This window comes from Rattus norvegicus, chromosome 1, assembly GCF_036323735.1.
Source record: "Rattus norvegicus strain BN/NHsdMcwi chromosome 1, GRCr8, whole genome shotgun sequence".
NCBI classification, from domain to species: Eukaryota; Metazoa; Chordata; class Mammalia; order Rodentia; family Muridae; genus Rattus; species Rattus norvegicus.
Window position 1 is genome coordinate 199,731,974 of NC_086019.1, and position 288,358 is coordinate 200,020,331.

General features: G+C 46.2%; 3 protein-coding genes and 3 long non-coding RNA genes across 19 annotated transcripts in view; 2 read left to right on the top strand and 4 right to left on the bottom strand.

Moving 5' to 3' along the window:
* LOC134485187 (uncharacterized) overlaps positions 1-2,118 on the top strand; it is a 5,587-nt gene extending 3,469 nt beyond the window's left edge. Inside the window, exon 2 of the long non-coding RNA XR_010063176.1 lies at positions 1-2,118. This exon is cut by the window's left edge and continues 562 nt beyond it. This is a non-coding gene — a long non-coding RNA (uncharacterized LOC134485187).
* A 14,771-nt stretch (positions 2,119-16,889) lies between these two features.
* On the bottom strand, positions 16,890-32,513 carry Clrn3 (clarin 3). The gene is made up of 3 exons (NM_001014026.1): positions 32,160-32,513; positions 22,690-22,869; positions 16,890-18,370 (listed from the first exon to the last, which is right to left on the bottom strand). The coding sequence occupies exons 1-3, from the start codon at positions 32,386-32,388 to the stop codon at positions 18,099-18,101; spliced, it is 681 nt and encodes a 226-aa protein (NP_001014048.1). The 5' UTR covers positions 32,389-32,513; the 3' UTR covers positions 16,890-18,098.
* Positions 32,514-42,221: 9,708 nt separating this feature from the next.
* Positions 42,222-192,673, top strand: Ptpre (protein tyrosine phosphatase, receptor type, E). Of its 9 annotated transcripts, none has more exon segments than NM_053767.2 (21): positions 42,225-42,489; positions 104,999-105,021; positions 147,635-147,753; positions 155,393-155,486; positions 155,724-155,797; positions 157,619-157,755; positions 163,365-163,455; positions 166,885-166,961; positions 167,636-167,672; positions 168,765-168,862; positions 171,088-171,207; positions 172,827-172,990; positions 173,665-173,800; positions 174,655-174,804; positions 175,069-175,162; positions 176,599-176,675; positions 178,146-178,280; positions 181,904-182,029; positions 182,709-182,875; positions 185,210-185,345; positions 187,146-190,265. In NM_053767.2, coding segments are annotated over 19 exon segments (2,100 nt in total). In that variant the 5' UTR covers positions 42,225-42,489; positions 104,999-105,021; positions 147,635-147,641; the 3' UTR covers positions 187,221-190,265.
* On the bottom strand, positions 136,844-157,620 carry LOC102551963 (uncharacterized). Of its 5 annotated transcripts, XR_010061158.1 has the most exons (5): positions 155,650-157,620; positions 155,430-155,526; positions 154,701-154,913; positions 151,917-152,099; positions 148,124-151,554 (listed from the first exon to the last, which is right to left on the bottom strand). It is a non-coding gene; the product is annotated as an uncharacterized LOC102551963 (long non-coding RNA). The 5 variants fall into 5 exon arrangements; XR_005499503.2 differs by adding an exon at positions 136,844-141,116 and having other exon boundaries at positions 143,669-154,913; XR_005499507.2 differs by adding an exon at positions 143,301-145,008 and having other exon boundaries at positions 148,461-154,913.
* A 1,503-nt stretch (positions 192,674-194,176) lies between the features above and the next one.
* On the bottom strand, positions 194,177-220,874 carry Mki67 (marker of proliferation Ki-67). 2 transcript variants are annotated; one of them, NM_001271366.1, is made up of 15 exons: positions 220,283-220,620; positions 218,428-218,506; positions 218,224-218,339; positions 215,486-215,549; positions 212,610-212,655; positions 211,225-212,187; positions 209,624-209,799; positions 208,556-208,817; positions 208,351-208,469; positions 208,093-208,264; positions 206,053-206,208; positions 201,195-205,214; positions 198,223-200,840; positions 197,142-197,552; positions 194,177-194,516 (listed from the first exon to the last, which is right to left on the bottom strand). In NM_001271366.1, exons 1-15 carry the CDS (start codon positions 220,372-220,374, stop codon positions 194,451-194,453), a joined length of 9,360 nt encoding a protein of 3,119 aa, NP_001258295.1. In that variant the 5' UTR covers positions 220,375-220,620; the 3' UTR covers positions 194,177-194,450. The 2 variants fall into 2 exon arrangements, with proteins under 2 accessions (NP_001258295.1, XP_006230515.1); XM_006230453.4 differs by having other exon boundaries at positions 194,182-194,516; positions 197,142-197,564; positions 198,223-205,214; positions 220,283-220,874.
* An 11,095-nt stretch (positions 220,875-231,969) lies between these two features.
* Positions 231,970-233,552, bottom strand: LOC134484914 (uncharacterized). Its single transcript, XR_010062725.1, has 2 exons — positions 233,445-233,552; positions 231,970-232,890 (listed from the first exon to the last, which is right to left on the bottom strand). It is a non-coding gene; the product is annotated as an uncharacterized LOC134484914 (long non-coding RNA).
* Between the last annotated feature and the right edge of the window lie 54,806 nt (positions 233,553-288,358).

Here is a 288,358-nt window from a genome sequence, read left to right on the forward strand (position 1 = left end):
TTCCTCCCCAACTTGCTTCTTGGTCATGGTGTTGTGTGCAGGAACACAAGCCCTGACTGGGATGGATGCAGAGGGTATTTATGATTGTCATAATCTGAGATGAACTGAGGGAACATCCCAAACCCAGCAGAAGCTCACTGTCAAGCATTCAGAGCATAGGATGTCTTACAAGAATCTGTAATGCAGTCTGTGAAGTGTCACTGAGTGGAAACCACTTCCTGTCCCTTCTCTATCCAGATGGCGCAGGTAAGGCCTTGGCCAGGGGGCCAGTTTTCTGGGAGCTAAGCTTGAGTTTGGTGGGCCGGCTAGGGGTTGGGCAACTGTGAAAGACAACGGAGATGGCCACCATCACAGCACCCACGAGCTGCAGGCCGAAAGGAAGCCTGGGTAAGTGGGAGAGGCGGACAGGAAGGTGAGCAAAGGAGCCCTAAACGGAGGAGTAGTGTTGGAACAGAAAGGGAAGGACTCAAGATCACAGGGAGAGAGGCTGGGCTGGGAAGTCTGAAGTCTGACAGACACAATCAGCATGTGACACAGTGACAGTGATCCTGGGGGCCTCAGAGCAGCAGGGCCAGACCTCTGCCACCATTCTCTCAGGAAGGGAGAAGCAGTTGTGGGAGGTGAATTAGAGAATTGACAAGAGAGCCTGGAATCTGGTGGTTTAAAGAGGTCAGTGAGGGACGGGCTTCAGAAAAGGAGGGGATGTCAAGTGATTGGGCCCAGCTGACCTGAGAGAGAGGAGTGGCTTATCCTTCTAAAACTTTTCTTACCAGACCTTAAGAAGATCCTGGTACGGTTTTCTCTCACAATTAGGAATCAGCCCAGCAGAAGGGATGATGTCAGTCTCTTTGAAGATGTCCAGGATCCTGCATGAAGCAGGAAGGAAGCCGTGTCTGGCAGAAGACACACCACAGTGAAGTAGAGAAAATAGACCCGCCCCTCCCCCATTTCTCCTCATGCGGGAGAAAGGTGGATGCCCTACTGGGATGAAGTGATGAGACGGGGACCAACAGCAGAGTGAGCCATCAACAGAGGCTGATCGAGCACTGATCAAGGCATACAGCAGAGGACAACCCAGGGCTTGAAGCAAAGTCCACAGACCTCAGGAACAGCTGACTCAAAGGGAATCTTTAAGCCTCACAAAAGAGGGTGCCCCAGTCTGAGGTGACATGTCTTCACAGAAAGCAAAGTCTTTAATGCATACACTATGCTCTGTAAAAAGACTCTGGCCCCAGGACTGCACGGTGGGGCTGTGTATGCCTGGCAATTGCAGGCAGAATGCCCAGCACACACAGTGAAGGAGTCCCTAGAGAGCTTCGTGAGAGCTAACCTAGTCCCCAGGGTAGCATGGGGAGATAGGTAAGGCAGAGGGATTGCTACACTTGGGAGCCACGAAAACATACCGACTTTGACTTTTTTAAAAAGGATTTAAACAAAAATACATGACTATGGGGGCCACCATCAACAGAGGGGCCCGCACACACAAGTACATGTAAAAACCACAAATGAATGGAGCTAGAGCTCCTTTAACATGATTTCTGACATACGCGTGTGAGGGTGACTGTGAGGATGTAGGACACCCCATGGGCAAAGCTGCTTGAAGTGCACCTCCAAACCACAGAAGATCACACTCTTAAGCAGAGATGACCCTGGGTTCTCCAACCGCCCATCCCCCTCCCCCCCGCCCCAGCTCGGTGCAATCTGCAACAAAACATTTAACGGCCTCTGTTGCCCTCTAGTGGTCGCTTCTGGAAACACACTTTTTCCTCTTGGTAGGGACAAGTTCCTAGGCAAATTGTGGGAGGCCCTGCGGATTCTCTCCAGCGGTGTCCTCATCTGCCAAAATCAATGGGCAAGTTCGCAGCAAACCCCCAAAGTGGCGCTCCTAGCCTGTCTGCGCAGTGAAATCCATACAGAAAGTCACCCACCTAGTCTCTACATTTCGAAATCAATTCTAATAGAAACAACTACGCAGACTAACGATGAGAACAGCGTCTAAGAGATGAGAGCCCAGAGCTCCCACCTTATTCACGGTGGGCTAGCTTCCAGACACTCGCGTACCCCTTTTCATTTGTGTCCTGTCAATACAGAATGGAAAAATTACAGGGATAAGCAGCTCATGCGTTTTAAATTGCACATTGCTCCAATAGTAAGATGAATCGAATTATCTCCTCTCTCCAGTGTGTCTACACTGTGTGTGCTATCCAGCTGGTACGTAACTGTGCAGCTGTCTTGGTGATCAGATGGACCGTTGTGGTGCTGCAGAGCTTGTGTTCAAGTAATTAATATAGGTGGGAGGAGTGGGAGGCGTAGAACAGGCTGACCCTGGTTCTATGCAAGAGTGTTGCAGGCCACATGGGATGAATCAGAGTTATCACAGGGTGTTTGGCACTATTCCCGGTCTCAGACGACAGCCCAGGCACATTGTATTTCCATAAGCGAATGCTGGGTTCACTCGCCAGACCTCAGTTCCTGAAGTGGCCACTAGGGGGCAGTATTCCTGGGCATCTCCCAGGCACTCTTGGACCATCTATCTGATCTCTCACAACCAGACCTTTCTTCCCGTCTGCTTCTCCGGCACCTGGAAGCAGCTATTGGCAAAGCACACACGGCTGAACAAGGCTGGCTCCAGCAGAGCACCACGGGCCTTGGCTGCCTGAGGGTGCTGTGTATTAGCCTACAACAGCAGTCTTTTAGTCTGCAAATAAGTAAACTGAGGCCAGAGGAGCTGGGGCCCATGACCCTTGGCAACATCAACCGAGTACAGACAGTCACAATTCCCAAATCTCTCTTTGCAAGGGACTCCGGCAGTTCCTTAAAGCTCTGTTAATTCCCACTAGGATGGATAGACTTCCAGTAATTCCCAGGTTAACATCAGACGATGAGAAAGCTCAGGTTGAAGGCTAAGGCTAGTCACCTGCACTTTTGCACTCCCCATAGGGCCTGTTTTGTAAAGTTTTCCCGGGTAAATGGGAACAAATGTCCGCACACCCCAGATACGGTATTGTCCTAGCTTGCGTTGCTGTTAGGTGACAGAACACCGTGACTGAAAACAACTTGGGGAAGAAAGGCTTTCATCCTACAGTTACAGACCACCATGAAGGGGAAAAGGGCGGGAACTCAAGGCAGGAACCTGGAGGCAGGAGCTGAAGCAAAAGCCACCGAGGCGTGCTTGCTCCTTGTGGCTTGCTCAACCTGCTGTATTATTCAACCCAAGACCATCTGTCCAGAGGTAGCACCACGCACAGCGGACTGGACCCTCCCACATCAACATCGGTCAAGAAAATTAATTCTCAGACTTGCCCATAGGCCCATCTGGGGGAGGCATTTTCTCAGTGGGGGCTCCCTCTTTTCAGATGGCTCACCTTGATGAAGATCTAACCAGCACAGGCACCAATGACAGACCAGAGCACAACCCCACCAAACTCCAACTTTTGAGCCAATAGCTCATTGGCCTTACTTAGAGAGCACGGTTGAGGGGCTACTTAAGGAGTGTAGGTGTCTTAGTCAGGGTTTCTATCCTGCACAAAACATCATGACCAAGAAGCAAGTTGGGGAGGGAAGGGTTTATTCAGCTTACACTTCCACATCGCTGTTCATCACCAAAGAAAGTGAGGACTAGAACTAAAGCAGGTCAGGAAGAAGGAGCTGATCCAGAGGCCATGGAGGGATGTTACTGGCTTGCTTCCCCTGGCTTGGTCAGCTTGCTTTTTTATAAAACCCAGGACCGGGATTGAGGAGTTAGCTCAGTGGTAGAGCACTCGCCTAGTAAGCACAAGGCCCTGGGTTCAGTCCTCAGCTCCAGAAAAAGAAAAAAAAAAAAAAGGACAAAATAGAACCCAGGACCACCAGCTCAGGGATGGCACCACCCACAATGGGCCTTCCCACCCTTGATCACTAACTGAGAAAATGCCTTACAGCTGGATCTCATGGAGGCATTTCCTCAAGGGAGGCTCCTGTCTCTGTGATAACTCCAGCTTGTGTTAAATTGACACTCAAAGCCAGCCAGCCCAGTAGGTAACCCCAGAGCAGCTGCATTGCTGCTAAGTCTCACCCTAGCTCAGGGACAATGACGTCCCTGTGACTGTATCGCTGGAGTATCTCCCCTCTTCAGCCAACTTTCCACACTCTATACGTTCTAGCATCTCCTGAGGCCGGGATTTGTGCAGAATTATAAGCTGGTGGCAGGGTAGGAAGGTGACTGAGGTCTCACATGACAGTCCAGAGATTCCCCCACCCCCTCCTTGTGAGAAGTACCATGAGTAGTCACAGCTGCTTCTGAAGACAACGGTGATGTCTGCTATGCTTAGGAGACCGTGCTTACAACAAGTGCCTCGAAAATACCTGGGGCTCACTCGAGAGACCCAATGGACATAGCTGCTTGTCTTGGGGTTCAGCAGCAGTCTTTAGGGTGAGGAGAGGAGGGAAGGGGAGGAAACCGAGACCCTTAACAGTAGACCTCTGGAATAATCCATCAGCCTGTCGTACTCACCTTTGGTTTTGTGGCAAATGTTTTATCTCTAAGTCATGTCTATTTCCTACTGCGATGGGGGTATCCAAGCCTCTCAGCCCTCTCCGGTGGCTGTCCTTGGCTGGCAGAGCAGGGACTGTTCAGGTGTGGTGGAGGATGAGTGACATCTGCAGGCCTAGCAGGTGAGGAACAGTTGGGTTCTCTCTGAACAATCTGGGTCATCTCATTGCGTGGGTTGGGGTTTTAATACTTTACCTTCGAGAAGAGGAATTGTAAAATTACTTCGGGGCTATGAAAGCACCTCCCGGAAAATGAGGCTCATAGATTCCTGCAGGTCCCTCACTCACTGTTAGTGTCATCCACAAGGCATTTTCTTAGAAACAGATTAACAAGATTATTCGTGAGGCTTAGCCAAAGAGGCTTGCAGGGAAACAGGAAATGAAAATGTGAACTTAGAACCAAACATCACGGAAACAGCAGCATCCCGCTGGGGTGGCTGGACTTAACTCAGCGGCTTTGAAGCCCTGGGTGAATTCACTTTGACCTTTCTGTGCTTGGGTTAGCTTATTGGCTGCAGTAATATTGCAGCCTGGAAAAAAAAATCACCTGGTGGCTAAAGGAAGAAACGCAACACAGACTACCAGACGCCTTGGGAACACCCGTTAAGGACAAACTGCAAGAAAGATTCAAGATCATGGCTGCAGTGGTGAGGGGAAGGAAACCAGGGAGGAGTGAAAACTGGACTTGCGCATTTCCATCCATTTCTTTGATGTGGATAATGCTGGAGGAGGGCTGGGGATGGGGCATGTGGCTGAAGAGTTGCAGTCTCTGTGTGCCAGGTCATGGGTTCAAGCCTCAGCCCCGAAAACAAACAAAATAAGAATAAACATGTTCAAGATGTGAACTGAACAAGAGAACACTGAATTGTGCTGCGCACTGAAAAATGCTGGAAACGTTGTTCTTAAAAGGTTTATCTGGGCAGGGGAACTGAAAAGATGGCTCAGTGGTTAAAAGGGCTACTGCTCTTTTAGTGTATCCAGGTTCCATTTCCAGGATGAGGCAGGAGGATTACAAATTTGAAGCCAGTTTGCGCTACAGAATGAGAGACACCTTGTCTCAGCAGGCCAAAGAGAAAACTAAGGAAAACAAGGAAGCAAACCAACGAAAGAGCTAAACAGATCAGCAGCGGCCAGCACTTACCATGCTATGGTTACCCTGTGCACAGCCCGTCTCTTTAGTACGTGGCTTGCTGATTCTCACATCTTAATAGCTATTCAGCTACATCATCAAAGAAAGTCATTGTCAAAGAAAGCGATTGATCTGCAGCCACAGCTGTCACTCCCAGCTTTATGACAATGTACTCTCTGTCTCCTGATTTTCCTGTCCTGGACGACTGATGGGAATGGAATCCTAGGATAGAGTGTGTTAATTAAGTACAAAATGGGGTCACTCACCTCAGTGGGGGTTCATACCTATTACACATGTGTCGTTTTCATGGCTGAACAGTATTCCAGTGCAGGAACAGACCCAGTGGTTTGTTCAAGCAGTAAGTGGTTCAGGTGGAACCATTCAAGTGGTTTCTCCATTTTAGCTGCTACTGACAATTCTGCTTGTGGAGGTTTGAACAAGAACGGTCCCCATCGGCTCATATATTTGAATAGGGAATGGTACTATTTGAAAGAATTAGTGAGTGTGACCTTGTTGGAGGAAATACGTCACTAAGGGTGGGCTTTGAGGTTTAGAAGCTCAAGCCAGGCCCAGTGTCTCTCTCTTCCTGCTGCCTTAGCATCTGGATGTAGAACTCTCAGCTACCATTGTCTGTCTGCATGCTGCCATGATGACAACAGACTAAACCTCTGGACTGTAGGCCAGCCCCAGTTAGATGCTTTGCTTTGTAAGAATTTCTTTGGTCACGGCGTCTCTTCACAGCAACAGAAGATTGACTAACAAGCTGTCGTAAGGGGGTAATGTACATGTGTTTTCATTTCTCTTGTGTACATGCTTAGGAGTGTAATGCTGGGCCACAGGGTTAACTCTGTTCTTGAAAAAGATAGAAGCCTCCTTTCCAACGGGGTTGAGTGTATCTCACTCCCCCTTTAGTGACTAGGGCTGTAATTCACAGCACCTGCAGCAGGGACTCACTAGGACACAGCGTCTTCTCTTTTTCACAATTATTTTTGTTAGTTTTTTTTTAAGACAGAGTGTTGCTAAGTTGCCCAAAATGCTCTTCAGTCCCTAGACTCAAGCCACCCTCCATCCTCAACCTCCCAACCGATAGAACTATGGGTGTGTGGCTCTGCCCCTAAGTTTTCATGTCATCAGTTTATCTACTGGGATTTGAAACTGAAGCTCATGCATCTCAGGTTGGTCTTGATCTTACCATGTAGCTGAGAATGACCTTCAACTCCTGAGTTCTCCTCTCCTGGTGGGTACTGGGGTTTCCTGAATCTGACACCACACCTGGCTTGTTTATTTAATTCTTTTTTTAATATCTGTTTATTTTATTTATATGAGTACACTGTGGCTGTCTTCAGACCAGAATAGGGCATCAGATTCCATTATAGATGGTTGTGAGCCACAGCGTGGTTGCTGAGAACTGAACTCAGGACCTCTGGAAGAGCAGTCAATGCTCTTAACTGCTGAGCCATCTCTCCTGCCTGGCTGTTCAATTCTTAATCATTTAAGCTGGAGTGAAGTTAAATTTCCCAGGAGTTTTAATTCACAGTTCTATAATTAATGATAAAGAACATGGACTTCAACGGATCAAATTCTGGGTAATGGAAATATGGGTGGTTGGCCTGTCTTTATTTTTAATATGCCCACACAGTGTTTTAAGATATCAGCATTTTGCTGATAAAGTGTTTACCACATAATGAGCCCTTTAAGAATAGTAATAGTGCTTTAGCCATGGAGGAGCTGACATCTGACCTTGTCATGCTCAATCCCTAGAGCCTAGTCAGCCTCCTAGCTCTCCAGGAAAAGCCAAGGCTGCCTAGACTCGGTGTCCAGCACTGATGGTTCTCTTTGCACTAGAGGGCTCTCAAACACAACAGTGATTAGAGGGGCCCTTCAAATGCAGAGTATGCTCAGCTGCCTGCTCGTGTGGGCCCCTAGGGCCACTTATAGTGATGGTCAGCTTCAGGGCATGGGAGAACACCACTATGATCTCCCATAAGTCCTGTCTCTCCCCCCCCCCCTCTCTCTCTCTCTCATTTCCAGAGCCCTGCCATCCAGGCCTCAGCCAGGGTCTAGACTGACATTAGGTCTGGCTGCCTGTCTGTCTTTCCATCTGTCTGTCCCCTTCTCCCTCCCAACAGAGATGCTTCTGGAACTGGGATGGAGTCTCTGAGAGACTGCCGTGATCAACAGATGGTGCCTTTGCTGGTGGTTGGGCGTTTTCAGTCCTTGAAATTATTGGAATGTTGCATTGGCAAACAAAGCAGCAGTGGGGCCTGGAGTGGGAGGGTGAGTTCCTCATGAAGAAGGTGGGCATAAGAATGAGCACTGAGCTCCTCCTACATGGAGGGCACAGCAGAAAGCACATTTGTTGTCAGAGAGTTTTGTTATCGTGAAAAGACGACATGACCACAGCATGTAATCGGAGCTGTCTTGCAGTTTCAAAGGTTTAGTCCATTATCATCATGTTGGGGAGCACGGCAGCATCCAGGCAGATTTGGCTCTGGAGAAGGAGCTGAGAGTTCTACATCTGGACACAAAGGCAACAGAAGGAGACTGTGTACCACAGTGGGTATAACGAGCATAGGAAGCCTCAGTGCCTGCCCCACGGTAGCACACTTCCTTTAACAAAGCCATACCTCGTAACAGGGAGGACTCCGTGTGGGCTAAGCCTTCAAACTCATGAGTTTATGGGGAGCATTCTTATTCAAACCACCACATTTATGGTCCAAAAAATGGGCCCCCACCAAACACTTGACCTTGGGTCAACAGCTTGATCTTGGGTGTCACCAGCCAATGAGATATACACTGCTGTTGTTTAAAACACAGTCTGTGGCATTTTGTTACAGCAGCCTGAGCTGACTAAGAACTTCCATATCTCTTGTGCCCCAAGGCTAGGTGCACCCTAGGGATCTGTGACCGTCTAGCAATTTCCTTCCATTGCCATCAGAGGAAATTGAACCAACTGGAGAGAGACCAAGAACATCTTAATGCATCCACGGGGGCCTGAGGATGTAGCTCAGTGGCAGGACACTGGTCTGGCCTGTATCAGGCCTTGGGTTCAATCACCAGCACACTATATATCTTCATCTTCCGGGGTGTGCCTTGGGCTGTAGTGTGGTCCAACCCCCACAGAACTGTGGAAGAGGACTACCACTGTCGATGACAGAACACATCTCTTCTCTACCACTTCCTGTCTGCAGAATCAAGGCCCAAGAGCATTCTTTAAGTTACTTGTTCGTGTTCCTCTTTTTTATCTTTCTCTGTTTGAAAGCATATAAGGAACATCTTTGGACCTCTACCAGCTTCAGCAACCCCAACCACTGTGGTCTCCCCACAGCTACTGCGCTCCACATGGGAGGTGCACAGGGACCCCAAGGTGGTGTCCTCTTTCTCCACTTCCCTCCGGACAGATTCCTCTGCCAGCCCAGTGAGGAAACCCTCAGGTCCCAGGCCCCAGCCAAAAATTTCCAGAGGCTAAGGGCAAGCTCTCACCTCGCACACTTCCTAACCTAGGACAGCCCTCGATCTTTCTATTTGGTGGTAGAAAGCTTGCTAGCCATCTCCAATACCGCTGTCCATCCTTTCTCAACCGCGAATGTTTGGCAACATTTATTCTCAAAGGTGAATAAAGGAAGTCTGACACACCAAGGAAGACAACTAACAGCATTTAGTGCCAACTTAGAGTTTCTCGAGCAAAAAAACTAGTAATAATCCAAAGTTTGGAAAACTTGTATCTGCCTCTGTGTGTCGTCCAGCTTCCTGTGTTTATATGCATTCCTGAAATTGGTGTTAAAATGACTACTGTGGACTTTTTAAAGGTTTCCTCCCCCCCCCCTCTGTGTGTGTGTGTGTGAGAGAGAGAGAGAGAGAGAGAGAGAGAGAGAGTGAGAAAGAGAGACAGAAAGACAGAGAGAGACAAAGAGACAGAGAGAGACAGAGAGACAGAGGTAGTAGTAACAGTAGTATGCCATGTGTATGTGCTCTTAGAGGCCAGCAGAGGGAGCTAGAGCTACAGACAGTTGTGAGCACTCTTGCCTGCTACTGAAAACTGACGGCCCTCTGGAAGAATATTCCATACACTTACCAAGTGAGCTGTTGCTTAGGAAATTTTTGGATAAATGGGTGGCTCGGTTGTTTCCAAATGACCATTGTTTAATGTTACAAAATTATGAATGAGTTTTTAAAAAGTCACAGCACAGAAGAGAAACACTTTTTAACAAAGAAGGGGAATTCGCCCACATTTTTCCAGACTCCATATGCAAATTACTTCTGAGTAAGAGTATAATGAGCTGTGAAAGACAGTTAGTGGCAATTGAGAGTTTTAAGTCCTTTCTACTGATGGCCAGGCCAAGAGCAATTTTGAGCCTCTAAAATGTCTCTTGATGCCAAGTTCAGGGACACAGCATTTTAAAAGGCAAAACCCACAGTGATACATCGGAGTTAGATGAGAGCCAGGTAACCTTGAGACGTTCATTCCTGGCAGAGCATAGTAGTTATTTCAGACATAACTTACCAATTATTTTGTTTAATACATCTGGACCATGGTCAAGGCCATGAAAATTTCAAATATGTTGCCAGGGTAGACAATGTGACTATTGCAGGGAGGGGGCGGGGTAGAGGGCTGAGAACTGTCTGAGAAAGCACCAAATGGAGTCAGAACAGGGTGGTGATACTGTAGTCATTCTAAGTCACTTGTCAAGTTTGGTGCAGTGACAAGGAGGGAACTCGCTGCCACCTAGGGGAACTCAGGGCCAGGAGATGGCTCAGCAGGTAAAGGCACCTGCCTGCCGCCAAGTCTGACAACTGAGTTCAAGTCCTGGGACTCACATGACTCCTGAAAGATGTCTTCTGACTCCCACACTTGAGCATACTTCCACATGTATGTATATACATACATAGATACATATATACATACATACATACATACTACATACATACATACTACATACATACACACACATATACACACATACATACTTCCATGTGTATATGTGGGCCCCGTATTCACACTAAATAAAATTTTTAAAATGTAATCAAATGCTTTAGAAATCTGTTAAAACCACTGCCCTTGCTCTGATATAACTGTCTAGACACAAGGCTGAATTTTCATGACCCCAAGCAGAGGTGAGAATGCAGCCATCTTCTGTAAAGCTAGATAGCAAACATTTTAAATTGTGGGATGAAGTCTTGTATAAATTATATGTTTTTAAAATGTACTGACTTCATAAAAATGGAATGTGTATAGTAGTATATGATAGATTTACCAGCATTGTCAAGTGAAGCACTCTCATTGTGAACTTTGTGTAGTATCCCTTGGGAGCATATGTGTGCCTGAGTATCCATGCACACCAAGGGTCAATCTTAGAATTTACTCCTCAGGTACCTTTCAGTTAAGCTCTTGTTTTTTTTTTTAATTTTTAAAACATTTCTCTCTCCTTCACTCTCCTTCTCCCTCTCCCTCTCCCTCTCCCTCTTTTTCCCCTCCCTCCCTCCCTCTCTCATGCGTGAGTGTGTGTGTGTGTGTGTGTGTGTGTGTGTGTGTGTGTGTGTGTGTGTGTGTGTGTGTAGGCTTGGTGGCAAGTGCCTTTACCCAGTGAATCAGCTCACTGGCCCCACTTTGGTTTTTGAGAGAGCGATTTTTCACTGGACTGGAACTTGCCAATGGACAGGCTGTCTAATGAACCACCTGCATCCAACTGTCTTTGCCTGGGAACCCGAGCACACACCACCATGCACAATTTTTCACACGGGTCCTGAGGATCAGCCTCAGCTCGACACTTCACCAACCCAGCTGTATTCCCAGCCTTGTGACCAGTATTTCTATTGTTATCAATAGCAATAAGATGTCACTACACAACTAAAAGTTTCTTGTCTTTAGTCACTTTTAAGACTGGCAAGAGGTCCTAAGAGCAGATAGCTTGAGGCAGGAAGGATCTTCAATTGTTTTCTGAAAACTTGCTATGTCTACCCCAAGTGGGAACCATGAACCTTGAGGACAGTGGCATACAATGTCAACAACAGTTCATCAAGTGTCACAAATGAGACACTCTCTGGTGCCAGATGCTGATAACACATGTGTGAGAATCGGGAGTACCTGTAACTTCCTCTGAAATTGACTGTGAGGCTTAAATATTCAAAAATATTTTTGAAATAATGTACCCTCTACCTTTCTATCAAAAGTTTCTGTACGTTTTGATTTGTTTGGATATGTCTGCGACCATAGGATTTCATAGTGACCATAAACTGTACAGTTCTACCTGTAAGAACACTGCTTCAACCATGACTTTGGAGGTGGTGGTAATGTGTTTGTTGACTTGGTTGGAGTTCAGCTGTGAGACTTGTCCAGAGTAACCTTTCTAGTTTATCACCACCACTGCCATCACCACCACCACCACCACCAACAACAACAACAACAACATAACCACAATCACCACCACCACCATCACCACCACCACCACCACCACCACCACCACTACTATCACCACCACCATCACCACCACCACCACCACCATCACCACCACCACCACCACCACCATCACCACCACCACCATCACCACCACCACCACTACTATCACCACCACCATCACCACCACCACCACCACCATCACCACCACCACCACCACCATCACCATCATCCACTCATTGTATTTTACTAAGTGAATGCTAAAAAGAGTATTTCCACAGAACTCTCCAGAAATGTAAAATCCCCATGTGACAACTGATATAGCAGTTTGTAAAGTAGCATTCACAAAAATGAAAATCTTTCAGGGTATTTTCTTCCATGTTCCTCATGACCTGCACACCTGGGAACTGGACATTGTTAGATTTAATGCTTACATGATTTTCTCCATTTATTTATTTATTTCACACATGAATTTTTCCTCCACTAATTAACCAATCGATTTCTTCATCTTACATGTGAGTGTTTTTTTTAAAAAGTAAACTCAATGAAATTAAAAAGAATAAAGATACCTTTAAGCACCCCAACTTTTCTGTCCCTTTGCTCATCTTATTTCTCAAATGAGGAAGCAGATACAAGCAAACCTCGGTTTCCTCTGCCCCTTTGTATGCAGCAGATCATTTCGAAGGCTGATGTCAGCCCTTGTTTGAGGTCAGGGCACTGGCAGTGGAGCCAAGGCCCCTGTGTCTGAACCACTATTCCCATCTGTTTAGGGAGCCCTTGAGTGTTCCCACAGCTCCAGTAGTTCCATTCTGCCTGCCACCTGTCATATGGTCTCCCTGTCCACTGCTCTGTAAGCATGGTGTCGACTGTCCCCTTTCTCACTCCACTCCAGCCTCTGCGTCCTACATGCTTGTGACTGCTCTGTGAACACTTGCTTGCAGAGAAACCACTGGACTTGAGTTTCTGACATACAGCACTTGCTCTGTCCACTGTGCCATTAGAATAATACCTAGGTACCACTGTGCTGGCATCATGAAAAGTGGTATCTATTTACACCCAGGACCTCTTTGTGAAGCCAGGAAAGAAAATATGCAGTTTGCATGCCAATGAAGCTGATTATAGTTGTAATCAAAAGATGAATGTCTACCCATATCAACATTGTAAGAATCTAGCACACTAAATAACTAAAATGACTCGTGCCTAGGGTAGCTGAGTAGAGTCCAAAGTCTAGTCCTGGACATGCAGTTCTGACTTTTACAGCCACTAGATATATATATATATATACACGGGGCCACTCTCAACTTTGCTGAGAGCATGACTCATTCTGCTCAGCCTCCTGCCCACTTGGGAACGACCTATACCCAGCTAAGTCAGCCAGAGTCACAGTGGCCCTGCTATAAACCAGGCTGACAAGCAAGCTGTGTGTATCTTTGCTGCCAGGGCTTCATAGGATCTCTGGTGTGCAGCATTTAGGTGAGCATACAGTGTGCATCTGGAAAGCAGTGAGAGCTGTGGGTGTGACATTGACTGAGAAAGGGGACTCCAGGGACAGCAGAGTGATCTACGTGAGACCCATGTTAGTCAAAGCAGCTGTGTCTCAAGAGAAACAGAGGGGTGGCCAGTCCACTAGGGACCAAGGCAAAAGCCAGAAATATGTGTTCTGCTTAGCAGGAAGGATCAAAAAGCAGGAGGGAAGTCTTCAAAAGTGACAATGACAATGATAAATGGATATTTTTGCCTGAAGAAGCCGAATGAGTGAGAGGTACACACAGGGTAGAATGGAGCATGGCATCCTGCTTTATGTGTAAAAGTCCATCAGGAATGCCACACTTCCTGTGGGACAGGAACCAGGGGCCAGGAGCTTGGTAGTTCTGTCAATGGCTGTTCCTAGCACTGGGTCACATGTGGTGGAAGGGCCTGAGAGCTGTTTTCGGTTCTGGTGCTAGGCTTAGGTTTTCTGTGTATTGCCTGATCCCCTATGGAGCTGAGGGACCCATGTAGCCTGCAAAATCCAAGGGCAGCAGTGTTGGCGTCTTCCTCTCCTTCCACACAAACCACAGACTCACAGTTTCAGGAATGGAGCACAGCCCTTGGCACGAGTGCTCAGGGCCCTCTCGCCAGGCCAGGACATTACACTCCAGCTGCTCTCCCATCTCTCTGGTGACTCCCAGAAGACAGACTCCAAAGATTCTCTGTTTGCACCTGCTATTCATGGTTGTCCCTCCTGTTTCACAGTCATGTCTTACTCGTGAGCAAGGAGCTAAGGGAGGGGCAATAACTTGGACTCTGCCACTTCCCACAGCTGGCTGTGAGACAGCAAAGCTACTCATTAGTGTAGTCATGACAGCCAGACAGTGAGTTGAGACACCCTGGGCTATAGCACATTTCTCCAGCCTCATGAAGGGTCAGATTCCACACACTAGCTGATGACTTTGTCAGAGGGCATCTCGCCAAACAGAACCACAAAGAGTTTCTGGGGTTCTAGGGAGAGGACAGGGTGCTAAGAGACTAGGGAGACCCACTCCTCTTCCAGATGGAATGTCGGCCCTGTTTCCTACACACTGGGCCGGTTGCTCATTTGGGTTGCAGATAGGACATTAGACAATGGTGAATTGACTTCAAGTCCACACAGAAGTCCATGGGCTTGCTCCCACGTAAGCGAAAGAGGGTGCTGAGGAGCCCTGGCTGGGTGTGGGAAGCAACTTTGAGAGGCATACCCTGCCCTTCTCAGTGCTCAGGTCTCTGAAGGCTTCAGAAGGCTAGAGGGGGTTGAAGTATATACCTGAAATTTCATTGTGACATTCAGAGGGTACCCAAAATGAGATGATCATAGAGTCTGGATGTAGGACTGTGATTTAGACACCCCCCCACAGCACACTTGCACACAGAGGGTGCCTCAAACTATGCTCACAGAGGTTAGATGTAGGAGTAGGACTGTGACTTAGAAACCCCCCCACAACACATTCATACACACACACTCAATGTTATGTCTAAGAGGACACAGCTTTCAGCTCTAACAAATTTACGATTGCGGAGATAGTAAAATTCTGACTCAGACAGCTTTTCCAGACTACCTCCTACCTCCCACAGTACCTTGTAAACACTGGCTGATCGGGGAGCCCAGTCCTTTTGATATGGTGTAAACTATTGATTTCTCTGAATTTATCATCCTATGTGTCATATTCTTATTGTCAGTGAGCAGAATATCTCATTTGTTTTTACATTTTTTCTTTTCATTTCTTTACTTTTCTTTTTATTCCCCAGTGTCTTGCTAAGTAGACTGGGCTTAGCTGGAATTCCTGATCTTTCTGCCTCAGTTTCCCAAAGTCATATACCAACACATCCAGGAAGCATAATGTTTTATATTCTTTCTTTTGCAAATGTGAATGAACCTTGTAACCTACCTCATCACAAGACAAAGTAGTGGTTTTGTTTGGATGCTTGTTGGCTTGAGGCAAGACCGCCTGTATTAATTGCTTTTCTGTTGCTAAGATAAAATGTCGTGATCAAGGCAACTTACAAAAAAGGAGTCTATTTGGTCTCACAATTCCAGGACAGTCTACAATGTCAAGGAGGCATGGTGGCAACTGGCAGGGCAGACTCCAGAAGCAGGAAACAGAGAGAGAAAATGGGAAGTAAGAGGACTCTATGAACTCTCAAAGCCCACCCCAGTGACATACTTCCTCTAGCAAGGCTCCGCCTCCTACAGGTAACGTAACATCCCCAAACAGTGCCACCAACTGTTTTCAGTATTCAAATACCTGAGCCCATGGGGAACATTTTTCATTCAAACCACCATGTTCTCTTTAGGAAGCCCCACTTGGTCTGGGACTCCCGACATTCCAGAATGACTTTAAAGCTGTGACAATCTTCTGATTCCTGATAGGTGTGATCACGGGCACGGGCCAGCACTCGCATCTGTTTCCTCTTTTTTTTTTTTTTTCTTTTTCTTTTTTTTTTTTTTTTATTAACTTGAGTATTTCTTATATACATTTCAAGTGTTACTCCCTTTCCCGGTTTCCGGGCAAACATCCCCCTCCCCCTCCCCTTCCTTATGGGTGTTCCCCTCCCAACCCTCCCCCCATTGCCGCCCTCCCCCCATAGTCTAGTTCACTGGGGGTTCAGTCTTAGCAGGACCCAGGGCTTCCCCTTCCACTGGTGCTCTTACTAGGATATTCATTGCTACCTATGGGGTCAGAGTCCAGGGTCAGTCCATGTATAGTATTTAGGTAGTGGCTTAGTCCCTGGACTGTTTCCTCTTTATTCCATGGCCACATTATAAAAAAAAAATCCAGTAGAAAACTCAGGCCTTCAAAGATTAGATTCAGAGTTTAACATTTTTTTATGTTTATAATCATATTTTTAAAATATATTCCAAGTTTTTCAGATGAACAAGACTGAGTCATTTCAATTGTTTTATATTTGTGTTTTTATTCTGTATATTGTATGAGGAAGTATGACTGTGTCTATGGTCATTCACATACCACAATGTATGCATAGAGGTCAGAGGACGACTTGCAGGAGTGAGTTCTTTCTTTCTACTGTGTAGGTGATGAGGAATGGACAGCTTCATCGGACTTGGTGACAAGCACTTTTACCCACTAAGAAGTTGATTCCCAAACCTAAACTTTATAATAATTTAGTAGCAGGCCCACAAGGTAGCCCAGTGGGTAAATGTGTTTGCCACCAAGTCTGATGACATGAGTTTGATCCCCCAGGTAGCACGTGGTAGGAGGAGAGAATCCACACTTGAAGCTTGTCATCTGATCTCCATAAACAAAGAGACACACAGACACACATGTCACGACATATACACATGCACCCAAACAAAGAAAATAAAGTACAGTAAACTTTTAATAATTTAGTAGGTAAGAGTAACCTTGAATTAGTAAATCTTCAAGGTAGAGCATGATAGAAATCCATCCTTTCAAAACACAAGCACGATGTTGTCATTAGATGTTGTTTCATTTTTACAGAGGTAGAGATGGAACCCAGGACCTGTTACATGCTAGGCTTTTTAGTACTCTACAATGGAGGGATGACCCCCAACTCTAAGCAACTGTTTCAACTGGAGTCAAGTAAGAGCTTATTAAATGTCTGTCTCATCTACCCAGTAGTAAACATAAATACCACAAGGTTGAGGACCCAGCACGCTTCCACTGACATCATGGGAACCCAGCTCACATCTCTAAGTCTGAGTGTTGAAGGCCACTTATCTTTGAGGTTCATAAGATCCACCACTTGTCACAAAGTTACTGCTTTAAGACTCCATCAACACATGAAAGGGGTCATTTTTCAGACCTGTCAGTTTTCACCATAGCAACCTACAGGATAGTCAAGGCTGAAGGGTTCTCTATTAGATTTTTTAAAGGAAATGTCATACTGGAAAAAACACGTAGAATAAATTTTGGTGCCTTTGTTATTTTGCTGACTTCCAATTTACTGGAAGAGACCATATTTTACCTCTAGCCTGTTTGTGTGGGGCTTCCCGAGTCCCAAGTTCTATAAGCATCTAGCCCTCATTAAAGGAGCTAAGCCTGGGAGCCAGGACAGCCACCAGGGGACCAGAACAAGAGATCATCTCATCCTTTATCCTTCTGCATCTAACTTCTGACTGGAAAAAGAGGTTCAGAGTGCTTCTCTACCTAAAAGTCTTCATACTTACCATGAAGCAAAATGCCTAATCAATCCAGAGGACAAGGTCATAGGGGCCACAATTCATTATCTAGTCACAGGAAAGGCAAAAAAATCCCCACAGGCCTTTATAGTATGAATAGCAAGGTCAAATGAGAAGGGCCTGCAGGCCATAGACCACTTTCTTTCAGAGTACTCTAGACCACAGCCTTTCCCACTCATTTTCCTGATCTTGGGAGAAAACGCTTCTCAGGGAGAAAGGTCCATGGAGAAAGGTACAAGCACCATCTATAGGAAGCACACAGTGTCATGGTTCCAGAGTTATGGCACCTGACAGTTGCTCTGCCACGCCGTGTCCAGAGGAGCTAGCCAGCTTGGCAGAGACAGTGCGAATGTGCTTTGAGACAGATCTCAGAATAAAATGCCATCCCTCGGAGCGTACTCCACTGGCTTCCTCTGCTCCTGCTTCTGATGGTATCGGGCCTTCTGATAGAAAATGATGATGACCACGGTGACAATATTCAGTAGGATGACAAGCAGGATGAGCCAAAATGAGTATCCATAAGTGTGGGTTGTTTTCTTGTTAATGGCATCTGGATAAAGTGTCTGGGACAGCTTTTCGGAGAGATGGTTGGAGTCGACATTCCCCACAAACAGAACCATGGTCAGAAACACAAAGGATGCTGCAAAGAAGATTGAGCTTCATAAATGACACAATGAAGCAATAGCAGCATTCGTGTCTATGCATGTGTGCATGCATGTGAATGCATTTCTGATGTATGTATCTGAATGTGCACACATGTGGGCATACGTGGAGGCCAAAGGCCAAAGGACATTGTCTCCCTCCAGTGCTACCACCTTTTTCTTTTTTTTCTTTTTCTTTCTTTTTTTTTCTTGTCTCCTACTGAAACTGAAGCTGCAATTCCCTGTTTGAGCAGCAAGCCTTTGTGAGCCCCTGTCTCCACCTCACTGCCCACCCAAGACATGGTTACAGATGTGTGCCCCATTCCTGCCTTTTTTCTTGGGTGCTTGGGATCTGAACTCTGGTTCTTATTTCTTTGCAACAGTGACTTTACTCATTGAGCCATCTGCCTATCATTGTGATTTATGTTTTAAAATTATTTATTTATATCTTTATGAGCATGTGTCTGTATCAATGCATACATACATGTAGGTACTCACCCACAGGGGCCAGAATAGGACATCAGATCTCTTGGAACAGGTATTGTAGGTGTTTATGACCACCCACAGAGTGGAGGATGGGGGATTTGAAATCAAGTCCTTACGATTGAGCAGCAGTCATCCTTAACTGCTGAGTCATCTCTCTAGCTGCATTTTCCCACCCCCACTCCAGTGTACTTTTAATATTATTTTCTTTAAGGGGTACATAATCCAAAGGCATTTATTGAGTAGCTACATGGGATTCTATAGTGTTTCAAGACGAAGGAAAATGTAAAAATAAGATATAAGATATAAACTAGAGTCTAGGCATGAAATACTAAATATTATTCTGAGCAGTATCTAACCTCTAGGCTCAGATCCTGTCATTGGACAACTGGTCTACCTTGCAGCTTGTGCTCTAAGGTCACATATGCAGCAGATGTGAACAAGTGGACAGGGCACAGAGAGTGGATATGGTGAATGTGCAAGGAGATATGAATGGACAAACAAGACTTGGACAAGCATCTCAGACTAAAGAAGCCGCCTCCACAAGAGCAGGTGAGGGCAGTGGGTCAGACGCACCGCCAGCTGTGAGGAGTGAGTCCTGCCAAGAGCAAGGGAAGCACAGGTTTTCAAGTGCTGGAGCTGGACTCAGGGAAGTTCTGGACAGCTGCTGCAGGTGTTCGCTCTGCACGACTAAGCCAAGTGTGGCCTTGAACCAGGTAGCATCCACAGCAAAGCAGATTTATAGTTGCTTAGGTGGGGTGAGAAGCAGGTTGGAACCAGGAGACATGAAATCTCTCTCTGAACTGGTGAGAATATTTCTAAAATGATGGTTAGTGATGTCTACAGTGGCTAAGAACATGCCAAAACCCAGTGAAGTGTGTGCTTTAAGTGAGTAATATATGTGGTAGGTGATTCATATATCAGTGATGCTGGAAAAATAATTTTTTTCAGGAAACATAAGGATGAGGATGATTGCTCATGCCCAGGTGGGGTCTGATAAATCAGGGGATCCCCAAGATGAAGTCCTTCTGAGATCCTTAATATGCTGACACACACAGAATGTGCACAATTCAATGACCTCTCAGGCATCAAACTGTGTCCTAACCCAATGACAAGGAAGCTCCACAAATGATCCTCTAAGGGAAGCTAATTAGGGGTGGGGGTTGCGTGAAGAGAATGTTTGAACAGTCCTTGATGGCACACCTCACCCACAAAATAATGGCTGTATTTCTTAATCATTTGCATGAGCAAAAGTCTCATCCCTCTGATGCACCCTCTCACACCTTCATTATCCTTCATTTTCCTCTTGTGAAGTTTCTCATAAAGGCTTAATTAATCATAAAGGGGTGGAACATACACAAGGTTAATGCCTTTATCCTAAAGTGGGTTGTCTGGAGCTTTGATTTGCACAGGGAAGGGCTGACACACATTCACCTTGCCTATCTGGGCACTTTAAAGGCAGATGTCTGGAGCCATGGGCATCATACTGCTTCTGGTTAACTGAATATCCTTCCTTTCTTACTTCCATTCTCCCTCCCTCCCACCCTCCCTTCCTCCTTCCCTCCCTCCCTTCCTTTCTTTCTTCCATCTGTCGTCCCTCCTCTTCTTCCTCCCTCAGTTCCTGCCTCCTTCCTTCCTGCAATACTGGAAATTATATAGAACCTCTTCATTATTTATATTGAAAATAGGGTTTTGAGCTCCCCCTGCAGCCAAGTAATCTTGAACTTGGAGAATCTTCCTGTCTCAGCCTTCTAATACTTGGAAGTGCAGGCTGCATCTCTAGGCCTGGCTAGCTGCAGTTTCTCCAGAGTTGTAGATAAAAAAGAGTCTGGAGAGGGAAGAAGTTCTTAAAGGCTTAGGGACATGGGCTTCTGGCCAGCGGCCCTTCTCTGCTGGGCCATGGTGCTCATTCTCCCTGTGTTCTACAGAATTAAAGAACAAAATGTCAGAGGAGACAGTTTGTGTAGATCTGTCTGGATACAAACTCCTCTCTACCTTAAAATTCCTGAGGCCAACTCCAGCCATACTGGGCCAGTGTGCACTGAGATGTAAGGGGCATAAGCCTCAGGCAATTTTATGTTGTTTCTCTCCAACAGAAAAGAACCAGGTAATCTATTTCCTGTTCTGCCCACTGGGCTAGTACACAACCTGCTAGTCCAGGAGAACGCAAGCCTAGCACCTCAGGGGACTGTAGCATTCTCATTGGCCCCAGGGCCTTAAAGTTGGCCTGGTATCAGCACTCCCCTCAGTGTGGCCCAAAAAGGCCAGGAAACTACATTGTCAATGCTGCACAGAGACCTTTCTGCAAGATCAGCCTCTTGCAAACCAAGTTTTCACTGAATTCTGTAACCCTCTAGATAAGGGGAGAAAATCAAGGCTTTCTAAGGGCATATGAGCACAGAAATCAGCTTACTAAGCATCAGGACAGGCTACACCCAACTCCTGTGGTTGCCTAAAGGCCTCCTCCAGATCCAAGTCAGAATGCATAACTTCCCCTTATCCACCCATTACAAGTGGTTTTCCCTGTCCATAGCCATAGCCTCTCCCCCTGTGTTAGAATATACCCCTTAGGCAGAAGGTAAGTATGGGGAATTTTCTTCCCACAACATAGCCCTTTGTGGCTAGACATAGGCAGGGCTGAGGGGAGACTGTTCAGATTCCTTTTCCTGTTTTCACCCCCAGTCATAGGCCTCTGACATCTGTACAGTCTTCCTCTGCAGAGGAAGAGCGATAAGGCTTCAGCCTCGGGGACCAGCTGGAAGCCCCATGGGTTGCAGACAGGGCAGTACCAGCCCAACCTGGTCTCCTGTCATCTCCCCTTCTAAGTGAACCCACTCCTCCTCCCCTATGTGCCTTAAATTCAGGAGAATAGCTGACCCCGGGCCTAGCTCCAGCATGGACAAGTCTCCTTAGCCAACTTAATGGGTCAATTTATCTATCTTGCCTTCAGAGATTGATCAGGTCATGTCAGTGGGTGAGTCCATGAGAATAGGGCTCAGGACACTCTCCTGACTCCTGGAAAGTGACATGCTTTCCTCTAAAGCTGCTGCTGCTGCAGGAATCCAGGGTGTGTACGGATATCTGACCTTTAAGAGGATTGGATCAACTGTGTGGCCACAGAACACACGCTGGGAAATCACTGTATGCAAGGATGAAGGGAAGCAGACTTCCTATGACATGATCTCCAAATTCAGCCATGCCTAAGACCTCTGCATCTGTTAGCTCCAAGTCCCATGCATGAAACTAAGGTGAATTCACTGTTTATCCTGGCAGTGAGCAAGGCCTGGTGGCAGATTGGAGGGCCCTTGACACTGGGGACCTATATCTGGATTTGTATCCAAGCGTCTTAATCTTTAAGTGTCAGTCCCACTGAGCGAATGTAGGAGCGAATCTTGTACATGGACAAAAACCATGGAGAAGCTTTTGCCTAAGTCAGAACAAAATCTACTCCCCCATCTGGACACCATCCCACCACACAAAATAACAAAACCACCTAGCAACTATCACAGCACTCCAGCTCACTAGAGGAGTGTTGGCCCCCAGATGGCATCCTTTCCTGGCTCTGTGACTTGGCCGCCTAGGTATGGCAACTCTGGTGTCCACGTTGCTCCTTATAAAGGCAAGACAGTGAACAAATGTATGTGCATGTGTGTTCACGAGCATGCATCAGTGTGCATGTGTGTGCACCTATGTGTTGTGTGTACATCTGTGTGCATGAGTGTTCATGAGCATGCATCAATGTAAATGTGTGTACAGCTAGGTGTGCATGTGTTCATGTGTATGCATATGTATGTGTGTGCACATATGTGCACATGAGTCTTCTCAGGAAACTTACCACTGAGTCCATTCCAGGTGTAGACTCCCATAGGTCCCAGGAACGTCTGGTAAGGGTTGCTGATGCTGTTGTAGAAGGTGAACATTGAGCTCAGCAAGGAAGCTGCCAGACTCAGGATCAGGAGTATGATGACCACCACATGCAGGGACTTCTGGGAAGAATTGCTCAATATCCCTAAAACTAAAGCAACATTTGGTGAGTGCCCAGTGCAGAATGCAAATCAAAGTACATCAGAGCTAGAGAAGGCATGCAGTAAACCATTCTTCCCGGAAGCGCAAGCCTGCATGGTCTCTGAGGATGGCTCAGTCAGTCATGTGTTTGATGTAGAAGCCCTGGATCTACGGTCAATCCCCAGAAGCCACTCGAAAAAGGCAGGTGGGATGACGAATACTTGCAATCTCAGTGTTGGGGAGACCACAGAGACAGGTAGATCCTGGGGTTCACTGAACAGCCAGTCTAGTTGAATTGGCGAGCTCCAAGTTCAACTAGAAACCCTGTCTCAACAACCAAGATGAGCATCACCTGAAGAATGACATCTGAAGTTGACCTTTTACCTCCACATGCACACATATACGCATGTGTGTGCACCTATATACACATATTGCCTGCATCTGTACATATAGGAACACACACAAACACATGAGAATGAGACAGAATTCCTCATGGCAGGCCAGTCAGTGGCTCCCCTTGAGGGTGTAGCCACAGTACTGATGGTGGATGTTTATCTTAGCTTTCAAGTTCTAAATACCCACAACATCCTCACCAGTGACCTCTGCCCTCAGAGCCTTGCTAATAGAATAATGGCAGTTCCACCCCCATAGCTTCCCTCTGGGTCTGAGAATTAATTACTCCTGGCAGAAACCCTTAAGGTGGGTCACTGACTCCTGGGCAGTGAGGATTCCATAAACCCTATGGCTTCGAAGAATTTAGAGAGCCAGGATGAGCTGACGGAGAAAAGAAAGCAGGAGAATAGGCTACTGAAAGTGACCACAAAGGTGCTAGCCCACAGCAAGCAGTGTAGATAGAAAAAAAAATGTTCCTTGATATAGCAAATTGGGGTGCCTTCCCTGGGTCCAAACTCTAACTCCCTGGGCTCCAACACTGGAGGCAGCTGGGAACACAACCCTCCGGTCAGCCATCAGACTTCCTTCCAAGCTGAGAGCATTTTACAAAATAGCATTTGCATATCTTATATGCAAGGAAGCTCTGAGTTGGATCTGCACTGAGGGAAAACACAGTGGAGGTGCCCTGTGCTGGAGCCATCAGATCCTCTGAGCTTCTGAGCTCTAGCAGCCATTTTCTAGTGCGCCTAACTCCTCCCCCTCCTGCTCTACTCACACATGAAAGGCCAGACACAGGTGTGCTCTTCCTAAGTACAATGAGGCTTTCCAATGGTTATCAGTGTGTGTGTAGAGATAGTCTATGAAGTCCCCTGGAAAAGGCAATCGACGTTGGAAGCTGCAAGCCATAACAGCCACAAAGGAGTGAGTAAGAACTGACCAAAGGTTTTCTTCCTCTTCCTGTTTTTACGTGGAGACATTCACAGCCTTAGCTCAGCACAGCTTTAAAACAACAGAACTAGCCAGGTAGACCTGGATTCTTAATGTCCAGGGCTGTGTGTGCTGGGAGCGCCCATGGGACAGTAGAAATGTTATCACATCTGCTGAACCATGTCCTACCATGTGCCACCAGCACTCTCTCTTTACAAGGCATCCCTCTCCTTCCCTTCTCCATGCATGGAGCCCTGCTCTGAGGGCCCAGGACTTCACCCCCACTCTGATGCTCACTGTAGGACTATACACTGAGCACCCGTGACTTCTGTCTGATCATTCAAGGAAAACAAGACTGACTCCCCATGGGGCTGAGAGACTTGTGTAAGGAGAGGCTGCGGTGTTGGAGAGAGGGCTCAGCAGTTAAGAGCTCTGGTTGCTCTTGCACTGAACATGAGTTTGATTTCTACTCTCATCTATGTATACCTCCAGTTCCAGAGGAGTCAACACCTTCTTCTGACTTCCATAAGCACATGGTACGTATACATATTTGCAGGCAAAACATAAAATGAAATAAATATATTTTTTAAAGGCATTATCTTCACTGAGGTGACTCCATTCCTTGCCTTTGAACTGTGATTCTATGATCTTACATAGGACCCCAGGATCTCACATCTACCTTATGTAAGAATATGTGTGTACTCATTCCAGTTTGGGTGACTAAAACAAAATAATGTTTTTAATCTTAAAATGTTTCCAGCAACCATTTTATTAATAAAATCATTTTTATAAATATCAGAAAATGAAGCAAATGAATCTAGTAGTACCATTAAAAAAAGAAAAGGCTTGGGGCCAGCCAGTGTCACATTGGGTAAAGCTGTTTGCTGCCAAGGGAGTTAACTGAAGTTCAATCCCTAGGACCTGCATGGAAAAGAAAAGGACTGAACCCCATGAGTGTTTCCTCTGACCTCTGTGTGTGCATGTACCCACACATCCACATCCACATCCACTTACGCTTATGAATATGCATATGCATATACATATACATACACGTACATACACTTACACATACACATATACATACATACACTTAAACATACACATACACATATACATACACATACACTTACACATACATACACTTACACATACACATATACATACACATACACATACACTTACACATACACTTACACATACACATACATACACTTACACATGCACATACTCTTACACATACACTTACACATACACATACATACACTTACACAGACACATACACTCACACATACACATACACATATATATACTTACACATACACTTACACAATGTTTACACATACACTTACATATGCACATACACATACACTTACACATATACATACAATGTAAGTAAATAAAAATGTTTGTTTTTAAGCCAGGTTTTTCTTCACTGGGGAAGAGAAGGCAGAAAGACTAGAAGAGTCAGAAGTTGGGAAGATTGGGGCTAACAATATGTGGTGGACAAAATGCCTTCAGGTTTTTTTTTTTAAGATTTACTTACTTTATTTATATGAGCACACGGTAGCTGCTTTCAGACAGACCAGAAGAGAGCATCGGATCCCATTACAGATGGTTGGGAGCCATCATGTGGGTGCTGGGAATTGAACTCAGGACCTCCCTCAAGGGAGAGGCCTGAAGGCAGCAGCAACACAGGGCACTGGCTCAAAGGGTAAAGGGTAGAGGGGCAGGGGACAGGAGCGTAGTTGCAGCACGTGATATGCATCCCCTCCAAACCCCGGGGAAAGAGAAACAAGTTCAGCACCAAGTGGACCATGACCTGCCACCCTGAGTGTACATTTCATTCCTCAGACGCACAGGGCAAAGCTCAGCTTCCATAAGCAATGCCTCCTTGTTGTTATGGTGACTGAACTCTTCCGCGATTTCTGTCAGTGATCCCTTGGGTGGACTGATCCAAGCTTACATCGTCTGCCCTGTACCCTAAATGAGGTTCTCAAAGATCTGGGCTGGGGTTTCACTTGACCCTGACTTAACCAACTGGAGTCTCCTGCCTCCTTTTCCATGCTCTGTGGAAATGCCATGTCTGGGAGGTTTTGCTTGTACTAACTCAGCATATGCTGATTTTGAAACTGGAGGCAGATGATGTCAGAAGAAGAATAGGGAAAAGCAACAGAGCTAGGGAGACACGCCCAGTCAGAGTCCAGGCTAGTTCTTGTGGCCGTGTCAGCCATCCATCCTGTCAAGGTGGATCCACTTCCTCTTCCCTAGCAGCCAGGGCAAGAGGAAACTTCTTCGATCTCAAGGGAAATAGGTTGGGAACAAAAGAACTCTCTCTCTCCTTGGCAGAGTTCTGTAATCAAGGAAATCATTTAAATATTTAAGTCAAAAACAGAAACTTGAGTGTGAGGAACCTGCTGTGTGTCCCAAACACCTGGAATTCTCTAGTCTCTCTGCCTCCCACACCGACTTACATGTGTAAGTGGAGGTTCATTTGCAAGTGGAATATTCCATTAAGAAAGTGACCATGAAGGGCTCAGTGTATGAAATGCTTGCCCTGAAGGCATCAGGGCCTGAGTTCAGTTTCCCCCAGAACCCATGGTTTAAAAAGAAGCCAGTAATCCCAGCCCTGGGGAACAGCGACAAATGCATGCCTGGAGTTTGCTAGCCAGCCAGCCTGGCAGAATCAGTGAGCCCAGATTCTATTAGAGAGCTTGTCTCAAAAAGCAAGGTGGAGGGAGTCAGAGAGGACCACCCAGCAGTTAAGTATGTTTGCTGTTGTAATGGACTCATCTTCAGCTTCTGGCACCTATGTGGAGGCTCCCATTTCAGGGGAGCCAATACTTTTCCGGCATCCTTGTGTGTCTGCCTTCACATGGCGCACATAAACTTGTACAAGCACACATACACACACATGAAATCAAGAAAAAAGAGGTGAGACAAAATTGGGGAACACGCGATATTGACCTCTGGCTCCCGTGTATATGTGCACACTCATGCACAAGCACTTGCACACACACGTGACATTCACATACACAAAAAGAAAAAGAAAATGTCAATCAAGTTCAGCTTTGCCTCGACCTTCAATAAGATTTAGCAGACAGAATTTTCCAAAGAGAGTTAATTTTGGGGCTGCTGACTCATAGTTTTCTACATACTTGGAGGGGGGGTCATTTGCCTTAATTTTAACCGCTGAGCTATAAAAATTATTTCTGAATTCCCTGCCACCTAGATATGACAGCTATGTCTTTTCAGCTCTTGCCTCGGAACTCAGACAATGATAGCTGAAGGTTTGATGAGAGTTAGCTGGAGCGTAATAACAATAACCCTCACAGCATCTGACAGCTGCTCCCTCCCCATAAAATTAGCAGATACGTGCTGTTCTCTTTCTTTCTTTCTTTCATGGGACAAGCTTTTGCATCAGGAGTCCCCTCACAAATGGAGCTAATTGCCCTGATTCTGGCCGCCCCAGAAAGAGGCACAGAGATGAGCACTGAGCCAGCAGAGCCTTAGTCAGGCATCCAGACACCCAACTCCCTCTGGGTAAGATCCAGCCATCCAGATCCTGCCATCCAACTGCCCTCCACCTCTAGGTCTTGTTTTCTGTAAGTCCATAGACATTGAGTGTGACGGATGATGCTGTCAACTTACAGGATCTAGAATCACCAGGGTAATAAACTTTTTTGCATGACTGTTAGGGAGTTTCTAGATTGGGTTAAGGTGGGAGGATCTCCCTCCCTCCTCCACCCCTCCTGCTTGCAGATGCGATGTGACCAGCAGGACAAACCTTTCCTTCCTTCCTTCCTTAAATTGCCTTTGACAGAAGTAACTAAAACTGGTTCTGTGGATGGGAACAGATTCCACTCCCACCTCAGACATCTGACCACCAGAGACCTGACCCAGTTCAATGCTCCCATTATAGGACATCACAATACTGACAGATCTTAGAGCATGGCCTGGGCCCTCCCAGGAAGTCACAGCTAGCACCTCAGCCTCTTGGACAGCTGCCAAGATTGTCTTGGGGGAAAAATGGTTAACCCTCTGGTTTGGTTGTCTCCATCCCCACCAACTCCTCCTTCCAAAGTGTTCACATCTCTGAGAAGTAGCCCTTCTCCATGAAACACATCCTGATACATGAGATGAAGTCAAAGTGGAAGGTAGGGAGTCTTCATACATTCTCAAGGCATCAGCTCCATTTGATTTTTACCTTGCCACTCATTCCTGTGCTGTATTTCCGCCCTCATTTCCGTTCTGTTTAACAGTACAATGTTGAGGTCACAGAAAAGAAATAGAAACCAGTGGAGAGTCAGGGTGAGGAGAAAGCAGATCAGATGACAACCCACTGGTGACAGTCTTTGGCCTAAGTGCAGCACTCTGAGACCACTGAGCCTGACACTTGCCCCCAGCCTGCCTTGGCTCATTTGTAAGTTTGTATCCTGAGCTGTCTGCAATAAATCAATTCCAAGCAGCCTATCACCAAGGGGCTTGAAAGCAATGCCCAAAGCATGTGTCAACCTTGTATCGGGCCAAGGGAAGGCTCCTAACCTGAGTTAGAATTACAATCGGTTTGTCCTAAAATACCTATATATTGATCGCCTTTTTCATGGTTTCAGCAGAGTGCTCAACAACATTGACCTCCTGGGAAGAAGGGCGATCGGCTCACCTTCTCTGAGTTATGCAATCTAAGGCCTCAGCCCTGGAGACGTTGCCACCCACAGGAAGGGTGGATCTTCCCACCTTCATTAATCCAATATAGAAACTCCCTCTCAGACATGCCCAGAGGCTTGTCTCCTAGGTAACTCTAGTTTCTATCAGGTTGATAATCAATGTTAACTGTCACACCTGAATTACAGATCGACTAAAATGCTCTCCACAAGCTCAAATTTTCAAGGCCCAGCCTGAGACACTGTTTTAAGGGCTATAGGAATTTCCCGAGACACCAACTGGCTACTAGAAATGGATTACTAGGCGTGGGCCTTTGAAGGTTATGCCCACCCTTGGCTCCAGCTTGTGCCCTCTGCTCTCTGGACCACACAATGTGAGGAAACTGTCTCACTCAAGGCTCTGCCATGCCTTTCCCACCACAATGGGCTGAAATCCCTCTGAAACCATGAACTAAAAAGAAACCTTCCCTCCTGTAAATTATTTCTCTCTGGCGTTTTGTCATAGCTACATGGAAAATAATGTATCTAGTAAGGTTTTTGTTGTTGTTGTTGCTGTTGATGATGATGATGTTGTTGTTTGTTTTGTTTTAAACAAGAAGAATGGGACCCGAATCGGAAATTCTTTTCATTGATATGAAAGGTCAAGTGTACAGATTCTTCGCAGCACCCAGGAGATTGCATCTCCAGGCCAGAGTCTGTGTCGTGGTAACGTGGCTGTTTGAAGTGTTAGTTGTCTATTAACCAAGGGACCAAGATCAAAGAGACCTAGTGTCATAGAAAGAGAAACAGCATTCATTGAAATGCCAAAATGATTCTCTAAAGATACTCTGTTGGGTCAGGGTGTAGGCCGATTACTACTGGAGATGACATTCTGAGGGATCCCACATCCAAATGACACATTGTCCCATTCCTGCCTGCCTGTTATAAAGCACCCAAGAGCCAAACTTGGAGGAACTAGGAGGCGAACCCTTGCGAGTGTGAGCACAGGTCTTCCTAGGGGTCCGCAGAGCTGCATTCCCCAGCCTACCTCCAGCTGTTGTGGAGACTTGTATGGGTTCAGGGCAGTACCCTTCAGGGGAGGAGGAGCTTCCCCTTGTTCTAGACAGGAAGCATGTCACTACAGTAACTGTGTGCAAACCCTATCAGTATCTAAGTCTAAGACCTTCACCATACAGCAGATATTTTGAGCTGAAGTCATACAGCTGGCATTTTAGAAGTAGTAAAGACCATCATAGTGGACAAACCACGACCAATCTAGCCAGTCTAAGTTCATTGTCAACCAGGTTCCACAACAGAAGTTTTCCTGACAGGGGCTGACTGGACATTGTCTCCATTCATTGACCTCTTGTTGTCTCAATGGGTTTGACCCTTTAAATCAAAGCCGATTGCCCGGTCTGCTCTCTCACCGAAAATCCTGTAGTCTAAATAAACACAAGAGATCAGACCCCCGTGCAGAGCCTGATAATATAAGTTACTGCCTGAGGATTTCACTGTGTCCTGGCCTCAGCCACAGAGCTAACACACCTGACTTCTCAAGGGAAGCATCAGTCTCTAAGTGCTGAACAGGACATTGCATATTTCATTTTATACAGGTTTAATTTTGCTACCAAATGATTGGCTAATGATATTCACAGCAACCCTGGCTTCCTGGCAGAAGAGCATTGTGTCTTATTATAAATACTGGATTCTGTTGACAGGGTAAGCAGCAGGAGTTCCTTAGCATTGCCTACATATTCTAGGCATGACTTCTTGTCTGGGAGAAGTGTTTACATGTTCAGTGTTTACCACAGTCACAGGTATGGAAAAATCCCATAGTCTCTGGGTGGCCTTAGATGCCATCCAGCAATTGTGTAGCATCTTCCTCCACTGAACGGTTGTTGACCCTCCATAGCAATGGGAGGTTGGACAATGGGGGTGGGGTGGGTTATAGTATGGCTTTCCAGTAGCAACGGGTAAAAACAGAGTCAGGCACAGGCAGCACAAGCATTCTGCCTGTTTCTACACTGAGGGGAAGGACCTAGCTGGCACTGATTCTAAGCTTTGCTCCCCTTGACTGTAGCTGTCCCTCCTTTCCGGACACCAGAATGTCACTCCCAGTCATGTAGGCCTGACCTTCCCTGACCTTCTCTGGGCCTCCTTAACTAGAGACTCAGGGTTTCTGTTGAGGTCATCAATTTCTAGATGGAATCAACTGATCCCAAGTCAACACTGGAGATTTCTGTCCCAAATTTAAAGCGCTTAAAAGTGCCAGAGGATTCACAAGCAATCGTAATTTTTGGTATTTTTGGTTTCGAAAATGATATTACTGAGAGCTGAAGAGCACTTTGAAATCCGAGCTCCTGCTTGTTCTAAAGCAGGTCTCTTCGCCCTCCTAAAAGGTTGTGGCTAGCACGAGGGGAGAGGGAAACAGCTGAAACCTCAAGGAAGATGTGCTGTCCCTACCACTCAAAGATATGGTGAGAGCTTAGAGACACGTTGCCCTGGGTTTATAGAAACCATTTTACTAGCACAATCATAAACCTGCTAGAACTCCATCCCGGAGTACAAGCACCAAACATTACACAGATGTAAGGCAGTAGATGGTGCACAGTTAGAAATGTAATTGTTCCAAACAGCTGTATAGACCCACACTGTGCAAAGTAAAGTCCACTTACAAGCTTCGTAATGGGTAATTGTGGTTATTACCATTCAAAAACCCTAATGCTACGTCTGAAAATCCAACACTCAACTATTCTCTATAGTTTATTTTGTATCTATTGAGAGCAAGACATTATTCTATCAGAAATGAGTAGCAAACAGGAAATCCTATAAGTAATAGGATTTCTAGGAATTAGATTCCATTTCCTACAATGAGACACTTCAAACACAAAAGTGTAAATTCAAGAAGCTGAGAAAATTATTGGATGTTGATATTGTTTCCTTTACATTTTCCCTGTGCGGTTCTTCACGAACTTCTGGAAGGAGCTGAATGCCCCACGTCAAAACCCATGGTCAGTGTCATTTAAAATGCTGCTCCTGCTGACTATTAAACACCATAAGACCACCATGTACTCTAAATTAATTACCCACTCATCAGTAAACCAAATAGATACCATTCAAGCCCAGCGTCCGATAGAATGCTTTAGACTCCAAAGATAACAAGATAATTGGAGCCATGAGTTCAAACAGATGATAAATATCTTCAAAATTATGAGTTAGTCCAATGATAGTCTAACTCGCGACTTCAGAGGATTAATTTTGAATTGCTATTTGGCCCAAATATAGAATGGTGTGTCTTACCCATCCCTGCTATTCCCATTCAAACTGGGTGGTCATTTACCTTCAAAGTTTTTGTCCAGCTCTTGAAGGCCTTCGTTCAAATCTTGACTACTCGTACCACGAAAAAGCCCATAGGTGATAGCAATGGTACCATTGGAGATAGTGTCTGTGAAGAAAATCTTGCTGGTGATCCATGCCTGTGTCCCCAGAATAGAACAGATGACAACAACTGAGCCCAGGCTTGTGAGAAAGCCAGACAGGAACATCAACGTTTTCTGTGTGGTTGGCATTTTCTCAGGAAGAAAGCTCCCCAGGATAAGACAACAGCAATCTTAGAATATTTGGGGGCCTTATCATTTGGGATCCAGTGTTTAGAAAGGAAGTCTAGCACTTAGTTGCGAATGTAAGACGTGCGTCTTTCTGGGAAGTTTTATTCTACTGAACATTGAACTGTGAACAAGACCATAAAGACTTTCAGAAGCTGAACTTTGGTCTAGCAGGAACGGTTGTTATGGCTGCAGCCAACCAGCATGAAGAAGGGCTAGGCGCTCCTTTCAGGGCTTCCTCGTTCACATGACTGGTTTATAACCTTTATCATGATGTGGAAGCCAGGTAAACCTACAGTGTCAGGACATAACTTGAATTCTCAAATGATGAGAAGAGACTTAGACCACAAAGGGTTAGCACAAGTCTCCAGAGCCTTCAGGATTTGTCCTTTACTAGGATTCTCAAAGCAAACCTCAAGGCTTTGTCAAGGTCCTGTGAACTGGAAAGAGAAAGAAAGGTTCACCCTTCCTTCTGGGTTATACCTCCTGATTCTTAGATCTTATTAGGGAGGGGTGCCCACTAAATTCTCTCTCCAATGCCATTCTATTTGAATCTGATTTTAATAATGATCTTTATCAGTCTTTAGTACTGTGCTAAAAGTGGTTCTAAACATTCTCACTTAGATCTCTGTCCTAGTTACTTTTCTATTACTGTGAAGAGATATCATGACCAAGGCAACTTACAAAGCAATGCATTTAACTGGAAACTTGTTTCAGCTTTAGAGGGTTAGTCTGCATTCATCATGACAGTGAGCATGGCAGGCCCCAGACATGACATTGGAGGAATAGCTGAGTGCTTATATCCTGAACTGCAGGCAGGAGGCAAAGACAGAGCACAGGGCTGGGCCCAGCATGGGATTTTGAAACCTCAAAGTTCACCCCCATGTGACACACCGTCTTTAACAAGGCTATACCTCCTAATCCTTCCTAAACAATCCATCACTGGGAACCGAACACTTCAATAAGTGAGCCTACGGGGGCCATCCTCATTCAACCCACCATAATCTCTAATTCCTGTCCTTATGGCCTAGTAGTTAGCAGTCTCAGTGGTCATTTCCGGTCCCTGGTGATACTTGCCCACTCATTCTTGGGATTCACAAACTATTCATTCACTTGTTGCAGTAATAATACAAAATGGCGGAACGGGTTCCTGCGCGTACCCTGGCGGTCGCTAGTCCAGCTCCAGCGGGCCATTGGAACTAGCCCTAATTTATCTCAGGGGCTCCCTGCTGCTCCAAGTACTTTCAGATTTAGGCGGGTCACTACCACACCAGTTTCATACACAGACCACCTTCTTGGTGTCGATATGCAGGTGAGGGCCGGCACCAGTTATGTCAAGGCCATGATTGGACAGTAATAAAAATAAGGCGGGGACAAAGTTTTTGTAAGGCGGGAGAGAAGGAGAAGGAAGGAGAATCAAGATGGAAACAGGGAAGGATGACTCAGATCTGGGTGGTCTTGAATTGCTAAGGGAGTTGGGATAGATTTCTGTAGGCAAATTTATCTTATCTAGGTGGGCGGTTTATATCCTTATAATTGGTTATAAGTTTGTTGTGTGAATGTATTGTAGATTGAGAATTTACCATATAAATCTGATTGTTGGGTTACAGTTTGTTAAGTCCTGATTTTAACGGGTTTTTGGAAGTTTATACCATAACTATTAAATCAGAGAATAATCAGGGGCAGTGCGAAGCCACTGAGATAAATTGGCGCTAGTTCCAATGGCCTCTTGGAGCCAGAACTAGCAAGGAACCAAGCCGCAAGGGTATGTGCGGGCACCGGTTCCACCCCTAAAAATTTTACTGCAACATTCACTCTCTTCTTATTGTGTTCTTTCATTACAGAGCAATATTGAATATGTACATCAGAGCCCTTGCTTTTCTTAGATAGCCTACTTACCTGTGGAATGAGGGTTCTCCTCTCATAAATGTAGAAAAGAGACAGAAGACACAAAAATCATTGGTCTCAGCCAATTCACTTCTGGAGGGGGAAAGAGACACACATAGATAATTATAGAATAATTAGGTAGATGTTGAAAGGCAAGGAAGGCATCCAGCTACAGTCAGGACAGGGGGATGCCGCACTCTGACACCACACAGATAGATAGATAGATAGATAGATAGATAGATAGATAGATAGATAGATAGATAGATAGATAATAGATAGATAGATAAATGATAGAAAGATGATAGCTAGATGATATGTAGATAAATGATAGACACAGGATTGATAAATGATAGATAGATAGATAGATAGATAGATAGATAGATAGATAGATAGATAGATAGATGACAGACAGACAAATGATAGGTAGATGATAGATAGAGCAAATAAGTCAAATCTCCATATTAGGCTCTCTCTCTCTCTCTCTCTCTCTCTCTCTCTCTGTGTGTGTGTGTGTCTGTCTGTCTGTCTGTCTGTCTTTTTAAACTGCCGCTAAAGGGAAACAGAAGCAGAGAACGTTTGTATTTTGTTTGTGAAAAACTCAAACAAGGTTTGCGGCTTCTGGCACATTTGGGGCTTATTGAACAAGGTTTTAGTCACACACAAGCGTGACTCAAAACACAATTCCGAGGCCTCTTAAAACTTCAGCCTAAGGCTTTGCTGCACACTGATAGGGTGAGACCCTCTCTCAGGCCAGCTGTGAAATAGCCAGTGAGGGCTGTGAGCCTCAGGAGAACTCCAGAAGTTGGACCGTGCTGAAACTCTTCAAAGGTCCAGTCAACCAGGGCACAAAACTCTTGGGGGATGCCTCAGTCATTCAGGACAGGAAGCAGAATGACCATGCCTTAAACCTGGGTTGCCTTTTTCCTGGGGGAAGGGCTTCTACAGACATATCCAAACAAGGCTAAAACTCACCTAGAACACTCAAAGGCGTTGCCTTCAGTCAACAAGAAACCACAAGCATTACAATAAAATGAAAATAAGGCAGGAAAAGAACAAGGAGCCCTGGGCCCCACCCCCATCGATAGAAGGACACTCAGATAATATAGGTGTTTAAAGTAGGAGACAAGAGTCACCAATGCTATTATAAAAAAAATGTTCAAGGACTTAAGAATAGAGGTGATATAATGCACAAAGGTGCCTGTCAGCTTTGGTTGTCAACTTGACACACCTGGGCAGAGGGAGCCTCAATTCAGGAGTTGTCTCCATTGTATTGACCAGTGGGCATGTCTGTGGGCCATTTTCTTAATTGCCGATTAATGCAGGAGAACCCAGCCCACTAGGGGCGGTGCTATTCCCAGACAAGTAGGCCTGTGCTGTATAAGAAAGGTAGCTGAGGCAGCCAGAGAAACAAGCCAGAGAGTAGAGGTCCTCCACCATGCTCCCTTCCTCCCTGTCTTGAGTGTCTGCTTTACTCCCCTCAATGATGAAATAAGCCTCCTCACGCCCCACTTTTGATCTCAACGCCTAGCACAGCAACAGAAACACAAATAGAGCAGTAGGAAACCTCTGTGAAGTAATACGAATCACTTTTTAAAAAAATAATCAAATTGAAAAAAAACTGTGATCTAAAAATAAAGTATCCAAAACAGAAAGTTCACTGAATGGACTTAACAGAACAGGAAGCACCGTAGGGGAAAGGCAGCGAATGGACACACATCACGATAAAAACCATCCAAACTCATTAGTGGCCCAGTCAACAGCTAGGAGACAGCAGAGTTTGGAAAGAGGTTGGAAGGGAAACGTTTTTGTTATGTAAAGGCTGAAAAGTCTGCAACTTTGATCTGAGAATTTTAAACATTATTTATGTTTATTTTATGTATTTGAGTGTTTTCCCTGCATGTCCATTGTGTATCATGGGGTTGCTTGGTCCCTGTGAAGGCCAGAGGAGGGAAGCAGATTCCTTGGAAACAGAGTTCTAGAAACTAGTGAGCTGCCATACCGATGCTGAGAACGGAACACAGGCTCTCTGCAAGGGCAGAAGCTACTCTTAAGTGCTGAGCAATCTCTCCTGCCCAACTTTGATTCAAATGAAAAAAAGTTTTTTTTTATTTTACTTTAAACCAATAAGGCTTAGAAAGTCACAATGAGACATTTTAAATTACATTTCTTCTTTTTATGATACAAATGATAAATTATATTTATACAGTAAATAAGCATTAACAGTCAACACACATCCGAAACCACCCACCAGCCTTGGGACTGAGAAACAGCTTGGCGACTTCCTTCAGGATGCTCATCAGAAAGGGTGTGGCGGTACCCACGCAGCACACGTGGCAGTGGTCAGCAGCTTCGTAATGCGTGTAGCAGTAGCAGGCACATGAGCTGGATGAGCTGTGGGAGAAGGGGCTCAGTGGCTGTAGGGGCAGGGCCTCAGTCAGAGGCTTCTTGCTTTCTGCAATGGAATCGCTGGCCTTTAAATCACATTGAAGACCTGTGACAACGAGAAAAATTAGAGAATAAAACTAGAGGGAAAAAATATGTTACCTAACCATGGTCAGGCAATAAAGGGCGAATCTCAAAATGATTTTGCTGTGTGAAAGAAACTAGAAATAACATAGTGTGTAAAGAGCCATCTGCCTATATATAACATACTCTAATCACATTGCTATAAAGAGAGAGAGAGAGAGAGCGGACGACACTATCTGTGGCAACAGACATCAGAATAGTGGCTGTCCTTGTGGGATGTGTCGTTTTCTGAAAAGGGAAGAGGATGTAGGAGTCCAAAATTTCAGTGTGTGTGTGTGTGTGTGTGTGTGTGTGTGTGTGTGTGTGTGTGTCTGTCTGTCTGTCTGTCTGTCTGTCTGTGTGTGTATGTGTGTTTGTGGCGCATGCACGCACGCAGGTGTGTATGTGAGAAAGGTTTTTCTCAGGAACCATTCAATTTGTTTTACTGAGACAATGTCTCTCATTAGTACCTGAGTCTCAGTGACTTGGCTAGACTAGCAAACCAATGAACCCCAGGGATACATTTGTTTTCACCTGTCAGTAATGGAATTATAAGCCTGCACACTACCTCTGGCTTTTTACCTGGGTGGTGAGTCAACTTAGGTCCTTCTACTTGTAGGGACAGGCACTCTACCAGCTGAGCTATCTCCCTCTGTCTGAAATGTCAGTGTCCGGTAAGGGCCTACTTATTACTTAGGTACAGGTCTCTATTCACTGCACTATGTTCTTAGGATCTGCACATTGTACGCATACAGCAGTTCATCAGTTAAAAGAAACTAAAAAATTAACATATTGTGAGGACCCAGACCAGGTGCAACTTTCTGTTTATTTGGGATTCTTTTCTGCAGGAAGCCTCTTCGACTTCAGTGGGCAAGAACTGTTAGTATTTGGGCCTAACATGGGGAAAGAGGGGGTAGAGGGAATAATATTGAGATACTAGAAATGAAAACCTGTATCTTCTAGAGTTGTAAGAGACATTCTTCTTTGTGTGGACAGGCTCTGAATGAAACTGCAAAGCAATGAATGCTCCTTTCTCTTTCTCTTGCTCCCCACATCCCATGGCAAATCACTAAAGCCAACTGTCTCTCCTAAAGTCAGCCAGTTTTACATTCATATTTCTGCATGTTTAGAAGCAAATTCTATTTTCTTTTTTCATTAACACCAATTTTTCCCTGTTTTGCTTATCCTCCAAGGGAGTATCTCTAGCCTCAATATATGAATTCTGCTGGGAACTTTTAAAGTGGATAAGCCCTAGCCAGGTACTGTGGAGAGGACATGAGGATGTGCTCCATTGGTAGAATGCTTGTGCAGCATGCACAAAGCCAAGCCCCAGATTTTATCCCCAGCACGGACATTGCATAAAGGCATATGTGGTAGCACATGCCTATACTCTAGGACGGTCAGGAGTTCAAGACCATCCTTGGTTACATATTGAGTTTGAAGTCATCCTGAGCTGCAGGAGACCCTGTGTCCAAAAAGAAAAATATATTACTGCAGGGCTGGAGAAAGGGTTCAGTGGTAAAGAGTGCTTGTTATTTAAGCAGAAGACCTGAGTTCAATTCCCAGTGCCCACATGGAGTGGTTCACAAGCACCTGTAACTGTAGCTCTAGGTGATCTAGCACCCTCTTCTGGACTCCATAGGCACCTACACTCAAGTGCATATAACTCACACATAGGAACACATATACACAGAATTTCTCTAAACCATAAAAATAATTTTTTAAGTTACTGAAGAAACTTCCAGTGGTCAAGCTCTTGAGGACAATGGAAGACAGAACACATGGTCCCGTGATGGTACACTTCTGGCAATCCTGCCTGGATGGAACCGTATTCCAAAGGAACAATGGTGCAGGCAGATATGGAAGAGAGCTCAGGAGGTAGAGGGCTACATGGAAAGCCTCAGAGGGGCTCAGTCAGGCAGAGGAAACTCTGGATAGAGCGAGACTATGTCTCAGATACTAAAAGACAGGAGCGCTGGTGCATTTAGGATGACATGAATCAGGGAGGTCTTTGTCATCTAGGATGAGGGGGAAGAGAGTTAACTGATGCTGATGGGAACCTTAAGCCCAAACGAGGGGCAAAGATAATGAGAGAGAACCCGTGCCTGAATGACAGGGTGTCTGTAGACTTCAGGAGATGTTAAAGAACATCACTTAATTCCTAGAATAACATTTGGGGTCCAACAGGGCAGATATTACTGGGAGAGAAGAGCCATCTGCCTCCTCATCATGTTCCCAAGGCTGTCACTTTCAAACAGCAGATGTCTAAGATGACACATTCCCCTCTTGGTGGATAACAGCCTCTGCCTCCCTACCCCTGCAGTGCTAACAAGCTTATCGGGGCTTTGAAACTGTCATTTTTAATATGAGCTTGGATCTGGAGCTCCGGCAGCAATAAAGTCCAGAGCGGGGTGATGGTCATTGGGCCACTTGGCCACACCCAACCCGAGCTGTTCCCTGAGGGCAAGCACACTTGAGGAAAGTACTTGCCCTACTCGGCTCTGGGCAGGTAAAAGGGCTTCTTGCTGCTGCCTGCTGGGAACTGTGCTGCTTTGCTCTGCCAACCTACATGTTCACTGTGGGTTCTGGCTGTTGGGTGTGTCTCCTGTTGCAGGAATAGAAGAAAGGAAGGAGCACAGCCTGGGCTGAGGCAAATGAAAAGAGAGAAACCAAAAGAGCACATGGTGCCTGCCCTTGGGAGGCAGAGGCAGGATCTCTGTGAATTCAAAACAGACCTAGTGAGTCCCAGGACAGCCAGAGCTACATAGTGAGACCCTGTGTAGTGGTTTCAATAGGTTTGGCTCCCATAGACTCATGTGTTTGAATGCTTGGCCCACAGGGAATGATACTATTAGGAAGTGTGTCCTTGTTGAAATAGATGTGGCCTTCTTGGAGGAAGTGTGTCACTGTAGGCATGGGCTTTAATACCCTGGTCCTAGCTGCGGGGAAGCCAGTCTTCTCCTAGCTGCCTTTGGAACAAGAGGTGGAACTCTCAGCTCCTCCAGCCCCATGTCTGCCTGGATGCTACCATGCTCCTGCCTTGATGATAATGGACTGAACCTCTGAACCTGTAAGCCAGCCCCAATTAAATGATGTCCTTTATAAGAATTGTCTTGGTCATGGTGTCTGTTCATAGCAGCAAAATTCTAACTAAGACAGTGGGCTTTGCCAGTCTTCTCCTGTCTGCCTTCAGAGGAAGATATAGAACTCTCAGCTCCTCCTGCACCATGCCTCCCTGGACGCTGTCATGCTTCCCACCTTGATGATAATGGACTGAACCTCTGAACCTGTAAGCCAGCCCCGGTTAAATGTTGTCCTTGGTCATGGAATCTGTTCACAGCAATGGAAACCCTAACTAAGACATCCTGTTGAAGCAACAAAAACAACAAACAGCCTGACTCAGTCAGTGATGTCGATGATGAGGGCTACAAGAGAGAGGCTATGTGAAGACAATTGACAGGAAGTTAGCAAAAGAGGAGGGATATAGGCAGGAAGGGGCTTTTCTGAAGCACTGAAAAAGAGGATCCATGGATGTATTAGAAAAACAAGGGCTCCGGAGTCACTGGAGAGGTTGGTTGGACACAGCATCACTGCAGTCAGGATTTTCTTTTAAAGATTTATTCATTTATTACATATGAGTAGACTGTAGCTGTCTTCAGGCACACCAGAAGAGGGTATCAGATCTCATTATAGATGATTGTGAGCTACCATGTGGTTGCTGGGATTTGAACTCAGGACCTCTGGAAGAGCAGTCAGTGCTCTTAACCATTGAGCCATCTCTCCAGCCCTTACTCAAGGTTTTTAAGCAGGGTAGTCTGAAATCAGAGGACAGTGCCATCACAGGAAAGGCAAGCACAGAGAAGAAGAGAAAGAGAAGGGACTGCATTCAAGACACACAGAGGATGAGTCAAGGCCTAGAAAGCAAGAGCAAGGGCTGGGGCTGGACTGGCAGAGGGTGCTAGAAGAACTGAGCTTGCAGGTGTCTGGAAGGCTGCATGCTTCTGAATGATATGCACACACGGTGGCGTTACAGCTCTGCAGAAGCCCCCAGAAGCAGGGGTGAGTAAGGCAAGAAAGGAAGAGGAAAACCCTGGAACCATGGGAAAGGAAGAACATTCTTAGTACTCTAGAGGGTTCCATAGCTCTTCAGGTTTCCAGTCTACAGCTCTGCCCAATACAGGCCCCAGCTTGAGTTGACTGATGGTTCTTTGAAACAGGCACCTTGTAAGTCAGCTTGCCTCTGCAGCTCTAACAGCAGTAAAACGCAGGGTGAGGTAACAGCCCATGCATGCCTCTTTCTTGCATTCATTTACTCATCCCCTCATTCATTTATAAGCGCTACAAGCAAGGTCCCAACACAGAAATGGCATCTCCCTGAGGCTAGGCCTTGGCCCAACCAAATAGATTCAAAACCAAGATGGACACCATGCCTTTGCTGTGCTTTCTGCCTTCCAGTCAGGATATCCTTGTTCTAGTTTTATTTCTGTTGCTGAGAAAGAAAATATCCTGGGATGGGGGGGGGTGGGGGAGTAAATTCTGGAAGAAAGGATTTCTTTGACTTACAACTCCAAGTTACAATTCACTATTTCAGGAATGTCAGGGGCTGGGGGCCTGGGGGACTTCAGACATTACTTACAAAGTCAAGAACAAATAGCTTAAACGCACTCTTTCTTGCCAAATTGCATCTAGCCTTCTCTCTAACACTGTTCAGGACCCCTATCCTAGGGAATGGTGCTGCCCACAGTGGGATGAGATTCCCTGTATCAATTAACAATCCAAACAACCCCCAACGGGCATGCCTGAAGCCCAGCGTGATCTAGATTATTTCCCCTTGAGACTCAATTCTAGGTTGTGTTAAGCTGTATAGTCTAAACTAAATCACTATGAAATAAGTCCCCAGAGCCGCAGATCTGGTCCCCGTGCTGTGCTGTGCTCCATGTGTGTTATATTTTGCCAGACATGTCTTACTAATTGTATACCCTTAGGCACCCACCATGGGGCGCCCGCACACTCTTTTCTGGCAGGGAGTGTCTAGGACATTTCTCAACTCTGCCAACTTCTCTGAAGCAGGGCTGTCCCCTGCTTTACCAGTTGTGAGACTTAAAATGTCACACTATTCAGGGCTAAGGCTAAATAGGAGGGACCTTGTGCTTTCTTTACGGCTTGTCTGAGTGTAATCAACTTTTTGGACCCTCCCTGATACACTGTGTCCAGTCAGAGTGCCAGGAGCTCCCCAGAGAGGGCATGAAGCTGCATTTTCCCAGTGTAAAGGCCAAAGCTGCAGGAGGGTGGGCGCCCGCGGTGCGCTCCCAAAACCGGGCACCAGGCGTCGCCGTCGCCCCTCGCAGCGCCAGGGCCCCGCCCCCGCCGCGGAGCTGGAGCCCGAGCCCGAGCCGGAGCCCTAGCCCAGTGCTGGAGGCGGCCGGACCGGGCCGGACAGATTTCCTGCTCTCCTGTGGGGCTGCGGGCTGCGGGCTGCGGGCTACGGGCTGCGGGCTTCGGAAGAAGTCACCGGCGGCGTAGGGACCTCACTGCCCACGCGCGTCCCCACGACCCTCCCTCGCGCCGGCGGGGACAGCGGGCACCCCGAAGCAGAGCGGGGCGGGCAGGCGCCCGGGAGATGCGGAGTCGCCGCGGCGGAGCGATCGGAGCGACAGCACCGATCCCTGGGAGGTGAGTGGCCCGGTGAGGGCGGGTGTCAGTGCGTCCGGAGGTGGCTGTGCTTCCCTTGCACATTGAGCAGACCGGGATATCCTGAGCCACTGCCAGGAAGGGGGCCGGTCTTGTCCGGGTGCTACGTCCAAGCCAGGTCCTTGCCACCCTCCTAGTGCACAGGGTGCTAGAGACTGGAGATCTTGTGATCTACCTGCCCGAGGCGCGGTCCGAACTTGGCTACCACCTCAGCAGCGCTCTCTGTGAGCAGCTACGCAGAGGGCGTGTGTCTGCGGGGTGACGACTGTGGGAAGAGGATAGCGACCGGGGGACTGCGTGAAGGGAGTGCAAATGGGAGGGAGTGCCAACCGGTGTGTTGGGGGCTGCGCACGCAGGGCTTGAGACTGGAGCTTTTCCAGAAAGTGGACTGAGTTACGCCAACTCCCGGCTCAGCGGGGGCGCTGCGCGGATGCTGGTGGTAGGGTCGGGCGCCTTCCTAGGCAGGCATCAGTTGGGGATTCAGCGTCGAGGTGGGGAAACCTGGCAGGTGGCTCAGATCTGACACCAGGAATTGCAGTCAGTGGGGGGACCTGAGGAGGTCCTGGAGCCAAAGGCCAGCGGTACCCATCTTGGTGTTTCCTGGGACCATCTGGGGAAGGCTCGGAGACCCACAGGGTGATGAGGTAGAGCCAAGCCTGAGGACTAAGGACTGTACCTGACCTAAATTTCTTCTAGACGTGAAGTATCATTATAGAAAGGTTAGAGTGTGATGTATGCAGGTTTATATTGAGTTACAACGACTCTGTAAGTGCTGGAACCTAAGAAACTACAGGAAGAAAATGGAACCTTGACTGTGTCAGAGAGTTTGAAGGAAGACCAACAAAGGGTGTTCATGTGTTCTAGAAATGACTGTGTCTTTTGCCCAGTCCGTAATGTCCTTGCACCTAAGCATCTCGTGACCCAAGGTGCCTGGACACATTGGAACAACGTTTATGCATTTATTTCCCTACAATGTAAAAACCTATGCTTAGTTAAAGTCGAGCAGGGGGAAAAGGTCGGGAACGTTTTTCCAAAGCTGAGAGACTAAGCCAAAGGGGCCTAAAACAGTGGATTGCTGGTGGTTGCCAACGTCCCTTAGCTTTCAGGACATGGATGAAAGACGGAGGCTGAGTCTCTCAGTGCAAGTTCAAGGCCTTGGGCAAACAAAAAGCCAGGTGTTGGTTTGCCTACAAGGTGGGGTCCATGTTGTCAGGGAGAGGGCTTCTGCCTCCTTGAACCCCAGGTTGGGGCCCAGGTCCTAGTTTCTTGGGATTAATATTATCTGTGAATCACCACCACCCCCTCAACACAACCCAACAGTTTTCTGGTTCGGAAGTTGATAGCAGCTGCCTGTCTTACTGAAAGGCTAGGTCATTGGATAAACTGGATTTGATAATCCAGAACCTCTCAAGAAAATCAGTCCCGAAGTTTCAGTAAGGGAGGCGTTGTCCTTGGATGCTTCCAGGAGCCCCTGTCTGGTCACAAGATTAGAACAGAGCTGGCCATTGGTTCCCAGCCTGGGAACTCGTATGTCCCTGCTGTGGAAGCACGCTTGGCCCAGCAGTGTTCCTGGGTCAGCAAACTTACCACCTCTGAGATAGCCTGGAGGAAGACTTGAAACTCTGCCCTCGAAGCTCTGTCCTGGGAGCATCTCCTCAGCCCTAGGCATTCCTCGCATGCAAATTTTTTAAACCGGAGGAAGTGTAGAGAGGTTTGGGAAGGTGCATGCAACCATTTCAGTAGGTCAAATTGTGCTTCTGTGCCTGACGGTCCCTCTTTGATCCTCATGGCTCCATCTCTGAGGACATTTATTGAAACCACGCCCCTGCTGGTCAGAGACAAATCTGTAGGCTGAGGCAGGTTCTGCAGCGCGCCTGTGTTTTCTTCTAAGGCAACCACTTCACCCCTAACGTGTCCTAAATCAAAGGGGTGCCTTCATCTCCCCCACCCCAACTCCTCCCGCCCAACTCTAATGCTATCTTCACCCTTTTGAATATACTAGCTTCCTTTCGGCTTCCAAACGGGGATGCTGAACAGGGGCTTAGGTTAGACCAGGACTGAGTTCAGTGCTTGGAAGCAGTCTCTTGCTAGCTGCTGTTGGATGGAAAAACCGGTGATGAAGTAAGGCTCCCTGGAGCATGTGTGCTTATGTGTAAGGCTCTCTGGAGCATGTGTGCTTGTGCGAATGAGCTTCTGTGCTTTCCATAGATGTCGGTTGCGATGTCTATTGATGTACACTGGATCACGGATAGAGTAGACAAACCCATAAAGGAGATGCAGGGCCAGTTCTTAAGGGGATACTGAATCGAAGAAACCCTACAGGACTTCCCAAGGAGGTTTGGGGCAAAAGGGAAACAGGAACTACATGCGTTCTCTTCCCTCGCTAATGCATTTTCTTGTTTATGGTGTTTGGGTCTCACCTGGGGAGGCTCTGCCCCAAAACAGAAGGGAATGCGGCTGTTGGAGGAGAGTTGGGTCTCTTAGCACCTGAGAATTACTTGAGAAAGCCCTGTGCAATGTAGGTCATCGTTGGCTTGCTGTCTCCTAGCAGATAGCACTGTGGCCTCATCTCCCCCGAGGCCTCTAACTTTCTAGACCAGAAGACGTTCCCTGCTCAGCCTCCAACTCAATTGTTGAGTGACTTAGCCCTCTGGACCCTCCCCAGAGAGTAATCTTTCTTCCTCTTGGTTCCATGGAAGGACATTTGGCCCTATTCTAAAGTACTTATTCAAGTCTATTTTAGGTTTCTAGTTGATTTGTTTTAAGAGTTCAACTCTTCCACCCGTCTGTCAATAAAGAGTCCGTCTTTGAGACCTTGGACTGTGGGTTAGGCTTGGATTCGAATTCTGCCTCTGGTGTGGTTCTCGTTTAAACGACTTAAGTTCAGACAATGCTGCTCATTCCTCGGAGGTGGACTGGCCATCACTGCTCTGCTGGGACGGGCTCAGAGGATGCATACACATTAGGAAGCATGTGCACAACACCCAGGGAACTGAGTCTGTTTCCTAAAGTACCTAATGCTATACACACCATACATGGTAAAAACCAACACAGGACCAGGGAGATGGCTCAGTGGGAAAAGCGTTTGCCTTCCAAGCGAGAGGACCCAAGTTCAAGACCCAGAACCTACCTAAAACATGCCAGGTGTGATGCTGCACACCTGTAATCCCAGCTTTGGAGAGGCAGAAACAGGTGCATGTCTGGGACTTGCTGGGTTTGACAGCCTAGGCTATTTGGTGAGTCAGGCCAACAAGAGACACTGTTTCTAAGAAGGTAGCTGGCACCTGAGAAATGACGCTGAAGGTTGTCCAGCAAGTGAAAAACATTGTTAGTGGATAGAGTCTTTCTCTGTAGGCCACCTGAAAGACTAGTGGGGATCAATATGACGTGGCGTTCTACGCAGCTTTAATTTTTGCATGATGAGCTGAACGATTTTGTAAAATTTGCATAATTTAGTTATCTAGTCTCATAATGCTTTCACTTATGGTGCACGAGCGAATCCATTCTCCATGATGCACCACTGACTCTGGTGTTAGTGGTCCATGAGGCAAAACTACAGCTGGCTGTGGACATTAACCTGGGCTTGTGGCCCGAATTAAAGCTGGGTGTGAAGCCAGGCAGAAACGAGGCAACCACAGCACCAAGAGGCAGTGTAGCCCAGAAGGAAGCATGCGGAGGAATAAGGGCATAAGGTCAGCCTTGCAACCATCACATAAAACGATGAAGCTGTGGACGGCCCCCAATGCCCAGGGATTAACCCCTTCTCCTCCAGAGAATAGGGCAGCAGCTCGGGAACATCTCTGAACCTCTCCAGGTGCTAGGGCAGTGGTTCTCAACCCATGGGTTGTGACCCCTTTGGGGTTGTATATCAGATATCCTGCATATCTGATACTCACATTACAATTCATAACAGTAGCACAACTATAGTTATGAAGTAGCGATTTTTTGGTTTTTATGGTGGGCTGGGTCACTACAACATGAGGAACTGTAGAAAAAGGTCACAGCACTAGTAAGGTTGAGAACCACTGCTCTCTGACCAGAGTCCACCTGCCCTCCAGATGGTTGGGATGTATAAACCACACCTAAAGGTGATAGGAATATACAATGTTTCTAACTCTCCAGGAGAGGCAGATGGTGGGGCTGATGGGCTGGGAGGGTTCTCCTTTGGGAATTACCCACTCTTTTCTTTTCTCAGGTCCTGTTGCAGCTCCACAAATCTCACAGGTTGGGGTCCACCCCATCCAGGTGTGCCACACAGGGACTTTTGATGTGGTTCACAGCCTCTGTACTCACTGCGTCTGGCTCTCTGCCAGAAATGTGGGTCTCTTTCTTTCAGTTACATAAATAAATACTTCAAAGGGTTTGGTGAAGCTTACAAAATAAAAAAAAAAACTCTTAGCCACGTAATTCAGAAAAACAAATTAACATATCCTTTTATATTGATTCCCAATGAAGGAGAGGCCATATAAGATAGTTCTAAAGAATGGTTGCCTATTTTGAAATCATTTCAAAATACAACCAAGAATGCATTTGATCTAGCTTGCCACGGAATTGGTATTGAGTACTAATAACAACAGGGAGTAAAAAACAGACAGAAACTCCATCAAGAGGAAGGAAGCTCAATTGAAAATTGGTCCTTAGCTGTGCTGTGCTATAGTCTGGTGTTTGAGTATCAGTAGACTGGGGTGAAGAGTGGTGCGTTGATTGGGAAGTTTGTTTGGGCCTCTGGCCTGAGTGTGGGCAACACAGACTCTGATTTCTTAGATATCCAGTGTGGGGATGACAGTTTGGCCATGAGCTCCTGCAGCAGATGTGTGATTCTGTATCTACCAGGGATGGCCAGACTATTACGGTACCCGGGGCTCAGGATGTTTGGGGTATGAAGAGAAAGAATGCATGGGCAAGGGGAACAGAGCCAGTGGTGTGGGGGTCTGTGCAGGAACAGCAAAGGAAGCCGAGCTCAGAGGGTTCTTCAGCCATGTCACCCTGCCTGGAACAGAGCCACCAATAGAACAGACAGGTCTTTGTTTCCCGAGGGAGATGGCACAAACTGGGGCTCTAGGCAAGCACTTTGAGGTGGAATGATGATGTCAGAAGGATGTGATCCTCCAGTATGTTCCTGAGCAGGTGTGATTCTTCTACCCTGTCTCTTTCTCTCCCACCTCCCCCGTGTGTGTGTGTGTGTGTGTGTGTGTGTGTGTGTGTGTGTGTGTGTGCCCACATGTGCACACTCACAGGAATACTTACCCACACATGCCCTCGTCAGAGGTTCATAGGTGTCTGGGGTAGTTTCTCCATCTACTTTAAAAAAGATGTTTATTTTATATTATGCATATGAGTATTTTGCCCACAGGATTGGTGTATGCACACTGCACTCTTGCCTCACGCCCACTGGAGTCATATCCTCTGGAACTGGAGTTAAAGGTGTTTGTGAGTCTCCAAATGGGGGCTGGGAACTGAACCCAGGTTTCTTCGAGAGCAGCAAGTGTTCCTAGCCATTGAGCCATCTGGCTATCCCTCTCCATCTTGTTTATTGAGTCAGGGCCTCTTACTGGCCTGGAGCTCACTGGCTTGTCTAAGTTTTTAGGTTACAGGTAAAGCCACCATCCTTGGCTTTTTACACGGGTGCTGGGGATCGAACTCAGGTAGTTATACTCATGTGGCAAGCACCTACTGAGCCAACTCCACAGCCTGACTATTCCCATCTTTAGAACAGGAGAAGGAACTGGATACAACAAAGGTTCTGGTGCAGTGTCAGAGAGGAACATGGCTTATGCTTACAGATCAGTCGGGGGCTTCCTCACTTGAACCAAGAGCTTGAGAGTGCCCAAGTCTCTGTCCCAGTGTCCTTGGGGCAGGTGCTAGGTTTCTAGTCAAGAAACAGACGCAATTTTTATTAGGACTTGGATCTATTTGTATACTTCCAGCTGGACATTAGTCACCATTTGTACTGAGGAGAAAATTAGTTCCATTTTTTTCTCCTCCACTAGCTTTCTGGATTCTTGTTTGGATAGATTCTTGATTGCAGTGTATTATGACAAGTGACCTTTAGACTATGCCATTTTATTTTGTCTCCCACTCCAAGGACCTGAAGATTCCAGGCTGGCTGTGTCTTCCCAGCCAGCCTCTAAGCAGTTTGCTCTGAGGTCTGTGTGCTCTGTACACTAGGCACTGACCTTGACTCAAGGCCAACAAGCCCAAGTGCTGTCCTGAGAGCAAGATGCCCCCTCTGTGGGGCCTGGAAATGGGGAGCGCTATCTGCCACAGGTACCGTGTGAAGCTCTGCCAGCTTTGACCTTCCTTTCTTCTCCAGCTCAAAGAGGCCAGCCTCAAAGCTGGACACCCACCTGCAGGATTTGATGCCCTGCCCGGAGGCCTCCCTTCTTACTTCCACCTGTCTGTCTGAAATTCCCGTCACGGGAACCAGTTTTTATTGAGTTCTATTGTTGGGATTCCCCACACAGGTAGATTTCCATCGCTAGGGAGGACCAAATCTCCTCGAGAGATGCTGACCTATGAGCACCCTGCGGGTGGTGTAGGGCACATGGAGACAGACGCGGACAAGGGCTCTAATCAGACTTTGAAGATACCAGCAGTCCGTTTTTCTCATGGCATAATTTCCCACAGATAGTCTTGCCCTAGCCCAGTGCTTCTTGACCTTTCTAATGATGTGACCCTTCAATATAGTTCCTTCAATATGTTCCCTCCTCACCATAGAATTATTTTCATTGCTAATTTATAACTTATTTTGCTACTCTTGGAAATCTGAATCTGCGGTTTTTCAATAGTATAGGTAATCTCTGCGAAAGGGTTGTTTGACCCCCAAAGGGGTCAGACTCATCTGTTGAAGACCATTGTAACAGTTCCATATCAGTCATATGTTCTAGAACATACTGCAGATTGTGGGCTAGTTGTTTTAAGGAGAGAAGGGATGGGTTGTTAGAAGTGGGAAAGCCTCTAGCTTCCTCCATGGATAAAGTGCTTCCTTCTACCGAATGCCCTAGACTGCTTTCCAGGTCTCTTAGAGACCCAAGGGAACTCCCTGGGGGGACAAGTCCAGATGAGGGCATTTCTTGTCCAAGTTTCTCCCCAATCTTTCTCCCTTCATCCCAGTTTCCCTTCACCCTGATCTTCTACCGACATTGAGGAGAGGGAAGGGGCTGAGAGGAGAGAGAGGAAAAAGGGAAGCTGTTGAGCTAGGCAGCGAAGGAGTGAGCTAGACTCGAAGAGACCAAGCTTCTATTTCTCACTCCGGCACAAGCTCTTTCAGAACGAGTGTGGAGTCTTCTATCTTGGGCATGCCTAGGAAGAAGATGAGAACTAGGGCCTAGCCTGAGACAGTTCTAGAAAGCATGGTAGTACACGGTTGCATCCTGTTAGAATCCAGGCCCTAACACCTTAGTCCTCTGACATAGATGCTCTCTCCAAGTTACAGGGGAAGCAGCCAGTGTGATTTAATAAGCAGCCAGAAGGTATATGTCCTGTCTGTTGCATTCAAGGGTGCGCAGACGCTCAGTCTGGGCCAGCAAATCGTTGCTGTAGGGTACTTCCTTTAATGAACACAAGGCTTGCAAATGTTCTCTCAAAGAGCATAAAATATTTAGCTTCATAGATAAAACTCCTCCAGAGTCCTGGTTGTACTGTAATGTTCACTGATAAAACAAAAACAAAGCAAAAAAAGAAAAAGAAAAAGAAAAATACAAAAGAAAAAAAGAAAAAGAAAAGAAAAAAAACCCTCCTGGTTTCTCAGCCACATTATCCTGCATTGTTACAAAAGGAAGGAGTCCTTGTTCCCAACCACTTTTCTTGGCGAGTGATTTCCCTGGACTTAAAAGCAGCCTACAGGAACAGAAGACACTTATGTGCTAGATGGGGGTGTTCTGACACAGCCAGTCACCCTGTCCTTAACTTCCAGCCGTTGTTGACTTAGGGTTCTTTGCCTGAGCTCTCAGCCGCTCTTGATCAAGCATATCAGTAATTCAATACATTTCCTTTTGCCCACAGAGCAGTCCTCTGTGCATGACGTCATCAGCCTATTCACTTAAACTTTATTTTTTAAATCAAAGCTCCAACTTGTGCTCAGATGTAATATAAAAGTGCAAGAATTGGACATTTAATAAGTTTGTACTGTGCTGAGCTGATTTAGGGCTGTTCTTAGCCACCTAGAAATATCTCAAGGGGTCGTTCTGAGTTTTCCCCCAAATGCTAGCAGTGTTTGATGGTCTGTAAGAAGGGACAAATGGGATGATTAGATCTTTATTGAATCCTTAGACTATATACACAGCATGCTTATATACACAGCCTGTCCTATGGATGTCCCAGATCCCCAGGGATGAGAAAGCTACCACCCCAAGGGAGGGAGAGGTGATCCAGTGCAGAGGTGGGGCAGAACAGGTGGGATGGGCTTGCAGGAACTGGAAGGGTTTAACTGAGGAGGGCAGGCTTGGGTGTGAACGCTTTCTTGGCAGCCAACAGGACTAAAGTATTTCAGACAGAGAGGCTTCTGTAAGCTTGCCTCGCAGTGGGAAGTGGCTTCTTCTGCCTCGGGAACAGCAGGTGTCTGGATGCAGCTAGCTGGAGCAGGGTCAGAGAGGATTAGGACAAGACAGCGCTTTGGGGCTCATCAATCAAAGGGACATCAGCCAAGAGTCTGGACCTGCCTGAGGGACCTGTGCCTCCCTTGGAGATTCCGAAGCATGCTGGCAGTTCCGTCCGTAGAGATACGTGTTTGCGGACCACTTTTCATAGGTTTGAGAGTCTTGAGTGACCTCTCTCCTATCATGAACTCTGGGAATTTGGGGCTAAGAGGATGATTCAGTAGGTAAGAAAGCACTCGCCGTGCATGATTTAGAAACAGCTGAGTGTGCTGGCTTATGTCTGCAGTGTGGCTAGAGGCTAAGGAAAGAGGCTAAGGAAAGAGCTGATGGTTTTAGGTGCTACCTGGAGCAGAGGTTAGTTTAGGGAAACTGAGGCTGCAGGCTGAGTTCCTAGGCTATGTCATGACACTAGTCAGAGGTACCCTAAGTACTAAGGCCTAGAGGTTCTGGCTAGGGTGACCAGGTGTCCCTGGAGCAGATGTTGGTTCAAAAGTCAAGGGTGAGGCCAGGTTGTGAGATGTGGGGTGCACAGTACAAGGCCCTGACTCTCTTGGGTGGGTTGGGTGTTCGACAGAAGCAAAGAGCCCGTAACTGAAAACTGCCTCTCTGGGCTAACTTGTTCATCTTAAGATTCAGCAAAACTATCATATCAGGGATATAGGGTCCTCAGAGTCAGGGTGTCTGTCAGCTTCCACAAGCAAAGCTGCCACGAATAGGCCCACAAAGCTTCTAGTGGTGAACTTTGACCTCTCTGGGGAACAAACCCGATTTTCATTTGCCCTAGCATCTATGACTTTTCATACAAGGACCTCAGCCTATGCAGGAGCCCACATTTTAAGTTTCCTTTGAAATTGGAGGGAATCTGCGTAGAGTAGGAATGAGACCTCCGGGAAAAGTGTGAAGAAGGAGGGTGTCACAGCGTTCACAGCACCTTGGCTGGTCGCACCTTGCAGAAAACAGAAAAGAGACACAATCGCAGCGGGAGAAGGAGGGAGCCCACGAGAAGAGGTTTGGGCTTGTGGGACAAGCCTGAGTGTACATTTCCTAAGAACTGACTGAACAGAAATGTAGGCACTGCCTCCTTTCTGTCAGAAGACAGGAAGCTCTCTGAAGGCCCCCTTGTCCAAACTCATGGTGGTAGCACCGATGCCTCTGGGTTCTTCTTCAGTCCTTGCTCTGACTCAGGTACCTGCCCGCTCACACAGGGCAGTCTCTAGGTCTGAAACACAGATGTAGACCAACATCTGTGCATATGAGTTTGAAATCGTTGCATGTTGAAGAAGCAGTCCCGAAAAGGCATCGTTGCCAAATAGAAGGAGAAACAAAGAGACATTCCTCTCTAGTTACGTTCTCAGTGACTTTTCTCGTGCACTTTAACGTCACCAGAAATAGATTTTCTGTACGACTCTTTCTGTTTGCCAACAGCTGAAGTCACCTCCTGCCTTCCTCTGCCTAGGAGGCAGTGTGCTTCATCTCCCTATTTAGAGATGGAGCTTGTCCCCAGAGGCCCTTAAGAAAAGTAAACCTTACCTGGAACCCCGTGGCATACTTCAGGGATCAGGAGTTCAATGTCTCCCTCCCATTCTGAGATGGGTAGACAGGTCCCTCATCCCCTGCTTCCTCAACCGGAAGCACCGTTCATGCTGCTGGGCCTCAGAAAATGAGGCCCACCCTGTGTCCAGCTGAGAAAGGTGAGGTCCACTGAGGAGGACCTGAAGGTGAGACTCTGGCTTGGAGCTCTGAATCCACCCGCTATCTGCTCTGCTCTGCCCTGCCTAAGTGATGCTCACCCTTATTCCCCGGGGGATTTTTCCACCCAGCATATCGTTTCTGGGAGGAGTCTCAACGGCCGCCCGGGTGTGTGTCTCAAGCACAGTGTGCTTTGTTTGGCAAATGATTTATTGTTTGTTTTATTCAAATGCACGTCCCGAATGGATAGGGTTGTGCTGGGCAGAGATCGATGAGATGGATCCTGGCTACTTTGCTTAGCCTCAGCTTCAGGGATTGATAGCTACTGAAGCGTGGTGTCCTTTCCTTGCGGCTTGGGATCTTGGAAGCTGGGGCGGGCAGGCTCAATTTACCAGTCTGCTTTTTTAACCTAGAAGGTGGAGAGGTGACCATTGCCAGGGCAACTGCTCCGAGCTCATCCCTAGAACGTTCGACTGTTAGGGGTTATATTGGCAATGGAGTGACTAGTTCCTAGTAACTAGGTTAGGATTCAATGGTTAGAGCTAGAAACTCCCTGAGAAGAGGGCCAGGACCCACTGGGAAGAGCGACCCTAGGCTTGAATGCCCTGCCTCTTCGTGGAATCTCTGCTGGGGCCTCACTTAAGGTTCAATCCATGGGTTCTGCTCTTCATCCTTAAAGTCAGGTTCCCAGAGAGCTGGTAGAGGTGTGGCCATCCACATGGGCAAGTACCTCCCTTTGCTCTCCCCAGACTAGAATTTGGGGAACAAGAAGTGAACCCCAAGTCTGGCTGAGTGAGGACCAGCACAAAGTGCATGAGGGGAGATCCATCCCTGAGAACAGCAGACAGCTACCTTGTCTCCTAGGCCTCAGCCTTAGTCTCAGCTGAGGCATGTGTGTGACGTCACCTCAGCTGCTGGTAGTGTGGGCTCCTTTGTACTCTTGTATCAGAGCTCACATCACACACTCAAGAGCCAGCCCAGAAAGGTGTTGCCTTCAAATAGAAAAGGAGAGGCTGTTGTTATTCTGTTCCCCCACTCACTTTCCACAGATGTCCTGACATAATGAGAAGCACATTTTCTGGGCAAGCCTTTCCAGGCATCCGACAAATGAAGTCCCCTGCTACCTTTTGCTTTACGAGAGGTTTGTCCAACAATCTCATCTGGCCATTCAGACCTAGAGTCTGTCACCAGCTTTATGTCAGAGTGCTAAGGCGGGGGAGAGGTGAAGTATGGCCAAGTTCCTTCCAGGTCATGATCAGACTCACTCACTGGCTGAGGGAGCTGAGAGTTCAGGAATAGCAGAGCCCAAGCCCACATAGGGCCATCCAGGCCCTGTGGCCTCTCACCTTAGTCTCTGGTGTCACAGTGGTCTCTAGCAGCCTCCCGCCCAGACCTCCCTGTAGAAGAAGGAAACAGCATATACGTCCCAGTAGAAAGTCAACCTACAATTGAATCTAGACTAACCCCAATGAGAGCCTCCTTGCTCTAAAGGGCCAGACTGGGACAGTGGGCCTTCTTCAAAGTTTCCTCTGTGTGCTATTTTCCTTGGCTTGAGCTTGCATGTCCTCCTTGCAGTCAGAGCTGGAATCAGCACCATCAAAACCATGCGAACCTTCAGGGGCTACACTCAAACCCGTAGCAGTGGGGTAAGAGCAAAGGAGAGATGGCTCCCTCAGGACACACCACATTCTGCGTTCTCCTCAGGTGGTGTGGTTCATCGATACAATGGGGAGAGCACAGGGTAGTGCCCTCAGACATGGGGGAGCTGAACTCAGAGTGAGGTCTCTGGAGATGACAGTATGGCCAGAGGTGTGTACCTGTCCCTCCATCTGAACATTGCCAAAGGAGCACCCACATAGTGAGCTTTGCTTATTTTTCCTATGATTTCATGTCATTTTAAAAATTCCAACTGGGAGAGGCTACTGAGTTGTTCATTGGGGTCTCCAGGGTGTTTCCCAGTCCCCGGCACTCGCTGTGCCGGGGGACAGCGATTTTGCAGGCTTTATAAAGCTCCCATAGGGATCTCAGCATGTGGCCAGGGCTAGAACTCTGGGGCTTTTGTAGGGTCCTAAGAATGAGGTCAGGCTCTTTCGCTATAGAGGAGGACAGGAGAGTAGTCAGGAGGATAGGAGGGCACAGCTCCTGAACCCAGATTGATATTCACTGTGGGCAATCCCAAAGTACTATCTGTCTGTGTTCCTTCCCCTAGTCAAGAAAGCCCTGGAGGGAAGGAGCTGGAAGGAGCCAGCCAGGATACATTGTCCATGGTGTGGCAGGGTTCAATGTTAAGGGTACTCTTTGAAAAAAGACTGAGGTTTTGCAGGCCTGAGTTCACTGATAGTGGTGTGCTGGGCAGCTGAGTGATGGAGCAGTCTCATAGACCATTGCTGTGTTCTCCGTCATTCTTGTTCACCTGAGAAACGGGGCTTCTGTGCTACACTCTCGGGTGGACCAACACCCCACACTCCTGCTGTCCTTACTTGATGTGGAATCTAGCTCTCACGTCTGTCTGCCCTCTGGGAGGCCATGAAGGTCTGTCCCCTAAGTGGCTAGCCCTGTGGACCTCAGCCCTGCTTTGCAACCTCCTGTAGGAAGGAGCTGGCTATGCTGAAGCCCTTGGCCATCCACATGGACCTGAAGTCTCTCCTTCCAGGGACCCTGACTTCTTTTTTGCATGTGTTATAGGAGCCGCACTGTTCATTAGGGGCCATCTCTGGCATTTTGGCTGGGTAGTTGTCCCAACTCTGCCCTTAGACCACTTTACTAAACATGGTAAGACTGGCCTGGGTTTGCTTTTAAAGAGCTTCACTTTGCCATGAGAGATCTGTTTCCCTGCTCACTGTTTCTCCCTGTCACATAGAGGAGACCAAAGCAAGTGACAAGGTGGGTGGTTTCTCCCATAGCCACTTGCCCTGGCTCCCCTCCCCACCATCTCCCCTGACTGTCCCATCTCTGTTTTCCCACTCAGAACTTTGCAGCCAGGGCTTCTTAGCTTTGATTGAGGACACTGGAGTTGGCCAATGTGTTGACCCAGAGCCAGCACTCTATGGGCAGCTGCAGATGTCTGGAGCCTTTGGTAGCTTTCCTTCCAGCCCTGCCCTGGGGCAGAGGCCTGGAGAGTGGCTTCTTGAGCTGGCATGGAACGACATGCCATTCCTTTGGCATGAGTAACGGCAAAGCTCCAAAATGCCTGGTGTTTTCTCCCTGTTGTCTAGTGTCAGGGATGGCCTTACCCTGTGTGGAGGGCACAGCGGGCAGCCTTCCTGGAACTGGGCATCACCTAGGGGCATAGTGCAGGAGCAGGAGCATGGTGGAAACACCCTGACTGAGGCCTTGGGAAGCAAATCTATCTTTAGCTCCCTGCAGGAGTCGGGGAGAATCCCAATTATAAAATGTTTTGCCAATCAGCTTCTGATTTGAAAATCACTTTAAATTCATTTTAGGGATCCATAGAGAGTTTTGCTTTGAGAAAAAGCTTATCAAAGTAACCTCATGCTGGATAGTGTGTGTGTGTGTGTGTGTGTGTGTGTGTGTGTGTGTGTGTGTGTTTTCAAAGAACAACCTGAAGTATCATTCCTCAATTTTATTTTATTTTTTGAGACAGGGTGTGTCAGTTGACCCAGAATTCCCTGCTTTGGTCTGATTGGCTGGCCAGAGGAGTCCCAGGATCCTCCTGTCTCCTCCCCAGCACTGACTTTACAAGTGCAGTTTATCACTCCTTGATTTTAACAAATGTTCTGTGGCTCAAGCTCAGGTCTTCATGCTCATGTGGCCAATACTTTAACCTAAGCCATTTCCCTGGCCTTTTCATTTTCCTTTTGCGGAAGGTCCATATCACATACAAAGGTTTCTGTTTCTCTGCAGGATCTCAGATAAATCTGGAATTTGAGGTTAACATTCAGAAGGGGGCCCAATTGGTTGCCTTTGTTTCCCAATGCCTGATTTCTGATGAATCCCCGTCATAGGATCAAAATGTTTCCAGCAGTCAGGTTCATGTTGGTACAGTGTGGGGTCTGGCTCCAGGAGGGAACATCCCTGTAGAAAGCCTGCACTGGAAAACACGCATAACAAGTACAAGGCACATTTGGGTGGAGTTTAAACACTGTGTCAAGATGCGTGAAAATAGATTTAGTTGCAGTGTCAGGCAGATGATGTCTTCGGAAAATGAGTATCTGTACAAATCGAAAGAGCATGTGAGGACAGAGTTCCAACTTTGTTTATACAATCTGTGGAGACAGTTATAGGAGTATGGGCATGGCTGCTTTCAATAGGAGGATAGAGAAGGAGGGTGAGATGACAGTAAGGCCCGTGATAAGGGCTGGGATGAGGCTCAGTGGCTAAAGTACTTTCTCTGCAAGCATGAGAGCCTGAGTTCAAACCCCATCATCTACCTAAGAAGCCAAACATAGTGGCACGTGTCTGTAACCCCAGTGCAGGGAGATAGAGACAGGATGGTCATTGGGTCTTGCTATCTGGTCTGTCTGGGCTAATTTGGGAGCTCCAAGTTTAGTGGAGACCCTATCTCCAGAACATAAAGGGGAAGCCCAGCAGGATAGATCATTGAGTTAAAGTTATATCTTACTTACTATTCAATTGCTGTAACACCATGACCAAGGTAACGTACAAAAGAAAGCATTTAATTAGGAAGGTTAGTCCATGATCATCATGGTGGGAAGCAGGCAGCAGGCATGCGGGCAGGCACAGTGCTGGAACAGGAGCTGAGAGCTTACATCTTACCCACAAGCACGAGGTAGAGAGAGACTGTGCCTGGTGTGGGCTTTTGAAACCTCAAAGCACACCCCCAGTGACACACTTCTCAACAAGGCCACATTTCCTAGTCTTTCCTTTAAAGCTCAGCAACTAGGGACCAAGCATTCAAACATGCGAGCCTCTGAGGGACATTCTCATTCAAACCACAAGGCACGTGATGCCAAACCTGCTGATCCTAGTTCAGTCCTGGGCTCCATATGGTAGAGGAAGAGAATTGACTCTCTTAAGTTGTCCCTTGGCCTTGAACCCTGACACACATACACAAGTATGCAAAGGAAAAGAATGAATTTACTATATAAATAATACATAAATAAATGCAATTTAAAGACAAGCGGAAAGTGCTAACATTGACCTCTGGGTTCTACATGTACACAAATAGGTAGGTGCACACACCTACCCATACGTGTTGACACACGTGCACACAATACACAGGTACAACACGAGATCAAGAAAACGAGATTAGCAGACGTTTTACCATGAAGCACAGTTTGTTTCTTTCTGCGTACTTTTCTTAGCAGTGTTCATGGAGTGTTTGAAGTTGTACTGGGTTGTCCAGCCTTTGCACATTGCAATGCAATGTTGTCAGCTCCAAATGCGTCGTGCTTCATTCATCCATGTCTTAAGATGCATATGGCTCTCAGGCAGCAACTTGGACATGTCTATAAGCCATACTATCCAGGAAATCTTTCAATAGCATCCCCTGAACCACAGAACATAAAAAAGTGGGCATGTATCCATGGAGCTCGGCACTTCCATCCCTGTGCCTGCTAATGTACAATTGTAAAACCTAGAAAGCATGAGCATTGAATACTGGAGGCTAAGCTGGGCAAGCGATGGTCATCATCAGAAATTGCAAAGCAAGAGAACGTGGGACAACTATACCTTTTCTTCCTTAAGCAGAGGCATTGGAAAAGTGGACAGTGCTTAAGAGAGCACACGCATCGAAGCACACAGACCAGGGTACTAGAAATGCTTGTGTGATTTTCAGCACTTCTATCCTTTTCTAGAATGTGACTGGCAAATTTATCCCATCTCAGCTGAAGGCTTGGGTGGGGCTGTAAGGTCTCCTTCCATAGCTGGCAAGTTGATGCTGGCTATGCACAGTGGCCTTAGTTACTTACCTCCTGCATGCAGACACCATTCTAAGGTCTTGATGGCTGTCCTGGCTAGATATTATCAGCTTGACACACACTAGAGTCACCTGGAAGAGGAAACCTCAATTGAGAAAATGCCTCTGTCAGAGTGCCTGTGGCAAGAATGTAGGGCATTTTCTTGATTAATGATCAATGTGGGAGGACACAGCTCACTGAGTGAGGTACTACCCCTGGGCAGGTGGTCCTGGGTAGTGTAAGAAAGCAGGCTGAGCAAGCCTTGAGGAGCAATCTAGTAAGCAGCATTCATCCAGTCTTTGCTTCAGTTCTTGCCTCCAGGGTCCTGTGCTGAGTTCCTGCCCTGACTTCCTCTCATTGGACTTTAAAATGTAAGGTAAAAATAAACCTTTCCTCCCCAAGTTATCTTTTGTCATCATGTTTTTTTGCAGCAAAGGAAATCTAACCAAGACCATGACCAACAGCTACCTTTCCTCCCAGAGAGCAGGATCCACCAGAAAGCAAGAAGCCTCCATGTGTTTAGGATCTAGCCTCTGAAGTCACATCCTGTCATTTCTGTGATATATACACACAGTGACTCAAGTTAGTCATATTCAGACATGAAAGAGCATCCAGTCCTTTTCTGAAGAGTAGGTATTGACAAGGACTTCTTATGTTAAATTCTAGGTGCATGAGTCCTGGCTCTTGGCAACACATGACCCAGAGTGATTCTGGTTAGCACATCGAGAAAAGAAACTTAACAGAAGGCTTCTAGACAGCTCTCAGAACCAACACTGAAACAAGGCTCAGAAAGTGGAGGGGTCCAAGAAGTCACAGCTTCAGTCAAGATCAGGCCACAGGAAGCTTCTAGTAAGGATGTGGCCAGTAGTCCTCACCCTCTAAGACCAGCGGACATCTACCATGTTGCCTCTTGCAATAGTCTTAGAACATCCCAGGACCCACATGTCATCCTACAAGTTCCAATGCTAGGGCAGAACATATTGGAGTCTTGTGTCACCTGCTCTGATGCCAGGCTCATGGAGGGTCTGAGAGGACAGGGAGACCCTCACTCTAGGAAGAAAGCATTTTCGATCAACCACGGTACAGATGATCTCTTCCCGAAACTGGAGCAGAGTTTAGGCTGCTGAGCGCTGCCTATAAAAGCGAAAACCTCCCCCTGTCTGCTCTGCACTGAGCCTAAGTGTCCTTTCAGCTGCACTGTGGCCTGCACTGTGATATTAATGAATTTCATCATTCCTTATATGCACTGGCGTGGCATACCCTTTAGACACGGTAGATAACCCTGCTGTAAAGGAGCTAATCCTCTCACAGAACAAATACACTTCAACCATTTTTTAAGATTAGAACTCCGTGAAGCAGGTTTTCTCAAGGTAGAATAAGGAATCTTACATTTCTTTCAGCCATGGTAAGGAACTCAAGTGCACCGTATCAGCTTGCTGAGTGGGTGGGGGATGCTTTTCCCAGTGAGCGAGTGCCTTTGGGAAGAATGAGGAATGCAGAGGTTGTTGGCAAAATAATTTTAAAGAGTTCGGGTTTATTTTATTAAGTTACCTACAAGGCTATTTAAATATGAGCCCCATTAAGAGCTAAGCATCAGTACCCATGAACGAGGATGAGGCAGGTGTCCTTCTTATTACCTGGCAAGACATACTTGAACGTCCCCTTTCAGCATGAAGTTTTTCTCCTGTTCAGGGCTTTTGTTCAGAGCTCTTTAATCGCATGTGGCAGAGAGAGAAATCTCTTCCTGTGCTGGAATTGCTTTTCCACCTCTCCCAGGAGAGGAGCAGGCTGAGAGTTTGAGATCTGGGCTCTACCGTGGGGCCGAGCCACAGGCTCTGTGGGTCTAGAGTAGTCTTGAGGCTACCACAAAAGGAGGGCTAGCAGGCGAGGAGCTAGACAGGGGTATGAGCTGGGAGGCTGCTGCCATTATCAAGGCAAGAAGGAGAGAGGAAGGGGGGAGGGGGGAAGGGAGCACTGTGAAGTCACAAGTAACCATGTCAAAAAATAGTGTCAGGCAAGCCCGGCAGTCTCAGACCTCTTTAAGGAAGTGGCTGCTTGGGTCCCTTAGCATACAAGAACATGGGGATGAGGCTCATTTGGTGTTTTGTTCTCCAGCACACAATTGTCACATGCTGGTGTTAGATGCAATACTGGCTTGTGTTTTCTGGAGATGAGCTCTCGAAAATACTAGAACCCACTCATTGCAGCAAGGTGCCTCCTACCCCACTGGGCATCCTGTGGATTCCCAGGGCCATAGTTGTAATTTCTGACATGCAATTAAATGTGTGTGAGACACCAGCTTATTTGAGGCATAGCAGAACTGACTGTTAGACATACAGAAAGTTGCAACCTGAGAGTGGTACTCGTGGGAATCAATGTCAAATTCAGCAGCTCCCAAACCAGGGCATCTTGAGAGACCTGAAGTCACTACTGAGATGTCAAGGCCATCCCCGGGGCAGCCTGGGGTCCCACACAGCTTTTGTCCCATTTTCTGTTATCATGACTATGTTTCAGGGACATTTACATCTTGCAATTAAACACATGCTTGAGGAAAATACAGAGCATCACAGTGGGGGGATGGGTTGCCCATGAGCGTAGAGTGAGTCACTTCCTGAATCGATTGAACTTTTAGGAGAAAAACAATCTCTCTTTCCCCGGTGCACGCAGAGGGCTCTTGATTGTTGGTTACGGTTGCCTGTGGTGGTCTAAAACCCTCTCCTTCTTAAACGGCTTTCTCTACAGTTTATATTTTGTTTAGACAGTACAGAGTACTGCCGTAGTTCAGCTAAGATAATGGATACCCCTTTCAAATCTGCTAGGGAATATTGACATGGAGCGGCCTCCATCTTGATTGGCTTTCTCGATCAACTTCATATCCCCACATCCGTGGTGGCCTTCAGATGTCCGGGTCAGGCACACTTCCGAGATGATTAATGCAAGTAATTCACAGCTCTTCAAACCTCACTGTTCTGCGTTCTTTCATGCATCTCTCTAGCCTCTCTCACATGCTGCTGAGCATTCTTTTAACAGATAAATCATACCATTCCTTTAACTGACAAGCCTGTCATTTGTTTATGTAGCTGTCTTCCAGACCCTGGTACCGGGCCCGCACCCTTTTCAGTAAATCTTGGCTATTGACAGGCCTGTGTCCGTTTCCACGGTGCTTAAAATTTCTGAGTGGGAAAGAGGAGAAGGAAATTTGATGTGTATTTAGTGGTTCTTGGACTGTTGTAAAATGCATACATGAGCACCAGTGGTATCGATCCGGCCCTCCTACTGTGGGGAAAGTTTCCAGTGCCAAAACCCATTTCCTCTTTTTCACATCCTCAATGGTTTCTCTCTGTCCACCGGCAGTGTGACAAATTTACTGCTCTGTTCTGGGTTAAGCAGGATACCTGTCTGTCACCCTGAGCCCAGCTGCTGTGCAAAACGATCAAAGAACAAGTGTCTTGTTGTGGGCAGGAACTTGGAGGAGTTCACGTTGAATGCAGCACCTCCCTTCAAAGGAGCATTTTAGAAACCACAGGGTTTGATAGCCTGGGGCTCTATTGATGATGTCACATCAAAACATAGCATTCTCTTTTATATAGTTCTGGTGGTGGTGGTGGTATGTATGTGTGTGTGCATGTGTGTACATGTATGGAGGTCAGAGGACAACTAACAGGAGTTTCTCCTTTCCCATGTAAGTTCCAAGAATCAAACTCCTGTCATCATCAGTCCTTGTGCAAATCTATTGAGCTGTCTCTCTAGTCCTTCTCAGCCTAACTCTCCCAACTCCCACCCTCTTTTTTAGCTAATAATTAATATTTTTTGAAAAATTATTGATTTTTATTTATGTGTATGATTGTCTTGTCTGCATGTTTATATGTATACCACGGGCGCCTGGTACCCAAGTGGGCTAGAGGGGGCCATCATATTCCTGGAACTGGGCTTACAGATGGCTGTCAGCCACCATGTAGGTGCTGGGAATTGAACTTGAGTCTTTTGCAAGAGCACTCTTAACTGCTAAGCCATCTCTGCAGTCCCAAGGTAATAAGCTAGACCATCCAGTTCATGATCCTCCTGCCTCTTTGGCATAGCTTACGGTAGTGAGGCACCACAATCAGTAGTCAGCCAACTCCTATAGCTGAACCAGTCATCGAACAAATATGTCAGAGATTAAGACATCGGCAAATCAGCTTTTATACAGAAACCAGCTGTGTGGCTGTGCAGAGGGACATGCATGTTACATACAGAAGTGGCTGTGAGTAGACATATGATTTCGCTTTGTTCACACCTATTATTACCTCAGCAAATGTGTGCACAGTTACATCTCTCTCTGTTCACGCTTTCAAATTACACGTGTGCTACTTGATGTTAAAAAGGAAACAAAGCCTTCTATTAGCGCAGCCCACCCCATTAAAGCATTGTATTTGGGGAAAGGGAACTTAATGTGCATTGTAAAATGAAATTAGAAGGTGATTTGCATTCATGGTTACATATGCAATTTGCTTCTGTCAACTGCAATTTTTTGAGATTAATTTCCTCCATGATGTGTGCTGAGCAAATAATAAACTTATAAATCTCCTTATACATCTAGATTATTACCCAAATCTTTAATATTAATGCAATGCAGTGTTACTTGGACGTATGAGTTCAATGATAAGTAGGCAAAATTTTTACTTTAGAGGTCAGAGAATGGAGAGGTTTTAATAATAATAATAATAATAATAATAATGTTACTATTGAGTGTCTTTGTGGGCAAGGGACACAGAACTCTGAAAATCATGGTTATTGCCCTAGAGAATCGAGTACTTAGACATGTTTACAGGATTCCTTGAAAGACTTGCCTCCAGTTTCTGCTGGGCATGGGTAGAACTGTTGTGGCCTTAGCAGCTGGCCCTGAGAAGTCACAAGGACACTCACGCCCAGAACTTTGTGGAGCAGAGAGACCTCGCTCCTCACAATGTGAACAGGTTCAAGATGAGCCTGTGAGAACAGACTTCAAAGAGCTTGTAACTTGGATTGGGGTCAATATTTGAGCCTTTGTTTCTTTGCTAAAGATAACAAAAAAAGTTCATGTACTTTCTATTCTTTTTTAGAAACCTTTTTTTCTTTTTAGTTTGTTCACAGTACAAGCTCCTCTTTTTGATGTATAACTTCATGAGTTTTGAGAAGAATATGCAGAGTTGTGTAGCCTCTACTGACTCTTGACATGTTTTATCACTTCAAACTCCTCTCTTGTTTAATCAGACCCTCCAACCCCACCCCTACTTTGGCAGCCACTGGGGAACCTCCCACCCTGTCGTCCTGCCTTCCTTATAACAGCAGAAAAAGGGATTCACTTTGTAATATACAGCCTTGTGTCTGGTTTTCCTCACATAGTACAAGGGTTTCGGACAATCTGTGTTTACCGGCAGCTCATTCCACTTCACTGCTGAGTGGTATTCCACAGTGTAGCTGTGCCCGCTTTGTGCAGTTCCCAATTGGAGACATCTGAATTGTCTCCATTTGTGAGCATGAAGTAGGATGGCTCTAATGTGCACATATGGATTTGGGGTTTTCATTTCTGATGAATGAATAAGGCTGAGCTTTCAGGCTCCCATGTTTAAATGAGGTAGTGGCACACACCTTTAATCCCAGCCCTTAAAAGACAGAGACAGGCAGATCTCTGCATTCAAGGTTAGACTGGTCTACAGAATGAGTTCCATGACAGCTGGGGCTACACAAAGAAATCCTGTTTCGGGGGTGGGGGGGAACAAACCTCTGAACTGTTATCCCTAGAGGACATAATTTACCTTCCACCAGAAATGCATGAGGTTTCTGTGGCTCTGAGCTATCTTGGTTGGCCTTAACTGTGTTAGTTTGACACAGCCTAGAGACATCTGAGAGGAGAAGCCACAATTACATGGAATTACATAGGTCAGTGTGATGGTTTGTACATGCTTGGGCCAGGGAGTGGCACTATTAGGAGGTGTGGCCTTGTTAGTGTAGGTATGTCACCGTGGGTTTGGCTTTAATACCCATGTCCTAGCTGCCTGGAAGGCAGCCTTCCACTAGCAGCCTTCAGATGAAGATGTAGAACTCTCAGCTCTGCCTACATCATGTCTGCCTGTATGTTGTCATGCTCCTGCCTCAATGATAATAGACTGAACCTCTGAAACTGTAGGCCAGCCCCAGTTAAACGTTGTCCTTATAAGACTTGCCTTGGTCATGGTGTCTGTTCACAGCAGTAAAACCCTAACTAAGACGGTCAGGTTGGCCAGTGGGCATGTCTGTGGTCAGGTTATGTTTATCAGTAATTAGGAGAGCACAGCCCACTGTGAGCAGTGTCATTCCCTGCGCAGGTGGTCCTGTGACGTATGCAAGACCTAGTGAAGTATGAGCTCCTGAATGAGCAAACAAGCAGTGTCCTCCCATCCGTTCTAACTTCAAGTTCCTGCTTGAGCTCCTGCCTTGACATTCCCAGTAATGGGCTGTGACCTGGAAGTGTAAACCAAATCACACCCTTCTGTCTCTTAAGTTGCTTTCAGTCTTGAGTGTTTTATTGAAGCAACAGAAAGGAAGCTAGAACAGCATGTGTGCCAACAACTGAAGATCACTTTTCCTTTGTCGATTCCTGCTCTCCTCCTCGGGTGAGTGGAAGGATTTCAGGGCAGTTTGCATTTGTGTGTTCCCTAGTGGCTTCCCTAGCACTGCTTGTTCCAATCTTTTGCCTGTTTTTATAATGAGCTTCCTGACCCTATAGATTATATTTCTTCTCATAATTCAAAGCATTGTTCTGATGATGAACTTTACAAAATGGCAAAAGGAATGCATGCCACCCAAAAGACGAAGAAATCCATGGAGCTGAGTAAATGTCTCAGAGGCTAACAGCATTGGCTGCTCTTTCTCATGTTGCCTCATATGCTCTTGCAGCAGTGGCTTGACAGTGATGGAGTACGCCTAGTTCATTGTCCTGTCCTGTGAACGTAACTGGTGAAGTCAAGCCTTTGCCCTCAAGGCCAGAGCCTCCCAGTGGCTCTGTCCTACTCAGTAAATGGGAAGACGTTGTTATTTTGACATAGGATATTCTATAGCCATGTTTGTTTGAACTCCAGTAGTGAAATCTTTCTGATTTTCCCTGTCAGGTGAAAACAGTGAACTAATGCTGTCCAGGAAACTGATACTGATACCTGGAATTGGGAGCCATTTGTTAACGCAGCAGTGACCATGCAAGCTTGTGGTTTACCGTTATTACCGAAACCTCCATAGCACCGTGGGCCTGGTGTGTTTTTCTGCCTTATTCTGCTTTCTCAGCATGACTTCCCTGTGAGAATTCATCTCCTAACAAAACAGTTTTTAGCCCCTTGAGCTGATTCTTTTAAAAACCTGTCATGGACTCTTAAGTAAGCGGATAAGTTTTGACTTAGTCACAACTGAACCAGTGAATTGGATTGTAGCACCATTTTCAATGACTAAGCTTTTAGGAATCATAAATGTCAACTATATTAAGTATCAACATGTTGCTTTGTAGCTCTTCTATTATGGAATGGAAGACATAGATGACTGTGATGCAATATTTTAATTTCAGCTCAACAAAACATGTACTTATCATTATTTTCCTTTCTGTCTAACTACAGTTCCAGACATTCAATGCCCTCGTCTTACCCTCATGGGCACTGCACGGATGTACCTAGTGCACGCCTACACATGCAGGTAAACACTCACACACATAAAATAAAAATAAGTAACTCGTTTTTAGAAAATTGAGAAAGAAGCAAACGCAATGTATAGATTGAGCGTTAACATGCTATAATTTGATTGTTACTTCACAGTGAGATTTCCTGGCTGATAGATATCCTTCATTTTATATTTGGCATACTGTGGCCAAATACAAATATATCAGGAGCTCATGGTTTGCAGTACAAGAATACAAGATGAACTCCTACCCTGTAGGTGTACACAGCAGAGCTGGCTGCTGTGTACATGTGCATGACGAGCCCCCTCAAGAAGTACCAGGTCAAATTTGAGTCCTTGTGGGTGGGTAGATCAAAGCTCTTTCACCAGTTCACACTTAGGCCTCACTCACCTTCCTGTCCTGCTCTTGCCAGGTTTTTATGGTACGCTGTGACACATGGACACACTCAGCAAGTTCAGACAATACCAATTTCTTTGTTCCTTAGGCTCTGTGGGTCAGAATCCAGAGCACGGCTTCTGGTCCTGGCTGCTTCTCTATTTACGGTCTTGAAGAATGACATCGCTGTGTTCCTGGGCTGTGTTTCTTTCTAGGAGGACTCTCCTTAGACTCAGCTGGCATGATTCAGTTCCTTGTGGTTAAAAGATGGAGGCTCTCACTTTCCAGACTGCTGTCATGGGGCCTCTCCTCATGTTCCTGCTCATTGGCATTTCAAATCTGGCTATGGATTGGGGGAATTTCTCTCCTGGTCCTCTGGCTTTCTGATCCCCTTCTGCCTCCTGTCTCTGGCACATTTGTTCCTCCTCTGCCTTTTTAAAAATAGTTTATCACATGTATTTATTTGCTGTGTGGCTATGGGGAAAGAGAAATACATGTTGGGGTGCATGTGTGGATGTTGTGGTTGACTCTCTCCTTCCTACTACGAGGTCCTGGGGATAGAACTATAGGGCATGAGTCTTGACCATGTGTGCCTTCATCTGCTGACCGGCCTCACCAGTCCTTTCATCTGCTTTCAAGGACTTGTCTCATGGCATTTGATCCACTCAGGTAACGGAGAACAGTCTCCCTGTTGTGTAGCCATCTTATTAGCAAACACCATTCCATCTATGGGGTCCCTTCACAGCAATCCCTAAATCAGTACTTGATGAAGAAAAAAATAAACGGAAGGGCGGACATCTGGGAGACATTTTTAGAATTCTGCCTACCACTCCCCCCCCAACTCCCCACCCCCTGCATCTTACCCACATAAACAGCAAAAAATGACAAGATCCAAGGCTCTCCTGCCTGCCTGACTGCCATGGAGGGATTTGTTTCCTCTCCGAGTCAATATGTGCTGTGATCGTTCTGCGGTGTTTACACGCTTGCGGCCTGAACCTCGTGGAATGCATTATGCATAGCTTCAGGAATACTCTTTACATAAATTAGGGTGATTCTATCTTTCCTGAAAACATTACAGCACACTATGAATTCTGTGTTGAAGTTGGGAACTGCACACCCCATGAGCCCCATTCAATTCTGGGGGAAGTCTGATGTGCTGGGGGTTTGGGGCCCGAGATACAACCCACTGTGTATTTGAACATGATCACAATTTAATATTAAGCCGCTGTTTAGTTCTGCCATCAAAAATACATCTGAGGGGCCTCAGCAGGTGGTGGAGAACAATAGCCCCAAGTGCATTTCATTATTCTCTGTGTACCGTACTGGAGGTGATACCCCTCAACTGGGATAGACCAGTGTCCCCTGATGTACAGAAGAGGACTTGAGGTTGGGGATAGCCCCATGATTCTCCAGGCTGGACCACTGAGATTTCTTAAAGTATTCCCATTGTGAGTAATAGAGAAAGGAAATTAAATTTTTTGATACAGACAAACAACTTGTGTTGCCCAGGATAGCTTCAAACTTGACCTTCTAACCCCCTGATTGAACCCCTGATCCTCCTGTCTTAATCTCCTGAGTGCTGGGATTACAGGCATGCACCACCATGCCTGGTTTACAAGATACTGGTTTACAAGATAAAGTCTGCGGCTTTATACATGATGGGGAAGCATTCTACCAGATAAGCTACATCCTCAGCCCACTAACAATGATCTGGACTTTAATAGTTAATGAAGGGATGTCTAAGAACATGCTGGGTAGCTTACATAGACACACACACACACACACACACACACACACACACACACACACACCTCTCACTCCTCAGCCCTCACTCCTCTAGCAGTTAACTCGGTTTTGTTGAGAAACAGGCAGAAGTTTCCAAGTAGAGGGAACCTTGGAGATAAGGGCTGTGTGCTAAGGGCATCTTGGAAATAAAAACAGAGAGGCCAGAGTGTCACTTCTTTTTCTCAGTTTGGAAATAAGTTCACAGAGGACATGTTAGCCTTGCTGGAAGATCATTTCCTGAGTGTGAGTGTTGAAGTGGATACTCTTGTCCTTTAAGATTGAGTTTGGATTTTGGTTCGCTTTTGACAAGGGCTTACAGAGCCACCACAGCCCACCCCCAGCTCACTATGTAGCTGGTGCTAACCTTGAACTCTTGATCTTCCTGCCTTCACACCCAGAGTGCTGAGATTACAGCTGTGAGCCCTCACAGTTGGCTTTTCTCTCATCCTGAAAGTGTCAGGACATTTATTTACTGTATCAAGAGAGCCATACCTCTGGCTTTTGGGAGATGCCCTTCGATAAATAAAAGGCTGTCTTCTCCGTGGATCTGTTCCTCTTCTCTATAGATCTGTCCATCTTTAAAATTAGTGGTCTACATGCCAGGCCTTAGACATTCAACCTGGTTCAAATCTAGCTTAGGAAACTTGCAGCCTGACAGGAGACAAGAAGTCGGAATCGCTGGCCCTGTATAAGCAAACAGGCCTCCTTCTGTCTGGGACGGAAGGAACCAAAGTCTGTCACTTTGGGCCAGTGCTCTGTTGAGTATTTAGAATCCTCGAGATCTAGGCCATGCTTTCCTTCCTCTGTGCTTAAATGGTGTCAGGCATATGACTGGAGAGACTTCTGAAAGAGGATTGTCATCTCTCTAGCCTTGGACTGTTGGCCCCAACTCTTTGGTGTCTGGGGCAGTGCCTGTAAGAGTCTTCCTGTTTTAGCCTTGTGAGGAGGGTGGCGCTGGTATCTGGAGCCCCTCGAAAACATCCCATACTCAAAGATAATTTCTAACACACCCTTGCCTCCCTCCACCACTGTCCCTACCCCCTCCAATCACGTACCTCTGTGGCATTTGCAAACTCTCTAGTCAGTCAGAAGTCCCATCTGTCTGCCTCTTTCTCCTTCAGTTTCCATGGAGAGGCTGGCACTGGGACACACCATGACTGATGGTGCACTCCCCCACTACCGTCCCCTCTGAGCGCCTGGGTCTTGGGATATCTTTGCTCTTTCCTTAGCCATTAGTCTCCACATACTCCCCAGGCTGCCTTGCTTCTCCCTAATCCTGTGAACCAAAGTGGCCCTGGCTCCCAGATAGAAAGCAGCTGGGCCTTAGGAAAGCAGAACTTTGGGGCCCCAAAGACAGCTCAGTACTGACCTTGTGTGAGATCTCCGCAGGCAAGGGCACGCTCAACCTTGAATCTGCTTCCTGAGGCAGGAGGCTTCCTGGTCCTCTTGTCCTTTCTCTTAAGTATGTTTACTGTGTCCCCAGCCACTCTGTCCTTCCAGCCCTTGCTGGCATCTGGTGCCTACAGTTCTGCCCTTCGCTCCCAGTGCCATGCCAGGAGACACTCAGGTCCCTGGCAGTATCCTGTCTCCACTAGGGCATCTTCTCTGCTCTGTTCTGCTTTTAGACCCCTGCAAGTCCTGCTGACCCTCTCCCTGGAGGCGTAGGTCTCCTCTAGGCTCCACCTAGGGTCAACAGTGCAGTTAGACATTTGGAGATTCTGTCCAGGACCATTGCTAAGGCAGAAGCTTCACGACCTAAGAACCATCCACCTGTACTAAGCCTACGTACGTACTGCTCAGAGATCTTGGTTGGGATTGGAGGCAGCATCCTTGGTGTTCTCAGTTGAAAATTACTCTGGAATCTGTACATTTGACCATATTCCTCTAACTTCACTTTTGTAGTGATCCTAGGAGGGACCATGGGGCTGTGTAATGTCCAGGATATCCTAACTATGGTGATCTGGTGAGGGAAGAGTTGATTCTGAAACCTGGGTTCCATGAACATCATGACACCTCCCCCACCTCCAATCATCCTGACTCATGGCTGTGAAACACCCCCTGGGCAGACACTCTATGGAATCCTGGTTTCAGTATAGTATAGCTATGACCATTGCCTGTTGCTGTCTTTCTTTAAATGATGTCATTAAGGATTCTTGGCAGAGTGAGGTAGCTTAAGAATCACTGTGGGTATTGAGGTCTCCCACTGAAGACCTGTATCTCTCCACACTCTGGGTGATCCCAACCTCCTGTAGACCTAATTGATATTTTTGTCTCTAAGATACTTGGCTGGTGAGCAAAGCAGAGGGGAAGGTAGAGCCGGAGTCCCAGCTGTGTCTCGGCTGTGTCTCTTACTGATGGGATTCCAGTCTTAAGCCTGGAAGTTAGTGTGAATCTGTCCACGTGACAGGGCCTTTTTAAAGTCTACACCACCAGGAGAAGAGGAGAGCTAGCTGCTATTGTGACTCACTGGATCCCAGCTCCTGTCCATCATCCTGAACAGCTGGATTCCCTCAGAAAGAGGGGGAAATGGGGGACCAGGTGATTCGCACCATTCTCCCAAATTAGACCATGAGTGGAATGTGTAAGAATCCTACATGTTTCATGCAGAGAAGTACAAGCAATTAGCCACACTGGCAGGGGGCACTTTGCAGATGGGGAAACAGAAGCCCTCAGGGTTGTTTGGGATCCAGGTGAAATAAATATCTCTAGAGGAGAAAGAAAAGGGGACATGCCCTAGCTTATGCTTTTAAAGGGAGCCGTTTGCAGTGTGTTTGTGCACATGCGTGCACTCGAGCACATTCACATGTATGTGCCATAACTTCTGACTTACGTGTAGTAGTAAAGACCTTAAAAAGAAGAAGTGAGGAGTACCTTCTCACGTATCCTCAGAGAAAGAAAAAAAGAGAGGCTTTTACTCCATGTTTTACCCTGTAACGGTGACAGCCTGCCCAGATGTGATGCTTTTTAAAGGCCAGGACAACTGGGGGCTCGAACTCTGCCACAACTGGCTTTGGGGAGAGCTGCCTCTTCAGGACCCATTTGGGGGACTCAATTGCTCAAGGAGCTGATGAAATGAGAAGATCCTGGATGAGATGAGTGTGAAGGAGCTCGGCAGGCAGACCCTTCTGTGGGGAATGTGCTGTACAGCCCAAACATACAACTTCCCAGACCTGTAGCTCTGCTCGGTCAGGACTCTAATTGTTAATTAAGTAGACTAAAAAGTGAGCATATATATTAATAAAATATAATAAAAATATATACTACTACAATTGATACCATGGTTTTGTAGCTTGCTGGTATGGCGTGTTGGTTTACCCTCTTTGTGTATGTGTGCCTGGCTGTGTGCATATGTGCATGCATTTGTGTGTGTGTGTGTGTGTGTGTGTGTGTGTGTGTGTGTGTGTGTGTGTGTGTAATATAGCCTATATGTGTAGAAGCCAGAGTTCAACATCTGCTGTCTTCCTTAGTCACCCTCCACCTTATCTTTTAAGTTGGGGTCTCCGACTTAACCTGAAGCTCACTGATTTGACTCTGCTGGTTGACTGAGGGTTCTTCTCTCTCCACCTTCCCACCTCTAACCACTGCTTGAGTTACAGGTACACACTACTGTGTCCAGCTTTTTATGTTGGTGCTGAAGATCCAAACTCAGGTCTCCAAGTTTACAGGACAGGCACTTAAGTGAACCATCTCTCCAGCCCTCAATGTTCCCTTTAATATTCTGTTTTTGCAACATGTGCAGAATGAACATTGGTTAATTAGCATTGTGCTACTGTCACTGCTTGGGACAGTCCCTAATATTACAGCAGATCTCCTCAGGAGTCCCCAGGCCTCTCATCTCCAATCCTGGCTGGACCCTGAAAACTGTCATGGTGTTCACGTTGGATTCGATTACTATTTTGTTATTGGATCATCCCTGGAACTCAGGGACTCAGTATGCAAAGACTGGCTGCCATGAGGTTTTCCCTCCCTTTGAGCAAAGTTTCACAAATTCCCTTCTGAACAAAGGCCGTGGGGCGGTCCATACCGGTCATGTATTTAAATAGCACAAAGTGCCAGCAAAATCCTTTTATAGATGATGTGTCATAGGATGAGCCATTTGTTTATGGCTTACATGATAGCTTTTTCTCTGTAAGATATGGCTCCAGAACTTTCCCCTCTCAGTCATAAAAAGGAAATGTATCTCTCCACAATTAAAGAATTTACCATCAGGACATTTAGTTTTACACTATTCTTTATCTTAAAAAATTCCCAGTTTTCTAAAGGTTAACATCTGTTGTTAACCTTCTACTTGGGAATATGTGGACGTGACCTGTGGTTCTGTAACTAGGACTCCCACATTTGAGGTCTTGTTATTGCAGGAAACAAACAAACAAGCATGCTGAGACATAAACATGGCGATCCTCATTGTCAGGAGCAACTACAGCACACTGCTCAACCGAGTACAGTTTACCAGGGCTCTTAAGCAGACGGTGAACACATCAAAGACTGGGATCTGTGACTGGAATGGACTCTGGATCACCAGCCCCAACACCACCCCACCTGCCTCTCTCTTTTCCGCCGCCATCTCTGCCCACCTGGGTCCCTGTGGAAACTCACTGACCTTGAAACCCTCCCCCACAGTCTTAAACTGGCCTAAGAACCTGGTCTGACCTTGGCGATCTTTGATGAGATGGTCTGGAAGCTCCTGGCCAGCCTTATACATGAATTCTGTTTACCTAGCCGGTTGGTGGAATGCTGTGCTTTGTCTTAGCTGTTGTTCTATTGCTGAGAGCGACACCATGACCAAAGCAACTCTTTAAAACAAAACATTTAATTGGGGCCTTGCTTATATTAAGTTTCAGAGGTTTAGTCCATTATCACCATGGTACTGGAGCAGGAACTAATACACAGAGGCAGGCAGGCAGAAGAAGAGGGGAGGGGAAGGGGAAGGGAAAGGGGAAGGGGAAGGGGGAGGGGGAGGGGGAGGGGGAGGGGAGGGGGGCCTGGGCTTGCCATGGACATTTGAAACCTCAAAGCTCGCTCCCAGCAACACACCTCCTCCAAGGCCTCATCTATTCCAAGGAAAGCACATCTTCTATTCCTTCCAAACTGGGGACCAAGCGTGCAAGTATGAGTCTATGGGAGGTATCCTCCTTCGCACACCACATGCTCCTAAGGAACCACAAGATTTAAGCTCTCTTGGTAGACCTTACCTATACACTGTGCTTTCTGGAGGCCTAGGTTGCCCCCGCCTTGCATGCATACACATTTAAACCTCGATTGTGAGGCGGTAATTCTTCCCTCTTTCTCTGAGTGAAGTTCTACCTACTTCCCCAGCAAGGAGCACATACCCTCCCTCTGCGAGAGGCATGGGAGACACAGATGAGCCCTAGATGAATAGCTTCCTGTTGGGAGATAGAATAAACTCCTGCATAGCTAATTGCCCTGATATTGTAACTCACAGTTGACTTCACAGTCTCCTTGTCTGTATCACGTGTATACCTGACTGTGCTACCTCTCCTGTGCCCCTGGTATCTAGCAGCCCTCCCCAGGCATTCAGGAACACAGCAAGTGATTAGGTGCTGGACAAGGGAAAGGAGTACTTTGGGAGACTGTGCAGAAAAGACTGAGGAGGTAAGCCAGAGGCCTATCCCTGACCAAAGTGCGGTTATGTCCCAGAGGCTCTCCTGCAGTATAAGAAGTGCCTGTGTGTAGGCAGGGCAGGTAGGAAGGGGAAAGTGGGTTAGTGGATTGGTCTGTCCATGTGTGGAAAAGGAGAAGACGCTGGGAGATCTGAGGTCAAGGTCGGTTGGTCAGTGTCCTAGAAAGCCAGTCCCCAAACAATAAACATTGCCAGCATCTGATGAAGATTTCCTATGGGTTTATCCTACCTGCTCCTCCCTCCCGCTGGGGGCTTGGACAGTTGACAGTTGGCATTCATAAGGACAGCATGTGTTTAAGGAATGTCCACCCTATACTAGGCCATGACAATGGAGCCTCAGGAAAGGTCACAGAAATAATTGCCAAGGTGGGGCCATAAACAGACAGCAGAGCCACATAGGCCTTAGCCAAGAAGGGTGGAGCATCTCTGGCCACTGTATGTCCTTTGTGAACACAAAATGATACCACCTCTTTGTTTCTTGGAGAAAAGCTAGGAATCAAAAATGTTCATGTGAAATTTCTACCAGGTGAGCTAAGAGCACAATTTTCCTGGCAGACAGGTAGGTCTCCACCTCCCAGCTATGTTTGTACATTCTTGGGTTTGTTTGGATTTTTTTGCTTTTGACTCCAGATATTCATCTCCGCCCCTTCAGTAAATAGCTTCCCCCTCTTCCACCTTGCTTAAACCATAAGTCAAGTCCGCATCTGGAAGTTTCTGTCATCCAAGCAAGTGAACACAGGCCCCAGACCCTTTTGTCCAGGGCCTAGTGCCAGGTGATTGACAGACTAGAGGACAGGTAAGGACTGGTCCCTCCAGCCCCCATCCCACCCCACCCTCGTAGGCTGAGTTCAGAGGCACGCACCAGAATTCGGGCACACGTTGATCTCATTAGCACAGACGGTAGCCCGTGGGGAAAAGCAGAAGAAAACAGGCAAAACGCAGACGTGTCTCAGAAAAGCTGAGTGGCTTTTTATATCATCTCACCCAGAGAAAGTAGGTCAGCATCACAGGAGATGCAGGCCAAGTCTCCAGCAGACCAATCAGGAGCACTTAGGGTGCCCTCACCGTGCCTGGAAGCTAGGGATCATGTGTCAGAGTAATGCACACGAGGAGGAATGGGGAGAGCTAGGAAGTCCAGGAAGTGACTGTAAGACCAAGGGATGCTGCCCCATCTGCCATCCATCAGAGCTACTTAAAATCATCAGGCTGGAAGAATGCAGGACAGACCAGGAGGCTGAGGGGCCTGCGCCCCAGGCAGCCTAATGTGGATTTAAAAAAAATTCCCTTATATTACATGACGTTCTTCATTTACAAAACAAAAACAAAACATAATGAAACGCAAACTAAATCTTTGCCTTTGGGGGCACTCAGTTTGATCCTTTGTTTTTAGAAGTAAAACAAACATGGTGAGTCATAAGCAGGGGATGGAATACTATCCAGTCATTAAAAGGAAGTCTTACAGGACGCACCTTGAAGACATTACTATACTCAGGCTACTAAGGCGGGCTTCTGAAACTGTCGGCTTATGTCAGCTTACATCTTAGAAATTTCTATTCACCCTGGGCGTATGGGTATCTTAGTTTCTTTTTCTGTCACTGTGATAAAACACCTTGACAAAAAACAATTTAGAGAGAAAGGGTCCATTTGGCTCTTAGTTCCAAGTGGTCCGTCATGGCCGGGGAAGGCAGAGCGGCAGGAGTTTGAGCCAGCTGTTCACATGGTACCAGTAGTTAGGAAACAGCCATGGGTGCATGGTGCTACTCAGCGCCATTCTCCACTGGGATAGCTTAAACCCTAGCCTAGGGGTGGTGCTGTCTTCTCCCCTCCATGAACACAACCAAGATAATCCTTCAAAGGGCTGGAAAGCCGGCTCAGCGGTAAGAACACTCAATGACACTGTCTTCTAGAAGATAAGGATTTGATTTACGACACCCATGTGGGGCAGCTCAAAACTACCTGTAACTCTAGTTCCCAGGGACCTGGTAACCTCTTCTGACCTCCAAGGACCTACACATGATGCACATACATACACTCAGGCACATATAAAATAAAACTAAATTAATATTTTTTAAAAATCCAATAATCCCTTACAAACAGGTCCAGAGAGACATCTACCTGATATTTCTAGATTCTGCCAAGTTGACAACATCAAATATCACTATATTATAAATTCGGGGGATGTGAGTGGCAAATGTCCCCCCCCCATAGTCTCTGGCATTTGGATACTTGGTCCCCAGTTGGTGCTGTTTGGGGAGGCTTAGGAGGTGTGTCCTGGCTGGAGGAAGTAGGTTGCTGTTGACAGGCCATGCTCACCACATCAAACCATGGTATTTAAACACTCACAGAATACCAACACACACCATGTCAAGTCCACTCTCTCAGTGTGGCGGTTTGCATATGCTCGGCCCAGGGAGTGGCACTATTAGAAGGTGTGGCTTTCTTGGGGCAAATGTGTCACTGTACGGGTGGGCTTGGAGACCCTTCTCCTAGCTGCCTGGGGATGCACAGTTTGTTCCTTCCTTTGGATGAAGATGTAGAACTCTTAGCTCTTCCTGCCTGGATGCTGCCGTGCTCCCTCCTTGATGATAATGGACTGAACCTCTGAATCTGTAAGCCAGCCCCAATGAAATGTTGTCGTTTGCGAGACTTTCCATGGTCATGGTGCCTGTTCACAGCAGTAAAACCCTAACTAAGACACTCAGCTTCCTGCTTGCAGATGATCTGAGCCTTCCTTCACCTTTCAGCTTCCAGCTCTAACCACTACATCTGCCTCCCGCTCTCGCCATTATGATCCCAGCCCCCTGGAAATGTAAGCTCCAAATAAACTTTCCGTACGTTGGATTGGTCATGGTGTTTTATCACAGCAATAGAAACCCTAAGTCCCACATCAAACATTCACTGGTAATAAGTCATAGTGGATTTCATTCTAAAATAATGCTTTGGCATACATTACTTTCACTGTGTTTTAAGCGATGAAAGCAGATTTGCATGCTAATGAGGCTGTGTGCTTGTTTGTTTTCACAGGGGGAATTCAATCCCCGCTGAATATTTGGTTCAGGACAGGAGCTTCTGCAGTGCTTTGCGGAGCTGATTGACATTTTTATTTCATATTTGCTAATGCTGAGAGTGTCACTGTTTTAGTCAGTGCTATCACTGCTCCGATGAAACACGGTGATAAAAAGCAACTCGGGGAGGAAAGGGTTAATTTCTCTCAATTCCCACCTCACAGTTCTTCACCAAACCCCTGAGAGCAGGAACTCAAGCAGGACAGGAACCTGGAGGAGGTGCCAATGCAGAGGCCATGGAGGGTGCTGCTTAGTGGCTTGCTTCCTGTGGCTTGCTCAGCCTGCTTTCCTACAGAACCCAGGACCACCAGCCCAGGGATGGCAACACCCACAATGGGCTGGGCCCTGCACCATTAATCACTCATTAAGAAAACGGCCACAGTTCTGCTGCAGCCTAATCTTAGGGAGGCATTTTCTTAACTGAGATTCCCTCCTCTTGGATGACTTTAACTTGTATAGAGTTGACATAAAAGTAGCGAGTATAGCCACTTTGTATAAATGTAGAAATAAAAAAAACGAACAATTTTTTCAAGTAAAACTATCAGTAATTCCAAAAGCGGTTTTTAAATTCAAGCATTCTAACGCAACACAATCCAAAAATAATATTTACATGTTGAGCAGTGACCACAGAAAAATATTTAACATTTTCGTTTTCTGCCACTGGACCATAATATTTCTCTACAGCAGAAAGTTTTGTGTGTCTGTAAAGCTCTTGCAGTGCCTATCTCTAGTCTCTAAGAAGAGCTGGGATCTCTCAGGCAGCATTCACTGGCACTGCGTGGCGTAATGGACGAAGTGTGCATGTGTTGTTGTGTGTTCACACCCAAGGCTGTGGGGAAGCCGGGTGCTAAGATAACTAAATAGGCCACAGATAAGGAGCGTGACTTTACTTACACGAAGTCCCTATTCAACTGTGAAGATAGAAAGCACAATATGGTGGCGTCAGCAGAGGATGGAAGGAAGGTGAGTTGGTGCCTAGTGCAGAGAAGCTTCGTCTGGGAAGACTAGAATCTACTGGAGAGGGACGGTGGCGGTGGCTGCAAACTGTGAAGGCTTCTAAACACCACTCACCGATCCAAGACAAAATGGGTTAAAATAGAGAGTTTTGTGTTGTAGGACTATCACCACAGGATCATTTGCTGGCAGTTTTGATTGAGATTTCACTGACTCGAAGATCGGACACTTCTACGTCTCCTGATTCGTGACATCTCTCTGCTTACTGAGCTCTTGACATTTTAGTAAAGTGTCCTAACTTCCGTATTGATCTTATCCATACCTTTAAACTTACTTGTGGATGTTTAAATTTGGGGTGCTAATGTCAACAGTATTGTGTTTTTATTTCCAAATAGCACTTGTTTATTTCTGTTATATTTCTAAAAATAATGGAAATTTTATATTCACCTCGTGCGCTAAAAATCTTGCAACAGTCGTGTACATTTTAGAAGACTCTGTTAATCAATCATTTCAATTTTCTACATTTTTATATTTTGTAACTCTCTCTCCTAGCTAGAATTTTTGGTATGATGTTGAGATGGAGTAGTGAGACGTAGGACATTCTCGTCTTGTTCCTGTTTTAATAGGCAACCATCTATTTTCTCAGAGGCAAACATCTCTTTGGTTAGCACCAAGCATGATGTCAGGGTTAGGCGTTTTGTGTGTAGTCTTTTCAGTTTGAGGGTGTCCCTCGGCCCCTTTGCTGGGGGTTTCCCTCGTGGGTCACTCGTGATTCTGTCAGCTGCTCTTCCATGCCACCTGTAGAGCCCTGTGGTTTTCTTCTCTTAGCCTGTTGATATGATGAGTTGTACTCGTTGGCTTTAAAAGGCAGAGCCAGGCCTTTGTACCTGGGCTGAGTCCTGCTCAGCTGTGCCAGCTTCCTTCACGTTGATGGATTCGACTTGCCAATATTTTGCTGAGAGTTCCACGTTTCTGATCTTGGGAGATGCTGGCTTTATAGTTTTATAAGCAAATGTCTTGGTCTGTTAGTACAACAGTGGCCTCAGAAAACATGAAGTGAGCCTTCTTCTTCCACCATTTGGGGGACATTATGGGGAATTTTAACTTTTCGTTAAAGTTTGCTAATCCGTGCATGCTGCTTTCTATTTTGCAAGATTAATTGTTGATTTGTTAAGTATATTTCTGTTCAAAGGGTCAAATTCTCTATTGGGAAGATCGGAATTCTAGGTTGCCTATAGGTTAAGGTTTGGGGAGTGTTGGGGGACAGTGAGTGCTTGCTGCTGGTTCACACATTAACTAGTCATCTCGCTTACACTTTCATTCTTCAGTTGCTACCTTTCGAGTTATTTGCTGGAAATAACCCCAGCCCCAAGAAGGTGGTGAGCCTCTGTCTCATGCCTTCCTGTGTATTTGGTCGAGCTGCTTGGCTTTTGCTTTTAATGTGTAATTACAGCTCTTGGGTTCTATACTCTTGGGTTCAGCACTCTGGAGCTGAAGCAGGAAGATTGTTGTGAGTTTCTGGCCAGCCTGAGGTACAGGGTGAGGCCCTATCTCAAACAACAACAACAACACAAACAAAAATTAAAGAAGCAAGAAACACATAAAGGATAATAATCACACATTCTGATTCGTTTAGACTCTGCTAGGTTTTATTTTATAGAAATCGTTGAAATGGGTGTGGCACAAGTCACCTCTCTGCATCTGAAATGATTGCCTAGCAGATTAAAAGTGCAGACCCAGTGCAAAGGGCAGTGGCGGAGCACACCTCTAATCCCAGGACTTGAAAGGCAGAGGCAGTCAAATCTCTGAGTTCGAGACCAGCCGGTCTTCAAGAGCAAATTCCAGAGAAACCCTGTTGAGAAGCACAAACAAAATCAAGATAAAACAAAGCAAAAAAAAAAATTGCAAACCCAACACTGTTTGGATGGTGGTATTTAAAGTGACTCATTTTAGTGTCAGAATGTGCTTTGGGGACATCAGGTACAGAGCACAACTCTAGAGTCAGACCTGCCCCTGTGGTCCTGGCTCTGCCAACAGATCTTCCTCCTAATGTGAGTAATAACTCAACCTTTCCCAGCTGCTTTTGAGGTATAGGGGTAGGTGGGTAACGCTATCAAGTGTCTCGCACCATGCTTGCCAGACCACCGATGGTGTCCCTTATATTTATTGATTCATTCAAAGGTTGATAGGTTGGGACTGTCCTCGGTGCTGCAGGGGATGAAAGGGTGTAAGAGTGGTGCCTGCCCTTGTAGAGAACGAAGTCTCTTGGAAGACTCTGACTGATACAGACAAGATGGGATGTAATGAAAGGTAGGGAAGCTAGTGACAGACAGAGGCAGGTCAGAAAGGGGACCCACTCCTTGTGCAGGCTTGTGGGTTCCTGGGGATGCAGGGTCCTGTCACTGAAGAGTCAGGCAGTGGCATCTGACATGTTGCATATTGTAGGGCTAGGCGGGGCTTCTTGCCTGCTTTCTGCCCCCTACCCTGCATCCCTACACTGAAGATATCAACAGACAACTTCAGAGAGGCGCAGTAGGGGGAGGGCCGCATCTTCTGGCTCCCTGGTGAGGTGGTTCATACCTGGGATGCCTTTGCTGTCACTTGCCAGTTGCTTGTCAGCATCTCTGGCCAAAATCCCTTTGGCAACATTTTTTTGCCTTGGACCCTTGGATCTGACCTGGTATTTGACACTCATCTTCCCAGACTCTTTGCTTCCTCAGCTTCTGTCTGCCTCTGTACTTTACCTGGCTCCAGGAAACCTGGGGCTCCTGAATACCCCACACCCGTCTTCCTACAGCCCTTGGAGTGGGCGGGAATCATCCTTAGACCTGCTAGCTCTGTAATAAACTTGACATTGTGTATATTCTGTTCTTCTTCCTGAGTGCCTATCCCAGCTTAGCCAAACTGTGGGCCTTTTTCTGACCCAGAAACAAGCCATCCTCAGCAGCCTCTCCTCTGATTGTCCAGGAACATTCAGACTAGTCAGGCACTGCCATCTCAGTGCAGAGCTCTGGGTTTCCAAGAGCCTAGAGCATTTCCCCACGTGTCCCGCATGCATGTGGCCTTCTCTGGAGGCCCAGATGTGCTTACTTCAGCCCTCACAAATGAAAACCATTAGACATTCAGGAAGATGTCCCAGCTGCAATCTGATTATTTAGTATCGTCTACTGAGGACAGTGTCCTCTTTTTTGGATGGGGACTGGCAGAGGTAGGATGAGAACAGTGTTGGCTTGTTGGGAAGCTGCTTGGAATGCTCCCAGCATGGAGAATTAAAAATGCATCTTTACAGATTTCTCTGAGGGGCGTAACTGGGTACGGTGGGGTGAGGGCTGGTAAGGACTGTCAGCTGGCAATCCCCACCCCACACACATACCAGATGATGACTTCTCTTTTGCCACTGGGCAACAAAATGGGCTGTCAAGGAGTGAAGGTCTCCTGAGGGCTGCCAGGATAGCCTTGAACTTGAAACTGATCCATGTGGCTAAGCACAACAGTGTCGGTATACTCACCAAGACGGACACTCAGCTACTATTGAATGGTCAAGCAATAGCATCCCAAGTGGCAGGCCGTTAGCGTGAGATAGACTTTCCTCAATGTTTTGTATGGGATCCATACTGCAGGTGAACAGTCCATACCTAAACACCATAGGCTCCAGGGACCAGGATGGCTGGGGCTAGAACAGCCATTGGACACGGTTGTCCTTTGCAGTGGTAAGTGTAACTCTTTCCCTCTCTGGGTCCCTTTCTAGCTATCACTGCACTTGGTAGTCTATACAGTTTAAGTGGCCCCCTTGCCTGAAAACCCTAAATGCTCCAAGCTTCCGAACATTCTGAATTCAGACAAGATGCTCTATGTGGAAAACACACACTCACATGGTGTAGCATCCTGGTCAAAATGCAGGTGCCATAAAGAAACAGACGGAAAAGCGCCTTCTGGGACTCCATGGGAGCCTAGTAAAGTACTTGGCATGTTAGCCTGAGAACCTGAGTTGGTCTCCAGAATCCACATAAAAAGCTATGTGTGGTGGTTTATGCTCATCACACACCAAGGTGGCAGACAGGCAGATCTCTAGGGCTCGCTAGCCTAGTTAGCAAGCTCCCTGTCTCAAACAAACAAACAAACAAACAAATAAACAAACAAAACATCAAAAAATGTTGAGACTCCTGAGAAATTAATACCTGAGACTGACCACACACACACACACACACACACACATACATATATACACATATATACACACACAAATACATATATATATACACACACACAAACATACATAAATACATACATATATACACACACAAATACATACATACACACACAAACACACACACAAATACATACATACACACACAAACACACACAAATACATACATACACACATACATACACACAAACACACACAAATACATACATACATACACACACAAACACACACACAAATACATACATATATACACACACATCCATACACACACAAACACACACACAAATACATGCATACACACACAAATACATACAAACATAACACACATACATACATACATACACACACAAATACATACAAACATAACACATACATACACACACATACATACACACACATACATACATACACACATACATACACACACACAAATACCTACATGCACACACACACACACACACACACACACACACTGTTGTACAGAAGTACCTAAATACCTGTGTATTCCACATAAATGCCTTTCACGCTTAGCCCCAGGTTCTATCCCCAAGCTAACTCATTAGATATACTCAAATATTTCAGAAATCCTGGGGGAAGAACAAAGCCTGGAACATCTATGGCCCCAAGCTTTTTGGATGAGAGATGCCGAAGCTGTTTTTATTTTACCTTAATGTATTTATTCTCATCTCCTACAAGTCTATCGGCAGCATTAGGGAGAAGCTGAGCTGTCTCACTCATACTCTGGCAGGGCCAGGCATGTGGTGGGTGCTTGGCAGGCATGGATGGATGAGTGGGTGAGTGTGTGTGAGAGCGGGGAGGGAACCTGCTGGATTCTTGGCATAAAACAGCTTCTCAGAGAGGCTGATGGGGGAGAGACTCTGTGGCCCTGTGTGCAACACTGGGACATTTTAATACTGAATGATGAGAGATGCAGGAAAGGTTTGGTTCTTTCCTTCACTGGAGCCCAGGAGTCAAGGAGAAAGCTGCCCCTTAGGACTGGGTGGTTATTTGGTAGGGAGAAGATGAACAGAGGTCTGGGTACCTAACCTCTCTACCCCTGTATACATTCCTTGTAGATGGAATATCCCCAAGGTTTGGTAAGCCAGAGAGCTCTTTCTTAAAACTGCCATGTCATTGTGTGAGGTGAGAAAGGTTGCCCTACCCAGAGGAGCAAGTCATGCATTCTTAGCGGTTCTGCTACTGGATGGTGACATTCAGTGGCATCCCCTAATGAGGAAGAGGCCAACTCCCTTGTGGGTTGGGTTGGGTAGATTGGAGTGTGCCTTGGTGAGAAGGGACCTGCAGGGCAGGGGTGGGGACAGGATGGGGTAGATGATATGTGTCCTGATGTTCAGGGCTCTGAAGGGCAGGGATGGGGACACAAAGGATTACCTTGTTGAAAACATAGTAGCTACCTCAAGAAGCCCCGGGGTTTTAATAAGACCCAGTTATGTACGAAGGCTGTCTGTTAGCAGGATCCAAGGGCCAAGGGACAGCAGAGTATGTTAGAAACTTTAAATACAATGAATTTGGGGAAGAGAGAATCGGGGCCCCCAGTTACAAAACACGAATGGAGAGGAAATGTAGATCTGAGAACCAGTTTTAGGGGAAGCCGCAGATGACATCCGAGACCAGAGATATGGGAACAAGCAGTTAATCTGTACCTCCTGGCCTTTCTCCTGTAGGGCACATCAGGGGCTGTGTGAACTGTGCCACCCAAGGCTGTGGCAGACGTGGTTCGTGTGCTATACTTGTCACACGACAGCAGAAATGTCCTGCAGAAAACCTTCCCTGACTGCTGGCCAGGCCAGGGGGCGTCTCCCCTAAGACGGGTGTCTAAGTAAATATTATCTCCTAGTGTGACAACATGATCGGCCAGCCTCAGGATTTTGTCCGTCCTGAAGCAAAGCCCCGCACAGAGTAGGGGCTCAGCAATGCTTGTTAAGTGAGTGAACAGTGTCTTTGATAAATGAGTCTCCTGCCTCGGGAAAGAGAAGCCCTTGCTGAGGACTGGCCCAGCGTTCGGATGGTGGCACTCATGCAAATGCCTACCTGTAACTCCAGCCCATGGGCGGTGGAGACACGATCCCTGGAGGAAGCTGCACTGTTGGATTAGCCCAATAAGTGGAGGGTAATTGAGGAGACAGTCGATGTTGACCTCTGGCCTCCATCCGCACCTGTGCAGGAACATTCATGGGAGCGCGCACACAGGCACAGGAGTGAAATAGAGTTTAAAGATAGTAACAATAGTTGTCCGCGTCTGGCTTGGATGACAGAACGGAGCTGGCAGGTTCACAGAGGCAGAAAGGGTACCTTCAACCCTGGGGTGGGTGATTAATCACAGGGGATGAGTCTGACCTCAACTGGGGCAGCATTTTGTGAGTGAGGGGTGTGTGAGTGTGGGCGAGGAGATGAGAGAGGGTGGGAATGTGTGAGAGTTCAAATGTGTGGGTAAGAGTGTATGTAGGGGGTGGGTGGTGGTGGCGGCAGTGTGAATGGGTAGTTGGGTGTGGACGTAGGTGTGTCTGTGTAGGTGTGAGTGTGAACGCGTGCATGAGCATTCATAACTGTGCACGGGTATACAAATGCGGGGGGTGAATGGTGACCATGTGTGAGTGTGTGCACGTGTAGCGCTGTGTGTGTGTTTTCGAGTGTGAAAGCGACAAGCTAGGGTGGTCTGCATTGGACCGCCAGAGAACCTTTACAGCCCTGTGTGTGTGTGTGTGTGTGTGTGTGTGTGTGTGTGTGTGTGTATCTCGAGCTGCCTGCAGCTAAACCCTGGCTTTGCCCTCCCTTGTGGAAGGAAATCCAAGTGCCATCTCTTGAAGGTCTCCACCCTCGTATCCTTTGCAAAGATCCTCAGTTACTTTGAAAGCAAATGCCAGGGTCATTTAAAGTCTTTCATATTCTCCCTTCTGGAAGCTTCCTAGCTCCTTGCCGTGCAGCCCACTCTGAAAAGCTGGGTCCTGTTTGCAGTTGAGCCCAGAGAATCACAGCTCCCGACTCACCTCAGTCAGCAGGGGATTATTCGTTTCAAACTTCTAGGAATGCATTTCTAGAGACAATGTTTCTAGCTGTGTCTAAGAATGAATGAAAGTCTTCACCTCATTTTTTTTTAATCCCTTGCCTACCCGTGGACAGTTTGAAAATTTAGGGGAAGGATTTTCATCTTTATTAATAAACACCGTTGCCTGGGCAATCCGCTTCGCAGCCAAAGGCGCCGTGTTAGACGGCAGCCATGAGCTGTGTTTGCATCACTGTGAATGAAACACTTGAGAGAATAATTTCAGAAGAGGGGAAGTATTTTGCCCACAGTTTGGGAGCGTATAGTCCATGGCTCCGTGGCCCCGTGAGTCTTGATCTGTGGCAGGGAGATGACAGGAGGAAACGGTGGCAGTTACTGCACATCTTGTAGAGGACAGGGAGTAGAGAGTACGAGGTCCCGCTATCCCATTCAGCGGTGCACACTCCTGGTGGCACACTTCTCTAGCAAGGCCTAATTTTCTACAGTTTCTACCAACTCTCAGGACAGTGCCACCAGCTGGTATTTATGATATATAGTACATATACCATGAGGGAAAGTTTACATCCCACATAACATAACAAATCCTTGTCACTGAGCTGAGACTGATGGCAGTTGAAACTATGACTTTGAGAACACAAACTCTACGAATATTTTTTTTACCAATTTATTTATTATATACAGGAGAGTTTTGTCTGTATGTATGTCTTTATACCAAATGTGCGTCTGGTGCCTGCAGAGACCAGAGGAAAATTTCAGACACATTGAAACTGGAATGACAGACAGTCCTGAGCCGCTGTGTGGGTGCTGGGAATTAAACCCAGGAGCTCTGGAAGAGCAGCAAGCATTGTTGACCACTGAACCATCTCTCTGGACCCTTTAATGATTCTTTTAAAAGCCCTTTACACTAGCTAAGGCCATGGTACTTCACTCTTGGCAAGAGCTTGTGATCACATGGAACTTTACAGAACACAGTGATCAGAGGCTCCACGACACTGGCTTCTGCTGGAAGGTCACAATTCTGCTGTCTCTGTGAGTGACAGGGACAGGCCAGCCAGTCAGCCCTCCTCCATGGATGATGGATTTGAGTCTACGAGTCCCTGTCCCAGAGTTTCTCAGAACCCTTAGGAGAGTATGCCTTGACCCCTGAAGGTCTGCCCAAGGTCAGATTGCTTAACAAGAGCTTCACTGCTCCGGGAAGTGGCATCTCCTTTAGAAGCATCTGAACTCAAAAGTTCCTTGATGATATTTTTATGACTATCAAATGGCAGGAAATAGATGCTGCCTTCCTTAATTTTATCATTCCAAATGTCACGAGGATAGCAAGGATCTTTAAAAGACAGAAGAAGAACCTCATTAGTAACTCCCATGGTAACCAACCGATCTCTTCCTTCCCTGTCTGTGGCTATTTTCAGTTCTGAAATTGATTGGCAGCTCCTTGGAAATGGAGGAGGGGGAGAGCACGGAATGTACACGCCCACCTCACCAGGGGCTAAAGAGCCTTTTTCAATCTTGCTCCTTCAATGACATCCCTGGTGTTTGCAGGAGGCAGCAGCCCAACTCATAACGGGGAGCGATTGTTTTTTTCTATGAGAAAGAAATAATGGCTTCCCTTTATTGTCCTTGTGTAGCTTATGTTAAGACACAAGCTCATAAATGGTTCCATTTTTAATTCAGCTTATGGTAGGGTGTTTTTTTTTCCCCAAAGACTTACTTAATTATACTTTGTGTGTGAGTGTTTGTCTGCCTGTATGTCTGTTGCCGTGTTCATGCCTGGTGCTAGTAGGGGGCCAGAAGATGGTGTTGGATCCTCTGGAACTGGGGTGACAGATTGCCATGTGGGTGCTGGGAACTAAACCTGGGTCCTTCGCAAGAGCATTCAGTGCATTTAACGGCTGAGCTGTCTCTCCAGCCCCTTATGTTTAACTCTTAAGCATGGGTGTGCAGTGCACTTCAGTGGTCTGTCATTAGAAGATGACACTGGCTTTATTTTCACTAAGCATGGGGACCCTCGAGTGCAGTTAAGGTTTGAAGCTATGTCCCCCAGTCAACCTAGCTCCTAGAGGACAGCGTCAGAGTGTTGCAGATCAAGGTCCTGCAACAGGTCATCGGACATCGAGGGTACAGGTGCCTCAGCCAGCCAGACACCTGGGAATGGTGTCTCTTCACTATCTACATAAGCTCCCCCGGCTTCTTTACCCTGCCTTAAAGTGTCTAGGTTCACCAGGACACCCTGGAAGCCTCTGCAGTGTCACCAGTGCCCACAAGTGAGCAGATGGCTGCAGTGCCCATGTTGGGAGCCCCATACTTACTGTAAAAGACTAAATCTGCTGATGTTCAATAAACATCTCAGCCACCCTGAAGGAGAACACCCTCATTTGACTCCTGAAGCTACAGACGCCCCCAGGGTTTCCGATGGCACACTTCGGTGGGTGGTTTTCTGCCTGCATGGCCCACTGCCTCCTAGGTTTCATGTGCTGATAGGAGGAGGAATGAAAGCCTAGTGGTTATGGCACACCAAGCTCCAGCATGGATGTGAGAGGAGCTCTCCCTCCAACAGACATCCCATCTCAAGTCTTCCATTTGATGTGAAAACTTGCCATTCACAATTCCTCTTTAAAATGATGAATGTGATTTAAATCAGAAAACTATCTCCAGGCCCATAGTTTGTGCCTCCAGCTAAAAATCTTGGTCTATTAGAAATAAGGTCCTGAGGACAAATCAGCACACACTTTAGGGTGACGTCAGGGGCCACACTGTTTTGTGATGCCCACAGGTCTCTTGACTCTGATGGCCATCTGCCATCCAACAGGGAGGCTCACATGCTTGGATGATGGCAGCAACAAGTCTCAGTTGGCCATAGTTTGAAATTGAGTTTTAAGACAAACTAAACAACCTTGTTCACTTGTTTCCTGGTATGTGCAGAATAAAAAGTGATTGCCAGTTATAATACACCAAAATGTCAACTCAGATTAATTTTTTGTAAGCTTTATTGAAATATAACACATTTACAGAAAATCGTGGGCACGCAAATGTGTGGAAACTTGACAGGAAGCCACTGTGGATCTAACACTCAGACCACAGAAGTTAGGGTGCCCAGGTCTTACCCCAAGTCTCCTGTTGCTACAATTATCATCCCTTCCCCATCTCTGTCAGTGTTTGCCCGCGTTTCAAATTGTATAGAATATGATGTACTTCTTATGTTTACTGAACACCTACTCTGTGCAAGGCATTACACAGCTTTCCAATGGATTTAAATGACTTTCCCTGGCTATATCCCAGTAGTAGGCTGTGTGTGTGTGTGTGTGTGTGTGTGTGTGTGTGTGTGTGTGTGTTCAGAGTTAGTGTGCACATAGTTATCTGTGACACCAACAGGAAATGCCCTGCCAATAGTCTCTTTTCATCATAGAGGCCAGAAGACATAGGCACCCAAGAACTCAGGCATAGGAGGAGGGGGTTATGTATATTTGTATGTATGTGTGTAATTACATGTGTGTGTATGATGTATATATGTTTGTGTGTGAATATGTGGGTCTCTGTGTATGTGACTGTCTGCATCTTTGTGTACATATGTGTATGCATATGTGGGTCTACATATGTGTCTGTTTTGCTCTGAGACTGTGTGCATGCATATCTGTGCGAGTCGATGTATGAATATCCATGAGTCTGTACGTGTGTGTGTGTGTGTGTGTGTGTGTGTGTGTGTGTGTGTGTGTGATGAAAGATGGTCTCCATAGTGACTTCTCAAACTCCCAATCCAAACAGCTCCCAATTCACATCTGTGCGCTGAGGATGGCATCACACTTGAGGGTGAGTCATTTGGAATTTGGTGCATCTACTAATTCAACAGAGTAATTGGGTTTCTTAGCTGTCAGGAAGTGTCTTGAGCTCACTTCATCTGTGCTCTGAGATTGAGTAAACAGAGCAATGGCAAGTAATGCTACCCCAAGGTGTTGGAAAGCCGGAGGTGATTTTAGGAAGCCATTGTCTGGGGCTATGGAGGAAATGGCTCTGTTGATAGAGGGTGATCCTTGTATGCACTAGGACCTGAGTTCAGTTCCCAGAACCCATGCATATAACTAGACACCATGTTGTGTGCTTGTAATCCTAGTGCCAGGAACACTGGGAAAGGTAGATCCCTTGGGCTCACAAGCCAGCCAGACTAATCTACTTGGGAAGTTCCAGATTAGCTAGAGGCCCTGTGTCAGAAGAAAACAAGGCAGGTGGTAGCTGAGGAATGACACCCAACACTGGCCTCTGATCTCTATATGCACACATGTATACATGACCCAACACACACACACACACACACACACACACACACACACACTCACACACACACACACATACACATAGATGCACACACATACACATAGATACACACACTCATCCACATAGATGCATACACACACACTCACACACATACATCTACATAGATGCACACGCACACACACACACACATACACATAGATACAAACACACACACTCATCCACATAGATGCATACACACACATGCACACACACAAATAATTCATCTTGTGTGACAATCACTGTTAAGAGACATGATATCCAGTGAAAGCACAACCACCAAAGCAGAGAGGAACCTTCCAGCCCTGCCTCTACACCTCTAAAGGCTTTCCCCCACTCTTCCTGTGCACTCCACCTCTGACTCCTGGAGCCAATAGCAAGGGCTAGGGAAGGAAACCCCGCCCTGCCCTTCCCCACCCCCACCATGATCCCACCCCCGAACCCAGCTCCCCTCCTGCTGGCTGTTGTTTTGGTAATTTATAATTTGCATTCTCCCTGACTAGGCACTTTAGAGAAAGCAAGCCCAGTCGCACCATTCATGGTCTAAATGAATTTGGGGTTAGACGCTGCCTCCCCAACTTGCTCCTGACTTCATTCTACTGTGACAAAGGTTATGATAAAGTAACCGGTGACTGAGAGCATTAAATTGAAATACTTCTGTGGAAGCACCAGGCAGGTTCAGACTCTCAGGAGAGCGAGAGCCTAGTCTCTTTCCTAGGAGAGGAGAAAACTGCAACCTTGCCTAAGCTTCCTGGCTGAAGTGAAACAAGGGCTAGTATTGTTCTAGTCCGGGTGAAAGAACTTTCCTAGTCTTTCAGGAAGTGCAAGCGTTTTTTTGTTGTTGTTGGTTTTTTGTTTTTTTTTTTTTTTCTGGTACTACATACTATGGTTCAAGACAACTTTTATTCTGTAAGCAGTTATATTAACAACCATGATTCCTATCCTGTCATTCTCCCACCAAAAAGACAGTAAGTATATCTCCCTTGCCACTGTACAGCAGGTTTGCATCAGCCCTTTGATGAAAGCTACTAACCTGAGATGTGATACTCAAATTGGAAGGCTAATGGAGTCAATACTGTGCTGGGCTAGCCGATCCTTTTCAACTTTTATTGCCTTAAGATATAACATGCAGAGAGATGGGGAGGGAGATTCTGAGATGTAGGGAGCTGTCCACCCTGTTTGATGACTCCATTTACTGTGGGACTCAATGAGTGCAGGGCTCAGGGAAATACTCTAGAGCAGTGGTTCACAGCCTTCCTAATGCTGTGACCCTTGACCCTCTAATACAGTTCCTCATATTGCAGTGACCCCCCCACCATAAAATTATTTTGTTGCTACTTCATAATTGTAATTTTGCTACCTTTATGAATCATAATGTAAATATTTGATATGCAGGAAATCTGATATTCGACCCCCTCAAGGAGGCTCAACCCAACCCACAGGTTGAGAACTGAGGCTCTAAAGCCTTAGAAGATCTAGGTGAGGCAGGAGGCCTGGGTGGTCTGCACTGTTTTCATCGGGATCTATGAAGGAGAAGGTCACTCTGGGGCCATTTGTGCTGAAAAATCACAATAGCAGTGAACTGAGACCTGAGAGAACTGCAGGCCTCCACACTTTAAGGAAAAGCGTATGGGCTCCAGAGAGTCATGGCTTTTTTCCCAGGGCTGTTGGCCAGGGGACGCAAAGCCAGGAGCCTTCCTTCCAGGGATGTTGGCATTGGGAGGTGAGGATGCCTCTTTCACTCTCTTTGCCTAGAAATCCCCAAATTTGGCTTTATTTACAACTTCAAACCAAATATGCAAAAGGTTAACTGAAATCGTATCCCTTTTTTGTAGAGGAATTTAAAATACAGACACACATACACAAACACACACACACATGTAGGCACATGAACATGCATATCACATGCATACATACATACCATATATACACATATAAATACATGTATACAACAGGCCCACATACCACATACACACATACTATATGCACACACAACATGCACACTTTCATACATGCAGGCACATTGAACATGCACACCACACATACATGTACACATATGCAATATATAAAACATACACACACAGTATATACACATACAACATGCATACTCTCACAATGCAGACAAATGTACATGCAGACCACATGCACACATACACGCATACCACATGCATACATACTCCATACATTTATATTATATGCACATACAACATACATGCTCTCATACATACAAACACAGTGTGTGCATGCACACACACAGTAGCATAAGAGCATGGGTGTTTCCCTCTAACACATACAGGCCTCTACCAGGCAAAGCAAAGGTGAGGAACCATAAAGCACCACCTTACCACACTGGGGCTTTCTAGAAACTGGGCTGCTGGATGTCCCCAGAAGCACTCTCAGTCACAGAAGCTAGCCAGTGGCAGGCAGGCAGTTGCTCTGAGGACTCTTGCATCACCCCCACAGCACTGTGGCAGTTGGTTGGTGTTTTCAGAATCAGTCAGAAGCACAGCTCCAAGCTAAGTCCTCCCTTCACACAGTCTAAGCCACCAGGGCTGGGTGCCTGCCCTTCGAGGCCAGCCCTTCTCTCCTCCCACATCACCTGTCCCAGGGGACTAACTTCCCCATCACCACCATCAGCAATGCGCACCCTGTATGTCTTTCTTCAGCTGGGAGCAGTTCCTCAAATGCCACCAGTGGAGCAGATGGGTGACGTGAAGCTACTGGTGTATCAATGGCGTACCACAACCCAACTGGAAGAATGGCTGAGCACTGCTTACAAAACCACACACTCTCCCAAATCTGAGCTTCTGGTTTTGACTCTTCTTTTGTTCCCCTTACTTTGAGTTGAATATGCTAGAAATGTGCAGACCCTCATTGTGACTACATTCACAAAAACAACCCAGTATTGTCCTGGTATTGTCCCCTTGTTCTTAGGTGGGTAATAGTCCTATTTATGAGGAACATCTGTTGGAGGAACTCTGTGTGTGTGTGTGTGTGTGTGTGTGTGTGTGTGTGTGTGTGTGTGTGTGTGTGTGTGGTATATGTATATGTTTATGCCTTAAATGTGTGGTATACACATCTTTGTGTGTGTTGGATGTGTGGTATATGCATGTGTTATGTGGATGTATGCATATGTGTGTGTACAGGTATGCATGTGGAGGTCAAAGGGGAAACTGCATGTTCCTCATTTTCTCTCTGTCTTATATTTTGAGACAGGTCTCTCACTGACCGTGGAGCTCACTGATTCAGGTAAACTGCAGTGAGCTCCAGGAACCCTTCTATGTCCTGCTCCTCAGTGCTGGTGTTACCAACACACACCACCATGCTCAGTGTTTAACATGGATTCCGAGAGTGTGTACTCAGGCCCTTGTGTATTTTACCCACCGGTCCATGATCCCGTACCCTGTACAATTTGCCCAGAGCTGAGGTTAGATGAACTTCTGTGTGGTTGTAGTGACCTCATGTTACAGAATTTTCTTCAATCATCACCCTGAGGTGTCCCCATCTACATACAACACCTCAACACTTGTGTCCTGTGTCACACACAGAGGTCCTGAATTGAAGTATTAAGCAGGATCTTGACATGAGTGTGGACTCCATTGGTCACGAGTACTTGCCATACTAATGTGACATTCACAGGCTGACAACACTAACTTCCAGCACTCACATCCAAGTCTGTGGGCACAGACCAGTGAGGGGACAGTTGGGCCAGAATTTGACATACCCACTGGGGACACCATCCACACAACGGGAGTTCCCTTTCTAAGTTGGAGAAGGTCTTTCTTAGTTTTCCATTCTATAACAAGTGACCAGCGAGACGGTGCCTGCCTGGTGTTCGGCACATGGTGAGGACTTGAGGAACAAGAGCCATGTTCAGGTGTCCAGGCCGTGCGGCTGCCATGGTTTCAGGGCCTGGGACATCAGTGCCTAGGAAGAATGAGTGCTTACGTGAGGACGGTCCTGGCAAACTCCCATCTAGTCCTGTGATAAATGTTAGAGACCATGCCCCATGTCCCTTGGGGATGCATTCTAATACCTCCTAGTGAATGCTTAAAAGCTTGGATAATCGGCAAGCCCCAAGGGTACCATGGGCTTTGTTCCCATGCATCCACATCTATGAGGAAGTTCATGTTTTAATAGGGCATAATATGAGATTTACAACCATAGCTAATAATAAAATATGACAATTCCAGCAACACACTGTGTTTAAAAATACCTGTTTTGCTGTGAGATCTGATCATTAAGATAAGTATCAATCCACTAAAGGAAGTAGCTACTAAATGGCCAATGCACACCACAGAGATAATCTGGGCAAAGATGTGAGTCAAGACCCTGACAGCATAGTAAGAGATTTCCTAACTGTCAGAAAGGGGAGGCATTTACAATGTATGGAGTCTTTATTTCTAGAAACTTCTATGTGTTGTTTTTGAACCACAATTGACTAACTGATACCTCAGACAGCAAAACTACTGATACAAGGACCCTGTGCCTGTCAGTGTGGCTCATGGGGAGATTCTCGAGTACAAGAAATGTAGTAGAACAAGACCAGTTCTAACGTGGCACTCCCAGCTTTGTAGTGGCTCAAGCAAGCCAGGCAATGCTCACTCACCCTGCTGATGACCAGGGAAAAGTGTCCATTAGCACTCTCTGATGCTACTCAATCTCTACCCTTGGGCATAGCACTGGACTTCATGCAGTTGCACAAATTCAGCTTTCAGAATTTCACCCAGCTTGGGCTCTCAGCCTCAGTAGATTCTGCAGGACTTTTCTTGAATTTGGTCTTGAGTCTTTAATGAGCTGGGGGTGACACTTGGTTTTTTGGGGGGTACCACTGGTAGATGGCCTTTTAAGGATGTGGTGGTGCTTGACCACAGAACATTATGGGGAGGGAAGTGTCATGGTCAGAGCCCTTCCTCTGTCTGCTGGCTACTGACCACTTCCTCTGGCTCTGTCTGGAAAAGAGTCCTCCTGCCGCCATTCGTCTCTCAGGAAGTGGTTCCTAGCCTGGCCCCAAAGATCTGGTAGAGTCTTCCTAAGATTGGGGGTTTTGGCTGAGCGGTAGCGGTAATCCCAGCATTTGGGAAGCAGAGGTCTCTAAGTTTGAGGTGAGCCTAGTCTACAGAATGAGTTCTAGGATAGCCAGGGCTACACAGAGGAACGCTGTCTCAAAATAAAACAAACAAACAAACAAGATCGGGAGCTTTCCACTTATCCTGGGCTGGATGTGGATTCTGGCTAGTTCTCTTACTCAAACCAGTCACCTCAGACGTGTCAAGAGAATCAGGTAGAATATTGGATAAATGTGGTACGCCCAGCATTTTGACATGTGTGCAGGGTATTACCGTAGAACGGCATGGATGTGTTCCACAAATGAACTTGCAAAATAAATCCTAAAAGTTTAAACTAAGTTGGTGACCCTGCACTGCATTCACGGTTCTCCACGGGAGCATGAAGCCCAGGAGCTACATGCTGGACCCACCCTATAAAATTCTAGATTGTTCAGTAAATGTGCTTAGGGTTGGTATCTGGCCTTGCCCAGGCCACGGTTGGGTATAAGCACTCTTTCTTTTCCATCTCTGGGCCTCACCCCCTCAGATTCTAAATTCACTCCCACAATGCTGTCTTGTTGGATCATCAGGGCAAAGCTGCCTCAGTGACTTCAGGTACAGAGACTAGAGCCATCCGGCCCTCTGCTCTGGGCCCCAGCCTTCCCCGTGTCTGTGGGCAAGACTGGTTCTTGCTGCCCCATCCTCAGACTCCCTCAGACTGTGGACCACAGAAGGACTGCCAGACTCGTGGGTGGCAATCAAAAGCCAGGTACCCATCAGGCCAACTCTGTCTGACCTCTGTCATCTTTGCTCTCTGCTAAGGCCCAGAATCACCAGCTCTGCAACCAGCAGCTCACCGCCCATGTGAGATGGTTTTTCTGGTTTGAAAGAGACAATTTTCTTTGACGTTATGGCTGTATTGCCTGGCCGAGGAAGCGGGCAGTTGATCTTTCTAGGTGATGGGAGCAGAATTCAGTGAAACTCTGTGCTGGCATTGCAGCGTATTGTTCCGGCGCGGAGCAGTGCAAACTTCTGTCATAATGCAGTTTCTGTTGTCTGATGAATACAGCAGTGTTCTTTTCTGTGGAGGAGGAGGAAGGATTCCTGCTGAGTTCACGGAACTTTCTTAGTAGGGTTGGAGGGTGTAGGTGCATGCCTTGTGCAACACCCATCAAGGCTGGACATGGTGTTTGCTCACAGCTCCCCGGTCTGTAAAGCCTCTGGAAGTGTGTGTTTCATTAGGAACTGTTTAAGGAAAGAAACACAGCTTTCCCTCCAAACGATGCAGCTGACGCTCACTATGCCTTCTGCTCTTTTTCTCCCTCTCCTAGCATGAGGCTCAGTCCTGTGAATTTTATAATGGACTACTTCCGTGGCTTGAGTCAAACGGGGCGGGGAGTGGGGGTTGGAAGATCGCCGCACCAAAATATTTGAGGGTGCTCTTGCTAAATGACTACTTGATTGGCAGATCTTCCTCTTAAGTGGTTTCATCATTGTCAAAATCTTTCTCAGCAATGTCTTACAAACTTAAGTTCAGGATGCCTTCCCCTTTTCTTATGACACGAATGTCTTATCTCAGTTCCTGAGAAATATCCCTGCATGTCTATGAGGAATGCTCTAGTCAGGTCCCTGTGCCTCTGAGGCGGGAGACTGCCAGGTGCAAGGCAACCTGGGTGCTGTGCTTCAGTGTCATTTCCCACCCTGGGCTTGCCACCATCTAGTGTCCAATGCCACCCACCAGTGACATCTGTAAGCATCTCTTTTAGACTTAAGACCGTGAGGGTCTGTGGGTGGTTTTTTTTTGTTGTTGTTGTTGTTGTTGTTGTTGTTGTTGTTGTTGCTGCTGCTGCTGCTGCTGCTGCTGCTGCTGCTGTTTTTGCTTTTAACTTCTCAATTCTTACCAGTTGACCTGTCAATATCACCCAGCAATCATCCGGTATATGTTAAATACCAACCTAGGCATTTTATCCATTCATCCTTCGGGATGCTCTGAGCTACTAGAATGCACTCAGAAATGGTTAGACACGAAAAGAGATTCCGGTGGTTGCAGTTTCTGCTCAGAGATTTCCCCAACCAAGGCTTCTGTGTCAGCCAATGTCCGCCTCTCATTCTTGTCACCTGTAAAGTGTGGAGCACAGCCCCCCATTCAGGTTGGCTGCTGTGGTGACAAACATGACTTTCTCATTCTTTACCGTCTTGCGGCGAGATGTGGCTAGGGAGGTGCTGTTGGGAAACAAAACCACAGAGAGAGGGGGTGGAGGGTGGGAAGAGAGAGAGAGAGAGAGAGAGAGAGAGAGAGAGAGAGAGAGAGAGAGAGAGCGAGCTAAAGAGATAGGAGTGCCAGGAGTGGGAGATCCAGGAAGTCTGGAGGACACAGATGAGAGGGGAGGAGAGGAACCTGACAGGTTCGGGTGATATAGCACAGCATGTGGAAATCCAGACATGGCAGTGTGCTTGGGGGGCAGGATTATGTCTTTCCTGTGAGTGGGGGCCTCTAGAGGCGGTCACTGTGACATCTTCCTTCCCTGGGAGGGTCTAGATTCTGATAAGGACTTATATACTCTTTCTTATCTGTCCCAATCCATCGCCTAGGGAAGGCATTCAGCTTCGCTCGGGGTGGCCACTGGGCCTGGGTATACTCTACTGTCAGTCGATCCCTTCGGCCCAGTCTCCAGGACGGTTTAGAGGATGGCCTAAGCATGAGACCAGAGGCCATGGACTGTTCTCCTGGGCCAAGCACCATCTCACTGGTTTCACTAGGAGAAAGCCTAGCTCTTTGAGTCCTTTATGAAGCACCTCTCCACGGACACGTGTCCTAGGCAACGAGCTGAAAAGCACACTTCAGTTGGCTGAGTCCTCCTGTTCCTGTGAACACCAAATTGTCTTGGGGTCATTTTTATCCCACACAGCAGTATCTGTACACAAGCAGAAAGTAGCAGAGAAAAGATTAAATTGTATCTGTTGTTTTTCTTAGGGTAAAGATGTTGGGGCCTTGTCTTAGTCAGGGTTTCTATTCCTGCACAAAACATCATGACCAAGAAGCAAGTTGGGGAGGAAAGGGTTTATTCAGCTTACACTTCCACATTGCTGTTCATCACCAAAGGAAGTCAGGACTGGAACTCAAGCAGGTCAGGAAGCAGGAGCTGTTGTAGAGGCCATGGAGGGATGTTACTTGCTGGCTTAATTCCCCTGGCTTGCTCAGCTTGCTCTCTTATAGAACCCAAGACTACCAGCCCAGGGATGGTACCACCCACAGTGAGCTGGGTCATCCCCACTTAATCACTAACAAAATGCCTTACAGCTGAATTTCATGGAGGCATTTCCTCAAGGGAGACTCCTTTCTCTGTGATAACTCCAGCTTGTGTCAAGTTGACACACAAAGCCAAGCAGTACAGAGACTATGGGGCAGAAAACCAGAGCCTACAAGTTATCAATGAAAAGACCAGTGTGGGAAGGGCCTTGGCTAGAATGACCGTGGGACATAACGGAGCTCTGCTCTGTTTCCCACTCTTAAATGGAGTCATGGGTAAGGGGAAAGAGAGCATCCAGGAAGCAAGACATCTATGGGCAGCTCCAGAGCATGGAAGTGGGGGGGGTAAGGGACTGTGGCCCTCTTTAATGGAGTGTGGCCAGTAAAGCAGACTTGGTCATAGGTATGTCACTCAAACCTGGGAGTAGGGGGAAGGGACAAATTGACAAATAACTCCATTGTGGAAGTTAGTGGTGGATATCCAATGAAGCTGCATGGTTTAGCCCAAGAACCCATGGGGGCTCTGTATGAGAAGTGTTCGTTTGTCTAGTGCTGCAAAGAAAATGGGGCCATTGTTAGTAGAGTGGGTGTTATGGATTTTTTTCTTTAAATTCTGACAGCCTTTCATCCTTTGGATGTTGTCTAAGGGTGCAGGGACAGGTTGGCTTCCTCTGCCAATTAAAGAATTAAAAGGCAGGAAAGAAGTGTTGCTGTTGGATCTTGGGGAGCCATCCTATACTACCCAGGAAATAAGGGTCCCCTCTCGGGGTTCTTAGTCTTATTAATAAAAGAACTCAAGAATCCTCGAAGCTAGAGGGCAAAGAACAGATTCAAATGGAAGCTCGGGGATAATTTATTGGCCTTTAAAAGGAAAAGACCAGCGCTAGCAAGCTGTAAATCTTGCAGCTGCTGGAAGAGAGAAGAATGGAGAAGGCACGAAGATGATACAGCGTGGGATAAAGTTGCAGGTCAGCCACCTGGTGGCAAACACAGCAGAGAAGGCGCTTTTAAAAAGAACCAAGGAAATCTAAGGCCTTAGGGAGTTAGGAAGCATACTTAGGCCCTAGCCAGCACCCAAAAGAAAAAGAAAGAGTTACACCGTTCAGAGTCAGACCTCAGAAAGGCCAGTAAACCTAGACAAACCCTATAGCCAATCATGGAGACTGCCTTAGAAGGTAAGGATCATGGAAAGGAAAAGGGCATCGGCTAATGTAGGTGAACCCATCTTCCATGGCCTGCCCCACTGCATTAAAACCCTCAAAGGAGGACACAGGGGCATGTCTCCACCTAGAGGAGGTTTCCATTCCTTACACTTTGGGTCCTTCCAAAGTGGGCTGGCAGTTGATGGGGATGCACCTTCTGAGAAAGAACGAGTAAGCTTCACTGGTCCTGTCTTCCTAAGTCACATCCACGTCATGATGCTTGGAATCTCCCTGCAAGACCCAGAGCTCAGCTCTGCGTTATTGGAAGTAAAAAATTGTGGTTTTGAGAGGTGATGGGGTTGGCCCATGGAGCCGTCTGTGCCTTAGCTGTGTGTGCTGTGGTCAGAAGGCAAATCCCAGTTGAACATCCTCAGTCTAGATGAGCTTGGGGCATGAGCAAGTACTGACAGATGAGGCAGAGGGTCCTTCTGTTTCTAATGACCTCATGCATCCAGTTTTGTCCAGGACGAGCCCAAGGAGGCAGCAAAGTTTATAAACCAGCTCTGGAGCCACTGTCCTGCTCAGGGATGGGACTCTTTGTAGCAAATGATTCTATGCTTGGGCCTCAGTTTCTTTATCTAGAGAACAGCTCCAGTAATGGATTCCTCCTGGGAGTCCTGAGAGGCTGAAGTGGCCCTCGTTGTGATACCTCTCCAAGGAGCTTGATGCGACCGTTCACACTGCTCTACCTTCGAGGACAGGAGCCCACAAGGAAGCAGCTCCTGGGGGAAAAGATAAAAATGGGGAAAAACAACAGTCAACAATAACACAGGTCCAAGCCATGACAGTGATTGTCGCTCTATCACTACCTGAAAAGTGTGTGTGCCCTGCACCAAGAGATGAGCAAATCATTAGCATTTGCCTGAAGCCGAGAGCATCCGTGCCTCTGAAGAGAATAGATCTGAACTGCCGTGCCCCTAAATTCCGGGGCAATCATAACTCTGTAGACAGATGTTGCAATATGGAAAACACTGGGCCTGTGCTTGCAAACAAGGGTTCCCCTAGCTTACTAATATGCAAAGAGGGCACCCCACAGTGAGCAGTTAGTGAAGTATCTTATGTATTTGGGTGGAGAGCAAGCAGGTGTCTTGCCTGGGAATGATTGCTAGAAATTACCCAACATTTAGAAAGTGTGTTGCTTGTCTGTTCGGGTTGACAAATGGATAGTGAGGCGATGTAAGCTTGGTGACACCGTTGCAAAGGTTCTTCTCCTTGTCTGGGCAGCTTGAACTTATGAGATAGGCAGAGATAGGCAGAGGAACATCTTTCCACACTCCTTTGTGTAGGGAGACTCCTCCTCTACATTCAGCCACTCTTTCCTGTTCTTCGGTGCATCAGAAGATGGAAAAGTAGCAGCTTTGCTGGTATCTACAAGGTAAACAAGAAAACTGTGAGACTTGGCAGTGCGAGATCTGTGCAATCTGCAGCCTTGGTGATTAGGAAACATGACACGCTCTCAGCACTCCACACCCCCTGGCAGCACAGTGTGGCTGTCTGATGGAATGCAGGCAAGCCTGAGGCATGGCTGGGGCACAGCCATCCCCCATTCATTGCCTGTGGTTCTCCAGATAGGGCCTTGGTTACTATTCTATTTCTAGCAGTGCCCTGCTGTTTAGCCAGTCTGTACATTCATGGGTATGGTGATTGGGCTTGAGAGTTACTACGACTGACAGTGGATAGCAATTCTTGCTTCCGCCAGAGGTCTTGACTCATTTACCAGTGCCTTCTGGGCAAACTGGAGTCCCAAGAGAAGACAGCCAGAACACAGCCAGAATGGAGGAACTTGGCCAGGTCTGATTATTCACAGTAAGATTTGTTCAAGGCCAATGTCCCCGGTATTTTCCCACATGGTGTTTTGTGTGCCTATGCTTCATGGAATCTTCAACTGTCATAAAAATGTTCGCATTTAAGATCTGTGATGCATATGAAAAATGTGTGCAAGAGTTTTAACATAAAATGCAAGCGCTTCCACAATTTTTAAAATCTTACCGCCCATTCAAAAGAAAAGTCTGGGGGCTGGGGATTTAGCTCAGTGGTAGAGCGCTTACCTAGGAAGCGCAAGGCCCTGGGTTCGGTCCCCAGCTCCGAAAAAAAAGAACCAAAAAAAAAGAAAGAAAGAAAGAAAGAAAAGTCTGTAGATAGATAAGCTACAGGCAGCAAAATGCTGCCCACAGGATTGCCCGAGATGCACGTGGGCCACTGGTGTATGGAAAGACACCAGTCTTTTGTCTGAGTTCAGAAGGATTGGCGAGCTCTGTCCACCTCAACAGCAACTGTAACTTTATCCTCAGCCAGCGCAGTTCTGTGGACTTCTAACACTACACTTGATTGTCCTTTTTATGAAGCTTGGCTGCACAGTAACTCCATTTGCTGGGTCCTTCTATCTCGGGAACCATCAGAGCCAAGCCTAGCTGCTGGTCACTTCCTTTGGGAGCGCTCTTCCTGGGCCTGACCTTGCCTGCCCCTCAGGCTTTCCTCAGGGTGGATTTCCCCTTTTCTGATGCGGTCACCAGCCTCTTTCCCAGAGTAAGCCAGGCTTCCTCTCTCTCTCTGTTCTGAATGGATGTAGCCTGCACCACCCAACATAGCTCTTCCTCTGAGGTGGGTCAGCTCAGACCTCTCTCAAAGACATATCCCTCCCCTGAGGAGAGATGTGGCCTCTCTGGCTCTTTTCAGGTATTTCTAGATGAAAAAAAGACAGTGGAACTGGGAGGAATTTTGAGAAATAAATCTGCCTGTAGCAGAATGTCATTCCAGGCTGTGGCAAGCAGCGCCCTGGACACTAGGAGCTTAAGAGAGGGAAGACAGTGACTGCCCTGAAGGAATTATAGCTTCACTAAGAGCTACAACCCCAAACTATGAGCAAGCAAGGCCAGGAGTTGCAACCAAGAGTAGTAGGCCAGAGGAGCTCCTACTCCCCCACTTCCTCACACCACAGGCTGCAGGGACCCCATCTTTAGGGGACACTCCCTTGACTCATAGGATAGCTATGAGGTGTGGAGGGGAGGAAACAACAGAAGCTGTCCCTCACCTCCCCGACCCCTCCTCCCTCCTTCCCCTTTTTGGAGGATGCTGGCTTTCAAGATAAGAGCAGGAAGCTTCTATTCTGTGGAAGGATGTTGAACAAACTGCCCACATCAACTGCCACCTCGACCGCCAGGTTTTAAATGTTTCATGTGCATTTTTAGAGGTTTTTGCTCAGCGAAAGGAGGACTGTCTACAAGGCCTCGGGCTAAAGGAAGTATATAGTTCGGAAAGGTTTATTGTAGAGTCTGTTTTGGGGGTGGTTTTGCTTTAGTTCTGCTCTAAGAGGAACAGACAGTTACTTGATCATGCATGAAGTACAGACCAAGAATGCTTATCTCATTGTACTACCTGAAGTTCCGGGGAGTCAAACTTTTAAAAACAAAAACCACATTACTTCAAAGTTGGGTTTCGAGTTATCATTTGTATTTGGTTGTTTATCTAGATGTTGACAAAACAGCCTATGCTTCCACACCAAACTAGCTTTTTCCTTTGTGGTTTTAGTCTGGTTTGACCCAACCTTGTGCCTCTAGCTGTAGTCCTGTCCCCCAAAATCTCTGTGTGTTACCGGGCTTTATTCCTTATTGAAATGAGTCAACATGGCATTGGAAGGTAGTGTTGAGCGTTCTTGTCAATTACCCTGGGAATGTGGAGGCAGTGTCCACCTTGGTTTTTCCCATTGCCTGACTTCCAAGCAAGCACTCCTGCAAGCATCGTCTCTGGGTATTCTATGGTGAGTGAAAGGGGTGAGGTTTTATAATAAACTGTTCTACAAAAGACAGTTTTATCCACATTAACCACTTTCTGCCCAACACTCGGCCTCTGCTTTGGGTTTGAGTGTTATGTTATGTGGGGCCCTGTGGCATGCTGGGAACCCTCTGTAACTCTATGTGATTCGGCATTCTGCCTCTTCAGTATTTTTGATTCCTTCCCTAGGGAATGACATGATAGCACACGGTGTCAGATGCTACCGATAGATCGTGAATGCTGTTGGTTTGTTGTTAACACATGAATGTGTGATGCTGGGACTGTCAGTTTCCCTAAGTAGAGAACTACCATTGTTCCCTCCGTGTAATGCTGTTGATACCTGTGAGCTCTCTTTGTCCTGTGAGCTAAGTGTATGCCTTGGCAATAGGGGCTTTTTTATTCTTTAGGATTCTCTACATAGATCATTATGCCACCTCAGAAATACACTTTACATGTCTCCTTTTTAGTTCCGATGTCTTGTATTTTTTTTCCCTTGCTTTATTACATTGGCTAAGATTCCCAGAGCAATGTTACATATTAAGGACCAAAGCAGATAGCCTTCATGCTTTTGGAAGTATCATGAGTACAGATTTTCCCGAGCAGATTTAACATTTCTCAGTTACCTGAATTAGTTTTCTGCTTCTGTGACATTAAGACTATTTCCTAAGTTACCTTCTAAATTTGTAACCATATAATAATTTATAATAACTTGTTATAATTGTGCTGCAGAGACATTGTTAAATTTGTTTTAAAGCAACTAGCCTTGCCAGCACTATCATCCCAAGCAATCTGGTAGAAAGCAGCATGGACCGAGCCAGCTATTTTAAAATAGAGACAACTGAAAATTGATCCTACCCTTTAACTGTTTAAGTGAGTAATCGCAACCCAGCCACATCGCCATCGCAGGCAGGTGAAAGGCTGATAAGCCTCATGGGAGGTTACCTGCTTCACCAACAGGAACACAGGGTTGCATCCATCAGCCGACGTATGGATAAACAGGCTGTGGGGGTGAAGTATTTGTTAGTAAAAGCGAGTGAAGCACAAGAGCATTCTATGGGTGGGACTCAGGAACATTGTTCTTCGTGAAAGAATCTCATTGCAAAATGCCTATTTCTACATGTGAAACTATTTCTACCAAATGTCAGGATGGGGAAATCCACAGAAAGTAGCTAAGTGGTGATCAGAGGTCAGGGCGAAGCCAGAGTGGTGGACAGCGAACTCATGAGAGTGTGTCTTCTTTTTGGATGATGAAAATGGTCTTAGATTAGTAAGTCTTTTTTTTTAATTAATTTTATTTCGATGTGCATGGAGTGTTTTACCTGCATGGTATGCCTGTGTACACATGTGTGCAGACCCTGAGGAAAGGAGAAGCAGATAATATATCCCTTGGAACTAGAGCTACAGATGGTTGTGGATCTTGTCTGTGGTGGGAAGCCAATCCTAGTCCTCTGCAAGAGCAGCAAGCTGTTGGGCTGAGCCATCTCTCCTCTAGCATTAGATTTTAATGAGGCTTACTAAATACCTGAGTATACTAGAAACCACTGAATTATGCATTCTAGGTGGGCAAGTATTATATATGCAAATTATATACTAATAATTCTTTTAAATGGGAAGAGCACATGGCTTAAGCTACACAGAGATGACAGCAGGGGCATGGAGTGAAAAGGTAGCTCTAGCTTGAAAGGCCATCTCCAGGGAAGGTATGGGGACTGCTTCGGGTGAGACCTTTACACCCCTCACTAGGGTTAATGGCCTGTGGAAGTCAGGTCCTTGAGGGCTGGGTATGAAACACTTCAGACCCCGGGGAGCCACATTCCACCCTCAACTGGCTGCAAGGGAGCACAAGAAGATCTGGTGCAGGACATAGGTGTTGAAAGCCTATGCATGTAGCAAGAAGAAATTACTATCAAAATTAAGCAGTCTCCAGGAGACCCCGAAAAGGGTGTCAGGGACCAGCCCTGTTGGAAATAGGAGACCCAGGTGAGCACCCACATTGTCACCAGGAAACTAACCTTCTTTTTCCTCCTTTCTCTTTCAGACTATAGCCCTCATTTTCCCTTGGTGAGTACATGATTTTCTAAAAATTGTTTCTGATGTATGATTGGTTTAGCTTAAAACGCCTGGGATTTAATTGTTATATAAGGTTTATCTTGTTGAGAAACAGGCCATATGATCAGAGGGTGACATGCGAATTTAGTGCCTTAACTTGCTCAATGGCTCACATCACACTTCTCAGTATTATTATTTTTTTTCTTTTTTTTTTGCCTCCTGGCATTTGAAATATAGCTCAGCCACTCAATGTCCTGAGACGTATTGTTATGAGCCGTTCCCACATGCTTTCCTTTCTCTGCCCTGTTGTTTCTTTTACAACCTTATCTCAGTGGCACACATTCAACACCCATTAGTGTGCACAGCAGCACGTGACAGCCTGGTGGGGATTCCTTCTCATAAGTGGATCGGCTGCCATGGGGGAAACTGCTAAGAGGGTGCTTTACTGAATGGCACTTTTGGTAAAGATGCATCAGTGTCATGGAATCTTGTACGCCGTCAGGGTTCTGGTAACAGCCAAATTCTACTTTGAGGCCTGTTAGAAAATACAACTTTAAACACCATGGCCCACATCTTGTTTTGTCTTGTTTCAGACAAGCTCTCACTATGTTCCCAGAGCTGGCCTCAAACTCATGGTCCTTCTGTGTTGGTATCCTTAGAAATGAGATTCCAGGCCTATACTGCCATCACCCTTCATAGCCTTTTTCAAAAACATTTTTTAAAACTTTATTTATTTATTTATTTATTTATTTATTTATTATGGATACATTGTTGCTGTCTTCAGACACACCAGAAGAGGGCATCAGATCTCATTACAGATGGTTGTGAGCCACCATGTGGTTCCTGGGAATTGAACTCAGGACCTTTGGAAGAGCAGTCAGTGCTCTTAACCACTAAGCCATCTCTCCAGCCCCTTTCAAAAACATTTAAATCAACTTAATTCTGTTCCCCTTTTCAGAAGAAAAGGAGAAAGAGGAGTCTGAGAGTTTTGTCGTTTTGCTTGCCTGCTTGCTGAGACTGAGGCTGGCCTAAAACTCACTATGTAAACTAGGCTAACCTCAAATTCATATGATCCTCCTACCTCTGCCTCCTAGATATTGAGGTTTAGGACACACTCCACCAAGCCCCAAAGAATCTGAATTTAGAAATGGCTGCAATGTGATCACAAGAGGAGAAGAGAATGCTCAACTAATATGCTGTACTTAACGGGCATCACCAGAGTGTCAAGTAGGAAGTCCCATTTCCAAATGCACAGCCACCTTTGAAATATCTTTACTAGTGGGTCATGCTGCCACATGCCTATAAGCCCAGGACTTGGGAGGTGGAGGCAAGAAGTCTAGAGTTAAAGGCTAGCCTGGTCTACCTGAGACCCTGTCTCAAATAACAAAATAAAAACAGGAACAACAAACTTTTACATTGTTTCAGATTTTAAGGTTGTTATATCGGTCCCTTTGCCTGGTGGGCCTCCTCTGTTAGTCAAGGTGTCCTTCATTGGTATTTCTCCATTGGAACGTAAATGGGTGCAGTTTGCCTGATTTTATCAAAAGTGGGTTACTTGGATTGCTGTTTCTCTATTTTAGCAAGGTGGGTTAATGATAATCCATAACTTATCAAGCTAAGAAAGAAGGAAGCCTTCGTTTGTTCTTTCTGAGTTTTATGGTCCTGTTATCTGTTGCATCGTGGTTAGACGTCATCTTTTATGAGTGTCATCCAACTCTGTTTGGGTAAATGGAGACAGTGGGGACAAAGGGGAAGCTCATTGGAATCGCTCGTATAAGATAAGGCTGTAATTGCAAGTCAGCAATCCCTATTGTCTTGGAACATAAGCCAGAGGTGTTGGCTTGTGCATGTTGGCATGAATGCACATGAAACACGACACTGTGGATTTGAGTAGTTTGTTTTGTTTTTAATATGCCTGCCATGCCGGAGTGAAGTATTCATAGGTTAGGCCCCCTGGATTTATCTTTTGAAACACAGGACACAGATTCTGGTTGGCTATAAGCGTGTGACCTTTGTGCTCCTTGGCACTTCACGCTGGGCTGGCTTGTCCAGAGCCAGCCTTCCTTCCTCCCATTCTAGCATTTCCGAGCCTCTTGGTCCACTGCCCTGGTGCCCAGCAGTGATCCAGCAGCTGTCCAAACGAGTGATCCTGTGACAACAGCTGCTAGCCTGGCCTCAGCTTCTCCTCCCCCAGAGTCATGTTTAAAACCCAGCAATGCTAAATTGACTTCTGTGTGTCTGTGTTTCCTATATGGATCTGGGATATCCAGGCAGCAGCTCCGATCCTCTTGACCCCAACCTTTAACTCTGTGTCTGTTCTGCTTTAGTCAGCCACTCAGTTCCTGGCTTTAAAAATATGGGGCTGGGAGATGGCTCTGTGGTAAAGCGTCTTCTGCACACACTTGAGAACCAGAGTTCCAACCTCCAGCACCCACAGAAAAAGCCAAACACAGAAGTGAGTGCCTGCAACTGCAGTGCTGGGAATGGGCAGGGCAGGAGAATCCTGGGGGCTGATTGGCCAGTCTGTGTAGCAGAACACCAATCAAGCTCCAAGTACAGTGAAAGACCTTGAGTCAAAAGGTATGGTGATTGTGGAAGATGTCCCAATGTCAGCCTTTAGCCACCACACATGCCAGCAAAGGCAAGTGCTCCCTAACACACACACACACACACACACACACACACACACACACACACACACACACACACTTGATTCAGGAATCATTCTCTTTGACATGAGGCATATTTGAGGAGTGGACACAGTAACCTATTCTGCCTTCATTGGAACTCTCCCTCCTGGGCTGTAGACAAGATTCTCTGGCCTGTTTGGTTTCTGTTGACAAACATCTGAGACTTAGGCACAGAGTAAGATTTGAGTGACTGGTCAGAGAATGATTTCTAACTTCTGGCCTCTGAAACTGGCTTTTGGATGACTTGGAACTTTGGAAAGTCTGCTTGGGCAGTGCAGGTAAGTTCCCTGAAATTGGAGACTGTCATAAGCCCTCGTGTATGCTTTGTGTGATGGTTGTAGAGAAGCTAGGCCATCAACCCTAGCAGAATAAACACACAAGCCCCATCAAACCTCTTTCCTTCGACCCAGCTTTGCCCAGGAGGATGGGGATGTTTAAGGGAGATATGCCCAAGCAAAGTTCAAAAACCCCAACTACTATGACCACTGCTGCTCCCGTGTTGATATCAACACAGAATTAAGGCATTGGTTTCCAACTTCCAAAGAGTCATAGAATTGAGCTTTGGTATGTGCAGGCACCATACTGTATGTCAAAAGGCCTTCAGTTTACTGGCATCATTTTTGAATTTCCATTAAAAATAACCATATTAATATTGGCTTTCAAAAAGGAGTCAAAATTAATCTTTTTTGTTTGGGAAGTCTTTTAAGCAAGAGTCACCCCCTTTTAATTTTGCATCTAGCAATAAACTTAATAAAGTTCTTGCTGTGCATGTGCAAAGAGCTAAGCTCAATTCCCAACAAATATATAATCAGCTGGGCATAGAGGTACACACTTGGAATCCTAACACCATGCAGACAGAGACAAGCCCAATTCCTGGGACTCACTGGTCAGCTGCCCTGGGAAAATTAGTGAGTTCCTGGTTTGGTGAGAACACCTATAAGTCAGAGAGCAATAGAGAAAAGCATCTGATGTGGACCTCTAGTTTCTTCACAGGCACATGCACACACACGAACAGGCACATACACACACACACACACACACACACACACACACACACATACACACACGCCATACACAAGCTCGCACACCAAAGACAAAAGACAAAGCTGTGGACTTGTGGAAATAGTTCTGTCATGCTTATCTGTGGAGAGTGTCGCGCTGAATGGGTTCCTGTGGTCCAGAATCTAATGCAATGAAATGTTAGAGTAAGGAATTTATGGAAGACTGATAATTAAGCTTTAAATATAATCTCCAGACTCCAGGAGCATCTCTACTTTAAAGCCTAAGGGTGGCCATGACCAAGAAAAAGCAAAGGATGCTGAAAGGTGATGGCCTCACTTTGGCTCATGGAAACACCAAGGAGAGAAAAGTTGAAGGAAAGTGCTAATATCAATGGGCAGCTAGGCATTCACCAGTTCACCAGTACTATCGCTCACCCTTCACACTGCCAGAGCATGTTTTGTTTTCCCCTCTGAGTCAGTGCTTCTTTGGTGGTGGTGTGAATGGCCACGAGAGCAAGACAATAATCTGAATTTTCAAATAACAGTTCCTGCCCCTGGTCTTTGAGGCAGAGGCACCCTTTAGTGGAAGTCTGGGGTGACTTTAGGAGGCAGAGCAGAAGCTGCACGCCCTGAGCCAGCCTTTGGAATCACAGGAAGGAGCGAGAGCCAGTAAGCATAGCACAGGAAGAGGTGCAGCTCTGTAGGGTGTGTGGCCCCAGCCCTCGGTGAGCCCTTTGCATGTGCTTGGGCTTCCCGTTAGCTCCTGGCTCCCTGAGCTTCCTCTCAGATTAGTGGAGCTTCTGGAAGCAATGAAAGGTTCCTTCCACTGCTGACCCTCTGAAACCCTGTAAAGGTTTGGAATGTACTCTGGGAACCAAGGGTGACTCATGGCCTTCCAGTCCCAAACCCTAGGGAGCTTCCACCTTTTTTCTAGAAGTGCTTCCCAGAGGAGTCTGGTAGGAAGTCTATTGTCACACACAGAGGCAGGCAATCCCCACCAGTCATTCTTTCCACCTGAAGGGAAAAAGGAACTTGGGTTTTCCATTTAAACTCCTCTCTAGTCACCGCGCCCAAGGCCGACCTTGACATTCATCTCAAAAATCCATTTCAGCTAACAGAGAAACATGGATTCCCCAGGGCCAGGATGGTTGCCATGCGTCGTCCCAGTTGGACAAGAGGTAAAGAGGGAACCCCAGGGGAGCCTTTCTTGTCATTGTTAGATTTCTGTCATGCTTGCTTGTCATAGTATTTCTAAAGTACCCACAATTTAGGTTAGAGAATATTATCAAGGCTTTTGCTAAATGCTCACTGGCAAGCATCGCTGCTAACTTTGTCTAGCCCTGTGCAGGAAACCTCTGTCCCAGAGTCAGTTTGGTCCCACAGCAGCCCGAGCTGCCAGCCACTCACTGGGCCCAGCAAGAAGCTGCTGTCTGGGCCTGGAAGGGTCTAGAGGGCCATCAGACCACCAGGGGTCAAAGGTGAAGTTGTTCTTTCTAGTGACCTGAACAATTTCCACCTATTATCAATTAGGCATTTTTATCATCGGGGTGCCTTCTTAATATCATTCTTCGGGATTGGGTAGTAATTAAAAGAGGCCTACTGAGAAAGGAGGAGGAGGTACCTGAAACAGGGCATGAGCCAGATTTTTGAGAAGTGTGTCTTTAGTGCAAGGGCCAGCCACCCCCCCCCCTCCGCCCTGTGAGGTTTTCCTGTCTTTGGAGCTCAAACGGTAGGAACAGATGGTGTGAGCAGGGCAGCAGCAGCTGCCTGGAGGGTGCCGTCATTCACAAGGCAGAGGCAGAAAGATAAGTCCCATGGTGGGTAAGAGTTACAGGGAGATTTCTCAGACCCTCTGACCTCTGAATTAGGAGCAAGATCGGGTGCCAAATGCCAAGACAGACAGATAGTAGGGAACTTCTTCTCAATGGCATCTCTACCGACATGAGTATGTCCCATGGCAGTTGGGACATCAAGTAACAGATTAGACAGCATCTTTGCAAAACCCACCAATCCGAACTGACTCTCTAGAACCCAGTACGAGGAAGTTCAACAGAAGGTATTTAAAATGTTAGGGGAAGGATCCCCATGGAATTGCTGAATAAAGGGGCTTCACATCAATGGTTCTGTGCATGTTTTAACCGAAAGAGGCAAATGCAGGAGGAAAAACTGGGTAAGGGCTGTTTTGTGGTGAGGGCTAGTCGGTTCTCAGCGACTTTTTAAAGAACATGTTGTTGATACCAGACAACTCCATGGGTTGATCTACAATGAGAAATGGTGCAGATAAATGAGGCAGAGAAGCTCATGGGTGTAGCTCCAGAATCTGGGAGACTGAGACAGGAGGATTGCTGTGAATTCGAGGCTGGTCTAGGCTACATAGCGAGATGTCGAGATGTGTGTCTGCTAAAGCTGCCATGTCACCATGTGGCGGCTGAGGAACAACATTCCGACGTTGACAGTAATGGTTATTTGGAGAGCAGGGCTTGGTCTGTTTCCTGTTTTGTTAGATGATTTACATACCTTATGCTTAAAGCACAGATTTCATTTCTTATAAGGTACATCCAATATAGGACACTTGACAGCTTATAAAGCACGTCCAAGTTTATTACTAGGTGGGCCTCGTACATGCTTGGAAACAGTCCGGGGGACCTTGCTACCTCCATTTGAAGATTAGAAGTCAGAACCAGGGGCTGGAGAGATAGTTAGTGAGTAAGAGCCCTTTCTTCACAAGTTTGAAGACCTGAGTTCAAATCCCCATTGACAGTATAAAAGATTAGGTATAGTCACATATCTGTAACCCCTGGAACGCCAGTGCTATACCAGGGAGAGTGAGGAGGATCCCTACAGTGTGCTGGCCATAGCCTAGTTACACATTCAAAGAGGGACTGTCTCAGGGAATTAGGCAGAGGGGTAGAATAGGATTAAGAAAAACTCTCTTTTGGCCTCTTATCCTGTGTTAGTACACACATCTCTCTCTCTCTCTCTCTCTCTCTCTCTCTCTCTCTCTCTCTCTCTCACACACACACACACACACACACACACACACACACAAACACACATGCAGGCAGACAGACAGACAGACAGAGAGACAGAAAACCAAGCCAACAGCACAAGCAGTAAGATTTGTTGGTGCTAGAACCTGGTAACATTATAGTTTGCATTCCTGTGTGTGTGCGTGTGTGTGTGTGTGTGTGTGTGTGTGTGTGTGTGTGTACATATGAATGCAGGTATGCAAGGGTGGCAGAGGCATCCTCTGTAGCAGAGACTATAGGCGGTTGTGAGACATCTGACACGGGTGCTTGGACTATCCAAGTCCTGTATAGGAACAGCATATACTCTTACCCACTGAGCCCTTTCTCCATTTCTACATATGCTACCGTGAACACGAACTATGTGCCATTTCCTAAAGCCGACTAATAGATCTTGGCGGAGCTGTTTGAAGACCTGAGTTCAAATCCCCATTGACAGTATAAAAGTATCTACTAAAGAAAACCAACAAATCCTTCCCAGTGTCTACCCGGCAGAGTCCTTTTCGTCCTTAAATGCCAGTCCGCTCTCCTGCCCATCACCCAAGGTGAGGTCATACAGGAAGAAAGAAGGGACTCCATTATGAAAAATATTATTTTACAGAGATTGCACCAACAAATCAAAGCATTCTACCGGCCATGCACATGGCTGGTGGGTGGGTCCATTGTATTTTGGAACAACTTCATGACCATCAGGTTGATCTTGGCCAGGTTTCCCAGAGATTTCCGCATGTTATCTGCTAAACAAACTCACTCTTCCAATCTCTTTTCACACCCTGGCTGGGTTTCCTTCCAGCACAGCCTGTCCTCTCCCTCACCGAATGTTTAGCAGTGTCTCCTGCAGGCTCATAGTTGTAAAATACAAAAAACAAAAAACAAAAAAAAAAAAAAGTCCTCTGGGGGGCCCGGGAGAGCCTTGGTCAATAAAGTGCCGGCTGTGCAAGCATGTCCTTGGAACTCACATAAAAAGCTGGGCTTGGTGGCACACACCTATAATCCAAGTACCAGGGATGTGGAGACAAAAAGACTCCTGAGCCTCCCTGGCCAGCCCATCTAGATAACTCAGTGAGCCACAGGTTCCATGAGAGAATCAGCCTAAAAAAAAAAAGTAAGGGAGACACTCACCACCATCAGCTTCTGGTTTCCTCCCATACCTCATGTATGAACACACACACACACACACACACACACACACACACACACACACCCTAGATCTGACTTAGTTTGTAAGGCTAGTGTCTGAGGCCTTGCCCTAGCAAGAATGAATGTGAATTTTGTGCAGGAGTTTAGAGGAGACCTGGATCAGGGCAGATGGTAAACCAGTGGAGACCAGTAACCTGGTAATCTGATGTCTTTGTTTGAGAAAAGCCCAAATGACTTGGACGAGTTCCTTCACCCGAGTCACACCTTCCTTGTCTAAGATATTAAGGACTGGGTAAGGATTTTTACAAAGGTCTCATCAAGACAAAAGTCTGCGATAGCTGGATTTGTGCTAAGACAGAGGTCCCCAGCAGATAATGACTGCGATGTGTCAACCATGACTATGGCCTGTGAGGTTAGTCCCTACTGAGCTGGGTTTGCAAATTATTATCTTTGTGATGATAATCTCTGTTTTGACAGCAGCTGTCCTGAGGCCCTCCTCTCTGCCCACTTCTATTTGCTCTCAATCTGCTAAAAAAAAAAAAAAAAAAAAAGGCACTGTAGGAAGGTTTTGTTAATGGAAAACTTTTATTTGAAAAGCAGTCAGTTTTCTTCCCATTCTGCTGCTAACAGGCAACAAGCAACAAGAATAAACAAACACTGGGGTTCCATGAATTTTGGCTGTAGCTAGATGATCAAGCACTCGTCCATCTCGTCCATGTGCCAGAGGCTAGAGGTTTCATCCCGAGACATGCAGAGCAAGAGGGTGGCTCTCCACTGCCCTCAGATTCTGTCTATGGAATCCTTCTGGGAGGCACAAGGTGCTTTATTTCACTCGTGGGTGCGGTTCCATGCAAAGGCCAGTTAATATGCTTAGAAACTGTGGACACCCCAACATTGCCCCGCCCCACACTTGGGGAGTTTGGCAGAGGTCAGATTGAAAACATCTTTGAGATGTTAGCGGTTCCTCATGCCCACCGTCAGTCCCAGGATTTCTGGTTTGCAAACCTATTTTGGCTTCCCTCCAATATGAAGCCAGCTCTGACATTCTCTTATGCCGTTTCCTGTTGTGGGTGGATTGCTTTAATTTTTAATGAGTGATTCACTGTCCGCGGCCGTGTGTTTTCCTCCTGTTGAGCTGAGTATTAAGTCATGTTTCCTTTAAAACATTATTTTTTAGATCAACCGAGCAATGTGGTGCTCAGCTGTGGAGACAAAGGGACCCAGCCATGTCCCTGAAAGGATGGCATTTAACCTGCCCTGGGAAATGACAGTTAGTGTGTGCTGTGCAGTTCTCCAAAGATGAGAGACTGCCTCTTAAACAGTCAAACCTTTTCTTTTATCGCAGTGCTTTCCAGAGCTCTGTAATTTTAAGAAGAGCTTTCAGGGTTTTTAGTGTTACTCTTGAGCCCCTTGGAAAGCCTCATGCTAGGCATCCCTGTTGGAAAGCGTGGTCAGGACATCAGTTGTCTCCTTGTTGTAGGTCTTTCTTCCTGTCTGTTATTCACTCCTGTCTGCTCATAACCTTCGTCACAATCAGCATGAGAAATATACTGATCCCCCCTCCAGAGCAGCTCCTCTTCTTGGGTGATCCCTCTCTTGCCAAACTCTCACCAAGTGCCTCTCCTATAGGAGGTAACAATTTGTGGACCACCTGGCCTTATGAGCACTGAGCAAGGGGCCTGCTGGGAAAGTGGTCCTGGCTTTCCCTATAACCAACTCAGTGAGACCCCAGTATCATAGTTTTACAGTGAAACCTGTGGACTTGGGAATGCAGGAGAGTGATAAACATGGCCCCCAAAAGTCTCACAGAGGCAGCAGCAAGATGAGCAGGGCAAGTGGCCTGCTAGATGGGGGAAGATTATGAAGAAAAAGTGGCAGTTGAGGAATAGTGAGATGACTCAGCAGGTAAGGGCGCTTGCCTCAAGCCTGGTGAAGGGAGTTCAGGCTCACATGATTAAAGGAGGGAACCAACGCCTTCAACTTGTTTGCCCTCTCACACACACATACAAACACACACACACACACACACACACACACTATACACTACACACACACTATACACTACACAAAAGCACATGCATGCATGCACTACACACACACTACACACACACATGCACACTTGTACTACACACACACATATACACGCAAGCACATAGACACACACATAGATATGCACACACACTAAATGTCTGTAAGAAGCCCAGAGTCAATGTTATTAATAAGGCAGTTGAGGAGATGCGACAGCTATACTTCAGGGGAAGCAATTCTCCAGAGAGCAGTCTTGCTACAAGTGAAGATTCCTAAAACTACAAAGGCAGCAGCTGAGGGTGTCCTGCTTTGAAGAGGAGCTGCTTTTTGTTTGTTTGGTGCAGGGCCTAGCACACCCTAGGCAAGAGTTCTGTTCTTGAGCCCCATCCCTCCACTCCCATCCTCCAATATACCAATCTTAGCCGGACATCTAGCACCGGGGCTCAGGAGGTGCTAGTGCAGAACAGAGGAGACGGGGGCTGTGCCTGGCTCTCCTGGGCTCACCGGGCCTAGGAGACACATGTACACGATAACAGAAAGACAGTAAGCTGGAGCAATGCCTTCCTCCTCTTCTTATTCCTATCCCATCCTCTTGGGTTTTAGATGCTGATCTCCCTGTATCTAAAACCCCAGCACCCTGTTGGAAATCCAGATGCCTCATCGGGGAACCAAACTCCGAGTTGGAAGCCCGAGGTCCTCCTCAAAAGCCTAGGAACCACAGAACCATATCTGTATCTAGATTGTACCACAAGCCCAAGAGCTGATTAGGAAGCCAGCCAGCACTGATAGGAGGTCCTCTTCCACAACCCAAACTCCTGGTCAGAGAGCCGTGCCCCTGATCCAGACATTTGTAACAGCCATGTGGACAGCAACCTCCGTTTTCATCCAAGTGTGCTGAGCTCCTAAACCTCTTAGGGTTTAGAAATAAGACGTGTTTCATTTTGAACTTGGTGTTGGGCTCCAGTCCACTTTCTGACTGTGTCTGCCGTGCATACAGCTGTGTCCTTGCGATACGATTTTATATTTTAGTTGGAAAGCCAGTAGCCATGAGAATTAAAGGAATGGACAGCCTGCTGCTTCCAGCCTAGATGTGGTGAAAGACAGAGTCAGAAGGGGGTGAAGGGTGTCTAAGATACTGGGGGGGGGGTGATTGTCTGAAGTCCTCAGGCCAATAGTCAGAGATCTCCCTCCTTGAAGGTCATTGCTGAAAGAGAACAAAATACCACAGGGAGGGAGAAGGCAAACCTAGGACAGATACTGGCCCACTGACACAGAATCAACAGTCCAGCTGAAGGCAGGACTTATTTTTCCTATTTCCCGTTTCCTACTCAATGCACATTTTCTGTAGTACGTGACTCATAACTTAAATCACGCTTGGTAGGATCTCAGCCCAGGGCAGAGGAACATCTATTTTATCCCATCTGACTATGACAGGAGGCTGAGGGCCATCGCTGGTGAATGAACTCATTGTCTTTGAGTCCCCAGGACTTGCCCAGCACCTAGCAGATCTGAGAAGGCTTGAAAACTAATCTGTGATTGTGCGAGCAAATGAGCAGAGCAGCATGGGGAGAAGGCATTCTTTACTCAGCCCAGGGCAGCACTCACGGTGAACAAGCCAGACGCATCAAATTCAGGGTCACTTGATCAAAGGGCACAGAAGAAAAGCTCCATTCTTTTCTTCTCGGTCCCCTCTGGACCTGTCTTAGTCAGTGTTGCTTACTTTACTTCTCTCTAATATCATGCTCCCTCAGGCAGCAGGGTACTCTCAGGCCTCGGACTTGGCAGAAGGAGGAAGGCCACACAACCTCCATTCTCCTCTGCCTGAGCCCTGTCTTCCGCAGGGCAGTTAGGGGAGAGGCAGACAATAGAAGATGAACTTCAGGGAATGTGGCAGAATGTGGACAGGGTGTACATCCCAAGTACATGGGGTGTCTGCCAGAGCCCATTTTACCTGCAAAACACAAACTCAAAAGATAACAGATTTAGAATGAATTTTAAAGCAAGAGTTCAGAGCCTCAGGCCTCTAGACAGGGCTTTCCTGATCACATTCCTCTGGAGCCAACACTGCGGGTGAATCGTGGTCAGTTCACTGTGTGCTCACCCATGGGGGTGGTAGAAACAAGAGCATATGTCCTTTGCAGTTAGAGTCTAGTGACCCCTGATTTCTTACCTGTTTCTGGAAAGGTCTTCCCTGTCTGTCACACCCAATACCGAAGGCCTAGTGCACATGCCCTAGCTTTCTGTCCTACTGCATTATGCTATCATGAAAACACATCCCACTGTTTAGGCCTGCTGTGTTTGTCTATCCTTTCATCATGAGATCATGGGCCTTCTGAGCAGATATCTCTCTCTCTCTCTCTCTCTCTCTCTCTCTCTCTCTCTCTCTCTCTCTCTCACACACACACACACACACACACACACACACACACACACACACTGGTGGCAACATGTACCCAGAGAAAGATTAAAATCAACTAACACCCCATGTATCTCGGGCACTTTTCAGTGGTCCTCCTTGTCAGCACTACTGGTTCCTGTGACCTCTTTGCAGGATATGGTCAAGTATATTGTGATGTTTTATGACTGTGCAGGCAGGAGTCAGATGGGCATGTTGATACGTCCAGGTATCTCTCTGCTCGGTTTACAGAGAAAAGCCTTGCTCTGGTTCTATGCCAGTTCCTATGCCAGTCAGAACTACACTTTTCAGTTCAACTTGGAGTTTTGATGCCTCTTGTCTTCCCAACCCCCACTTCCGCAGTTTCAAAGAGCTGATATGCCTGCTGATCAAAGCCACTTATGACCATTGAGCTCCCCTGTCTTGATGTTTTTATTCACTTAAACCTGTGTCCAAAAATAAGGCCCTGGAATCATGTGATAATTTCATTTAACAAAGAATGAATCTGTTTGCAGCATCAGTGCTGTGGTGCCTCTTTCCATGTGGGCAGGGTGGCAAGAGGGGCCTCCAGGGCAGCATGGCTCTAACGTTCAACATCCAGCAGGCTCTCACATCTCTCTCAGAGATGGGGACAAACAGAACATCTCCTGATTTCTAGACTCAAGAATGAGGTGAAAGGTATGGCTGGCAATGGCACAGACAACCACCAGGTTCACGTTAGGGGTAGCCACTCAATATCTCCTGAGCCCTGACGCCTAGTTTCCCCCGTCCATTTCCTTGAAGATCAGGATGTGTATGGCTTCCTGCTAAACCTGTCCCTAAGTCAGAGCAAGCTAGAAGGACACTTTGGCTATTGTCACTGGGGCAGCCAATGCGGATATGGCCAATACAGAGCAAAATGGAAAACTATGCCACTGGGGAACTTTGTGGGGGTACTGGGGTATTACTCCACTTTCCTGTTAGATAGAAAAACAGGGAAGTAGGGAGGCTTAGTTTTCATAGTACCCATGTTAGGTGTCTCAAAACCCACCTGGAACTCTAGCTCCAACCCACACCTGCTCCAAGAGGATCCAGTGTCCCCTTCTGGCCTCCAAAGTTAACTGTACTCATGTAAACCACGCACGCACGCACGCACGTGCAATTGAAAGTGGGTTTCAATAAGGTTCTGAAGGCCTGCATACTCTCCAGGTCATAGATCCAAAGTAGCCTCGCAGAGTTGCCCATGATGGCTCGGCTGATGGTCTAAAGATTGAACCTGAGCTGTTGAATTGGATGGGGCCCATGGCCTTCTATGATTTAATTAGCAACATCTGCAGTAGGTTATTTTAAACACCCACGTGGAAAACTAGTTTCCAATAATGATGCTATATTCAATTATTTTTTTAAGGGAATCACAGGATAGCTACAGTGAGAGCACCACCTCCATTTACTGAGTGCCGAAGGAAAGTAGTCCATTTACGAACCTCCTCATCCCTCCCTGCCTCATTTTGCATTCTAGAAGTCCATGTTGATCCTAGACACACACGCACACACTAAAAAGTTATCTTAGCTCACCTTGAACCAAATGGATTTGACCTCTATTTATAAGATGTGCCTTACTGTGAAAGAAGGAGCTTTCTTTCAGAGTTCAGCAAGCCATCTGCCTCTGGCTGTGTCCTGTGTTAGATGTCAGCCTTGGGGTGAGTCTCGTTTCTCTTGGAAAATTCATGTCGTGGACATCTTGTTGCTGGGAATCGGTATGATTGGCTTTTCATTTCAGAGTGATGTCAAGGCTCATGTTATTCCCAGTGTGGACACGGAGTGGTGAGTGATGTCTAATTATTTGGAAAGGAGTATGTTTCTTGAAGGATGTGCTGTGTTGGGAGCTTCTGTTGCCTGGCAACATGTAACTTTACCGGTGTGTCACCAAAGGCATTTCAAGGGGCTAGAAACACACACCTAGACAACTGCAGGTTAAGAGGAGAACCTGGAAGCTGCCCTGTTAGAATCACTGCTTCCACAGTAGAAAGTAAACACTGAAGAGCAGGTGTGGGTTGGGAGCTGGGTGCAGAGCACACGCTCACACAGGTATGAAGGAAGGCTAGCCCTATTTTCCCTTGCGTCTTTCTATCTGTTAGGTTAAAGTCTATTCAAAATTCTCTCTCTCTCTCTCTCTCTCTCTCTCTCTCTCTCTCTCTCTCTCTCCTCCCCCCCCCGTGTGTGTGTGTGTGTGTGTGTGTGTGTGTGTGTACACTTGTGTGCAGATGCCTGTGCATAGACTTATGTGGAAGCCAGTTGTGGACATTAAGGGTCTTCCTCTATTGCTCCCTTCCTTCCTTCCTTCCTTTCTTCCTTCTTTCTTTTCTCTTTCTTTTGGCAATATCTCTCGTTGAACCTACAGATCACCATTTCAGCTAAACTGGCTGGTCAGGGAGCCTGAATATCCAAGTGTCTCCACCCTCCCAGCACTAGAGTTACAGACCAGCACGACGTCTGGTCTTTCCACATGGGTGTTGGGATTTGAACTCAGGTTCTCTGGCTTGAACAACAGGTACTTTACTCACTAAGCCATCTCTCCAGCCTCATCAGATCCCTCATTTCCAATAATACTGTATCAGTCTAAAGCCTGCTTCTGAGTATATATGCCTAGAACTTTCTTTTGCCCTCTTTGCACCACCGCGTCAGGGTGCAACTCCTGACTATCCAGCCCACCACCTAACTGTTCACTTCAGTCTCATTCTCCGACAGAAGCTGTTCTTACAAAAACACTTCTAATGAGGAGGGAGGAGGTCGGCTCTGCACTCAGGCGCAGGGCTAACATGCCCAGGCTGCTACTGTAAATGTCGCAACCCTCATTTCTTTTTGAGGTGGGTGTTGTAAGAAGTGTGTCCATTTATGATGGCAGCCTGCATCTGAGGTCCCCACAGCATTCTTTCCTATGTGGAGAATGTTTTCTTTGTGTCACTAAAACAACAAAACTCCTCAGCCTGCAGTCATGCCATGGGGAGGAGACTCAGGAAGGGGATGTGAGGGACAAAAGAGAGAGAGAGAGAGACAGAGAGAGAGAGAGAGAGAGAGAGAGAGAGAGAGAGAGAGACAGAGAGAGAGACAGAGAGAGAGACAGAGAGAGAGAGAGAGACAGAGAGAGAGAGACACAGAGAGAGAGAGACAGAGAGAGAGAGATCCCACAACTAAAATGATTCAAACTTGGATTAACTTAATTTCTGTCAAACATAGAAACAGATTTAGTGTTTCCTTGTTGGGGCCCAGCTTCAGAAGTACCTGCTTTTCACGAATAGCCGCCACTAATATCCAGGGTATCTCTCCCTTCTTAATGACACCCTCCTGTTGAAGTGGAAGTTGACGCCTGCCTGAGCATCCTGATTGGCAGGAAGAGTAAAGGGAAGCTTGCAGTGGCCACTCTCAAGGCAACTTCCTCTGCCCTCTGCAGCTGCTGCTAGCCTAAGCCATCAGAACTCTACTCAAAAGCCGAATCCTTGGGTTAGACCCTCAGAGGATCACCATCCGGGAATTCAAGTCCAGTTCGGAGTTTGAGTGGTTCATCTCTCAGGAAGCCAGGGCATGGAAGGCAAAGAGGTTCAATAGCCCTCATATGTCTTAAGGTAGAGTTCTCAGAGATAGATTAAGTACTGTGTGTGTGTGTGTGTGTGTGTGTGTGTGTGTGTGTGTGTACATGTGTACATGTGTACATGTGTACATGTGTACAATAGGGAAACCAAACTTATTCATTGAAGAATATTGGCATGCAATGGGGAAAACATGCTTATTTATTGAAGAGTGTGAGGTAGTTATTTTTAATAATAACTTGCCACAGCTTAAAATCACTTGAGAAGAGAGCTTCCATTGAGGGATTACCTAGATTCAATTGGCCTGTAGGCATGTCTCTGGGGATTGTCTTGATTCTTAATTGTCATAGAAAAACCCAACCCATTGTGGGTGGCACCATTCCCTAGGCTGGGTCCTGAATTGTGTAAGAAGAGAGAAAACTATCTGAGCAAAAGCAACAAGCAGGCAGCATGGGTGTGTTTGTTCTTCTCTCCTATTGACTGCGGATGTGATGTGACTAGCAGCTTGAGTTTCCGCTTTAACTTGCCCTTAGAGATGGGACTGTAACCTGGGAGTGTAAGCCTAATGAGCCTTTTCATCTTCTAAGATGCTTTTGATTGGGGTATTTTATCACAGCAACAGGAATAAAGCTAGATCTGAGTGAATTTGGCAGACTTTCTAAGAAAACATGTAGCTTTTTTTTCTTCATTATTTCTCCTGTTTAAAAACGATTTTGCACATTATCGATAGTAGTACGAATGTTTTCCCTAACCATTTAATGCAGGGACTAAGTTGATACATTTTAAGATGTTATATCCTTTTCCAAGTCCCGCTGCATCCTTCACATTTATGCCAGCATGCACACACATGGTCGTCTGAGCTGCCCTTCAACACTGTGGGGCAGAGCTAAGAGTCCATTTAATGATGTTGTACATGACGAGTTGTTTGTTTTCGGAAAAGCCTGTACCATGTGAGGCAAACGGTTTGATTTAAGTGTGCGATGTGACTGCGATTGCAAACTGAACACACAGCAGCAATACTGCAGCCATCACCATGGCAACCAGTGGAAATAATGGCCCCCTTCGGGAATAAAAGAGATCTCAGATCCCTTCGCAATCAGCGGCGTTGGCGGTTTGCAGTAGAGGTGGTTTTCAGTGATTGCTTCAGACCCTCTTTATGGACAGAAAATGAATGGGCAAGAAAATTTTGAAAAAATAAATGGATTTACAGCAACTCATGTGATAATATAAAGCCATGAAGGAAAGCAAGACAGCTGAGGAGCAAGTGCCCAGGCCCTTCCACCCTCAGGACTGTCCCCTGGCTGTTAGAAACCTGGTCCCTGTCCTTGTCACAGAGAATGACTTTGGACAATCCCTGTTGTCCTATGTGGCCATTAGAGACTTTGGACATTTTCTTACTGGAGGCAGAAATACTAGTTGAGTCACAGGAAAGAGAACACATAAATATGCAATGCCACATAGAAAGCACACGGAAAGCACTCAGTGCACGGTACTTCAGATTCAGATAAAATTAAAATGAGTACCTAGATTGCTCACAAGAGCTGTATTAGTCTTTCAAAACATAAAATGTAGGGTACTTCAGCCTGCAGCTCTCCTGGAAGGATGAAGTGCAGCTGTAGGAGTGTCCCTGTCCCTCTTGCAGGGCCTGATGCTTTGTTAAAACTCTTGATACACATTTGGGGTGCTGATGCCCTGAGATGCAGAAATGAAGTTTATTCATGAAGTTGTGTGTTTCCGGGGATTTGATGAAATCTGAGTTTACTTGTGGAATCTGAAGTAATGACCCTATCTGAAGAATGATCCACTCCATCACAGGGGAAGGGGAGTTTCCTCAAGACTAGGCAACTATGGGAGCTTCAGGCTTCCAGATAACAGGATGAGAAGGAAAACTGTTTATTTCCTTTTTTATTAAAGGATGTGCTATGGGAGAGGTAAGAGATGATTTTGATATGAGAAGTTACCTCTCCAAGGTCATGTCTGAAATAGAAGTGTTTTCTACACGGAGGGGAGTGGGAGCCGTTAGTTAATGGATGGAGTGTTTCAGTTTTGGCAAGGTGCCTCAAGTCCATGATACTTCACTACTGTCTATTATCTGCTCAAGCTTCTGTTAAAAGGGCAATCCTGATTTAAATGTGTGTGTGTGTGTGTGTGTGTGTGTGTGTGTGTGTGTGTGTGTGTGTTACAATAAAAGGGAAATATCTCTGGACCACATTCAAGGAGAAACGCTAACCTGTGTGCCTAGGACACTCCGGCCTCATGGCTTCTTCACTTCATGTTGTGTTCAATGAGCTTGGCTCAGATAGAGTCCTTTGAAAGTGAACTGGTGAGCACTGATTTTCATTCAAGAGCTGAAATGAAACCCCAAGGGGAACCCATGACAGAGACCTCTTATTGTGCTTTCTCAGTCCCTGTAGGCTGGGAATCCACCTTGGCCTGGGCATGGGGCCCTCTCGAGGTTCACTCCTCTTATGTTTGGTGAGCAGAAGGTTTCTAACTACCAGGGATACTGTTCACTAGGATGGCCTTGTATTTTATCTTTTGCCATCTTTTATTACAACTTTTTTTTTAATCAGTGGGATGCTATAATTCCTGGTTGTCAACTTGACTACGTCTGGAATGAACTACAATCTAGAAATGAAGGGCGTACCTGTAACCCAGATCTTGAGGCTAGAAACCCCAGGTTTCTGACCTGGATCTTGACATGGGGTGACACACACTTTTGATCCAAATCTTGAAGCATAGTGATCATGAAAAGCTTAGACCCAGGCAAGGCAGTATACACCATAAATCCCAGGAGACTTGAGGCAAGCAGATCTCTGAGTTTAAGACCAGCCTGGGACAGAGCAAATTCCAGATCCAGGAGGGGTGGTACACACCTTTAATCTGAGCCATACCTTCTGCCAGAGGCCTACATAAGGACAATGGAAGAAGAAAGGCTCTCTCTTCTTCACCTGCTTGTACTTACTTGCTAGCACATCTGTTGGAACCTACTTCTTCAGGATTCCAGCTTCAACAGAAGACCAGCTGAAACAACTAGCCTCTTAGGTCTGGGCACTGGATTCTTGGACTTCCCATTCACAGCTGCCCAGTGTTGGGTTAGTTGGACTGCAGACTGTACGTCATCACAATAAATTCCCTCGATATACAGAGCCATTCCATACATTCTGTGACTCTAGAGAACCCTGACTAATGCAGATGCACTGGATGACAGATTTACCTTCATGTATTTATTTCAAGAAACGCTCCCTTTTGTAAATGCTCCCTGCTGGATTTTTGCTATAGCCTCTCTTTAAGACCAGATTTTGTTATAGATCTCTGACTGGCCTGAAACTCACTAAATAGACCAGGCTGACTTTTGCCTCCTAGACTTATACAGGCATGCAAGTCATCAAAATGTAAGAGTCAAATGTCAGTTGGGCAGTGGTGGCACACTCTTTTAATTCCAGCACTTGGATAGCAAGGGCCAGAGGATCTGTGGTCTACAGAGTGAGTTCCAGGACAGCCAGAGCTGCACACGGAAACCCCATCTCAAACAAACAAACAAAACGAAACAAAACAAAACAACCCAAATGTCCATTAAGCTAAGAGGAGAGGTTTAACATCTCAGACAAACGTCTTGGACTAAGATAGAAATGTTGGAGGTTGTTTAGGAACTGTCCAACAGGAAGTGCACTGAGCCCTGATTTGATATTCCCACACTGGAAAAGGAAGTTTTTTTGTCGCTGTTTATTTAGGTTTTGTTGTTTTTGTTTTGTTTTCATTGTTGTTGTTTTCCCTAGCTGAATTGCCTTTTTCCTCTCCTTTTTTTTTTTAAGCATACTGCTTACATCTTAAGAGTCTGCCCTTTTGGCTGTTCTGCATATGTTCAAACTGTCTTTAAATTGCTAATGATGCTGCTGTGTGGTTAAGGAACACAGGCACTGGCTTACCTGTGAAGGGCTTCTAGTGTTTATGAGATCAGCCTTCCCACTGAGAATAAATACCAGGCCTCGTGATTCCTTTCAGTCAGTTTGTCTGTAAGCCTCAGTCTTTTTACTGCACAAAGCCGAGAAAGCATTACAACCTTTTGACTCTCCTCCAAAGGGCTTAGCAGCTGCCATGGTTCACTCTAAGAATTCCGATAGAGTTCATGGAGGTCATTCTCCAGAAATCCAGAGCAGCAGTATTCAGAGGCATCCACAGTCAGTGTCCATAGGTGACAGTGTCCAGGGTTCAGCATCTACAACTTCCCTGGGAGCCGTGGACAATGGGAGGGTCCCTGCACATGTGACCCTCCACATAGCACATCTCTAGCAGGATCACTGTTGTGTGTTTGCAAACGCTGGGGAGGACAACAGGACAAAGACAGGGCTCTGTTACCTTCCTGTCAGCTTGGGATCTGCGATAACTGCTCTGTATTAAAGAGAAGCCTCTTCATGGGCGCTCCTGTGGGTGAGTGTAGGGCTAGGCGTGTGGATATGTGTGCATGCGCGCTCTGTAGGCAGAACAGACACAAGGAAAGGTGAGAGGGTGTTCTGTGGAACTTGAAAAGGCTCAGGAAATGTTGGCTTTAAGACTTTGCTTCCAAAGACTGGCTTGGTCACTTGGTGTGCTAAAGAAAAGCTCACAGAAAGAGAGATGGGAGCACTGGTAGATTGCCAGGGCTCTCTTTGCAAGATATTCTAGTGTGTGGGTGTATCTGGGATGTTTCTCTGTTTTTTGATAGCCACTCAAATCTGTCCACTCCCGAATCACTTCTCCAGAGGCTTTCCAGCATTGCTGCTTGAACCTGGGATGCATCCCACCCCCACCCCCATCCCCATCCCCATCCCCAGCCCCATCCCCAGCCCCATCCCCCCACCCCCCACCCCCCACCCCACCCCACCCCCGCACTCCAAGCAGGCTTCACAGACTGGGGGCTGGCCCTGGAGGAAATGCCCTCATGATAGACCATGGGCTCTACATCCTGAAGCTCTGAACCTCCTGGGGGTGCTGAAGTGTTCTGGGGAGCAATAACCACAGAGGGGGGACACGGTTCTCACATTAGGGAAAGCAGTCGCATGTTAGTGGTCACTCATGAAGAGGCTCCATGATTGCCTGTAGTGAGCTTTTGTAAACATTGCCAGGCTCTGAAGGTCCTGGCTCCTCCTTTCTGTCCTCCTTAAATAGGCTCATACTGTCCTTTTTGCAGAAGGGGCAAGGGCAGTGTTTTCTCTCCTCTGCCGTCTGCAGGCTGGAGGGCAGCCCTGCCCCAACCGCTGTACCCAGCAGGTCCTGGCAGCTGTAAACCTAGCTGTGCAGCTGTGCTGAAGGAGGAACTCCCACTCTCAGCAACCAAATCCTCACGCTTCCAGATCCACAGTGGATGTGCCCTGGGTTGGAAGGGCCAAGCTGTGACTGTATAATTTGCAGCTAAGCCTGGGTTCCCAAGTGCTCAGTTTATCAACCTCCAGGCTATGGGAGATCTGAGAACAGCAACCGCATGGGGGTATGAGGGTGATGGGAGAGGAAGCTTCCAGGATGTTTGGGTTAAAAGGTAGGCACTTATTCAGATTCCTTTGTTAAGGCAGTGTTCTGCCGGGGGGGGGGGGGGGGGGGAGTTGGTAGTGAGCTTTACTTTCTAGTCCCAGGGGCCTTTTTGATTAGGACCAGGTGGGATTAGGGCACTGCCAAGAAAGGAACTGTGCGTGCAGGGAGGGCAGGCACCCACACCTGCTCTCCACTGGCTCCACTCTGGGCACCTCTCTCAGTTAGGGTTTTACTGCTGTGAATAGACACCATGACCAACTCTTATAAGGACAATATTCCATTGGGGTTGGCTTACAGGTTCAGAAGTTCAGTCCACTGTCATCAAGGCAGGAGCATGGCAGCATCCAGGCAGGCATGGTGCAGGAGAGGCTGAGAGTTCTACATCTTCATCTGAAGTTTGCTAGCAGAATACTGGCTTCCAGGCAGCTAGGGTGAGGGTCTTAAGCCCTCAACCACAGTGACATACTCCAACAGGGCCACACCTCCTAACAGTGCCACTCCCTGGGCCAAGCATGTAGAAACCATGACAGCACTCTGTGTAGCAGAGTCGGCCATGCTCAAGCAGCCAGGTCAGTGGATGAAAATTCGTGGATGAGTGAAGCTACATCAACTTTCCCTGCAGCGCTGTGGCAGCCAGGACGTCACAGAGCATGGTTCACATGCATTTGTGCACATTCTCCACGCTCGAGAATGGAGAAGCAGGGGCTGGAGAGATGGCTCAGTGGTTAAGAGCACTGACCTTCCAGAGGTCCTGAGTTCAATTTCCCAGCAACAACATGGTGGCTCACAACCATCTGTAATGGGATCTGATGCCCTCTTCTGGTGTGTCTGAAGACAGCTGCAATGCACTCATATAAATAAAAATAAATAATGCTTTTAAAAAAAGAGTGGAGAAGCAGAGTGGCCTTCTGGTCAGATGCCTGGTTCCTGTCCCAGCGTGTCACTTCCTTGCTGAGGTAGAAGTAACTTGATCTCTGTAAGGTACCCTGTACCCCCATGATGCCCCTTGCATGGCACTCAGCAGGACACTGGCTGGCAGCGCACAGCTGTGAGAGCAGTAGGTGGTATCTGTTTGGAGTCTCCGAATGATACCAGATGTAGTCCCTTCTTATTTAAGGATAATAATTTTAAGAACCTTTTCTCTAACGCATTGCAAACATGAGCACTGGAGCTGGGGAGATGAATCTGGTAAAATACTTGCTGTGAAAGCGCAAAGAACTGAGTTCAAATCCCCTGGACCTCCATAAAGGTAGAGTGCAGATGAAATTGTGGAGTCCAAAGGAGACAGGTAGATCCCTAGAACTTACTGAACAGCCCGTCTAGCCAAATCAATGAGCTCCATGTTCTGTAAGGTGGCCTGTGTCCAAAATGAGACGTGAAACAACTGAGGAAGGCATCGGAAGATAGCTGGCCTCCACATACATGTGCACATGAATGCACATGCCCATGGACTGGAGCATACACATGTTTACATGGACACATATGTATACCATATCGATTGCACGTGTGTGTGTGCAAGCGTGCAAACACACACACACACATACACACACACATTCTTAATTAAAATAAATACTAATTTTTGTAAAAAAGAGAAAAGAGGGGTTGGGGATTTAGCTCAGTGGTAGAGTGCTTGCCTAGCAAGCGCAAGGCCCTGGGTTCGGTCCCCAGCTCCGGAAAAAAGAGAGAGAGAGAGAGAGAGAGAGAGAGAGAGAGAGAGAGAGAGAGAGAGAAAAGAAAGTAGCTCATATTTCTCATATTTATTAACAGACAGGTTTTTAATATATCAGTTGCCTGGGAAGTCCAGAAAAGGCATTAGATCCTCTGAAACTGGGGTTAAAGGTGGTTATGAACTACCCAGCATGGGTGCTGGGAACTGAACTTAGGACCTCTGCAAGAGCGTTATACACTCTTAACCACTGAGCCACTGTCCCAGCTCTTAGTAATCTTGAAGGTAAGATTTGAAGTGCTTAGAAATGAAAACGCATTGTCTTCCACCCTTTCGTGTCTGTTCGCAGGCAAACAGAGGGCTCTGGAGTACTGCCAGCATTTTAAAATTATAGCTAAAGAAATGATCCCTACTTAATTAGTATAGATGTTGCTGGGTAACTTCTAATAATGAGTGCAATTTGCAATACATTCTCACCATGTAATTTAGCACAATGGGGCCCTCAGAACATAGGACTCATATTTAATCAAGACTCAGGATTAATATAGACAAGAACAAAGTTTAGGTCCCCAGTCTTTGTATGGGTGTAGCGGGGGTTGGGGGGCTCTGCAGGTGCTTGAAGGAAGATCCTACAGGTACCATCATTCCCAAGGGCTGAGTCATACGCCACAGTGCATCTCTGGTCTCTGGAGAGGAAGCAATGTCACCGGCACACCTCACAAGGGCCTCAATGTTTGTGTGCCTCAAGTGTCCTATCTAAAAAACGAAGACGGTCTAATAGAGATCCTGATAATATATAATTATGCTTATAGAAATACAATCATGAATAATATATTAATAAGAAAGATAAGGATCTAATGTCCTCCTGTTGTGGGAGTTGAGTAGATTGGTGGTGACAGGTGCTTAGGAAGTAGCACACAGCCCTCAACAGACATGGCTCATTATCACAAATATTATTACCTGGGATATTTTTGGACCCTTTGCTAAGGAGAGTGTCCCTCACGCCCGAGCAGAGCATGTGTTTGGGTGAGGCAGTTTTTTTGTTGCTATGAGGAAATACCCCAAGCTTTATAGAGCAAAGAGGTTTATTTTGTCTTATGGTTCTGGAAATAAAATGTCTGAACACCATGGTTATGACTTGGCAATGTCTTTCCCAACCTAGACCCCAAGATTGTATCATGTCATGGCGGGGGTACCTGTGTACTATTTTCCGTGCATGGGCTGTCTCTCCCTGTGTTATTTTTATCCCTGCTGTGACCGTAGGCAAGGACTTACTTTAGATCCTGGTTTGAGGGTATACCATCATGAGAGGAAGGCGTGGATGGCAGCATGGGGCCTGCTATGAACCTGGTCCCCTTAGCAACCAACTCTCTCTTCTACAAGTTGCCTTGGTCATGGTGTTCTATCGCACCAACAGAAAGCAGCTGGCACAATCCTGGAGGTGATTTGTCTTCCTTGAAGTAAAATTAACCATGCTGAAATGTACACAAGGTTTGCATTTGTTCATACAGGGTGCTTGTGGGTCCCTCCCCCGGGCCCAGTTCCAACATATCTGAATCAGTCCAAAAGGAAGTTTCCCCCGTGAAGCATCCTTCCTCCCAGTCCTTGGCAGCCACCAGTCTGTCTTGCATACCTGTCAATTTACACATTCTGGTTATTTTATATAAATGAACTCATATAATATGTGACCTTATAAGTCTGGCTTTTTTTCCTTTGCAATATGTTTTATAGCTCAGCTTGGCAACAGGATGTATCAAACCATTCTGTCTCGACTGGAGACTGTGCCAACGTCTCCTATTTACCTCCTAGCCCTCAGCGAGGCTTTCAGCTTGTGTCTGTATCTTAAGAGATATGGCTATGAGTATTTATGTACACGTTTTGTTTGGGCACCTGTTTTCAATTCTTTGGGGGCACCTACATACTTCAAGGTGGATCATTTATAATTCTATATTTAAAGTGTGCCATCTCTTCAGTCCATGATGTTCTTGCAAAGGCCCTCAGTTTGATCTTAGCACCCACACTGAACGACTCAAAACTGCCATGTCTCGAGGCTCACAGCCACCTGTAACTCTAACTCCAAGGCAGCTGATAACTTCTTCCGGCCTCCACGGGTACCTGCTCTGTCATGTACATTTTCGTATACGGACATGCAATCTCTTTTTTAAGGGAGGAGGAGCTCTGCTTCCTGCTGCAGCTGGACTGAGAGCTCCCACCTGTCTTAGGCTTTCCTGGGCTCTGGTTGCATTGCTCCAACCCCTCCCTTGGGTCTCCTCCCCTTCTTACGAAGGCAAGTCCTTGCCAAGCTCATCTTGACTTCTTCTCATTCTTAACTGCTCACAACGACAGAGACCCTATGAGAGCACAGTGTGAGGTCCCAGGAAGACAAGAGCTTGGGAGACTCTCCTCAGGACCTTACTCTTACCCTGTCCTCATCCACGAAGGTCTTAAGCAAACACATGGTGGGGCAGGGCTTCCGAGACTAGCTTCTGCCTCTGCTCTTCGGTTCTAGCCTTAATTCATGGTCCCCAGGGCATTTCAGAGACAGGAGAGAGATTTCCCAGAGGCAAGGCTAAGTCTGAGCATTAAGAATTGTATGCTTAATCAACTCCTTGTCCCTCTTAGTACTTGACTACCTTAGAAAAATCACTGCTTAATTGAAGACTATTATTTCCTTCTAAGCATGATCCAGGAAGCTGGTGGCATTTGAAGATTTTTCGATTGATTGCTATAGTTTCCGATGGAAATAAAAGAATAAGCAATATTTGGGCCATGTCAATGCAAGGCTGTGTTTTAAATTTTATTAATATCAGTGTTTGTGTGTGAATGCGTAGGCACCATCATGCCATGACATACATGCGAAGGTCAGCAACTTCCAGGAGTTGATTTTCTCCTTTCACCCATGGAGGTCCTAAGGAACCAACTCAATTACAAACTCAATTACAGCCTTGGCTGTGAGCACCTTTGCGAAATTAACTATCTCAATGCCTCTGGGGCTCTATTTTGGTGGAAACCTTGAGGACACAGAGTCGGACAATGTCAGAGGGTGGGGCTTGTGCCCTTTCTCTTTTCTATCTCAGAAGGACCTGGGTTTAGGAAGAGGTTTGAGGTTGGCCTATCTTCATGGCTGACAGAATGAAGTCAGCTGATTCGGGGACCACTGAGGGGTCTCTCCCAATCCCCAAGATTATATCAAGTCCAAGGAATGTCTGGTTCTCACCAGAAAAGAGTATTTCTGTCTTGCCCTGTCATGGTGTCCCCTCTGCTCCTCCCAGCCTCTCCTCATGCATGCTGTGACATGGGAAGGGTGCTGTGCTCACAGAGGCTTGAGTTCCAGCCCCTGCCCACCCGCCTGACCCTCACAGGTTCCACCCTGGTTTGACAATTGTTAAGAACAATGGCCTAAGCTCTGAGAATGCTGAAGCCTGGTTCTGCTTTTCTTACTCTTAGTGGGTTGTGACATTTCCTTCCACTGTGGTTTCTTCCGCTTTGAACAGAGCAAGGAGCTGTCTCTTAAAGGACATAATATTCTTGAGTCTCTGTTGATAAATAGTTGAGGCAATGGGGCTCTGTGTTTATAGAAACATTGGTTGCAGGGGAAGAAAACTCAAGTTGGCCCTTGGGGGTAGGGAGTAAAAGCTGTTTCATTCACCCACTGGGCAAATATTTATTAAGTACCTATTTTAAGGATGACGAGGCCTTTCCCAGGTAGAACAGGATAAATGAAGCTTTGCGTGCGGATGTTTAGAGTCCCAGACCCACAAAATGCTAACACTGGCTTCTGCCAAAAGATGCAATGGATATTTTTTTTCTTGCGGATTGGGGAGTCAGTAAATATTTTTCAGTTAATTTTTTTTGGAATTTACAAAATGTGTATCCGTTTGTCCTAAAATGAAATGTTTGTCAGTTTAGATGTGACCCACACTTATCCTGATGAAACCCTACAAAGTTCAGAAACAAGAGCATGCCCATAACTAATAAACTTCAACAGTGGCCATGTGGGTGTCTGTGCTCTGGACACTTGGCAGACTGCCCAAGTCTGAACTCAGGCTTTGTCATTTTTTTACTAATTGAGTGTCTCTGGTTGCCTGACCGCTCTGATCCATAATGCCCTTTGAAACCAGCGAAAGCCTTGTATTGTTCCAGAGAGGTAACAGAGGTCAGGAAGACCCAACTCTAGTCTTGTAGGGGTGGGTACTAGGTGCTCTTTGCTGGTCTTACAGGAGCCTTCTTAGAATGTATTTGTTCTTAGAATGGATTTGTTTAGTATCTAATGGTTAGAGGCTTGGCTACAATGTAGCCCTTGCTGGATCATGTCTATATGCTCGGAGCAAAGATCCCCTTCTAGCATCTAGGAGGCTCTACATCCCTTTTGTTCTGGGAGTTTTTGTCCTTGGAACTACAAGTGTAGGTCCTCCCCCAGATGCCTTACTCAGCTTCAACAGACACAAAAAGAAACAAGTAAAATAGAGGACACGGTCTTGGTCACCTTTGAGCTGAATTCATTTCAAAGTATTTGTTTACATTCCAGAAAGGTCCATCATCAACAGCAGGGGAGCTGTACCTCAGTTTATTTGGGAGAGCTGGTGAACGAGTTCCGGAGGAGTGACTTTGCTCACATGATCACCCCATCAGAATTCAGTGCACTGTGGCAGAAAGCCCACATGGGCCAAGCAGCACCTGGTCCAGCTTATGGATGGAAGCCGGTATCTTAGATTTTTGAGATGCAGGCATTTCCAATAAGCATGCTGCAGAGACAGCCGCCATGGTTAGAAAGATGCTGGTTTAAACTTAGGATTCTTTAATTCCTTAGTCTTCTAAATATTATTATTGAAATCATAAAGGTTATTTACTTCGGGGAGTTCCCCTATAAAGACAACAGAATTTCCCTCCCACTTCTCTGTGATGGTTACCAGTCCTCTGTGGCACATAGTCAAGGGGGCCTTGTGATTGGCTCCCCAAACTCTGAAACAGAGAAGGGTGGGCCATACTCAGCCACAGCCAGGAGCCAACAGTCCAAGGCAAACAAGAAATGGTCACTCTGTTGATAGAGCGCCACCACTAGAGGGCATTCATTATTTCATTCATTCATTCAACCATTCTGTAAGTCCCGGTCAATCCCCAGATGTGAGGTCCCCTGCAGGCTGGCAATGTGGCTTGATTTGCCCCTCTCATTTGCTCAGCACAACTGGCCTAACTCATTCATGTCCTCAGTGTTCCCCTGTACCGAGCTCCCAATTTGCATGATTTGCCCAAGCTGCTTCTTGCATTTGAAAAATGGTAGAGCCAAGGGACTTGGAAACCAGGCTCTTGCCACGTGCCTGGCTCTGCAGAGAAAGCTTGGCTGGGAACTAACCCTTTCCCTTGGCTGAAAAATAACAAAGGCTGCCCACTCGGTGAAGAATAGGCACTATCTACACATCGGAGAAGAGGCTATGCTGCCAACAATTTTTCTCCCTGTGGCTGTCCTTGTCAGCGTGTTAAGTAGCCAATAGCAGATCCATTAAGAAACTGGCAGGTGAAAGCAGGTGTCCCCAGAGCCATTGCCACCTCACCTTTAAGGCCTCCCGGATATGTATATGCATGCACTGTGAGTTACAGTCTCCAGAATAATTGATTTTAATATGTATGGAAGAATCAATGCTGTGGGAAGAAAGCCAGTGTCCTGAGTGTGCCATGCCATTTGATGGGTAATTTCCTCCCAGCTCTGTCAGCCAAGGGACTTCCACTGGAGTATTAAATTTCTTGACTGAGGGAGGAATGAGGAACCCACAGATCACAGAATTGGATTTAAAGTGAGGACAAGAGGGGTGAGGGGCCTGCTAGGGGGAATTCGGGTGTGTCTTAAAAGGCTAATTCCTAATTAATCGCTTCACCAGTGTGTGCATGGAGGATTTGAGAAGTTTGTCACAGCATCGCTGTGGTCGTTAGTAAGGTAGTGATGGGACCAGAAACCACATTTATAAAGTGAGTCTGTAGAAATGCTGTCACAGGGTGACCTTTGGGGACACACTGAGTTAGTTAGGAAGGCTGAGCTGTGATCTGGCAGCAGCAGGTTGATGTGGGTCCATGTTTCTGTGACTTTCCCGTGGTGCCACCTGCTGGTCATCTTCAGCATTTGACCTCTAGCTTCAAGGGGTGGGAAAACGCATAAACAGCTCCGGAAACCTGCCTCTCGGATGCTTTGGAGTTCAGGTACTAAGCTAAGCAGAGACCACAAAATGTTAACCAATAATGCCATATTCATCTCAGATCCCCTTCTGGGACACCTGTCTGCTTCCTCTCCAACACTAATCACTTTTGTGTGTCTGCCCCATGGGGCAGTGAGCTCTTTGAGTCCCCTCTCCCACCCATATGTTTTCATGTTGGAATCCAGTTTCAGAAGGTGCTCAGCTGAGGATGCCCCAGATGGGCTGGGATAGAGGGGTGCCAGGAGCATGTGTGTCATATGCATGAGGGACTGCCCTGTTGCTGGCTCAGAGCAGATCATGAACAGGGCTCACAGGTTGGCACAGGGTCTCAGATCACAGAGCCTCAGATTATGGAAGGTCTGAGAGGCAGGCAACTTACAGAGCGACAGGTATTGAGTCCAGGTATGTGACTCATCCATTTGTCTCCCTGTCCTCAGTATACTTACCGCCAGGCTGATTTCAAGACACTAAAATACTCAAGGCTGCTCTTCTATCAAACCTCTCTGGAGCTCAGTACCTCAGTAGGCAATAACAGAACTTCTGCATAACTTCTGTCTGCCCTTGGCTTGGGAGATCCAGACCAGCATCACCCTGTGATGTAATAGTATTCAGTATCGCTGCCCATCCTGGCTTAACAGCCAATAGAAAATCAAGAGCATCATTCTGTCCCCCAAGGTAGGACTGGTGAGGGCCCCTGGGCTTAGGAAGGCTTTCTCCAGGCACTCATCTGTTGACCCTCTGACTCTGCTCAGCTCAGGAGCTATGCAGGTATGCCTCCTCAGACATGCTAGGCTTGGAAGAGCAGTATTTCATGCTCCCAGGAATGCCTTGAAGCTGAAGATGCAAACTCAGTCACCATGGCTTCTCTGGCACCCAGTCTACTAAGATAGGTGCATGTGGCGGGGGTGGGGGGCAGGAATACCTCAAACTCACTGAAGTCATCTACTGGAGAGCACCCTGACCCGCCTCAGCTAGAATAGAAACATTTAAAGTGAGCATGTTTGTCTAGCCTTGCCAGTTAAAATAGACTCATTCCGTGATATGGAAAGCACCTGTTGAACCAGTGAGCAAACAAATCCTGGACAAATAAAGAACAATCCCCATTACTACCTCCTGGTCACACTAAAACCAGCATTTCTTTAAAAATGCATGAGCTCCGTGATGCCTCCCAGCGCGAAAGCCAGCCATTTTATGAAATTGGTGTGCATTTTCTACTAAAGAGGAGAGTGTCTACTTATTAATATTCCCAAGGGGTAGCTTTTGGGTTCTCTGCCATGCTGCTGTTATAATTTTCTATAATTATATGGTGCTGATTGTAGTTTGCCAACAGAGCATCAATAAAATGAAATGTAACCCTGGAACTAACACACTCACACTACACCAGCCCCACTCTCATTCTCAAGAATTCTCTTGTTCAGAATATGTAGCCTTATGACGGCTGGGGCCCAGGGAGGCAAGAGGATGTCCTCCCCGAAATCTCAACCACTATGACCAGGAGTGCAGAGCCATCCTGCAGAATTCAATTTGTACAAATACCAGGGAGGATAGCCATTAGGGGACCCGTCGTGATAATGGGGGAGAATTCTGCTTGTATTTCTTTGGTTTTGCTTTTTTTTTATGATGGAGATTAAACCTGGGGTCTTGCACATGTTGGGCAAATGATTGACTACTGAGTGACACACCCAACCATGAATCCTCTGTTTGATCAGCACTCTGAGCCACAGGCAGAAAGGAGTCTGACAGGAGTCCGAATTAGGAGGCAGAGCCATCTAGGCGCCAGGAAGTAGATTCTCTCTAGACACTGAATCTGCTGACGGCTTTATCTGGGTTTGGAAACCCTAAAACTCTGAGGAGTTTCTGTTGTTTATCTGCCATACGATCTGAGGTGCCTCGCTCAGTAACCTGAACTGTAAAGGGGATGGAGTGGCTTCCTTTATTTTGCTCAACTTCGGTCACAGTTGGTGGGTGCCATTAAATAGTTGAGTGACTGCATATAAAATAATGAGTGGGTGAATGCATGGATGGACGAATGAAAGAAAGAAAGAAAGAAAGAAAGAAAGAAAGAAAGAAAGAAAGAAAGAAAGAAAGAAGCTACCACAAACTGAATGGATCTTCCATTCTCTAGATATGTGTCTTGGGCCAAATAAGTTGTGGTCTCTCTGGGTTGTGGTCACCTCGAGAGTAAGAAGACTGTGGGGAGTACGTGGTCCCTCTGTGCCCTGTGCACAGGCAGAAAGGTGGTGAACTGGTGGTATTTTAGAACTAGAAATAAGAGTGCCCTGGTCTGGGCATGGGTGCTGCAGGAAGGGTATGGGTTCCTGGAGAGGCTGGCATGAGATAGAAAGATGAAGAAGAATCAGGAGGAATTTTCATGGTTGATCGTGTGCTAGGGGATGTTCCAAGCACAGACTCAGAGCTGCTGAGAGGAAGAGGGCAGGATGCTTTTGAGGCAGGAGCTGATGAAGATGCTGGAAAGGCAAGTATGGAGAACCACCCACACTGGCCTTTCCCAGGATCCTCTCTGAGCTCAACCCCTGAGCATGAGGAGATGGCTCCATGTTTTTCTTTCGGACACACTTAATTATTCAAGTAGATTCAATCCCTTCCTTCCTAATACTCAAATGCATTAGTTCTCATATTTTTTATTTGTTCATGTGTTTGTTTTTTACAAACAAAGCTACTGGAAACATCTGGGTTCCTGCTTTCTGTGAATGAGGCTATTTCTGGGTCTGATGGTAGCATCTATGTGTGGAGCCACTGTAAGAGGGTCTTGCTTGGGTTCTTAAGATTTTACATTAATCTGGAGGATTTGAAAGCACAGAAAGCCTAGAGCCCTTGCCTTCTTTGAGAAGCTCAGGCGTGGCCTGAATCACTATGTAACACAAAGTGATCCAGCTTCACCCCATTTCCTGGCCTATCACCCCCATCTGCCTCTTTACTTACAGCCTCCAGCTGCTGCTCCACAGGTGGACGCACAGGCTGGGCTTAGACTGGCTCTCTGAAGACAGAGGGCACACGGAATTCCCACGGGACATTGGGAAAGGGAAAGCCTGATTTTATTTCCTGAGTGCAAGCAACATCTCTTCACAATTTCAAGCGAGGTGTCTCATTTTCAGCACCTCACCATGCCAAGTTGTGGGAGAATTTTTAATTCAGTTTGGTCTTCCTTAATTTGCTGCGAATACACGCGTTTTAATCTTCTTTTATTAAAAATAAATCCAGCCTCCTCGCTCGGGTCTCTTGTGCAAATATCTAATTAGGGCAGAAGCATGGCCTGGTCCAATGGGGGTGTGTCATTGTCCCCCCAGAAAGAACTGACTTCAAAGAACTCCCCTTGCCACGTGAGCAATGTTAATTGAGCTAAACAGCATGCATGAATTATTTATAACTGCTCCTCTGGTTATTTGGTGACAAAATCTGATTCCAAGTTGCAGCTAGAAACACAATGTCCCCGAATTATAACTCAGACTTTCTCTGGCACACCCAGTTGTGTGAGCATTGAACACGCACAGCTTCTGTGATGCCCAGGATGTTGTAGGGGCTCAACCCGCCCAATCCCTGGACTACTCTGGGCAGTCTCTTTCCAACCTAGCCTGAATGCTCCTGGGAAAGGGTATAGGATATGGAGAGGGGCTATTTCACCTTGCCACTCCTCCTCCGTTCCACAGGAAAGAGAAACCAGGTCCTTTTCTAGTGCTGAGATGACCACATTCTCTTAGTAGCATATAGTTGGTGGTCAGTGAATCTGGAGGCATGAGTTTACTGTACATTTGCTTGGATGAGCATCATTCCTTTGTACTAAGCCCTGTCTTAACAAAAGAGGGACAGGAAACATGTGGCAATCTCCACTAAAGGTTTAGCAGTCCACCAATGAGGCAAGATAGAATCACAGTGATGAATTCATACCAGCAGCCCTTGGATAACATCTTTTCTGCCTGTCCCCTCTGCCCCTCCAAGGCACACAGAGATCTCCTGGGATCAAGGTGGTCAGGGTGCTGATCTATGACTGAGAATGCATCATAGTACAGAGCTACAAGTTGGAAGTTGCTGACTAGAAGGGAGCCAGACACTGGCTTTGGTCTCTTCATTTTTTGGGATGGGGTTTCTTCTAACTCGGACTGCCTTGGAACTCTGAATGTGCTACGTAGCCAAAGATGACCTTGAGCTGCGGACCCTCCGGAGCGCCTGGGTTACAGGTGTGCATGTGGCCCCATTGATCTTCTGTCTCGTGCTGGAGTTGGTAACCAGGGTCTCGTGGATGCTGCCAGCATTCCGTCAAACGAGCTACATGTCCCGTTTTTCACTATGTTGTGAGAGCATCCCTCTTCAAGGGGTGGAATAACATGATGAGGGTAAAGTGCACAAACCTCAAGCTAAAGATTGGATGGATTTTAACAAAAGCATGTTTCTCTTGTCACCCGAACACCTATCAAGAGGGGACACTGACTGTTTCCCTGAGAACTTTGATAAGCTGCTAATGTCACTGTCACAGGAAACATTGTTCATCCCTTACCTCTAGAATGTAGTCCCTGCACATGCTTTCTAGAACTTTCTACTCTCAGTGGCTACAGAGAGCATAAGCCAGCCCATTGAGCCCTAGATGAGGGCACAAACCTAAATTGCCCAGCCTGTGTCCCCCTGGCCTCCGTTGGGTGGGCATCATCATGCTGCTTCCTGGTGGAGCTGGGCTACTTGCGCGTGCTTTCTTCCCACAGAGCTTTCCAGCAGGCAGGTATCGATGGTGTCTGTGCAGCAGCCTCTAGCTGTAAGTCACATCCCTTACACATCTAGCTGTAAGTCGTCTCTGCCACTTTAAATCTCTTGTCTTGTGGTCCAATTAAAACAGGTCTCATTGACCCAACTGGGATCCATATTCTGTGGCTCTGTTCATGGGGATGGTTCTTGCTACTTCTGGAAGCTGAGTGGGGTTGGCTGAAACCTCTGCTGATGACAACGATTCCCTGGGGTAATGGGTCTGGCAGATGAACTAGGCAGGAGGCAGAGGTGGTGAGATACGTCATCGTATATGTAATTAGAGGCTCTTGCTGGCCTTTAGGAAGTCCCCTCATGGTGACAGGAGAGGAATAAAGAAAGAAAAAGGAAAGGAAAGGAAAGGGAAAGAGAGGAAAGGAAAGGAAAGGAAGAAAGAAAGGGGCTGAAGGGCTGGAGAGATGTCTTAGTGGTTAAAGAGCACTGACTGTTCTTCCAGAGGTCCTGAGTTCAATTCCCAGCAACCACATGGTGGCTCACAGCCATCTGTAATGGAATCCGATGCCCTCTTCTGGTGTGTCTGAAGACAGGAACAGTGTACTTATAAATAATTAATAAATAAATACTTTTTAAAAAAGGGGACGGGGGCGTGAAGTGGTTAAGAGTCTTACTCTCGCTCTTGCAGAGGACCTGAATTTGGTTCCCAGCACTCCTGTTGGGCAGCTCCCAGCGTCCTATAACTCCAGCTCCAGGGGAATCAGTACCCTCTTCTGGCCTCCACACATACATTCGGTTACTGGGCTCTGGTAGAGCTGGGTGCCAAGGTGATTGGCACATTTGCTGAGGCAATTATCCTGAGATGGCAGAAGCTGATTTCAGCATAGAGAACATTAGTCTATCCAAATGTTTGCGAGTCTCCCCTGGAAGCAGTAATGGACGTGTTGGTTTATTTATGGGTCTTGATCGAAGGACATCACTAGCTGATTTATTGTCCAGATAAAGTCAAATAAAAGTCAGGAGGGGGAGGAAGTGATCTTTCCCCGACTCTTCCATTGAAAGTGTCTGTACCAATCCCTGGAGGGCTCCCAAAACACTGCACAGCTGTCTCTTCCCAAGACCCCAGGTGCCGCTGGCACAGCTGTTCCCTGTAAGGTGCTTCATGAACAGGACACAGCATGTGACCAGAGAGGAAATGGCCACCTGCAGGCTTTGTGAAAATAGAGGAACTGCCTCCTGCACCTTCTTGTCCCCCAAGCGGAACCCCACAGCTTAGCTTGGGGGTTATGTTCTTGGAGCTCTCAAAATGCAGGTTCAGAGGAATTATCTGAACCATGAGGGCCAGTGACTGAAAGGAACAGCACATGTTTGTCTTGCCCCTACAAACGTAGTGGCTCCTCTACTTCCTGCTTCCCGATCTTCTGACAGCACTCCTCACAGTCTTACTGGGTGTTGTTGGGACTCGGCCTTGCTTTCCCACTGCAGCTGCCTCTGTAGATACTAGAAGACCACAAGGTGGCTCTGACTCACAGAACCGCACATTCAAGTGCAGAGGGGTGCTGACAGGGAGCCTGGGGGCAGGGGCCAGAAGACAGATGGATCAAGTCAGGGTGATCTGCATAGTATGGAGGGCTGATATGAAGAGCAGGCATCCATGGTGGCCGGTGAGGGGCCCAGGAGGCTGGTGAGAGGCCAACGCAGGTAATAGTGAGGCGGCTGCTCAGGAGAGCCAAGTGAACAAGGGACTGGGGAAACAGAAGTGGATTGGAGCAAGAGCACACCTTCCCTGCAAAGCCACACCTCCTGTTGACATAACTTCACAGGTATGTTCACATCTGGACATGCTTATTAATCCAAAGATACGCTGGTGGTGAGTGGGAAAACCGTTACAGCTTAAACATGACACATCCCCCCAAACACTCATGAAGGTCTGGGCCCAGCTCCATGGGCTACAGCAAGTCATGAGTTCTCATTGGTTGATTAATCCATCCACCGATGGGTTCCAAACCTGGTGGGGGTGTTTGGGGTGAAGCTCTCCCTAGGTTGTTTGCCTCAGGTGTCTTGTCAGGCCTTGGAAGGCTGACTAGCACAGAGAGTATGAGAGCTCCTTTGCCAGTGAGCGAACATCACCATCGCCTTTGGGATTCGCTTTACATGATTGGCAGTGCATTCCATGAGTGCCGTGAGTTTTTCTGACGAGAAAGGAACAGAGACTGAGAGAGTGCTGAGGGTAGGGTTTTATTGGTTAGCTCTCATTTTTAAAATCTGTGAATATTGAGCTTACAACCATGGGGTTTCTCTTTTCCTTAATCACCAATATCCACTCACTAGTAAGAAATGGAGCTTAGTAAGATCAAAAGATCGTTCCAACGAATGGCTCGCCTCTATGCAACTTTTAAGGAATGAATAGTTGGCTGTGGTTCCATTCGCTAGTCTTACTTTATGTGACCCCACTCACTGCTCTATGTGACCCCCCACTCACTGATCTATGTGACCCCCACTCACTGTGTGACCCCCACTCACTGTCTGTGTGCCCTTCACTCACTGATCTATGTGACCCTCATTCACTGTTCTACGTGACTCTCTCACTGTCTATATGACCCCCATTCACTGTCTATGTGACCCCCATCTACTATCTATGTGACCCCCACTCACTGTTCTATGTGACCCCCACTCACTGTTCTATGTGACCCCCACTCACTGTTCTATGTGACCCCCATTCACTATGTGACCCCCACTCACTGTCTATGTGACCCCCACTCACTGTTCTATGTCACCCCCACTCACTGTCTATGTGACCCCATTCACTGTCTATGTGACCCCCACTCACTGTCTATGCGACCCCCACTCACTGTCTATGTGACCCCCACTCACTGTCTATGTGACCCCATTCACTGTCTATGTGACCCCCCACTCACTGTCTATGTGACCCCCCACTCACTGTCTATGTGACCCCCATTCACTGTTCTATGTGACCCCATTCACTGTCTATGTGACCCCCCACTCACTGTCTATGTGACCCCCACTCACTGTTCTATGTGACCCCCCACTCACTGTCTATGTGACCCCCATTCACTATGTGACCCCCATTCACTGTCTACGTGACCCCCCACTCACTGTTCTATGTGACCCCCCACTCACTGTCTATGTGACCCCATTCACTGTCTATGTGACCCCATTCACTGTCTATGTGACCCCCCACTCACTGTCTATGTGACCCCCATTCACTGTTCTATGTGACCCCATTCACTGTCTATGTGACCCCCCACTCACTGTCTATGTGACCCCCCCCACTCACTGTTCTATGTGACCCCCACTCACTGTCTATGCGACCCCCCACTCACTGTCTATGTGACCCCCCACTCACTGTTCTATGTGACCCCCCACTCACTGTCTATGTGACCCCCATTCACTGTCTACGTGACCCCCCACTCACTGTTCTATGTGACCCCCCACTCACTGTCTATGTGACCCCACTCACTGTCTATGTGACCCCCCACTCACTGTCTATGTGACCCCCATTCACTGTTCTATGTGACCCCCCACTCACTGTCTATGTGACCCCCACTCACTGTCTATGTGACCTCCACTCACTGTCTATGCGACCCCCATTCACTGTTCTATGTGACCCCCCACTCACTGTCTATGTGACCCCCATTCACTGTCTATGTGAGCCCCACTCACTGTCTATGTGACCCCCACTCACTGTCTATGTGACCCCATTCACTGTCTATGTGACCCCCATTCACTGTCTATGTGACCCCCCACTCACTGTCTATGTGAGCCCATTCACTGTCTATGCGACCCCATTCACTGTCTATGCGACCCCATTCACTGTCTATGCGACCCCATCCATGAGTCTTAGGCACTCTCCACGCACTTGCCACTTGTAGGTTTTCAGGGTCTTCCTGTCTTCCTAGGTTGGAAACTTTGGGAGTTTTTCCCCCAACAGGGAGAGTAAAGCCTATCCCCAAGAGTCTGACTGCATGTACTTCACTTGTCCCCACTGAGAGAAATGCTGTAGCCTCCTGTTCTCTAAACCAGTGCCTGACCAGACTGGACCAGACACTTGCTGCCTGTGGATGAAAGGAGTCCATGTATGAGGAGGTGCCGCTGACTGGGAGCCTGTGGTTGTGCTCTGGTCCTGTCGCTGCGATGAAAGAGAATGAGTTCCTCCTGAGGAGCCTCTTCCCTTCTTACCCGTCTTCAAGAGGGCTCCGTGAATAATTGGAATTATGTAAATTAGCCTGCACCACCTAGGGAACTGAAATCATTCCCTAGCAGGCCTGCTGACAGGCTCGTAGGCTCACAGGTCCTTCCTGGTAAGCTGGGTCGGATGTCATTCCTCTGTATCCATCTCTATTTCTCCCTTCTTCCCTCTCTCCTCCTCTGTCTCTTTCTCTCCTCTCTTCCCTCCTTCCCTTCCTCTCTCCATCTTTCCCCCTCTCTTATCCCTCCTTCCAAGTGGCCAGTACCTGTTTGCCACCCCTCTTTGTGCGTCGTCACATGCCCAGGATGACACTGCCTCCTGCAGGTCGGCTCTCCCCAGTCTAGACAGCCCTGCCCAGACCGTGAAGCTATCTACCAGGTGACTCACAGTCGGGCTGGGACACCCACCACCATGCCTCTCCTCTCCCCACTTCCCTGACTGATCTTTCTGCTTTTGCTTTTTTCTTAATGTGAGGATCCCTTTGCCGGCTCTTTTTAAAGATGTGTCCATGTTTGCATTTAGACATTCAATTACCTCTGCTCAAAGCAATTAAGTTCCACCCTTCACCCGCAGCGCTGAGGACTCCCCGTGAGCATCTTTTCTTTTTTAATAAGCAAAGCCATCTTCAAAGAGGCAAGGTCATGCAGATACACCTGAAACACACTGGGTTTGCAGGTTTTAATGAACAGTGCGCACACACGCACACACACACACACACACACACACACAAACACACAAACACATTTGTTTAAATCTTTCATCTCTTTAAGTATAGTCAGACTTAAAGGTAAGGAAAGGTCTGGGTTTTGTTTCTTTTGCTGTGGAAAGACATTGTTTTATCTGAGGTTTTTTAGCCGAGGTGTTTGTTTATTTGCCTTTTCCTAGAGCATTAGAAACAATTATCTTGCCAGGTGGGTCACCTTGTCTTGAGTTTATAGAGAAAGGTTACATAGAAAAACGGATACTTGGGGGCTGGAGAGATGTCCCCATGATTAAGAGCATGCACTCCTTTTGTGGAGAATATAAGTTTGCTTCCCAGCACCCACATGGGGTTGAGGGACTGAGATCACAATCGTTTATAACTCCAGTTCCCTCTTATGGCTTCCTGGGTCACTGTATTCATGTGTATCACACACACTGACAACCAAGGCCTCAGAGCTTCAGTTTGGGATCCTGTAAAGTATGGTAAAGGCAGGAGGGGCCAAGCCTGGGAACTCTGCTGTGCTCCACAAAGGGTGACTGATGTTACCAGGCATTAGGTCGTAACGCTGGTGCCTTCCTTCCCACATCTGGACGTCCTAGATTGAACTGCAGCCCATGAATGCAGGGTGCCCAGCCTTCGCTGCCTAGCAACCACGGGTGTATGTCATCTGTGCTGCAGGTGAGAGTGAGACACCTGTCGGTTGTCAAGCAGTGTTCTTAGTCCTCCTAAGAACACTTCAGCTGTGGGGATTTGTCATAGATCAAGTTTAGCCGGCCCCGAGAACCTTCGCTGTCCTGCCTCACTAAGCCTCATGGATAATGTGTGTGCCACAATGAAAGGTCCTGGGGATGGGATGGTGGTCCTGAGAAAGATATCCTGGAACCATGTCCGTGTCTGTGTTCATGTTCCCTTGAGGTGGAGATGGTCGCCCCAGGAAGCTGAGAGGAGCATGGTGGGCTTCACACTTTGTCACATATACGTCGCTCTCCAGGTCTGTAGATGTCTGACATCTGATATTGAGCTTCCACATGATGTCAATAATCTGGGTTATTAGTAGAAAGTGAGCCTGAGGGGTCTAGTCGTGGGCTAATGCATCGGTGCATGGCCTTCTCAGTTCAGCCTTTCCCACCCTTGCTCTTCAGGGCTCCTGAGGAAGTACAGCTCCTGTAGGCTAAAACAAAGATTGCCCTGACTGTCGGTCACGCACAGCTTCCTTCAGTGTCGTCCGTCCTGCCAGCTGACGGTTCTGGCTGTGTATTTCACTGCTGGGGGAAACGATAACTGACAGCCTGGTTGTGTGCTCACTACCTCCATGCCGTGGAGACCGCATCACCTCCACAGCTTCTCGTGGGGCTGCTAGGACTCTACCCTTGAACTGCCCTTCCAGCTCTGGGAGCGTCCCTGCTCGTGGATGGGACTTGACTCAGCATGTCCAGATCCTAGCAGGCTTGTTGAACCTTGCTGTGGGAAGTACCGAAATAGCGTTCAATGGAACAAGAATGATCGTTTTAGGGGCTGGGGATTTAGCTCAGTGGTAGAGCGCTTGCCTGGGAAGCGCAAGGCCCTGGGTTCGGTCCCCAGCTCCGAAAAAAAAGAACCAAAAAAAAAAAGAATGATCGTTTTATAGTCATGTTGAGAGACGGGTGGATTTTGAGTAGAGTAAAAATAAAGTGTGCTTTTCTGGGAAGAGAATGCTTTGTTCATCCCAGCTTGCAGACTGCACAAGCCCCCCGGGCCGCCTGTGCTTAGCACTTGGCAGGCACGCAGCAAATACTACTCAGCCACCATCCTTGGAGTTCGGGCGTAAATTTAATTCCTTTTTCACACATTATTTCTGCACAGATTCCGTGCCTGTGCTTACTAAGTAGCCTGCGCAAGTTTTTGAGAGGGGATGGCCAGGGAGCCTCCGACAGGTTGTTACTAGTCTTAGAATACAAGCAGAATAATAAAGAGACACCAGATGGCTGGCTAGGTTTTGATGTCTGCACCGTTTATCTCCCTCTAGTGGTCCCATCAGGAAGTTCGGCTCTGAGAACTTGCAGACAGCCATCCACACATAATGAGGGAAAGCTGTTGAGCTTCGTCCTCCTCAAGGGTGCTGGCCTAGGCTCCTCTTAGATCATTGTATGCTCGGTGGGGGAGGTCATTAATGCTTGAGAGGAAGCACGATGTTTCACCCAGGAATTCCACATCTCTGGAGTTGAATTAAGCCAATTAATAATTCCCAATCAATTACCCTGCAGTTTCCTCTCGCGTACGTGAAGTGCCTCGGCAGTGTTCAGTAGCAGATTGGAAAGAGAGAAGGCAGTGTGTGGCAATCTGTGTGAAGCCGTCTGTCAAGTGAGAGCCTGGGCAGCATGGATCCAGCTGAGGGTGTGTCCCCATCAGTCCGGATCTCCAACATGGGCTTTATAATCCTGCAGTCTGGCTCTGTCTAGTCTCTCACCCTCCAGTAGCCAATGGTCTCAGCCCTTGAGGGGTTCCGGTGTACACAACACCCATGCAAGGAGCAGGCTGGAGCAGGTACACACTCAAGCACAGAGCTGTTCGTGTCTGGTCCGCTTTATAAATCTACGATGTGCATTTGGGAACTAGGAAGAGGAGAGGCCACTCATGCTGGTGGCCACTGACTCATTTCTGTGAGGTCATTGTTATAAAGTCCTTGGGTCCCGTTCATCAGGGCAGTGATGCCTACTGAGAAACACTGGGATTGCCCTGCTCCTTCTATGTCTTCAGTAATTACAAACATCAGTGTTCCCTGTTGGAACAGCATGAGTGCTGAGCATCTATCTGTTGGTCTCAGTTCTGAGGTCTGGTCCATTCACGTCCTTCTTGGAGGCTTTGGGTAGCAAAATTTTTCTCAGAAGGGATGGGACAGAGCCCCTGGGCTGGCTGTGGATGAGGTCCGTGGACAGGGACCACGGATCTGCCATGGGAAGGTGCCATTGCCTGCCTCCATTGGTCAGGAGTCCTCAAGCAAATTTTTCTACACCACCGGGTAGTCACCATCACCATCACCTCTAAAGATGGTTGAAGGTAATTGGGCAAAATGGAGAGCCAAGAAGGTTACCTGGGAGGTCTTACTATGAAAGAGCTTTCTCTATGCCGAACCCCTTGCCAATCAGTCTGTCCCCTGCATCCATTCGACTTGGTAAACACCTAGTTCTCTCCTGAGGCTGTAGCTGATTCTGTAGAGTAGGAAGTTAGCGGCTAGACCAGGAGAGGGCTACTGAAGTGAGCTGAGAGAAAATATTGCCACAGGATGGAAGAGGATAGAGAAGAACCCTGACGCTGGCCTCAAGGCTGCTTAGTCAGGAGCTCCTGAGCCCGGTATGGAGGGAATGGATTTGGCTGGCCTAGTGAGAAGGGCCCAAAAATCACACAAGAAGGCACTGTCATCTACTTACCCAAGATACCACAGCCACCATAGTCACAATTTGGTCAGAGAATGGTTGTGTAAAGGAGGCGGGTGAACAGTTGGTATTGGGGGATGTGGCATCTGCAGTGCCAGGTGACTCACACAGATGCCTCTTGGCTGGCAATATGGATAAAGTGGGGTCTGATCCCACCCCATGCTGATTCACCCTCAGCAATGTAGGAACCGTGAGCCTTGGGTCCTCAGGCTGGACCTGCAGATGACAGTGACTGAACCACTGTAGGATGGAGACGACAAAAGAACGTTCCTGAAAACCTACAGTGAGCTTCTCTCATATGTCTTCTTCCTCCCTACTGAGCGACAGTCGTGTCCGAGGCCTTCTATTCGGGAAGATTCTGAGCAGGTCCTCTTCTCTTTGCAGGTGTGCCATGGAACCCTTCTGTCCACTCCTGTTGGCAAGTTTTAGCTTGTCGCTTGCCACAGCTGGCCAGGGCAACGACACCACCCCAACAGAGAGCAACTGGACCAGTACAACTGCAGGTAAGGACCCCTAACCTGTGCCCCTGCTGCCTCACACACTGCCACCTCCTGAGCACCTAGGACTTCTGGGAAAGGCGTTCGGTGGCTCTTCCGGTGTGCCAATGAGGTACTGGGTATGTAGCCAGAACCAGAGCCATCTAAGTGTGTTTGAGAAGGCTGCTCCACCTGCTGGGGTCGGCGTATGGATCAGTCTTGGTGAAAGAAGGAGAGAGAAAGTCTGAGGAGGGCCATCCAAATGAATGTGTGACAAAGGGATGGCTGTCAGGTTCAATGACCTGAGTTCGATCCCTGGGACCCACACAGTGGAAAGGAGAGAAATGACTCCAAGTTGTTTTCTGACTTCTACAAGTACACTCTGTCATATATGCTCGCTCTCTCTCTCTCTCTCTCTCTCTCTCTCTCTCTCTCTCTCTCTCTCTCACACACACACACACACACACACACACACACACACAAAATTGATTAATTCAACAATACATTCTGAAATGTCTAACTGTGTAGAGCCCTGCTAGGAGCAACTGTGACCAAACACTGACCGGGAGGTTGAGCAAATGTGAATATTGGCTTGAAGGTTTGTTGCGTAACTTTTCCTGAGGAGATATGAGCAAACATTTAATTACTCAATGGAGGACACCCACTATAGACTCAAGAAATGACTGTATCCATGTCTAATTTGGTGAGCCAGTAAGTTTTGGGGGGTTACTTACAGAAGCATGGGTGACTCAGAGGCAGCTGCTTCACTGGAAAGCCCTCTCCAGCCCGGGCGACAACTCATGAAAGCTGGATCACCAGTCTCCTCCGCGACTTGTAGGCAGCTCCACTTAAGAGTCCCTCCACTCCAACCACACCCCAGGCAATCTGTCTCTGGCTTGTAGAACTTCAAGGGTTCACTTGGCTCAAGTTTCACCTCACTCAAGGACCTTACAGGGTTTCCAGACCATTGATTAATTTCCCATAGGCATAATGTTGTCCCTGAGGGGAGGGAAGAAGCGCAGCCCTGCCATGAAATCAAACACCTGAGGTAACTCACACCCTTATGTTCTGTGAGCTCCCTGCCTTCCTCTCATGATGATAGGTTTGAATCTGGAGCAAACAGTCAGACAACAGGGCGAAGAATGTTATTATTTTGTTGTTTGTTAATATTCTGTAATACTGATATGTGGTGGAGTTTCCTCTCTTAAAAGAAGAACAGTTGCTGTTTCTCTAGGTGAACGCGGAGCATTCTTGGATGTGCCATGGCTTCCGGGAGATAGAGTTGAAAAGGACAGCATTGTCCTAGCCTCTCAAGAACGTTACAGATACACCCCAGGGCAGGGATGGGGATTATTCTTAGTCTGTTCCCTCCCCTTGTAGTTTAAATATTAAAAAAAAAAAAAGAAGCATACTGGTGCCCATGTGGCATCAAGGAGGAACCTCAGAGACATTCCCACTGACAGAAGGTAGACACAGAAACCCCATGATGTAGACTAAGGTAGGATTCCATTGACAGGAAATATCCAGTACCTGAAAATCATGGACGGGGGAGTAGTGAGCCGTTTCCAGGGCTGAGGATGAAGACAGGAAGGGGTCTTAACTGGAGACAAAGAAATACTCTAAAGCCAGAGCTGCCTAACCCTGGGAAGTTAACGCACCGTGCTTTAAAAACAAGTTCATTGTACATGTAAATATCACCTCAATTAAATGAATAAATGTTATGCAAACCCAAAGTGAGGAAGAGGATGTAGAAAGGGGGGAAAAAGCCCAAACAAACGAGAATGGGTCTTCTCGACTTACTGCCTGGGTTCAAATCTTGTATCAGCCACTTGTTAGCTGAGTAACCTGGATGCACTCACTCCTCTATGCCCTCTGTGCCTCCCTGCCCTGAGCATGAGGTACAGATGCAGTGAGCCTTATGGAGACAAGCAGGCTGGACAGTCTTCAGAGCACAGCCGCATTCCTCAGCATCGGCTTATGCTGTGGTCAACAGCGGGCAAGCGCCAGCCATCTAGCCAGTCTCCATTAGCCAGTTCGGATGCTCAACCTTCAACTCCTTCTTTGTGATTTTTGCAGGTTGTGCTGCACCCAGAGAGAGCCAGGCTCAGGGCAGATGAGTGAAGTCAGGGACCCTCCCTAAGGAGTTGGCAGGTATTCTCTGCAGCATGTCTTAGTGACAAAGTCACAAGGAACCCACAATAGCAGAGGCTCGTGCCTATCTTGTACCTGCCTCAGTCCCATCCTTCCCTTCCTACACACTTGCTCCATTCCTGGTACGACCTACCCACACTGGGGCAGACCGTCTGCTTCACTCAATGTGTAGATTCTAGTGTTAGCCTCAGTCTCCGATGGTGGTCTCGAAATGTTTTTGCAGCATGACCTGGTCAAGTTTACACGTGAAACTGAGCAACATGTTTGGTATTGGCCCTTGCAAAGCTTAAGGAAGACTCAAATGATCAATATCCTTACAGAAAAGCTTCTTAGAAAAAGTCAGTGGAATTTGGTGCCCTCCCAGTGGGTCAGAGGTTCAAGTTTCACCTCACTCAAGGACCTTACAGGGTTTCCAGACCATTGATTAATTTCCCGTAGGCATAATGGTGTCCATGAGGGGAGGGTAGAAGCGCAACCCTGCCATGAGATCAAACACCTGAGGTAACTCACACTCTGGCTGTATCCTTCCTCCTTGCCCTGACACCCACAGCCACAAAAAACAAACAAGCAAAACAAATAAAACAAAACCAGACCCTGCAGGGCCTGCCTCTCTGCACATGGCTTTCCACATATAGGCCATCATGTCTTGCAGCACAGAACATCAAAGACCCACCCAAGGACGGTGACCCTCAAGAACATTCACTGAAGTTTCCCCCGCCCACATCCCTGACATCCCTCCCCAAATACTAATCAGCTGGAAAGCTGCCTGCACATCTAGTAGACATCTTGAAGTCTGGGGACAGAGTATCCATCTCTCCACAGTAGAGGTAGAATCTATCAGGGTCCTGTGACAGCCCCAACCAGGAGTTACCTGAGTCTCCCTCAGGGTGGCATCACCTAGGACTTTCCAAGTTCACTTGAGAGCAAAATGTATTGGTTTATAACATAGCCATGGGCAGGAAGTGTTGCTTTCTGGAAGAGAAGACTATCACATGACCTCAGCACCCGGAACAGAAGTAAATGTGAAACTTGCTCTGGTTAGGTCTCCCCCGGGCCTCAGCTTACTAACAACAGCTCTGGTCTCACTATCAGGAGCTACAGAGGCCTTACAGTTACATGGCTGCTCCTTTGTCCTGCAACTTGGGAGGGCACTCCAAGTCCTCTGTAAAAGATCTGGCCCCTGAAAAATCACAAAATATCTCTTGAGGGTTAGCACATTGCCAGAACGTGCCGGAACAACAGGAAATGGTTTCCTTTCATCTCTGGCCAAAATGAATTCAATATTCATCATGACACATTTTCTTAGACAAAGAATTCATTATAAATATGTAAAAAAAAAAGAAAAAGAAAGAAAGTTGCGAGGAGGTGTTATTATCCGCGATACATACAGGAAGAATCCTTAATTTTTTTGGGGGGTTCTTTTTTTTTTTTCCGGACCCAGGGCCTTGTGCTTCCTAGGTAAGTGCTCTACCACTGAGCTAAATCCCCAGCCCCAAGAATCCTTAATTTTAACGTGTGAAAGAGCACATTAGGAAAATGGATGATGTTCTGATTTGCTTTGCTACAGCCGTGACAAACACTATGACCTAGCACCAGCGAGGCAAGGGTCCACTTGGCTTACATATCTCTGTCATGGTCCACCATGAAGGGAAGTCTGGGAAGAAGCTCGAACAGGAACTAAAATAGAAATCACGGAGGAATACTGCTTAGCGGCTCACTCACTGACTCACACTCAAGTAGCTTTCTTATACAGCCCAACACCCCCTACTTAGAGATGGTGCCACCTCCAATGGTCTGGGGCCTTCCACATCAGCCAATAATAAAATACCCCACTGACATGAGCATATGTCCATCTGGGCAAGGCCATTCTCAGATAATTCCGGGGTATGTCAAGTTGACAGCTGAAGCTATTAGGAGATGTCAAACACGACCAGGCAAAATCAAAGTATCTAATTAATTCCATTTTAATCATCAGGCCAAGGTTCCAAACTCTCTAGATATTAGAGAAAATCAAGTTAAAGTGGTATTGTGCTTTTTACCTGACTAAAAGTGGAAGGATCATTAGCGTCCAGGAGAAAGGGCCTCCCTCTCTTGTAAACCCCTTTGTAAGGCGAACTTAGAAGTCAGATGCTTTGGGAGGCCATCTGGATAGTTCTACTCTTGTTTGGTAATGAGCATAGTAGGCACAAAGGTCCACTTTCAGGAGATGCCACACAGAAACCCTGGTGAGACAACGTGCCCAAGTTAGGAGCTGGAGAGTGGGCTCAGTGGCTAAGAGCACTTGCTCTTCCAGAGGACCCAAGTCCGGTTCCTAGCATCCACGTGACCCTTCATAACTGACTGAAACTTCAGCTCTGGGAGATCAGACACCCTCCTCTGGCCTACATGAGCACCTGCACACATGTGGTCCGAATACACAAAGACATATACCCACTTGCAGATGCGTAAATAGGAATATAATTTCTTTTTAAATCTAGAAGTAGAAGTACAGGGAACAGCGAAGTGGAAAATAGCTTCAAATACCCATAATCTGGGCCAGGCCAAAGCATATGGTGGCAAGCAGCCAGGACTCAGAAGGAAGAGGCTCACCTCGCATGGTAACTCTCCAGGAGCAAGGAGAGAGGTGTGTGTTTCATCCGGTTGCTTTATGCATAGCACTAATGTTGGATGACGTTGGTATGTCATCAAGTGGGTGATTCTTTATCATTGTTGGTTTGGTTTTTTTTTCCTCTCTTCCCTATCAATTTGTAAAATAACTGTACTTCCTTCTGCCGTGCAATCTTGGATGACAGGAGGGAGTCGTGAGTCTAATTTATTTACCAAACCTATGTGTTCACCAGTTTAGCGTCATAGAAGAAAATGTAGGGGAAGATACACTCACAACGTCATGCCAGGGAAACAAAACAGTCAACCTACGTGTGTGTGTGTGTGTGTGTGTGTGTGTGTGTGTGTGTGTGTGTGTGTGTGTGTGTGTGTGTGTGTTCGCTCTGACTGGGCTCCTTGGAATGCTAATCACAGGCCTCTGGCCAGAGAAGCTTTATGGACTAGATCCCAGAGAGTTCTCCAGCACAGTCCTCCAGGGACTGTTGTCTCTTCCCAGAGCACAGCTGCTCACTGTGCTTCCTGTCTTTCCTTTTCCTCTTCCTCTTCCTCCTTTACTTTAACTCTGCCTCTCCACTGAGGACCCCCTAGACGTGTAGAATGTCCCTCATTGGAGGGGAACTCTCTGTGGCAGATTTGCTGCAGAGTTCCATAAGGTTTGGAAAGAGCTTACTCAGGCTAGACCATGCTCTTCTGCCTGGGTCCTTCTGACACAGCAAAGGAGTCACCAGGGAAATCTGTGTCCAGAGTAAAGCAGCATCAGGCCCCACTGCACACACAAACTATTGCCTTTCTAGTGTCAGGAAGATTCTGTGTAAGCAAATGTGTATATATTCACATGCAGGCACACCTATGCCTAAAGTCTATGTGAACACGCATGTACTCGCTCACGTGCAATTGGAAAACCCAACAACACTTTAGGGAAAAGGCTGAACCATCTAGAGAGACCCATCTGCATCTCCCCACTCTTGCCCTTTTTCCCATCCCCACCCCTGAGTCAACATAAACTGGAAATAGAATGTGACCATAGGATATCCTCTGGGAGACCTCATGACTCCCTGGGTGGAACACCACTGGGACCAAGGGGACACTACCCCGTGTGCACCAGGACTTATTTCCTGGCCCACAATGTTTATCAAGGTCCATCCACAATTTCAGAAACATTTACATCAAGCATGGGTTTCTTCCTTTGCGGTATTTGAGGCAGAAGTAGTCTGGATTCATCCTCCTACATGCTCAGACACTGTAGCCAGAGCATGCCTCACAGTTCCCTGTGTCCCACGCCACCCAGCCTGGGTTTGGGCGTTTTGCTACCCTTGGGAAGTCTGAGAGGTTCTGGCCCTGACCTCTGCCTTCCTGGGCAAAGCACGTTAGAAGTGACAGAAACCAAGTGGAGGGATAATGAGTCCTTCTGAGCCGTCCTTCTGCCTGTGTGACAATCGATGTAGGGCTCTGTCTATGACAGGGTGGACCTTGTAGCCAAGCCAGTTTAGCAGCTACTTCTGCAGAACAGAGCCTGAGCCAGGGGCTGACCTCTGGGCAATGCAGAAGTAGGTAGTTTCACCACGGTGACACACCGAGAAAAGACAGTGAGCATTTCCTGAAAAGAAGGAGGAGCCTGCCCACACTTTCTAGTGGTCTCTGACCAAAAATGGATGGAGTTGAATCAGGGGACCCTGAACGGTGAGACTCCCTGGGATTGGCTTAGCTCTGCCTGCTGGTGTTAGGCAGATCTCAGCAACCCAAGCTAAAATTTGATGCAGGTCATAGTCTAGGGTATACCATTCCCTGGAGCCAGACCTGGAAGTCTTGGGCCAGGCTGCTCCTAAAGGGCCCCAGCTGGGCAGTGGGTAGGTTTGGAGTACTCCCCTGAGGGAAGGACAGATAGTCCTAGCCATTAAGCCTAAAATATATATACCTGACCTTGAACATGATGGGAATCAGCTCCTCTGAGTCAGAGCCACAGGTGACGTACTGTGGGGCATAGCCTCTAGATTACATGCACAGGGCTGGGGGAAAAAAATGACATTTCAAACTCCTTCTTGGAGTCCTGAGTTTCGATGAACCAGGTTGGCACATGGGAGGAAGGACGTGAACTCTGAAACACACGCTCGGCTTGGGAACAATGTTTGACACTTCTGGAACTCAGGAGGATAGAAATCTAGCTACTGACCTCCAGAGCCTCCCATGGGGACCTGCTCACTCTTGTAGCATGGACTCACCAAATGCAGGACATAGCTCCTCGGACCAGGTCGAGACGGGAGCCACGCTGGTTAACTGTCGTAGCAGGCTTTTGATGGGGTCCTTTGGGTGGGAGCTTTGTGGAGATGAGAGAGCGCCCCAAGAGGTTGAGAGAATGGGTCCGTTGATGACCACAAGGTCACCAAAGCCAAGGTGCAAGGGCAGAAATATGTGTCTCTCTGAGGAAGGTGGACCTGGGAAGTGTGAAGAATGGATAAGCAAGGTTAGTAGGTTGGCTCCAGGAAGCCGGCAGTCTCTATGACAAGGAATTCACCACTCTGAAGGCCAGACCACAGAGTGCCTGTTCCTCAAGAACTGTACCAAACCTTGGAACAAGGCTGTTTCCTTATACCTGGTGTTCTTGCTTCCTGTGGGCTAGGACACAACAGCTGTTCCCTGAGGAGGAGCTACCTTCTCTACCTCCTCATCGAAGAGACAGGCTGGGCCAAAGGTACTTAGAGAAATAACTGACTATCAGGGCACACTGGGGTGTGAGGAGGTGACCCTTCATCAGGGTCCTGGTCAAGTCCCACCATTACACTCCTCTGTCCCCAGGAAAGAACTGACGGGAGATAATTTGAAAACTGTAGCTAGCATGTGGTGTGCTGTGAATATCCTTACCCCCCCATGGTCCTGATGGGGTCTCTGCCCTCTACCGCCCACCCACCCACAGGTCCTCCGGACCCTGGCACGTCCCAGCCGCTGCTTACCTGGCTGCTGCTGCCTCTGCTCCTCCTCCTGTTCCTCCTTGCAGCCTACTTCTTCAGGTAGGAGTGTCCCCAGGCACTGACGTGCTCTAACCAGCTCCTATGAGGAAATGAGTGTGCTAGAGGCAGGGGGTGTGGGCCCAAACAGTTCAGATACCGCTGGTCAGGCCTGCGCTGTACACAGCTCAGCCATGAGCAGCAGAAAGAACTTTTCCAGGCTCACCTGGTGGGTATCACGACACTCAGGGCTTGGGGGTTCCCGCTGTGCTGAGACCTAACACGTCTTGTGCCTCTAAGGTTCAGGAAGCAGAGGAAAGCCGTGGTCAACAGCAACGACAAGAAGATGCCTAACGGGATCCTAGAAGAACAAGGTATTGCACACTGGGTCTTGGTACAGGGGACTGGCGTTGGGCTGTCACTCAACCTTGCCTCTCTCTCTCTCTCCACTCCTCCTGGGCTCATGCCGCCGCTTGCTAGTAACACAAAGTTTCTCTATTTCGGAACTTAGCGTCAGAGATCTCCTTCCCTGCCAGGAGAGCGGATGTCTGAGACATTTCTGTTTGTGGTTTTTTTTTTTTTAAAGAGACCACTCATATCCTGTCAGTTTAGCAGGGCTTTGCCAAGTAACATTTCTCATTGAGGCCTTTGAAATCATCCTGTGATAAGGCTCTAACTCATGATGTGAAGTGTTCGGTTGATGCCGTGCTACCTCAGGATCACTGGAAAGGGGCGCTGCTTAGCCAAAGCTACTCACTCCTGCGAAGGAGCTTCAGTTAGGGGACATGCCTAACTGAGATTCCAGCTGTGTTCCAACTTGTAAATGCTGCTTATAAAAGCTTGTTTTTCTTTCTCTGTGTTTCCATGGAAGACAAAGACGAGGTTTCAAACGTGCAGGTTCTAGCTGAGTGGGGTGGCACGGGCTTGGAATCTCAGTATTTGAAGGCACTTGCTAAGGCAGAAGCATCACAGGTTCAAGGCCAGACTGAGCTACATAACCAGATCCTGCCTCAAATGACCAAGGGACCTGGGGATACAGCTCAGTGGTCCAGCCCTTGCCCAGCATAAGCAAAGTCCCTGGTTTTCAGTGACAATTAAAAACACAAAACACTGGCTCACAACAGTGGTTGCAGCTTTCTGTTATGACTTCATACAGAGCTTTGCCTGGCTTGAGGTAACATGCATGCCATCAGAACTCAAGAGACACTTTAGAACTCCACCAAGACAGTGAAGGAACTAGAGCAACCCCACAGGTAGGACAGACATGAGCAGGAGAGGTCTCACCTGAGTTGTAGCACTGCAGGGCTTAGGGGACCTGCACATCCGCGTAGACCATCATATGGTTCCAGCGCAACTCCATTCTGCATCCTGCCTTTCTCATCTCCCTACATATCCCAGAAGCCAGTGCAGAGGGAAGAGTGTGGCTGGGAGGGGCAAGAAGCCCACAAGCTTCTACCAGCTCACCTGGCTGCAGTCAAAGGGTGTCTTGGAGCAAAGTCTCCGTGAGCTCTGCAGATTGGGACAGGGCCTTTTGCAAAGGTGACAACTGACTTATTCTACTGACCTTATCGATTCAGCTCCCTCTCTGTGAAGAGAAATGCCAGTCCCTGGCACTGTTTGCACCACTTTCTGAGCTTGCAGGGGTGGCTAGTCAAAGCCCCTCAGCCCACACCCCACCTCCTTTGTAGTGTCCTGTCCTCTCTTGCCTCAAAGATGGCTTGTTTCTCTGCATTGAAATGAATGAGATTTAAGGAAGCTGGTCTGTGTATTGCCAAGAAGCGGAGACTGTAAGACAGAGATCCTGGCAGACCCCCATCTGTTCTAAGCTTATACCCAGAGCCCTGTGACTACTCTTCTCTTGACTTGGTTGCAGCATGAAGTTGCTGTGACCCTTGTGTGGAAGCAACATAGGTTAGTAGGAAGGCTGAGTGGTGGGTGAGCTCACAAGCAAGATCAAGAATACAGTGTCTATAATGGACAGGAATGCTGCCATCACTTGCTGAAAATGGGTGTGTTGGGAAGCAGATATTTGATTCAGTTGCTCAGGGCCGGGTTAGCCCCAGGGTGAGCAGTTTGAGAGGACTGGTCCCCTCCCACTGTACAGATCCATGAGGAATGCTGTCAGACCATCTGAGGGATGAGTCAGCCATGGGCGATGGAACTAAGTGGCTTCTCTGTTGCTCCTGGCCCTACAGAGCAGCAGAGAGTGATGCTACTGAGCAGATCTCCATCGGGTCCCAAGAAGTACTTCCCCATCCCTGTGGAGCACCTGGAGGAGGAGATCCGGGTGAGATCTGCGGATGACTGCAAGCGGTTCCGAGAGGAGTTCAATGTGAGTGTCCCAGGTCTCGGCCATCACGAGGAACAGCAGGACAGTCAGAGCCAGTAGTTCCAGGGACACAGTTAGGGACCTTGTGCAACTTGTGATGCCACTCAGAAGTGGGGTCCAGAAAGCCTGGTCCCTAATATAATGCCCCTCACTGATGCTCCTTGTTACTTATGAAGTGAGATGGTTGAGCCTGATGCTCCTGGGGGTTGCTGCCAGCTCCATTATTGGGTACCACAGTATGACAGCACTGTGAAAAACACATTATTGCATCATATGGTACATAGGACAGGTGGCAGCTTTACCTTGAAGTCTACAGAGAGGCTCCCACAAAGCATCTTGTCATGGTCCCCAAGAGGTCCAGCTTCTAATCTGATCAGCACTGGTCCCCCTGAGCTACCATCACGGCACAGTTCAGTGGTTGTAGGGACTGTCTGCAGAGGACACTAGCTCATGTTCAGTATGTGTGTGAGTCTCTGCAGTATGGGATGAATCACTCCCACACCCTCTAAGGAGCAGTGGCTCACTGAGACAGGCCTCTGCCCACTGACAGTTCTCTGTAGTCATGCTCAGAACTCTCAACTCCAGACCTTGGTCACCCAACCCTTCGAGTTTTCATTTCCTCTTTAATTTTAAGTTTTTATTTTATATGTATGTGTGAGTGTTTTGTTATATGCTTGTGTACCATATGGGTGCAGTGCCAGAAGAGGCCAGCAGATCTCCTAGAACTGCAGTTACGGGCGGTTGTAAGCCACCAAGCAGGCTCTGAGAACTGAACCCAGGTCCTCTCCAAGAGCAGAAAGAGCTCTTTTTTTTTTTTAAGATTTATTTATGATATATAAGTACACTGTACTTCAGACACACCAGAAGAGGGCATCAGATCTCATTACAGATGGTTGTGAGCCACCATGTGGTTGCTGGGAATTGAACTCAGGACCTCTGGAAGGGCAGTCAGTGCTCTTAACCGCTGAGCCATCTCTCCAGCCCACAGCTCTTAGTCTGTCAGCCGTCTGCCCCCAGGTTGTTGATTGTCTGTCAGATGGGTAGGTATGAAGTGCCATTTTGGACACAGAGCCCCACACAGTTTGTGTTCTGAGGGGATTTGTTCAAGTCTTCACCCTGCATGCAGGGCTGGGAGCTGAACGTTGGGCTTGAGCAAAAGTGGCTGTCCCTGATGGCTGCCTGGGCCTATCTCTGTCATAACAGCTATTGTACTCTAGGTCACTTCCAACACCACCAAATGGTGCCTGGGGATGGAGGCTCTAAGACAGCACAGATGTGAGCCTCCCAGATGATGAACTTTTTAAATAGTGCTCTGTGGTTGTTTCTAGGGAGGGAGCCGGCAGGGCTGACTGACTCTTCATGAAGAGATGCCTGTGGGGGCATGGGAAGGCGATGGTGGGCTCAACCACACTTTACCCACTTTTCATCATTACACCTTCCTCTTTAGCTTGCTTCCCTTTTTACTGCACCAAATGTGTTTTCCTCTTTTTTTTTTTTTTCTAAATTAGGTCATACTGAAAGACAGCAGCAAGCACTGTTGTTTTGCAAATGTATAACTTAACACCAGAAGTTAATTCTCCATTTCTAAAATAGCTGTGGCTCACATTGCCGATAGAAGCTTGCCCCCTCCCTGGGCTCCCACTTCCCCTTCCAGTTCTGCTGTCATGTGTAGGGTGCCAGTGACCAGGGAAATCGCAGCAGGCAAGACAGGCCCTGGTTCAATAGTTTACTTAAAATATCAAAACAAAGGCATGCGATGGTGAAGGGAACCGCTTGGTCACTGTCAGGAGAGAACCATGTCTGTGTATCCCCCTGCTGCCTGGGCTCCACTGTGGGTTGTATGGCACAGTTATGGATTCTGCCATGATTGAACAGTCTGATGCTTTTCACCATTATGAATTTTAAACACTCAGTTAGCTTTTTAGAAAGGATGTATGGCTGCTGATAAGATGGCTCGGCAGGTAAAAGCACTTGTGGCCAAGCCTGACAACCTGAGTTCAATTTCTGAAACCTGCATAATGAACGGAAGGGCAAGGCTGTTTCTTGAAAATCAGCCACTGAGGGGCTGGGGATTTAGCTCAGTGGTAGAGCGCTTACCTAGGAAGCGCAAGGCCCTGGGTTCGGTCCCCAGCTCCGAAAAAAGAACCAAAAAAAAAAAAAAAAAAAAAATCAGCCACTGACCACCACATTCATGGTGTGACATATGTGTGCACACAGGCATGTGCACATAAGCAAATAAATGCTATCTAAAATTCTTAAGAGGAAAACATATGGTAGAAAAGATGATGCCTCAGAGGCTCTTTTTTTTTTTCCTGAAGCCCCTGTAAATTTTATCCCTGAAACAAATGATTCCCTCCCCTGTCCCTCCCAGCCTGCCTCTGTGTGGCCCTCAGTTGTGCAGAGTCCTGCTGCCTGTAGAGATACAGTGTGGGGTAAGAATGCATGAAGCCTGGCTCCTCTCTCCAGTCAGGAGCTGGGCCCATCCATGGCTACATTCCTACCACATCCTTCTATCCAAATCAGCCAGGCCAGTACTCAGAGAACACATTTAAGTTTCCTACCCTCCCTTTCACTGGTCTGACACCCTCTCCTAAAGGTCATGGAAGGGATCTGGATAAGTCTCAACATGTATTTGGACGTTCCTGTATTGTCAAACTCATGTTTAGGTGGCCAATGAACTTGAGGATAAGAAGGGGTTTGGCGTTAAGATCATCAGGAGAGTGGGATGAATGTTGGAACTGGTTTGTCTGTGTATGATCCTGGCCCGGAAGACTTGGGCCATTCCCTTAACCTCTGCCTCAGTTTCTTCATCTGTGAAGTAGGGATTTTCCCTGCCCTATGGGGCTTTGATAACACTTAAACCAATCAGTAACAGGTAACATGTGGATAAGAAGCTATCTGTTAGCTCCTCCTGGAAAGGTAGATCTCTCTTCTGTTTCCAGTTCCTGACTTCAGTCTCAGAAAAGGAGGCCCATATGCAGTGGAAACCCCTCTCTGGGGAGTGTCTTCCCCAGGTCTCTCCTAGTGTCAAACCAGCAGCCTGGGGTGTTCCCTATGATAAATATACAATACCTACAGGGGGAGTTGTTTGTTTATGTGTCCCAGCACAACACACAGACCCAAGCTGTCCTCTGGGTCTTGTCTTTGTTTTGTTTTTTTTTTTGTTTTTTTTTGTTTGTTTGTTTTTTTAAGATTTATTTATCTTATGTATATGATCACACTGCCCTTGACACACCAGAAGAGGGCATCAGATCCAATTCCAGATGGTTGTGAGCCACCATGTGGTTGCTGGGAATTGAACTCATGACTTTTGGAAGAGCAGCCAGTGCTCTAAACCACTGAGCCATCTCTCCAGCCTGGGTCTTGTCTTGACAGAACAAACTAGACTGTCTAGAGCACACACAAAGGGTCACTGCAGGCTAATCATCCCCATGCACTCTTACTTCCCCGGGGCTACTGAGCAGTTGAGAAACCTGAGGAACTGCGTGCGTGCGTGCGTGCGTGCGTGCGTGCGTGCCTGCGTGCGTGCGTGCGTGCCTGCGTGCGTGCCTGCGTGCCTGCGTGCCTGCGCGCGTGCGTGCATAGCCCGACAGCAGGAAAACGTGCTGGGCCTAATCTATGCAGGAAACTTTTCCGCTTGCTTGGGTCTGGGGTTATGTATGGGGGACACAGAGAGCTCTGACCGCCTCCCCAGTCCTATCCTCCAGGAGCCTGGGGAGGCAGGGTGGACTACCTCATCTCTATGGCCCACATCTCAGAGGCACACAGCTGTAGAAGGGGTGGCCAGAGCCTGATTCCTCTTCACACTCAGGCTCCGCTGGTCATCACATTGCAGCTACCTTGCCTTCCTTTGTTTTATCCACTTTGATGGTTTTAATAAGCCTTATATTGAGAGCAGTTCCAAGTATGCAGAAATGACACATCCATACTAGAGTATTCCCGAGTACTCCATGTGTCCTGTGGAGGATGTTCCTCTGTCGTGGGTCCTCTACAGGGAAGTGATTCACATGTTACAGCTAATAATTGCTGTTGGTGGTGTTGTCACTGAGCCCCTAGGATATGCTCATCCTGTGAGGTTTGCCAGATGCACGGTTTCATGTGCCACTGTGACATTAACGTGCCTGGGTTTTTGTGTTCTGGGTTAAAACTTTCTGAGAAAGCCCTGGGATGTTACCACAAATTCAGTGTCCACTTAGGGCCAAGGGGTAGTGCCAAGCCAGCTCTGGTGGTGAGTCTGAGCTTAAGGAACCTAGGTGTTCATAGCTGGGGACAAGTTTGAGAGCCCCTCATTGGCATTGCTGGGATGACCTTTGATTGGTCCCTCCACACAAGCCCAGGCAGGGCCTCTGCCTGCGTCTATGAGATGTGGCGGACCCAGAACAGAGGAGAACATCCTGATGTGAGCCCTTGTGGGCACTGAGAAGCTCCTGCTGCTAGAGGGAGGTCAGTGCTCAGACATTTTAAAACGAGAACAATCTCAGGACATCATGGATGTCATCTGAGGCTGCTCTATGAAGCCAGACCCTAACTCCCAGCACCCTAAAGTGGGACACAGAGAACAAGAAGGTCCTCATGTTTCCTCATGCTTGAGCAAGAGGGTCCTTTCAGGCTACACGACCCAGGTCTATCTTTTCAGTCAGGTGATACTGAGTACATTTCTAACGCTGTTCATTTGGTCTGGTCCTATGTCATCTGATCATAGGAGTTAGGGAAGCCATGTGTTTTCTCTGTGCTTAACACATCACAAAATACTTCTTTCTTGGAGCCCAATGGTCCTAGATCTAACCAGAGGCAGATTTAATGTTGAAGGGCATGATTTGAAGTTCAAGGTGCTCCTTTGGAGCACAAAGAAGAGCCCAGAAGCATGCAAACAGCAAACGGCTGGAGGCAACCAAAATCAAAGGCAGGTAGCTTCCGTGGTAGAAGGAAGTAGAAACCCACATGTCCACTTTACTCCCAGATGTGATGGTTCTCAGTTTCAGCACCGTGGCAAAGTGAAACTTCTGCTCCACACTGATACTCCTAGGCCGGAGCACAGCAGTCATTAACAGGGTACATCTTAAGCCACAGACTCCCAAACCTCTAGGGGTCCTTGGGGGCTGGGAGAATCAGCATTTCTAGGGAGCTTTTGGGCCTGACCCTGCTGACCTGACCTAATCCACAGAGATAGCTGAGTCCTGGGTATGATGAGGGCTGTGTCTGCAGTCACTCTACCAGGATCCTGCCTCTCTCCTGAAGCTTGGTTCAGAGGTCTCAGCACTTTCTTCTTGGTAGTCTTTGCCCCTCTGTCTCCTGCATCAGAATTCCTTTGGGATCAGTTCACTTGTACCCAAAGAGTCCCTGCCTGGGTCAAGACCTGTGCAGATTGGAGGATGATAAGCTCCGTTGTGAGTGAGTTCCTGACCTCACAAAGTTTAGGATCTAGACAGAAGACCCTGAAGAAAGCTCATCTCTGTGTAACATTCATTGTCTTCCCAGTGTCTAGTGTGGGACCTAACGAGAGACACGAACGATGGAGAGATGATAGTTTTAATTCCTGGACTTGGTATCGAAGCTAATGGGAACCTGGTTCAGATTCATTAGTGTTCAATCAACTCTTTGTTTCTTTCCAGTCATTGCCATCCGGACACATACAAGGAACCTTTGAACTAGCAAATAAAGAAGAAAACAGAGAAAAAAACAGATACCCCAACATTCTGCCCAGTAAGACTTGTTGTTGTTTACTGTTTGTTTTTGTGTGATCTGCGACATGCGTGTTACACTTGGCACTGCTTTGCAGCTTGCTGGTGACTGTGTTGTGACTGCTCAGTGCATGTCCCAGGGAATTCAGAGCCACACGGCCTGAGTGTCCATTTCCCTGCCCAGGGTGTGGGCAGCTTTGCTGCTGCTGGCCACTCTGGTTGCTAACCATACAGGAAGCAAGCTGGGCAGGACCGCTTCTCACAGACTTAGGCACCAGCAGGCAAGGCCTCTCGCCAGATTCAATCCTGAGTGCCAGTCTAGGCCTGTTTGTGGCCTTGAGCAGTACCTTCCTTCACAGTTAGTGTTTGACTAAACCAGAAACAAATCCTCAATGAGATTTATGGTCCAGGACCAAAGACCAAGATGGTAGATTGAAAAGTCCACACGAGTTTGGCACCCTTGAGGTGCTAAACAAACCCAATTCTAACTTCAGCAGGAAACATCAACCACGAGCTGGGGAGTGTGGTTGCCAAGGAAGTGTCAGAGGTAGGGTGAAGGCTGATGTGGTCTGGCCGTCTTGTGATCTGCTGTTGCTGGCTGAGTCTAGGCCTGAGGTGCCTGTCTCACCGCCAGGACAAACCCTGCATGTTCCCAGCCGACCTTTCAAAAGCTGGCGCTTGAGGGTTGCGACGCCGTGCCAAGTCCACAGCCCTCCCATCCTCTCAACCACAGAGTCACCCTTCAAGCCCACAGAAGAGCAGCCTCAGATAACTCCAAGCTGGGCCTTGAATCCCTAACAGATGCCTCCTACTGGTCCCAGAGACCTTTGCTCTTAATGTCTGGTAAAGTCAGGAAGCAGGCCTCAGTCAACTTCAGTGTGCACATGGAGCTGTGACCTGTCCAACACGTAATCCTAGATTTCTAGCAGTTTCTGGAAGTAGCTCTTTTCTGCCACTTGTGTATAAAGTTTATAAGTGACTTCTCTGTAAAGCCGGTCACGATTCTAGGATCCAACTAAATCTAGAGTAATTAACTAATGGACTTTTGTTTGTCAGGGCCAAGGGAGTAGGGTCTGGCTGTGGGGGTGGCTTGTCCCAAGTTTAGACACACAGTAGTTTTACTGATGGGTGGGTTATGGAGAGCCAAAGGAACTACTGCTGTGATTCAATAGCTCAAAGACCATGAAGATGTCTGGGCTCTTCAGAGAAGTTTATGTTAACTGGTAATTGTGATTCTCAAAGATCCGTCTTGACTTCTAATTTAATACTTCATCTTCCTTGATGAGTTTAATTTATGCCTCATGTATTTAAGGCCACCTTAGGGCCAAAGACATTCAGGCATCTTGCCTAACTTCTCTCTTTATCATTAAACCTACTGTTCCCTAAAGTTAATACCCAAAGTCTTAACCAAGAATATTTCTGAGACAGAGGTGGCAATACGCACCTGTAATTCTAGCAGCCTCCAGACTGAGGCAGGAGGCTCTCCAGATAGAGAACAGTCTGGATTATGTGGCAAGCAAGACGCTGTGGGGGAGGGGAAATGACAAGAGTGAGAATGGAGGAGAAAAGAGAGAAAGATGGAGACACAGAGAGAGACAGAGAGAGAGACAGAGACAGAGACAGAAACAGAGACAGAGAGGGACAGAGAGAGAGAGAGAGGAGTGCTAATTCCTGGTGAGAGCTCAGGAACAGAATTCACAGCTAAACTCCTGCAACAGACTCAGGTGGGGTGCTCAGCTCACCAAGGAATCATTCTAGCAGAGGCTGGGCACCTTCCAAAATCTTTCTGCTGTACACAAGACTGGGTTGGATTACAGAAGAAAATCGGTCTGCCCTCTCGTCATATAAAAATGTGGCAGAGTTCTAAACAGTCCTGCTCAATGGCCCCCATAAGTTCCCCTGCTCCTGCCCCAGGGTGAGGCTAGCCTCATCCCTTCCTACCTAGAAGTAACATGTGACTTGGGATGTTGACAGCTCTCCAAGGCTGTGGGTATACAGTGTGTTTCACACATGCCTGGCTATATTGGAACTTTTGTTCCTGCAGGAGCAATGTGGTGGGCTGAATGTCATGGAGTCAGATTAGGATCAGTAAGGGGGCATGGATGGACCCAATGCCCACAGTTCCAGGAGCCCCCTCCCCCTCCTAGTATACCCCAAGTTAGGGCAGACTTGCAATAGGTTCAAAGATGCCCCTGGGCTAACTGTAATGTTGACCTTGGCCTGGGATTCCCAAAGATTAGGGCACTCTGTGTCCAAAAGGCTGAGCACTTGCATGCTTGTGGGGACTCTCTGTGGCCAGCAGCTTGATAGCCCTCTGCTGGGAGGATGCCACTGCTAGTGATTTTAGAAAGTAGTGTTGTGACAGCCAAGTGTAACTTTTCAGAATGTACACTCAGGAATCCGTTAGAAGACGTGAAGGCCCAAGTCCATGCAGATGCCATTTTGCCCTGTGCTCCCATCACTGTCCCATGGTATACGTTGTTCTAAAATCTCTTCAGCCAGTGTGACATGTGCAGTGACACAGCTGTTTCTATCCTTGAGCCCCTGGAGTGTTGATATGTGGCAGTGGATTTGGGGGTTGTCATCCTGGCCAGCATGTGTGCGTAGTAAGTGTCCCCAGAGATGAGCCATCCCCACACCTCTGCCATACACCGGACACAATAAACTCACAATCAGCATGTCCTACCGTCCAGCACATGCTTAGCACACTCAAGCATATGCACATACCATGCATGTATAACATGCAATACCACAAAAATATATAAACCACACACGCAGCACATATAACCACACAACACATACTTCTCACACTTAAGTATATGAACATACCGTGCATGTAAATACACTACACCACAAAATACACTCATACAGCACATTTAATTCTCAACACATGTACACACCCCAGCATACACATACATGTATACCATACAACATATTCTTAACACAGATCATACGTGTGTAACACTTAACACACACACACACACACACACACACACACACACACTCATGTCTGGCTTCCTTTCCACTCTGAAAAATGCCCCAGGGAGCCAGCTAGACTCCCATAGTCAATGGTCTAGCATGGGCAAACCCGGGTTCCTTCCAGCTGTGGGGCAAATGGTGAAGGATGGATATTGGAGTTCAGAATTCCAAACCCTTTACTCACATGCCCTCTGGAAGCTGGAGTGAAAAGTTCTGTATCCCGAGGTCCCCTGCGTGCATCTGCAGCTGTTAATGTGTGGGCCCACTGTGAGAAGATGCTTGTGCTTGTGTCTGCTTGTGTGATCGTTGGGCCTCCCCTAGTTGAGGACTCAACAAGGCAGGGCACCCTACCCTGACCTCAAGAAGAGGTCTGGTTATGTCCTTCCAGTGACTGACTCTTAGGTAAAAGACACCCCAGGCTTCTGTAGCTCCTTGTTCTAATATCACAGTTTTTTTTTCCTGCTTTCCCCAGATGATCATTGCAGAGTGATTTTGAGCCAATTGGATGGAATCCCCTGCTCTGACTACATTAATGCTTCCTACATAGATGTAAGTTGACTGATTTCCTTTCTCCTGGCTGGGCATTCAGGGGCTGAGTTTAACCATGATGTGCAGGTGCCCACCACTCTGATCCTGAGCTTTGTGGACACACTGAGAGCAGGAGGCCATTGTACTTTCCCAGATTGCATTTGCACCAGAAGTCAGAAAGATAACAAATACAGAGAGGCTAATGACCACAGTGGATGCTGGAGGTGTTCGGTCCAGATTCTTACAGTGCCGACAAACTAGAACCCACTGGGTGCATTTGACTAAATAACCCACAATGGGCCACCGAATTAATTTAGCTATCTTTGAAATGTCATTTAAAGTTTTAAATTTATTACTTAAAAATATATAAAGAAATAAAGGGATTTGTACACATGAGCCTGTTTAAAAACATCAATTAGTATGTCATCTGCGTGTGTGTGTGTGTGTGTGTGTGTGCGTGTGTGTGTGTGTGTGTGTGTGTGTAGGAAAACAAAAACACAGTAGTAAAGGCCACAGGAAAGAATCAGTTATTTCTGAGACTGCTGGGTTTGGTTTTGGTTTTTGGATTTGTTTTCATGTTACTTCTTCTGTCTTCTACATCCTCTCGGATGAATCTTTCCTCCCCTTCTATGAACAAAGTGGTCCCTAGTCAAAGATAGCCCTGGATAATGACAGGTCCAACTTCACTTTTCTAGGGCTACAAAGAAAAGAACAAATTCATAGCAGCTCAAGGTAAGTGTTCGATTTCATTCATGTCTACATAGAATTCTTATAGTGGTTTGAATATCTACTTGCCAACAATACCCATGATTCGTATTGGCTTTTCATGAGTGTGCCCCATAGTGGCACTGTGTTAGATACCCACACTGCGTGCCCCTCTGTGACATCCACAGCACACATGGGGCCTCTGGCTACCCTGAGACTCACATTCAATAGATAACTGACTTCTCTCAGCTGCCTGAGCTCGGAAAGGCTCTTACTTTGGGTGGAGGACAGAATAGAGGGGCTGTTAGATCAAGGTCATGGCCACTGTGGCTCAGCTACAAAATCCTGTCCTTACCCTTGTACCCGGTCCCACCCTGTGCTTAGAGAACCTTCTAGTCTGCCAGAGGCTGCCTTTTTGGGAAGGTGGTGCAATTCCCCAGGGATCAGTGAAGCTGAAACTACACTTCTCTCCCCCCCTCCCCTAGGCCAGATTTCCTAGAAATAGAAGCACTTGTTACACATAGGGGACTGTGCCCTCTGTAAATGAGAGAAAGCCTGCCAGACGCTGGTGGAAACGTCACTAAGGCCTGCATTTCTTTTGTAAGCATCAGCTTGTCAAGGAAGGATTTCTTTGTCTCCTGTCCCCTTCTCCTCAGCATAGAAGTTTTAGCCTTAGGAGCTCAAGAGTTGTTATGCCCCTAGGCACTGTGTCATATTCAGGCAGGAAGTGGACAAAGGACAGAGGAGGTTCTTCTTCCTGACCCCTCCCTCCCTTTCCTTCCTTCTCCCTGTCCCTCTTTTCCACGTAAGCACACGTGTGCTCACACTCACATTCCAGTTTAGCAGTGCTGGAGGGGACCTGTGACGCTGAGGGACCCAAGCGTGTGGTGGCTCGCAGCCACTATGAATGCAGAGCAAACATGGCCCTCTGCCGTCTTCCTGTGGTCCCGTTTTCTTTTGCCCATAAATCAGCATGGCCACCCGAACTCTGGCTGTATAGAAAGTTTCCAGGCTGCAGGGCCTGCCATGCGCCTGGGGGAAGGTATGATCCTTCCAAGGCTGAATTCGTGAACAAAGTTTAGATGGCTCCTTCACCCTAACCCTCCTCTCTGCATGCAGGCCCCAAGCAGGAGACAGTGAATGACTTCTGGAGAATGGTCTGGGAGCAAAGGTCAGCCACCATTGTCATGTTGACGAACCTGAAGGAAAGGAAGGAGGTAAGCCGTGGGGGGGGCACCCCACTTCCACCCCAGCACTGATCCTGAGGCCTTTCCTTGTGACACCCACCCATACTCACCAGGGAGGCCTGACTGCTTCCTCTGCCCAGGCACTTCTCATCTAACAGGGGGTGGCAAACAGCACTCAGGCCTTCCAGCACCCTATCTTGAAGTCAGTCCTCACCTCACTGTCCTCCTCCAACAATAAGGAATCAGGGGTTCCCCTCTTTGTCTGAGAATCATCATGGCCACCCATGGCTCTAACCCCCGCTGGAAAGGAACAGAATTCAGAGTGAAAGGTACTGGTGTGTTTTGTATGAGGTAGGCCTGACTGCCAATGAACACCACTGAGCAGGTCTTTCCTGGACTAGAGAGGTAGCCTCCAATAGGAGGCTCGTGGAAGACATGAGTGAATTTGAAGCATCAGCTAAGAATGAGAGGTACAGTTGCCTGGTCTCCTATCAAAGCAGACTCTGGTAGCATCTGCTGAGCCTGTGTCTCCATTCCTGTTCCCAGGAACTGGCCCAGATGCAGGCTAGAAGGGAGAGCAACAGAGCCCTGGGAAACTAGAAGCCTGGCAGACTTGTTCGCACGGAACTTGCACACACACTAGCCTGGCCCTAACAGTAACCCATGTGTCAAGGACATGGGCAGAGCCTACAGGATCTGGGTGGGACACCCATTCTTGGGGTGCACAGAAGAACAAGGACAGGACTCATACAACAGGTGGCAGAGTGCTCTTGTCCCCACTGGTGAGCTCCAAGCCCACCAGCACACGGAAAAGCCTCCAGTGGCCATTTTTAGTTTCTGATCTATCAGAGAGAGGAATGGCTCAGTTTAGTTGTTGAGACAACAATGGGGACAGATGGGGACTGCTTCTTCTTACAGGGAGGCTGACCCCCACCAGAGCCAGTGGGTCTCTGTGACCAACTGCCTACAGAGTCCAGGTTTCTAAGCAGAGGCAGAGAGACCCTGAGGACTTCTGTTCCCCTGTGTCCTGGTGGTTTCATCTATCTCAATCTCTCCTAGAGCCTCCTGCTATGTTTTTCTGATCCTGTGACTTGGGGTTGCCTGCTGGGTCTCTTTATTTCCACTACCTCAGATGGAGTCATTTCTCAAGAGAGTTCCCTTTCCTTGGTGGCTTGCATTGTGGTCTCCACGATGTCCACATCCTGGGCAGGGCATTGCAAAACTAGTTCGGCTGGCATCTGACGAACTGAGAGTGGGACAACCAAGAGCTCACTGGATCCTGAGACCCCCTTCCCTATCTTTGCAAGAGTTTTTCAGGGAAGAATTGCTTGAGAGCCATCAGAGCCCTAGACGATGCATGACTCACCCAAACCAGACCCTTTGAGTGTCACTACAGGCCGCATCCGATGCCCCAATGCTCTGTGACTGTGGTCAGCTTAGGTCAAGATACAGGTGATGTGTATCCTGTAGTGTTGTGACAAGGATGCTGGTCTCCATGGTGCTAGGTACCTTTCACTTGAGGAGCATATGGATACTGGAGAGCTGGCCAGTTTGCTGTGCCTTTCAACCGGTCATTTCTAGGACAAGCTGTGAGGTGCCTGGAAGGCCTGTTAAATTTCTCCGAGAAAGATTTCTCCGAGGAAGATTGTGTGGCTCTTTTCCCTGGGGGTGGGGGGTGACCGCCGTTCATTCGTAGGCTGTGCTGATGAACAGTTTACTGCCTGCTAAGCACCAAGGCTTCAGGAAACACAAAGGTGCCCAGGGCTTGTCTTCTGTAAAGAGCTGTGGCCTGCAGCACCTCAGGGGTTCCCCTGTTGGTGTGCTATACAGAGTGAGTGGCCTGACCCAAAGGAGAACAGAGAGCTGGGCCCCAGGGAAATGTCTAGGGAAGGCATTCTGAAAGTGTGGAGGCAAGGCTCACTTGAGACAGACGGTTGTTGGGGGCCAGGCCCCCTAACTCTAAAGTGGGTTCAGTATGGACAGCCATGGCTGGTGTAGTAGGGTGTGAGGGATGAAGGGGTGAGAAAATGAGATACTACTATGTCCTGCCCCAAAGCCACTCTGGTTGGTACACAGCCATATCTGCCACCTCAGAGGCCTTTCTTTCCCCTTTATAGAAGACACACTAATGCAGAGTCATGCTTCCAGCTCAGGATACACGGGCTGCTGACATGGGTCACTTGACCTTATGCAGACGGTGGGAGGCCATGTCCTCAACTGTGTCTTGACTCTTTCCTTTCGCTTGCTCCTCACAGGAGAAGTGCTACCAGTACTGGCCAGACCAGGGCTGTTGGACTTATGGGAACATCCGGGTGTGTGTAGAGGACTGCGTGGTCCTGGTGGATTACACCATCCGCAAGTTCTGCATCCATCCGGTACACATTTGGCTTCTTGGGAGCGAGGTTGGGGGGCTTTACAGTGTGAACAGCTTCCCCACTTCGACCCACCCATAGAATGGCAGAAACTCTCACAGAAACCGTGGTTTCAGGGCAGTATGTGACAGACTGAGACGGGGTTAGTGGATCCAGGACCTGAATCTGCAGAACGCTGGGTGCTTTGACTCCCAGCAACTGTATTGGGTCTCCCCAGAAGATGGGTGAGCCAGCTGGAGAGGTAGAGGATTCAATGGTGGGCCTTTTCCACTGCACCAAGCAGGTGCCATGCCACCGAGCTATACCTAGGGTCCAGCATGATGTCTTTTACCCTTGCATGGTGGGACAAGATCATTTTTTTGTTTGCTTGCTTGCCTGTTTGAGGCAAGGTCTCGCTATGTAGTCCATGCTGGCCTGGAACTTTGTGTGTAGAGCATGCTGGCTTCAGACTATCAGAGAGCCACCTGCCTCTGCCTCTGCCTCCCATGTGTTGGGATTAAAGACATGAGCCAGCATGTCTGGTGACAGGATTATTTTATAGTGGTGTCGAAATTAGGTTCAGACTCTCCCCAGTGTTCCCCCATGCTCATTTCAAGACAGCCTTCAATCAAAATGCGTGTGCACAAAGCAGATGAAAGGAAGCCTGCAGAGACGGGCTATTCTATTAGGAATAAAATGTAGAGCAATTGGTGTGACTAAGTTGCCAAAATCTGAAAGAAGTTTCCAAGAGCCACTGCAGAAGTTTTTGAAAGGATGGGCTGGAGCGTCTAGCTCAGTGATAGAACATATGCCTGAGGCATCCCAAAATTGTTATCCCTTGCTGGAATACAGAGACTATACACACACAGAAACACACACACACACACACACACACACACACACACACACACTCAGAGACACACACACAAAGACACACACATACACACACAAACACACACATACACACACAAACACATACACACACATACACACATACACACACATACACACACAAACACATACACACACATACACACATACACACACATACACACACAAACACATACACATACACATATACACATACACATACACACACAAACATACACAGACACACACACATACACACACACACATATGCATGCACGCACGCACACCTAAACATACTGATATTGTCATCTCCCACCATCAGGGGCAGGAGAACCATGCTGCAAAGACTTGGAGAATCTATGAGGGAGGGTCTGGAGGTCTCCCGTGTGTAGCTAACCCTTCATCCTTCCTTCCCACGCTGACTCTTTGAGACTTAAAGAGTATGGTGGCAATGACTCAGGTCCCCGGGAATGAGGTGGGACTGCAGACAGAGCAGGCAGGCCTGGCTCAAGCTGCCTCCAGCATTAAGACCATGCTTTTGGGATGTGTGAATACTGGGATCCTGGCCTGGGTATAGCCAGTTACACAAGGCCTTTGCCAGCCAGGAATTGTGCATCATCACATCTGGTTTGGGACCCCTGCATTCCAGGGTTCTCTGTGTTTGCAGACACTGGCCTGGCATGAGTCCCGCTGTCCTTCCCGAAGGAGATGCTAATTGGTCAGGTTAAGGTGGTCCCACTTCCCACCTCTCACTTCTTCCTTATCTCTTACAGCAACTCCCCGACAGCTGCAAAGCTCCACGGCTGGTCTCACAGCTGCACTTCACCAGCTGGCCTGACTTTGGGGTACCATTTACCCCCATCGGAATGCTGAAGTTCCTGAAGAAAGTGAAGACACTCAACCCCTCACATGCTGGGCCCATTGTGGTCCACTGTAGGTATGTCAGGAAGAGACCAGCCACAGTGTGGGGAATAGCCAGTGGGGCAGTGGTGGGGTGGGATGGGCAGAGCTAGGGGCTGGGGAGCATGAAGTTTCACAGCAGCTATACCTAAAGCTGTGTGTGGGGACAGGAATTCTAGCCCCACTTGGTCTCTGGAGCACCTGTCCCAATGGTGTCTGAACAAACCCCCAATATGTAAAGCTCTTCAAGGCTGACAGGCCCAGGATGATAGCTGGTGTGGGAGCTCAGGACAGGTCTTGTCCTCTGTTCTACCTGTTACTCAAGGGTTACTCAATTCTTCACACCAGGACACAAATACATTAGTGGTAATACGAAGGCTGTGTTTGGGAGTAGGAATAATGAAACACACAGACAGACAGACAGACAGACAGACAGACAGACAGACAGACACGCGCGCGCGCGCACACACACACACACACACACACACCCCACACCACACACACCTTATCGCTAGTCCCCAGATAAATTACCAGGGCAGCAGTGCCCTCTGGTGGCCACGCGTAGATTTGCTCCTTATTCTTCCAAGTTGCACCCTACTTAATTTTGCCCTAGGCTGTGTCCTTTGTCCCCAGGTTCAGGCATCTTCCCAGGCTTGCCATTTACTTCAGGGGAATGTGACTCACGAGGTGGCATCTTTCTCCTCCCTGAAGCGCGGGCGTGGGTCGGACTGGCACCTTCATTGTGATCGATGCCATGATGGACATGATCCACTCGGAACAGAAGGTTGACGTCTTCGAGTTTGTGTCTAGAATCCGCAATCAGCGCCCTCAGATGGTCCAGACAGATGTGAGTGGCCTGAGCATCACAGAGCACTCGCCTGCCTTCGCACCACTCCACGGGCCCACTTAAAAACAATGTTTTCACTGCATTTTGTTGTTGTTGTTGTTGATTTGCTTTCACAGTTCCAGGCGTTGTGCCTGGTCAGTCATGTGAATTCACTCTACCACTGAGCTGTACTCCCAGCCATCCCTTTACTTCCTGAGACTCAGCCTTACCGAGCATCCCAGCCTGGTTTTGACCTGACTCTGTAGCTTGGGCAGCCCTTGAACTTGCCATCTTTCTGTCTCAGCTTCCCAAATAACTGGGATTTTAAGCCAGAGCCCCCAGGCCCAGCTGGTTTTTGTTGTCACTGATGATTGATTGATTGATTGATTGATTGATTGATATCCTAAATGCTTCCCTCATCCCCACTCACAGAGTCTCTTCTCTCATCCCCCCTACCCTTCAACTCTAAGAGAGTTCCTCCCCTACAATCCCCCCACCCTGGTGCATCAAGACTCTGCAGGATTAGGCACATCCTCTCCTGTTGGCAGGTCTGGTTTTAACAGGCAGGGGGCCACAGGCTATGAGCTCGCCCATTGTCAGACCTGGTGTTCCTCCCATTCTGTCATTACCTCCCGTGGAGTCTCAGACTGGTGACCCTGGTCCTTAGTATGTTCCTACACCATGGCAGTGGATTCTAAGCAGCTGGCATGTCCCTGGAGCCCTCAGAGGTAGTGGCCATTACTGTCGTCTTACTCTACCCTAGACGACCAGTCCACATGATCATTCCTGGGCTCTTGCTCCTCAGCCTTATCTTAGCAGTGAGAGCTCCTCTGAGCTCAGAGCAGTCTTGAGCAGCAGCCCCTGCCTCCCTGCAGGTTCAGTATACATTCATCTACCAAGCCTTACTGGAATACTACCTCTATGGGGACACGGAGCTGGATGTGTCCTCCTTGGAGAGGCACCTGCAGACGCTACATGGCACAGCCACCCATTTTGACAAGATCGGGCTGGAGGAAGAGTTCAGGGTGAGTGTTGCAAGGCAACTTCCATGCCCTAAGGGGCTGGGGGAGGGGGCTGGGGAGCCAAGGAAAATGGCATCTACTTAAATGAAGCCTCTTGAGCTCAGAAAGTTAGATGGGTATCAGGCTGTGGGCTTCTGGGGAAGCTACATGTAGGATCACTTAATCTCCCAACATGGAGGCAACTTCTGGAGATGGAGACAAACTTCTGAGCATGTGTCCTGCTGCAGGTGTGTCATGCTTTGCTCTAACTACATTCCTTGGCTGCAGAAACTGACCAACGTGCGAATCATGAAGGAGAACATGAGGACGGGCAACCTGCCGGCCAACATGAAGAAGGCCCGTGTAATCCAGATCATCCCATGTAAGGCAGTGGGCATGCGGGCCTCACATCCTGGACCACCCAGCTTTGTACATGCAGAGGACCAAGCACCTCTGGATGGGGTTCTGGGAGATTGGGCACTATGTCTGATCCTAGAAAGAAAGGACTCTCCTGGGGGCCACGCCAAGGGTCTCCATGGACCCTTGAGGGTATCAAGTGGTACCTAGAACTTAGCTCAAAGGCAAGACACTTCTGTATGGGGATGGTTCCCTGGGACCTAAAAAGCTTGCCTCAGATGAGACCTGGTGCCTCACTAATGTTCTCTGGAGCCTAGAGGCCCCTCCCCCGCCTACACAGTAGAGAGTGAGTTGCATGACCAAGAATATGCACATGTCAAAGGACTACATCAAACCAAAGGTGAATTCAGCTGAGCCCTTCAGGGGGGGAAAAAAACCAAAACAACAACAATAAAGCTTGCCTTGGGAATTTCATAATACTTGCCTTGAGTAGAGTAAAGTCTAGTCTGCCATTGAGGATCAGGATAACTGAGCCAAAGACCCACAGTCAACAGGAACCCACATTCTTCTCTGTCAGCAAAGCATGAAGAGATATCTAGGCAAACAGAGCTAGAGAAGCATGTGGGGAAGCATAGGCTTGAAGAGAGGGCCATTCATGTCACACACTGCTTTTTCCTGCCCTCCATGGAGCCCAGGCTTAGCAACTGCCCACCAACGTTGAATGGCTGTAAACAGGCCACCTTCTCTCCAGAAGCAGAGCATTCCAGGAGGCCTGGCAATCCACCCCCAGCCTCCATCCCTTGGTTCTCTGTGGCCTCAGTGTCTCCGTTGGCAGCTGCAGGTCCTATCTGGCTACCCTCCCCTTGCTCCTAAATGCAGTATTTTTCATGCTTATATTTGGGGACACACCATACTGATGGTTAAATAATGAAAATGATAATTGGATTGTTTTCAGAGCTTCCCCGGACCAAACCGAACCTATTTGATAACAGAGACTTCCCTGAGAGATGGCTTTATTAATATTCTTGGTCTGAGACTTAATTTCTTTTCCTGCTGCTGAGATAAAAGACCCTGATAAAAAACAAGCTAAGGCAGAGTTGATGCTGGCTCAGGGTTCAAGGGCACAGTCCAGTGTGGTGGGGAAGTCAAGGCAGGGGGAGCTTGAAGCAGCTGGTCACATCACATCCGCAGTCTGGAAGCTGAGAGCAATGAATGCCTGCTGCTGCTCAGCCTGCTGTCTCCATTCTAAACAGTCTAGGGTTCCCTGGCCACAGAACGGCCCTGCCCACCATTCGTATGGGTCTTCACATCAATTAATGTAACCAGGGTAACCCCCAACCATTTACCCAGAGGCCCATCTCCCTGTGAGTCTAGACCTTGTCCAGTTCACAATCAACTTAACCATCACAGTCTAGAAGGCACAGTCATATCTACACTAACAAAGAAAATCCTGTTTTGCAGATGACTTCAATCGGGTAATCCTGTCCATGAAAAGAGGGCAAGAGTTCACAGACTACATCAATGCATCCTTCATAGATGTAGGTATCACAGCCTCGGGCGTGTGTGTGTGTGTGCGTGTGTGTGTGTGTGTGTGTGTGTGTGTGTGTGTGTGTGTTTTCATTGCAACATGTGACTCCTTCCTGTATAAATATGTGCCCTTGAGTGTGAACACTGCTTTCCATACAGTAAGAAGCACTGACACGCCATTTTCTTAGCAGAATTACTTGTTTGTGAAATAATAAATAGTGAGCCAAGTGTGGTGGGACACACCTGTAATTGTAGCCATTGGGAATTAGAGGCAGGGATATTAGGAGTTCAAAGCCAGCCTCAGCTACCTAGGGACTTTGAAGACAGCCTGTACTACATGATACCCTGCTTCAAAAAGATCGCAGTAAGGAAAAGATGATTTATCAACTAAGAACGCTTGCTGCTCTTGCACAGAACCTAGGTTTGGTTCTCAGCACCCACATAGTGGCTCATAACTACTGGAACACCAGTTTCAAGGGAGCCAAAGCTCTCTTTTCATGTCCTCAGGCATGAGACATGTACATGATACACATACATACATACATACACACACACGCATGCATGCATTCATACACACATACATACATGCATACATACATGCATGCATACATACATACATGCATACATACACACATACATATATACATGCATACATGCATACATATATACACACATACATGCATACATACACACATACATGCATGCATGCATACATACACACATGCATACATGCATACATACACACATACATACAGCCAGGCAAACACTCATACACATAAAATTAAAAACTTTAAAAAGACAAAAAGCATCAGTAAGTAATGAGCTTTGTAAATGGGGCCAAGTCTGACTGCCAAGTAATTGTCTGTTCCCACACGACAATAGGAAGCCTCTCTGCATTTGCATATCATGACATCATGACATCACAGTTATACATGAAGAGCACGTGCTGACCCGAGTGATGTCTGTGACATCGACTGGGCAATTATCTGTCTGGCACACAGCTGGATCCGGTCTCCACACACAGTGGAGTTGGTAGAGAAAGAGACAAGAGAACTTTGTGACCAAATGGCTATTAGCACTTGCGTCTGCACTGGAGGGAACTGATGGACATGTTGAGGCAGGAAGCCCCTGCTCTAGCTTCCCACTCAGGCCCACTGCACCACTGTGACGGGAATCTAGCTGGGACACAGAACCCATTAGAATCAAGGCCACTGCGTGCTGTCCTGGTAAGCTTGGACCTCCGATAGCTCTTAGAGATGACCTCGGCTACTGAGGCCAGGTGTATAGAGCACCCTGATGAAGAGGCAGTTCCTGCCTCATGGGTGTATCCATGGGCTGTGACATGCACCTGTGACAGCAGGCCTCTGTTCAGGCTGTGCAACGTTGCAATTGCTGACATCAGCCTAGGACTGTCCTGAGTGCTCGTGGAAGTGGTGACTCTGGTGACAAGTAGCCCATCCCTACCGTCTACTTCCCTCAAGGGCTACAGGCAGAAGGACTACTTCATGGCTACACAGGGGCCTCTGGCGCACACAGTTGAGGACTTCTGGAGGATGGTCTGGGAGTGGAAGTCACACACAATCGTCATGCTGACTGAGGTGCAGGAGCGGGAGCAGGTAAGCAAGCCGGGGAGGGGCCTCTGTGAACTGGGTGTGTAAGAGGCAGGTAGCTAATGCTGAAGCCTCAGCCGTGTGGGGCCTGGGAACACATGGGTGAGGCCGAGCCAGGAGGCCTGAGGAAGGTTGGAATGATTGAGATCTTACGCCATTTTTGCTTCATATGGGTGGAAGGTGGTTAGCCCTAAACAGCCTTTGCCTTTGTTGTCTTTACTCTTGCCTTGAGGTTCCACCATTTTTTAAATGTCAAGGTCATGGTCTGTGCATGCAAAGGGCATTTGCTTACTCTTTGCGAGATGTAAAGGCAAACAGTGATCTATGTCTCTCCCTGATTGCTGTCCTAATGAATTAGATGACTTCCACAGTTCCATTTTCCCAGAGATCCAGCCATGGCCTAGTAAGGTCACAAACCCAGAAACGTGCGCTTTACCAGTACAGAGCATCTCTAAGTGCTACCCCAAGGCATGACCACAACCCTGAATCAATGTTTTGGTTTCTTTGCTTTAAAAAACAAAACTTTATTGAGCTGTGCTTCACCCAGAAAACAGTACGTACGTCTTTTGAAGGGAAGAGTGTGTTATGGTTTAATGTGTTCATAGTATTGAGCAGGTATGTCTTCTGTCTAACTCCAAATCGTGGTCACCACCTCAGAAAGAAATTCTGTTCCATTGGCAGCCACCACATCCCCTCCCCTCCGAGTCTCACAGAACCACTGACGGACTCCTGACTCTGACTTGCTTTTCTGGACACTGGTGTAAATGCAGTTGCACGGCGTGTGCTGTTTCAGGGGTGAATCCTCATTTACCATCAATGCTCACCCCCAATTACCCTCCCTCTCCCCTCGGGTACCTCCGAGCAAGTTCCCCTCTCCTCTCCGTTCTTTTTCCTCGTAACCCACTGAGTCCTGACTAGCGCTGCCTGTGAGAATGTTGACTGGTTTTCTCAGCTTGCTCTTGAGTGCGTCTACAGCCAGTTCACTGATTACAGTGGCCACGCCATGTTGCGAAGGGAGCATTTCACAGCCCTCCTCCCCATCTTCTGGCTCTGATATTTCTGCCCCAGCTTCTGTGATGCTCTTTCCCTGAGCCTTCCTGAGGCTGGGACGGGGCCAGAATCAATACAGGTGCCACATTTAGGGCTGAGCACAGAAATGCAGATTTCACTCTTTTTTTGTTGTTGTTCACAATACGCCATTGTGTGAACGGTTGTGCAACTCGTACTTCCCAGTTCATCAGCTGACGGACACGTGTGCTGTTTCTGCTCGGGGCGGTTTCGATATTGCTACTGTGGACATTTGTTTTTGTGCAGGAGTAATGTCTGTGTTCCTCACCTACCTACCTACGAGTGAAATCGTGTCCTTATAGTCATTACCCTATAATATAAACTCTAAATCACGAACTTTGATCATTCAATACTTAAAAGATTTTTTTAAATTGTGTATTTGGAGCGGGTGCACAGGGGTGCAGCTGCACACAAAGGCCAGAAGGAGTCAGGTCCCCTAAAGCTGCAGGCAACTGCGAGTCGCCTGATATGGGTGCTGAGAACCAAATTCTGGTTCTCTGAAGAAAGGCAGTGCCTGCTCTTAGCCTCTGATTCCCCACACCTATTTACATTCCCAGTTTCAGTGTTCAGGGCCTCTGGTTTCTCCACATTCTTGACTAAAGCTTCCCAGTGGATAGGTTACTGGTTTTGTGGGGGCTGGGCACGGTGCACACACCTGTAATCTCAGCACTCGAGAAGAGGCAGCAGGAGGTTACGGGATTTCTCTCATCCTCTTCAAAGAAGCAAGCTGAAGGCCAGGTCATTTGCCCCCCAGAGGGGGCACCTTTAAGTCATATGTATTTGTGGCCGGAGAAATGGCTCAGAGGTTAAAAGCACTGGGTGCTCCTCTAAAGGACCTGGGTTCAATTCCCAGCACCCACATGACAGGTCACAACTGTCTGTAATTCCAGTTCAAGGGGATCCATAAAACCAGGCATATACACAGTACGTACACACACACACACACACACACACACACACACACACACACACACACACACACCCATACACATAAAATCAATAAATCTTTTTTTAAAAATCATATATTCATGCCTAGAGAAACAACCACTGACCAGCTTCCTGATTCCAACTTGCTTTTCTGCACACGTATTTTGCTTGCGTTGCAACTTTATATAAAGATTTCGATTGTGTGCAATCTTCTGCGCTGTGGTTTTTCCAGATAAAATAGTGGCCTTGCTGTTTTTCTATGCTTACGTTCGTGACTGTGGCTCAGCCCCACAGAACACACATCCTGCGTTCACTTCTTCAGCCCTTCCTCCACCCTTGACCAGGGTCCAATTCCATCCTGTTGCATGAGAAGCGCTGATGGCAGGCTTCTTGATGCCAGGGGTTAGCGGGTGCCAAGTAGACAAACTGTCAGATTGCAGAGTCTGTCCAGGAGTGAGGATTCCTGGTTGCTGTCCAAAGTGTTTTTTAAAGGGAATATCAGCAATGAGTAAGACATTTTCACCAGTTTGCCCAGTGTTTTGGGAGAGCCTAGTGTTCCCCAGGCACCCTGATCCTTGCTGAGAGGGTGTTAATTTAGCTTTCTGTGGTCTTGATTGGCATTTCTCTCATCCCTACAAGGTGAAACATCACCTTACATTTCTAGGTATGCCTTCTTTCTTGTATGAAATGCTTTCCTCTGCTCTTTACCTATTGCCTTTCTCACTGCTGGGATAAAATACTGAACAAGAGCAGCTTAAGGAAGAAAGGGTTTATTTTGGCTCACGATTTGAGAGTAAGTCTGGCTGTCATGGCAGCCAGAGCACAAAGCATCCGACCACATGAAGAAGACAGTTGAGCACCTGTTCGTTCTCTCCAGGGCTCCAGCCCAAGGGGTGCTACCACTGGTAGTCAAAGTGTGTTTTCCCCATAGTTGAATCTCTCTGGAAACCCTCAGAGCAGGATAGGTGTGTCTCTGAGGTGATTTTAAATTCCCGCAGAGTGTCAATCAAGATTAACCAATAAGCATCAAAGTGCCTGTTTTTCTCCTGAGCTCCCTGTCTTCTTGTTGCTTTAAGGGTTCTTTACATATGGTGGCTGCTCACCCTGTGCTATTTTCATGTGGCTAGCATCTTACTTCAGTCAGCAGCTTCCATTTTACTCGTTGGATGGTGGCTGTTGATGAAGGAAAGTGAACTTCGTTGTAGTCTGATGTTTCTGTCTTTTGCCTTAGGGATGCCCCAGTCTTTTATGCCTTCTTTTTTTTTTTTTTTAAGTAAGACTCAAAAAGTGTTCTTCAAAGTACAAGAATATTCAAGGTTAAGATTGTAATATAGGGTAGTGAGATTTGTACTGGCCTGATTCTAGGAGACGCTGTGGCATGTATGTCAACCTTGCACAGTGATTCTGAGATTTGAATTTATCTTCCAGTTCCATCCATTGAATAACTTCTCCTTTCTCCCATGGATCAACATTCCAAATATCAGGGTCTTTCCAGACCTGTTCTCTGCTCATGGTCGACAGACACAGGATTTATATCCATGTTCACATAAGATTTTCTGATCACCTGAAATGGCCCCAGCATCAATTCTGCACCCTAAATGGCAACAACCAAACATTTTATTTTTCCCTCCTAGGATAAATGCTACCAGTATTGGCCAACCGAGGGCTCAGTGACTCACGGAGATATAACTATAGAAATAAAGAGTGACACCCTGTCTGAAGCAATCAGCATACGAGACTTTCTGGTTACTTTCAAACAGGTATCATGGCTGTGATTTCCCAAACCCTAGTGAACCTGAAACATCCCTTGGAATATGCTTACTGATGTACCAGGGTAGGCCCTGAACTTGTCACCACCCACCTAAGTCCCAGGGAACCATGAGAGGCCAGTGGAGCATGTGGTAGTGGGCGTCCTATGAATTCTGTGCCTCCTGCTGGGGGATGAGTTCGATTGTGAAGAGATTAATTTCCTGAATCTTGCAATCACTAGAGTGGCCTTAGTTGGGGATGGAGAAACAATGGATCTGAAGGAAGGTAGAGAGGCCTCCTGGGCCGCTTTCAGAACCTCTCACTGTCCTTGTCCACACTGCAAAAGTTTGACTCAGTAAGAGATACAAGAGCTCACAACAATTCTGAGGTGAAGACAGTCATTTCGGGAGAGCTATACTTGTTCCCTCCTGCCCATCAGTGGACTGCCTGAGCCACTGGCTTGCCTCTAGCCCCTGATGGGAACTCAGAGTCTAACGTCTCAGAGACGTCGAATCTTATCTTTGAATAAAGCCACCAGAGCCTAATCCGGGTTCAGAAGGAAGCATAGTCAGTAGCCTGGCCCCTGGACTGTCTAGGAGGGGCTTCAAGACCCAGAAGGACCCATGGGCAAGGCAGGCAGATCCCTGGCAGGATGTGGGCAGTCTTCTGAGACTTCTCTTTCATCTGCAGCCCCTGGCCCGCCAGGAAGAGCAGGTCCGGATGGTGAGACAATTCCATTTCCATGGCTGGCCTGAGGTTGGAATCCCCACTGAGGGTAAAGGCATGATTGACCTGATCGCGGCAGTGCAGAAGCAGCAGCAGCAGACAGGCAACCACCCCATCACCGTGCACTGCAGGTGAGCTGCCCTTGCTCACTGGGCCCTGTCCTGGTGGGACATCACCGTGCACTGCAGGTGAGCTGCCCTTGCTCACTGGGCCCTGTCCTGGTGGGACAGCCAAAGCAGGCCAGACGTTTCCAGAGGCCTACTCTGCAGCTAGGGAGAGCTGAATAGCTGCTCTTCGGGGTTGCTTACCAAGACTGCGTGTCACCCTCCCTTTCATACACACACCCCCAACTTCCCAGATGGGCACAAGAGCCACTTCATTCCACATGCAGAATGTACATACATTTGAGGCAGAGGCAGAGTAGACACAGGGGACTCTATCCTGTTGAAGTCACACAAACCTCCCAGGCAAAGCCTCTTGGACTTCAGCTTACCTGAGTTCACTCTGAGAGGCAGCTCTGACTCCGGCTGCCCCTCTCCCTACACTCTCTCCTAGCTTTGGAAACATTCAACACGGCTGAACAAAAGCCCAGGCTGGAATACGAGGACCTCACAAAAGCAGGTCTAGCCTGGTATCTCTCTGTGTGTGATTATGAGATTACATAAATGCAACCCATAAAGGTCAGAGGTCAGGCTCAGGGGTCATTCTTTCAGGTGTCATCTGTCCACTTGGTTCCATATTTGCTGATTAAGCTATGCTGGGCAGCCAGGTATCTCCAGGGATTCTTCTAGTCTTCACTGCTCTAGCCCTCACCACCATGCCCAGCTTTCAAAAGTAGTATCCGGGTATTGAACTCAAGTCCTCATGCTTGCACAGCACGTACTAGACCGACTGAGCCTTCTTCCCAGACCCCAGTCTGAAATCTCTGAAATAAGCCTGTTCCAACGCTCATGCATATAATCGGCTGCAAGGGTAGAGACACATTCCCGGTGTCCCTAAAGACAGCAACCAGCCAGGCTCATGGCTAGAAGCATGTGGAGAAAGAGTGAATGTATGACCGACATGCAGCTCCCCTCCATTCCCGGCTGGGCAGGCCCTGCCGTCTGCTATGCTACCCGCTGCAGTCATCTTGTCCACACTTGCCAGGCCCTGGCAAGCAGCAGTTGAGAATGCTTTTATTCTTGGGTGATTCTCACTAGCTGCCAGAGCTCTGACTGTTTCATTTCCTGAACATTTGACTCCTGCTTTGGAACACCCTTTATTTCTACCCACTATCCTATCCCTTATGTCTAAGGAGCCCCAGTTTAATAAGAGGGATGGACACTCTCCCTGTGTGGATAACCCACTTAGGGCAGTCCACGCCTGGCCAGCAGGTGGCGCTCACACCTCGGTTTTCAGTCCGGGGAACCTTTCCAGAGGTTCTTGAGAGTGAACTAGAAATGAGGCAAGCAGATCTTTGTTCTGCAAAGCAGGAGATGAATTCTGCAAGCCTGGGGCACCAGGTGACAGTCATGGGGGTGAACCACAACAATAGGTCCTGAACGTCAGAGTAGGCCCATTTGTAGAGATTCCAAGAGATCCAAGGACAGATGACCCCCTCCAGAGGATACTAGAAAAGGCTGGCCTCATGTCTCCTTTACAGCCCTCTTCTGTGAGTTCTGGCTCATCAGGCCAAGTGCCACCTTCAGGGAAACCCATTATTCCTAGCAGAGAGCATCTTACTATGCTATCCCCATACTGTAGCCTTGACAGGTCAATATCCCAGAATCCAGGCTTTGGCACTTGCCAGAGTCTCTTCTCCATGTACCTCAAAGAAAAGGTTTGCATCTCTAATTCATCCCAGGTAGTGCAGAGTTGTGGTGGTCAGTCAAGGAATGAAACTATTTGTAACCACTGCTTTACAGCATCTAAGTTGTTCTCACCCATTCCTGATGGTTATGCTTAGAGAATGAAGCAGTGTTCTGTGTGCTGGATCTTGCCGTATCATGTAGATAAGTGATCCTTTAAGCTACAGTCAAGGGGCTTGGGAGATGGCTCAGCCAATATACTGTTTTGCTGTAGGATCATCTTTACCCACATAGAAAGCCAGGCGAAGTAGTGCACATTTGTAATTTTTGGTGCAAGTTAGACACAGACAAACCAGTCCCTGCGGGGCCTGGTAACCAGCCAGCCTAGCCAAGACAGTGAGCTCTAGGTACAGTGAAAGAACCTATCAAAAGAGAAAGCACAAAGCAGTAAGGAAAGGCAACACACATAGACCTCTGACTTCTACATGCATGCAAGCACATGTACACGTATATGCATATGAACGTACACAGCACTACACACAAAGATGCAGGCAGACGTGGATGCCTTTCGGTGACTGATACTTTAGCTCTCCCCTGGGGTTGGGGAGTAAGTGCCCAGGTCTCTTCCCTGTGTGTGTCTGGCTTGCTTTCCTTTCACTAATTATGTTCCCTCCACAGTGCGGGAGCAGGGCGGACAGGTACATTCATAGCACTCAGTAACATTTTGGAACGAGTGAAAGCCGAGGGACTCCTAGATGTGTTTCAAGCTGTGAAGAGCTTAAGACTTCAGAGACCACACATGGTGCAAACCCTGGTAAGAATCTGATCAGTCTGATGTTCCAGAAGAGTCGAGAATTGTTTCATGTGTTTGATGTTAGTTTCATTAAAAGGAGCGGCAGTGTAAAGGAGGGCTTGGGGGGGTGTCTTGTCCCAGAGTGCCTGACCCAGCTGCAGTCTTTCACAGTAAAGCCCTCCCAGGTCTTAAGGGGAGTCTTCCCAGCAGACTTGAGAGGAGGAGCTCATGCACAAATTGTATTTCCATTTAAAAACACAGTTACAGAGTTCAAAAGCAGCCCTGAAGTTCAAAGCCTGGGTGCTTGTTACTTTCCATGTTTTACTGTAGCCTTTGGTCTGTTTGCCTCTAGAAGGTCTCCTTCAACCTCAGGCCCCTCCAAGGGTCTTGTCTGGGGGTGGGGGGGTCTCTTAACATCCAATTGCTCTACATTTTCTCTTTCATTAGCCAGTGCACACTTCTGGTTAGAGGGAGTCTGCACTGAATTCCAAAACGTTTCATGTAGAAGGGGCAAGTGCAGTCTTACAGGCTGAATCCATCATTTCCCAGAGCCTCCTAATGAGGACCTCTCTCCCTCCTGCTCGTTCTCTACAGGCTCTTGACAGGCGGCTTGACCCATGTGCAAAGACGGGGGTGGGGTGGGGAGCTGTGGCGGTGACAATGGAAAGGCTCCACATGAACCTAAGACATTTAGTCTTGCAAATCCTAATGGCATCTATATTAATATAAAAGCATGTGATTTTCACTGCTTAACAGATATAAATTAGGCAGTGTGAGCTTTATGACTTCTTCGGTGGTAGAACTATGGGAGTTTCTTTTCTCCACTTCAGAAATAGTTTTCATTCAGGTGTGGCAGCACATGCCTATAATCTCAACAGTTGGGAGGTAGAGGCAGGAAGATCAAGAGTTTGAGGTCATCCTAGGCTGTAGTAGGAATTCAGGCTAGGATGAGCAACATGAAACTCTCCTAAAACAACAAACATTTCTCTCACACACATTTCCTGGCCTTAGGAGATAGCTCTATTGATAAAATACTTGCTTTGCAAGCATAAAGACGTGAGTTTCATTCCCACAGACCCACCCCTCCACATGCACACACAGTAACCACCCCTCCTCATGCACACACAGTAACCACCCCTCCTCATGCACACACAGTCACCACCCCTCCACATGCACACACAGTAACCACCCCTCCACATGTACACACAGTAAACACACACAGTAACCACCCCTCAACACGCACACACAGTAATCACCCCTCTACATAACATACACGATAATGGACCCGATAGCTTGAACTTGTGTTCCCATACCTGGGAGGTAGAGACAGGCTTCCTGGGGTTCACGGGCAGCCAACCTAACCTACTTGGCAGTTTCTGAGCCAATTTCTGAGTTTCTGAGAAATGCTGTCTCAGAAAACCAGGCCGATGGTGCCTGAGGAAGAACACCTGAGGTTAACCTTATTAGCCACGTGTAAGCTAACACATTTGTACCAGCACACATGCCAACACACATACACACAAAAGACTTTCCAATGTCAATATGAAAAGCAGAGTTGTTTTCCTAAGGCCATCCGGAAAATACACTAGGGTGAACCTGAAGATTAACGTGTTCCGCATGGAAAGCTCGGTTTAGAGCATGACTCATGCCTAAAAGGCACATGTAAGAGAAACTGATGTGTGTGCGGGAGCCCCAGACTTTGATGCATCAACAGACTGACTGGCAACTGGCCTTCTACTGCATCTTCTGATTATACACATCAAGTATGTGTGAAGCCGCTTCATTTCAATATACTATTAATACTCTCTGTTCTCTTTTCAGGAGCAATATGAATTCTGCTACAAAGTGGTACAAGATTTTATCGATATATTTTCTGATTATGCTAATTTCAAATGAAGATCCCTGCCTTAAAATATTTTTTAATTTAATGGTCAGTATATTTTGTAAAAAAAAATCATGTTAATTTATTTCCTAGTGGATATTAATATCCGTCCTGATTCCTTTGTATATATTTTGTTATGTTCTAAAGGCTACCTGCTGTAAGATTATTAAATCATAAATGTCCTTTTTAAAAATTGGAATAACATGTTAAGGTCAAATGCTATCTGGGAAGACATATATTTCTCCTAATACCAGTCAGTATCTTAGTTCTATTAGATTCATGTCATGTGTCATGTGGTGTCACACATCATGTATCATGTATCCACATGCCATGTGGTGTCACATGTCATGCATCTGTAAATGTAGTTCTTAACATGTCAAATGTGTTTGTGGAAAGACACTAAACCTGAAACCCCTTGTGGAGAAAACGGTTGAAGACTCAGAGTCTGATCACATTTATTCTCCCCATGCAGGGCATCAGGGTGTGGCAGACAGTGGACATGGGGGCTTTGGTAAAGTCCTAGGTCTCAGCCATGTGGTCCACCCTTACATATGAAAGATCAGAGCAGGAACCAAGCACTGCAACGCATAGCTGAAGTACTTGAAGGGGCTGAGGCAGAAGGATTGTGTTCAGGCCAGGCCAGCCCAGGCTACAGTGAGACTCTATCAGAAACAAAAACAAAAACAGAAACATAACAAACAAAAAACCAGAAGATTTTGTAACCCAAATCCAGGTCTCAGATGTATAAGGGTAGATGGTGACTTCCCCGTGAGTTTTAAAAGGCATTTGTTTCTGAAAGGCTGTGTAATGCCACTGTAGACTTGATAAGGAGATGTGTTGGTACCAGGCCATCTATTCTCACAGGCCCCCAGTGTCCTCCAAACTAGCCCTCAGAGCTGTATTCCTGGAACTGCTTGCTGTCTGTCTGCCTGTGTGCCTGGCTCAGAATCCACCCAAGCTCATTTCCTGACCCTAATGGGGCTCAATGCACAGCTGCTTCCCTCCCCTCTGCATTGAAATGAATTGGCACGCACGCGCACACACACCACTACCACCACCACCACACCACATACACACACACAAACACACACTCATACCACAGACACACACACACACTCATACACACACACACTCATACACACACACATACACACACACACACACACACACACACACACACACACACACACGGGCACAGATGGTAGAATGGCCACAAGCAATTGCACTGTCAATTTCCTGACAGCCATTTTGGTATGTCAGATTTTCTTTGTAAAAAGTTAACATGGTTTGTAAGAAAAGAATTCTTAAAATCTAGATTTGTACAGTTTTTTTAAATGCCCCACCTCTTGGTATTTAATTTTTAAAGAGAGAGAGAGAGAGAGAGAGAGAGAGAGAGAGAGATCCTAATTTGAAGTCTAACTTACCCTTGGTGCAAATGCTGCTGAGGCCTCTGAGCCCAGGTGGCAGGCACACTGCCTGAGACGGGTAGATTAGAAGGATAGAGAGGGGATGGGGGATGAATGTGGAAACATTGACTTCAATAAAAATGATCGTCCTATGGCATTTAGATACCTAGCAAATGAGCACATTGTAAAAAAAAAAAAAAAAGATACCTGGTCTAAGTCATTGAAGGCTTTGAACATGCATAGTTTGGGTACTTTTTTTTTTTTTTAGAAAAAAAAACTTTTTAAAAGAGAAATGAAAATATAAAGGCCTTATTTGCAATTTCTATGGAGGACTGATCGCGCCTGCCTATTGTATAGTTTGTCCTTGTTCGTTTATAGTGTGTACGGGGGACAACCCCAGGATCTGTCACTGCTTCATACAGGTGAACAGGTCAGAGGCACAAGCTGGCAGCCAGCATGCAGGGTGAAAGCAGGCAGTGGCCACTGTCATCATCACCAGCAGGCACAGCCAGGGCTGGTTGCCTGTGCTTTGTGAGGCCTCCCCTTCTCTGAGCAGCAGTGGGAGCACAGGCAGAAGACAGAAGAGGGAGGAGCTTTCCCTGGCCAGTGGTCTCATTTGTTTCCATTTTAGACGCCAAGCTCAATGCCTTGCTTTAACTGAAGTGGGATAGAGGGGCAGTAAGCCCACTAGAACGAAGGTGACCTCACACGGGTCCCAAGCCAAAGTTCGGCCCAATTTAGTTACTGGTCCTTAGGATCCCCGGGCATCTCTTGTATCAAGAAATGCCTTAGGGTAGATCTTTTCAGGATGTCTAGAAAAGTATTCTAATGTATGTTTTTCCTCACCTTGGGACTGCCCCAGGTTCTCCTGCAGGAACTCTGCGTGTTTCTAAACAGCTTGTCCCTTTCCAGAGACAGACAAAAGCCATGCTTTTGTGGGCACAGTTGGGGCAGCATTTGTACTTTGGAAGGGCCAATCCTTCTAGTCTCTTGGCTGATGTCATAGCCAAATTCAGCTTCCCTAAGTCACAGAGCCTCTGCCTGCAAGGGGCCTCCTATGTGGGGGCCTCAGCATCTTCTCTGTGTACCTGGCATGCCCTTTTCTTCTTCCTTCAGTCTAAGAAGGTCCGGTGTACACCCGTAAACAGCCTGGCACCGACAACCACCTTCTCAGTCCTGTTGCATGCAGTCCTGTTCGGTGCCAAACAGTAGTCAGAGCTGAGCGTTCTGAGCAGGTGCATCTTTGGTCACTGTGTGACTGGCTTTATGTTTCTTTCTCTCTCCATGGGCTAGATGAACGAGGAACACACACCTGTGTTTCCCAAGGTATTTTTATGTGTTTTTAAAAACTTTTTAAAATGAGCCTGATACCCGTGATCCAGCATTTGGCCACGTTGTTGGTTTTTGTTGTTTTGTTTTGTTTTTTCATGTATACTGATACATTTTCGTTTGTAACCAAGCCATGTTTAATTTATGTGCGATCTTTATAATACGTGTATGTCATGGTTTCAACTCTCATATATTCCTGGATTCCATTTACTGTTTGATCTTGCTCTGATTATGCCAGTGAATGTCGCTGAACTCTTGAGACTGAACTGCAAGATCAAAAACAAACATCCTGATGCAAGAACAAACCTCTGACTACCGGTCTGTCTTCACACGTGTGTGTGTGTGTGTGTGTGTGTGTGTGTGTGTGTGTGTGTGTGTGTGTGTACACGCAGGCTTGTGTACAGATACCTGTGGAGGCCAGAGGACATGTTAGGTGACACCTTTAGTAATTCTGGCCATCCTCTTTAAGAAAAGGCCTTGCACTGGCCTGCAGCTGACCAACCGTGAACACCAGATATTTTCTTATCTGAACTCCCCGGTGCAGGGATTGCAGAAGTGTAACACTATACCCATGTTCTCTGTGTGGACTTGGGGGACCGAACTTGATCCTCAAGCTCACAAGCCAAACGCTTTACCAAATGAACTATTCCAATCCCACTGTAGGCTTTTAAAATGCAGGTCTGACTTCTGAAACAGCTTCTAAGGGGGAGTGAGCACTGGAGCCAGAGTCATCAGGTCTTAATGGTCTAGGGTAGGCAGGTGTCATCGAAGAAGCACAGATATTGACTCCCAGTGCAAGGAGTTCATGTTCTGTCAGGGTCCAGGGAGGACGTGAGCCTGGAAAACAGAGCCCTAGGATTTCCAGGGAAGATGGTAGCAATCTTTGATTCCCACAACAACTAGGATCAGAAAATTCAAACAGCCTTTCTATTTCACCTCCCTTGTCATCCCTCCTGGGTTCTTCTTTATGCCCCTGATAAGGCCCATGTCTCTAAACTCCCCTTCCACTTTCCCTCTGTCGTCGTCTCAGTGTGAAATGTGCCCCATTGGCTCATAAACATTTGGTCCCTAGCTAGGGGTACTATTGGGAAAATTGTGGGCCCTTTAAGAGGAATAGGTGACTGGATGGCCTTAAGGTTGTATAACCCAGCCCTGCTCCGGCCAGCCATGTTCCTGCCACCATGCCTTCATTATGAGGGACTGCATCCCCACACACTGTAAGTCAAACCTTCTCCAAGTCACTTCCTGTCAGGTATTCTGTCACATCAGTGAAAGAAGCAGCTAATTATGAGCTCCCAGCCTCCCACTCTCCAGCCTCCCGGGCCCAATGTGGAACTTAAAAGGTTCTCTTGGGTTGATTTAATAAATCAGATGGCCTTGCGTATTTGTGATCTGAAAATCTTTCTTTCTAAACAAACCTCATCAGTGGCGGTGGCTGCTGGGGCCCGTATTTTACCAGTTGCCTCTTACGTTTGTGGATGCTAACTTTTCTTCTTAGCCAAGCAAGACCTCTCTTGGCCCTGTTTTTGTTGTTTTGTTTTGTTTTGTTTTGTTTTTTTAAAGAAGCCCGTGCTGGCCTGGTGTGACAGGCCTTTAATCCCAGCACTCAAGAGACAAGAGGCAAGCAGACCCGAGAGTTCAAGGCCAGCCAGGGTTATCCGCTGAGAACTCTTCTGGGGGGAAGTTGAAAGAATGCTGAGGTGTGTTAAATGGAGGCCAGACTTGTCGAGTTTTAGAGCAGACTACCAGGGCTGTTTGTATACTTTCAATCAAAACTCTGTAGTTACTGGTTGGCTAGGACTGAAAACTCCATTATGATTAACATTAGTCCAGCACCACTGAAATGAAACTTTACTGGGACAATGGATGACTGGCTGGGGCTGAGAAATTAGCTGTGATTAATTAAGAGACCAGAATCACAGAGGTGGAAGCTTTTGTGTTATTCCTGGCCTAGAGTTTCCCTGTTCAGGATGTCATATAAAACCTAGTGCTGAGACTTTGCTATCCCAAATCTTCCTTTACTTTTCAATGGGGAAGCCTCTCACGAGACAGCTTGGAGGTATGGGTCCTCTGAAGATGATGACAATTAGCTTGATTTCAAGCACTGGCCAAAGGCTACAAGAGCTACAAGCAGTGTTCTGTTAATCCTAACTACCCTGAGATGGAGCGCTGAGAACATCATTCTATAGACCAGAAAACTGCCTTTAAAGTGAAAAAGACTTGCCCTAAGTCACATTGCAATGAGCAGGCAGGCTGGAATTACATGCTATTACACTAAATCAGGTTAGTCAAGGGACTGAAAATTGCATTTAGGACACCGATTCTCACCAGGTGCCTAAATGCTGCCGACCACTAAGGACCTGCCCAACCTGGGACAGTGGCTGGAGTAGAGGCCAGGAAGTTTCTCTGGAGCTAGGTTCAACATTCCAATGAGTAATACTGAGGAAGTGCAGGGGCGGGTCAAGCTCCCGGCAGGGAAAACAGGAGTTGTTTGTGAGAGGGGCAAGAGCAAATGACAACAAAACAGGGAAAGTCATAGTGGATCTAGGAGGCAAGAAGTACAGCGTCCCTCTCTTGCGAGTCTCCCATCATGCTTTCTGCTGGGAAACTGACATTGCTAGAGACCATAGCTAAACACTTGAGGAACGGGTGGATATTTGTTATAATTAGCCAACAAAACGGGTGTTTCTCAGATGTTCACACAAAGATAAATAAAAGATATGTTCTACAAATGTCTTGAGCCATGGTATCACCCTTGAATGTGCTTTTTAGTTTACATGGTGGCTGTACACGTGTGCATGTAAACATACCAGGTACGCACATCTGCCCATGCAAGCAGACAGGTATGGAGGCCTGAGGTTGTTTTGGGACATCTTTCTATTGGATACACTTTGGCTAAGGTGGCTGGCTAGCAAGCCTCAGGGACTCAGCTGATCTCATATCCCAATGTTGCGGTTACAGGGCTAAGTCACCCGGCTCAGCTCTAACACAGGCTCTGCTAACCTGCTCTTGCCTTCTCACCTGCATAGCAGCAGCTTCACCGAGCCATCACCTCAGTCCTGAGTGAGCTTTTCTACTCCAGCCCTCAGTAAGAAAATGTGCTGACACAGCTCCGGCAGAAGTTCCTATAATTGAACAGGCTTTCCCCTCATTACCATGTTTCATTCAACTAGTGTGCAGTTGACTACAATTTCCTACATACATGTGACATTTCTAATTCCACATAAGAACAATTCGTAGCCAAGCCTCCTGTTACTTCAAAGACTTTTTTAGGATTCAAGTCAATTAAGGGCACTTTCATGCCTCACACACTCTAACAGGTAAAAAGGGTTCTCTCTTCCTGTGCCTTCTGCTCTGCACAACCTCCTTTGCCAGCTCAACTATCACTCACCCTATGAAGCTTCAACTGTCCCCTTATTACAGCTGCCATTCCTTGACTACAGAATTACTGAGGTAGATGAAATGGCAGGATTTCCAGACCCACCCAAAATGCTAAATCCCTGTCTTCAGTGTTTTTCACCTGTACATCCAGCTGTATCTCAGACAGGGGATGGAGAAGTGAAGTGGTTAGGGCAACGGCTGAGCAGGGCGCACTTTAGGGTACACTCCAGCTTCTCTTCAAGCACTGGGCAGAGATATCTGGAATGATGATGTTACTACTGGAAAACAGAAAGGGGACTAGAGGGCAGAGTAAAAAGTGCAAAGTTGCACGTATGCAAATACACAGTGCAGATATGTTATGTCTATGGTCTGAAACGGAAAGGAGTCTAGGTTAAAGTGAGACTTGGAAGATTATCCTCTCGTACCAGACACCTTGCTGCCAGGCAAGAGGTCAGAAAAGCACATGGTAAAAGCAGAAGGATAGGAGACTAGAGTAGCATATTATCCAACAGCAAAGGTTCCATAGGCAAAGCAGTCAACTTGATCAGTACAGACACCTAATGAAAAGCACAGGTATCAATCACTCTTTAACATAGCAACCTGTGCCCCTGAAGGTGAGCTCATAAGCCATCCTCGTCAGATGTTTCTATCAAAAGTCAAAGGCCCAAAGGATCAGGCTGACTTGTACAAATGACTAATGGTCACAGTCTTCAAACCAAATGCCCCATCGTACAGTTATCCTGTGTAAGCTCTACTATAACTGCACAACTAATGTCTAATGAGTGGAGGAACACCTTCCCATCCCTTGTGATGCCAGACATGAGTAGCTGCAATTGCTCAGAGAGGCCACAGGAGGCAGTGAATTTCACAGAGCTTTATTGGGTAGGACAGAGGGCCACATTTCTACCTGTTTACCCACCAAACATTTAAACTGCTATTGCTCTGAGAGATCCCTGGTGATCTTCATGATCTCCATTGGAGCTTGAAGAGAGTATGATCAGGAAAGCTCAAAGCTTCCTTCCTTAAGCACAGGCAATATTATTTACAGTTCACCTTCACACTGGAGATGAAAATCATACTGGAATCTATCACTAAACCAAATTTACTTTTCCTTCTTAAATGTCTTTGCTACACAGTTTCACTTTTCTGGTGACTTCTTGTTCTTAATATCTTGGTGTATACAATGTCTTCATCCTGTTTGGGAAGAAAAACATAACTCCTAAATAATGTGAAGGAACAATTTGATGAACCCCTCGTCTTTACTAGGTGTCATTCAGGTCTCTCATGTATAAATTAACTTTGAGGGTCTGGAGAGATGGCTCAGGGGTACTTTCCACACTTACAGAGGACCTAGTTTAACTCCCAGCATCTATATAGTGGCTCACAACCATCCAGGGGATCAGATGCCCTCTTCTGACTGACCTCTGCAGGCAGGCACATGGCACATAACACATATACATACATACATACATACATACATACATACATACATACATACATACATACATACAAATGGTTTCTTACTTAGCTTTTTAAAATTAAGACTCTGTGCTCTTTCACAAGCTTCTAATATATACAAGTTCTCCATCACTGTATGTGGTTCACTAATTAGAAAACATCATTCAGAAAAATTGAATGTGACCTAGATAAAAACTTAAGTGTTCTAAAGCCAACTTCCCACAGACAGAGGGCAGTCACTGTGTCCTGAGGTCTCCTATGTGGCTACAAAAGGATAGTGAGTCCTCGAAGGCAGTGGGGAGATAGAAGCAGGCCCATCTACCTGGAAGCCCTCCAATCTACAAAAAGCAAAAAGTCACAAGAGCTTCTTAGAGCAAATGACTCAAAGTAACACAAGGTCCATCCAACACAAATTAGGAAAAGCCAAGGGTGATGCTGGGCAGCTTTATAAGTGATCATGGACAGTTAAGAAAAGGAGACAGAAAACAGGAACTCTAAGTGTGAGGCTCAGTATGGACAAGAAGATCTTGGTATGTGAATGCTGTTGAATTCTAGAAAATAACAGGGAGATGCTAACATGGATCTACTGTATTCTTTAGAAAGGCACACACACCAGATAAGAGGTTTGCTCCTCCAGTACACTTGCAGGATGGACCCTTGGAAAACACATATACCCCACATTTGCAGTATCTGGGTCTATGGACAATGGAACAGACAACAAAGAAAATAGTCCTGGGAAAACTTGTCAGTGTATGGAGTCCACTGGGTACAAGTGAGGAGAAGAGGACTGAGTGCCTATGACCTGGCCTGATCACCCTCAAGGCTTGGCTGTTGTGTTCAGGATCATTTGAGTATAAGAACCTGGATTTTACTCCTTCCATTTTATTCTGATAAAGTACTACTTTTCAGGATTATGAATCTGGGCTTAGCGTTCTGAGGGAACATAAGATATACTTGTTAAGCCTGTGAGGCTGATGTGTCTTGGTATCTATAAGAAAGCCTACTACCATGAGAGTTTCTGCTTCTAGACAGCCCCTCTCCACGTCTTAGGTATTGATCTACTTTCCTGAGCCTCTCTTCAATCCTCTAGAGCAGTGGTTCTCAGCCTCTTTGTGGGGTTGTCAAACAATCTTTTCACAGGGGTCACATATATCATGAATATCAGATATTTACAATATGATTCATAACAGTAGCAAAGTTAGTGATCAAGTAGCAAGAAAATAATTTTATGACTGGGGACACCACAACATGAAGAACTGAATTAAAGAGGGTAGGAAGGTTGAGAACCATTGCTCATTCTATCTGCACCTCTTCACTAGACTTTCATGCCTCTTGCTCCATCCCTCAGCCATGTGGGATGTTTTGTGGCCTCTGGGAGGCCTGGGTCTCCTTGCACTGTCAGTTGTTTCTTGGTTTATTCTAGAAGTGGTTAGGACTGCCAGCTCAGCACACCTCTGTCTTGAGTGGCTGTCACTACCCCTATCTCATCAGCTGTCTCGGAACGTTCAGAGTATGTTCAGGTTCAACTTGAGTGCCAAGAGCAATTATGTGTCGTTCCCACAAAGGTAACTGCCTAGCTCATCTTTAACTTTTCCTAGACTACTGATTAATGTAAGCCTGCCATTGGGAGGGTGCAAGCACAGGCAGCACATGAGCATTTACAATCTACCAGCTTAGATAGTGTGTGAGCTTAGGGTGCTGAGCCAGCACACTTTCTACTGAGCAGACTTTACCTACTTCCTTTTATTTGGTTAGGAGACAGACAACGCTGGGTTTATTCTGCCTTTTTATTTATTTTTTAAAATCCGATTTATTCCTTTATTTATTTTTATTTTTTTGCCTTCACCTATGTATGGACACATGCCTGCTTGGTGCTTAAGGAGGTCAGAAGAGAAGATCAGATCCCCTAGAACTGGAGTTACAGATAGTTGGCAGCTATGTGAGTCTTAGGAATCATACCTGGCTCCTCTGAAAGAGCAGTCAGTGTTCTCAACTGCTGAACGAACTCATTCAGCCATTTAAAAGGAAATCTTTTGAGGTCCTGACATGCCCACTTTTGTTTTAGTTAAGTGTTGCCAATCTCAAGAGGCTGAAGATGTCATCTATAACCATAATAAGCCACATCACAAACATCAGAAGATGACATTAAAATAGCTAGCTCTTCTGGAATGGAACCTTCAGTGGGTAAATTTGCTATTCAAAGTGGATTTACCAAACAAGCACAAGAAAGCAGGAGCCTGAGTGATGGCTTCTCCCACTAGAATAGCAGGAACTGCTGGTATGTCCTTCTGCCTCTGCAACCTGGGCACAAATATTAGAATGTTCTGGGTCTCTAGAATGTAAGACAGCAAGGGCCCTTACCTTCTTCAGAGTTTTTGCATCTTTCTTGGCCCCTCGAGTTACTCTTGGCTTAGGTTCATTGTCCAAAGTGACTCTAGTTTGTCTGGATCTCAAACGCCTAACATCTGGATCTCCAGAGACTCCTTTCTCTTGCTGGGTCTTTATCGAGATTTCTGCACCTGATTTTCTTGTTTTCTCTTCTGCTTCATGAGGCTGGGGAATCTCCGTCTGTCCTCTAGACCTCAAACATGTTCTTTTCCCACTGACTTTGCCCAGAGATGAAGACTTCTTGGTTCCAGGATCTGGATTCTGCGGCTCTGTCTCCTGGGAGATCTTCATTGTTTTCTCATTTTTCTTTATCCCAACCTTCTCTGCAGACGCATCAAACTTGGGGCTTGGCTGTTTTTCAGTTTTCTTTCGGTACCTAGAGCTCTGGGGTATTTTCTAAGGCAATGAGAAGACAGCCACAAAATTAGCTAAATCTAAAAGATCCATCAGGAAAAAAAGATAAAAGCAAAAATATAAAAAAAACCCACAAACTTTATATATTAAATTTATATTTACTGAGTCATCTATGATATTCGAGGCAATGCCTTGGTTACTTTGTTCCTACAGAAAAATAATCATTTCTACTAATAAATTATAAATTCAAGATGTCAATCATAATACATATCAAAACCACTCCAGTTCATACTATTGAAGAATGCCCATCATAAAGGCAGTAGTGGTCCTTTAAAGATCACTAAGGTACAAGGCCCTGCAATCTTTGAGGGGTGTCATGGTAACCTGCCTACTTCATTCCTTTTCAAGGATATATAACCTATGTCCTTAATACTGTCACATACACAGAGCTACACTGACCACCTGTTCCCTGACACATTCTTCAAACCAAAGATACATTTAGTTTAGAGAGGAAAACATTTAGGAGTTAGTCTATTCCTTGCACAGATCCCTAAGGATCACTGGCTACAGCCTATTAATGGTGAAAAATAAAACTTAAGGAGATGAATAGTTATATGTGCACAAACTCCTAGCAATATACACAAATACCCTCAGCAAACACACCCTTCCCGACAAGCACCCACTATATTCCCCACATCACCTGATCTGGAGTGACAGGGTTCTCTCTTTTGGCTTCCATTTCTTCTATTTGCATAATGGTGCTAATGTGCTCCTCCACAGATTCACGTTTATGTGACACACTTCTCAGGTGTTTCACCTTCACCGGCTCAGGTGACACCTGCCTCTTGGTAGAAGCTGCCCTTTGTTTCTTATGTACAGGCTTCTCACCTGTTGCTTCCTGCTTTGGGGTTACAGAGCACAAAGTCCTGGTTTTCAAAATCCTTCCATCTCTTGCAGACTTCCTGGGGGGGGACAGGTAAAGGTTGCTTTTGCTTTGTAATGCTGCAAGGTCACTGGTATCCATCAACACTTCTTTGGGGTCCTCTTTAGAGGTCCTCAGCACTCTTCTGCATTTTCTCAGAGGTTTCATTGAGTCTGGCTTTTGCTGTAGAGTGCTCTTAAGAATATTAGTGTCATGTCTTAGTTTCTCAGAGTGATCTGATATTTGTGTTATTTCTTTGGAGTCACCCAGGACTTCAAGAGGTTGAACCCCATTCTTACGTGTCCTTAGCTGCCTTTTGCTGTCAGTTTCTTTGGCTACTGTATCTAATGTCTGCTTTACAGGTGCCTTTGAAGCTTTGGTACCATTGTCATCAATTTCAGTGACCTTTCGGGATCGCACACTTTGCCTTGATGTTGGCACTGTCTTCCTTACTGCTGAAGGCTTGTCTGCCTCTACTTTCCCATGTCTTGTCCTGGGACGTCTTGGTGAGGGTTGGAGGCTATCAACTTGCTCTGGTTGTAGAGAATTACAGGGCATCTGTGTGGGTTCTTTATCCCTTGCAGATTCCTCAGTGTGACCTAGGGTTTGGATTGGTCCTTTGAGACCAGCCAATTCTACGGTCTGTGCCTTTTCCTTGGGTATCCTCCGTGGCCTCTTGCTGACAGTCATACTTGCTACTGGGTCAATTTTCTGCTCTGTAGACTTCTTAAGCTCTTCAACATTTATCCTGTTACCCATGGGCTCTTTGAGTCTGCTCCTGGTTTCCCTGGCTGGTTGCTTTCTCTGTGCTGTGGGCTCCTCTTCCACACCCACTTTGAATAGTTGTATTCTGAGCTGCTTCTTTAAGCCTACTAAGGTTTTCTTCTCTTCTGGTTGTGGAGATTTGCAAGACATTCTTGTGGCAATTTCCTCTTGGAAACTAGTCAGCTCTTCCAAGGGTTGGGTCTTTTCCTTAACCTTTCTTGGTTGATTCCTCCTGCCGGTTAAACTTATGGCTGGGTCTTGTTTCTGTGCCGAAGACTCCTTAAACTCATCTACACCATTACTACTATCTATGGGCTCTTTGTGTGTGTTTCTGGTTTGCCTTAACACTCTTGTAGTCGTTCTTTGTGGTATGGGCTCTTCAGTCACACCCAGTCTCTTGAGTCGTCTTCTTGGCTTTATCTCTGAAGTTGTATCCACAGGTTCTGGAGATTTGCTGGGCACCTTTGTGGTTTTGTCAACAATAACTGAGTCCATTACCAAGCATGGAGCTTGGCAGAGCTCTTGGAAGCCAGGCAGATCCTCTAGGGTCTGTGGCTCTTCTGCTCCTGCAATTCTTTGCCTCTTGCTGCTAGGTAAATTGACTGCTGTGTCCAATTTCCGCTTTACACATTGCTTCCTTGCTTTAATGACTTTCTCTTCACCTCCTGGTGCTCTAGATGAGTCCACAATTTCCCCTGACATTTTTGGATGCATTCCGTCTTCTGACAGTTCATTTTTCACATAAAGGTTCCTAAGACGAGTTCTGAGCTGTCTACCTGAGATTACTGAAGTATCTATTGGCTCTGGTGGTGGAGAACTGCCTGGCATTTTTGCAAGATTGTCCAGTGTCACTAAATCCTTGTTCTGTCCTGGTGTCTTGGACAGTCTCTTTGTGCTTGCTGGGGTTATGACTGGTAGTGGTTGTGAAGATTCCAGAGACACCTTTGTACTTTCATCAACAGTCACAGGGTCACTGGCACCAGCTGGTGTTTGGAAGAGTTCTTGGAAGCCATCCAGGTCTTCTAGGGGCTGAGCTCTGGTCTTAGGTGTCCGTGACCTTCTCTTATGTCCTGCTGAATTTCCTGTGAATTCCAGTTTCTGCTTTGGAGTTTGCATAAAGGGTGTGGTGTCATTTTCTTCCGGCACTGGTGCAGGTGTGCCTGTCACTGTGTCTGATGACTTTGTTCTTTTCCCAGGTGTTGAAGGCTCTTCTCTCACATCCACCTTACTGAGACCTGTCTTGGACAGTCTCTTTGTGCTTGCTGGGGTTCTGACTGGTTGTGGTTGTAAAGATTCCACTGGCATCTTTTTACTTTCCTCAACAGTCACTGAGTCACTGGCACCAGCTGGTGTTTGGAAGAGTTCTTGGAAGCCACCATAATCTTCCAGGGGCTGGTCTTTTTCCTTAGGTGTTTGTTGTGGTCTGGTAAACCCAGTTAAATCTGCTGCAGTTGCCAGTGTTTCCTTTGGAGTCTCCATAATTGCTTTGATCCCATTATCCGCCTGCACTGGTGCTGTGAGGGCTCTGCCAGGTGACTGCTTCCCGAGAACTGAAATTCCTCCCGTCACATCTACTTGTCTCAGGCTAATCTTGGGCAGACTCTTTCTGTTGTTTTGGGTTCTAACTGGTCCTGATTGTGGTGGTTTAGTAAACATTGTTGAGGCTTCAGTGTTCAAAGAGTCCTTAGCATGGCCTGGCATTTGGCAAAGCTGTTGGGAACCAGTCACGTCTTCTAGGCTTGGTGTGCTATCCTTTGAGGAACGTCTCATCCTCTTACTGCTAGGCATACTAGCTGTTGGATCCAGTTTACGCTTTGCAGGTTTCCTAGATGACCTAAAGACTTTGTTGTTGTTAGGTACTTGAAGTGTGTCTATACCTTCTCCTAATTGTAGGTGTTCCTCTGATTCTAAAAGTTCTTCTTTAACATTCATGTTACTCATACTTGCCCTAGACTGTCTCTCTATGCTCTTTAGGGTTATGGCACTTCCTGGTTGTGGAGAAATAAAGGACATTTTTTTGGTTTTGCCAACTGCTAATGGGCCATTGGCATGGTCTGGTGTCTGGAAACCCTCCTGAAAACCAGATATGTCCTCTAGATATTGGGCTTTTGCTTTAGGTGTTCTGGACTGTTTCCTAAGCCCTGTTAAATCTCCTAAAGACTCCAGTTTCTGCTTTGGAGTTTCCATGAAGGTTGTGGTGTTATTTTCTTCCTGCACTGGTGCCGGTGTGCCTGTCACTCTGCCTGATGACTTTGTTCGTTTCCCCAGGGTCGAAGGCTCTTCTCTCACATCCACTTTACTGAGACCTGTCTTGGACAGTCTCTTTGTGCTTGCTGGGGTTATGACTAGTTGTGGTTGTACAGATTCCAGAGACACCTTTGCACTTTCATCAACAGTCACAGGGTCACTGGCAGCAGCTGGTGTTTGGAAGAGTTCTTGGAAGCCATCCAGGTCTTCTAGGGGCTGAGCCCTGTTCTTGGATGCTCGTGACCTTCTCTTATGTCCAGTTGAATTTCCTGTGAAATCCAGTTTCTGCTTTGGAGTTTGCATAAAGGCCGTGGTGTTATTTTCATCCTGCACTGGTGCCGGTGTGCCTGTCACTGTGTCTGATGACTTTGTTCGTTTCCCCAGGGTCGAAGGCTCTTCTCTCACATCCACCTTACTGAGACCTGTCTTGGACAGTCTCTTTGTGCTTGCTGGGGTTATGACTAGTTGTGGTTGTACAGATTCCAGAGACACCTTTGCACTTTCATCAACAGTCACAGGGTCACTGGCAGCAGCTGGTGTTTGGAAGAGTTCTTGGAAACCATCCAGGTCTTCTAGGGGCTGAGCCCTGTTCTTGGATGCTCGTGACCTTCTCTTATGTCCAGTTGAATTTCCTGTGAAATCCAGTTTCTGCTTTGGAGTTTGCATAAAGGCCATGGTGTTATTTTCATCCTGCACTGGTGCCGGTGTGCCTGTCACTGTGTCTGATGACTTTCTTCGTTTCCCCAGGGTCGAAGGCTCTTCTCTCACATCCACCTTACTGAGACCTGTCTTGGACAGTCTCTTTGTGCTTGCTGGGGTTATGACTAGTTGTGGTTGTACAGATTCCAGAGACACCTTTGCACTTTCATCAACAGTCACAGGGTCACTGGCAGCAGCTGGTGTTTGGAAGAGTTCTTGGAAGCCATCCAGGTCTTCTAGGGGCTGAGCCCTGTTCTTGGATGCTCGTGACCTTCTCTTATGTCCAGTTGAATTTCCTGTGAAATCCAGTTTCTGCTTTGGAGTTTGCATAAAGGCCATGGTGTTATTTTCTTCCTGCACTGGTGCCGGTGTGCCTGTCACTGTGTCTGATGACTTTGTTCGTTTCCCCAGGGTCGAAGGCTCTTCTCTCACATCCACTTTACTGAGACCTGTCTTGGACAGTCTCTTTGTGCTTGCTGGGGTTATGACTAGTTGTGGTTGTACAGATTCCAGAGACACCTTTGCACTTTCATCAACAGTCACAGGGTCACTGGCAGCAGCTGGTGTTTGGAAGAGTTCTTGGAAGCCATCCAGGTCTTCTAGGGGCTGAGCCCTGTTCTTGGATGCTCGTGACCTTCTCTTATGTCCAGTTGAATTTCCTGTGAAATCCAGTTTCTGCTTTGGAGTTTGCATAAAGGCCGTGGTGTTATTTTCATCCTGCACTGGTGCCGGTGTGCCTGTCACTGTGTCTGATGACTTTGTTCGTTTCCCCAGGGTCGAAGGCTCTTCTCTCACATCCACCTTACTGAGACCTGTCTTGGACAGTCTCTTTGTGCTTGCTGGGGTTATGACTAGTTGTGGTTGTACAGATTCCAGAGACACCTTTGCACTTTCATCAACAGTCACAGGGTCACTGGCAGCAGCTGGTGTTTGGAAGAGTTCTTGGAAGCCATCCAGGTCTTCTAGGGGCTGAGCCCTGTTCTTGGATGCTCGTGACCTTCTCTTATGTCCAGTTGAATTTCCTGTGAAATCCAGTTTCTGCTTTGGAGTTTGCATAAAGGCCGTGGTGTTATTTTCTTCCTGCACTGGTGCCGGTGTACCTGTCACTGTGTCTGATGACTTTGTTCGTTTCCCCAGGGTCGAAGGCTCTTCTCTCACATCCACCTTACTGAGACCTGTCTTGGACAGTCTCTTTGTGCTTGCTGGGGTTATGACTAGTTGTGGTTGTACAGACTCCAGAGACACCTTTGCACTTTCATCAACAGTCACAGGGTCACTGGCAGCAGCTGGTGTTTGGAAGAGTTCTTGGAAGCCATCCAGGTCTTCTAGGGGCTGAGCCCTGTTCTTGGATGCTCGTGACCTTCTCTTATGTCCAGTTGAATTTCCTGTGAAATCCAGTTTCTGCTTTGGAGTTTGCATAAAGGCCATGGTGTTATTTTCTTCCTGCACTGGTGCCGGTGTGCCTGTCACTGTGTCTGATGACTTTGTTCGTTTCCCCAGGGTCGAAGGCTCTTCTCTCACATCCACCTTACTGAGACCTGTCTTGGACAGTCTCTTTGTGCTTGCTGAGGTTATGACTAGTTGTGGTTGTACAGATTCCAGAGACACCTTTGCACTTTCATCAACAGTCACAGGGGTCCTAGCAGCAGCTGGTGTTTGGAAGAGTTCTTGGAAGCCATCCAGGTCTTCTAGGGGCTGAGCCCTGTTCTTGGATGCTTGTGACCTTCTCTTATGTCCAGTTGAATTTCCTGTGAAATCCAGTTTCTGCTTGGGAGTTTCCATGAAGGTTGTGGTATCATTATCTTCCTGGGCTGGTGCTGGTGTGCCTGTCACTCTGCCTGATGACTTTGTTCTTTTCCCAAGGGTTGCAGGCTCTTCTCTCACATCCACCTTACTGAGACCTGTCGTGGACAGTCTCTTTGTGCTTGCTGGAGTTCTGACTGATTCTGTGTGTGGAGATTTGCTGGGCATTTTTGTGATTTTGTCACCAGGGACTGGTGATAGAAAGAGTTCCTCGAAACCAGTCAGGTCTTCCACAGGCTGAGCCTTTTCCTTAGCTTTTTCTAAAGGCCTCTTGCTTCCAGTTACTGTTGCAGCCAGCATTTCATTTTCAGATTGCCTCAAAGCTTTGATATCCCCATGCTCAAGTTTTAGAACTTTGGGAGTATGCCTACTTTCCCCTGACATATGTATAAGCTTTGTCACGGCAGAGAGTTCTTCCTTCCTATCTACTTTCCTCCTAGATGTGCTGGTCCGTGGCTTTGCGCTTGCCTTGAGGTTCTCTGTTTTGGGTTGTGGGGATTTGCAAAGGACTTTAGTTTCATCATCACCTATGGGTTCATCTTTGAGATCTGGTGTTTCAAAGTGCTCCGTGAAATCAGCTGCACCTTCTAGAGGGTGTGTCATTTTGACAGGGGTCTTTGACCAGCGCTTCACTCTGGTTGCATCTACCACTGTGTTAACTTTCTGTTTTGCAACTCCTTGATCACTTTTTGATGTGTTTTGCGTGTACATGGATTCCTCTAGGTTTTGTATTGTTCCTTGTTCTTGACTAAGTAGGTCCTCAGCACAGTCTGCTGATTGGGTGACCATCTGACTTCCTACTAAGTCTTTTGTTAGTTTCTGCTTCCTGGCACTTGATCTCCTAGCGGATGTCTTTTCTGAATCTTCACTTAATTTACTGTTTTCCTCGCATCTTTGTGAAGAGTTTTCACTGCCCTGCACTTGTTGGTCTACTTCTTGTCCTTGAAATGTCTTCCGTAGATGTCTTCCTGTGATGCTCTTGGCAAGGACTGCTTCTGTTTTTTCATTCTTACTTTTGACAAGGGTATGTCTGAGCTCTCTAGATCTCCTTAACTTGCTCATACTTGATGCTGTCTTTAGAGGCTCTGTCTCAGAGGCTGGAGTCTTCTTCTCAATTTGCGTAATGTTATGGACATTCTTAGGAGTTTGCACTGTGTTTTCATGTTTGATGCTCTGCCGTCTTAAGGTAGAACTTGCAGAATATTTATTGGATTGCTGCTTTGCTGCATTCTGAGTACTGAGGAGCACTTTTTCTCCTATAAGAAACAAAAATATATATACATAAAAAGTTATCATTTTCTCCACCTAATACCAGCTTAATATTTTATCTTTTGGAAGTATATAAGAACCAATAATTTAGCTTTTCTACCAAGGAGTTACTAGATGATCTCAACCATGTACTATTTATGATCTATTAAATGTAATATTATTTGGTAACAGGGAAGAGCCATTGTAAAGTATCCTTAAGGGTCTTCTGAAGCCTGTCAAGACAGGTGACATGGACCTGAATACAAGCAAATTTTTGTTCTGAAACATTTGAAACAGTTATTTATTATCTTGATTCACTAATGAAGTAATGGATTCTACTATGCATATTTATGGTCCATATCAAATTCTGTATGTAAGCAACTTGTGATCCTCCTACCTCTACCTCCCAAGTTCTGAGATTAAAGCCATATATCACCACACAATGTTTTTGCAATGCATAGACTTAACCCAGAGTTTCCTGCATGTCAGGCGAGCACTGTAACAATCGAGACTTACATCTCTATGCTCACAATAATTTTTACTGAAATCTATATATAAATATGGCAAGACAAGTGTACTGTTTACACCTCTATCGCCTTATGGCAAAGAAGCTAATAGCATACAGACTTATTAACTGAGTGAATAATATTTCCTACCAAGCTAGGTCAATGATTAACATTTAGAAAAATTGCAAAGACTGCTTAAAAACAGAACAGAGATGGTGGAAATGGCATTTGACCAGGAAAAGCTACTGTAGAGAAGAAACTCAGTACTGTGCATGAAGAAAAAGGCAATCTTCAAGTCTCCATTCCACAGTCTAACAGTGGAAAGGACAAATGAACCAACCCAAAATCTCTGAGGCGGTGGGTGGGGGTGTGTCTTCTGAGTTGGTTCCTTGCAACTGTCTTTCAGACAAATTCTCTGAATCAGACAGAATGGAGCCCACGTCACTCATCTGCTGCTGCTTCTCCTTCACTGGAGTCTTGAACATTTCAGTTAGTCCTGATAAAAGAAAACATTGGAAACATGGCTTACATTATCTCATTCCTCATATAAAACAATGTAGATGACAAAGAAGCTTTCAGATTCCAGGGATGCATCATCTCAGTAAAATGATTTTTGTTAATATGCTCATAAAATTAAAATTAAAAGAACAAAACAAAACAAAAACAAAAAACAAAAAAAACACGTATAGCCCACTTCTCTAAACCTCTCCTATGGGAAAGGAAATTCAGCGATTTAGCTGACCTCTGTAGTTTTCTACACTAGTTCCCAAACAATAAGCCCCAGCACAGGGACAAAAGTTAGGCATGGGTACCTCACCTCAGAGTATTGATGATCTGGAATCCATGACCCACAGGCCTTGTTATGCCCTCAGCAAGTCTAGGTTTACCAGATCTAAATCCTCGGTATATATAATATGTTTCTACAGTTTAGAATACAGGCAAAATACTGACCATTTTCAGTCCTGTCAAGAACAAACATTCCCACGCACACACACTTTAAGTACCATCCCTCCCTACTCACTTTACTATCAAAAAGGCAGTAGTGACTCCTTATGGCTAATTAAGCTTCCTGAAAAGGAGGCTTGTGTGTCATGCTTCTGTCTTGTTGGCGTCACAGAATGAGAGCTGGAGCTGGCATTCACTAAAGAACGGGTCTGAGAACTGTTGCAGTGTCTATCCACACTAGCCTGTTCAATAAGTCTCATTTGTCTTCCAGACCTTACTGCTTACTTGAAATGTCAGGGTTTACCCTCTAATGTTTTAAAATGGAAGCTGCCAGGTCAGGTATGGTAGCCCTAAGAAAGTAGAGGCAAGCAGATTTCTTTATGTCTTAAGTTAACCTGAATAGTAAGACTCTATCTCAAGAAAAAAAGAAAAGTGTGTGTTGGGGGGCTGAGGGGTTGGGAGCTGCCTACACCAAGAGAAGAGAATTGACTGACTCCAAGAATGAATGAAGGAAGGAACACTCAAGACAAGTCACTGTCTCATGTACCGTGTATTTAAACTCTTATTTATCTTTGAGTTTTTGAAATATAATATAATCCAATACAATATATATTTATATATCATCCTCAATTTATAATCACATACACACACTTGATTCATTTTTTGTTTTCATCTTTTGTTATTTTTATAGAGATAAATAAATTAATCCAAAATGTAGTTCTTTTAGGGGCAATTTCACAAGCATTATACATGAGGTATTTGGTCATTTTCAATTCCCAATCTGCCACAAATAAAAGTAAGATTTTACCTACTCAGTTCAAATTGTAATTCTCTTCCAGAAACTCACATATTGAGGAACATGAAACAAATCTGCTTTCCTGAGAGTAAGTCTAAGCCAGCCAATTACACCTTCACTGATACTCAAGACAGTGACAACAGCTTATCAATAGCTCAGAAAAACCTTTCTTACATGGCTTCCTCTCAGCAAGCAGTTAAGCTCACTAGAAAGAAAATGAATCTTGGAAAAGCATTACTACTGCTCTAAACCAACTTATTCCCTGGGATCAGCCGTCAGTGCAACTCCTTGGGAAGAAAATAACACCCAATCATCCTCACACCACAATGCACCTGTCCGTTTTCTGTTCACACACTGCTCACCAGAGGCTATGCACTTCAGATTTCCATCCCTGCTTCCTGTAGGGCACAGATCCCCCAAATTGACTGAGACCTGTCCTCTACTCCCAACCAACTTCATCTTTGAATATTATGACACCTGAAAGCTGCTGGCCCAATGGGTTATTCTGTAGTCACTCACTGCTACTGGACTCCAGCTGGGGTTCTAAGGTTGTAAGAGGGGGGCGTGGGATGGAGTCACAAACAGAACGATCAAGAAGACTGTGACTGCAGACCTTCTCGTAAATGTAACTACATTTACCTGACAGATCTTCACTGAAGTCCATTTTCCAGTTTAGCATCAAGTTGTTCAGCATTTTGTAGGGTCGGGCAGGCATGCTTGCCTTTTCAGTCTGTGCTCTCCCTATTACAATGGTACAGGGTGAGTTTGCATGGCCTGTAGTAAATTGATCGTGAAGGCTGCTTGTAGGTTTCTGCAGACAAACAAAATATCACAGCATGAACATCGCATGCCTAAGACAATTGAAAATAAAAGCAGAGCGTGGCTGAAGCTCTATACCTTTGGAGTACTGGGTCTTCTTTGTCTTTTTCTTGTCTGCTTTTGAGGGACATGTTTCACAACTTTCATTTGCGTTTGTTTCACGCCAAGTTTTACAACATCAGCCCATGATTTTGCAACTGTCAAAAGGAAGAGATGGTGAACGTTTCAAAACCCATCATAAGAAAGTTGAGTTGGAACTCTTTCTGCCCAATACAGCACTAACCAATCAGGTTGGCTTCAGAAGCACCACTTCTTCTTTTGGAGCAAATCATCTGTAGAATGCCATGCTGACTTCGGCTGATGGATGCTCTCTTCGCAGGCAGGTTGCCACTCTTCCTGCCTGCTTTCTTGGGAATGTCTGTCTCATATAAGAATTTGCTTCCGCTGGAAGCAAGTGAAGTCCTGCCTGATCTTCGTCTTTCATCATTTGTCCTTGGTGGAGTTACTCCAGGAGACTCTTGTTTCCCTGGAGACGGAGGCCGTTCCTGACAAGGCAGAAATCATTTATGAAAAGCCTGAGTAAGGAGGTTAACATCTCTGTAATGCCTGTTAAAAACCTTTACAACAAACCAGGTAGCTTTTAAATCATGCACCAGTGGCTCTGTCTTTCAAGGATAAGAAAGGGATCAGTTGCCCCATTCATTTAAGCAGAGGAAGGGGACATATGAACCAGTGGAGTCTATTTCTGGTGGAAACAGGGACACTACTCAGCGAAATAAGGCACTCGGTTTCAGCTCAGCCAATACCAGCCAGGGGGTCTGCATGGGCAAAGCTACTTTTGTGAGGTGGGACAAGGCAGGTATTAGGTGTGCTTCCAAGTCTTTTAGGTTCTAAAAGAATAAGCTGTCCAGGGCCCTTTTAGTAAACTGAGCTACACAGTCACACCAAGGAAAAGCAATAGAACAGTAATAGAGGGCTAAAGGCCTAAGGAGCTACATGTGCAGAAGAGATATGTTTTACCGAAGATTTTCCTCCCCACAACCTCAATGCACTATACTCCCAGGAAAAAAACAAAGCAACCCTTGTGGTCACATGTGCTGTTGCCCTCAGCTTCTTCTAAATAATGCCAGTGTGTCCCAGGGAGTTATAGGGTCTTCTTTAAAGGGAAAGTGTCTAGTACCCCGCCTTACCTCCCAGAACTACTTGAGAGCTCATATGCTTGTTACTGGGCATGAGACAAGTAGTAGAGAAATAAGAACTCAATTACCCTTTACCTCAGCCTGGTTTTGGATAGAAAGTGAACCATCTGTGAAATATGAGGTACAAACACAGGGTTGACTGTCCAACTAACCTTGATGATTTTCTTTAGGCCAGCTGGACTGTGAGTGCCAAGAGACTTCCTCTTCGTTGGTGTTTCTCCTCTTTTGAGTGGAGTATTAGGAGGCAAGTTTTCATCAAATAATTCAGGTCTTAGATGACCCCCAAAGGATACACGTCTTCTCTTCAAAGGCACTCCCTCACTCTTGTCTGAAGTAAGGAACGCAAACAGATAAAAAGAGCAATGAAAACGCTATGCCAGGACTTAGGATTTATTTCAAAATAGCATGAAAAAGTAATGCATTGCAAAGGCACTGAAACATGGCACCTTGATTCATAAAACTGAAACCAGAGCAGCCTCAGGACTTCCTAAAAGATCTCAAGAGAAACCAGATGCATTGCACTTCAACTGGAGAGAATGGAGGTTCTCCTTAAAACTAAAAATTAAAAACTTAAAAATTGCATGTGACTTAGCTTAAGAAAGTCATCTGCCCACAGCAGTAGTGTTACTCTCCAGCAGAGAAGACAGAACCTGAGCAGTGCCCTGGGGAACTGGATAAAAGACACATACATGGGCCAGACCCAGATCTGCCTTATGAGTAAACTATATGAGCAGGCAAAATATCTCAGGTCATGCTAGTAGGAAGTTCATGCAACCCAAAGCCATTCTATAACTTCCTGAATAGTCTACATGAACTCCTTGTCCAGGACTGGCACTCCATTATAAGGCACAACTGAACACTGGCTGACGCTGATAGGTCCAAGTGTCACTGACAGATAGCCACACCAATAGGTCACCACCAGAAGCTATTCCTGATATAAAGGTCATTTGCATTGGAGCCCAGGGATCTTTCCTTTCTTTAAGCCAGCATGAAACAAGTATATAGGAAGATGCCATGAGGCTGCTCACTATGTAGCTTTGGGGGGTTTGTAAAGAGCCTTCATGTTTGTAAAGAGAATAAAGAGAAAGCTTTCTCTAGGTGGTGAGATGGTTAGGCAGGTAAGGGTGATTGCTGCCAAGGACCTGAGGTCATTCCCTGGAACCAAGATGGCACATGGTGGAAGGAGAGAACTGGCCCCTACAAGTTGTCCTCAGACTCCTGCATAAGCACCATGGCACAGGCTTATGTTCCCTTACCCCCATATACAAAAATAAGTACATGTAATAAAAAATTTAAAAACAAATTGTTAATGCCTTGGAAGCATATAGTACTTTGCTACATAGAGAAATTCTGCCTCAAAAAAACAAAACAAGACAGACAAAACAAAAAAGGAGAGACTTAGAACAGAGTTTGAACACCTATGAGCTACTATGTTCAATGACGGCTCAAAGGACTGACCATGATTTAGTTCCAAGAACCAATCTCATAAGATATAATTGGGATTCAGAAAAACTCCATTTTTTTTCCTGAGGTAGTTTCTGTGATATGGTTCCCCCCTGAACTAGTTGCACCTCCTCTATTATACCTCTTTATAAATGGCAAAGTCTTCAGTGCCCATGTATCAGATAAAGCTTGCCTCTTACTGTATCAAGGCTCCTTAGCACACAGCTAGTCACACTAAACAAACATCTCACTAACTCATAATACGTAAGACAGAAAGTAGAAAAAAATAGATCTACATCAAAGAACTTACTAATGGAATCACCACAGTTGCTGATATCAATGGAACTAAGGCCAGTTATACCAGAGCAAGTCTGTTTGGCCACTGTGCCCAGTTTCTCAGGCTTGCTGAAGGAATCCTTGGGACTTTTCTTTTCACCTGGAGCAAGGCACTGTGTTAAAGAGAGCCGCTTTTGTGTCTCTGCACATGGAACCTCCATGTCTGCAGGAATACTTCTTCTCTTTTTGGAAGAGGAATGTTCTGGTGTATTGGCAGGGCTGGCAACATGTCCAACTTTTACTGCAGCTTGATTTCTAGTTACCAGTTTCCCAGGAGTGACTATTTTATGAACTGCCTGGGCACTTTCACTTTCATCCAGATTCACAGAATTTCTTCTGCCAGGAACACGAGAGTCTTCATCCTTAAGCTGCTGTGCCTTCTGCACAGGGGTCTTCATTTTAGCTGTCTCTGTGGGAGTCTGAACAGGCCCCACACCACCTCTCCATCTCTCGGTCCAGCTCTTTCCTACTTTGGGTGAAGAGGTTGCTGTAACAGGGGTGCTTCTACTGGACTTTGGTCTTGCCTTGCATGACACCAATCGCTCTGTCTCCCACGATTCTTCTGCTGCACGGTCAAATTGGGGTTCTGATTTTCTATGAGATTTCTCTGATTTTACATCCAACTCTTCCTTCATTGACTGATAAAGTTTCTCGAAGGGAGATTCATTTTTGTTGCTATTGCTAAGGCTCTGTGCAGGAGAAGACTTCAGGTCCCCGTAACTGCTCCGTGTAGCCCTGAACTTCTTAAAGAGATCCCCAGAAGTGGGTTCTCCTAGGTTTCTGCGATCGTGCTGTTCTACATGCCCTGATGAATCTTGGGTAACACTGTCCTTTGAGTCATCTGAGGCAGGACTATCTGCAGAAAGCCCCTTGGCATAGACAAAAGATCTTCTTGAAGCAGTCATTTTTGAAGCTTTGGTATCTTGATCTTTCCCATCTTGGCAATAAATATAAAATAAGAAACAGAAGTTCAATATTTTCTCAGTGATTTAAACTGTTTGGAATCCAGTACCATATTTTAAATTGCCTTGTACCCCAGCTTTTCATTTAGTGCAGAAATTAATTAATTCCTTACACTTGTCTTATTATGGTATTTCCATCTTGATAAAGCGCATTAGCTTTGAATAACCAGTGATATATCCCACCAGACAGCTCAAGATTAACTGGGAAATTAAAAAAGCAAGCACCAGGGAACAAGTTAACCAGCTCTCTGCTCTGGTTTGGTATTTAAATGGAACCACTCTCTTAGTAGTTTGGGAGTCCAGGAATTTTATGTCTGTGTCCCCATGATCCCACCCTTGCCACTGTCATAGCAGTCTGATGCTGAGGGTACCAGAACAGAACCCAAGCAATACAAACCAGGGTCAGCAGAGATGGTATCTCTTGAGGCTCGCCGTGCTGGTTCCTACACATTTAAAGATAAGAACAAGCATTTAAGTACCTTTTTTAGTGTGGTCATTTTTAAACAATGAAAACTTTTCATTAATTATGTTCTTTGTCAAACTGATTTGTTATGACATTTAGAAGCTTGAGAAATACAGCCAAGTGACTTCAAAGCTAGTGACCATGACCTTAGCACTCCTTAGAAAGCTTAGAGCTTTCTTTTAAAGTTTGGTTTTGTATTCATGTATATGTTCCTGTATTTAGGCACATTTATGTGGGTACCTCCATGGCGTTGTGAGCTGCTCAGTGTGAGTGCCAGGAACTGAACTTGGGTCCTCTGGAAGAGCAGCAAACTTTTTAAAAGATTTATGTATATGAGTACACTGTCGCTGTCTTCAGACACACAAGAAGATGGTTGTGAGCCACCATGTGGTTGCTGGAAATTGAACTCAGGAACTCTGGAAGAGCAGTCAGTGCTCTTAACCGCTGAGCCATCTCTCCAGGCCCGTCTCCCAGTAAGTTTTCTAGAACTTCTTTATCTTCTAACTTCATATGAAGGAAGAAGCGAAGTTAAAATTAAGTTCCTCCATCTGTTAACTCACCACAGGCACAAACCAGAGGTGCCATAAGTTTCACCAGAAGTGGACTCAGGATGTGCTAAACTGCAGTCCCACTAGCACACGTGCTCTCATCCCTAGCAGGTATTTTTGTGTAGCAGAGAGCCAGGAAGTTAAGACACACAAAGGGCAGCACATCTATGTGCACTCGAACTTCAGAGCCTGAATATCAAATTCAACACTTTCTGAACCAATACAGTGCCTACATATTCAGGAATGGAACTATTCTGGAGGTGAAGAATAAATGTTTTTACGTGCTATGAACAAAATTGATGTTGAATATCTCTTTCTCTGACGCTTACCATCGTATTTCTAGGGACAGGGAAGAAACTAAACCGGAACCTCACCAATTTGGCTAGGTTAGCTGGCCACCAAACACCAGGCATCCTCCAGTCTCAGTCTTCTCAGTAACAGGGATTACGGGTATTTGCTACCATACCCATGGGTTCTAGGAGATCCAACTCAGGTGCACATGCTTGCAGAAGAAGTATTTTATATAGAGCTATCTTCCCAGTCCTGAACTTTTGCACGATTATAGTAGAGGTATGAAATTCCTATTAACTACTATCACTATTTATTTGTATTGAATTTTAATGCTTACTTTTATTAAGACTAATAACCAAATAGTTTATCAACTATTAAGTCATACTTATCTATCCCACAGGTCTAAAACTATGAATATAAAACTATGAATAAACCTATTAATAGGATGAATGGTGACAAATGGGTGGGATACCTAAAAAAAAAAAAGCTTCCACCAGAGGTTGATGAGCACTGGGCTCCTCTAAGGAGAAGCGGTATTTAACATGGATATTAATATTTACAGATTTAACTCTTGAAGGAAGAGTGCCTGTTGCTAAATGCAGGTGAACCCTAAAGCTCCTAACCCAAGGGTCTGCAGCTACTTCATGGCACATGCTTGACTACCATTCTAAAAGGAGAGACAAAGACCCTTAAGACTTAGCCTACAGCTACTGAATCCCACTGAGCCAGAATCTGTGTCCAGAATTGTGCTTTAGTAAACGATACCAATGGCGGCAATCTGGCTGATACTGTCAAGTGAAAGGATTCCCTCACGTGGCAAGCACTAGACTTACTTTCTTAACTAGAAAGCTTCCTCAACATTCACAAAGTAATTATTTCAGACATACCAAAATGGATAGGAACAAGAAGTAGGAGACAAAGTGATACATCAGATGTCTCTAACTTCCTTGTTAAGTCTCAAACTGGGGATAAATGGCTAACTGAGGTACCCATTAACATATCAAAGTAGATGATGGTTGCCACATACTCCTACAGGGCCTGCTGGATGGCATACCCTCCCCGAGCTCCTCTGGCCCCTATATAACTCAATCATTTTGGCTAGCCAGTCTCCTGGCCCCTATATAACTCAATCATTTTGGCTAGCCAGTCTCTGGCCCCTATATAACTCAATCATTTTGGCTAGCCAGTCTCCTGGCCCCTATATAACTCAATCATTTTGGCTAGCCAGTCTCTGGCCCCTATATAACTCAATCATTTTGGCTAGCCAGTCTCTGGCCCCTATATAACTCAATCATTTCGGCTAGCCAGTCTCCTGGCCCCTATATAACTCAATCATTTCGGCTAGCCAGTCTCCTGGCCCCTATATAACTCAATCATTTCGGCTAGCCAGTCTCCTGGCCCAGGTTGCTCCTCTTGGTCAGTGGCTCCTCTCCTCTCTCCCCTCCCCCTCACATGGCCCAGCTCAGGGCCACGTTCACTCGGTACTCTCCCAGAAGTCTGTCTCTGCCTATGTTCTCCTTCCAACCTATAATAAACCTTCCCCACCACACACAGCACTAGACTCACTTTCTTAACTAGGAAGCTTCTTCAACACTCACAAAGTAATTATTTTAGACATACCGAAATGGACAAGGAAAAAAGTGTCTTTCCTTTTTTAACTTTTCATACAATTTCTATATATTCAGGCTATTCTAGCATGGGCTAGTAAGATCACAAGATAGTATAGTAGAGTGTAAGACCAAGTTAGCACTCTGTTTCTCAACAGCAAAAAGAAATCAGTTTTGAGCTACTTTACTGTGCTCACAGTCAACTTACTCCCTTATCCTGTTACTTACATTTTTTTCTGCTATAATCAGAAAGCCATTCCTGGTCACCAATTTAAATGTGAGAAATCGCTTGTTAAAACGTTTGTTAAAACTTGTTTAAAGTTCCCATCAGGACACGAGAATTAACCTGAGTATTTCCCCTCACCTTTCCAAGTGACTTTCTCGGGAATTCTGTTGGCCTGCTTCCATCATGGCTTCCGTCTTCATACCTACAGTGCAGAGTCAGGTGAAGACTGAACATCGAGATTCAAGTGCTAGAGATACGAACCCTGAAACAAACTCCAGGCTTTGCTCAGCATCTTAGCTTACACAAAGAAAAGTTTCTAATGCCAAAAACTTCTATAAATGGAAAATTACAAAGCTATGTCCCATTAGTGTGATCACTATTTCTTCGCTCTCTCTGGCAGACAGGCCCATCTTAAGAAGATAGCACTGGAATCACGACAGATCTTGGTGATCAATTCGTAGCTGAAACTCTTTACTGTGTACAACAGAAACTTGAGTACCTCGGTGAAGTGGCTTAACTTGAATTTAGATGCTGTCTATGTAAGATCTGAACCCAGGTAGCATCCGAAACCTTTCTTCAAGCTATCACAGTGATAAACCAAGTCTCTTTTAAAGAGTCTAGTCAATAGAAAAAAAAAAGGCCTTTCGAATTGTTCAAAGAGGCGAAGTTCATTTTATATGGATTTAAAGGTAAATCCATCAACATAGTGTATCTAAAAAAAAGTCTATTTAAAGTTAAGCCACACAACAGCAGGTTCCTTGACACAACAAAAACCTTAAGAATTATAAAGAATTGAAAGCTATACAATATAAACATAATGAGTTAATGTATTCATATTTATCATCCAAAAGAATCACTAAGGCAAAAGATGTGACTAAAAGTAAGAGATATTTCAAATGACAAAGAATTCTGTGCATAATTTAGAATTATATCCAGGAGTCCACAACCATATGCCAGGGTGTAGCATCAAAAATATGAAACAAAAAGTGATAGGGAAAATTAATTAAAGAAAAATAAACAAATCCTCAATGGATGATTTCAATATGTCTCCTAGGTAGTAAGCAGGGAAATAGTAAAATAATTTTTAAAAATAGAGAATTTAACAGTTCTACAGATAGAACACTGCATTTGGTAGTTGAGGAATACAGGAAATTTTTAAATACAGGAAATGGGGGGAGGGCATTTGATCACAAAGAAAGTCTTGGCAGATTTCTACTAGAAATCACTCAAATTCTCAAGAATGACTGAACTGTGAATATTCTTACATGCTACAGTACATACTGTGCTATGTTAATAAAATACCTACGCTGTGAGAAGAAACAAGCCAAAGACATCCAACATGCTATAAACCACACACGAGAACATTAGTCAGACATAAACACACAAAGTTTTATGCTAACTATAGTGTTTAGAGTCCCACATGCAAGCATAATGTTATTGCGCCCTGTGTAAAGATTATCATTGTATTTTTCCAATGCTGATTTCTGTGCCCCCATTTCTGGTTGCAAACCTTATTCTAAGACTCTGCTGTCTCTATGTTGTATAAGCATCACTCCCCAATTATTTCTTGATTAGTCAACAAAGCTAGTTGATCAGCCAGTGACTGAGAAAGGGAGACAATAGGGTTGAACTTCCATCTAGCCAGGGGAGGAGAAAAAGAGAGGAAAGAGTGGGGGAAGAGGGGAGGAGAAGGGAAGGGAAAGAAGGGGAGGGAAAAGAAGGAAAAGAAAAGAAAGGAGAGGAGAGGAGAGAGAGGAAGAGACACGTGAGGATTAGGCAATCTGAGAGTCCAGAGGCACCATGAGAAACACCTGGAGCCCAGAGAGTCCAATCAGTAGTACCAAATGCAAATATCACTGGAATTTTGCTTGGGAGGTAGACAGATTAGCATAGAGAACTAAAATAGAGTAATATCGCTCAGTTGTTATACCCTTAAAGCTTATTAAATAAATATAGTAGTCCAGTCTCAATTATTTGGGAGCTATCTGGGTTAAAAGAAAAACACAGCAACACACTTATTAAAATGCCACTAACACCCACAAACAGACGGCAAAACTCCAAAGACACCTCTCTCTCTCTCACAGTCACCATGGTGGCTTACTAAGAGAAAAGCTATGATTAGAGAGAACACACACACACACACACACACACACACACACACACACACACACACAAAGGTGTAGAATTTTCCCTTGTGACTTGGCTGTGGTGTATTAGTCAGCTAGGACTCCCACAATTAAAATAGATGGAGTACCTTAAATAACAGAAATTTGCTGCTCACAATTCTGGCTGGAAGTCCAAGTCCAAGGCATCTGTAGGAATGGCTCCTCTGGGCCTCCTGAACTGGCAGCCTCCTTCCTGTCTCTTCACAGCACTTCACCTCAGTGTGATTGTTCCCCTGTATGCTAATCTTTCCTTATTATAATGACATCAGTCCTGGGTTTGGACGAAGCCTGATTGCCTCAGTTTAACAAAATTGTTCTTTAAGAACCAAACGTATTCTCTAAGGGACTAGGAGCTAGGAACTTTAAGACGTGCCATCAACAACACTGGGAAAGCAAAGACAGGACATTGGGCTTGGGTGTCTAGGCAATCTAGCCTAAGCCAGTTAGAGACCCTGTTTGAAAAAGGAGAGAAAAACTGACCCAAATTCTCAGGACCACACCTAATGTTGTCCTCTATTCTCCACAGGCACAGGTCCAAGCACCGGCATATGTACACACACACACACACACACACATACACACACACACACACCCCACATCCTGTCAGACATTTCCAACATCCATCAACACCAAAGAAGGATCAACGAAGGTACTAGTTTGTGATTAAAGAAAACACAGTATTCAGAATTATTTCAGTTAGTTTTCACCCACCTAAAGGAGCGGTCAATGATTGTTATTATGTCTCCATGTTTCAGCTGCACAGGCTCATTTATAATAGTGCCATTTACTTGAGTTGGATTGGCGGAACTGAAATTATATAATATTGCCTACAAGGAGAGAGGAGACGCAAACACTAAGGTCTTGCTTCAAGTCAACTTCAAAAGCTTTAAGAGTTGATTTCCAAAGCCAACTTACCTCTTGTTCTTTGACTTCAATTTTGCAATGTTTTTTTGACACTACAGGCAGCTGTATACGAATGTCACATTCAATACTCCTTAATACAAAAAAAAGTAAGGGTTTTTATGAAGGTACAACTAAAAAAGAAATGCTCAAAATTTCAAATGAACAGAATTTGACTAGTATGTTTAGACTATAAATGTAACAACACAAGGACTGACAAGATTATCATGGGCAGTGCAAACAACGCTCACAAGTATTGCCAAGGAAGCCATAAAAGATCATTAAGACTTCTAGTACTTCAGAATGATTATATTAGAAAATACCAGAACACACAACCAATTACTTTTCATACAAGTAGTTATAATTACAAGACACGTATAAAAGAGAACTTTATATCCGTTCAGGAGAACTTCCTGATGTGTTTATAACAATATGGGTGTTTAAGGGCACAGAAGGAACTAGCATAAAATGTGCCGTGGGTAATCAATGCCTCAGTTTCTTCATACACAAAAGGTCTATACCAGCACCTGTGTTGCTATTCAGTTATAACTGTGTATGTCACTGGCACAGTTAATCCATGTGAGTTTTTAAGTTGTTGTTTTAAAACCACACCAAGTTGACAGACTCAGACGTCCTCACAATACAAACACTAATCCGCAAACAGTATCTAGATTAGAACATCTTTCTAGAAAGCTAGCACAGTGGTGGCACAGCACAGAAGGGACGATCCTAACTCAGTCAAAACCAGGAATTTCACTGATAGCTCCATCATGAACATTAAAGTCAGAACATACCCTACATACTGTTTTCCTATGAACCTCTGGCGTCTAAGTATATCTCTTACAATAAATAGCACACAACCAAATGCAAATTATTAACATTTTTAAAACTTGTTAAAAGTATATTTAAGTAATATTGCAGAATAATCAAAATGAATGACACCTGTGACAAGAATATTTACTTTCTTCTTTTAAACAACAACAGCTATAGAAATTTCCTTACTCTTACAGCTTCCTTACTGTCAAGAAAACAGAGGTTTTGGATATCAAAACACCAGGCAGAGAGACTCTATGTTGGAACCCAGTTTCACTGAGCAGAAAGAGTACCGCAATGCATACTACATACAGAATGCCACAGATATTCTAGATCAGATAATTCCTCAAGCGCTGATTCCTGTCAAATACACCATGTGTCTGTCCTCAGCAATACTAGTGGCAGATACCTCTCCCAGGATGATATGAAAATCTGTCACCAGACTCTGCCAAATGTCTGAAAACTACCATTCGTGCCTGAACTCCATCATCCTACCAGACACTCACCCTGTGTCACACACTGACTTAAGTGTCAGGCGCCATATGGAACCCTGGGGATGTAATCACTAACATGGCATCCCTTGCCTTGGAATTTTAGTCTACTGGGAGACAAACAAAAATCTAAAACCTAGTCACCAACCTGCATGGTGTTAGAAAAGACGAGCTTTCTTTAAATCACATTCTCAGGTAACATTTCAAAAGCGGCAGAAACTGCTTTAAGGGTCAAAGTTTGCAAAAGTGGCAACGCAAGCAACCGCCTGGAAGGCCTCAGGGTAGATTGCTATCCAGGGGAGGGAAAGAGGGGATTCTCCCAGAGCACCGGAGCAAGGCTCTCCTATCTTCACCTTTCCAGAAACTTCCAGAGCCACAGCTGGCTGCCTGAGAGTGGCAATGTGGGAGTTGCGGGACACCGATGTCAGCTTCGCGTCTACTTGGGAAGTTCTCAGTGTGTGAGCGTGACTTCCGAAAATGCTACAGGGGCAGCTCTGTCAAACGCAAAGGGCGGTAGGGGCGCGGGGTCGCTGCCCGCGGTCACCTCGGCCCCTGCGCGAACTCACCTTCCAAACAGGCAGGAGCTGAGGCTCAGCGGGAAGTGTGCGCCGTCATCGCCGCTCCGTTTGATGGTGACCAGGCGAGCTGAGGACGCCATGGTCCGCCCGGCCGTCAGTCCGGAGTCAGTGACTGCGGCCGAGGGCGGAGTAGCCCCTCTGTGAAGCTCGCCGTCTCGCCGCCCGGCCGCTCCTCAGCTGGTTCTGACAGCGAAAGTTAGCTCTGCCCGCGGCTCACCGGGTGCAGCCCGCGTCAGAACCCTCGGCTCCTCAGCCGCGGAGGTCCGACCACGGCCACCCGCGGCCTTCGCTCCGCCCCGACCCGCACACCCGCCGCCCGCCGCCCGCGTCCCTGGTACACACGGCCGGCCGCCCGCCCGCCCGTCCCGAGTGTCCTCCAAGGCGGTTCCGCGCCAAGGCTGCCCGCCGTGCCCGCCCAATTCAAACGAAAACGGCGGTTCAAATTCTGGCGCTAAGTGCTGCGATTGGGCCATACGGGCAGCGAGAGACCAATGGAAAGGGCGACATAGGATTGGGGAAGTCCAGAGGTGGAGCCAGGATGCGGGCCTGGTGGTGAGGCGGAGCCGGACAAGTGGGAGGGGCCAGGCCGGTAGGCGGGGCTGGGCCCGGAACTGGCCGGAGAAGCGGGACCAGGCCAGAGTTACGTGCAGGAAGGCGGGCCCCCGAGGCTTTCGTAGGCAGAGCGTCCCAGATTTTCAGCGGCAGGGAAACAAGCAAGGCTATCTGTAAAAAGCTACCTATACGCCGCCTCCCCTGGAATCAAACACCAGCAACGCCGTGTCTTGCTCAGCACTAGAAGCTTCATATTTTAAAAATTAAAGCCCTTCCTCTGCAGTTTCCTCATCACCGCATGCCTTTTCAGTGTCCCACAAACTGTTCTTTAAAACGTGGAGGATATTACATTCATCCTACAGTCTCCCTGCTTAGTGAACGCGGAGGCAGTGGCACGGTTTTTCCAAAACCATAAAGAGTTATTGCTCAGCACAGTTAAGTTTGCAATGCGTTGCTGCTTCGGGGTGGAGGTGAGGGGAATACCAGTTGAAGTAACCTGTGCAAGACTACACCTGCAGGGCTGGGGATTTAGCTCAGTGGTAGAGAGCTTACCTAGGAAGCGCAAGGCCCTGGGTTCGGTCCCCAGCTCCGAAAAAAAGAACAAAAAAAAAAAAAAAAAAAAGAAGACTACACCTGCAAATCCTAAGATAGGGATCCTGGGGCACCAGTTGGGGTTTACCAGGACAAGTGCCAGGCAGATGAATTCATGCTTTGCTGTTCTCTTTTTTTCATCCTCCCTCCTGTTTCTGGATCAGCGTACTTCCAGTAGGGTGTTGTGAAAATTCCACTCCTGGGGCAATATAACCAATATCTATCTACCCTCTCCTCAAGGTCTCAAGGACAAGCCTTAAGTATGAAGCCACCAAATTTCACCCTGGGAAACCAGTGTATATTAGAGCATCCTGACCCAGGCAGGCTGATTAGTTATAGCATACCTGTTGGCCTCCACACCTAAACCTCTGGTCAGGACTTCAAAGATATATTTAGGGTGTCATTGGGCTTCTTTGTTTCTATTCACTATGTGTCCACACTGTGTCTTTCACTGTCACCTCTTTAATTAGTCTGTTGAGGATGGGTGGTCCAGCCTGCCTTGTTAGGGCTGTCAGGATCCAAACTTTACTGTAGCCACTTGGGCATTACCTTCTCATCCCCAAACATAAGCAATGCACCTAATAAGGGCATCTCACGATGTCATCTACCAAATGCAATTAAGATTTAAAAAAAGGCAAATCACCACACACACACACACACACACACACACACAGAGATATTTAAAAAGCAAATCAGTTCATACACACATACATACACATATATCATAAATGTGTATAAATGTGTGTGTCTGTGTCTGAACATGCAGATATGAGTACAGGTAACCTCTGTATCATAGAAGAGAGCATTGGATCTCCCAGGGCTAGAGTTACGGGCAGTTGTGAGCCTCCTGAAGTAGCTAATGAGGCCTGAACTCAGTTTTTCTGCAAGAGCAGTGAGACCTCATAACCACTGTGCCATCTCTCCAGCCCTCGTTTCATATATTTTTAATTGTTTTTTAAATGTGCTTAAAATTTAAGCTTTATGCTTTGTTTTAAATTATAGCCTTGAGGAACGTAACGTTAAGAGCCACAGCGTCTTCGCCACTTTTCCATTGCCATGACCAAACACCGTGACCAAGGCAACGTATAAGAAAAATGTTTAACTTGGGGCTCACAGTTCCAGGGAGTTAAGAGACCATCATGGTGGGGAGCATGCAGGCAGGCAGCTAGGCATGGCCCTGAAGAAGTAGCTAGGGACTTATATCTGATCCACAAATGCAAATGCAAAGCACATAAAAGAGAGAAAGAGAGAGAGAGAGAGAGAGAGAGAGAGAGAGAGAGAGAGAGAGAGCGCTCAGGATGGTGTAGATAATTTAAACGTCAAAGCCCATCCCCAATGACATACTTCCTCCAACAGAGCCAGAGCTCCCAACCCTTCCCCCAATGGCTCTACCAACTGGCAACCAAGCATTTAAATATATGAGCCTATAGGGGCCATGTCATTGAAGCCCCCTCCCACCCATGGGATCATATGAAAAGCCTTTGTAAGGCTACCTAGGCATTATAAAAACACCCTATACTCTCTTCCTCATTCCTCACTTTAAAGCATACATTCTCACTCATCTTCAACTCTTTAGTCTCACTTCCCTCCTGCTCATCCAGAAGTTCTTTTCAGCAACATTACCAAAGAAAGCGAGGGGTGGGGGTGCGGGGATGTGGAAGGGGGGGTCCTGTTGATAGCGGCTCTGCTGGGCTTTGTCTGCCCAACATTGCTGACACCTGCACCAGTAGAGAGGACATGCGAAGTCTTACCTCATCCCCCATCTCCTCACCACTGTCACTGGGCTCCCTTCAGCTTCTCTTCCCAACACAGACAAAATATTTTACTGGGAAAGTAAGATGGAGGGAGGGGCGCTGTGGTATCCACCTGTTGGGCCACAAGAGGACTGGTGCCCACCCTGCACCACCACCACCTGATTTCTCTCTTCCTGCCCAAACTCCTTGCTGCTCCAGGATCCAGGCCCTCTGGCAGGGATCCACCTCCCAGTCCCCCCTTTCAGATCACTCCACAGATCCTCACCAGGTCTGCAGTGCTCCTCTCACTAATGCCCTACTCTCCAGCAGTATTCTGTCCCCTGGACTTGCATGTGGCTCTTTGGGGAACAGGGCTCTCATTAGGGCAACCTTTCCAAAGCACGGATGGGACCGTAATCCTTGTTTCTCTCAAATTCTGTTACTGTTTCTCCACTTGTTTTGTCTCAGCACTGACAAGGATGTGATGCAATCCCGATGACCTCTAGAGCTCAGTGCAGACTCTTCTGTAGGGTCATCATTACTTCAGACTGAGCCAGTTCACCTGACCCTCTACCTACCTGACCTCCTTCCTTTAGAGCTTCTGACAGCTATCAGGAAAGACAGGCTCTGAGTCCTGCCACACACATGTTGCTGGGCCTCCTGTTTCCTTGTCCTCTGGATTCTGAATGCTCAGCCCCTAGCTTCTGCCTGCTGGCAGGTTCTAGGCTCTCTGCTGCTTGGAGCGGACATGCTCTGCTCCTCTTTTCTCTCTAGTGAGAAAAGCAGTTGAGCTCCCACACTGGGCAGCCTAGTCAGAGCAAGCAGTCAGAGATATCTCCAGAAGGGATTCAGGTTAGGGTTAGGGTTAGTGTTCAATGTCATCTTTCGGCCTCCATACTCATGTGTAAGTGCACCTGCACACACAGTGTGCCTTGATACATTGCAAACATGCATATGTACTCTTCATATACAAAATAATAAAGAAATATATACAAATGAATAAAATAGTTTATTCTTTCATTTAGTATTATAAACATTTAATTATAGGTAAATGTTACAATGATAATTCTGTTTCCCTCTATTTGAACACTGATGGTTTTCCCTAATATTTTATTATTCTAATAAATGCTTTGATGAACATACTGGGACACGACCTTGTTTTGATATGCAGATCTTAGAGCTTTCAAAATCTAGTCTTTTTATCAAGCAGAATAGACTACGTGCTTCAATCACCAAACTGCTGTCTTCCCAGAAGGACTGTCACAGTCTGTCCAAGTTCAGCACTTGAGAACACCTGCTTTATACTAGATCTTTCCTTCATTAGCATTTAAAATGTCCTGCTCATTAGTTTGGCCAAAAAGGAGAATGATTTTGATTTGAACTGTTCAAATTAACATTGTTTGAAAACCTCCCCCTACATGTTTAAATGTCTCATCTGTCAGACTTTGTTCCTGACTCAAAGCTCTTCTGGCTGGCTTGTCTAAGAAACACATCCCTCTTGGTTCTGTAGAGTTGCTAGAAGACTGAAGATTAGTGAGAAGGACTTCGTTGGCAACGTAGGGAGGATGTGTGTAAGGATTGGAAACTTACTAGCTCTTAAAGCAAATTCCAAGTGGTGAGCCAAAATTACCCCGCAGTCTTCTTAAGTTGCTTCTTGTCTGGTATTGGGTTCCTGCAACAAGAACAGTCACTAGTAGAGAGCAATTCATGCACAGGGGTGACTAAGGAGCAGCTCGAACACTGCCCCCTGTCCACAAGGTGTATAAGGAGGTGCATCACAGCAGCTCCTCTGGAAAGCAGACATCAGACCCTTTAAAGAGTCAGATTCAGACAAAATAAAGAGAAAACTCCCTGAGGCGTGTGTGAACATTTGCATCCTGAGCAATCTTGATCTTCAGCAATATCGATCAACGCTCTAATGAGTAGCTCAGACCCCTTTCCAGACTGTGCTTTCTTTCACTTCAACAACTCGGGAGATGCTCCTCAACTCATTCTTCATCATCGTAAAAAGGACTTAGGATTATTATTGACATTGGCAAAATCTCTCATTACCGTCCAAACAGATGTTTTTACATAGCAACATCAATGTTAAGGAATGAAATGTAAGGAAATGTAAGGAAAATGGTAATTTTCCTTAAATCTAATTTTATTTTGCTGATGTGTGTGTGTGTGTGTGTGTGTGTGTGTGTGTGTGAGTGTGTGTGATAGTCATTTGTGTGGTCATATGCAGATTTGACTTTCAAACCATATGGATGCTTACAAAAAATACAAATACAAAAATACACAAATATACAAAGTGTTATTTTATTTAATATATTATTTGCACTGAATAAATGAAGGAAAGAAATAAAAATCTTGAAAGTAGAAATTATAACAAAACCGGATAAAGGGCATCAGGACAGCCACTGGCCACCTGAAGAACAGAAGGTAATTCAAAGCACATTGAAAGGCAAGTCTATTAGGAGTCTGGTATTTCCTAAAGCTAAAATACCCTGAAAGAATTGAGCAGTTTCAATAATTCTGTTGGAAGCACTATAGATAACATTATTTTGAACCTCTATGTCTTTATAAGGGGTGTAGTGTGATAAGACATCATAAACCAGAACTCCTTTCTTCGCCCTAGGGGGAAGGAATCTAGGCATGAATTTAAGGAAGTGAGTCCAGTGGAAAAGCAGAAAAGGTCCCCACCCTGGGCTGGTTTGTTAGTAGACCCGAGAGGGCAAAGTTGGCTATTTGCTGGGTTCTATCCTCCCAGGCAGATCTGCATAGCCTGGAAAGGGGGAGTGGGCAGTGGGGGAAGACAATGGGCCGGAGTGGAGCCCTACCAGAGCAGCTGGTGCAGGGTGTGGTTTGAATCTCCTGCTGACTCCAAAGGACTGAGCATGGCACTTTCTAATCAGTTATCCAGATGTGAGGCAGGAAGGGAAGAAGGGGCTCTCCAAAGCTATCAGCCACGAAACAGACGACAGGAGAGCTTGGCTGTTAACTAGAGATGTCAGTATGACCACACAAGTTATAAACAGTTTCTCTCAATAAGGTATTCTCTGATGATCAAAGTTCTCATGGGAGGAGCTTATTTCCTAGGGCCAGGATGTGGGAAGGCGAGGACGGTCTAAGAGGTGGGGTCCAGAGTGTAGTCCTCAGGTCACCAGAGCTGAGGAGAGCCTCTAGTAGGCTTCATTTGAATGCGGCAAGCTGGGCTCCTCTTCTTGGTTCCAACCTAATCTCAGGAGCATGTTCTAACAAGGACTCCACGATTATCAGACAGGAGGCAGCACCAGACCCAAGCAGATGCTGGCGCCATGCCCGTTAGCCTCCAAACTTAGGTGCAACCCTTTCCTTCATCTCTTTTATACTCATACACGTAAAACAAAACTTTAAAAACAAAATCAAAACTAAACAATACTAAAAACTAACGCTAAAAATGAGTGAAGAAAAGTGGTAACCTTAGCAGATTCCCTGAAGGGACCTAGAATTTACCAAACAGTTGGGAGTGTCCTTAGCCTCTAAATTAGAGCTTAAGACACTATTTTTGGCTAAGAAGACCCAGATTTCCCTAGAAATGGCAGTTCTAGATCTAGGGAAGCCCATATGCAGGGTAACCCTAGAACACTTGATTACACCAAAAAGTAAGGGTGCCCTTCAAACCTGCCAGGCTTGTGTCAAAGGAAGCCAAACTAAGACTATTTGTTCTATCCACCTGTGGGAAAATTTCACTTCGTCTTTTGGTAAAAATTAAAATTTCCGTATTTGAAACAATCAAATATATTTAAATTCCTTGAGTTCACAGTGATGTCAGATAGAGAGTAGGGGGAAGGAAGGCAGGGAGGAAGGAAGGGAGGGGAAGGAGAGGGGGAGGCAGCAGGGGAGGAGAGGAAGAGACAAGAAAGTGCAGTTAAGAGGCTCATCAGTCTGCCTTGGCTCATACAAGGAAACCAACCTACAAAAGCAACCTACATCTCTGCTCAGAAGCAACCAGCCTCTCTCTGTGTGGCTTTTCCTAGGACTTTCAGTCAGAATTTCTGGGTAAAATAGCATCTTGTAGGTTATCTCCATGTGTCACGAGAATGAGAAGAGTCAGGACAACAAAGAGACTTTATTTCTAAGAGTAAAGGGTACTAGAGATCCCCAAGAGGGGACAGGACAGCTGAAAAGGACAGAGAAAACAGCAGACACACTGGAGCTGGTAGCATAGCCCCAGGCTCTTACTTGGCTCCCACAGAGCAAGCAAGAGAGAGCAGAGGTCCCACCCATAAGCAGCTTTTCTCCTTTCTGAGAGGTAGGTACTTGGGACCAGCAGGAAAAGAATAGTATAGTAGTCCGCTGTGGCACAACAATTTATAGTTTCTTTGGAGAATAAAACACTCCATTCGCAGAAGCTACCTCAGACAGAAAGCAAACACAAAAAGCTTCAGACTGGCCAAGTTCACTAGGCTCTTCCTTCCTGCTCGAGAGTAAAAAAGTGAAGAGAACCAGGGGTCACTCTCAGAGGAGACAAGCTGCAAAGACTCTCAGACAATCCCGGAAGAAGCAGACCAGCAGCCACTGCCTGGAAGGGCCTTAGGCCAATGGAGCTTCTTGGAAAGGACATCCTCCCACCGGTTGAGCTCCCAGCAGGCTATGCAGTGGTTTCGAGGTCTCTAGCTTTCTGATCTGTAACCCATGCTGGGGTGGGCTTTGGTGATGCAACTGTCTTTGGATTATCTCTGCCCCTGTAATTAATCTCTTGTCCATAGCTCTGTAAGTAACCCCAATAAAACTCATTGGCTCACCAAGGTGGACTTTGGTAGTGTCTGTACTTTGGTCTGTCAAGGCCCCCCTTCCTGAGGAGAGTAAGTGTGTGTGTGTGTGTGTGTGTGTGTGTGTGTGTGTGTGTGTGTGCACATATGCACAAATGTGCATGTGTGATGTCTCCCCAGGAAAAGTTTGTAGCATAACAGTTGCCATATAACAATAGATCTGAATGAAAAGGTAGAGTAGCCAGCCCACAGCTGCACCAATCACAGCACAGAAAAGTGGGAGAGGAAAGGAAATGGCTTCTCTGGGGCAGTGCTGTTCAACCTTCTCGATGCTGTGGCCCTTTAATACAGGTCCTGCGGCTGTAGGACCTAACCATAAGAGTATTTTTGTTGCTAATCCATAGCTCTAATTTTGCTATTGTTATGAACTGCAATGCAAATATTCTTTGGTTTGCCCTTGTGGTGGTGCCCAGCAGGTTGAGAAATGCTACTATAGAAGGCCATAACTCAACTCCCAAATTCCTAAATGCTGAACAGGTTAAAATGCTCTAGCCAAAACAAACAAACAAACAAAAAAACCTCTAGAAACCAAAAAAAAAAAAAAAAAAAAAAAAAAAACAAAAAACCAAAAACCAAAACCAAAACCAAAACAAAACCAAAAAACAAAAAACAAAAAAACCCAATCAACCAAACAAAAAACCTCAGCCTGTACTCAGCCTGTAACCTCTAAAACTTCCCAGTGAATTAACAGAGGAGACAAACATATGAGCGAAGTAAGGAAAGCCACCCAGTAGAAATAAAGGCAGCAACACCTAAGAGTCACCAACAGGGAAGAGAGACTGAGGGGAAAATGAGATTGTAAACCAGAAAGAAACTTGGAGATGAAAGGCATCAGTTAATACAACAATGGTGGTGTGCATTGTCAAGAAACTGGATTGTGCAGAAGAAAATATCAGTGAGTGAAAACTGGGGGAGAGAGAAAAGATGGGGGGCAGAACACACAGGAAAGGAAAGGAAAGACTCATACTCGACCCTTTTGGACCATGAAGGGAAACTGTTCACATAACGGCATGGGAGGGAGGGATTCTGCACGCATTGGGAGGAAGAGAGAAAGCCACAAATATTAAGAGCTGGGGGGGGGGGTGGAGGATAAATGTGAGAAACGGGGAAGGATTGTTTCTCTTCTATTCAGTAAGTGAGCAGACCCCCAAAACAAATAGGGGAGCGTTCAAAACCCCAATATAAATAGGGGAGCATTGGACAGAGCCTGAAAGCATCAATTAAAAAAAAAAAAAAAAAAAAAAAGAAGCGTGACCAAGAACCATGGCATGTGATCAAGAGACAAACCCGAACAATCCACGCATTAGAAAGCCCTGATGTAAACACTAAAGGCGGAGCAACAATTCATTCAATCCATAAATGAGCACATGGGACAAGTAAATAGTTCTTTGAAGAAGGCATATACAAATTGCGGATATATGGGGGCGGAGGGTGGCGCTGTTTATCCTCAGCTATCTAGAAAATGCAAATTAAAAGTACACGGAATGAGATTCTACTCCACACCACTCAGAACGACTATCCTCAAGAAAGCACAAGACAAAAAATGCTGGCAAGGATGTGGGATAAGAGGAACACAGATTGCTGGAGGAAGTGCAGCCAACGTGAAAATCAGCATGAAGCCCCCCAAATGCAAACCGCACTTCGCATTTGACAGCAATCAAATATGGATCAAATTCTGCTCGCCCCCTCATAGAATCTTCGCCTGGGACCCGCAGCCTGAAGGAAACAGCCCGCTCTACCTCAGAGTGCTCTGGGCACAGGGGCTACAGTGCAAATGTGCATCGGGCCTGTGTCTCTTCTCCAGCCGGCAGGAGGCATAGGTAGAAGAGATTCTGACCAGCCTGAGCTGCACAGGGAGACCTTCTCTCACAAACGAAGCAAGCCTGAAGTGGAACCGGCCTGCGCAGAAGCCTACTGACTCTCCCGGAATGCAGGAAATGTAGGAAAAGTCTGAAACGCAGATGCCTCTGAATTCATACATGGCAAGAAGTATGAATATGATTCTTTCAACACAGGGTAAGGAAGTCCCAGGCAGGCAAGGGGACCTGAGCACTGGGAGAGTGGACCGGGCTAGAGAACGCGATGGAATACCATCCAGTGATGAAAAGAAGTAATCGGCAAGCGAATGGAAGGCTGACATACTGAATTAACCATGCCACTTCCTGGAAAAGGCGACACAGTGGAGACAGAGGTGCTTGGTGGCAGGGAGGGAAGAAAGAAGGAACACAGGGGACTTTCTACAGTGACACCTCTCATCCCCAGGGCCCCTCAATGCTAGACACATGCTGGACATGGTTACGATTCACAAAGGACCCCAGTAAAAAACCGTAGACGAGTAAATGTGAGTCCTGGGTAAGAGGTCCAAGCCAACTTCCGGGTTTGAAAACTCATCAAAACCTTCTGATCTCTGAGCACGACAGACATTTTACCAATCCCGGAGCACAAAAACACAGAGGTCCCTGGGCCTGGATTGAAATCTCATCAATCTCCACCCCGAGAATCTCAGCCCTGGAACCTCCTCCACCACACACACACACACACACACACACACACACACACACACACACACACACACACACACACGTCTCTACGTAAGTCTGTCTCCTGTTTAGTTGGCTGATGCTTCTCACCTTGGCAGAGGCAACCATCTTGTGTCTTTCCCATAAATCTCTTGTGAGGTTTGTTACACGGTGTGGTTTTTAGTACTCCTTGGCTCCTAACTGCCAGGATACCTTTCCCTTCAAAGCAGTTAACAGTTGCTCTGGGGAAAGTTTCCCTGATGAGAGCTGTAATGCCTCCACCCAGGGAGGTCTCCCTTAGAACTGCCAACACCTCCTCCAGGGAGACTTTTCAGAGCTGTAACACTTACATAATGTGTCAGTAGTGGCTCCTGGGCTGTCACACATGGATCATTCTCAATATAGGATGTTCATAAAGAAGACTGGGGAAGGAACTAGAGGGAGTATACGGGACCGTCTGCTTACTCTCAGCAAACCTGCTCCAACATACAATATCTACCTATGTTTAATGTGCTAGAGCAATGACTCAGAAGGAGGAGTTTTGTGGTATCATATTCCAGCCTCTGTAGACCAGGCTGGCCTTGAACTCTGAGATTTTCTGTCTCTGCCTCCCGACTGCTGAGATTAAAGGCATGTGCCACCACTGTGATGGAAAAGATTCTTATAAATTTTCATGGCATTATATGAATTCATAGAATTGCTAGACTTTAGGGAATTAAGTAAAAACAGATAGGGGGAATATATGATATAAGTACACCCTTACATTTGTGAAAAGCTGCGTATGTGGATGAAATTAAAGATATTTTCAAATTAAAAAAAAGAAAGAGAAAGAGAAAAGTGGATCAGAAAAAACTAGCATAGCTGATGTCAGACTTATTCTTTCAGGGATAAAGGCATCTAAAATTGGAACAGTACCCAAGACAGATCCTTTTAAGAAGTCTCCAGCCAGGTCAGATCTCTGAGCGCTGTCAGCACCATGTGCCCCACCTGCACCTCGTTTCCACCTTTGTACAAGAACAGTTAGTTCCCTGTGCTAGAAGGTAGAGTCTGATACAGTGCAGAAGGAAACCGATGTTGAGGGTGCAGACAGACAGTGAGACCCTTGTGACGGAAGCCAGGTATTCTTAGCCCAGACCAGAACTCCCAAGTCTGCAGAAAGATTTTTCAAGAAGACAACAGTGAAGGGCTTTCAGTAGAAAGACAATCTTGTCCACTGGGATTTCTACATACAAGGAACATACGTTGTCAAAATGAACATGAAGTTCAAAGGGGGAGAAGCAGCAGGTTCTGGGGAGTACAGTCTGTGCTCTGCAACAGTTGAAAGCCCCAGGCCCAGCTGGTGGGAGGGCAGAGGGTATGGACGGCCTCACTGCACAGCTTCTACATGGCTTCTCATACAGTTGAGTAGACCGTTTTTTTTTTTAAGGTAGCACTTTGACTACTGGACATTCGCCAATGAGAAATGAAAGTTGATTACAGCGAGAAGGGTTTCTAGTTTATTTCCAAAGCTTGGGAACAATCCAGATATCCATCAACAAAGGTATTTCCTAACAGGATACATGGACGCCAACTGTGTTACATTCAGACGGTGAAACATGAAAGGAAAATGGAAAAAGACTGAAATATTGATAAATATTGGCTGAACCTCAGTAGCAGAGGCAGGACGGAGAAGCCCATTTGGTTCCACTTACATGCATTTCCAGAATAAAAGTGTGGAATAGCAGCTGGCACCAGATCACTGGTTCCTTCCGGCCCATTTGACGGCAGATTGATTAAGGGAGGAGGGATGGATACCAGCTTATATTTTTGTTTGATATGTTTACCATATAAGAAGGTATTAGAACCACACAAACCATATCTGTCTCTTCCACTGTATGAAAAACTTAACCCTAATTCAAACGATATTTGAATGGACCCAACGCAATTCATGGTCCTTATTTGGGTATGATTGGGGAAGAACCGTCAACTGCTAATGGCACCTCTGTGTTTGTGGAGCAGTTTGAGAAATATGGTTACTGAGGAAATAGCTGATGGTATCCAAGAAATGCTGTCCGTGTGAGGCAGTAGGGTTAGCTCAGCAATGGTGTTAGTATTTAAGAGCCATCTTTGTCTCCTGGGGATACCCACGGAAGCCTTTCTGTTTGCTTATTTTGTGTAGAGTCTTGCTATGAAGCCCATACTGGCCTCAAACTCCAGTCCTCTTGCGCTGTCCTCCAGAGTGCTGGGATTCGGGGCTTGTTCCATCATGCCGGGCTATCATGTAGTATTTGTGAAAGCAGAGAGATGTTATCTGGAGCTTTCTTCAACAAAACAGGCGTGGACATAAATGCTGTCTGTTACTGTATCTTGTCATGGGATGGAGTTCATTTTGTGACTGTCTACTTCTGTGTACCTTGGGTTTTCTTAGGAGGAAAAAAAATAGCTTTAAGATGAAGTCCTCCATCTCTTAACATTGGAAACGGGGTGTGATGATGTACACCTGCCTTCCAGGAGGAGCCCCTAAACTGAAGGCCTTGCCTGGACTATGTAGTCACCCCATCTTACAAAACATGCCCCCAACGAAACCTCAAACTTCCGATCAAACGAAAACTAAAATATAACAGCTAAACTTCCCGAGGTAGGGGTCTCCTGGCTGGTGCTGGATAGGCAGGGAGAGGCTCCATAGCACCCCTGGGGGCATGGAGTAGCACCTTCTTCCAGATCAGGTAATTCCTGTTTTCTGGCCTCCTCAATTACACAGTGTTGCGTTTATAAAACCAGGCGAGATGAAATACTGCAGCTTTAGGATGGGAAGGGGACCTGGAGAGCGGGTAGAGGCAGAGAAAGGAAGGGAACAGTGAAGAACAGAAGAAGAGAGAGGAAGAGAGAAAGAGGTCGGCTGGGGACACATGGGGGATGGGGAGAGGGCAGAGGGGGAGGGAAGAAGAGAGGGAAGGGGAAGAGGAAGGAACTCTACCAGGAGGGCAGAGTCACAAGTTGGCTGGCACGATGGCTGGGACCATAGCGTCACCTGGTGGCCACTTGGGCCCACCGCGCAAACGGGCGCAGGAGCTCGTAGATCTGCGCAGGTGCAGAGCCCAGCCCCGCCCCGCCCTGCCTACGCTGGGACCCGCGCTAAAGACGAGTCTCCCATTTAGGGGTGGCTTAAGCGACAGCCGGAGGCCGGCAGCTTCAGGTTCCCACCTAGCGTTCGTGCCTGGACACTGCACTGTTCAGTGATGCACTGGGAGACCTGGGCCAAAGAAGGGAGTGCAGGCTTTAGAGTCCTGTCTGCTCTTCTGCCCTGCTTGGGACCACACAACAAAACCAAACCCAGCCTCAGGGTTGCTGGAACAGGATTATTAGAACCTAACCACTGTAGGTTGAAAAACTCAGAATGAATTGGAGTCACGTTTTGTCTCGCACATTATGAGACAAATGCTTTCAAAACTTTGCAGCTCAGTATCGCAACGACTAGCGTTAACTCCCTCCACACCCCCAACAATAATAGCATTAGAAAATGTCAGTTCTCAAAATAAGATCAATTTGGAAGCATGGCCTATTTGAGCAATTAGCCGCTCAGTGTTTGAGATGCTGGGTGTCCACTGTGGGAGGCAGTCAGCTAAAGAGGAGTAAGAGCTTGGAGTGTACAAGGCAGGGCTGCCTGCCAAGGGTAATCGCTCAGGATTTACAGAGCCAGCGGCCTGAGAGGCAAGCTTTAGCGGGTTCTGAGTGTTGCCGCCATCTAGAGGAGAATCGCTGCAAAAAACGTTCTTTTAACTTTGAAACGCTTGAGCTTTTATGAACAGCAAGGGCAATGTTGAAAATTTATTTGGAATAACAAAAAAATCCAGGATAGCGAAAACTATCCTCAACAATAAAAGAAAACTATCCTCAACAATAAAAGAACTTCTGGGGGAAATCACCATTCCTAACCTCAAACCGTATTACAGAGCAATAGTGATTAAAAAAAAAAAAAAAAAACCTGTATGATATTGGTACAGAGAAAGGCAGGTAGGTAGATCAATGGAATAGAATTGAAGACCCAGAAATGAGCCCACACATCTACAGTAACTTGATCAACCATCCAGTGGAAAACAGACAGCTTTGTCAACAAATGGTGCTGGTTCAACTGAAGGTCAGCATGTAAAGGAATGCAAATCGATCCAATCTTATCGCCCTGTACAAAGCTCAAGTCCAAGTGGATCTTGGACCTTCACATAAAACCAGATAGACTGAAACTAATAGAAGAGAAAGCGGGCAAAATCCTCAAAAACATGGGTACAGGAGAAAACTTCCTGAACAGAACACCAATGGCTTAGATCAAGAATCAATAAATGGAACCTCATAAAACTGCAAAGCTTCTATAAGGTAAAGGACACAGACATTAGGACAAAAAGACCACCAACAGATTGGGAAAAGATCTTTACCAATCCTACATTCCGATAGAGGGCTAATATCCAATATATACAAAGAATTCAAGAAGTTAGACTCCAGAGAATCAAACAACCCTTTAAAAAGGGGAGGGGGACTACAAAGACTTCTCAGCTGAGGATTATGGAATGACTGAGAAGCACCTAAAGAAATGTTTAACATCCTTAGTCATCAGGGAAATGCAAATCAAAACAACTGAGATTCCACCTCACACTAGTCAGATGGCTAAGATCAAAAACAGCAGATGCTGGCAAGGATGTGGAGAAAGAGGAACACTTCTACATTGTTGGTGGGATTGCAGACTGGTACAACCACTGTGGAAATCAGTCTGGTGGTTCCTCAGAAATTTGAACATAGTACTACCTGAGGACTCAACTATACCACTTCTGAGCATATACCCAAAAGATGCTCCAACATGTAACAAGGACACGTGCTCCACTGTGCTCATAGCAGCCTTATTTATAATAGCCAGAAGCTAGAAAGAACCCAGATGTCCTTCAACAGAGGAATGGATACAGAAAATGTGGTACATCTACACAATGGAGTACTACTCAGCTATCAAAAACAACAACTTTATAAAATTCATAGGCAAATGGATGGAACTTGAAAATATCATCTAGAATGAGGTAACCCAATCACAAAAGAACCACATGGTATGCATTCACTGCTAAGCAGATGTCAGCCCATGATACAATTCACAAATCACATGAAGTTCAAGAAGAAGGAAGACCAAAGTGTGGATGCTTCAGACCTTCTTAGAAGAGGGAACAAAAACACTCACAGGAGGAAATACAGAGACAAAGTGTGGAACAGAGACTGAAAGGCCATCCAGAGACTGCCCCACGTGGGGATACATCCCATATACAGCCACCAAACCCAGACAATATTGTGGATGCCAAGAAGTTCATGCCAACAGGAGCCTGAGACAGCTGTCTGCTGAGAGACTCTGTCAGAGCCTTACAAACACAGAGGTGGATACTTGCAGCCAACCATTGAACTGAGAACAGGGTCCACAATGGAGGAGTTAGAGAAAGGACTGAAGCAGCTGAAGGGGTTTACAACCACATAAGAAGAACACAATATCAACCAACCAGAACCCCCAGACTTCCCAGGGATGAAACCACCATTCCAAGAGAACACAGGAGCAGACCTATGACTCTAGCTGCATATGTAGCAGAGGATGGCTTTGTCGGGCATCAATGGGAGGAGAGGCCCTTGGTCCGTCAAGGCTCAATACCCCATTGTAGGGGAATGTCAGGGTATGGAGGTGGGAGGGAGTGGGTGGGTGGGTGAGGGAGCACCGTCACAGAAGCAACGGGGTGGGGTGGGATAGCAGGTTTCTGGAGGGGAAACCAAGAAATGGGATAACATTTAAAATGTAAGTAAGAAATATAATTTTAAAAAGAAAGGGTATAGTTGAAAAGGAGGACCTGCCCTAGGCCGGGGACCCTGTTGAGAGTTACAGGCTCCTCCCAGCCTTCCCAGCCACCCTGTATCCCAGGACTGAATACTCCAAAGGCCCAAAGGTGCAATCATAGGGAGAGATGCCCCTCAGGGGCTACCCTGAGAACAGGGCCTTCTTAACTGGAGCCCAAATGTCTAGGTGTGTTGTCTGCCTGATTATGCATTTATTTTACAAAGGAGGGAAAGAAACTCCAGAGAAGGGCTGAAGGGATGGCTCAGCTAAGAGCACCGGTTGCTCTTCCAGACGACCCAGGTTCAATTCCCAGCACCCACTTGGCTGCTCACGACTGTAACTCCGGTTTCAGAGTTTCTGACACAGTCACACAGGCACAAGAAAATACCGATGTACATTAAGCAAACAAACAAATAAAAACAGAGAGAACCTAAAACTATTTCTGTAACCATACTCCTGTTTTGGCACTGGGACGTAAATCTACTTATGTGTCTGCAAATGGAGACCTCCAACACTGAAGTTATGCTGTGTCTAAGAGGCGTTTCTTCTCCCCTTATGGTGTTTCGTTTGTGGTTGAAGACTCCCCCCTTCCCCTCCCCCTCCCTCCCTCTTATTCCCTCCCTCCCTCCCTCCTACAGCTACCTTGACAAACTCCATCACACAGTAATGGAGGAAGTAGCCCTGGGGTGGACAGCGTAAGATTACACAAGAAGCTGAGCAGAGAATCCCTGATAGACCACAAATGTAAATCGGGATCCAGATGCCACCTGAGGACTGAGCATGAGCATCCAGACAGACAGATAACGTTTCTTGCAGCTGCCCAGCCTATTTTATGCCCCGCGGGAGTGGGGGCCCTAAGCTCATCACTTTTCCTGGTAGCCTCAGGCACCATTCCTAGTGCACAGATGGGATCCGCCCTTCAGTGAGTGTAGAGGTTGGGCCCATATCATACAGATGCTCTTCCCCAGAGCAGGAGACCTGCAGGTCTTTCTGAAATTCACTGCTCCCAGAGATGCTCTCTGGAACCTGCATAGGCCAAATTGGCAGTGTGGCTCCACCCAAGAGTATCCATGAACCATCACTAACCAGGGTCTTGTTCTTTCTCACCTCTCCCAGGAGCAGTGCCCACCTGCTCAGAGCTAGAGCAGTGAGAGCACAAGTGGAATCCACTTCTGTGGTGCACTTCTTGTCTGGAAGGAATGGGTACAGGTCTTTATCGTCATTCTTTCCTTTTTTAAAAAGGCACAGTGAGATTTACATTGGGTTTGTGTATTAGCAGGCATTGTAAGAAATGCAGGGTGATTTGAAGCATATAGGAGGATGTTGGCAGGTTTCACACAAGCACCACACTTAGAAGAGACTCATCTCTAGCCCCAAGAAGAGAAACCTGGCCTATTTAGAAATAATTAAGCCGGGGCTGGGGATTTAGCTCAGTGGTAGAGCGCTTACCTAGGAAGCGCAAGGCCCTGGGTTCGGTCCCCAGCTCCGAAAAAAAAGAACAAAAAAAAAAAAAAAAAAAAAAAAGAAATAATTAAGCCAACAGCCTTATTTCTTCAATGATACTAACACCAAAAATAGTCATATTCTAAAGTAGTGGGAGTCAGGATTTCAACATCCAGGGGACCACAACTCCATTCATAACAATCATTTTATCTCACGCAATCCCCAAACCCTCAAAACTAGTATTTTGGTTGTTGTTGTCTATGAAATTTTTGTCCCTTGGCCCTCAGGGATACCCTCATCTTCAGATGCTTCTCCTAATATCTATTAGGCTCCAGACAACACCCATTTGTTTTTTTCCTTCTTACCATTTTTCAGAAGGCATTCAGTTTTATGAACGACCTTAAGTTTGTGCTTGTGTCGATGTAGATGTGTTTGGATGAGCATGGGAAGCTTGATTCATGAATATAGGCAGACGCCTTTTCTCAAAGTGCATCAGGTACCACAGCATCCCCAGGGGTGCTCCACCCTAGTCAATGACCTTGGGCAACACTGTATAGTGTAGGTCTAGATCAAAGAGTTGCCACGTGATACCTACAAGTATGTGGTCTCCAGGAAGGCATGCAGCAAGGAAAGAGGTTATTGGATCTGAGATTTCTCAAGTTCACCTAGCTATAGAGGGTCGTTCCCCGTTCTGCACACTAGCCTCATAGGGACTGACACATTCATCAGGAAGAGAGTGGCTCTGCAAAGATGGAGGAGATTCCTTTGACTTGCACAGGGCTTTGGACGTTTCATTTTGTGTGTAGCCCTGGCTGCCCTGGAATTCACTCTATAGGCCAGCTGGCCTCAAACTCACAGAGATCCACCTGCCTCTGCCTCTGCCTCTTGAGTGTTGGGATTAAAGATGTGCACCATCACTGTCTGGCCTTAATCATGCATATTTTAATAAAAAAATAATACACTGTATGTATTTATAAAAAAAAAAACCCAACATGCTGGGGGTTAGTGGCACAAGCCTTTAATCCCACCCAGCACTGGGCAAGCAGAGGCCAATGGATCTCTGTGAGCTCGAGGCTAGCCTGATCTACAGGTCAAGTTTCAGGACAGCCAGGGCTACACAGGGAAACCTGTCCTGAAAAAACAAACAAATAAACAGAAACAAGAAACAACATTTGTTATTGTGTATGAGGGTGAGCTTGCATGCCGTGGTGTGATGTGGCGGTCAGAGGACAACTTTCCACAGTTAGTTCTCGTCCACCCCGTAGGTTACTGCCATCAAATCCAGCAAACTTGGTAGCTTGAACCATTTCTCCAGCTCTCCACTCTGAGGTCTTATGGAAGAAGTTTTAAAACGTTATCTCCTACAGTTCTCCTGGTAGGCTGTGATTTCTTTGTTCTCCCTAGTCTCTGTCTCTAAACAGAGGCCGGTGAATTATGACTTGCATGCATAGTTAGCACACACAATGATTCTCGGCCATTCCCTCGTTTTTCTGCCTCAACATCCTTTCTAGTCATTTTTTAAAAATCAAAGATAATGAATGAAGGCATAACATAACAAAGACCTGAGACAATCAACTTAACCAAGAGTAAAGGTTTATACTAACTCATTCCATAGCCAAGTGACCCTTTGTAGGGATCTGTATCGACTCAAGACCCCCCAAACCAACTTCTCAGCACAAAGGAGATTTATTTGTCCCAGAGGCACAAAGGGCAGGAAAGAATTGACAAAGATGGGAGATAGAGGAGGAGCAAGAAGGGGGAGGAATGAGGGAGAGGGGGTCCCAGATATTAGTCCCAGAGCAGGACAAGAGACTGCCCCTGGATAGGGAGGAGACTGCAGTGGCCCATAGTCAAATGGCTGTTTATAAAGGTAGAAAGAGAAACCCTGTGTAAGGGTGAGCTGTTTAATTCTCATTGGGCATGTTAATTAGGTGAGCCAAAGGGGGTTTTTGGTTGTTGGACTTCAGTACTTTGACTTCTAGATAGGTCCCTGATGATCAGCCTCAGAAGGAGGAAGTGGCCAAATAAGGGAGTGGACCTTGGGGCAAGATTTCGGAATGCAACCAATCTAACAGTTTTTAGAGAGGCAGAAGAAATGGGGGAGATGGACAAGGCTTGGCAGAACCACCCATGCCCAGGCTGGCTACAGTCCCTTCACCCAATCCAATGACTTGGGATTGTGGTAGACATAGACGAGCGGAGATATTCAGCTCTAGGTCTGACAGAAAACAAAACAAAACAGAAAAACCAAACCAAACAAACAAACAACCTCCCAACCCCCACAAAACAAAAACAACAAAACCCCCAGGCAGTTGTGTGTGCGCGCACGAATGTGCATGTGTGTGTTTTCATGTGTGTGTGCATTTTCGTCTCTCTCTGTGTGTGTGTGTGTGTGTGTGTGTGTGTGTGTTTATATGTAAACACATCCATAAGTGCATGTGTGGATATCCGATGACTTGCATGCATAGTTAACACACACAATCATTCTCCACCATTCCTCCTCTCCTTCCACTATGTGGTTCCTGGGAGTGAAACTAAAGTTGCCAGACTTGGCGGCGAGCATCTTACCTACACTGAGTCATCTCGCTAGTCTGTGCAGCATTTTTCTAGGCTATATTAACCAGGACTTAAAACTCCCCATTAGACACCACCTCTTAAAGGTTCTCTCACTTTTCCATAGCATGGAAGGGTGGGGACCAAGACACTAAATACAGGGGCCTTTGGGACCCAGTCAAGATTTGAACCATGGCAGGAAGTGTATTTGCAGCATCCTGCAAGAAACTCTTCACTTATCTGTTGTCAGCCTGCCGAGGAATGCCACAGAGAATCAGTAAATTGTAACCAGATCTCAAGGATGTAGCCTGGGGAAAGAGCAGCCAGATACAAAGAAACAGGCTGTGAGCCTCCTGGAATGTGTCAGTCTCGGGGAAGGTGTCTGGGAAGTGAGTTCTCGGAATCCCAGCCCCTGGGGTCAGGTTGTGCAAATCTACAGAGCTGAGTTCTTGGGATTCTTGCCCATTCCCAGGTGTGTACCATCATCCAGTAAAACATTGCAGACCAACACAGAAAGTGAGTGAAGAAAGCTTAGTTGAATCTTATTTCTTGGAGGAGGTAAAGCTTTTTTAAAAAATAAATATTTCAGATTCAATAGTCCCATTGTCCATGACAAGAAGTGCCTGTAACAGAACTTCCTAAGGAAAGCAGCTCCTGCCACAGAGCAACAGGCTGGGCTTGCTCTCTTCTTCCTTCCCAGGTAGCTTGTCCCCCTTGAGATGTGAGGGTGCAGGTGTACAGGTGTCTTGCTGTGCATGTGAAGGACAGGGGACAACTGTGAGGTGTTCTCTCACCTTTACAGAATCTGGGGGCTAAACTCAGGTCATCTGGCTTGTAAGACAAGCATTTTACCTCCTGAGCCATCTCCCTTTATTTGTTTGAAAATCCCCATCAACATGCATTTCCATACATCAACATATATGGATACAGTGTAGCTCTACCCATAGAGGGGGCAATCCTGGGGGCTTTTATGGAAACATACTGGGGAATTTGTGATGAAAGTCTCTGGCTGTGTGAAACTGGGGCAGGGAATCCCTGTGAGCCCACGGGCAGTCTCTCTTTCCCAGTAATCCTTGTGAGGCTTCCAGAGCTGAGTCAAGGACTTCCCTAGCCCAGGCTCTACCCTGGAACTTGTCTAAAAAGGACAGCAATAAGACAAAGGACTGACATTTACCGATGACAAACTTCACGCTAGGTGTCATTCTGTCTTCAATGAAAATCCCATGAGGCAGTCTTCATAGGACAGTGCTTCCCAACCTACCTGATGCTGAGACCTTTTAACTCTGTTCCTTGTGTGGTGGTGAACCCCAGCCAGAGAACTACTTTTCACCGCTACTGCGTAACTGCAATTTGCTACTGTTATGAACCACAGTGAAATATCTGTGTTGTCTGATGATCTTAGGTGACCCCTGGGAAAGGGTCATTTGAGCCTTCAGAGGGGTCCTGACTCACAGGTTGAAAACCACTGCTGTAGATCGTCAAGATGTCACGTAGATGGCCAACTAAGAGGTAACTGAGTAATGGCGTCTCTATAACACGCCAGAACTGGAAAAATAGCACAGTTGTAAAGGATTTGTAGAAAAGACATCCTGTTGACTCTTTATTCCCTTCCATGCCCACCCAAGCCCTCTAGTTTTCTTTTCTTTTCCTTTTTTTTTTTTTTTTTTTTGCCTTGCGCTAATGAGTTTTAGGACTGCTTGGTTCTGAGCCCGCCTGAATGTCCAATCGAACATGCTGTTTACTTTGGGAGGAGAGTGACTACCATTTCCATTCTTCTACCCTCACCCACACATTCACTTTTAGCATCCAGCCAAGTCCCTCATGTGTGTGTGTTGTGATTTTGAGAAGAACTATAACTACAGCTATTACTATATAACGATATTATTTCAGGATATTTGACCACACTGTGAACCCTGAGATTGCGTTTATTACTAGAAAAACCTGTTTCTAGTTGTGGTGTGGCCCAGCCTTGGTGTACACCTTTAATCCCTCTGGCTGGAATACAGACACATCTTTAGTACATACCTTTAATCCCAAACAATGAAGGTAAAGTTAGTTTGCAGAAGAATGCACTCTTATTTGAAAGTGACTTCTAACTGAGTGGCAGACAAAGTGATGAATCAGAGAAAGATTTGGCAGAATAGGGTATGATCAACTCTCATGAGGAGAGAGAAGAAAAGAAAGCAACTTGAGGAGCAGTGCAGAGAGAGGCAGGAGGCAGTTTTACTAGGAGAGTTTTATAGAGACAGGTTGAAGAGAGAACAAGCTAGACACAGGAGAGAGCTGGCCAAAAACTGAGGAGTCAGAAGATTAGAACTGATCGCCAAAGTTAGTTTGAGGCCAAGTAGAGCAATTCAGCCTGAGGCTGAGGAAGAAGCCAGATTGAATCAGTGAGGTTGGAGAGGAGTTTGAGCCAGAATAGCTGAATTGAACCACTCAGAATTCAAAAAGAAAAAGAAAGGGTGAGCTTATTCAGCAGTATATCTCAGAGGCTGAAAACATTCTAGGCCTACATAAGATTGCACAGAGGTGAGAAGCCTCCAGGACTAGGCCTATATTAGGAGAGGAAGGTAGTAAGCCTTGGAGAGGACAGTTGCTACAGGAGAATAAAAGTTACATTTACAGTATCTAGCTATAACTACAATTATAACTGTATAACTGTAACTATATAACAATGACTATGTAACCATAATTATAAAACTATAACTGTAACTATATACCAACTATATAACTATCTATCTATATAAAACTATTTAACTATCACTACATAAGTACTTTTTAGATGTTAGCTATAAAGTAAATTAAATCATGGTTATTGTTCACTTTGTCCCATTTATTTTTAAAGACTTATTTTATATTTGTGTGTACATGCATATATGTGCACTATATGGGTGTCTGATGGCCAAGTCAGCCAGAAGAGGCAGTGAACCTCTCCATGGGTGCTGGAGACTGAACTGGGGTCTTTTTGAAGAGCAGGAAGAGCTCTTAAACACAGAACCATCTCTCCATTTTTTTGTCTGTATTCCTTGAATCAATTTTCTTCAAAAAATTTTCTCATTTGTTCAGTTTTGAGTGTTCATCACAAAATCACTTGTCATAGTCCCCAAGATGGAGAAGTTCTTCAGAGTTTCTGAGTGGGACTTAAGTCCACACCACAAGTCTCCAAGAGCTGCCGACTGTGGCCTGAAGTCTCCTACCTCATTCTCTTGAGACTTCTCTTTCCCCAGTGCTGTGCTCACTCAGCGTAGTCTGTGCACTCAAAATATGTTCTTTCTCAATTTGTCTCAAGCACATCTGCTGCCCACACCCTAAGAGCTTCCTAACAGGGCAAGTGAATCAACATTGGTATCAAAACCCTCATTACCCTGCTTTACTCTCTACTCATTCTCCTGGGAACTTGGAGATCTCTCCAGTGTCTTTTCACTCCCACATTTGTTGTCAAGGCACCCCAAATGCTCCGATTCCCTGTACTTGTATAGTAGCTGGTTTAAAAAAAATTTACATTTATTATTCTTTTCATATATTACATCTCAAGTGTAGTTTCCCCTCCCTCCCTTTCCCCCAAGTCTCTTCCCTTCATTTCCCCCTTTCCCCAAATTCACCCCCAGTTTGCCTCCCCGCAGAAAAGAGCAGCCCTTGCAGGGACATCAACCAAATATAGCATAACAAGCTATAATAAGACCAGGCACATATTCGAATGTCAAAGCTAGATGAGGCAACCCAATAGGAGGAAAAGGGTCCCAGAGGCAGGCATAAGAGTTAGAGACAGCACCTGCTCCCTCTATTAGGAATCCCTTAAGAATGCTGAGCTACACCACCCATAACGTATTTGCAGAGGACTTAGGTCAGATGATACAGGCTCCTTGATCTCTGTGAGCTTGCTTTCGTCCCGGTCCATGGGTTCTGTGGGCTGTGCTTTTACACAGCTGTCTCCTAAGAGGCTTCATATAGTAACAAATAGAAACAGAGGCAGAGACCCATAGTCAAACATCAGGGGGAGCTTTGAGAGACAGGGACACTACAAGAAGACCTACAGAGTTAACAAACCTGGGCACATGGGGGCTCCCAGAGACTGAACCACCAACCAAAGAGCACAGGGGCTGGACCTAGGCTACCCTACACATTTGTAGCAGATGTTCAGGTTGGTCTTCAAGTGCATCCCCCAAACAATTGGAGCTGGGGCTGTCTCTGGCACTGTAGTCTACCATAGGATCCCCTCCCCCTAGCTGGACTGACTGGTGGGGCCTCAGTGGGAGAGGATCTGCTCCATCTTACTGCCACTTTGATGTCCCAGGGAGGGCAGGTACCCAAGGGGAGCTTCCCCTTCTCCTCAGAGAAGAGGAGGTGGAAATGGGTAGAGTGATTTGTGAGGGCGAGATGCTACTGGGTGCGAAATGAATAAATAAATAAATTAACAAAAAAAAAAACCCTAAAATACTCTGAGTGACGTGACCCAGATCAGACCCAGAAAGACAAACATGGTATGTACTCACATATAAATTAATATTAGCTGTAAAGTAGAGGACAAACGTGCTACAATCCACCCACAGAGACCAAGTAACAAGGAGGGCTTAAAAGGTGGGCACAAGGACTTTTCTAGGAAGGGGGATTAGAATAGATTTCCAGGGTAGACTGGGGATGGTGGGGATGGCAAGAGGAAGGATTAGGCAGGTAGATGGAGGGAGAGAATGCTGGGAAAGACTGCTGGGATTGGGGTGCATTTCAGGAATGAGGTAATAACCTAGTGCAGATGACACTCCATAGAGTCTATGAGGGTGACACTAGCAAAGAACCCTAGTAATGGGGGGCATGGAGCCTGAGCCAGCCACTCTCTGTAACCAGGCAAGGCCTCAGGTAGAGGGATTGGGAGATCCACCCAACCACAAAACCACCGACCCACAGTTTGCCATGTCTGTATGATGTGTTGGGACCAGAGCCCAGCATAGTCCTCATCAGAAAAACCAGGGAAAATTCATCCAGCAACTGATGGGAGCAGATGCAACGTCCCACAGCCAAGTATTAGGCAGAGCTCGGGAAGTCTATGGAGGAGGGAGAGAAAGAGAGCCAGAGGGAGGGAGGACACCACAGGAGCTGTATTTCCTGTCACTGTTCTTTGGCAGTGGGAAGGCTGCTCTGCCTGTCCTTAGCACTGTGTCTACTCCCACGCCTACTCTCCTCCTTTGTGACTGGGCATCTCTTGGACTCTTTGATCTGGGATTGCATGTTCTGGCATGTTTTCTAGAGGGATTTTTTTCAGCTCTTTTCTTCTTCATGGTTCTAATCTTTCTGGGAAGTTTTTTTTTATTATGGAGATATTTGAGCTAGTGGGGATATTTTCTTCCTATTATTTCTTTTCTCATCTGTTCTATGAATGTGCTCTCTCTCTCTCTCTCTCTCTCTCTCTCTCTCTCTCTCTCCATTCCTCCCCCTCTCTCCAATCTGTTAATTTTTCCACCTTCGTCATAACTTTAACTTTTGATAACCCTGTTTCCTTCTTCCCCCATCTCCTGAGGATATCAAGGACAGTCTCATTGTTCATTCTCTCCTCCATGGTCTCAGCTTCCCCTCACTGATTCCGAGCATTTGTCTTTTTCACTGCCTTGTTATTTGCATTTTTTTTAGCTGTCCAGTGATTCATGACTGTTCACCTTTAAACACGGAGACAATGCATGTCTTAGAACCTGGGGTTGTGGAACAAGGGCTTGGCATAGAGGTGGGTGGTCCTTGTGTAGGCTGAGTATTGGCTACATAGCTCTAACTGTGGGTCTTTCTTTTCTCTTGGTAGCTGGATTCTCAGGGGAAGATGCTCCTGTCTCTTGACTGTGGAGAATAGACATTTAGAGCCTAGGGCCCTCCACCAATTCCTGGCTTTCCTTTATAGTCTAGCAGGGCTGTCTCCTTCTGGCAACTGGAGTAAGAAAGAATACAAGAACACTTACTGCCTTTCTACAAGTTTCCAAGCCCACTGTACCTTGATTCCACCCACCCTTCCACACCTCAAGAACTCCGTGGAGCATCCCAGTTGGGATGACTCCAGATGAAGCTCAATTGTCCTCTCATTTATTACTTCTACATCTGTCTCCTACTTGTCTCTTCTTTCATATTCTTTTTTAGCTTTGGGTGTGTTTGTGTTTTAAATTTTCTTTTTAAGTTTTTGTTTAAAAAATATTCCCATAACAACTAGAGTAATTTTGAGGTTTCATACATGTTTGACTTGCCCAAACCCTATGAAGAACCCAAGTTTCTGAAGCACTAAACTTATTTCTTCTTCAGACTTATTCAGGATTCATGGTGAGTATTAGTGACAATTTACCTGAATCGGAACAGTGCGCAGACTTCTGTGGGAGTAAGGAAATTGTGACTGACTTCTCGAGTTCAGTTGATGTTAATTAATAGTGTGGTCAGATAGATGCTTTAGCAGCCAAATGCAGCTGTGCATGGGGTGTGGCACCACCATGCAAACCTACTGTGCAGACCCATGAGAACACACACTCACAAGAAAGGCAGTTATCATGTGATTAGGCTTTGAGACTCCCCATCTTCCAGTCCAAGTTTCCAGGGGACACTAGCAAGCTCTGGCAGAATGTCAGCTTAAGGGTTCTGAATGTTAAAGACACCTCCTAAATACACACCTGCCAGACCAGGAGCCCCATCAGAGGAGCCCCTCCCTCACATATCCTAAACACTGAGCATGGTCCTGACTTCCTGTGGCTTTTTCCAGGCCATCAGTTTGCAGTCTTAACTCTGGAGTTATCAAACAGCTATCTGGAGGAATTCTGGGCTCACAGCAATTACACATCTCTACAGTAGGCTCTTGGTTTGATGCAGGTGAACTTGGGGAAGGTGTGTGAGGGAAGCTGGGGTAATTAGAATATCGGCTCTGCATGGTGGCTCCCTTGCCATCAATGAGACCTCAGTTTCCTAAGAGCCCCTCTCTGGCAGTTGGAGATTTTATTCTATTTGCTATAACTGGATTCTGACGGGCAGGGCTTGTTTGTGCTAGAAAGAGGCAGACAGAGCAGGTGTTGCCAAAGAGAAGTTTTACACAGTCTCCCTTCTTGATTATTTGTGGCTCTTTCCAGCAGTTCCTGACGCTGCTCACGTTCAGTGGGTATGAAATTTCCTGTTTCCCTCCACTTCTTAGTTATCAGTGGCTACCATTTGGGTTCACTGTTGCTGCTGTATGCCCTGTGGATCTGATAATTGCAAGACTTGATGGACCTGCCATATTAGTACTATACCCCAAGTCCCCCATGCTATGCTTATCCAGCTCTCCCCTCTCCACTGCACCACCCCCAATCCATTGCTCATTTTCACCATCTCTAGAGTTTTGTCTTTTCCCAGAATGCCTTTCTGATGGAATTATTCGGCATGCAACCCTTTCGGCTTCTGTCACTTCTTGATAAACACCTGGCTCACCGTTCTGTCTTTTTTTTTCTTTTTTCTTTTTTTCGGAGCTGGGGACCGAACCCAGGGCCTTGCGCTTGCTAGGCAAGCGCTCTACCGCTGAGCTAAATCCCCAACCCCCCTTTCTGTCTTTTTATGGCACCATTTTCCATGCTTTCTTCCTGCTGAGGTGTCTGTTTGCCCACTTACCTGTGCAAGGACATCATGGTTGCTTCATAGTTTTGGCAATTACACATAAAATGGCTTTTCTGGGCTTGATGGTATAGCCTCTACTTTTAATACTTAGGAGATGGCAGGGGGAGGACTCAGAGTTCAGAGTCATCCTCAGCTACATAGAGAGTTAGAGGCCAGCCTGAGCTACATGAAAGAAAAATAAGAATGTAGTGGCTGTAAGAAGTGTGTGTGTGTGTGTGTGTGTGTGTGTGTGTGTGTGTGTGTGTGTGTACGGTGTATATGTATGTGCATCTCAGGCCCCTTGTTCAGCGTACATATGTGGAAGAATTTCCTTGGCATCTCAGTTCCTGACCCGGTGGTAACAGCTTATCTGCAGCTTCAGGGAGTCTCGCCCCAAAGGGGCATGCAGCTCTCAGGGGTCACACTAATCTGATTCAGCTGCAGCTTTCCTTGGGTGCTATGTCCTACTCTGCCTATCCAGCGTCAGGACAGGCATGGTACCGAATGAGGCATGGTGTCTCATGGAGCAGAGTTCCAGGTAAAGCCAAGACTGGCTGAGAAGTGGGGAAGCCAGAGTCTACTCTCCAAGAGTAGACGCCCCCTCATTTTGCCCCAGAAATCATCTGCGGCCCGAAGGCCCCGTTCCTTTCAGACGGGAGGCATCAGAAGGTAAATGCCCTCATTGGCATCATCTCCATCATCATGACACATACACCAAGGCGCTTTTCTCTGTAAACACAGAAAGGCAGTTTTATAAATGGCTCTTAGGCCCTGATGGAGGGCTGTTTACTTGTGCATTTTTTTTTTCAACAGCAGCTAAATCACAGCTTGGGCTTTTCCAAGCTCAGCAAACTATCATTATTAAAAACAAAAGTTATTAGTTTCCATGCCAAACAGTAAATCAAGGTGAATATTATGCTAAGCTCATAAAGAAAGAGGCATAGGAGAGAGGCATGATTGACCCAAGCTGCCCGTGGGAGGCAGGGGGAGACATGGGAGAAGTGACGTCCCGCCAGGGCTGGCCACCTGTCATACCCACAGATTTTCAGGGTAAGGGTCCTGAGTGGGCTTTTTAAAGGCCATCATGCTTAGGGACATTGCAGAGACACACATAGAGAACAGTCATAAGGCACCAAAGCCAGGACAAGCATCTCACAGGCATCACTTCTAAACCTCTTGCACAGCTGCCTTCCCAGTTTTCCTAGCTGCTGCTTTTCATCCTCTGCCTCCTTCTCAACACTGTGGGGGAAGTCTGTTCCCCGCAGTGTGTTCTCAACTGTGATGGGTCCACAGACTGCTTTCTAAAGAAGTCAACAAGAATGCTGGTCTCTAAGTTTCTAATGGATCATACACCGAATGTCCTAGAATTATTCCAAACAAGTAGTGAGAAATTGGATGAGTCTGGTAACATTGTCTCTGAACTTCTGTCTCCCATCTTTAATCCCCCCTTCTCACGTGCACGCACGCTCACGTGTGTGTGTGTGTGTTTGTGTGGGTATGCACCTGTGCTCATGTATGTACACATGCTCATGTATGTGCAGACGCATGTGTAATTCTCCAGAGGCCAATCTTAGGTATTATTCCCCAGAAGACGTCCACCATGTATTCAGGGTCTCTTACTGGCCTGGAGCTCTTAGTTAGGTGCAGTTGGCTGGCCAGGGAGCCCATGGGATCCACCTGTCTCCATTTCTCTAGAGCCGGAATAACGAGAACATGTCACTGTGCCTGGCTTCCTATCTTTAATCTTGCCCTTCCTCTTCCTTAAGTTCTTCACTCAAAGGAGTGGGGCAGATGTGGGGGCAGGGCACACAAAGCCGACCCTGTGAATGGCTTCCTTGTTCACTTCCACTGCTGAGCTCCTAGGAGTGTGGGTAGAGGTGGCTGTGCAGGTGATTGCGTAAGACCTGAGCAGTTTCCTAGTGGTCGGGCTCCCTGAGCTTATTAGGTTCATGACTGAGTCATTTAGCTTTAAGCTCCAGTTGCTAGTTTGTATACACTGCTCTGTAGTTGTTTGAGGTGCTTCCCTGCACTGCCTCTTTTCTTATTCAGAGGAGACTGAAGCACACCGGGGAAGGGGCTCCCTAGCAGATTGCTGACCGTATGCTCAGCCTGGCTATGTCTTCATCCCTTCAGTCTTCCATACACACCCCTCTCCTGCATCCTGTCTGTCTTACAAGTCTTCGCCCACATGGATGTAAATCTGGACAATTCCAGAGGCTCCCTCGTGAATACTTGCTGGGTTTTCTCCTTTACAGCCCTGTCTTTCACTTCACATGTTGTGACCCAGTCATAAGTCTCAGCCTTTAAAAAGGACTTTTCTGTGTTCACTCCTCATGAATCCCAAGCGTTTCCCACCTAACACACATTTGACAATGCTTTGAGCTCTCGGGCTGCACTTGTGAGCATGCTCTGTTCCTCCTTGCATGCAGAAAGGCTGGCTTGCTGGACATGGCCCAGAAACTGGGGAGAAAAAGAAAGGGTGTCAGTCAGAAAATGGAATCAGAAAGGAAGATCCCAAGGAAGACACTAGGAGTGAAAGGGACAGTTGCAACACTCCCTTCCCATTGAGCGTTGTCCCAGGGCTTGCAAGCATCCCTAGCCCACATCACCCTTCCCACCAATGGCAGAGCCCCAGTGTTTGTCAGCGCTTCATCATTGTGACAAATACTCCAGAGAAACAACTAAAGAGGATGGGTTTATTCCACTCGTGGTTTCAGAGTGTCAGTCCGCTTGGTTGGCTGTTACTGTGAGCTCATGAAAGGCAGAGCATTATGGTAGAAAGATGTGGAGAAGCAGAGCTGTTCTCCTGATGGCAGCTGGAGGGAGAGAAGGTAGAGGAGAGGAAGGAAGGGAAGGAGAGGGGAGGGAGGAAAGGAGGAAGGGTCAGGAACGAGACCTAGCTCCTAATACTGGCCCCTAAGGGAACTACTTCCTCCAACTAGGTTACATGCCCAGTGTCTTCCTCCTCCCATAATACCTCCTAGACTCCATCAATGGATGCATCTTTAGATTAGGTCAGAACTCTCATGATTCTAAGATTTCTCAGTGATTCCACACACTGACTTGAGGCCACTTGAAAGGTACTTTATACCTAAACCGAAATATATCTCGAGGTCCATTGGATAAATAAATAAATATGCAAATAAATAAGATTATGTAGGGTTATGATTATAGTTGATTTTTTAAAAAACAAGTCTCAAAATATATGACTCAGGGCCTCTTGGCCTTTTCTTCCTGAAAACTCAATATGGTTACAGATCTGTGCAAATTCACTGACTTGACCCTCAGACAAAATATTGTAGATAATGTAAATAGTGGCTCATTCACATCAACGGAGCCATCATTCCCCACAGGGACAGTCACTTCAGCCAGTGTTTAATGTTCCTAAGCACCCCAGAGGAGACAGGCTGGGCATCACTAGGACAGCCAGCACTGCAGGCGTCACAGCACCCTGTGTCTGTGGCAAATCACTAAACTTTGCAGGCTGGGGGAGCTAAGTCAAGATATTCTGAGATTTGAGGCCTGAGGTAGGCTATCTGAGGACACCCAGTCTTTCAAAAACAACAACAACAACAACAAAAAGGCCACCTGGAGTTGGCTAGCTGTGAGAACAAAGTTCTCTGGGGAGTTGGAGCCAGTGTTTCTCATTTAGGCCTCAGTTTCTCTATAATTAATTAGTCAGGCTTCTCTGAGGAACAGAACCGATAGGACAAATATATATATATATATATATATATATATATATATATATATATATACATATATATATACATACATACACACACACACACGCACACACACACACACACACACACATATATATATATATATATATATATATATGTCCAACAACGGCTGTCTCCCAATGGACAGTCCAAGCATCCAACAGTTGTTCAGTTCATGAGGCTGGGTGTCTTAGCTGCTCTTCAGTAGACGTTAGAATCTGAAGAAATGGGCTCTAATGCCAGTGAAGAGATGGACTTGCCAGTGACAGAGTTGACAAACAGGCAAAGGGAGAGTTTCCTTCTTCCATATCCTTTATATAGGTTACCACAAGAAGGTACGGTTCAGATTTAGGATGGGGTCTCTCAACATCAAGCACTCTGGATTTATGGTGGGTCTTCCCATCTCACATGATCCGATTAACTAAAAATCCCTCACAGGTTTGCCCAGCAACTTGTGCTTTTAGTTAATTATAGATTTAGTCAAGTTGACAATGGAGAACAGCCCTCACAAGTCCATCCCTTGTCAACCTGACACACAATCACCTCTCCTCACATCATGCTTAATTTTCAAATGAAAACAATAAGTAAGACTTAATTATGTCTGCTATGATATAACTATCCCTCGTACAACTGCAAATGCATTATAAGTTTTAGAATAGGTGGCAATGTCCCTTGAAAGACATTTTTAGCATCTCAAATTTAAGTATTACTGAGAGGCCAAATATTTTAAGTTCAGACTCCATTTTAGAGAACCTGATCTGAATTTGAGTTCGGGTAAACTAATGGGCTGGGAACTAGCATTAGTTTCCAAGTTGCACCCCTCCCCCACCCCCAAAACCAGAGCCTAGCTCTAGTCTCTAGGCTAATCTCCAACAAGACCAGTGCCTCTAGGTTATTCTCTCAACAGATTTGCACCCCAGCTTTTAAGCCCACCCCCTGCCTAATGACCACCAATGCAGAGGGAAGCAGAAATTAAGTTTATGATATGACTCCCAGCACCAGCCAATTATGTTAAAGGCCATAATAACTTCCCAGTTAGATGCTTACACACTCACTCTCCATTTTCTGCTTACTATAAAGTCTTGGCCTGATAGATATTCCACATCCCCTTCCCCCACCAAAAAAAAAAATGCCATCTTGTGTGACGGTGGTGCATTGGAGGGGCCTGAGCTAGCTTGAGTAGAATAAAGACCCTACTGTGAGTTGTATCAGATCTGCTCCTGTCTGTTCCCTCCCCCTCTTTGGGGTTGAGGGGGGTTCACTAACATTTCCCTGGCAGGACATTATAACCACTGATGTTATGAGATTGCATGATAAAGGAATTGATGAAAAAGAATAAAAAAACACATCCTTAACAAATTTTGACAGAAACACTCATGTTACTATACTCCTCATTTCTTCAGCTAGTCATGTGGCCTTAGCTAGTATTTGTAGCCTTTCTTTATCCCCCATTCTGTATTTCCTTCATCCTCAGCAAGAACTTTAGCAGGTCTTACCTCTTTTCCTGAAGGAGTGAACCATACTTTCATTCCTGAGGGATCTGTGCCCTTTGTCATCCTGCCTGGATTAAGTTGTTAGAGTTTCATATTGATTTATTCACAGGACATGGTAGCACCAAGTGACACCCTAAAGGTTCTCCCGCCATGCAGACCTAACCTTGCTTGCCGATACTGTAGAGGAGCAACCCAATTTCCCATGCTGATCTGGATCAGTCACCCCTCCTGACACTGTTAATCCTTTCTTAGCTTGTTGACTTAAAGACATTAGAAACTCAATTTGACCAGGGGGAAGTCTAGCACCTAGCTCAATGGAGTGTTTGTTGTGGTTCCCAGTAGGAGCAATGCCCCCCTCTGGAGCCAAAACTTCTAGGCCAGCAGAATTTAAGATTGCAGGAACAGGAAGCAAACATTTTCCTAAGGGATCCTGAGGGGTGAGAGCTAGATCAAAAGAAACTCAGTTATGTAGCTTCTCAGCTCTTTGAGACTAGCCTGGCATACACACAGCTATAAAGAGAAGAGGGAGTTCAATATCCCACAGAAAAGTGTTTTCCAGTGAGGTCCATCAGATTGGAGTTTGGGATCCTGTATGGGTTAGGCAGCTGTCTGTGTATGCCAGTCTCACAGGACTATACCTTTCCTCTGTGAAAGGGCAAAGTGGCTTCTTAGGGGAGCCTTGAGGGTTACACAAACCAGAGGCATACATCCTGCAGAAGACACCGGTCCATAGCATTTCCTATTCACCTCCCCTAAAACCACAGCCTCCCTTGGTCTTTGCTTAGAATTCCCACAAAGACCAGGCTCTTTAGGATCCCATAAATCCCTTGGTTCTAAAGCTGGACATGGAGAAACTATCTAGGGGATGAAATAGTAGGTTCAGGAAGTCCAGTGGAAAAACAGAATCAAAGTCAAGGGTAACTCATGTCATTGTGTGGGCAGGGTTGAGGGAATTCTTATAGAGAAGCTCTGCTGCCACTCACAGCCCAGGAGCCTGGGAAACTGATGGCGAACATTTAAGGAAGTGTGAGGACTTACATTAGCAGAAAACACCCATTTTGATAATCACTTTCTTTCTTTTAAAAATACTTTATTTTTATTTATGTGTGTGTGTGCATGTATGTATGTCTCTTGTGTGTATGTGTGTCTGTGTGTTTGTTGGGGGGTGGCATGTGCATGTGAGTACAATGCCCCCCCTGAAGGCCAAAAAAGTGTATTGGATTGATTCCTTGGGTCTGGAGTTATAGACATTTAATGAACACCCAAAATGAGATCTGTGAACCAAACCAGTACGCCGGAAGGCCAGCAAGTACTCTTAATCACTGAGGCTCTCTTCAGCCCCTGGTTTTTTGTTTTTGTTTTTTACTTTTAATTATGTGTGCCTGTGTAGGGTTATGTACATGTGAATGCAATGCCCAAAAAGTTCAGAGAAGTCATCAGATTCCCAGGGGCTGAAATTACAGGTAGCTGTGAACTACCTGTTGATGGGTGCTGGCAACCAAACTTGGGCCCTTTGCAAGAGCAGCAAGACTAGATTGCTCAGCCATTTCTCCAGCTCCCAAATCCCAACATATATCTACAGCAAGGATGTGTCCTATTATACTTCCCCTCTTCTGAATAACTTAGCGGTGTTTAGATCAAACCTTCATATGGAAATGAGAAACAAGATAATGCAATTCTACTCTGTGTTACATTTGTTGAGATTGCACACTTGTCTTAGTTAGGGTTTTACTGCTGTGAACAGATGCCATGACCAATTTATAAGGACAACATTTAATTGAGGCTGGCTTATAGGTTCAGAGGTTCAGTCCTTATCATCAAGGCAGGAGCATGACGGTGTCCAGGTAGGCGTGATGTGAGAGGAGCTGAGAGTTCTACATCTCATTCCAAAGGCAAACAGGGGAAGACTGACTTCTAGGAAGCTAGGACAAGATCTTAAAGACCACACCCACAATGACACATTTCCTCCGACAAGGCCACACCTACTCCAACAAGGCCATACCTCCTAATAGTGCCATTCTTTGGGCCAAGTATATTCAAATCACCACAACACCTGTTTACAAAACAGTCTTACTAAAAACAAATGACAAAAACTGAACAACCTGAGTCTGATAAATGTTCGTGTCAACCCACAACTCCCAGGAAATATAGGGACAGAGGAAAGAGTTAAGGACCCCAGGGGGACATGGCAGAATCCAGATTGAGGAAAATGTTACAATATGAATGATCTGTTGCTTTAGTAGATAAATGTCCTAGTTTGCTTTCTATTACTGGGATAAACACCATGACCATAAGCATCCTGGAAGAAAGGGTTTATTTCAGCTTACAGTTTACAGTCCATCATGGAGGGAAGCCAGTACAGGAGCTTAAGGCAGGAACCCGGAGGTAGGGACTGAAGTAGAGGCCATGGAGGAGTGCTGCTTACTGGCTTGCTCTCATGGCTTGCCCAGACCGATTTCTTCTATAGTCCCATTCTGTCTGCCCAGGGGTTTCCTTTTCCCAGATGACCCTAGTCTGTGTCAAGTTGCCAAAAAAGCTAACCAACACAACAAACAAATTGAAAATGGGAGTAGAGATCAAGCTATGGAGAACAGATGTGGGGCGGGGGAAGGAGAGAACTTAGAAAGTACAAGACACTTCAACATATCAGCCAACAAAACACAAAACATTCTTCTCTTTCGACTCCAAGGTAAAGAAGTCATTTAAGACCCTAAATGAATTCATTGGAGAATTGAATTCATATTGGCTACTAAATGACATTAAAAGAACTGTCGTGTCCTGTTAGCTTTAATTGCCAACTTGACATAGTCTAAAGTCACCTGAGAAGGAAATCTCAATTGAGAGATCTCCCAGATCAGATCAGCCTGTGGGTATTTTTACAGTGTATTATTATCTTGATAGTTGCTATAGAAGGCTCAGATCCACTGTGGGCAGCACCATTCCTTAGGCAAGTGTTCCTGAACTGTATAAGACAGATAACTGGGCATGCTCCTGCAAGCAAGGCAGCAAGCAGGGTTCCATGGTTTCTGTTTAAAGTTACTACTTGAGATCTTCTGGACTTCCCTCAATGATGAACTGACCTGTAAACTAAACAAAGCCCTTTCCTCCCCTACGTTGTTTTGTTCGGAGTCTCATCCAGGCAACAGAGAGGAAACTAGACTGTCTTGTTAACATTTAGGAATGATACAAAGCCTAAAGATTTTTTTTCTCAAGAAAAATCCCAAATATCTACAGTTGGACCAGAAGGACTTCAGGATGAGCTCTGATGGAGATTCTTTGTGTGGAAGGCAGGCTGATGTGGGTGGGCCTCTTTGCAAATGGATTTTATTTTGAAGATAGGTCAGGGCCCTGGGGGTTCCTGTCACTTCCCACTTCACTGTTCTCTGTGCAGACATAGTCTATAATAGCAAAGTTTGAAGGAGATCGCTTTGCTCTTCTGCAATGACTCAGACCGCCTGCCCTGACTACAGACTGTCTGTGCCGCCCCTGGGATCCCCCTGAACCCTTTCTTGGCTACCGGCTTTCCCTCTATACTTATTCTTAATTATCTATAGAGTGTCTGGCTTGGCCCATGGGAAACTGGCCTCCTCATAAAGAATCTGAGAGCTTTTCCTTTTCAAAAAGACTCCTCTAGAGAATACCTGGGGGCTAGAACTTTTCCCAGCAGGAGATACTTTTCTCTGTGCCCCAGTGCCCCATGTCACTCACTGTGGGCAGCAGGGCAGGGTACCACCTTGTAGGTTTAGGTGCTTTCCCAGTTAAACCCAAATTATTAGCCTTAATACAATTTTAAAACAATTATTGAGCCAACCGGATGCAAATGAAACCAAATGAACCCATAAATATATGTGTTTTTCAAATTAGTAATTGGATTTTTTGATGATCTTTGGCGTGACATTGATAAGCTGCCTCTCATAACAGTCTAATTAGGCAATATGTAAACTTTGGCATTCGGTTCTGTCCTAGTGGCTTTTTCAAATGATGTTTGTAAAATTTGCAATTTCATATTACAGATTAAAAATTAAAAACTGCAGGAGGCTAACATTAAAATGAGAATTCATTTCAGGGAAAGCCCTGTAGACAAAATCCACCCTAATAGAATTGTGCATAAGGGGCCGCAAATCACGATGTGTAGTTACACAGGGGAAAGCTTGTCAAAACCAGTATTGTTGGTCTGTAGTTCTATTCACAGTATTAAACCCATCAGCAAAGCCACTTTAGGGAAAATGTGAACATTATCAAAGAACAGTAAATTAGCAAGAAATTAAAGCATATACCCTCGCATTTCCAAAACAAAAGATCCCTTCATTAAAAACCTTTCATCAGTGGTTTAATATTCATAGCAGTAATTTGCATAACTAAATCAGTTTTCACTGATGAGAGACGACCAAAGTTTTTTCACTAATTTCTTTTTTGAATGAGCTCTCTAGTTTTTTGATTAAAATTTCACACCAGTAGTTGAACAGAATTGAATGCGAGGCTTAGACGTACATGCAAGTCTCATCCTTTAGCAGAAGCGGATTAAATGTGACTTTTAGGCAGGAAGGTATTGTTCAAATTGCTTTGTTTACCTTAACCATGTGTGTTTTCCTTAGCTTGAAATTTAGCAATTGGGTAGGAAGGAAAAAAAAAAAACAAACTTTATAATCAATGGAATTAAGTCTCTGCAGCTGGACTTATTTCTTGTTCATTTTGAACCCCAGGGTAAGCAGTATGTAAAGTAGCCAGGTGACCTACTAAAGAAGGCAGAGCCAACACCCAAGTGCTTTCTGGTCTCTTCAAGGTCTTTGTGTGATTGCTCTTCAAAGAAAAGGTGATTTCCCCTGGGTAAAGAGGGGAGAAGGCCACTGGTTTATCCCTAACCAGAGAGCTAGGCATTGGTTTTAATGGGTCCTTGATGTTTGCAGGGTGAGTGTGTGTGTGTGTGTGTGTGTGTGTGTGTGTGTGTGTGTGTGTTTCTATATCTCTGAAAACAGAAGAAATAAAGGAGGGAAAACTTGATGCTTAGGGGCTTTTAATCAGACTCATCTGTCAGTCTGGCAAGTTAACTTGAGTTAGAAACAAACTTGCAAAACCAGACATGATGGCCAGGACTGTGAATTCCAGTACTCCAGGAGGATCAGAAGTTCAAGGCCAGTTTGGACTGTAGAGTGAATTTCAGGTCAGCCTGGAAAACTTGTGGAGCTGTGGTATGGATCAGTGGCCCACGTGCGAAGTCTAAACAGTCATTTTATTCTCTCTTCAGCAAGAGGAGTTCAGAAGCACCCTGGAGTGGGGAGGTAAGGTAGGTAGTCACATAAATTTAGTTGTGGATGATTTTCAGACTTTTCCAAAAAACGGGGGGTGGGGACCATACTGGGTAACTGCAAAAGTGTCTGAGGACCAGTCTTGTCCACTGAGGGAAAGTGGCAGCCCAAGCTCTCTGGAACTCCTTTGTGTGGCCAAGAATGAGCTGTTCCTTCAGCTTCCACCTGCCTAGTGCTAGCATCCCAGGCATGCACTACCAGGTCCGGGTGGAGCTTGAACTTGGGGCTTCCTACAGCCTAGGCAAGCATTCCACACACTCAGTCCTTTCTTTATGATTTGTAAGTGTTCTGATCCCCAAACCAATAATCTCACCCATTAAAAAAACAAAACAAAACAGAACCTTAGGAATACATTGTGAAGCATTTTCATGATACCTGCCCTTCTCAAATTCCCTTTTATTCAGTGGGTTTATGCCATAGACCCTATGGGGAAGTGACCAGGTGCCCAGGAGTCAGCCCAGAAGCAAGCCTTCTTGTGTTTTGATCACTTCTTACCCAGCAGTTCCACGATTGCTTGGGACAGGATAGTTCCACTCTTGAGCAGAGGAGACTATTTCAACCAGACAGAGCTGAACCTAAATTTTTTTTCCTCACCAGATAATCAAGTCAGTGCATGGACCTGCTCGCCTTATTGAAGCCTAGCTCTCTCCCTGGCTTAGTCTGAAACCCTTGACATTAAGCAGGAAGAGCATCCATCTTCCCATTTTAGGCAGACTTCCAGAAACTACTTTTGTCCTTTCAACAGACTGTTTCATTGTTTCTTTTAAGCAGGAATTCTGTTGCACTGGTTGTTATGGCGACATCATAGCTTGGCTACTCCAAGAAAATGGGGTTAGAGGAGTAGATATCTCCACATCTCCTAGAGGGACCAATAAAACAGTAGGAGCAAACGTAGAGGAGGAGGAGAGTGTCCTGGGCAAAGGGGGCAAGGAATCGACAGGTGGAAGAAATGGTGCTGGAACGCCTCTTCGATGTGCTGTGCGGGGCTTGCCACTTGAGGAAGAGAGGAAGGCATTGCTTCGCTGTCACTTGGTTAGGATCAAGTATAGAAGGAGAAAGACATGATAGGGGTCACTGCTCCAGCACATGATCTTGAACAAGACTTGGGACCTCTCTGAACTCAGAGAGCACCGTGGTGGTATGCTGGGGGCCAGGCAAGGGTGCTGTGGGAAACGGTGAGGTGGTCTGCACAGCTTCAGGCCAGGCAGGCTGGATGTGAGGAGGCTAAGTGAAGGCCAAACTGAGAGCAATGGGAGGGCTTGCACAGCATGCTGCAAAATGCGCAGGGCCTGCCTTCCCTCTTGTTTTGCTGTTCTAGTTGTCATTTTTCTGGCCTGCTGTGACATTTTGGGGGAGACCATGATTCTTCCCAAGCAGTAGTTGACTTGGGGGAGAAAGCAAGTCTTTTTTCTACATGTGTAGGGTATCTGATATTTTTAATAAAATGGGGAGGGCGGGCTGTGAGGAAGGGCAAAGTAGAGCTAGAGAAGGACAACCAGTGGCAAGAATGAGTTGGGTATTTGGATGGTGAAGTTAAGTGAGCAGCTGTCACACATCTGTATTGGCCCCCTTCCCCACTTGGAGGTGTCTGGAGCTAGATTGTCTAGTCTCCTTAGAAACTCAGTTTTGGAGCCACCATGTGAAGGTCCCCAAACTTAGAGAGCAAAGCTTTAGAGCAAAGTTGGCCACCAAACACAACTTGTACTGGGCGTAACACTGAGTGTCCATGGTCCACTCATGCTGCAGTCCAGGATGGCACAGCCAGTGACCTGAATTCACACTCACACCGATCTCCCAGGTCTGGAGGAGAGACCTGAGACTGCAGCGCCAACGATGCTTCCTGCGTCTCATTTCTGACACCCCGCCAGCTCAGAAAAGATTTCATAATTAAAAATGTAAAAATGTTAATTACCTGAAGTTACTTCCTGATGAGTAGCACTGATCAGAAGGGAAATTGATGGTATTAAAACAGGAAAAATGATTAGATCAAGCAATATTCATGGGACATGGATCTCATAAGAACTCTGTGTGTGGCCAGGCAGGTTTGGAACTGTGTATTGTGTTTTCTGAGAAGAGGATACATTGAATTTAGACCCAGAGACTCCTGAGGAAATGAGCGGGCAGTGACAAGAACATGCCTTCCTGGTCAGCAAAAGGCCTGGAGATGCAGGCTGGATGCAAGGGGATGGGAGGCAGGGTGTTCTTGTGGTCCTGGCAGTGGTGGTGAGATTCTGATGAGGCACCGGGCGGGAGTCAGTCAGCTGGGGTCCCCAGCTGTGTGACGGTGCACCTGGCAGGTGTGTTGCCTGAGCTGTTGGGTTCCTGGCTGCCTGGTGAATGCCTGCCAAGGGCCAGAGGACGCATGAGTAGATTTATGCGGATCAAGCCTTGTGTTTCAACTGCTTAGCTCTGTCGTTTAAGTCTGAGAGTACTGCACACAACCTTGTGTGTGTCACAATGGCTGGGTTCCAATCAGACTTTAGGTAGAAACATTGATCTTTGAAGTTACTATTTTTTTTTTAAAATATGGAATGAAAACACCCTTTCTCTAGCCCTTTATAAAACTAATCTCTGGGCTGGAGAGATAGCTTAGTGGTTAAGATTTTCCAGAGGATTCATGTTTGGTCCTCAGCATCCACATGGTGTCTCACCACTGCCTGCAACTCTAGTTCCAGGAGATCTGATTCCATTTTTTGATCTCTGTGGACACCTGGCATATGTACACAGGTGCAGAGACATACATGCAAGCAAATAGTCACACACACACACACACACACACACACACACACACACACACACACGTAGACTCTGTCCTTGACTTAAGGGTTGGGTGTGATCCCATCCGAAGACCTTTTTGTTGTTGTTGTTGTTGTTAAGCCTGGCTGTCTGTACCCTAGAATCTTTAGGAGCCAACAGCTTACTTGCCAGTTCCAAATACTTTAAAATTTCACAACTGAAGCTTGCTATGTTATTTGGACCAAACTGCACCATGAGTTAGTTGCAAGGTCTCATTAAATGAGAAGTTTGAAGTGGGTTACAGGTGATATAATTTAACTTGAATAATCCAAGGTAATAAAGTTGCAAACAAATTATGTAATGATTTCTAAAACAATCATTTTATGAAGTTCTTCTGTATCGTGTGCTTGGTTTCATGCATGGCTTAGAAGGTGCTGACCTGAAATGTTTGTCTTTCACAGGCTCATGCTCTTTCGTAAAGCAAATACTCTCTGATTGTCTAGTTGGGTGCCAACCCTCTGCTGGGCCCTGGAGGTGCAACTGAGAGGTGGTTAGGCAGGGTTCCTGCTTCTGTGGAGTTCTCAGCCTAACAGGGCTGGTCTCTCTCTCTCTCTCTCTCTCTCTCTCTCTCTCTCTCTCTCTCACACACACACACACACACACACACACACACACACACACACACACCACATACCCCCATACCCCCATACATCATTGTGAACTTTGCTAGCTGCTCTTGATTGGTGCCTCAGCTCCCCTCCCTTAAACACTTTAGAGTAACTTACTTCCAGATCTAGCACTTACCTTTTTGCATGTTGGGGCTTTTCTTACCTCAATTTCTCCACTGCTAGTGGAAGCTCTCTTGACTGTAGGAGGCATATCACACCTTAAATGTAAGGGAATGAACACCTAGCCTATCTTGAGCATGGGTTTTAAGGGCTGATGTGTAATTTACACAGCTGTCCTGCCCCATCACTGGAACAGTATTAAGGCATCTACTCCACAGTTTCTCAGAGTTTGCCCATGGGCTTAATATCTCAACAACAGCCTTGGGTGCTGTTGGAAACAGAGCCAGAGATGCAGGCTACTATAATAGCTTTAGGAAGTTAGGTCAGAAGAATAACATTTAACCAGAGAGCTGAGGGATGAAGGGAAGTCTAGCCAGAAGGGGTGGAGTGTGCGTTTGTGTGATTGGTCCCTGGTAGGTGCACCGACAGGCATGAAATGGGGAAGGGCTGGGGTCTGCTGGCATCATACCTGGGAAGAAGACCCTGGGTTTTACTCACAGGAAATGGGAAGCTAGCTGTGGGCCAATCCTTGATGAGATAAATTTAAGAAAGTGCCTTTATTTATTTATTTTTTCATATTCTCTCTTGACTTTCCCATCTTGCCCTGTATCTAACTCTCAAGGGTTGAGGGGGAAAACATTTGACATATTCAGTATAAGTTACAGAAGTCGAAGGGTCTTAGACTCTGGATGTCTCTCCAGTTGGGAAGGTAGGAAAGGTGTGTAGTGGTTCAAAGGATACGGCCCAACCGCCTCATATATTTGAATACTTGGTCACAGTTGTTAGAACTGTTTGGGAAGGATTAGAAGGTGTGGCCTTCTTGTGCCCCTGAGGATATAACACTTGGAGGTTTCAAAAGCCCGTGCCACTCCTACTTGCTCCTTCTGTCTCCTGCTTGTGTCTTAAGATGTCAGTTCTCAGCTCCTCCTCCAGCACTGTACATACCCACCCGCTGCCATGCTCCCTGCCATGATGGTCACAGACTCATCCTCTGAAACTGTGAAACTTTAAATCTTTCTTGGCCTTGTATCACAGCATTAGAAAAGAAGCTAAGCCAGTGTGGTACCTAAAAAGAGAAGAACCCATTCCTTCCCAGGCCAAGGAGGCCCACCCTCGGTACAATAGGTATGGAATACAGAGAGGAACACAGAAGTCAGCATCACCTGACGTCTTCTCAGCCAGCAGAAGACAATGGTGCTACTTTGTGTGTAGCCTTCCATGAATTTTCTGTATAGAACCCTGCCCCACCCCCAACATACATGTTAGCACACCGATGTAGTTATCATAAATGGAATTTGATGGTTTGTTACTTTTTTGGTAACATAAATCAGAGGTCGATGTCAGGTATCTTCCTCAATTCTTCCCCTGTCTTATTTTTTGAGACGGGATCTCAGGGAACCTGAATTTCATTGGTTATCTAGACTGGCTGTCTAGTGAGCCCAAGATCTGCCCTCCAAGCTCTGGACGTTTAGATGCAAGCTGCTGCTTTTGGCTTTGGTATCTTTAACTAGCACACGGTATAACACTACCATGCCAATCTCTACCTCATGTAAGTGATAAGTGCCCTGCCTCCCGAAATGTATTTATGAACAGCTGTTGTTAGCATAAATAGGGCTGCAGGGAATAGTCATGCACGTGGGGCTGGGCCTGCACACCCGACTCCCACAGGCACAGCTGGTTGATGAGGAGCCTCCTTAAAGGCTGTGCTGCTTTGAACTACTCCTGTAGTCTCTTCTCTGCTATCAACTTTAAGACTTCATCTATTCCTCCCCATGACCAGCTCTAGCCACAGTACATTTCTTTGATTACTAATCATTCACAAAACAGGTACCTTTTGAATGCCTGTCACTTTCCCAGCTCTGTCTGCCAACCGTTTCTGCTTTGAGCCAGTTAGCTCATGGTGGCACATAGGACAACACTCTCCCAAAGATGTCCACAGCCCAGTGTCCCCAGACTGTGACCTGTTACAGTTTGCCAAAGTAAGTTAAGGATCTTGAGAAAGTAAAGCTATCTTGGATCATCTAGTTAGACCAATGCCATCATGAAGGTCCCTGAAGGGTGGAGGGGGGTGGGAGCAGAGAAATGGAGCTATGGATGCCATGATGCTGGCTCAAAAGATTATGGGAAGGCAGAAAGATGCAGCCACCTCTAGAAGCTATAGAAGATGAGTCAGGTTCTCTCTGGAGCCTTGAGAGGGCACATCGTTATGCTGATAGCTTGATTTGAACCCAGCAAGAACAGTTTTGAACTTCTGACATCTAGAACTACTAATTAATAAATCTGTGTGAGAGGTGCTAAGTTGACGGTGATATGTTATAGCCGTGGTAGGAAGCTAATACCTTGGCCCATGATTCTGGTGTAAATTCTGTTTTGTTCTGTGCTTTCTAGGGCAGAGAGAGTGTACCTATGCAATGGCTGAATTAAGACAGTAAGACATCTTACAGTAGGTGAGGCTGGCTTGGTACCTAAGTGGCATTGGTCTGAAGTCTAACAGCAGAGCCCCAAAGGATCTTCTGTTTTATTCACATATTCAATTTTGGTTTGCCTTTTCATATGTTAATTGAACACTCGAACTTTTTAAAGTTTAAATCTCTTGTTATTGACTTTTATGAGCCTTTTGAATTTTGAGAAGAAGCTCATTTTTAGGGTGTTATAATTAATGTGTTATTTTCTATTTTTGTCTTTTATTTTTGTTTAAAGCCTGTTATTCTGTAGTAGTTTCCTAGTCTTTGACCAGGTATGGTGGTGCGTACCTTTAATGCTAGCACCAGGAGGCAGAGGCAGGCATATCTCTGTGAGTTCAAGGCCAGTCTGGTCTACTTAGTGAGTTCTAGGCCAGTCACAGCTATACAATGAGACCCTGTCTAAAAGAAAAACAAGTAAGAAACAAAGTTTAAAAGTTAACAGGACAATGTCTAATGTCCAATAGAAAATTCTATTCATCCATTCCTTTACTGTTTGGATAGGGGAATAACGCTGAGAAAGACATTCGCTGCTCCAAGATTTACAAATGTTTAGAAATACCGCCTGAGTTTTCTTTTTAACGTTTAGGGGTTTATTGTTGACATCTTGGGCTCCCGGCACTGAGGAATGATTATGGATCTGAGTTATTATTTTCCCTTTCCTAAGTGCCTGTAAGTTCTTAGGTTAATGTCTGTGTTCTCTAAACGGTTTTCTTGTGTTCTGTTCTTCCCTGCATCACTCTACATGGCTTCACTTCCTGTCACGTGACAACGCGCGCGGAAATGTTGCATGAGGGTGGTGAGACCTGATATGCCGCTGTTTTTCGATCCTCATCACTTTAGTTCATATTTTCAGCTTATGCTTTGTCCATATTTACATCTCCTTGTGATGTTCTTTTTTAGATCGGGCCTCATGTAGCCCAGGCTAGCTTCAAAGTTGACATACGGCATAGCATGTCTTTAAACTTCTGATCCTCCTGCTTCTATCTCCTGGTACTGAGATTAAACCGTGAACCACCACACCCAGTTTATGCAGTGTTAGGGACAGAACAGAGGGTTTTGTTGATCCAAGTGGCGCTCCGCCAACTGGGTGGATTGCGCCTTTACTGTTATTGATCTTGGCATGTATTTTATTTCGTCTTTAACTTTTTCTGCTTTCATTTTTTTGCAGTAATTATCAAATTTTCTTTGATTAGAAACTTTCTTCTGGTAATTCACAGGCTGCACCGCACTGGTCTCCTAGGCAGCATGTGGTTTACTCACACACAGTAGTTTTTAAAAACATAACTAACTAAAAGAGCATACATAGGCTGGTCTGAGGTGCCCATCACATATGTAGCAGCCTCAGTGGGAGAGGTTGCACCTAGTCCTGCAGAGACTTGATGTACCAGGGAGGGGGAATGTCCAGGACAGGGGCTGCCCTCTCAGAAGTGAAAGGGAGGAAGGATTGAGGAAGAACTCTGCAAGGGGGCACTCAGAGGAGGGGAATAATAATAATAATAATAATAATAATAATAATAATAATAATACAGTAAAAAAGAAAAAGACATAAGTAATGTAGCTTCATTTGATGATTATGAAATTAATTAATACCTGATCATTAAAATATATGTATTTGAAAATGCAAAGGTGTGAAAATCTTATCAACAGAGGAGCCCTGGGGTGTCAGTTCCTGGTTTACCTCAGACTTCCTGTGTGTCTAGGTGGGTGGCTCATGCTGTGAGGTCATAAGTTCCATTTGTGCCCATGATGTCTTTCCATGCAAATAAATAAAACCTCGGACCTTGTTCTCTGACTGCTGCTTACATTTCCACTGTGCTCACTCACCTGCGCCCCTGTCATTATTTTCTCGGGTTTACCTTTATAAACAACACTGCAAATGGATGCTCTCATCCCACTTTTCCATTGCTATGTGTTTCAAATTATTTTAATGTTTAAGGGCCGTAGCATTTTAGTAGCCTCTGTCACATGTTGGCAAGTTACCCTCTTATATAATTGTGCCAGCTTGTATGTCTGTCAATGATGTAGACATGGCATTTTTCCCTGTACCCTTCTTACAACTGTACTCTGTGGGTCTTGGGGTCATTGGCAGTTGGGCAGGCAAAATGATATAACATTATTTTAATTTATCATTATCAGGAAGGTTGAGCATCTTTTCGTACATTCATAACTCACTCGTATGTCATTTACTTTGAGATATATGTTTTCCAATAAGGTAAAGAATGCAATGGTATTGATTTGCTCTGACCTGGGCAGAAGCTTTTTCCAACACACACTGACTTGTCTGACAGTCACCTTGTCTCTGATGTCCCACTTCCTAGAGATGAAGTTCTAAATCTTTCCAGTCTCTTGGAGACTCCAGAAGACTTGCTTGGCCCCAACCCAGGACTCACTGCTTCAGTAAGATTTGTGGTCCTAAGTAAACACAAAGTCAGTCCAGCATCACTGGCTGCCTTGGGTCACGTGACTTGTTCAGCCACTCCTGGAGGAGCTTTTGCCATTCTTCTGTGTTTCTGCCTCACCTTGGGTCTAATCATTGCATTGCCTAATTATTATTGCAAAGATGACCTCTGCCCTTCCTTCCTCCCCTCAGCCTCACCAAGTGTGTATTGCACACCTGCCATGTGCTAGGCAATGTCTAACATCTCCTGCACCTCAGTTTCTCCATCTGTAGAGTGGGAGTGAACTTAAGAGTACCTCATCTGGGCTGGAGAGATAGCTCAGTAGTTAAAAGCACTAAGACTGTACTTCCAGAGGTTCTGAGTTCAATTCCCAGCAACTACACGATGGCTCACAACCATCTGTAATGGGATCTGATGCCCTCTTCTGTTATGTTTGAAGAGAGAGTACTTGCATACATTAAAAAAATCTTTAAAGAGTACTTCTTCCACAAAGTTTTATGAAGATCAAGTATGATGGTGTGTGAGACACCCACCATGGAACCCAGGGCACGTGAGATGCGAGCTGACTTTTGTAACTTGAACAAGCTTGGGCTGCAGGCAATGCTCTAGTCACTGCTCAGTCCGATGTCCCCTGACAGTACACTCAATAAACTCTTCTTTCAGAAAACAAATGAGAAAACACAACAACAACAAAAATATTGGCTTCTGTGTAGAAGACTGTAGGACCCTACAAAAATCTTCCTCAGGGCCTGCGGCTTCTGCCCTCCTGCCCTTGTGGGAACTAACCCCACCAGGAACAGGAACTGGTAAAACTACTTCCTGACAAAGCAGTCCTGCGCCCTGACTCAGTCCTCCTCCCCCAGTCTAGCTAGAAGCTTGTAACACTCATATTCTGCTTTACAACACCAAGCAAAACACATTTGGACAAATAGGGACTATAGATTTTCCTTTCTTTTCTTTCTCTCGCTTTTTTAAAGCGAGAGAGCTGAGCAGCTGCAGTTGGTTGATTTTTATGAAGTTCTAGACCTTTCTCTTTCTCCCTCCTTCTGCTTTTCCTGGGCTCAGTTCTTGCCCCTGTGTCCCACGTGCCTCCCCACTTGAGAATCAAGCGACGAACACCCCCACAATTCTGGGAGATGTGCCCTGATTGAAGACCTGCAGGAAAGCCCGGGTGTCTGGGGTTTTGGAATAAAATTTCTCCCTCTGCCTACAACAGATCCGCGTCTAATCAAAACCCTTAATTAAAAAAAAAATCTCAGGTACTTAATTTGATTTGCTTATTTGCATAATGTTGGAGGACAAAGGAAATGTGCCCTGCAGTGTGAGCTTCCGCTGCAGGCCAAGGACTGGCCCCCTGCGATCTGCCCCATAACCCGGGCGGGCCTTGTGGGACACAGCCGCCCGCTCCTATCAGAACAGTTCAGTTGCGGGGTGTGTGTGTGTGTGTGTGTGTGTGTGTGTGTGTGTGTGTGTGTAGGGTGGATTTTGGAAATATCGGAAGAGAAAACCTTTTGTTCTCCACATCCACTATCCACTGCAGGCTTAAAATGGTCAGTTTTATTGGGTTCCTCTAGCCTTTGGGCACAAATGGATGCTGATATCAGTAGCTTCAGGGACAAGCTTGATAGAAGAAGGCACTGGGGAGTAGAGAAAAGAGTCCTGGAATAAGAATACTTTGGGGACATTTTGCCAGCCTTGGTTAATATTTGCTTCCAATGTTGGTCTATTAGGCTAGCCTCACCAAAGTACCTTGAACATTTTTAGGAAAAAACGTTCACGTTAAATTGTACCTAATGACTAATTACAAGACTAAGAGTTTGGAAAGTCCCGCTTGAACAGCACAGATACTAATTGAGCCCATAGGTGCAGCTGACCCAGGTTCCTCCTATCTGCCCAGTCTGAGCCCAGTAAGGCACTGTGATTTCAGGCCAGTAGGGGGAGCCCCCGAGTCTTGAGGAGAGCCAGCCAGGCAGCTGGATTTGAGCCAGGCACTGAGAAAAGGCAGCTGGGAAACTTTCTTAGAATTGGCAGCTTCAAGGATCTGAAAAGCTATTTATATTACACATTAAGTGTTGTTCAGAAAATGGGGTAAAATAGGTCTCTCAGAACTTAGAACAAATGTTTGTGTCCATTTTATTATTAAAAAAAAATCCCTTTAGATAAGAGGATTTTTTTCCTCCTCAAATGGCTTGAGTGATAACTTAAAAGGCTCCATTTCACGTCTTTTAATTTTGAATTATTCTCTTATCTGTAATAAAGCACCAGTCAAGCACAGAATTAGTATTCTAGAAGAAGAGATTTAATGAGCTAAAACATTTCTATCTGGTGTAAGGAGAGCGTCTTATCTCGCGTAAGTGTTTCACACGGAACTTGCAGGGGGAGAGGCAGAATATTTGGAAGGGCTAAGTGGGAAAAAATATGTTGGTCTCGTCTCTTTCCCCAGGTGCGTCGTAAGCCAGTTGGCATGGCAACGCTTAATTGTACGTCAAGTTCAACACGAAGCACTTAGTACAAAACTTTGGCTCTTTACTTCAGCCACGCAGGGTTCTTTTATTAACAAGTTAAGCAAAAACGCAGCCTCCTTTCCCCAGTTACGTCTCTGGCATCAGATGCTCCACAATATATCATCATCTGCAGCAGGCGACTTTGGAGAGAGCTATTAGCAACTTAATTGCCCTTGAATATACAACGTGCGCTTGTGCAGAGTGCTCAGCAAAGGACTGCCAACAGACAGTGAAATGAGAAAGAACGGCCTCCTGGGCTGCGTCTGCACTGAAGTTTTAAAGAAGGAAGAAAAGAAATTGCGGCTGTGAGTTGAAGTTTTAGCAGGAGTCGAACAACTATCTGTTATCTGTCACTCTCATTTAGGCACCTAGGAGGATTCCTTCGGCGGTGAAAGGCTGGTTTACAGCTAGCATATGGGTAAGCGGGTGTTCTGAGTAGCATCCAAGCATCTGTTAGTTCTTTGACTTTTTCCATTATAGATATGAGGAAGATCTTTGTTTTCGTTTATTTTCAAATGTGTACATGTGTGCTAGACTGCGCGGAGGCCAGTGGTCAACACTGGATACCTTTGTCAGTTTCTTTCCACTTAATAATTATTTATTAAATTTGTTCTTTGACAATTTCGTACAAATATATAACGCATTTTATTGCTCCTCCTCACATCCCTCCCTCTCCACCCATATCTCACCTCCTCTTACCCACATCATGCCTTTTGGCTTTATCTGTGCCCCTCTGGGTTTGCCCAGGGCCATCTGTGTGGTCAGCATCATTTTCCCAGCTGAAGACAGTGGCTTCTCCTCTCCAACAGTCCATCAGTGGGCTGTAATTAAGCAGTAAGGAGTGGGGTCCCACAAGCCCCTCCCTCACTCATGACTGACAGTTGAGAGGACCTGCCCCACGCAGGCTCAGTGCGAATAATCAAGAGCCTTTCCCTTGTGAGACAGGGTCTCTCAACCTGGAGCTCACCAGGTAGCTAGACTGTGGTTTCTCTTCTTCTTGCCTCCCCCTAGCACTGGGATGACAGGTGTGCGCTGTTATTCCTAGCATGTTTTGTTTTGCTTTTAAGCAAGAGTTGGTAGTTCCAACTCAGGTGTCTGAGTGCTTGAAGGCCAAGTGCTTTGCTGACTGTGGTGGTTTGAATGAGGATGTTCCCCATAGGCTCAGGTATTTGAATGCTTGGTTTCCAGTTGAGGGCGCTCCTTGGGGGATGTTATGGAATCTTTAGGAGGTGGAGCCTTGCTAGAGGAAATTCATCTAAGGATCTCTCCCTCGGTCTCCCCTCCCCTCCCCTCCTCCTCCTCCTCTTCCTCCTTCTCCTCCTCCCCCTCCCCCTCCTCCTCCCCCCTCCCCCCTCCTCCTCCTTCTCTCTCTCCCTCCCCTCCTTCCTGTATGCAGGAAAATGTGATCAAGCAGCTTTCTGCCCCTGCTGCCATGCCACATGCCGTGCCTTTCCCCTCACAATGGACGCTGTCTCCCCAGAACGAAAAACTGAAATAAACCTTTCCTTCCTTAAGTTGCCTTTTGTCAAGTATGTTATTATAGCCATAGAAAAGAGGCCATTACAAGCACCTTATCAGTCCCTTCTCTTTCTTCTTTCTCTTTTCCTTTGGGAACAGAGTCTCATATAGCTCAGGATGGCCCCGGACTTGCTAAGTAGCTGAGGATGTCCTGAAGTTCTGATCCTTCTGCTACACCTCCCAAGCAGATTGCAGTCAAGGACCATGTGTCAGGTTTAATCCAGTATTGTGAATTAAACTCTGGGCCCTGTACCCGCTAGGTACACACTATCTACCAACTGAGCTACATCTTTAAGCCCCCCCCCCCCAAGATATTTCAGATAGACATTGGATAACGAGGATTTCATGCTCCAGTTTACTAACAGTGTGGTATAAAGTTCTGAGAACGACACCTGGAATTCATTGTTCATACAACATGGTTTTGCTGACATGGCTGTTGGCTATTGAAGCCCTTCAGAAACTAGCATAGCAGCAGTATGTCTTAGATTGTTGTGGACGCAGCCGTAAGAATATTTTGAAGTCTGGTGAATATCAAAGTCACAGAAAATGGTTGGGGCAGCTGAGCTGCAGATGGTCTCAGTGGTTGAGTGGATCATTCATTTCAAAGACAGAAGTGCTTGTTTCTCTAAAAGTTGCTTTCCAACCAACACAGAGAAATTGTGTTCTGTCTTTTTGTGGGCGTCTAGGTGTATGAGTTTTAAGGCATTGTATAGGTTCTTTAAAATGTTAAATTAAAGCCAGACGGTGGTAGCACATACCTTTAAATCCCAGCATTCAGGAGGCAGAGATAAGTGGATCTCTATGAGTTTGAGGCCAGCCTGGTCTACAGACAGAGTCCCAGGACAGCCAGGGCTACACAGAGAAACCTTGTCTTGAAAAACCAAACAAAATATTTTAAAACAATTGTTTACTTACTTATTCATTTGTGTGTGTGTGTGTGTGTGTGTGTGTGTGTGTGTACATTTGCATGCATGGATTCAGAAGAGCCCCTTTACTCTCAACCCTGTTTACCCTCAACCCTATTTCCTGCTCATTGATCACTCCTTGGCATCCTGTCATCACTCCTAGGGCCAGCAACCGCTGATGTCACTAACACTGCTTTGGAGCACTAGAGATATATGAGTTAAGGGGTGTGTGTGACATACATCTGAAGTGGGCTTCCTTCACTCAGTAAGGTGACTTTGCAGTCCATACTGGGTTTCATGTCCACCAATTTCTCCACTTTTGTGTCTGATTGCCACCTGTTGGGGAGGTAACACAGTTCATAACCCATCTGGGGTTGTTTGTAGTTTGTGCTGGGTATGAATATAGCTGCTAGGAACAAGCATACTGGTTTTTTGTATGAACATATACTTTTTCCCCTGAAAGTGAATACTGAGGAGTGTAATTGGTCACACATACATATTTCATGTATGTGAATTCATAAGAAACTTACAGACTCTCTTCCAGAGAGAAGACATTTCCTTCCTCCCTCCCTCCCTCCCTCCTGGCAACACTCCCTCTCTGTCTTTCTCTCTCTGCCTCCATCCCTCCCTCCTTTCCTCTCCCCATTCAGTCTCTCCTCCCCCCACCACAGTGTTTGAGAGTTCTGGCTGCTGTATACTTCTGCCAGAGCTACTAGTTCCGTTCTAGTAGGTATGTTGTGATAATCCCTCCCTCCAACTGTGAGCCCCAAACAACACTTTCTCCCTTAAGTTGCTTTTGTGAGACATTTTATCACAGCAGCAATAAAGAATATAAAACACCTACTTTCAGTATCTATGCGCCCCACCGTAGACCCCAGAGGCCACCATTTTGTCTCTGTTTCTATAAATGCAAGTGCTGAATATATAAAATGGGATCATGGGACATCTGTCCCTTTCTGTCATCTTGTTTCAACAGTGCCATATTTTAAAGGCTCTTCCATGGTGTACCTTGTGTCACAATCACCTCTTTTTTATATTTTTAAATAACTGAAGAGTATTGCATTGTGTTTAAATACCACGCTTCCCTTTCCATTCTCACTGATGGTAATTTGGGCTGTTTTCCGTTATTCTGAGTTTCCTCTCAGCACACAAGCATGTAGAGGAGAGTCTTTATATAGGCTTTAGCTCTTAGAGGATGTTGGCTCAGGCCTGTTAGTTCTCTGACCTCAGTTTTACAGCTGCCATCGCTGTGTACCCCTGTTATAGGGTTGTGACCCTCTTTTTGGGTCATACTGGCTCCCAGTCAGTGGGGGGGATGCTCTTACATATTTCTTTGCTATATTTCTTCAAAGTTACTACTGGGAGTAAGCCCTCATCTTAGTTGTGTTGGCTAAAATCCCCATCCCCCCTCTGTGTGTGTGTGTGTGTGTGTGTGTGTGTGTGTGCATGTGTGTGGGGGGCACATACATGTGGAGATGAGATCAACTTCTAATGCCATTTCTTAGGACACTGTTCTCTTTCTCCTCTTCTACCACCCCTTCTCCTCCTCTTCCCCCTCTACTGCCTCCTCTTCCCCCTCCCCCCTCCTCCCCTCTCCCTCCCTCCTCCCCCTCCCCCCTCCCCCTCCCTCCTCCCCCTCCCTCCTCCCCCTCCCTTCTCCCCTCCCGGTCCTCTCCTCCCTCCTTCCCTCCCTCCTCCCCTCCCCCTCCTCCCCTCCCTCTCCATCCTCCTCCCCTCCCTCTCCCTCCCCCTCCCCTCCCCCTCCCCTCCCCCTCCCCCTCCTCCTCTTTCTTCTTCTTTAAACAGGGTCGTTTACTTTTACCTGGAATTTTCCAATTCAGCTAGACTGATAAGCAATCCCCAGAGATCCTCCTGCCTCCACCTCCCCAGGGCTGAGATTATGTACACAGGCTGTCCTGCCTGGCTTTTTAATGCAGGTTCTGGGGATTGAGCTTAGGTCTTCACCTGTGCATGGCAAGGACTTTGCCTGGATGAAAAGAAGCAATTCTTAGCTGACGGATGAAGGAAAATACTGGAGAATAGTTCTAGATGTACAGCCACTAAAACGCTCGTGCAAGTGGGCAGGGATGGTTTATGATAGAGCCCTCGCTAGCACCAGCTTAATTTTTAAGACAGAGTTTCTCACTGAACATGGAGCTCGATAATGCGCAAGAGTGGGTGGTCAGTGAACTCTGGAGATCTTCCTGTGTCCCCCCCTCTCCACTGCTGCAGTGTCAGACCCATATTGTCACACCACACCTGGATTTGTAACCTGGGTGCTGGGCATCCAAAGTCCAGTCTTTATGCTTAAGTGAAAAGCATCACACTTACTGTGTCCACTCCCCAGGCTCCTCAAAGAGCACTCTTACAGGTGAATATTTAATCAAACCAGATAAACATTATTATGACAGAATGGCTCTGCCTCAGGATTCATGGTATTGGATTTTGGTGGCATCATTTACCCCTATATCAATGCATGGGAGAATGTGGAAAGTCAGCCCCAGAATGTTTGCTAATAGTGGATGTCTTGAAGGGAGAAACAGAAGACTTCAGAAGCTGCTCTTAGACAGTGCGTGTCTTGTGTCTCACTGCATTTCTAGAGGTGGGCACCAAGTCCTTCTTATGCCTTGAGGGATGTAGAGGTTGTAGAGGTTCATCGTTCCATGGTTATTTGAGCCAACATTTGAGTCGCCAATTTAGCAATGATGGAAAAAGACCAGTTGAGGTTTGAAAACCCCCGAGGAGGCTTATAATTTACAAAACATCATGGAAGACCTTCCCAGCTTGTGAAATATCTAGTGAAAAAAAATGTGGTCTTTTGGCCCATTCCTGCCCTGGCTGTGACTACCCCTGACAAGAATGCCTTTCAAACACTCCCTTGCAGCCCATTCCTTCCTGCAATTCTGGCGTAGGTAACCTGAGCTCATGTTTAACTCTGATTTATTTTACTTTAGCTTGCCCCTTTTAGAGCTAATTTAGCAACATGCATGCCCTTTCTCAAGATTCTTATCAAGCAGTGGTGACCTCTTAACGAATGTAATACAGAGCACTTCCCCCACCTACAACATCGAGGCAGTGGGGACGCAGTTCGCCCTCATCAACCTCTTTCATCTGGCCTCTAATCAGTTTTATAAAAAGCACATGGCCGCCCTGCTGTAGTTTGACGAAGAACAGTTTTTGTGCTCCACCGTGGGGGAAAATCATGGGAACACTGCTTTCCATCTTGAGTGGTAGTGGGGCGCTTTGGAGGGTGATAGGAGGTATGCCTCAGATTTGCACCCTGCTTTGGGGACAGAGATTGGAATGGATTTTGCCTTTCTCAGTCCCTCCTTTCTGTTAGAGGAATAACAGGGGCCAAGGGTGCTGTCTGGATAGCATCCCTGGGTCATCCCGAGGGCTTGGTATGGGTCCTTCAAATCAAGTACATGTGGGGGTGGGGTGAGGGAGGCAGCTGCAGCAGCAGCTTATGGAAAAGAAAGATATTTATTCTCATTTGACTCTGCTACTAAGGAGAACAGAGGACTGTTTCTTAAAGCATCTGGGAGTTTTCCAAACGGGCAAGCTTGGGACCATAAGTTGCATTCCCAGTCAACTCCCAGGAGTCTCCCATTGCCATTAGTCAAGCAGTATTTCTTTTTAACCCAATAAATATTTACTGTATACCTACTGGGTACCAGTGCTGAGTGCGTTCATGGATAAACCAAAATGGAGGTTTCTGTCCCTGCAGCCAGCCCATACTCTGAAGATGGGCAGAGACATAGCAGTGGCTCTCAGGGCATTGTAGAAAGTGAAATCTATCAAAAGCAGGGAAGATAGGGTGGGGACAGAGATAGAGAGTACTCTGGAGAGGTAGGGAGTGTCCCATTTAGGATGGCTCTAGGTCTCATAGATGAGATTTACAACCGAGCATTCTGCCATGCCTTCCCCAAACATCACATTATCCCAGCTCCATGCTGGCACAGCCCTGAGGCTTGTGTGCTCTGTCACCTTGGGGAGAACCATGTTGCTGAGAGGAGTGGGTTCTGGCTCCTGACCCCAATCCCAGGGTATTGTCACTGTGTACTGGGCTGGCCACATCTAGGGCCTGGTGTCTTCCCATCAATATTTTTCTCTTGCTTCTTGAGTAGCACCTTCCTGCCTTATCCCTCCTGCACCGTTCTCTCCTAATTCCTTTACAGGCTTCTTCTTCTTCTCTTAGGACTTTTCCTCTCTTCTTCCCTCCCTCCCTCCTTCCTTCCTTTCTTCCCTCCCTCTTTCTCTCTTTCCTTTCCTCTCCTTTCTTCTTCCTTTCAGCTTTTGAAAGATCGTCCCTAACCTGGCCTCAAACTCACTATTTAGTAGAGGATGACCTTCAACCTCTGATTCTCCTGCCTGCACCTCTCAAGTGCTGGGATTACTGGCATGTGCCATTACTTCTCATTTATGTGGCACTGTTAGGGAGAAGGAGAGGGAGGTACAGAACACCAGGAAGTGTTCAGGTGCGCTCAAGAGTCTGGTTCATGGAGCTGGTTCATGGCTCAATGACTAAGAACACATGCTCTTCTTGCAGAAGACCTGGGTTTGATTCCTAGGACCCACATTGTGGCTCACAACCATCTGTAACTCCAGCTCAGGTGATCCTCTTCTGACCTCCAGAGGCACCAGGCACATGTGTGGTGAACATACATACATATACGCAGGCAAACACTATTAGACATTCAATCACCATTTTTTCCCTAAAAAGAACCCATTGCAATGTGTACAGGTGGGTTGCCAAGCCTAGGGAGGGGGCCAGCATTGCTCACCTGCCCTTGTATCTGAATTGGGCTAATGCTCCTGGTTTTATTTCCTTGGAAAAACAACTCTGATTATAATGGTAACACATGCTTATTGTGAAATACACAATATAGAAAAAGAACGAACAAGGAAAATAGGTGTCATACACCATCTACTTGTGGGTATGGATATTTTCTTACATACAATATAGTTTTGTATATCTCTGTAGACAGGCTCTTGGATATATATATATATATATATATATATATATATATATATATATATAATAGTGTGTGTATGCACATAGAGAGTATATATGCTATATGTGTTAAAATGCATGCACTGCACAGACTAATATGTGTAGTATGTATATATAATACTTGCACTGCTGGTAAATAATACATATGTATGAAGTTTACATACAAATTATTTTAGTTTGTCAAGTGTGGGTTATAGTTTATATATGCATCTATCTATCATCTATTTTCTATCTATTCCTACTTACCTATTATCTTTGTATTATCTGTAGCCATCTGCTTATTACTTATCAACCATATATCTATAATCTATCACCTATCAATCATATATCTTAATATTAGCCATCTGTCAATCTGTCAATAATTTATCACTTAGTAGTCTGTCAATCACATATCTGCCTATCATCTGCTTCTATGTATTAATTTCATTTGCCTAAAACATAATATAAATGACCAAGTTATTTAATGTTTTCCTTAAACATTGCTTTGATGGCAACATTGCAGGTCTATCAAGCTTATAATCAGTACAACTAATTTCTTAATTTTAAATATTTATCTATTTGTTTTCAAAGCAGGACTTCTGTTTGTGTAGATCTTGCTGCCCTGATACTTTCTCTGTGTACTAGGCTGGCCTTGAACTCGCAGAGATCCACCTTACTCCCAAGTGCTGTAATCAAAGGCATGTACTGCTACTAATGCCCAGCCCAATTCTCTATTTTAAATATTTAAACTATCTCTGAGTGTTGGTTTCCAATAGTAACCTCTGTGGTAAACATTCTTTTCAGATGGCGTAGGCTGAGAATTCCCTATTCTTCCTTGGGATAAACACACAGAGGTGAATCTGGTGCAGCAAAGGCATGGTGATCCTATAGCTTTCTGACTTGCTGAAGACTGGTCATCTGTCTGACATATCCCCATGTTATTATGAGTTTTCAAATCTTTGCCAAAGTTTCATTTCCTGGATTACAAGTGAGGATGAGCCATTCTTCATGTTAATTGCTTGGTCATGTCGTTCGTCCATTTTATTCTTGGAGGTTTGTGTGTGTGTGTGTGTGTGTGTGTGTGTGTGTGTGTGTGCATATGTGTGTGTGATAGCCCTAACAGATGAGTGACAGCTAGCTGCCCTAAACCCTGCAGCCTGCCACTTTTCTCCTCATTCCTGAGGGCCACTTGGCCTCACCTGCTGTCATCATCTCATTGCTGTCCCTCTCATAATTTTCTCTGCCTTCTCCCTTGCTAGTGACCAATGTGGCAGCAGCCCACCACATCTCCAGGGTAACTGTTGAGGTATGTTCAGTCTCTATGCCTATGTAGACAGGTTCTTGAGTTGTTCTATGAAGGTCTCTGGCCACTCAATGCCATCCATGGTAGTCTGTAGTCTAGAAGTGTCCATTTCTGCTCTCCTGGTGAAACAGTCATCATTCACAGCCCATGTGGATCACTGAGTGTGGTTGCCATGCTTTTTGTCACATCCCCTGCCTGACCTACTGCCCTTGCCCATAAGTATACATCTGTCCACCATCAGTGCATGCCCAATCAGGTCCCTGCCCTGACTCAGATCTTCTAGTGTCTTCTCATGACCTTTGACCCAGTTAGGCTATGGTTAGGCGGAGTCATTTGGTATGGCTCCATTTCCTCTGTACACTCATCTTGGGTGCCCATTTCCCAGCCACATTCTGTGGGATTTCAGAAGTGGCCATGACATCTCAAACATCTGTGCTTTCTCAGCTTGTCCTTCTTCTGGAATGTCCACCTCATATTCTCCTTCCAGAAAAACAGTGGTACATAATGACTATTAGTGGCTCTTCAATCATTGCTCCTGGGCTCTCTTCTGTGTTGCTTTTCTTGACACTCTGGGTTGGGTTAATTTCTCTTTTATATTTAAATCATTGTAGACATCAGTACCCCATGGTAAGGATGTGAGTGATGATCAATTTCTACTCTAACTTGATTATATTTAGAATTATCATAGAAACACAGCTCAGGGATGCCCATGAAGATGTCTTCAGAGAGATTTAACTGAGAAAGGAAGACATACCCTGAATGTACTTATGAACTAGAGTCCCAGAGTAAATTAAAAGGAGAAAGCAATAGCATTCATCTCTCTCTGCCTCTTGGCTATAGGTGTACTCTGACAAACTGCCTCACCATCCTGTCACCATGACTTCCTGCTCTGATGAATCCCCCCCCCCACCTGTGCGCCAAAATGAACCCTTCCTCCTTTAAGTTGCTTGTCAAGTAGTTGGAATGAGAAAAAAACCAATGCACTGTGTTAGGAGAGTCAGCCTGTCTTCTCCACTTCTAGATGGAGCATCCTTGAGGATTAGCGATTGAAGTTTTATTTATAAAATACTGAGAAATGAGGTTAAATTGATGGGACCCTATGGATGGACATAAGATTGGCATAAAGATAATTGCAGTCAGTATAATACCCTGGTGTATTGAAAATTATAAACAGTAAATACCATTTTCATACTTGAAAAATGTGAGGTGTACTCCGCACCAACACTTTTCTAAACCTCACCCAGTCTCCGACAGATGAGTTTGTTCATGGAGGTACCCATGGAGGGCAGAAGACAGTGTTAGATTCTCCCCCTTCCCTGTCCCCCGGAGTTGGACTTACAGATGCTGTGAGCCACCTGATGTGGGTGAGGGGAACCGAACTCAGGTCTCCTGGATCGGGATGAGCAGCAAGTATTCTTTACTGCTGAGCCACCTCTCCAGTCCTGGGGGTGAGCGGAAGTCAGCCTGTTAACGCCTGGCTCAGGTTGCAGGTAGGAAGTGTTTTATCTGCAAGCCTTTAGGAATAGATAGCCTTGCTCCTTTCTGGGTCCTGATCACTCCTTCTTTATGCATGATATGAACTTGTGACTTGTGCTCGCTTCGGCAGCACATATACTAAAATGAACTTGTGACTTTTTTCCCAAAACTGTGGCCTAGATCCAGTGTGCTACCTATGAGCTAATGTTTTTTTTTTTTTTTAATTGTTAGGAAAGAAAAGCCAAACAAATAATATTTTGGGACACACGATACTTGTTTATCTACACTTTGCCATTAGCCAATTTCATATTATAATGGCTGAACTGACTTTAGAGGCTGAATGTCCTTTTGGCCAGCAAAACTGAATTTCATTACTGAATTCATCTTTGTACTAGGAATACTTATTGGCAGGTGTGTTTTTGTCTTTGCAAGTGACAAACAGCTAGCTGTTTTTATTTTCATTTTGTCCGTTTTTCTGAAAGGGTTAAATGATGGCTTGTGACCACCCAAGACAGAGGGGCACACGGGCAGCCTGTATCAACTCGTAGTGTAGAAGGGTGAGCATTTATCCCTGCTTTGCTCTGCACGCAGGCTCAGCATTGGGCTGTCCATCAAGTGGTACCATGGGCTTCCAACTAGCAGACTCTTATGGAGTCTGCTGGGGTACAGGTAGGAATTAGTAGGGGAAACAGTTGCCTCTAAGTTTTCTTGTTTATTAGAAAGACTGATAATAGGAACTCTGAAGCTGGAACAAGCTTCCCTAGCAGCAGTGGGAGGAATGAATGGTGAGAGGGGCCTCTTTGCTTGCAAAGGCAGTTTCAGCTGACAGGCACATCGCAGGAACCAGTGTTGACTGTGGACTTGGAAGACTCCAGGCATAGGCTCGTCATGCTTGTTCATCTGCACGATGGGCGTGTCTCCAATGGGAAGAGAACAGGACTGAAATGGAGTCACAGGAAATGCAAAATCAATGCCCACATGGAGGAGTCAGCTAAAGGCTGCCACTGCTTACACCCACGATAGGAGAGGACTGAAACAGGGCCTACTCATGAAACCCTGCATGAAATCCTTGGCTGCCTTTATCTGTCAGAAGCTGTGCCCTCATCTGGCTTCTCTAGTTGGCCAGCATGCTATCCACTCTAGAATGGGCAAACAAAGACTTCAAAACTGGCTGATTTCTATAAGGTCAGATCTCTTTCTCTGATGACTCTGATTCTTTGAAAATGATCCCAGGATAGTGTTATTTGCTCATCACCCATCCACATGTCCCCCAGCATCAGTCTGCCACAGCTGTATAGACAGCTGCAGAGACTGTGTGATCTGCTGGTGACATGCTCAGGTACATAGGGTGCCCAGCTTTCTTGGTTTTCCTGAGATGAAGGGATTTCCTGGGGTAACAGACTTGAAATAACAGCACTGGGAAAGTCCTACACAAATGAGGAGTTGGTGTTCATTCCCTGGGGAGCTAACCTAGTATCTGGAATATTAGTGGCCCCTGGGGAGTGACTTTACCCATAGGAATTGGCTAAACACACTTTTACTTATCCATTTGTTCCATTTGAGGAAGGCCAGACATGTAGATGTGAGCTCAGGTTTCATAACCTGGTAATTTGTCAGCTCTCAGCTTTTCTCTCAGTTGCCTGGAGCTTCCGCTTATTCCCTGTATAGCATGGCTCTTAGGACTCACCCACTCCTAGGCTCCATTTTCAGATTAAATGGGAAATGAAAAATTTTCATTGGATATGCTTAGTAGGGTCTGGGGGACTGCTAGAAAACCCAGACCTCAACCCCAAGCAAGCTCCATCTTCCCATGCTGGAAGACATGGGCTTTGACATTTCCTTAACTTGAGAAGGTGTAGCAAACTGAGTTTGTATGCACAGGAAACATTTCCAAAGGGAAATGAGATTGGAGTTTTACATGTCAAACTGCTGAGTTAGTAGTGGTTGGTAGTGGTCCTCCACCGGGACAGATGTGCCCTTCCTGGCACCTGGTACAGATGCTGCTAAACATTCTACAACACACAGAACAGGTCCAATGAGCAGGAATGTGCTAAGATGGCCACAGTGACAGTCCTGAGAGATCCATTATAGGGAGGAAGATAAGCTCCTGAGCTGGAGGGTGGTATGACACATGGAATGTTCTAGAAGGCTGACTTACCTTGTGCCTCCTCTTTCAGTTCTGTCACAGGAGAGCCATTGCACACACGAGACTTACATTGTGTCAGTTGTTAAAGGGCTTGCCAAAGCTTACAGAACAGGAAAGCTGGGTACTCTTTGGAACTTGTAGAAGATTCTATTGCAAGGTTTTGGCAAAGAATCATTCTAAGCAGCAAAAGCTTCGCCTCCTCTACCCCAGAACAACCTTCTTCATAAGAAGCACTCACTTTATTTCAGGGGTCAGCCTGGAGCCTAGCTAGCATTAGTGCTAAGAAACTTACTGGCCCTATGCAGAGATACTTGGAAAATGCTAAAAAGAAACTTTATGTTAAGAGGAATATTAGCCTCACCAGAAAGCTTGCAAAGAGAGCAACAAGAAGCCTTTACCCAAAACCCCCAAATACTAAAATTTTAGCACATTTGCTTATTATTTTCCCCCTCTCTGTGGAAATACTGCTGTTGTTGTCACTTGGGAATGAATTGCACACACAGTGTCAGTTTGTCTAAATACTTCAATATCACACACCCTTGCACAGTGACCAAAGTATGGGGATTATCTCTGAGACAGCATTAAGATCTCTTCAGGCCTCCTTTAGACCTTACCCAGTCCCCTGCTGATGTCCTTTCCAGAAGACATTTATCTCTCTGTCCATGAGCTAGTCTGTCTGTCTGTCCTACTGCTCATCACGTAGGTTTCCCCCTGGTCAGGGTGTTATCTGCCTGACTTCTCTGCTGCCCGGTCGTTTGTTTGGATTTAGTTGTTTCTAACTAAGCATCTTAGGAAGGGGCGTTTTGAAAATTTCTCATGAAATTTCCACCTACTGGCCTTAGTGCCCATTTATTCTTCTTACCTGAATGACAATTCTGTTGGCTGTCTGGTGTGTGACTTCCATCTCCCCTCAACTTCTGCACCTCATTAGACTTCTGCTGCTAGCAAGAGCCACACCCTCTCTCTTTTATTTGGTTGATTTTATGTGTTGTAACCTATTGCTATCCTTATTGCTTCTGTTTTCTGTTTATTCAGACCTGGCCACTGGCACTCCCTTATAGCTGTGTCCTCATAGCACCCAGCTACCTGCCCACCATCTTTTCCTCAGCAGCTTGGAAATGAGTCATCTCTCTAAGGAGACCTCCAACCTATTGGAGACTGACAGTGACATGCCAGGATCTGGCTCTACACGTATCTGACACAATGGTTTTCTTTAAGAAATTCTCTAGATTGGCAATGTCTGCTTTTGCTTGCTTTAGGTGTAGCCTCAAGTGCCCGGGTATGGATGCAATGTGTGTTTAAGTTGCTTGGCTTAGGTGCAACTCAATGGTAAAAGCACCAGATGAGCTTACACCAAGGCCCCAAGTTCAATTCCTAGCACCAGAACGCACAAATAGACAAAAGTCAGTGGCTAGCTCTTTGATTTCTTCAGATAGTTTTGTTACTGATTTGAAGTGACCTAGGCTTATCTGTTTCTGCTCACATCCTCTTCATGCTTTTGTTCCTTTATTAATTATTGACTCTGTGAGTTAAGACTGTGATTTATGCAAGATCGATACATAAATCAACCCTAGGGATTGCTCCTTCCACTCACACCCCATCGTTCTTCCAACCTTCTTTCCTTCTCCATACATACTAGTCTCATTGATTTCTGGTTTAACCTTTCTGTTGTTTTTCCTCACAAATGAGGCAAACAAATTTTACCATCTTATTCTTTCTTTGCAATATCTATATCTATATCTATATATATCCTTCTTTGCATTTTATTCTTTCATTTGACAATATACCATGAAAAATCACTAATACGCAGGCAGCTTCTTTCACATAGAACAGCTCTTTAGTCATTCCATTGAGCAGATGCGATGGAGTTCATTCAGCCACTCTCTTTCATGTGGCCTCAAGGCTGTTCCCACCATCTTGCAGTTTAATACTGCAGTAAGTGACCTTACACGTTTCTATTTCCACAATGATGAAGGCATGTCTTTAGGGAAGATTCCAGAAGATGGACAGCTCTAAAAGCAAAATATGAGCATGCAAGGCCTTCTTGACTATTGCCTTGTTCCTCCTCTGGTTTTATTCTTGCCAGCCATGTGCCTGAGAGAGTCTTCCTTCAGCGTCACCCACAAAATGGTTATCATACTGCAATTTTCACACTCAGATTAATAAGGAAGTCCTCTGACCTGGACACGGGGGAAAGACTATGTGTGACTGCATCCCATGTAACTACCATGCAATTGAAGTCTGTTTTTCTGCACATAGCTTTGAGACATAGTGCCCGGGTGCCCCATATACATATAATTGCTGCACCTTCCTCCACATAGCCCACCCCAGCTCTGACAGGTAAAGGGGGACTGAAGAACCCATTGTTTTGTTGGGTACAATTCTCCAACAACACCCTTTGTTGTAACAGTAAATATGAGCAGGGTCTAGAGGCATCCAGAAGTGTGCATTGTTTTCCCAGGGTCTGTGTGATCTGAAGAAGAGCGACTGTTTCCATTTCATGACTGTGGGGAGATCCCTTTGGCACCTGGACACCTCCCTCAGGAGGAGTCCTAGGGGGCTGCACTTGAGCACTCATTATCCATTTTGACATGCCAGAGACCCGAGTTTAGTAGCTGGGAGGATGGAGCAGCTAGAATGGGAGCCACGGGACTCCTCTGTGCCAGAGTAGGGAAGAAATTCCTTAAGAAACAAGAAGCAAAATAACAACGTAGGTTACATGAATGTCTATGTAGCATAAGGCTCTAGAAACTCTAAGAGAGAAGTTTCCTTTTGTAACCGTGTTCAGTAAGAAGTCAGTGCATAGCCAAACACCCAATGTCGCCATCCTTGAAAAGTTATACATACATACATACATACATACATACATACATACATACATACATACATAATATATACACCTACCTATATATCTCTCTCTCTCTCTCTATCTATCTATGTACATCTACATCTTTCCTATTTATCTTATCTGTCTGTCTTCTGTCTGTCTATCTATCTATCTATCTATCTATCTATCTATCTATCTATCTATCTATCTACATCTATATATCTGCCTGCCTAGCAGGGTGGTATATGTGTTAAGTAAGCAAAGGCGAATGGGAGAACGCTACTGTTTATGAGAGTACAGGATGCTGCTCTGTAGTCTGTGTTCAATGACAGAACAAGTGAGGTGAAGCTGTAGGGGACTGAGATGAGACCCAGGCAAGGATGTACAGAGAAGAAAGCATACCATCCTCCAGTACCCAGTGGTGATCCCAACCCTGTGAACCACTCACCAAGAGCCATATGCAATGATGCCAGAAGGAAGGTGTTGGCCAGGCTGTGCTCTTTGATTAGCTTTGAGCAAAACTAAAACTCAGGATCTGTGTTTGAACAACACGTTCCAATTTGTTAATCAGAACATTTAAAGAGATGCAGATGGATGATGTACAGAGGGAAGTGAAACACAGAAAATGTACAAAATAATTGAAATGAAACTTATGTGTCAATGATGTTGGGTAAGGACAGAGATACTGTCCCGTGAAGCCCTTGTTTATACATCAACATAGTCTTATAAAAAACTTAAAAAGTTAACAAAATATGAGCAGAGTTACAAGGTAACTCTCAGGATAGGAGAAAAGGAGGAGAATAAAAAAGTTGGCTTTTGCCAAAGCAGAAGGCAGAGGTGAATTCATAGCTTTAAATTTTTCATTCACTAGTATGAGGAGGAAAATGAGCTGTCAAGAGAAAAGTCCAACAGAATCATGACTATAACTCTAGAAAGAATTCTCTCATTGGGGGCTTCCTTCGCTTTTGTGGACACATGGGAATCCCTATTCTTGTAACCAGTGGCGGAACATTCTGTAGCGCAGAATATTCTACATTATTTAAACCACTCCCCAAACATATCTAGGTTTTTATTTTTATTTTTTTATTTTGAGAAAGGATTTAATGTAGCTAAGGGATGGATTTGAAATTGACAGTAGCCAAAGATAGACTTCAGGTTCAGATCTTCTACCCTCTACTTCCTGAGGGCTGGGTTTGCAGGTGTGGGCCACCATGCCAGTTTATGCCTTGCTGGGAATCCAGCTCCTGGCTTTTTGTGTAGTAGGTATGAACTGTATCAATTGAGCTACTTTGCAAGCCCTATTAATGTTTTCTTTTCAACTCTGGGTAGTACTGCAGTGGGCAACCTGCCTAGACATTTTGTGAAATGTACCAATATTTCAATAGCTATTATGTGTTAACTCTGTAATTACTGGCTCAAAGACAATGTGTATTCAAAGTACTCATTACACATGTCTCTTAAAAGATGACATTGACCTAAATACCCATCAGCTTTGATACTGTACATTATATCGGTGTGCTAGTTGGTTTTGTCTAGGTGTACACCTAGACACATCTGAGAAGAAGAAATCCTTTGCGTTCAGCTTTTTATCTTTTATTTTTATTTTATGTGCGAGTGTTTTGTCTTCAGGCATGTCTGTATGATGGCTGGTGCCTGCAGAAGTCAAAAGGTGGCACTGACCCCTTCGGACTGGAGTTGTGAATGGTTGTGAGTCATCATGTGGGTGCCGGGGTTGGAATCTTGGTTCTCAGCAAGAACAAGTCCTCTTAACCATTGAGTCAACCCTCCAGCCTAGAAGATGGAATCTTAATTTAGGAAACAACCCCATAAGACTAGACTAGGTAAGTCTGTGAGGCATTATCTTGATTAATGATTTATGTGAAGTGCCACCCCTGTCAGGTAATCTTAGAAGAAAGCAGGTTGTACAGTCTTGGAGGGCAAGCCAATAATCAGTACTCCTCAATGACCTCAGCTTCAGTTTCTACATCCAGGTTCCTGTTCTGACTTCCCTCCATGATGGATTGTAATTGCGATATTTAAGGTGAAATCAACCCTTTTGTCCCCAAGTTGCTTCTTGACAGGTGTCTTTATCACAGAAATCCTGACTAAGACAATTGGTAAACTGGACAATTGTCTTGTTTGTGCTGTTTGGGTCACTGAGAAGATGGCTTTGGGAGCAGTGATTCTCCCCACCTCAGATGTTCCAGGTGTCCTCCTGCTCCAGGTGTCCTCCTTCTCCAGGTGTCCTCCTACTCCTGCTGTCCTGGTTCAGGCTGGCCCCTTAGCTCTATAATGGAGAGACTAACAAATATTATGTTGCTAAGGATATCTTTGAGAACAGCTGGAAAGTAAACAACTTCCAACATATGTTATTATTGTTTATCCCATGGCACAGAAGCACCTGTAGAGGGGACAGGAAGCCAGAGGATCAGCCATGGGAAGCTCATCCTAGGAGAGAAAGCTCAACCTGGAACTCCAGCTGACTGCCTGGGCTTCCCCTGTTAATTTCTACTGAATCTTTTAAGCCCCCGATTTAATCACATTACCTTTTGTTTGCTCTCTTTATTAGACTACTGTGGCCATCTCTGTTGGCCGTGGTGGCTGCCCGATTTGACGATGCTTCTCTGTCTATCTGCTGCTTCTTTCAGTCTGCTGCTTGGTGTTTGTTCTGTCTCCGTTTGCTTGCTGTATGCTTAATAAACCCGTGCATTCTAACTTGAAAGCGCGGTTGTCACTATTGTTCTCTGAGCCATACTGAACACTTTGTGGGTCGCTGTTCAGTTACAGTCTCCCTTACACAATACTTTTTCAGGTCTTGTTGTTGTTTTGTTTTTGTTTTTGTTTTTTGACAGAAATCAATGGGGAAATGCCAATGCATTTTTATTTCGAATTGCGTTTACCTGAATCGCTTTTGTGAGTGAGCATGTTTGCCTGATTAAATGTGCCCTGTGGAGGATCTGGCTACACTAATGCTTGTAACCCTTTCTTCCTGATGGTAATGGTGCTGTGAGAAAATGCTTGACAGGAACAATTTAGGAAAGGAAAGATTTATTTTGGCTTACGATCTCAGTCCATCATGGAAGAGAAGGCATGACACCTGGAGTGGCTCTTGTCTGTGGCACTGGAAGCATAAGGCAGTCTGTCACATCACAGTGGCAGGTAGGAGACCAGGCAGTGGCCAGCGTCTAGCTCATAAAAGCCTGCAATGACCCATGGCCATGTCTCCCACCCTCTAAAGCTCCACAATCCTCAAGAACAGAATCTCTTATCAGATGCAGGTGCTCTAATATGGGAGCCTTGAAGGGACATTTTTCAGTCAGACCCTCACAATGCTCTTGGAAGAATGCTGTTAGCTTACTGTTGGCGTCTGCCACCATTCTCAACCTGTAGGTCACGACTTCTTGGGTGAGAGGTCAAATGACCCTTTCATATGGGTCACCTAAGACCATTGGAGAAAACAAGATATTTTCTTTATAATTCATAAAAGTAGCAAAATTGCAGCTATGAAATAGCAATGAAAATAACTTTATGGCTAGGGGGTCACCACAGCATGAGAACTTTTATTAAAGAGTTGCAGCATTAGGAAGGTTGAGACCCACTGATTTAGAGGTTTAAGTGTCAAAACTATCATCTTTTAATTTGAGTTTTGTTTAATATTTTGAAATATTACTGATATGTTTTTTAATATTACTTTGAAAGAACTTTTCCCATCCTAAACAATGTAAATGTTTCTCCTTTTCTGTTTTGTATACATTTATTATGCTGAAAAAAATTAGACATAAACATCCCTAGTGTATATAGTGTATGTCTTGGGAGTGGAGTGGATTTTATTACTTTTCTTCTCTCTCAAAGGAGAGTTCACTTGTTTTCTTTAGATAG

Coding starts and splice junctions, on each gene's coding strand:
- Clrn3 (NM_001014026.1), bottom strand. CDS start 32,388: ATGCCAACCACACAGAAAACGTTGATGTTCCTGTCTGGCTTTCTCACA. Junction 22,870..32,159: donor GCTGGACAAAAACTTTGAAG/GTAAATGACCAC, acceptor ATGTTGCTTTAG/TTTTAGGGATATTGAGCAAT. Junction 18,371..22,689: donor CACCTGGAATGGACTCAGTG/GTAAGTTTCCTG, acceptor TCTTCTTTGCAG/CATCCTTTGTGTTTCTGACC.
- Ptpre (XM_039108690.2), top strand. CDS start 42,437: ATGCGGAGTCGCCGCGGCGGAGCGATCGGAGCGACAGCACCGATCCCT. Junction 42,490..147,634: donor ACAGCACCGATCCCTGGGAG/GTGAGTGGCCCG, acceptor TTCTCTTTGCAG/GTGTGCCATGGAACCCTTCT. Junction 155,798..157,618: donor CGGGATCCTAGAAGAACAAG/GTATTGCACACT, acceptor CTGGCCCTACAG/AGCAGCAGAGAGTGATGCTA.
- Mki67 (XM_006230453.4), bottom strand. CDS start 220,374: ATGGCGTCCTCAGCTCGCCTGGTCACCATCAAACGGAGCGGCGATGAC. Junction 208,818..209,623: donor GCCTAAAGAAAATCATCAAG/GTTAGTTGGACA, acceptor CTGCCTTGTCAG/GAACGGCCTCCGTCTCCAGG. Junction 194,517..197,141: donor ATGCAAAAACTCTGAAGAAG/GTAAGGGCCCTT, acceptor CTTCCCAAACAG/GATGAAGACATTGTATACAC.